Source organism: Coregonus clupeaformis, chromosome 13, assembly GCF_020615455.1.
Source record: "Coregonus clupeaformis isolate EN_2021a chromosome 13, ASM2061545v1, whole genome shotgun sequence".
Lineage (NCBI taxonomy): Eukaryota > Metazoa > Chordata > Actinopteri > Salmoniformes > Salmonidae > Coregonus > Coregonus clupeaformis.
Genome location: NC_059204.1, coordinates 401,016 through 689,373, shown reverse-complemented (window position 1 = coordinate 689,373; position 288,358 = coordinate 401,016). Strand labels below are relative to the sequence as shown.

Here is a 288,358-nt window from a genome sequence, read left to right as displayed (position 1 = left end):
GCAGACGCTTTTATCCAAAGCGACTTACAGTCATGCGTGCATACAGTTTTGTGTATGGGTGGTCCCGGGGATCGAACCCACTACCCTGGCGTTACAAGCGCCGTGCTTTACCCGAACACAGGTGGACTTTATTTAACTAATTATGTGACTTCTGAAGGTAATTAGTTGCACCAGATCTTATTTAGGGGCTTCATAGCAAAGGGGGTGAACACATATGCACGCACCACTTTTACATTTATTTTTTCCAAATTTTTGAAACAAGTTATTTTTTTAATTTCACTTCACCAATTTTGACTTTTGTGTATGTCCATTATATTAAATCCAAAGAAAATCAATTTAAATTACAGGTTGTAATGCAACAAAATAGGAAAAATTCCAAGGGGGTTGAATACTTTTGCAAGGCACTGTATCTCATCTCTGTACGCCACACATATCATTATCTGTAAGGTCCCTCAATCGAGTAGTGAATTTAATAATAATAATAACAATAATAAATAATTTATTAATAATAATAATAATAATAATAATAATATAATTATAATTATTATTATAATTTCAAGCACAGATTCAACCACAAAGACCAGGGAGGTTTTTCAATGCCTCGCAAAGAAGGACATCGATTGTTAGATGTGTAAAAAAAGAAAAAACTGATGCTGAATATTCCTTTGAGCATGGTGAAGTTATTAATTTCACTTTGGATGGTGTATCAATACAGCCAGTCACTACAAAGATACAGGCGTCCTTCCTAACTCAGTTGTTGGACAGGACGGAAACTGCTCAGGGATTTCACCATGAGGCCAATGGTGATTTTAAAACAGTTACAGAGTTTAATGACTGTGACAGGAGAAACATTTTGTTCTGAATACAAAGCGTTATGTTTGGGGAAAATCCAACACAACACATCACTGAATACAACTCTTCATATTTTCCAGCATGGTGGTGGCTGCATCATGTTATGGGTATGCTTTTCATCGGCAAGGACTAGGGAATTTGTTAGAATAAAAAGAAACGGAATACAGCTATAAGCAGAGGAAAACCTGTTTCATTCTGCTTTCCAACAGACACTGGGAGACTAATTCACCTTTCAGCAGGACGATAACCTAAAACACAAAGCCAAATCTACACTGGTGTTGCTTACCAAGACGCCATTGAATGTACCATAGTGGCCTAGTTACAGTTTCGAATTAAATCGGCTTGAAACTCTATGGCAAAACTTGAAAATGGCTGTCTAGCAATGACCAACCATCAACTTGACAGAGCTTGAAGAATTTTTAATAGAATAATGGGCAAATATTGTACATTCCAGGTGTTTTGGTTAAGTGCTCTTAGAGACTTAACCAAAAAGATTCACAGCTGCAATCGCCGCAAAAGGTGCTTAAACAAAGTATTGACTCAGGGGTGTGAATACTTATGTATTCAAAATTTTTCTGCATTTAATTTTCAATACATTTGCAAAGATTTCTACAAATATTTTTCACTTTGTCATTATGGGGTATTATGAGTAGATGGGTGAGAAAAACATATATTTCATCCATGCAGCCCTTGGAAACAGCACTTCAGAATAAAAACGAATCCTCTTTTACTCCCAACTTCTCCAGCTGCAGAGTCGTTTTGCTTGTTCTCCTGCATCATAAATGGGGAGGAGAGGGAACAGAGTCACAGAGCCGTCTACAGGTGAGATACATCTTTATTATCATCATCACATCATCAGTCATCGTCATCACCTGCACTACTGCTAATTACATTTTGCAGGTATTTATACAAAGTGACTTATTAAACACATCCTTTCAGTATATAGCTGATGTGGGAATTGAACCCACAACTATATCCTAGCACTGATTAAGCAAATACCTCTAACCCGTCATACTTACTCATAGCACTTAGGTAATCCTAACCACTAAATTAATTTACCTTTTATACTTTAGCATTGCTTTGTAGCATGTAGTAATGTGACTTGTAAGTTATCCTCCATGACATATAGATTTGACAGGCCAAATGGGTCTCTTGGAATCATTAGAGCAGAAAAACCTATGTATAGTTGCGTCGTTCCACAAATAGAGTACATTTTGTGTCCCTTTGATATTTTAAGTAGAAATTGTGCACAAATATTGCATTTTAAAAGACTATTACAGTATATTAAATTAAGTTCTCTTTAATATAGACCACATGGACAAGTCAGTAAATCAATTTTTTCATATGAATAAAGACTTGCTAAAGTGCCAAAAATCTGCATTTAGACATGCCACTTGTCATGTTTTTCTGACTTCTAGGAAGATTTTAACCCACTTAACCAAAACATTTCTCCAAGTTTTCACCATCATTGTAAAGCCATAGTTATGTTCTTGCTTTGACAAAGTCATTTCCGAAGATTATTGATTTCATGTGATTTGTGATTAATATATGTCTGTCCCTCATGTTAAGGTCAACCCCTGTTACGTGAACTGAATTATCGTTTTAATATGGTGAAACTACTACTTTTTAAAGGGACACTACGAGATTTGGGGATTTAATTTATTTACCTAGAAAGATTAACTCATCAATACCATTTTTATGTCTCGGTATGCAGTTTGAAGGTAATTGACATTAGCTTATCGTTAGCATAGCACAATAGCTGGAAGTCTCCAGGTACAGTAGCCAGCACCTCTCAAAAGCAGGGAAATATACCTTCTAACTATTCCAAAGCTGGTTGGTTGGTCATTTATAGTCCTACATAGTAATTTATATTTTATAAATTCTCACAGGACACTCACAAACTATATTGGACATGCGATGGTACTACCAGCTATCTAGCTCAGAACTGAAGCGCTGTCCCGTTGTCGCAGTTGGCTGGCTGTGTTGACTTGAGAGGTTGCACATATCCTTTTCTTTCACCTACGGCAGATGAATGAAATGCGTATTTCAGATAAAATAGTTCCAAAAATAACTGCATTTAAAACAACTAGAATTGAAATATTATAGTTTTATATATACTTTGGAGTAGCTAGAAGGTATTTTTTCATGCTTTTGAGAGGAGCTGGCTACCTGGAGACCTCCAGCAATTGTGCTAAGCTAACGATGATCTAATGTAAATTATCTTTAAACTCAGCATTGGGCCAGTAACCGAAAGGTTGCTGGATTGAATCACCAAGCCGGCAAGGTGGGAAAATCTGGAGTCCTAAAAACAATTAAATAAGTGTATATTATTTGGCAAGTCACAGATTGGCTATCAGAAAAATTCAACCCCCCCCAGACCTCCTGAAAGCTAAAAAAAGCAATAACATTTTCAATATATATATAGAGTGTTTGACTGATTTGGACATTGATTGTGCCAAACTAACGGGCTGATCAATACACATCGTTTGGTGTATTGTTGGTCTGTGTTCAACAGAGGGGGCCAACGCCACAGTGAAATTCATGGAAGTACTACCACAGAAATGTTTCAATTTGGTGATCCTTTTACAATTACTCGTAACTTTATCATACATTTGAACAGTATAAGGCAAGTGATCCTTCATGTACTGTCACACACCCTCTGTTTACAAAACAATAGATTAAAACACGCTTATATTTTGGGTTCTGATGGGCTATGACAGTTGAACTAAGCTCATGACGCAAGTTATATTCTTCAAGAATCAATGGGTATACACCTGTATAATTAATTAAAAGTCAAAAAATGTATGTAGCAACTGCAGATTGCCCCTTTAAGGAACACAAATATTAAACACTTTGATCCTCATAACCAAATGATTCAAGCACATGACATTGTAAGTACAGGAATATTTCTTAGCTATGGTGTTTGACCACTATAAGCAGTTCAGTAGTATATATCTGTGTATCTTATAAGCTGAGTGCACTGTATCTGTTACCAGCCAAAGTACACAGGTGTAGACTTGAATGTTACACACTTAAAAAATTGGCTCTCTAAGCATGAACAGGTTCTAAAATCTGTTGTTCTGTCTGGCTGTTTGTCCCTGTTTCTGTGACAACTACAGGTTTGTCCCTCGCCATGAAGATGAGCTGGAGTTGGAGGTGGATGACCCTCTACTAGTGGAGGTACAAGCAGAGGATTACTGGTATGAAGGTTACAACATGCGTACAGGTACCTACGGCATCTTCCCTGCTTACTACGCCATAGAGGTCGCCAAGGAGCCAGAGAGCTTCAAAGGTACAGTGCTTTGATCCCTGCTTATTTACACAGTGCTAAAATGCTAAATGAGTATTTGCACCACTTTAAAAGGGCAATCTGTAGTTCAAACAATAACAAAGCCAACACCCGCCACTGTTTTCGTAAACAGCTGAGGGATGGGACTGGAGAAATGTAATCACTCATCAGAGCTATGGATGCAAGGACTGACCATTCATGATATCAACATTATAGTTTTTACCATGTTTTGAGGCTATGTAATTGGCTATGTAATTGTTTACAATTAAATTGTTTACACACAGTGGATCAAGACAAGCTGATAGTTTTGAACTAAGCTCATGAGAAATGTAGAAGTTATATTCTTCAAGAATAATAATAATAATAATGGTCCTCTGTAGCTCAGCTGGTAGAGCACGGTGCTTGTAACGCCAAGGAAGTGGGTTCGATCCCCGGGACCACCCATACACAAAAATGTATGCATGCATGACTGTAAGTCGCTTTGGATAAAAGCGTCTGCTAAATGGCATATTATTATTATTATATTCTTCAAGAATCAATTGGTCTACAGTATATCATTAATTTAAAAGTCTAAAAATTGATGTAACAACTGCAGATTGCCTCTTTAAGGAACACAAATATTAAATAGTTTGATCCTCATAACCAAATGATTCAAGCACATGACATTGTAAGTAAAGTAAAATGTATTTGCCATGGTGTGTAACCAATCACAGATTGCCCCTTTAAAGAACACTATTGTGTTGACAGCTCTATAGGTGAATATATTGATGCACATTACAGTACTAATGGCATTGATCCAACCATGTGTAGAGCACTTTAACCCTTCCCTTCTGTTCCGGGGCAATTTGAAAAGAGTTCGAAATCACTAAAATACTATTTTACGTAATTTTTCAACCATGACCCTTCATCTGCTTTCCTAAGGATGGGTCTCAAACTTGCAAAACACATAATTAAACAAAAAATATACAGTGGGGAAAAAAAGTATTTAGTCAGCCACCAATTGTGCAAGTTATCCCACTTAAAAAGATGAGAGAGCCCTGTAATTTTCATCATAGGTACAAGTCAACTAGGACAGACAAAATGAGGAAAAGAAATCCAGAAAATCACATTGTAGGATTTTTTATGAATTTATTTGCAAATTATGGTGAAAAATAAGTATTTGGTCAATAACAAAAGTTTCTCAATAGTTTGTTATATACCCTTTGTTGGCAATGACACAGGTCAAATGTTTTCTGTAAGTCTTCACAAGGTTGTCACACACTGTTGCTGGTATTTTGGCCCATTCCTCCATGCAGATCTCCTCTAGAGCAGTGCTGTTTTGGGGGCTGTCGCTGGGCAACACAGACTTTCAACTCCCTCCAAAGATTTTCTATGGGGTTGAGATCTGGAGACTGGCTAGGCCACTCCAGGACCTTGAAATGCTTCGTACGAAGCCACTCCTTCGTTGCCCGGGCGGTGTGTTTGGGATCATTGTCATGCTGAAAGAACCAGCCACGTTTCATCTTCAATGCCCTTGCTGACGGAAGGAGGTTTTCACTCAAAATCTCACGATACATGGCCCCATTCATTCTTTCCTTTAAACGGATCAGTCGTCCTGGTCCCATTGCAGAAAAACAGCCCCAAAGCATGATGTTTCCACTCCCATGCTTCACAGTAGGTATGGTGTTCTTTGGATGCAACTCAGCATTCTTTGTCCTCCAAACACGACGAGTTGAGTTTTTACCAAAAAGTTATATTTTGGTTTCATATGACATTCTCCCAATCCTCTTCTGGATCATCCAAATGCACTCTAGCAAACTTCAGACGGGCCTGGACATGTACTGGCTTAAGCAGGGGGACACGTCTTGCACTGCAGGATTTGAGGTCCTGGCGGCGTAGTGTGTTACTGATGGTAGGCTTTGTTACTTTGGTCCCAGCTCTCTGCAGGTCATTCACTAGGTCCCCCCGTGTGGTTCTGTGATTTTTGCTCACCGTTCTTGTGATCATTTTGACCCCACGGGGTGAGATCTTGCGTGGAGCCCCAGATCGAGGGAGATTATCAGTGGTCTTGTATGTCTTCCATTTCCTAATAATTGCTCCCACAGTTGATTTCTTCAAACCAAGCTGCTTACCTATTGCAGATTCAGTCTTCCCAGCCTGGTGCAGGTCTACAATTTTGTTTCTGGTGTCCTTTGACAGCTCTTTGGTCTTCGCCATAGTGGAGTTTGGAGTGTGACTGTTTGAGGTTGTGAACAGGTGTCTTTTATACTGATAACAAGTTCAAATAGGTGCCATTTAATACAGGTAACAAGTGGAGGACAGAGGAGCCTCTTAAAGAAGAAGTTACAGGTCTGTGAGAGCCAGAAATCTTGCTTGTTTGTAGGTGACCAAATACTTATTTTCCACCATAATTTGCAAATAAATTCATTAAAAATCCTACAATGTGATTTTCTGGAAAAAAAATTCTCAATTTGTCTGTCATAGTTGACGTGTACCTATGATGAAAATTACAGGCCTATCTCATATTTTTAAGTGGGAGAACTTGCACAATTGGTGGCTGACTAAATACTTTTTTTCCCCACTGTATATAATAATAATAATAATAATAATAAAAAAATAGTGACATGATGTTCTGGGTAAATTTTACCCGCAATTTGACCTTGAACTTGGTCTATATAACTTTATATATAGAAACAAACTGCTTACTGCACAGGAATGGTGCAAGCATGATAATCACATAGACATAAGTATGATTCCCCTATGTTGCTGAGCAACACTGATCTGAAGTCAATTTAACCAGCAATTTGGCCTTGACCTATATAACTTTTGAACGGTGTGACCTAGAAACAATCTGCTTTCTGCACAGGAATGGTGCAAACATGATGATCACAAATGATGTCCCTATGATGCTCAGAGGCTAAGCAACACTGATCTGAAGTAAATTTGACCTTGACGCTAGAGACAAATGGAATTCTGTGCAGTAAAGATCCATCCATGATGATCATTTACATTTTAGCAGACACTTTTATCCAGAGCTACTTACAGTTAGTGAGTGCATACATCTTTTTTTTCATACTGACCCCCTGTGGGAATCAAACCCACAATCTGGCGTTGCAAACGCCATGCTCTACCAACTGAGCTACACGGGGCCTGAGCTATACGGGGATCACAAGGATATAGGTATGCTTTCACTGTAATGTTCAGAGGCCGAGGGACAGTGATCTGAAGTTAGGCAAAACATTTGCTATAAAGGTCTTAAATGTCATAAAATAATTTGATTGATTTACGACTTTGGTACAGTAATCAAACATTTGGCTCTAACTTTTGAACAATTGCGTCGGTTTTGGGAGTTTAAGATCCTATATTTGTGATCTTCATGTACTTATTGTACTTACTGTACTGGTCAAATTGACCCGGAACATAAACGGTGTTGGCCCAATCGAACATAAGAGAAGGGCTAAAAGTACTGAGTCAGCCTTGTCCAGCACTTACCCATTATTATGTATGCAGTGCTTAAATGTTGACCCATCTTCATTCAGAGCACTTTAAAGGTCCATTATGTAGCTTTGTGGAAGAACCAACAGATTTCCTATAGAAATGGGAGTTGATATGTCATTCTCATTGAAAGCAAGTCTGACAAGCAGTAGATCTGTTCTATGTACAATATTTCTATGCTCCCCTCCATAAGTTTCATTTTTGTGTCTTTTTACTTTCAGTTCTGTACACCAGCTTCAAACAGCTGAAAATACATTATTTTTGCTGTTCTCACTAAGGGCATGCTCCAATGAGCGCTTCTTTAGCTAGATAGCCAGCTAAACCTTTCTTAACACTAATCCTTCAAGAACCAGGCTGGAGATATAATTTGAAGATTTAATTTATATATAATAATATAATATGCCATTTAGCAGACGCTTTTATCCAAAGCGACTTACAGTCATGCGTACATACATTTTTGTGTATGGGTGGTCCCGGGGATCGAACGCACTACCTTGGCGTTACAAGCGCCATGCTCTACCAGCTGAGCTACAGAGGACAATTTCAGAAGTCTAAAACTGTACGCACAAAACTATAAGCACAGCATGCCAAAAGGTAAGTATGAAATTCTCACATATATAGATAGATACATGTAGAATTGGCTGTATCAAAGCTAAACATGAACATATAACATGTTGGGACAACAGCAGGAGAGAATAATGATTTACAGGTCTCACAAGGTAGGTATAGGCTACAATAGTCCTTTGTAGATAGGGCATTTTACAGGGAGGTGAACATCCAGGATGAACCAAAATAGACCAAACAGGTAGGACACAGGTGAGTATACTAACACAAATGCAAATTTGCATACACACACATCCATGCTGATTAGTTAGCATGACGATTAAAGAGAGAAACATGAATAGCAATGAGGCTAGCTAACCGCCAAGCTAAACACCATACATTTCAATGGGATCGGTTAAAACCATTTTAGCTAGCGACCTTTTTAACATCATAAAAAGTAATAAATGGTGAAATAATGAATAGTACATGCACACACATTAACAATAAATATGAATACTTACAGATGATGTCAAATTATTAGTTACAGGATGGAATGTTGCTTACCTCGAGGATAGTTAAGTGGTTACTAGTTACTAAGCTGCAATATACGAAAACAGGTGAGGGTAAATCTTTATGCGGTCCAGGACAGTTATTGATGGTACAATGATTCTCTACATGATATATTGATTTTGTCATTAGAAACCAGGAAATGGCAGAGCTATTACTACATATTGTGCCCTTAAATGTACTGTAGCATCCATAGTTTATATTTTTTCTCTATCTCTCTCTCTCTCCCACAGTGAAGAGCAGTGAATGGGTAGACAGATACCGCATGAAATTTCTGGGCTCGGTCCAAGTGCCCTACCACAAAGGCAACGATGTTCTGTGTGCAGCTATGCAGAAGGTATGGGATGTGCTGTGTGTGTGCTTGTGAAAGAGAGAGTGAGAGGATAGAAAGAGTGTGAGAGAGATGTCAACTGGCACGTTACCAATGGAAACCATAAACTTTAACTGAGAGAGAGGGGGAGGAAGAGACAGACGGATGAAGAGACAGATGAAGTGAGTAGGAACATGGGAAATAATGGGGGAGAAAGAGTGAGGTAAACAGTATAGTTTATTCTCTATGAAAATAGTATTGAAATAGTATGGTATTACACCAGGGTTGGGGTCGGAATTCAGAATTTAATTCAATTCAACGCATTAATTGAAATTTGAATTTGAATTGGACACATCCCACAGAAAGCAAAATTGTAATTTAATTTTAATTAAAGGAAGTAAATTAATTCAAAGCAATTCAACTAAGACATGAAAGTGCCATTCCTTTGATTCAACCACACTGTATCTTATACATAGTATTGGTTACCATACATGATTTCAAAACAATTATATTTGTGTCATGATGTGTAGAATAAATAAGCCATTTGAATTCAATTCCAAGTCTGTTTCCTGTGGGGTGTGGACAAATTTAAGAAAATAATTGGAATTAAAGAGCAATTCGCAATTCAATTCAGAATTGACCCCAACCCTGTATTACACAAACAAACATTGACAGGAGAAGAATCTGAGATTTCAAATTAGAAAGGTTAAGACAGGAAATCATTAAAACATGATAGAAAAGAAAAGAGGACAGAGGCAGGTTGAGAAGAGCTTTTAGCCATTGCTCATAGCTACATTACATGACCAAAAGTATGTGTACACCTGCCCGTCGAACATCTCATTCCAAAATCATGGGCATTAATATGGAGTTGGTCCCCCCTCTTCGGGAAGGCTTTCCACGAGATGTTGGAAAATTGCTGAGGGGACTTTCTTCCATTCAGCCACAAGAGCATTATTTATTTTTATTTATTTAACTAGGCATTAGTGAGGTCGGGCAGTGATGTTGGGCGATTAGGCCTGGCTTGCAGTCGGCATTCCAATTCATCCCAAAGGTGTTAGATGGGGTTGAGGTCAGGTCTCTGTGAAGGCCAGTCAAGTTCTTCCACACCGTTCTCGACAAACCATTTCTGTATGGACCTTGCTTTGGGCACGGGGGCATTGTCATGCTGAAACAGGAAAGGGCCTTCTCCAAACTGTTGCCACAAAGTTGGAAGCACAGAATCATCTAGAATGTCATCGTATGCTGTAGCGTTACGATTTCCCTTCACTGGAACTAAGGGGCCTAGTCTGAACCATGAAAAACAGCCCCAGATCACTATTTCTCCTCCACCAAACTTTACAGTTGGCCCTATGCATTGGGGCAGGTAGCATTCTCCAGGCATTTGAAATTTGACGAACTGACTTGTTGGAAAGGTGGTATCCTGTGACGGTGCCACCTTGAAAGTCTCTGAGCTCTTCAGTAAGGCCATTCTACTGCCAATGTTTGTCTATGGAGATTACATGGTTGTGTGCTCGGTCAGCAATGGGTGTGGCTCAAATAGCTGAATCCACTAATTTGAAGATGTGTCCACATACTTTTGTATATATAGTGTATATTTCTAGCTGAGATGCCACTAGAATTTTAAGACCAATAACCCACCTCTTTCCAATGTTCATGTTTTAAATTCCAATTAGTAGAATAAGGATGCACAAGTTTTGTCTTGTTTTTTTGTTGTTGTTTTTTTACATATCAATTCAATATCTAAACCAGCCCTGATGTTTCAGCTGCTGCTTTTCTCAAGGGATGCTGATGCTGTTTTGATTGCCACCAGATTGCCACCAATAGAAGGATGACAGTGCAGTATAACCCACCATCGTCTTGTATCCTTGAGATCAACGTGAAAGGTGTGAAGCTCCTAGTCCAGGATGACTACTATGCCTCTGACAGAGTAAGACTTTCACACTCAAATGCACACACATTGTACACATACACGCGCAAGCACGCACACACACACACACACACACACACACACACACAAAAACTCAGATTTATGCATACACACGTACACACTCTACACATGCATTTGCATCACACACACACACACTTCTTAAGGCACACCTTCAACGCATATTAGAAAGACAGAAGTTTAGTTTGGACCAAAGTATGACTACAAGACTTCGCGTCTGACTTGCAAGACTAGATACATAGAGGCTTTTTATCCAAACCTTTGACCAGCAAGATCACACTGAGGGACGTATTCCCAGTAAAGCCTCCCGAGTGGCGCAGTGGTCTAAGGCACTGCATCGCAGTGCTAGCTGTGCCACTAGAGATCCTGGTTCAATTCCAGGCTCTGTCGTTGCCGGCTGCGACCGGGAGACCCATGGGGCGGCGCACAATTGGCCCAGCGTCGTCCAGGGTAGGGGAGGGGATGTAGCTCAGTTGGTAGAGCATGGCGTTTGCAACACCAGAGTTGTGGGTTTGATTCCCACGGGGGGCCAGTATGAAAAATAATGTATGCACTCACTAACTGTAAGTCGCTCTGGATGTAAAGAAGGTTGATAACACCCCAGTGTGGGCACTACAGGGTATTGCAGACCACACATAATAATCCAGATGTACTGTATAGAGGCAAGTGAGAATTTTATCTGGCAACAGCGGTGCCCACCTAAACTGAAGTCAAGCTATATAACCATCAGTGGGTTCTTTGTTGACATTAAGGCTACGATTTGTTTTAATATCTAATCTAATTGGTCAATCATAAGGTTCACTAGCTATTGCTCCTACAGAATATGTGTTGTAAGCAGACAGCAAACTCCATGAGAAATGCAGTTGTTGACATGGAGGGTGGATACTTTTTACCCTCAACACCTGTTTTTCAGAGCCATATAATTTGTTCAATGAGGTTTGTACCAAAGAACTATGATGTATTCATATGACAGCACATGGAACCAGATACTGTATCTAGAGCATTATGGGTGATGTAGTCATTCTAGTTTCCAAATTAAATTGGCCTACAATTACATCAGTGCAAAACAAAACCCAACGAAATGCAGTGGAATTTAAAGTAGCCTACCCCATTTTCCCAGACGATGCAATTATTTTGAGCCAAAAATGAAGAAAGTCAGTCCAAAATTTAAGGACGCAAATCCGCCACTAGTTTGTGGCTTACGGTATTATACAGTTTTTCCCAATTGCTAAAACACAATTTTGCAAACTAGGCTGGTTTTATCAAAATACTTAACACAATTCACAAAACCACACACCCAAACTGCAAAATACCTAATATATCCTGCAAAATGAAGCACTGCAACCAAAACTACATATAGCATTATCAAAATCAAACGTTTGCACGAAATGGCACACACTTCATTCATATTACCAGATTTTTGTCTAACCAACTACACACTGGTGGGCATAATGAAAAGCACTCTCATCTTTAGTATGCTTTGCCATAATAATAAAATAGTTCAAATTGTAGAAAATTTGTCAGATTGTTCACATGCACAGAAATATTTGCAGATACACACACATGCTGTTGAAACATTTTATTTTTTATTTTTCACCAAACAAGTCAGTGCAACATATGCACAGCAGATATATTTACATTGAACTGAACAAAAATATGCTCACAAAAAACAGTAAACTGAAAAAGAAAGTTGCAGAAAAAGTGTGCAGAACAAATATATAGAAACAAAAAAGAGGCAAGAAAAATAATTAGGCAGCATCTTGCCGCACAGCTGGGTCTGGCCACAACGCTTCATCCACATCACAGGCAATATCTTCCCTTGCCAGACATCGAGGGAAGAAGAGCTTTGAGTGCCTTATCCGTCCCTGAATCGCACCCACATCAATCTCATCACATGCCTCTTCCATAGCCTGCATAAGAGGCTGCCAGTCTGATACCTTCCACCGCCATGCCGAAAATAACTATTCTATGGGGTTCAGAAATGGTGAGTATGGTGGGAGGTATTGCACGAGAAATGGTGGGTGGTCAGCAAACCAGTTTTGGACTGGGGCTGCACGATGAAAGCTCACGTTGTCCCATACTACAACGTACTGGGTTCTTTGATGGTCTGCATCATTCATACGCTCTGGTGGTATGAGAATGTTGTGGAGTCTGTCCAGAAATGTGAGAATATGGGCTGTGTTGTATGGTCCAAGGTTGGCATGACGGTGGAGGACACCATGTGTATTGGAGATGGCAGCGCACATTGTGATGTTCCCACCACGTTGGCCAGGAACATCTATAATGGCTCTGTGGCCAATGACGTTTCTCCCCTTCCCCCTGGTCTTTGCTAGGTTGAACCCAGCCTCATCTATAAAGATGAACTCATGTGGGATTGCGTGAGCATCCATTTCCAGTACTCCCTGAAAACAAAGAACAAAAGCAGTCAATATGGTGTTATCCAGTACACTGGGAAACAATGTTGCGTGTAGTCTACTGCAGTAAATATTGTACTTACATCCACATATGCTCGTCTGACCTCTTTGTTTCTTTGAGAGTTTCTCTCAAACGGCACCTTATAAAGTTTTTTCATTCTGATTTGGTTTCGTTTGAGAATGCGAGCCAATGTGGACAGACTGACTCGTTGAATGTTGTTGAATATGGTGTTGTCTTGGATGATGTGGCTTTGAATTTCTCGTAATCTGATTTCATTATTTTCCAAAACCAAGTTTACAATGGCAGCTTCCTGTACCCAGGTGAACATTTGGCCCCTTCCTCCACCATGGTTGCGTCTCTCAGTCCTTTAGAAAAACAAAAAAACTAAAATATAGGGCTTGGACAATGCAGCCTAAAGATATTTCCCCCAGAGTAGAGTAAATTGTACAGGAAACTTGTGCAGTTAGTGTATGACATCAGCCATTAATGAAGTAAACAGGTGTCACCCAACTGATACACTATGACATGGGGTGTACTACATAGTGTGAAATACATTTTGGTTACATACCTGTACTCCAGTCTAAATGTCCGGATGACACAGGCGACAGTAAAACGGCTCAAGTTGGGCTGCACTCTCTGTCCAGCCTCTCGCATTGTCAGCCCATGGTTGATGACATGATCAACTAAGGTTGCTCTGATTTCATTAAAAAGTTGTCTTCTTTGGCCATGAACTCCTCTACCAGCTCTACTCCTACCTCTCACTCTTACTCCCCCTCTCCCTCCCCCTCTCATTCTCCCCCTCCCTCTTCCTCTTCCTCTCTCTGCAACATTTTCCATTGTTGTTGTAAAACAAAAGGTGCTCACCTGTGGTCTTTTCATAGTGCTTACTTCCTGATTGAAGTGGTAACAATTAACCATTGAGGTGTTTGGCCAGGTGGCACATGTATTGGCCAATTTGAATGGCAGTGTTTTGAAATGGCAAACATGTGACTTTAAGTGGACCTCTGTAGCTCAGTAGAGCACGGCGCTTGTAACGCCAAGGTAGTGGGTTCGATCCCCGGGACCACCCATACACACAAAAAAATAATGTATGCACGCATGACTGTAAGTCGCTTTGGATAAAAGCGTCTGCTAAATGGCATATTATTATTATTATTATATTATTATGTCAGATTGTTGTGTCTTATGCAGAGAACCGTGTGCAGTGCATCCTCTGTAGCTCAATTGGTAGAGCATGGCGCTTGTAACGCCAGGGTAGTGGGTTCGATCCCCGGGACCACCCATACGTAAAAATGTATGCGCACATGACTGTAAGTCGCTTTGGATAAAAGCGTCTGCTAAATGGCATATTATTATTAAAAGTGCCATTTTGAATTGCAAAATGTGTTTTGGAGGTTTTGCTCTCTGTGTGTCAGTTTAAATAATTGTGCTGTGCATGTCATTTTAGTGTGTTAGCAATTGGAAAAAACTGTAATATAGATGTGTGTGTGTGTGTGTGTGTCTGTCTGCCATCACAGAGTAACCAGTGCAGCCACTTCTTCCAGTTGAAGAATGTTTCCTTCTGTGGCTATCACCCTAAGAACAGCAAGTAAGTACCTGGATCTGGATGACATTTTGTCAGTCATGCTCACTGTATTCAAGTAACAATTAGCTTTTTAGGAGAGTCATAGCGCAGGCAGTGGAGGAAATGGAGAAAGAGAATCACTCTGGGAACCTTCCATTGTAAAATCTGCATTTATTTTACTCCTGGAACCTGGTTCCCTCTGGGGTTTCGCTCCTCTGACCCCTGTATTTCTTTTTTTTAAACCTATGTGTGGGTTGTATGGTTTCCCCTTAGGTACTTTGGCTTCATCACAAAACACCCAGCTGACCAGAGATTTGCCTGTCATGTGTTTGTGTCTGAAGATTCTACTAAACCCCTGGCAGAGTCTGTTGGGTGAGGAATGAGGACTTTGTTTCTGTGTTAAAAAATATATATATCCTGTCACTCTTTTGCTCTTTGTCCCTCTCTTTTATATTGTCAGAGGATTCAAGAGGTTCTTAGCCATAGTGGGCCAATTACAACCAACATTGAGCACTGTCTCAACACGAGGTGATCTCTCATTAAACCACCAATATGCGCTAAGATCACCCACACAGCTGATCTCAATTGCAACCAGTATTGGCCATTATATTATCGCTCCCTAAAGCTGATGTCAGTGTTTAAAGGGCGACTGTGCTTCGTGATTTGGCCTCGTTTTTCATCTATGTCCATTAAGAAATGCTGAAGGCATACAAGAGTGATCTTGGGGGTGTGGTTTGATGTGGGTGTTTCTTCGGTGTGTCTTTGTCATTCAATCACAACAAACAAGTGCAGTAATGAGTACAGCGAGGTAAGCTAAGCTATCTTTGCTATGGAGAGAACGATGTTTTGAAGTTGAGGACTGTTTTGCATACGCATAAATTAGTTTGCAGATGTTATCGTGGGTGTAGCGAAATGCTTATGTTGCAAGCTCCAACAGTGCAGTAATACCTCACAATACAAAACAATACAAGCAAATCCAAAATAGAAAAATAAAATAATTAAGAAATATAGATATAATATATATAAGCAATGTCAGAGTCCGGAATATAATTATGTATGTACACAGTGCATTTGGAAAGTATTCAAACCCCTTGACCTTTTCCACATTTTGTTACTTTACAGCAGGGGTGTCAAACTCATTTTAGCTCAGGGGCCACATGGAGGAAAATCTATTCCCAAGTGGGCCGGACCGGAAAAATCATGGTATATATAACTTAAAAACAACAACTTCAGATTGTTTTCTTTGTTTTAATACGATCAACATACAACATAAAGCTGGAGCCTGAGGACAGTGTGTCCAAAATAGTACAAGCACAACATCACTATTAATCATAAAACACGTCAAGTTTATTTGAAAATTCTAAAGAAAAAGAACACACAAACACACAATGCCTCAGTGATTAACAGAACTGTTTCACAGATCATAGAACTATATCAGGGTGTCATTTCTCAGGCAGAAATGTAGATAAAAATAATGAAATCCTGTTCCCCAAACAAATGCAAGAACCACAGAGTCAATAATAGGTTAAATATACAAATAAAATAAAATCAATTAAAAACAATAGCACATCAACATAAAAACATATAAATATAAATCTGAAAGCGTTGCTCAAACTCCCGTAACAGTCCAGTTATTTTATCTTTGAACCGCTTCATGTCTGCCACATGTTGGGTCGCGCACACATTTTTCAGACAGGGGAAGTGAGCTGCATCACCACCGGCAAGTTGCGTCTCCCACAATGACAGCTTCAACTTGAAAGAACGTATGCTGTCATAAAACTGCGTGACAACTTTGTTGCGCCCTTGCAGCTGTTTGTTCAAGTTATTCAGGTGCTCTGTAACATCCACCATAAATGCAAGGTCCGGCATCCATTTTGCAGAATGAAATTCTAACACTGGTTTGCCCTTTTCTTCCATGAACTGTTCAATTTCTTCTCGTAAATCAAAGAAACGCCTCAGCACAGCACCTCGGCTTAACCATCTTACCTCAGTGTGGTATGGCAGGCCATAGATGTGGTCTTTCTCTCTGAGAAGGCTGTCAAACTGACGGTAATTCAGGCTTCTGGATCGGATGAAATTAACAGTTTGGATGACCACCTTCATGACGTTATCCATCTTTAATGACTTGCAACACAAAGCCTCCTGGTGCAAAATACAGTGAAAAGTCAAAAATCACGTCCTCCATTTGCAGATTGCACTTTCTCTCTGAACTTTGTCACAACGCCTGCTTTTTTCCTGATCATTGAGGGCGCACCATCTGTAGCCAGGCTGACAGCGCGGGACCAGTCCACTCCGACCCTGTCCAGCGCGCTCGACGAGTGCGGTAAAAATATCAGCTGCTGTCGTTGTATCTGTCATCGGCACCAACTCCACGAACTCCTCGGTGACGGTCAATGTGTCATCAACTCCGCGGATGAAAAAATGGCCAGTTGTGCAACATCTGTAATGTCCGTGCTTTCATCAATTGCAACCGAAAACGCAATAAATGACTTTACTTTTTGCTTCAACTGGCTGTCCAAATCCACTGAAAGATCGGAAATCCTGTCTGCAACTGTGTTTCTTGTCAGGCTGATATTTGCAAAAACCTGCCGCTTTTCAGGGCACACAATCTCCGCTGCCTTCATCATGCATGTTTTTACAAATTCACCCTCACTAAATGGTTTTGAAGCCACTGCGATTTCATTAGCAATGAGGTAGCTAGCTTTCACTGCAGCGTCACTGATGTCTCGGCTGTGAGTAAACACAGACTGCTGTTTCTTCAGCTCCGCCAACCTTCTCTCATCTCCGCTGTCCTTGAAAGTTGTCATATTTGTCGGCATGAAGACTCACATAGTGGCGACGAAGGTTATATTCTTTCAGCACTGCAACATGCTCTGAACACACCAAACATACAGCTTTCCCATTCAATTCCGTGATTAAATAGGATGACCATTTTTCTTGGAACACTCTGCACTCTGCGTCCACTTTTCTCTTTTTTGACAGAGACAAATTGGGGCAATGAGGGTGCCAAAGCACATAATGTTAAAAGTAGAAGCCGTAATAAATATCGCGGGCAAAACAAAGTAGCTCATTGGCTGCACGTGCTTGACCTACTTGCTCTGCCCCGGTATAAACAGTTTGCTTGCTTAACACAATTGCTATTGCGCCATCCAGTGGACGCAATTGGAACAGCAGTTTATTTTATTGAAAAATTGCAGCGAATTTTTTTTCTTAAAAAAATTAAAAATAAAAATATATATATTTATTTTTCGAAATCATCTCGCGGGCTGGATTAAACCCGTTTGCCCGCCTGATCCGGACCGCGGGCCGTACGTTTGACACCCCTGCTTTACAGCCTTATTCTAAAATTGATTTAATAGTTTTTTTTCCCCCTCATCAATCTACACACAATAGCCCATAATGACAAAGCAAAAACAGGTAAAACAATAAAATAAAATAAATAAAAAATACATGAAATATCAAATTTACATAAGTGTTCACTCTTTTCTCAGTGCTTTGTTGAAGCACCTTTGGCAGCAATTACAGCCTTGAGTCTTCTTGGGTATGACGCTACAAGCTTGGCACACCTGTATTTGGGGAGTTTCTCCCATTCTTCTCTGCAGATCCTCTCAAGCTCTGTCAGGTTGGAGGGGGAGTGTCGCTGCACAGCTATTTTCAGTTCTAACCAGGCCACTCAAGGATTTTCAGAGACTTGTCCCAAAGCCACTCCTGCATTGTATTGGCTGTGTGCTTAGGGTCGTTGTGCTGTTGGAAGGTGAACCTTCGCCCCATCCTGAGGTCCTGAGCGCTCTGGAGCAGGTTTTCATCAAGGATCTCTGTACTTTGCTCCAATCATCTATCCCTCAATCCTGACTAGTCTCCCAGTCCCTGCCGCTGAAAAACATCCCGACAACATGATGCTGCCACCACCATGCTTAACCATAGGGATGGTGCCAGGTTTCCTCCAGACGTGACACTTGGCATTCAGGCCCAAGAGTTCAATTTTGATTTCATCAGGTCTGAGAGTCCTTTAAATCAAATCACATTTTATTTGTCACATGCGCAAACTCAATGATGGTGTTGGAGTCGTGCCTGGCCATGAGTCATGGGTGAACAGGGAGTACAGGAGGGGACTGAGCACGCAACCCTGAGGGGCCCCCGTGTTGAGGATCAGCGTGGCATATGTGTTGTTACCTACCCTTACCACCTGGGGGTGGCCCGTCAGGAAGTCCAGGATTCAGTTGCAGAGGGAGGTGTTTAGTCCCAGGGTCCGTAGCTTAGTGATGAGCTTTGAGGGCACTATGGTGTTGAACGCTGAGCTGTAGTCAATGAATCGCATTCTCACGTAGGTGTTCCTTTTGTCCAGGTGGGAAAGGGCAGTGTGGAGTGCAATAGAGATTGCGTCATCTGTGGATATGTTGGGGCGGTATGCAAATTGGAGTGGGTCTAGGTTTTCTGGGATAATGGTGTTGATGTGAGACATGACCAGCCTTTCAAAGCACTTCAATGCTACAGACGTGAGTGTTACGGGTCGGTAGTCATTTAGGCAGGTTACCTTGGTGTTCTTGGGCACAGGGACTATGGTGGTCTGCTTGAAACGTTGGTATTACAGACTCGGTCAGGGACAGGTTGAAAATGTCAGTGAAGACACTAGCCAGTTGGTCCGCGCATGCTCGGAGTACACGTCCTGGTAATCTGTCTGGCCCTGCGGCCTTGTGAATATTGACCTGTTTAAAGGTCTTACTCACATCGGCTACGGAGAGCGTGATCACACAGTCGTCCGGAACAGCTGGTGCTCTCATGCATGCTTCAGTGTTGCTTGCCTCGAAGCACGCATAGAAGTCATTTAGCTCGTCTGGTAGGCTTGTGTCACTGGGCAGCTCGCGGCTGTGCTTCCCTTTGTAGTCCGTAATAGTTTGCAAGCCCTGCCACATCCGACGAGCGTCGGAGCTTTGCCTGTTTGATGGTTCGTCGGAGGGCATAGCGGGATTTCTTAACTCTCAAAGCACTTCATGATGACAGAAGTGATTGCTACGATAGTTACCTTCGCTTTCTTGGGTACAGGAACAATTGTGGACATCTAGAAACAAGTGGGGACAACAGACTGGGATAGGGAGAGATTGAATATGTCCATTAACACTCTAGCCAGCTGGTCTGCAAATGCTCTGAGGACGTGGCTTGGAAGGTTGTCTGGGCCGGCAGGCATGCAAGGGTTAACACGCTTGATTGTCTTACTCACGTTGTCGGCGGCTCTGTGTTGTTTTCCTTGAAGTGGCGAAAAAGGTGTTTAGCTTGTCTGGGAGTGAGGCGTCGGTGTCTGCAACATGGCTGGCTTTTCCTTTATAATCCGTGATTGTCTGGAGTCCCTGCCACATGCATCTCGTGTCTGAGCTATTGAATTGCTACTCTACTTTGTCCCTGTACAGGATCATTCAATTTTGGCTCTGATTGTCTTAGCTGTTCTGTTTGTACACGTCCATGTTCCCAGTTACCTTGCCATGGTTAAATGTGGTGGTTCGCGCTTTCAGTTTTGCGTGAATGCTCCCATCTTTCCACAAGTTTTGGTTTGGTTAAGTTCTTATCGTCACAGTAGGAACAACATCCTCTATGCAGTTCCTGATGAACCCAGTCATTGAATCAGTGTATACGTTGTTACTATTCCCAGAGGCGACCAAGAACATTTCCCAGTCCACGTGTTCAAAACAGTCTTGTAGCATAGATTCCAATGTTGAACAGTCTTTACCATGGGTGCTTCCTGTTTGAGTTTATGCCTATAGGCGGGGAGGAGCAGGATGGAGGTGTGATCTGATTTGCTGAAGGTAGGGTGGGGAGGGCCTTGTAGCCATCCTGGAAGGGAGAGTAACAATGGTCAAGTGTGTTTTCTCCGCGTGTAGTGCAGGAGATGTGTTGGTAGAATTTCGGCAGCTTTTTCCTCAGATGTCCTTTATTACAGTCCCCAGCTACAATAAATGCTGGCCTCAGGATATTTGGTTTCCAGTTTGCCCTAAGCCCAGTGTAGTTCCTTGAGAGCCGTCGCGGTGTCAGCTTGGCGGGGAATATACATGGCAGTGACAATAACCAAATAAAAAATGTTCGGGAGGTAATGCAGTCGGCATTTGATGTGGAGGTATTCCAGATCGGGAGAACAATAGGACTTGAGTTCCTGTATGTTACCACAATCACATCATGAGTTGTTGATCATGAGACATACCCCTCCACCTTATTTTGTCTTTCTTCCTGTCTGCGCGTTGAACTGAGAACCCTGCTGGCTATATGGACGGGGACAATATATCCAGAGAGAGCCATGATTCCATATGGTGGTTAGGTGAATTCCAGGATAGTATTTTGACCATTGACCAGATCAAATGTGACCAACCTGATTCAAGTGTCCTCCATTACTCTGAAGCGGGACTGGTGTCTGGGCACTGCCTCTGCCTTCTCTAAGAGCTCCTGATATAGTATGGGGCTTCCCACAATGATGCTGAACAACAAATCCACCAGGTTTTGTACGTAGACTGTGAATGAAATAGAATGTATATGCTAATAGAGGGACTGTAACTGCAGAATAGATTCAGGCCGGTGACACCGTTACTCTGCAACCAGCTGTGTACATTGCTGAATGCTTGCTGATACCTTCTGTTATTTGCTGATGGAGCAATAGCTATATTTGTAGTAGACAAGTACCATCCTTCATTTATTTTTGCCCTAGATATACACAATAAACTTTTAGGAGAACAGGCATGTTGTTTCAGGTTAACAGACAAAACCCCCAAATGCTAGCTAGCTAGCTACCTAACTTGTCTATATAGTTTTACGAGTTGAAATGAGTTGGCTAGCCAGTTCGAGTTTAAACATTATTGAAAGCATGCTGGCTACATCCCATGATTAACTAGTAAGCTAGTATCCAAGTGCCTGCCCTGGATTGACCCTAAATGCCAATGGGCTAAAGTTAAAGCTAACTAACATGAGCTATGCACATCTTCCTCTTACATGCACATTAGCTTGATGTACAGTGCCTTCAGAAAGTATTCATACCCCTTGACTTATTCCACATTTCATTGTTACACCCTGAATTCAAAATGGATTAAATATATTTTTTTCTCACCCATTTAAACACAATACCCCATAATAAAAATTGAATACAGAAATATCTTAGTTACATAAGTATTCACACCCTGATTCAATATATGTTATAATATGAAGAAAAAAATAAAAATAAAAATAATAATGTATGCACTCACTAACTTTGGATAAGAGTGTCTGCTAAATGACTAAAATGAAAAAAATTACCTTGGGCAGCGATTACAGCTGTGAGTCTTTCTGGGTAAATCTCTAAGAGCTTTGCACACCTAGATTGTACAAAATTTGCCCATTATTATTTTCAAAATTGTTCAAGCTCTGTCAACTTGGTTGTTGATCATTGCTAGACAACCATTTTCAAGTCTTGCCATCGATTTTCAAGCAGATTTAAGTCAAAACTGTAACTCACTGTCTTCTTTGTAAGCAACTCCAGTGTAGATCTGGACTTACCTTTTTAGGTTATTGTACTGCTGAAAGGTGAATTCAACCCCCAGTGTCTGATGGAGAGCAGAATGAACCAGGTTTTCCTCTAGGATGTTGCCTTTGCTTAGTTCCACTCTGTTAATTTTTTATCATAAAGAAACACCCCAGTCATTAATGATAACAAGCATACACATAACATGATGCAGAAATATGCTTGAAAATATGGTGAGTGGTACTCAGTAATGTGTTGTATGGGGGGCCAGTATGAAAAAAAATGTATGCACTCACTAACTGTAAGTCGCTCTGGATAAGAGTGTATGCTAAATGACCAAAATTTAAAATGTAAATAAAATGTAAAATGTTTCTGACTCCTATCTATACCACATAAACCGTTTAAATCCAGAGAAGTGTGGTTCTAAGGGGCAGTTGACCTTCAAGACTATTTAGCCTCTGGTGGTTATTATCTTCAGTACAAATTAAACCTAATATTTGAGCAGACTAAGCAGAAAATTAACTATTTGACAATCATTCCAACTGAAATTAGGTATTTCCTCGTTTACCACACATAATCTACTGTGGGAATTTACTCTACACATTTTATTAATGTAAAGCTTGTGTTGGTTTACTTTTCATTTCTAATTTATTTAATCCATTAACAAAGACTTGTCTTAATACAGTATGGTCATTTCTTATTAAAAAGGAGAAAATAAAGTATTCCGGAACTGTCTACATCTAAAATTAGGAACTTAATCAAGCCAATCATGATTGAGTTAATATAATCTATATGTTCATTAATTATAGTCTAATCAAGGTATGCCAAATTACTAATTATATTCTGTGGGCCAAACATAGATATTTATAATGTACTGTCTTGTACTTTACTGTACTGTACTCTACTGTACAGTAAACTTGAGTAGAGTATAGTTCAGTACAGTACAGGAAAATAGAGTAGAGTTCAGGACAGTAGAGTTCAACGCAGTACTCTACTGTACTGTACTGTACTCTACTGTGCTATACCATACTGTACTCTACTGTACAGTAAACATGAGTAGAGTATAGTTCAGTACAGTACAGGAAAATAGAGTAGAGTTCAGGACAGTAGAGTTCAACGCAGTACTCTACTTTACTCTACTGTACTGAACTATACTGTACTGAACTATATTGCACTGTACTCAACTGTACTGAACTATACTCTACCGTACTCTACTGTACAGTAAACTCGAGTAGAGTATAGTTCAGTACAGGAAAGTAGAGTTCAGTACAGTACAGTAGAGTAGAGTAGAGTTCACTTCAGTACAGTACTGTATTCTACTGTACTGAACTATACTCTACTTTCATGTACTGTACGGAACTATACACTGCTCAACTTTCTTGAGTTTCTTAAAATTCATTTGGTCTATATTCTAACAATAAATATTTGTTATTAATTACCAGCCTTGCTATTTTCAATGTTCCCGATATTTCATTGTGCCAAGAGTAGAGAACCTAGACACAGCTATCTGGCATCTAACTCTTTTGAAACAGTAACAACATGATATCAACTGATCTGCTAGTTTATTCTTCTGGGTTTTTGGTTGCAAGCAAGTGTTTTAACATGCAGATTAATGTAATCTCCTGTTAGTAGCATTTTAAGAAATCCAGCGCTAAATTCTGCCTGTTGGTTGCAATTGACCCAGTACACTCAGTGGCCAGTTTATTAGGTACACCACCCCGTTTACGGAAATGGTTTGCTCCTAGACAGTGAGTCACATGGCTTGCTATATAAAGCAGGCAGACAGGCAGGCATCGAGACATTCAGTTACTGTTCGATTGAATGCTAGAATGGGCAAAACGAGTGACCTAAGCCACTTTGAGCATGGTTCCAGTATCTCAGAAACAGTGGGCCTCCTGGGCTTTTCACGCACAACAGTGTCTATGGTTTACCGAGAATGGTGCTACAAACAAAAAACATCCAGTCAGCGCAGCAATGCTGTGGGCGAAAACAGCTTGTTGATGAGAGGTCGAAGGAGAATGGCAAGAATCGTGCAAGCTAACAGGCGGGCCACAGGCAAATAACGGTGCAGTACAAAAGAACGCACATATCGTTAGTCCTTGTCACGGATGGGCTATTGCAGCAGACGACCACATCACACTGGGTTCCACTCCTATCAGCTGAAAACAAGAAGAAGTGGCGCCAGTGGGCACGTGATCACAAACACAGGACAATTGAGGAGTGGAAAAACATCACCTGGTGCATTGAATCCCGGTTCCTGTTGCATCATGCTGATGGCAGAGTCAGGATTTGGTGTGAGCAGCATGAGTCAATGGCCCCATCCTGCATGGTGTCAATGGTACAGGCTGGTAGCGGTGATGCAATGGTGTGTGGAATGTTTCCGTGGCACATGTTAGGTCCTTTGATACCAATTGAGCAACGTTTCCATGCCTCAAAGAATTAAGGCTGTTCTGGAGGCAAAGGGACTCCGACCCGGTACTAGATGGTTGTAACTAATAAACTGGCCACTGAGTGTATGTTTATGTAGAGAGTTGTCATACCTGTCAGGAAAGGAACTGAGTGATTGAATAACCTTTTTTGTTTGTTTGTTTATCTACCCCCCTATCCCCCCCGGATCTGTTCTCCCCTCTTGTCTCTTCTACAGGAAAGCCTTCCAGTTGTACTATAAGGAATTTGTAGATTATTCCTGTCCGAAAGAGGATATTTACCTGGAATAGCACCCGCCCCGCCTTCCACCACAACCCTGTACGTTACAGTGTATCATAACATAATGTTGCATGACGGACAAAACAATTCTAACAAATATGAACTAATACATCTGACAAAAAGATGAAGAAGGAGCGAGAGAAAGAAGGAGAGGTACTGGTGTCTACTGTTTGTCCAAAGATGTTAAACAGTATGACGAATGAACAAGTAATTGATCCAAACATAGTGGAGATGTTGAAGAGGGGGTCGCAAAATGGAGTCACTGATGAGGAAGTTAATGTGCCTATGGTGTCCTCAGGCTGTCCACTCAAAGCACAATGCTCAGATCATAGTGACCTGGACTGGAGTAATCTAAGACTAATCTTTGTGGATTTAGAGTTTGAATCCCAGGTAGAACACTGGGCTTTGTGGACTTGGTGAACCCCAGAAAGACCAGTAGTTGCTAAGGTAACAGCAAATGGAGGTCAGGAAAAAATACATCAATAAATGAATGAACCTGCCATAAAAATCCTATTAAATTACTAGTATTTGAGTATTCTAATCCCTAATTCTATGGAACCTTTAATGTTGGTGTGATACATTGTGTGAGGGAAAGAGTGATTCTGCATGAGCTAATGGTGCAGTGTGTTTGGAGAGGGTGATAAGTCCTGTGGCCTAAGGTAACTACAGATCTAGGATCAGATTACCCTACCTCAACCTTTGCAATTAAGGAGATGGCAAATGATCTGCGCTGTTATCAGTGGCTCACTCTGTTACTTCTTTTCCATGTGGTTGCTCCCACTAAAACAAAAACAAGTAAGCATTAGGGTCACACTGTTGATCAGGAATAGTGTCTTTAATACGCAGCAAAAACTTTGGTATTCTTTCTGGTACACTCTCAGAACCCTCAAATATATTCACATTAAGGAATCAAGAGGAAACTTCTAAAATGGAGGGTCCTACCAATAAAATGTTTTCTGTTCGAAAATGCTTCATTTTGTTTGTGCTGAACATGACCCTAGTTATTCTTTAATTTGTGGGAAGACTGATTCTTGTTAAATCATTAAGGGTACACTCCTTAATTGAATTACAGTATTGTAATTCCATTACCAGAAACAAAGAGATGGACTACAGAGTTTCCAGTCAACCGCTTTCGCTTGACTAAAACTAGCTTAAAAGCATCTGATTTGCAGGAAGGGTCAAAGTGGACTGCCTCATTGTTCTTCTCATGCTCAGTTTCAACATGAAATGAGAGTTCATATTGAGAGTTCAGATGGGGTTGCCATTCAGATAACTGAGTATAAGATAAGGATGCTTACTCAAGCTGTTACCCTGGTAACATAAAAGGGAATGACCTCTGATCCTCACAAAAAGGACATTAAAGGTGAAGTGTGTAGGAAATGGGGGATGGGAGATGTAGTTTTAAAGGAAAGCCTCAGTCTATTACAGAGGTGCTGACTGACTAGGAAGTACAAGGCAGGGGGAGACTGGTGTCTTTTACAAGTAGTGCCTCTGAAGGATCATTGTGGTTATTGCTATGCCATTTAGATTTACCACAAGGTGTGTTGATAGGAGAGGTTGAAAACAGGCTGTTTTTGTGGAGGAGATATGAGTGTGTTGAGATGGTAAGAATAGAGTAAAGTAAGACTAGATCAAGGTTCAACATAATAAGATAGGACCTCACCTCAAAATGGCCAACCCCTGGCCAGAGGTTTGTTTTTGGAAATAATGGCCTGGTCTGAAATCAGCTAATCGCTCCTACCCATTTGGTGCTTGTAGATTCTCATGGAACCAGAGGTGTTTGTTATATGCGGGAAAGTTCACTGGAAGGCTAGGTGGAGCCATCCCCATACTGCTTACACCTTTCCAGTCTTCAGATTTTCCATCACAGAAGGGGTAGGGTTTAGGGGAAAGGGCAAATAATTGTTTTATGTGGCTTTCAGACACAGTGATTTCTAACATGGCTGACACAGAATTACATTCTAACAAGAACATGTAACACAATGTATTGTTCTAAGAACTGTAATTAACTGAACATTTAAAAAGTTGTGAGAAGGAATGCTTGTCAAATGGGTGTCTCTAACTTATGAAAGCATGGAATATGAAACCAAATTCATTCTACCACCTGTCAAGCATATTCCTATGAATAGTGACATGTATTTCCAAGTCACAAGTTTATATTTTATCTTCTGAGCCAAGAAACAAAGGCCTGAATTCAGATCAGATCCACCTTAACCCATGATAAATGACAACTGCATAGCATATAATTGTTTTTGCTTATCGTCTTGTGTGTTGTAATATACACCTCCATTAGACTGATATAAATCTGTATTATTTTGTTAAATGATTTTCAATGAGTGTCATTATCTTTACTACACTTTGTCATTCGGAACTTCTAACACGGGTGAGACAGGTGTGACTGCGTGACAATGACCTCAAGATCAGCCATTCACCATTTGACAGCTCCAACGCAGAACACCTGCGACATCACCTAAACAAAAACAATTATATGCTATGCAGTTTGTCGGTTATTGCGGGTTAAGGTGGATCTGATTGAATAATGCCTGATTTTGAGACATTCTCCGAGACTACTTCTATTTTCAGTCCCCAAACAGTCATTCTGGCCACTATGAGGAAACCAAGCAAAGGTTATAAAGAGTGTACAGATGTGCCATATATAAATAAATATATTGTAATTACAAATGTTACACTGTACCAATAGATACTGTAGCAATTTAAATTCTTATTTTTAAGTGTGAATTGTATTATTAAATTTAAAATGTTCAATGCAGCATTTGTGGTGTCTTGTCATTATTATAACAGTGCTCGACTGTGCTCTACTCTATAGCCTTAGCTTACCAATTACCCCAAATAAACCCCAAAATACCAGAAACAACCCAAAACAGCTACCCCAAAATACCAGAAACTGCTACACAAAACAACAAGTTGTTTTGGGTAATTATTAGGACACGGTACAGGTACGGTCAACAGAAAGTTAATTCATGTTTCAGTATTGTCAGAACAATCGTTGGAATGCATGGGTAACTGTACTAAGTATTTTCTGCCATTTAGGGGTATATTTTAACAAATCAAACCTAATGGTTGAGGTGACTAAACTGCTTGGAGTAACCCTGGACTGTAAACTGTCATGGTCAAAACATATTGATACAACAGTAGCTAAGATGGGGGGAAGGCTGGCCCTTGGATGTACACAGAGAGCTAACATTAATAATCTGTATGTCAATCTCTGCTGGCTCAAAGTGGAGGAGAGATTGACTACATTACTACTTGTACTTGTAACAGACTATGGGAGATGCACAGTACTACATAGAGCCACAACTACATGGAACTTGATGTGGAAAATAATCACTATACTTTATTAAAAATCAAAGTTCTTCCAGAGTTTTTGTAGAATCAAGATTTACTTTATTACAATTCAACAAAGCCGGGCTGGTCTGCAGAGTAGCCTCCACTCTCTCTCTCTGCTCCCCGTCTATATAGTCCCATTCACATCCCTCCTAGCTCAAAACCCCTCCCTCTTGGGTTCTCCTACCATTATCTTCAGTTTCCTGCTCTCTACCGCTCCGCCCACTCCCTTCGTCTATGATAGTGGCTTAATTTGACTGTCATTCAGTTTAGAAACAATATTATTACAATCAATCCCACCCTTGTCATGCAAAAACAATCATGTTCAGTTTTAAACTCTGTTCAACCCTGGCTCACCCTGGCTTGACCTGAAGATTGATTGTTGGATATGACAGGTCCACACTCAATCTCTGAAACGTACACAAACCTACTCCTCTTCCCTCCCGTCATGCTGTAATTACTCTTGACTAGTCTAAACGCTGTTCAACTTTGGCTCCGCTCTCAGAACCTTTGTTTGAGGAGAGATACATTAGGCAACAGTCTGGTTTCAGTCTCTGATAAGGTAAGACAGCCATGGATTAGGTAAGAGCGAGCAATTCGACCCTAGGTCAGATCCTCATTTCACACATGCACAAGCCCAGTAAAAGGAACCATTCTTAGTTCTTGCCTAGCAACAGAGACGTCCGTGATTTAACTTTGTTTAGCACATAGTTCACAAAAAAATCCCCCTGCAAGCAGTAAAATTTGATTAAACAAATAAATAAAATAAACCTTATGGAACAGCGGGGACTGTGAAGTAACACAAACATAGGAACAGACACATGCATACACACACATGATAACATACGCACTATACACACAAGCACACATGGATTTTGTGTTGTAGATATTTGTTAGTGAAGTAGGGGCCTGAGGGCACACACTTAGTGTGTTGTGAAATCTGTTGTGAATGTATTGTAATGTTTTTTTAATTGTATAACTACCTGCCTTAAATTTGCTGGACCCCAGGAAAAAAATGGTGATCCTTAATAAATACAAAACGGTAAAACGTAGCACTGTCCTTTGGCACTATTGCCATAGGGCATTTCAGAAATATTGTTCAATTTTCACAGCTGGAATAAGGGGCGCAATACCTGGTGGTGGTGGGAAAGGGCTGGTGTTTTGATTAAGTTGGAGGTGTGGCAAGGGCTTGGTCACTCACTGGCCAATCAACGAGCTTCATGGCTGATTTCGACTCGGTTTTCCTCCTCCTCATGAAATTGGATGAGTGAGAAAGTTACAGAGGCACAAAGATCATACCCCCCAAAATGCTAACCTCCCTTGTTATTGGTGAGAGGTTAGCTGGTTTTGTTGTAGCCTTTGTAAAATTCTCACTCATTATTATTCATGATGAGTGAGAAGGCTGTACCTCATGAGTACCGTAGGGATACATTTTAGGGCCACACTTATCCTTATACACTGAGAGTTCAAAACATTAGGAACACCTTCCTAATATTGAGTTCCACCCCCTTTTGCCCTCAGAAGAGCCTCAATTAATCAGGGCATGGACTAGAGTCCAGAAGGTGTCCAGAAGGTGTCGAAAGCATTCCACAGGGATGCTGGCCCATGTTGACTCCAATGCTTCCCACAGTTGTGTCAACTTGGCTGGATGTCCTTTGAGTGGTGGACCATTCTTGATAAACACGGGAAACTGTTGAGCATGAAAACCCCAGCAGTGTTGCAGTTCTTGACACACATACACCTTTCAAAGGCACTTAAATATTTTGTCTTGCCCATTCACCCTCTGAATGGCACACATACACAATCCATGTGTCTCAATTGTCTGAAGGCTTAAAAATCCTTCTTTAACCTGTCTCAATAAGGGATCATAGTTTTCACCTGGTCAGTCAATGTCATGGAAAGAGCAAGTGTTCATAATCTTTTGTACACTCAGTGTATACTGTATGTCAATGATATGCCAGATACAGTAAAGTGCAAACTCCTGCTTTATGCTGCTGACTCAGCCCAAGTGGTATCAGAATATGGCTTACATACAGCAGACCTTGAGTAAGGAATTTCATTTTGTTAGAGATTGGTTGACTGACAACAAATTGTCGCTACATTTGGGAAAAACTGAATCAATTTTGTTTGGAACAAAGCGCAGATTCCTTGAGGCTAAACAAGATCCAATTGAGCCGACATATACAGCATTTACCGTGAATACAGTCTAAGAGAACACGGGAAAATTGCGCTCGGGATTGGATCTAGGCCTAAGAGATTGATAGTTTCAGATGAAGTACTCACTCACTATGACCCTTCCCTACCCATCAAGTGAGCATGTGATGCTTCACCTACCAGCAGTGGTGTCATTTGGTCTTCACTGAGGTCTGGAGTAGGGATTAAGGATGGCCAGGATTCTCAGCTAGAAGGGATCAGCTGTCACGCCTTCTCCTGTTCCCTGTCTCCGGCGCACGACGTTCAGTACACTTCTCCTGTTTTGTTTATCTGCTTATTCTTAGTATTAAACTACCTTCTGCACCTGCTTCCTGAATCCTAGCGTATACGTTACAGAATACTACCTCTGAAAATAATGGAAGCAGCAGAAGATAACTCCATCTTCCGGACGGTCGAGGAACAGGGTAATCTACTCCACCAACACCACGACCAGCTGGCTCTGCTGGGTATGACCATGAAGGAGGTCCTCCGCGTTCTTTACCGCCTCGACACCACCAGCGAGGTTCTCCATACCTCTGACGGAGGGCATCCTACCACGGGTCGTCACAGTGAACGAGTCCCCCAGCCTACCCAGCCGTCCACCCAGGTCAGCGATGCCCGACTGTCCCATCCAGAGAAGTATGACGGTACTCCATCAAAATGCCCTGGCTTCCTACTCCAGTGCTTCCTCTATTTCGCCTATCAGACAGGAGCCCCCACCACCGAGAGGTCCAAGGTTGCCCGGGGCATTTCCCTGCTGACCGGATGGGTATTGGATTGGGCTATGGCCGTCTGGGAGAGAGGAGAGGAGGAGCTGGGTTCCTATGAGGTTCATGGCTCTGTTCAGGGCGGTCTTCGACCATCCTCCAGAGGGCAGAGAGGGAGATTAGCGACTTTTCCAACTCCAGCAGGGTGCCCAGACCGCTACGGAGTACGCCCTCACCTTTCAGACTGTGGCAGCCTCCAGCTGATGGAATGAGCCGGCGCTACGCACTCTATTCCGCAGTGGACTGCACGAGGAGGTCCAGACAGAGTTGGCATGTTGGGATGACAACATATCCTTGAACGCTCTAATCACGATGGTCAGCCGTCTGGATAACCTTCTTCGGGAGCGCCGTTGTCCACCTCGCCACTCGCCTCCCTTCTTTGGTTGTCCTGAGGCAGAGCCTGAACCCATGGAGGTAGGGGCCACACACATCTCAGCGACAGAGCGGCGTCGCCGGAGACAGCTGGGGCTCTGTCCCTATTGTGGCCAGGAGGGGCACCAGCTTCAGCAGTGTCTGGTGCGTCCCAACCCAGGGTCCACTAGAGCAGAGGGGCGGCCCCGCGACCTTTATTTAACTAGGCAAGTCAGTTAAGAACAAATTCTTATTTACAATGACGTCCTACCAAAAGGCAAAACGCCTCCTGCGGGGACGGGGGCTGGGATTATAAATATATATAAATATAGGACCAAACACACATCACAAGAGAGACAACAGAACACTACATGAATGGAGACCTAAGACAACAACACAGCATGGCTGCAACACACGGATAAGAGCGTCTGCTAAATGACTAAAATGTAAATGTAAATGAAAACACAGCAAGGTAGCAAACCAACATGAAAACAACATGGTAGCAACACAACATGGCAGCAGCACAACATGGTAGCAGCACAAGACATGGTACAAACATTACTGGGCACAGACAACAGCACAAAGGGCAAGAAGGTAGAGACAACAATACATCATGCGAAGCAGCCACAACTGTCAGTAAGAGTGTCAATGATTGAGTCTTTGAATGAAGAGATGGAGATAAAACTGTCCAGTTTTAGTGTTTTTTGCAGCTCGTTCCAGTCACTAGCTGCAGCGAACTGGAAAGTGGAGCGACCCAGGGATGTGTGTGCTTTGGGGACCTTTAACAGAATGTGACTGGCAGAACGGGTGTTGTATGTGGAGGATGAGGGCTGCAGTAGGTATCTCAGATAGGGGGGAGTGAGGCATAAGAGGGTTTTGTAAATAAGCATCAACCAGTGGGTCTTGCGATGGGTATACAGAGATGACCAGTTTACAGAGGAGTATAGAGTGCAGTGATGTGTTCTATAAGGAGCATTGGTGGCAAACTGGTATAGAGAGCACCCTTACCTGCCGATCTATAAATTACGTCCCCGTAATCTAGCATGGGTAGGATGGTCATCTGAATTGGCAGCTAGGGTGAAAGAGGAGCGATTACGATAGAGAAAACCAAGTCTATATTGAACCTTAGCCTACAGCTTTGATATGTGCTGAGAGAAGGACAGTGTACTGTCTAGCCATACTCCCAAGTACTTGTATGAGGTGACTACCTCAAGCTCTAAACCCTCAAAGGTAGTAATCACACCAACGTAAATTGAGAAGAGCGTGGGGCCTAGGATTGAGCCTTGGGGTACTCCCTTGGTGACAGGCAGTGGCTGAGATAGAAGATGTTCTGACTTTATACACATTTACATTTACATTTTTGTCATTTCGCAGACACTCTTATCCAGAGCGACTTACAGTTAGTGAGTGCATACATTTTTATTTTTCATACTGGCCCCCCGTGGGAATCGAACCCACAACCCTGGCGTTGCAAACGCCATGCTCTACCAACTGAGCTACATCCCTGCCGGCCATTCCCTCCCCTACCCTGGACGACGCTGGGCCAATTGTGCGCCGCCTCATGGGTCTCGCGGTCGCGGCCAGCTACGACAGAGCCTGGATTTGAACCAGGATCTCTAGTGGCACAGCTAGCACTGCGATACAGTGACTTAGACCACTGCACCACTCGGGAGATGCACTGCACTCTTTGAGAGCGGTAGTTAGCAAACCAGGCCAAAGACTCCTCAGAGACACCAATACTCCTTAGCCGGCCGACAAGGATGGAATGGTCTACCGTATCAAAAGCTTTGGCCAAGTCAATAAAAATAGCAGCACACGCATTAGAAGGACTGGGAGATGAGGAAATGTTGGACGGGAAAGGAGACATGGCTGAGTCAAATAGGAATCCTGACTTAATGAAGTGGTGATGAAAGAGCTCAGCCATGTGCTCTTTGTCAGTAACAACCACATCATCAACATTAAGGGACATGGCCAGCTGTTAGGAGGAGGGTTTATTCTCCAGGTCTTTAACTGTTTTCCAGAGCTTCTTGAGGTCAGACCCACAGAGAGAGAACTGCTCCTTAAAGTAACTAGCTTTAGCCTTCCAGATAGCCTGAGTGCACTTATTTCTCATTTGCCTGAACGAGAGCCAGTTAGCCTGAGTAAGCGTGTGACGAGCCTTTCGCCAAATTGAATTTTTGAGGTGTCCAAACCTCCGGGTAGACGCTGTGCCTCCCAGGAGTCATGAGTATCCCGTCACAGACTGAAACGGAGGCTATGGAAACATACGTTACCGAGTCCCTGCGCCAGGGGTATATACTTCCCTCCACTTCACCCACCTCGTCGAGTTTCTTTTTTGTGAAGAAAAAAGACCGCGGTCTGAGCCCTTGCATTGATTATCGATCACTGAACAAGGAGACGATACGATTTCGTTATACTCTCCCCCTCATTCCTTCAGTGATCGAGTCAATGCATGGGGCGCGCTTCTTCACCAAATTAGATCTCCGGAGTGCGTACAACCTGGTGCGTGTCCGAGAGGGGGATGAGTGGAAGACAGCAAAAACAACCACGGGGCATTATGAATACCTGGTGATGCCCTACGGTTTGATGAATGCTCCATCCGTCTTCCAGTCCTTTGTGAACGAGGTGTTTCGGGACATGCTTGGTCACGGTGTAGTGGTCTACATCGATTACATTCTGGTGTATTCCACCACGCGCGCCGAGCATGTGTCCCTGGTTCGCAAAGTGCTGGCCCGACTGTTGGAAAATTACCTTTATGCCAAGGCAGAAAAGTGTCTATTTTTCCAGCAGTCCGTCTCCTACCGCATTACCACCTCAGGTGTGGAGATGGAGGGAGATCGCATTTCAGCCGTGCGTAATTGGCCGACTCCAACCACGGTTAAAGAGGTGCAGCGCTTTATTGGCTTCGCCAACTACTATCGGAGGTTTATCCACGGCTTTGGCAAGGTCGCAGCTCCCATTACATCTCTGTTGAAGGGTGGGCCGTCCCGGCTCCGCTGGTCTGCTGAGGCTGACAGGGCCTTCAGTAACCTGAGGGGTCTGTTCACCTCAGCCCCGGTACTGGCCCACCCCGATCCATCACTACTGTTCGTAGTGGAGGTGGATGCGTCCGAGGTAGGGATAGGCGCTGTCCTGTGCCTTCTTCTCTATGAAGCTCAGCCCGGCGGAGCAGAACTACGACGTATGTATGACACAGAGGAGAGGCACAGAGACAACACCCCCATACTCCCACCACCGGCCTGAGGAGAGACAAATGGAACGAGGGGTTAATGCGGTAATTAATGGGCAGTTGTAACCTATAGCATACCTCGTTCAATCTCCTCAGGACTTTAAATGGCCCCACAAACCGCCGACCCAGCTTCCGGCAGGGCAGACGAAGGGGCAAGTTTCGGGTTGAGAGCCATACCCGATCTCCCGGTGCATACATCGGAGCCTCACTGCGGTGGCGATCGGCGCTCACCTTTTGCCGCCTGATAGCCCGCTGCAGATGGACATGCGCAGTATTCCAGGTTTCTTCAGAGCACCGAAACCACTCGTCCACCGCAGGGGCTTCGATCTGGCTCTGATGCCAAGGTGCCAGGACCGGCTGATAACCTAGCACACACTGGAAAGGCGTAAGGTTATTGGAGGAGTGGCAGAGTGAGTTTTGGGCTATCTCTGCCCAGGGAATATATCCTGACCACTCCTCCTGCCGGTCCTGGCAATAGGACCTCAGAAACCTACCCACATCCTGGTTCACTCTCTCCACCTGCCCGTTACTCTCGGGGTGAAAACCTGAGGTAAGGCTAATCGAGACCCCCAGACGTTCCATAAACGCCCTCCAGACTCTAGAGGTGAACTGGGGACCCCGATCAGACACTATATCCTCAGGCACCCCGTAGTGCCGGAAGACGTGTGTGAACAGGGCGTCAGCAGTTTGTAGGGCAGTAGGGAGACCTGGCATAGGAATGAGACGGCAGGCCTTCGAAAACCGATCCACAACGACCAAGATCGTCGTGTTCCCCTGGGAGGGGGGAAGGTCCGTGACTAAATCCCATTACTTGAGTTCACGGCTGTTGTGGAACGGGTAGGGGTTGTAACTTACCTCTGGGCAGGTGTCTAGGCGCCTTACACTGGGCGCACACCGAGCAGGAGGAAACATATACCCTCACGTCCTTAGCTAAAGTGGGCCACCAGTACTTCCCACTAAGGCAGTGCACTGTCCGACCAATACCAGGATGACCAGAGGAGGGTGACATGTGAGCCCAATTATATCAATCGATCACGAACCTCGAGCGGCACGTACTTCTGACCCTCTGGACACTGTGGGGGAGTAGGATCGGTACGTAACGCCCGCTCGATGTCCGCATCAACCTCCCACACCACCGGTGCCACCAGACAAGACTCCGGGAGTATGGGACTGGGCTCAATGGACCTCTCCTCTGTGTCATATAGTCGGGACAGGGCATCTGCCTTAGCGTTCTGTGACCCTGGTCTATAGGTGAGCTTAAATACAAATTGGGAGAGAAACATAGCCCACCTTGCCTGGCGAGGGTTCAGCCTCCTCGCTGCCCGAATGTACTCCAGGTTACGATGGTCAGTCAGAATAAGAAAAGGGTGTTTAGCCCCCTCAAGCCAATGCCTCCACACCTTCAGGGCTTGAACCACAGCTAACAGCTCCCTGTCCCCCACGTCATAATTGCGCTCCGCCGGACTGAGCTTCTTAGAATAGAAAGCACAGGGGCGGAGTTTTGGTGGCGTACCCGAGCGCTGAGACAGCACAGCGCCGATCCCAGCCTCGGACGCATCCACCTCAACTTGGAACGCCAAAGAGGGATCCGGATGTGCCAGCACCGGAGCCGAGGTAAACAGGTCCTTCAGATGTCTAAACGCCCTGTCCACCTCAGCCGACCACTGCAGACGCACCGGACACCCCTTTAGCAGGGAAGTAATGGGAGCTGCTACCTGTCCAAAGCCCTGGATAAACCTCCGGTAGTAATTGGCAAAACTCAAGAACCGCTGCACTTCCTTCACGGTGGTGGGAGTCTGCCAATTACGCACGGCAGAAACGCGGTCAATCTCCATCTCCGCCCCTGACGCGGACAACCGATGTCCCAGGAAGGAGATGGACTCCTGGAAGAACAGACATTTCTCCGCCTTCGCATACAGGTCATGCTCTAACAGTCTACCAAGCACTCGACGCACCAGGGACACATGCTCGGCTCGTGTAGCGGAGTATATTAGAATGTTATCAATATACACCACTACACCCTGTCCATGCAAGTCCCGGAAAATCTCGTCCACAAATGATTGGAAGACTGAAGGAGCATTCATTAAACCGTATGGCATGACAAGGTACTCATAGTGACCCGAGGTGGTACTGAATGCTGTCTTCCACTCATCTCCCTCCCTAATGCGCACCAGGTTGTACGCGCTCCTGAGATCCAATTTTGTGAAGAATCGCGCCCTGTGTAATGACTCCGTCATACTAGCAATCAGAGGGAGAGGATAGCTGTACTTGATTGTGATCTGATTGAGACCACGGTAATCAATACACGGGCGCAAACCCCCATCCTTCTTCTTCACAAAAAATAAACTTGAGGACGCAGGGGAAGTGGACGGCCGTATGTATCCCTGTCTCAGAGATTCGGTGACGTATGTCTCCATAGCCGCCGTCTCCTCCTGCGACAGAGGATACACATGACTACGCGGAAGCGCAGCGCCTACTTGGAGGTCTATCACACAATCCCCCTGTCGATGAGGTGGTAATTGAGTCGCCCTCTTTTTACAGAAGGCGAGTGCCAAATCGGTATACTCAGGTGGAATGTGCATGGTGGGAACTTGGTTCGGGCTTTCCACCGTCGTTGCCCCTACGGAAACACCTACACACCGCCCAAAACACTGATCAGACCATCCCTCGAGAGCCCTCTGTTGCCATGAAATGTTGGGGTCATGAGATGTTAACCAGGGAAGCTCCAACACCACGGGAAACGTAGGAGAATCAATCAAATACAAACGTAGTATCTCCTCATGGCCCTCCTGCGTTTTCATCCTGAGAGGCGCTGTGACTTCCCTAATCAATCCTGACCCCAAAGGGCGGCTATCTAGGGCATGGATGGGGAAGGGCTCATCCACAGGTACAATAGGAATCCCTAACTTATAGGTGAATTGGCAATCAATAAAATTCCCAGCTGCGCCTGAATCTACTAGCGCCTTATGCTGGGAGTGAGGAGAAACCTTGGGAAACACAACTTTAATACACATATGCGCAACAGAGAGCTCTGGGTGAGTTGGATGCCTACTCACCTAGAATGACTCATCAGTGCGCTGCCTACTGCCTCGATTCCTAGGAGACCCTCCCCAGCACCGACCAGCAGTGTGTCCTCTGCGGCCACAGTTGGTGCAGGGAACGGCCTCCCTCCTGGTCTCTCTCCTGGTCTCTCTAGCACCAGCACCTCCGAGCTCCATAGGGGTCGAAGTGCTGGGGGATGGAATGGACGGCCCTGAATCCGGACGTCCGCGGGTAGCCAACAGGGTATCCAGGCAAATAGACATGTCCACCAGTTGGTCGAAGCTGAGGTTGGTGTCCCTGCAGGCCAATTCCCGACGCACATCCTCCCTCAGACCACATCTGTAGTGGTCGATGAGGGCCCTCTCATTCCATCCCGCGTTGGCAGCCAGCGTCCGGAAGTCCAGCGCGAAATCCTGTGCGCTCCTCCTCCCCTGTCTAAGGTAGAATAGACGCTCACCCGCCGCTTTACCCTCTGGTGGATGATCGAATACTGCCCTGAAGCGGTTGGTGAACTCCGCATAATTGACAGTAGCGGCGTCTATTCCCTCCCACTCTGCGTTGGCCCACTCCAGCGCCTTGCCAGACAGACTGGAGATGAGGGCGGACCGCTCTCGTATCCCGAGGGCACCGGGTGGATGGTTGCTAGGTAGAGTTCAACCTGGAGCAGGAAACCCTGACACCCAGCCGCTGTGCCATCATAAGCCCTCGGGAGCGAGTGCCGAATCCCACTGGACCCCGGAGGTGAAGCGATGGGCATCGCCAATGGTGGTGGTATCGTTGGAGGAGGCGTAGGCAGATCCCCTCTTTCCCATCGCTCAATAGTGCTCACCACCCGTTCCATGGCGGTGCCGAGAGCCTGGATCATGGCCACTTGGTGTTCGACGCGTTCCTCCATTGATCCAGCTGGCACCGCCGCTCCTGCTGACTCCATGAATGGTGTGTGATTCTGTCAGGGCGACGTGTATGCAGTGAGCGAAGTCAAGCGCAGGACACCGAGCTACTGGCAGACAAACTTTACTAGCAGAGTAATCAAAATACAAACAAAACCTCCAAACAGGGAAGAACAAAATACGCATACACCCGAACACTGCCGACCTCACTGAAAACAATCACACACAATAACCAATGTGAGACAGGGGGTTATAAAGGGAATACAATGTAACATAATGGGAAACAGGTGAAAACAATCAGGACAAACTAGACAAACACCGAAACATAGATCGGTGGCAGCTAGTACTCCGGGGACGACGAACGCCGAAGCCTGCCCGAGCAAGGAGGGGCAGCCTCGGCTGATTCCATGACAGACACAAGTATTGGTCTTCACAAAGTTTGCTGCTTCTGTGTTTTTAGATATTTTTGTCAGATGTTACTATGGTATACTGAAGTATAATTACAAGCATTCCATAAGTGTCAAAGGCTTTTATTGACAATTACATTAAGTTTATGCAAAGAGTCAATATTTGCAGTGTTGACCCTTCTTTTTCAAGACCTCTGCAATCCACCCTGGCATGCTGTCAATTAACTTCTGGGCCACATCCTGACTGATGGCAGCCCATTCTTGCATAATCAATGCTTGGAGTCTGTCAGAATTTGTGGGTTTTTGTTTGTCCACCCGCCTCTTGAGGATTGACCACAAGTTCTCAATGGGATTAAGGTCTGGGGAGTTTCCTGGCCATGGACCCAAAATGTTGATATTTTGTTCCCCGAGCCACTTAGTTATCACTTTTGCCTTATGGCAAGGTGCTCCATCATGCTGGAAAAGGCAATGGTCGTCACCAAACTGTTCTTGGATGGTTGGGAGAAGTTGCTCTCGGAGGATGTGTTGGTACCATTCTTTATTCATGGCTGTGTTCTTAGGCAAAATTGTGAGTGAACTCACTCCCTTGGCTGAGAAGCAACCCCACAAATGAATGGTTTCAGGATGCTTTACTGTTGGCATGACACAGGACTGATGGTAGCGCTCACCTTGTCTTCTCCGGACAAGCTTTTTTCCGGATGCCCCAAACAATCGGAAAGGGATTGTTCTCCAGCGTGATCTCCAGCCTTGTCCTCGTCAACACTCTCATCTGTGTTAACGAGAGGATCACTGACATGATGTCAGCTGGTCCTTTTGTGGCAGGGCTGAAATGCAGTGGAAATGTTTGTTTGGGATTAGGTTCATTTTCATGGCAAAGAGGGACTTTGCAATTAATTGCAATTCATCTGATCACTCTTCGTAATATTCTGGAGTATACGCAAATTGGCATCATAAAAACTGAGGCAGCAGACTTTGTGAAAATTTATATTTGTGTCATTCTCAAAACGTTTGACCACGACTGTAGAGCAGGCGTTACGCACAGAGCCATCTCCACCTCAGTGTCCAGCTGGGCTGCAGTACGTGCCTGCTCTTATCCGTGATCGTCTGATCTACTGGGCACACACGTCACCCTCCTTTGGTCACCCAGGTATCGGTCGTACAGTGCGCTGCCTGACCGGAAAGTACTGGTGGCCTACCTTGTCTAAGGACGTGAGGGTGTATGTCTCCTCCTGCTCGGTGTGGCCCAGAGTAAGGCACCTAGGCACCTCCCTGCGGGTAAGTTACAACCTTTACCAGTTCCACAATGACCATGGTCTCACCTGAGTGTTGATTTCCTTACCGATCTTCCCCTCTCCCAATGGTAACACCACCATCCTGGTCATTGTGGACCGCTTTTCCAAGGCCTGCCGCCTCCTTCCTCTGCCCGGTCTCTCCACAGCCCTGCAAACTGTGGAGGCCCTGTTTACACACGTCTTCCGGCACTACGGAGTACCAGAGAATATAGTGTCTGACCGGGGTCCCCAGTTCACATCCAAGGTCTGGAAGGCGTTCATGGATTGTCTGGGGGTCTCGGTCAGCCTGACCTCTGGTTTCCACCCCGAGTCTAATGGGCAGGTGGAACATGTCAATCAGGATGTGGGTAGGTTCTGCCAGGACCGGCCGGGGGAGTGGTTGGTGTTCTTGCCATGGGCTGAATATGCCCAGAACTCCCTCTGTCACTCCTACACTAACCTAACGCCATTCCAATGTGTTTTAGGTTACCAATCGGTTCTGGAACCGTGGCACCAGAGCCAGATCGAGGCTCCGCGGTTTGTGGGGCTATTCAGTCCTGAGCAGAATCAACGAGGTTACCTATAGGTTATTACTCCCCCATGATTACCGTATTAACCCCTCGTTTCATGTGTCTCTCCTCAGGCCGGTGGTGGCTGGTCCGCTCCAGGAGTCTGAGGTGCGGGATGTCCCTCCTCCTCCACTGGACATCGAGGGGGCCCCGGCGTACTCCATCCGTTCCAACCTGGATTTGAGGCGTCAGGTGGGGGGCCTTCAGTGCCTCTTGGAGTGGGAGGGGTACGGTCCGGAAGAACGGTGCTGTGTCCCGTTGAGGGATATCCTCGATCCCTCCCTGTTGCGGGATTTCCACTGTCACCATCCGCCTCGCCCTGCTCCGCATCCTCCTGGCTGTCCCCGAGGCCTGGGTAGGCGCGCTGCTGGAGCTGCGCGTCAAGGGGGGGTGGGGGGTGGGGGAGATGGGGGTACTGTCACGACTTCCTCCGAAGCTGCCCTCCTCCTTGTTCGGGCAGGCTTCGGCGTTTGTCGTCACCGGCCTTCTAGCCACAGTCGCTCCATATCTCATAATTCCATTTGTCCATCTTGTCATTACACACACCTGGTTCATATTCCCCTCATTAGTACGTGTTTAAGTGTTCCCTCTGCCCCCGTGTGCTTGTGGGAGATTGTTCATTGTGAGGATTAGTAGCTCAGTTGAGCTCAGCATTTTTGTATTGCCGGGGTATTTTACCCGTGTGCATGTTTGTTCCAGTGAGCCTGTTTTGCGCACTGGACTGGTTACGCTGGATTACGGAATGAACTCTGTATACTGTGATTTACCCTCCTGCGCCTGACTCCTTCAAATCACGCATCACACATGTTGTGTAAATAAAATGATACAACCCCCCCCCAAAATTCATTTTAATTCCAGATTGTAAGGCAACAAAAAAGGAAAAATGCCAATGGGGGTAAATACACTGCTCAAAAAAATAAAGGGAACACTTAAATAACACAATGTAACTCCAAGTCAATCACACTTCTGTGAAATCAAACTGTCCACTTAGGAAGCAACACTGATTGACAATAAATGTCACATGCTGTTGTGCAAATGGAATAGACAACAGGTGGAAATTATAGGTAATTAGCAAGACACCCCCAATAAAGGACTGGTTTTGCAGGTGGTGACCACAGACCACTTCTCAGTTCCTATGCTTCCTGGCTGATGTTTTGGTCACTTTTGAATGCTGGCGGTGCTTTCACTCTAGTGGTAGCATGAGACGGAGTCTACAACCCACACAAGTGGCTCAGGTAGTGCAGCTCATCCAGGATGGCACATCAATGCGAGCTGTGGCAAGAAGGTTTGCTGTGTCTGTCAGCGTAGTGTCCAGAGCATGGAGGTGCTACCAGGAGACAGGCCAGTACATCAGGAGATGTGGAGGAGGTCGTAGGAGGGCAACAACCCAGCAGCAGGACTGCTACCTCCGCCTTTGTGCAAGGAGGAGCAGGAGGAGCATTACCAGAGTACTGCAAAATGACCTCCAGCAGACCACAAATGTGCATGTGTCTGCTCAAATGGTCAGAAACAGACTCCATGAGGGTGGTATGAGGGCCCGACGTCCACAGGTGGGGGTTGTGCTTACAGCCCAACACCGTGCAGGACGTTTGGCATTTGCCAGAGAACACCAAGATTGGCAAATTCGCCGCTGGTGCCCTGTGCTCTTCACAGATGAAAGCAGGTTCACACTGAGCACGTGACAGACGTGACAGAGTCTGGAGACGCCGTGGAGAACGTTCTGCTGCCTGCAACATCCTCCAGCATGACCGGTTTGGCGGTGGGTCAGTCATGGTGTGGGGTGGCATTTCTTTGGGGGGCCGCACAGCCCTCCCTGTGCTCGCCAGAGGTATTCTGACTGCCATTAGGTACCGAGATGAGATCCTCAGACCCCTTGTGAGACCATATGCTGGTGTGGTTGGCCCTGGGTTCCTCCTAATGCAAGACAATGCTAGACCTCATGTGTCTGGAGTGTGTCAGCAATTCCTGCAAGAGGAAGGCATTGATGCTATGGACTGGCCCGCCCGTTCCCCAGACCTGAATCCAATTGAGCACATCTGGGACATCATGTCTCGCTCCATCCACCAACGCCACGTTGCACCACAGACTGTCCAGGAGTTGGCGGATGCTTTAGTCCAGGTCTGGGAGGAGATCCCTCAGGAGACCATCCGCCACCTCATCAGGAGCATGCCCAGGGGTTGTAGGGAGGTCATACAGGCACGTGGAGGCCACACACACTACCGAGCCTCATTTTGACTTGTTTTAAGGACATTATATCAAAGTTGGATCAGCCTGTAGTGTGGTTTTCCACTTTAATTTTGAGGGTGACTCCAAATCCAGACCTCCATGGGTTGATACATTTGATTTCCATTGATCATTTTTGTGTGATTTTATTGTCAGTACATTCAACTATGTAAAGAAAAAAGTATTTAATAAGATTATTTCATTCATTCAGATCTAGGATGTGTTATTTTAGCGTTCCCTTTATTTTTTTGAGCAGTGTACTTTCGCAAGCCACTGTATAACTGCCTTGGCAGCAGCTAATGTGGATCCATAATAAATACAATTACAAATGTATGTAATAACAAAGATCTACTTTATCCATTGTCGATGTAGCACCTTTTTGCGCCTAAAGGTGTTCACGTACTGATAACTATTGTAATAGGTAAAGTTTGAGGGGCCATACAGTGCTCCTTGTTTTATACTTCATTATACATGTACAGTACCAGTTAAATGTTTGGACACACCTACTCATTGTCATGCCCTGGCTCTGGGGACTCTTATATGTTGAGCCAGGGTGTGGATTTTCTATGTTTTGTTTTCTATGTTTTTGGTTCTAGTTCGTTTTGATTTATGTTGGCCAGGGTGGTTCCCAATCAGAGGCAGCTGTAGCTCGTTGTCTCTGATTGGGGACCATACTTAGGCAGCCTTGTGGCATGTTAGGTTGTGGGATCTTGTTCCGTAAGGTTTTGTGTATAACCTAGGACTTCACGTATCGTTTGGTTTATTGTTTTGGTTCGTGTTGTGTACGCAATAAAGGATGTACGCTTATCACGCTGCGCCTTGGTCCGCTTCATCTGTCAGCGATCGTGACACTCATTCAAGGGTTTTTCTTTATTTTTACTATTTTCTACATTGTAGAATAGTAGTGAAAACATCAAAACTATGAAATAACACATATGGAATCATGTAGTAACCAAAAAAGTGTTAAAGAAATCAAAACATATTTTATATTTGAATTTCTTCAAAGTAGCCACCCTTTGCCTTGATGACAGCTTTGCACACTTTTTGCATTTTCAGATCTCTCAAGAGATGTTAAATCAGATTCAAATCCGGGCTCTGGCTGGGCCACTCAAGGACATTCAGAGACTTGTCCCGAAGCCACTCCTGCATTGTCTTGGCTGTGTGTTTAGGGTCGTTGTCCTGTTGGAAGGTCCTGAGGGCTCTGGAGCAGGTTTTCATCAAGGATCTCTCTGTAATTTGCTCCATTCATCTTTCCTTCGATCCTGACTAGTCTCCCAGTCCCTGCCACTGAAAAATATCCCCACAGCATGATGCTGCCACCACCATGCTTCACTGTAGGGATGGTATTGGCCAGGTGATGAGCGGTGCCTGGTTTCCTCCAGATTATTTATTCCCTTTTATTTATGAAAAGAAGCTGATACTGGCTTTTATTTTTCATGATTTATTTCTGATATTTTAGCCTAATTAACTTGATTTATATTATGCTGTTCCTTTCCCCCCAAAAACGTAAATGCATTTTACAGTAGCCTATGTATTGCCTAAAACATCCGTTAATACATTTGAATTCCTTCAAAATGGAAACAACATATTGTCACGGATCCCCCTGGTACTGCAGCTCATTCCGGTCTACATCACCGGCTTTCTAGGCGTCACTGACACGGATCATTTCCACCAACCCCGGACTGTCTTGTCTCATTACGCACACCTGGCTCCCATTCCTACTGATTAGTATGTATATATATATATATGTGCCCTCTGTTCCCCATTGTCCTTATCGATTATTGCCTCATGTCCGTTGGTCTCATGAGTACCGTGTATTGTGCTCTTGTGATTATGGGTCTCGTCCCCGTGTATTTGTTTGTAGGTTTACACCTTGCTCTTTTGTTTGGGTTACATCCCAGTGTTATATATATATACACGTTTGTTTTGGGCTTCTTCCCCGTCGTTTATCATGACGTACCTTGTGTTGGGTGGAGTAAATAAAACCCCTAATACGTATTCCTGCGCCTGTCTTCAAATCATTATACAACGTGACAGAATAATCGACCCATAAAATGGAGACAGCGGAAAGGCAGAGCTGGCGACCATCGTAGAGATAGTCCTCGTGATGCTGGACTGTCTCTCCAGACTCGGCAGCGCCATGGACAGCATGCTGGCAACCATCCTGCATTTGGAGAGGAATGTGCAGTCTCTCCAGTCTCCAGCGTCGGTTCTGGCACCAGCCCCCACACCACCACTACCTGCCTCCGTCCCATCGGAGCCGGTTCGCGGAATACCCCTGTCCCTCCCGGAGCGCTTTGATGGGATTCCTTCTGCAATGTGACCTGTACCTCGCTCGCTATGCCCAGGCTGTCTCCGGGAGAGACAGGGTTGCCACAGTCATCTCGGCACTGAATGGAAGGGCCCTGGACTGGGGTGCCGCGGTCTGGGAAACGGGTGGACCCGAGGTCGAGTCCTACGAACGCTTAACCCTCCTCTTCCGCTCGGTGTTTGATCATCCTGTGGAGGGCCGAGATGGGTGTGGGCGTCTACTCTGACTACGCCAGAGATCTAGGACTGCCTCGGAATTCGCCCTGGATTTCCGGACCATCGTGGCCTCCACCGGATGGAATGAGTCGGCTCTGGTCACCATTTTCCGCAGCGGACTGCAGGAGGAGGTACCAGCTCATCAGCATGGCGATCCGGTTGGACAATCTCCTGCGGTCCCAACGAAGACCTGTGCGGAATCCGGAGCCCATGCTACACCTGCTCCGTGGCCAGAGCCGATGGAGGTGGGCTCTGCACGTTTACCCAAGGCAGAGCGTAGGAGAAGGAGGAATCTGTGTCTCTGCTTATATTGTGGAGAAAGGGGTCATTTCTCCCCGACCTGCCCCCTATCCACTAATAGGCGAGGAGGTGACAAGCCAGGGAATTCTCCTGCTCCAACACAGGAGTGTCAGGGGAGGTGTCTCGCGGTGTCTGTCAACACCACTACAGTGGAAAGTCCGGACCACGCCACTCAAGTGGATTTACCGGAGGAATACCTGGATCTGCACCGGGTTTTTTCTAAGATCCAGGCTAAACGCCTGCCTCCTCATCGCTCCTGGGACTGTGCCATTGACATGCTGTCTGACGCAGCCCTCCCGAGAGGACACGTCTATCCCCTCTCCTACGCGGAGACCGAGGTAATGGAGACCTACATACAGAAGACCCCCATCATCCCTCCGTTCCCTATCACCGTGCCAGTGGTGTGGGACATGGACGCCGAAATACGGCAGGCCCTGCGTACGAAACCCGCACCTGCAAGGTGCCGGAGAACCACGCCTACGTGCCCACGGGTGTGCGGGACCGCCTCCTTTCCTGGGCGCACAAGGCGCCTGTGTCGGGTCATCCTGGGATAGGCCGTACCATCGCCTGCCTGACTGAGAAGTACTGGAGGCCCACCTTAGCTAGGGACTTCCGGGTTTACGTCTCTTCCTGCTCCATCTGTGCCCAGTCAAAGACACTCAGACACCTCCCTTATGGAAAGCTCTTTCCCCTGCCGGTTCCAAAACGACCCTGGTCTCACCTCTCGGTGGACTTTGTCACTGACCTTCCCCACTCCCAGGGGAACACCACCGTCCTCGTCGTTGTGGACCGGTTTTCCTAAGCTTGTCGCCTCCTTCCTCTGCCTGGGCTCCCATCGGCCATGCAAAACGCGGAGGCTCTTTTTACGCACATCTTCCGGCACTATGGGATCTCGGAGAACATTGTGTCAGACCATGGTCTTCAGTTTACCTCACGCGAATGGAAAGCGCTCATGGAACGCCTGGGGGTCACGGTCAGTCTCACCTCCGGGTACCGTCCTCAAGCTAATGGGTAGGTTGAGAGGGTTAATCAGGAAGTGGGAAGGTTCCTGAGGTGTTACTGTCAGGCCGGGGGAGTGGCCGGATTTTCTACCTTGGGCTGAGTACGCACAGAATTCCCTCTGCCACTCCTACACTAACCTCACTCCTTTCCAGTGCGTGTTGGGGTACCAGCTGGCCCTGGCACCTTGGCATCCGAGCCAGACTGAAGCCCCTGCGGTGGACGAGTGGTTTCGGCGCGCTGACGAGATCTGGAATGCTGCACACACTCGTCTCCAGCAGGCCGTGCGTCGACACAAAGAACAGGCCAACCTCCATCGCAGTGAGGCGCCTGTTTTCTTTCCAGGCGACCGGGTCTGGCTCACCACCCCGGAACCTGCCCCTCCACTTGCCCTGCCGGAAGCTGAGTCCGCGGTTTGTTGTGCCGTTTAAGAGGAGGGTTAATGAGGTAACGTACCGTTTACAACTCCCTGATGATTACCGCATTAACCCGACTTTTCATGTGTCTGTCCTCAGGCCAGTGGTGCCTGGTCCCCTCGCTGAAGCTGGACCCGGGGGGGTTACTGTCACGGATCCCCCTGGTACTGCTGCTCATTCCGTTCATCAGTTCCGGAGGTCTACGTCACCGGCTTTCTAGGCGTCACTGACATGGAATATTACCACCAACCCCGGACTGTCTTGTCTCATTACGCACACCTGGTTCCCATTCCCACTGATTAGTATGTGTATATATGTGCCCTCTGTTCCCAATTGTCCTTGTCGATTATTGTCCCATGTCCGTTGCTCTTGTGAGTACCGTGTATTGTGCTCTTGTGATTTAAGGTCTCGTCCCGTGTATTTGTTTGGAGGTTTACACCTCGCTCTTCTTTTTGGTTTACATCCCAGTGTTATATACAGTTGAAGTCGGAAGTTTACATACACTTAGGTTGGAGTCATTAAAACTTGTTTTTCAACCACTCCACAAATTTCTTGTTAACAAACTATAGCTTGTTTCTTGGTGACTATACTATTTTAACTCAGCTTGTTGCAATGATCATGAGAACGGTGAGGAATCAGCCCAGAACTACACGGGAGGATCTTGCCAATGATCTCAAGGCAGCCGGGACCATAGTCACCAAGAAAACAATTTGTAACACACTACGCCGTGAAGGACTGAAATCCTGCAGCGCCTGCAAGGTCCCCCTGCTCAAGAAAGCACATATACAGGGCCGTCTGAAGTTTGCCAACGAACATCTGAATGATGCAGAGGAGAACTGGGTGAAAGTGTTGTGGTCAGATGAGACCAAAATCGAGCTCTTTGGCATCAACTCAACTCGCCGTGTTTGGAGAAGGAGGAATGCTGCCTATGACCCCAAGAACACCATCCCCACCGTCAAACATGGAGGTGGAAACATTATGCTTTGGGGGTGTTTTTCTGCTAAGGGGACAGGACAACTTCACCACATCAAAGGGACGATGGACAGGGCCATGTACCGTCAAATCTTGGGTGAGAACCTCCTTCCTTCAGCCAGGGCATTGAAAATGGGTCGTGGAAGGGTATTCCAGCATGACAATGACCCAAAACACATGGCCAAGGCAACAAAGGAGTGGCTCAAGAAGAAGCACATTAAGGTCCTGTAGTGGCCTAGCCAGTCTCCAGACCTTAATCCCATAGAAAATCTGTGGAGGGAGCTGAAGGTTTGAGTTGCCAAACATCAGCCTCGAAACCTTAATGGAGAAGATCTGCAAAGAGGAGTTGGACAAAATCCCTCTTGAGATGTGTGCAAACCTGGTGCCAACTACAAGAAACGTCTGACCTCTGTGATTGCCAACAAGGGTTTTGCCACCAAGTACTAAGTCATGTTTTGCAGAGGGGTCAAATACTTATTTCCCTCATTAAAATGCAAATCAATTCATAACATTTTTGACATACGTTTTTCTGGATTTATTTGTTGTTATTCTGTCTCTCACTGTTCAAATAAACCTACCATTAAAATTTATAGACTGATCATGTCTTTGTCAGTGGGCACACGTACAAAATACGCAGGGGATCAAATGCTTTTTTCCCTCATTGTACATGTGTTTGTTTTGGGCTTCTTCCCCGTCGTTTTTCATGACGTACCTTGTGTTGGGTGGAGTAAATAAAACCCAAAATTCCTGCACCTGTCTTCATATCATAATACAACGTGACATATCCTAATGTTAGAAAGTAGAATATAAACTAGATATAGGCTACTATGGGTGGGGTAGGCTAAATAATTACAACCGAATAGGCCTAAAGAACTGTCAATGACTAATCATATCAATAGATGGAATCAGTGAATTAATGGCTGCAGCAACAGATGAGGCCTAATTAGACAAAATAACAATTCAGTCGTTTAAACGACAGTGTACTTTTTTTTCCTTTTTTTTTTTCTTGGCCTTCAGGGCTTCCGTAAGATCTGCAGAGAGGAAGATCCATTGCTTCAAACTTGTGAGGCAAAAAAAAGTCACATTTCCATTCAAATGCAAATGCAGTTTTATATTAAAAGAGAGCAAAGGGATAATTCACTATATCACACAACACAGCTTGTTAGTACTGCAGGAAATACATATTGTATTTTTCATATTTACACATTAAGTGACAACCAAACAAAGAAATCATAAATATCTCTTTTAGTTAACTTTACAACAGTTATATGTGACCAATATTTCTTAACATAAAACAGCATTATTAAATAAATGTCAGCAACCCTATCATTTACAATGTTTGGAAACACAGTGGTTAAATAATCCAGCAAAACAAAATGTTCTTCTCCAGTGAGTAATATTAATACAAGTCAAAACAATCATGAAATCCCTTTTGTACAAAATCCCTTTGTACAAAATCAACACAATATCTTAGACAATTTGTCTGCTTAAAATGCATGGTCAAATCTGTACAGTTTAGCAACCTTCGCTGAGTGGGTGGGATTCTGTGTGTTAGCATAGTTAATGATTGAAGCGTTGGTCAGATTGATGTGTCTGTGATCCAACCATCAGAGACCTCAGGTAAAGTAGCTGCCAAGACCTTCTCTCATTGGCATCAGTGCTGTGGAATTCCCGTCTAGCAGCAAATCAGCATGTTTGCTGAACTTGTTGAAGTTACTTCAATATATATGGTTTGAGAACTCAAACTGATATCTGTCCAGAGCAACGCTCCAATGCCTACCCTCTGCATTTCCATGACAGATAGAACAGTACAAAACAATGTTAATCTAAGGGCTAGATTCAATCCGTAACACTGAAGATCTGCACGATTGAAATTTAAAGGCAATGTGCTCACGTTCACGGAGACTGCATTCAGGGTAAACGCTGCATATGTCGGCTCAATTGGAAATTACCTTTCAATTTCAATTGCGCTAGAATGCAGATCTTCAGCGATAAGGCTTGAATCTAGGCCTTAATGTAATATATATTGTTTTTACTTGAATAATATGAATGGTTCCTTAAGTTGTCAGTGGTATATTTTTTGTCTAAGGTAACACCTCTGTGATTTATGGTTCATGGTAATCTCATTTACTGTACAGCGCATTCAGAAAGTATTCAGACCCCTTGACTTTTTCCACATTTTGTTACGTTACAGCCTTATTCTAAAATAGATTCGTTTTTTTCCCCTCATCAATCTACACACAATACCCCATAATGACAACACAGAAAATGGGTTTTAGAAATGTCTGAAAATATATAAAATAAAAATTGGAAATATCACATTTACATAAGTATTCAGACCCTTTACTCAGTACTCTGTTGAAGAACCTTTGGCAGCGATTACAGCCTCGAGTCTTCTTGGGTATGACGCTACAAGCTTGGCACACCTGTATTTGGGGAGTTTCTCCCATTCTTCTCTGCAGATCCTCTCAAGCTCTGTCAGGTTGGATGGGGAGCGTTGCTGCACAGCTATTTTCAGGTCTCTCCAGAGATGTTCGATCGGGTTCAAGTCCGGGCTCTGGCTGGGCCACTCAAGGACATTCAGAGACTTGTCCCGAAGCCACTCCTGCGTTGTCTTGGCTGTGTGCTTAGGGTTGTTGTCCTGTTGGAAGGTGAACCTTCACCCCAGTCTGAGGTCCTGAGTGCTCTGGAGCAGGTTTTCATCAAGGATCTCTCTGTACTTTGCTCCCGTTCATCTTTCCCTTGATCCTGACTAATATCCCAGTCCCTGCCGCTGAAAAACATCCCCACAGCATGACGCTGCCACCACCATGCTTCACCGTAGGGATGGTGCCAGGTTTCCTCCAGACGTGACGCTTGGCATTCAGTCCAAAGAGTTCAACCTTGGTTTCATCAGATCAGAGAATCTTGTTTCTCATGGTCTGAGAGTCTTTAGGTGCCTTTTGGCAAACTCCAACATGTGCCTTATACTGAGGAGTGGCTTCCGTCTGGCCACTCTACCATAAAGACCTAATTGTTGGAGTGCTGCAGAGATGGTTGTCCTTCTGGAAGGTTCTCCCATCTCCACAGAGGAACTCTAGAGTTCTGTCAGAGTGACCATCGGGTTCTTGGTCACCTCCCCGACCAAGGCCCTTCTCCCCCAATTGCTCAGTTTTGCCGGGCGGCCAACTCTAGGAAGAGTCTTGGTGGTTCCAAACTTCTTCCATTTAAGAATGATGGAGGCCACTGTGTTCTTGGGCACCTTCAATGCTGCAGAAATTGTTTGGTACCCTTCTTCAGATCTGTGCCTCGACAAAATCTTGTCTCGGAGCTCTACGGACAATTTCTCTGACCTCATAGCTCGTTAATTTTTTTTTTCTTTGGGACCTTATATAGACAGGTGTGTGCCTTTCCAAATCATGTCCAATCAATTGAATTTACCACAGTTGGACTCCAATCAAGTTGTAGAAACATCTCAAGGATGATCAATGTAAACGGGATGCACCTGAGCTCAATTTCGAGTCACATTGCAAAGGGTCTGAATACTTATGTATCTGTTTTTTATTTTAAATAAATGTGCAAAAATTACTAAAAACCTGCTTTCACTTTGTCATTATGGGGTATTGTGTGAAGATTGATGAGGTAAAAAAAGTGTTTAATCCATTTTAGAATAAGGCTGTAATGTAAAAAAATGTGGAAAAAGGTCAAGGAGTCTGAATACTTTCCGAATGCACTGTATGTGTTCAATATTTCACAAAGGGCAACCTTGTCAAATGACATAATACACTGAAGCCTATTCTATTGTCTAGACTAGAACAGTGGACACTAAGTGCACAGTGCTTTACAGGTTCAGAGATGACAGATATCTGCTTTAATCAGAACAGCTAAAAGAATACCAAGCACATTTTACAACCTCCAAGAAATATAAAACTGAGGAAAGAAAAAAATGAAAATAATGTTTGGCACTTATACTTCATCGAGACTGCTATTCCCCGAGGACCAGAAATGGTTTACTTGCAGTTTACTTCAGATGTTATAAAATGAATGGATTTCAACGATTGCTAATGCAGTTTCCAGTACCAGTCTAAAGAACCAGTTTCCAGTACCAGTCTAGAGTACCCATTTTCAGTACCAATCTAGAGTACCAGTTTCCAGTACCAGTCTAGAGTACCCATTTTCAGTACCAATCTAGAGTACCAGTTCCCAGTACCAGTCTAGAGTACCAGTGTCCAGTACCAGTTTAGAGTACCAGTTTCCAGTACCAGTCTAGAGTACCAGTTAAGAGAGACCAGATAGATAAGTCCATGGTTGGATTTAGAAGAGTAGGTATACAATGCGAAACATATGTCTGAAACAGATTGTCCCATTCCTGTGCTCTCCCATAGGTAACTGTCTGTCTGTCTGTCCGTCCTTTACGTGGCACATATCTCATACAATTTCTTCTAATGTAGATGTAGCGAAGCTCCACCCTTTGGCACTGTCATAAATACAGTTCTACACAACACTCTCATCATTCTCTAAAATCAGCAAAAACCCACTCAAAGAACACAAAGTTCATAAATACAGTTCATAAGGACATGGTATATGATGAGTGGCATATAGAGGTGAGAGCAGTTTGTTACATAGTCTCCTGCGGGAGTATATCGTTTTTAGCTTTGCCAAAAAGTTCACAAAAAATGCAATGTTATACACAACTAAGCAGCCCTCACCTTGAGGGGTTGAATTCTTTAAAAAGGCTCCAGATGTCATTTCATTCTCTTTTTATCATTTCCTTTCTCAGTGTCTTTTTTTTGCTTTCTTTTTCCAGCATGTTTGTAAATTGTCATTCAGTCTGTTGCCTGAAGAGGGTAGCAGTGAGTCAGTCTGCGGTTGTGAGAGGGTAGTGGTGAGAGTGCCGGTGTGTGTGTGTGTGTGTAGGACGAAGTCCAGCGGGTGGAGGAGATGCCAGGTTTGTATGCATGCATAAATGTTTGTGTGTAGCATGAAGTATGTATGTGGCTGTAGTGTTTGTATGTACCACCTATCTATGTGAGTGTCAGTTTGTGTATGACTCACTGTGGCCTGAAGCGTAAGTACGTACCGTTTACATATGAGTACTGTATGTATGTGTATATTGTATACAGGTGTGTGTGTGTGTGTGTGTATAAGGGTGTGTAGTTGAAGGGGTCAGGAGGACTAAGGGGGAAGAGTAGGAGTAGGGAGGCAGTGAATCGAGAGGCCTCCCTTACACCTCGCTCTCGGTGGAGGGTTTACGCGCGGGGGTCCAGCCGGTGTCGGGCAGGCTGTGTTGGGGGTGTCGTTGGGGTGTGGCTGTGGCGGGGGTCAGCGTGTTTATGGACGAGCACTCCGACGTCTCCTCTTGGAGCAGCTGCTCCGTCTCGCCGTCGTCCAGCGAGGCGCTGCTGGCCTGCAGGGACACAGTGTCCGTGCGCATGCACGTGTGCAGACCGCCCCGCGACGGCTTCAGCTGCTTCAGGTCCTCCCAGTACAGCTCCTCGCTGGAGAGGAGACACACGCCCTCCACGATGCGGATCTTCTCCTTGGTGTAGCCGCTGTCCCCGCCCCCCTGAGGAAGTAGGAAGGAGAAAGAAGACACAGTAGAAAGGTTAGCTATGTTAGCCTAGCGCACGACGTAGACATCACCCATAATCACAGATCTAGGGTCAGATGATCATATCCCCAAAAGCATCTGAGGGGATGAAGAATATCTGACCCTGCATAAGTAGTTAGTAGAAAACTAAGCCTGTATCAGTGGTTAGACAGCAGCCATTTTGGAATAACTCATCAGAAAACTACTACAAACACTCCAGAGCAGGATGTTGTTGTAAATCTCTACCCATGCACAGTGGTAGTTTGCTTTTCAGTGAGATGTCCTCAAAACTGTAACTAGGCCACTCACGAACATTCAATGTTGTCTTGGTAAGCAACTCCAGTGTATATTTGGCCTTGTGTTTTAGGTTATTGTCCTGCTGAATGGTGAATTTGTCTCCCAGTGTCTGTTTGAAAGCAGACTGAACCAGGTTTTCCTCTAGGATTTTAGCTCTATTCCATTTATTTATATCCTAAAAAACTCCCTTGCCAATGACAAGCATATCCATAACATGATGTAGCCACAACCATGCTTGAAAATATGAAGAGTGGTATTCAGTGACGTGTTGTGTTAGATTTGCCCCAAACATAACACTTTGTATTTAGGACATAAAGTTAATTCCTTAGCCAATTTTTTTGCAGTATTACTTTAGTACCTTGTTGCAAACAGGATGCATGTTTTGGAATCTTTTTATTCTGTACAGGCTTTCTTTTCACTCTGTCATTTAGGTTAGTATTGTGGAGTAAATACAATGTTGACCCATCCTCAGTTTTCTCCAATCACAGCCATTAACCCTAACCCTGAGCGGTTTCCTTCCTCTCCGGCAACGGAGTTAGGAAGGACGCCCAAGTGACTGGGTGTATTCATACAACATCCAAAGTGTAATTAATAACTTTACCATGCTCAAAGGGATATTCAATGTCTGCTTTTTTTTTTTACCCATCTACCAATAGGTTCCCTTCTTTGCGAACCATTTGAAAACCTCCCTGGTCTTTGTGGTTGAATCTGTGTTTGAAATTCACTGCTCGACTGAGGGACCTTACAGGTCATTAATTGTATGTGTGGGGTACAGAGATGAGGTAGTCATTCAGAAATTAAGTTAATCATTTCTGAATGATTAACAGAATGCAGAACAGGATGCAGAAAGGGAGGAGAGGAGGGTTGAGGAGGCAGAATCAGGAGATTGGAGGGAGAAGGAGTGGACCTCTATACCAGGCGGTGTCAGAGGAAGGCCCTCAAAATTGTCAAAGACTCCAGTCACCCTAGTCATAGACTGTTCTCTCTGCTACCGCACGGCAAGCGGTACCGGAGTGCCAAGTCTAGGTCCAAAAGACTTCTCAACAGCTTCTACCCCCAAGCCATAAGACTCCTGAACAGCTAATCATGGCTACCCGGACTATTTGCACTGCCCCCCCACCCCATACTTTTTACGCTGCTGCTACTCTGTTAAGTATTTATGCATAGTCACTTTAACTCTACCCACATGTACATATTACCTCAACTACCTCAACTAGCCGGTGCCCCCGCACATTGACTATGCAACGGTACCCCCCTGTATATATAGCCTCCCTACTGTCACTTTATTCTATTGTATATATAGCCTCCCTACTGTCACTTTATTTTTACTTCTGCTCTTTTTTCGCAACACTTTTTTGTTGTTGTTTTTATTCTTACTTTTTTGTTTAAAATAAATGCACTGTTGGTTAAGGGCTGTAAGTAAGCATTTCACTGTAATGTCTGCACCTGTTGTATTCGGCGCATGTGACCAATACAATTTGATTTGATTTGATTTGATTTGATCATTTCACTATCAGTTAATCCATGCAACTTATTATGTGACTTAAGTAAATTTTTACTCCTGAACTTATTTAGACTTGCAACAAAAAAAAAGGAGTTGAATACTTATTGACACAAGACATTTCAGCATTTTATTTTAAATTAATTTGTAAAAATGTAGAAGAACATATTCCACTGACATTATGGGGTATTGTGTGTAGGCCAGCGACACACAATCTCAATTTAATCAATTTTAAATTCAGGCTGTAACACAACAAATGTGGAAAAAGTCAAGGGGTGTGAATACTTTCTGAAGGCACTGTACGTCTCTACATTTGTTAAATAATTAGTTAAGTCAGTCATCAGAAACAGAAAGAGTCAGTTGTCATGTATGACCAAGCAGAGGAACAATAGTAGAGAGAGAGAGAGAGAGAGAGAGAGAGAGAACATGTACACATGCAAGGTGAAGGTGGGGACGAGAGAGGGAGAGAGAGAGAGATACAAAGGCGTGAGAGATACAGGAGGAGTGAAAGAGAGAGTGATAGGTTGATTGATTGGAGGGATTCCCCCATGCAGTGTGTGACTACCTCTCCGCAGGACAAAACAGGTCAAAAGAATAAAGGAGAGAGGCTGTTGTAAGGATGAGAGAGCTGCAGTGAAGGCGAGGGGGAAGAGAAGAAAGGAGAGATGAGTGGAGGGGTCGGTCACCACTTGTGCCTCTTCATGTTTGGTTATAATTAAACTACTGTAAAGCAATCTATCTAAAGCATAGGAGATAGAGACAAACATTGAAAACTGGTATTTGTCTCAATGGTTACTTCCAGCCATACCATTTGAAACCCTTTGGTCACAATAGGCATACCGAAACCCAATGGTTTCACATCAAATGTATCCGTTCCTCTATTAAACATTAGTTACTTTCTTATTCTCATTATAAGAGAATAACATACATTTCCATTTCACTTTCAAATCGTGATTTCACCTTCAATTCACTTTTATGCTTTAGTCCCTCCAGAAAAAGAACTGCTGCAAATGCTGCACATGCAAAAATGCTTAGCTAGATTAGAACACTGTCGACATTTTCTTGAAATACTAAATAGGCCTGGATAGTTACCTCTTTCTTATATCGTAGCTGGTTGTAAATGGCCGGCTTTTGAGAGGTCTCGATCTTGACCTCTTGCGTTGACGTCCTGTATGAGGGGTTACTGTAGGTCAGGTTGCTCACCCCGGGGTCAGCAAACTTTGACTTTTTGTGTCTGAGGAAAGAAAGATGGGAAAACATTGTACACACAGTCCACTGGTTAAAACTGTCCATGGGGTGGCTTTCTAGGTTAGCTCCCACAACAGACAAATGTCACAGGTCTAACGTAGCTTCCTCTCTGTGTGTTCTTTATCTGCACTGACATAAAACGATAAGTTACATGACAGTAACATCGGCGAAATCTATTGGTGCTCAATTTGTTTTCACCTAATCACTTATTTCAGATCTGGGCAGATAAAGGGATGGAGAATAGACATATTTATTTTATTACTAGCACTGACTTTGCTGGTGACTGCTTAATCAAGGAACATTTTACTTACTATGACTGATGTGGTTGTCTCACCTAGCTACTTTAAGATGAATGTACTAACTGTAAATTGATCTAGTTTAGAGCGATCTAGATAAATGACTAAAATGGTAAATGTCAAATGAGAGGAATTTTGAGTATTTAGAGAGGACTAGGTCTTACCTGTAAATAATGAATGCAGTGATGAGTATCAGGATGGCAAGAATGGTCAACGCTCCTCCAATCACATAGCTGATATGAAGCCCCTCCCCTGTGAAAGAAGTGTTGCAGATGAACATCAACCAATGAGTGGATTACACTGCTATGACATCTAAACAATTAGATATAGCCTATAAAATCAACACTGTACATTTGAAAGTGATGATAGTAATGATGATGCAAAGTGTGATAAAGACGTTACGGAGGGTAATAATCATGATAATGATGATGATTATGATGATGAAGCTGACTGATCTTTATCTTACCGTGAGGAGCCGTCACCACGTTGCTCTGTAAGCAGCCCTCCACACTCAGGATCTTGTCTGTGCAGCTACAAAACAGGATGTAAAAAATAGAACATGAACCATCAAACTGAGCCTATACTTTCTCACAAACTGAAGATATAAAGGTAAAGCATTGTGATACAAGGTATTTAGTCAATATTCATATCAGACAACACTCAATATGTATGAATAGGATCCCTTCAAGTCATGGTCGATGAGGTAAAATGTCAGGCCTGTAGTTGACATACTTGACCAGTGGGGGTCCTTGCTGAGACGTGTCTGTGGGGGCTTTGGGGATCTTGTTGGGGGCTGGGGTGCTGGTGGTCTCTCTGTCTGGTGAGGTGGGCACATAACCTGAGACTAAACAGAGGAACAATGATTAGTGTTTTAAAGATACATAAACAGATCACACACAAAGCTGGAATGTTGTTTATCAAAATAAGTTGTTTCTTACATACATGCACGCAGGTACACACATACACACACACACACAAACTCACTGGTGGAGCAGGGTCTGCTGTCTGGTTCATCAGGGCAGGCGCACACAAAGCTGTTTGTCTTAGCGAAGCAGAGATGAGTACATCCTCCATTATTCACCCCACAGTGGTTAGTGCCTGCAGGGAAGAGAAAAGGCTTACTTTAACCTGTTAAACTCTGACGCCCTCTTGGCATTTTCACAACGGCGCACATCAAATCAAATCACATTTTATTGGTCACATTGTCACACCCTGGCTCTAGGGACTCTTTTAAGTTGAGCCAGGGTGTGTAGAGTTTATGTTTTGTGCTCGTTGTGTCTAGTCTAGTTTTTGTATATCTATGTTGGCCAGAGTGGTTCTCAATCAGAGGCAACGAGTATCAGCTGTTGCTGGTTGTCTCTGATTGGGAACCATATTTAGTCAGGTGGTTTTCCCACAGTGTTTGTGGGATCTTGTTCCTGTGTAGGTTTGTACCTGTGGACGTCACGTATCGATTTGTTGTTTTGTTCGTGTATCATTTAATGAATAAGTATGTTCACCTTCCACGCTGCTCCTTGGTCCTCTATATCCGACGATCGTGACACACATACACATATTTAGCAGATGTTATTGCGGGTGTAGCGAAATGCTTGTGTTCCTAGCTCCAACAGTGCAGTAGTATCTAACAATTCAACAATTCACAACAATACACAAATCTAAAAGTAAAAGAATGGAATTAAGAAATATATAAATATTAGGACGAGCAATGTCGGAGTGGCAATGACTAAATACAGTAGAATAGAATACAGTATATACATATGCGAGTATGTAAACATTATTGAAGTGACTAGTGTTCCATTATTAAAGTGGCCAGTGATTCCATGTCTATGTATATAGGGCAGCAGTCTCTAAGGTGCAAGGTTGCGTAACCGGGTGGTAGCCAGCTAGTGATGGCTATTTAACAGTCTGATGGCCTTGAGATAGAAGCTGTTTTTCAGTCTCTTGCTCTCAGCTTTGATTGACCTGTACTGACCTCGCCTTCTGGATGATAGCGGGGTGAACAGGCAGTGGCTTGGGTGGTTGATGTCCTTGATTATCTTTTTGGCCTTCCTGTGACATTGGGTGCTGTAGGTGTCCTTGAGGGCAGGAACTGTGCCTCCGGTGATGTATTGGGCAGACCGCACCACCCTCTGGAGAGCCCTGCGGTTACGGGCGGGGAAGTTGCTGTACCAGGCAGTGATACAGCCCGACAGGATGCTCTCAATTTTGCATCTGTAAAAGTTTCTGAGGGTCTTAGGGGCCAAGCCAAATTTCTTCAGCCTCCTGAGGTTGAAGAGGCGCTGTTGAGCCTTCTTCACCACACTGTCTGTGTGGGTGGACCATTTCAGATTGTCAGTGATGTGTACGAGGAACTTGAAGCTTTCCACCTTCTCCACTGCGGTCCCGTCGATGTGGATAGTGGCGTGCTCCCTCTGCTGTTTCCTGTAGTCCACGTTCAGCTCCTTCATTTTGTTGACATTGAGGGAGAGGTTATTTTCCTGGCACCACTCCGCCAGGGCTCTCACCTCCTCTCTGTAGGCTGGCTCGTCATTGTTGGTAATCAGTCCTACTACCGTTGTGTCATTTGCAAACTTGATGATTGAGTTGGAGGCGTGCGTGGCCACACAGTCTTGGGTGAACATGGAGTACAGGAAGGGGCTGAGCACGCCCCCTTGTGGGGCCCCTGTGTTGAGGATCAGCGAAGTGGACAGGTGTTGTTTCCTTCCTTCACCACCTGGGGGCGGCCCGTCAGGAAGTCCAGGATCTAGTTGCACAGGGCGGAGTTCAGACCCAGGGCCCCGAGTTGAATGATGAGCTTGGAGGGTACTATGGTGTTGAAGGCTGACGTAGGTATTCCTCTTGTCCAGATGGGATAGGGCAGTGTGCAGTGTGATGGCTATTGCATCGTCTGTGGATCTATTGGGGCGGTAAGTAAAAACAGGTCTAGGGTGTCAGGTAAGGTAGAGGTGATATGATCCTTAACTAGCCTCTCAAAGCACTTCATGATGACAGAAGTGAGTGCTACGGGGCGATAATCATTTAGTTCAGTTACCTTTGCTTTCTTGGGTTCAGGAACAATGTTTGACATCTTGAAGCAAGTGGGGATAGCAGACTGGGATAGGGAGAGATTGAATATGTCCGTAAACACTCCAACCAGCTGGTCTGCGCATGCTCTGAGGACGCGGCTAGGGATACCATCTGGGCCGGCAGCCTTGAGAAGGTTAACACGCTTAAATGTCTTACTCACGTCGGCCACGGAGAACCAGAGCCCACAGTCTTTGGGAGCGGGCCGCGTCAGTGGCACTGTGTTATCCTCAAAGCGGGCGAAGAAGGTGTTTAGCTTGTCTGGGACCAAGACGTTGGTGTCCGCGAAGTGGCTAGTTTTCCCGTTGTAATCCGTGATTGTCTGTAGACCCTGCCACATATGTATTGTGTCTGAGCCATTGAATTGCGACTCCACTTTGTCTCTGTACTGACGTTTTGCCTGTTTGATTGCCTTACGGAGGGAATAACTACACTGTTTGTATTCAACTATATTCCCAGTCACCTTGCCATGCTTAAATGCGGTGGTTCGCGCTTTCAGTTTTGCGCGAATGCTGCCACCTATCCACGGTTTCTGGTTTGGGTAGGTTTTAATAGTCACCATGGGAACAACATCCCCTATACACTTCCTGATGAACTCAGTCACCGTGTCCGTGTAAACGTCAATGTTATTCTCAGAGGCTACCCGGAACATATCCCAGTCCGTGTGATCAAAACAATCTTGAAGCATGGATTCCGATTGGTCAGACCAGCGTTGAATAGACCTTAGCACGGGTACTTCTTGTTTGAGCAAAATGGAGTTGTGATCTGATTTGCCGAAGGGAGGGTGGGGGGCCTTGTAGGCATCTCAAAAAGGCGAGTAGCAGTGGTCTAGGGTTATTCTTAAGCGAGTACTACAATCAATGGCTGCTTGAACTTCGGTAGCATTTTCCTCAAATTTGCTTTGATAAAATCCCCAGCTACAATAAATGCGGCCTCAGGATATGTGGTTTCCAGTTTGCATAAAGTCCAGTGTAGTTCCTTGAGGGCCATCGTGGTATTGGCTTGAGGGGGAATATACACGGCTGTGACTAACATATATTTTATGCTTCATGAAAGACATTTAGATTTCAACAAATACATGCTTAGTACTATTAGAAATTGTCAGCAACAACGTGACTATTACAGAGCCAGACAGAGCCTCAACACTTTGTTATATACCCTTTGTTGGCAATGACACAGGTCAAACGTTCTCTGTAAGTCTTCACAAGGTTTTCACACACTGTTGCTGGTATTTTGGCCCATTCCTCCATGCAGATCTCCTCCAGAGCAGTGATGTTTTGGGGCTGTCGCTGGGCAACACGGACTTTCAACTCCCTCCAAAGATTTTCTATGGGGTTGAGATCTGGAGACTGGCTAGGCCACTCCAGGACCTTGAAATGCTTCTTATGAAGCCACTCCTTCATTGCCCGGGCGGTGTGTTTGGGATCATTGTCATGCTGAAAGACTCAGCCACGTTTCATCTTCAATGCCCTTGCTGATGGAAGGAGGTTTTCACTCAAAATCTCACGATACATGGCCCCATTCATTCTTTCCTTTACACGGATCAGTCGTCCTGGTCCCTTTGCAGAAAAACAGCCCCAAAGCATGATGTTTCCACCCCCATGCTTCACAGTAGGTATGGTGTTCTTTGGATGCAACTCAGCATTCTTTGTCCTCCAAACACGACGAGTTGAGTTTTTACCTAAAAATATATATTTGGTTTCATCTGACCATATGACATTCTCCCAATCCTCTTCTGGATCATCCAAATGCACTCTAGCAAACTTCAGACGGGCCTGGACATGTACTGGCTTAAGCAGGGGGACACGTCTGGCACTGCAGGATTTGAGTCCCTGGCGGCGTAGTGTGTTACTGATGGTAGGCTTTGTTACTTTGGTCCCAGCTCTCTGCAGGTCATTCACTAGGTCCCCCCGTGTGGTTCTGTGATTTTTGCTCACCGTTCTTGTGATCATTTTGACCCCACGGGGTGAGATCTTGCGTGGAGCCCCAGATCGAGGGAGATTATCAGTGGTCTTGTATGTCTTCCATTTCCTAATAATTGCTCCCACAGTTGATTTCTTCAAACCAAGCTGCTTACCTATTGCAGATTCAGTCTTCCCAGCCTGGTGCAGGTCTACAATTTTGTTTCTGGTGTCCTTTGACAGCTCTTTGGTCTTGGCCATAGTGGAGTTTGGAGTGTGACTGTTTGAGGTTGTGGACAGGTGTCTTTTATACTGATAACAAGTTCAAACAGGTGCCATTAATACAAGTAATGAGTGGAGGACAGAGGAGCCTCTTAAAGAAGAAGTTACAGGTCTGTGAGAGCCAGAAATCTTGCTTCTTTGTAGGTGACCAAATACTTATTTTCCACCATAATTTGCCCCTGTACATACAGTGAGGGAAAAAAGTATTTGATCCCCTGCTGATTTTGTACGTTTGCCCACTGACAAATAAATTATCCGTTTATAATTTTAATGGTAGGTTTATTTGAACAGTGAGAGACAGAATAACAACAACAAAATCCAGAAAAACGCATGTCAAAAATAATATAAATTGATTTGCATTTTAATGAGGGAAATAGGTATTTGACCCCCTCTCAATCAGAAAGATGTCTGGCTCCCAGGTGTCTTTTATACAGGTAACGAGCTGAGATTAGGAGCACACTCAAGTGCTCCTAATCTCAGTTTGTTACCTGTATAAAAGACACCTATCCACAGACGCAATCAATCAATCAGATTCCAAACTCTCCACCATGGCCAAGACCAAAGAGCTCTTCAAGGATGTCAGGGACAAGATTGAAGACCTACACAAGGCCGGAATGGGCTACAAGACCATCGCCAAGCAGCTTGGTGAGAAGGTGACAACAGTTGGTGCAATTATTCGCAAATGGAAGAAACACAAAATAACTGTAAATCTCCCTCAGCCTGGGGCTCCATGCAAGATCTCACCTCGTGGAGTTGCAAAGATCATGAGAATGGTGAGGAATCAGCCCAGAACTACACGGGAGGATCTTGTCAATGATCTCAAGGCAGCTGGGACCATAGTCACCAAGAAAACAATTGGTAACAAACTACGCCGTGAAGGACTGAAATCCTGCAGCGCCCGCAAGGTCCTCCTGCTCAAGAAAGCACATATACATGCCCGTCTGAAGTTTGCCAATGAACATCTGAATGATTCAGAGGAGAACTGGGTGAAAGTGTTGTGGTCAGATGAGACCAAAATGGAGCTCTTTGGCATCAACTCAAATCGCCATGTTTGGAGGAGGAGGAATGTTGCCTATGACCCCAAGAACACCATCCCCACCGTCAAATATGGAGGTGGAAACATGCTTTGGGGGTGTTTTTCTGCTAAGGGGACAGGACAACCTCACCACATTAAAGGGACGATGGACGGAGCCATGTACCGTCAAATCTTGGGTGAGAACCTCCTTCCTTCAGCCAGGGCATTGAAAATGGGTCGTGGATGGGTATTCCAGCATGACAATGGCCCAAAACACACGGCCTAGGCAACAAAGGAGTGGGTCAAGAAGAAGCACATTAAGGACCTGGAGTGGCCTAGCCAGTCTCCAGACCTTAATCCCATAGAAAATCTGTGGAGGGAGCTGAAGGTTTGAGTTGCCAAACGTCAGCCTCGAAACCTTAATGACTTGGAGAAGATCTGCAAAGAGGAGTGGGACAAAATCCCTCCTGAGATGTGTGCAAACCTGGTGGCCAACTACAAGAAACGTCTGGCCTCTGTGATTGCCAACAAGGGTTTTGCCACCAAGTACTAAGTCATGTTTTGCAGAGGGGTCAAATACTTATTTCCCTCATTAAAATGCAAATCAACTTATAACATTTTTTACATGCGTTTTCTGGATTTTTTTGTTGTTATACTGTCTCTCACTGTTCAAATAAACCTACCATTAAAATTAGACTGATCATTTCTTTGTCAGTGGGCAAACATACAAAATCAGCAGGGGATCAAATACTTTTTTCCCTCACTGTATGTGAAGAAAACTGATGTTGCTACCTTTCCACTAATGTAATTAGATATAGTCTGATTCATAGTTCGTCCGCTAAATAGCAGCTGAAGATCACAAGGTCTCCTGGCCACTTGAAACCAGATGTGTCTGGTTGGGCAATGAGCTCAGTGTCAAAACTGAACAGATTTTGACACCTGACATCTTAAAATGACCATAGCGATTGGGGCTTAGAAGTTATTATTTTTTTAATAACACACAGACAGGTGAGGAAACGTCAAACTTATTTTCCCATTCAATTACCCCATAGTAAACGAGTCAGATATAGCAATGGTACATACTGAAGGATACATCCAAGGTAATGAATTGAGAAAGAAATGCATTGCATTATGATCACCAGGGTGTACATTTCACATTTACATTTGACATTTTCGTCATTTAGCAGACGATCTTATCCAGATTTAGCAGACACTCTTATCCAGAGCGACTTACATCTAGTGCATTCATCTCAAGACAGCTAGGTGGGGCGTTGGGGGAGGGGGGGGCATGGTTAGGACATTGCCAGCAGTAAGATTTGAGGTTGATTTCCAAAAAGACAGTTGCTGTAGCTTTCGAATGGTATGTCATTTTGTGTTTTTTGACAGTAATTGACGGGATGGATACCCCTTTAGCTGAACGGCCATTGTTTAGCAAGGTTTACTAAACAGGTGAAGAAGAGTTTGTAGAGATTCACAATACAATGTTGAACACTTTTACTGTTGTTGAGTAAAAAACTATGTTTACCTCAGCTCTAAACAAGGCATGAATTACATAACACACACTGTAAATACCATCCTTGAGTGTGACCACCAGTATAAGGTGAAAGCTTAAATAAAAAAAATAAAAAAACCTCCCAGAAATGCCTCGTTACCACTAAGTCACTGTGGCGACACCTTCAATGGGGGGTTGAAGGTAGAAGCTGGCTCTAATCGTCTAGGATCAGATTACCCTCAATCCTAACCTTCGCCATAAGAAGATGAACAAATACTTGAACTGGTATCAGTAGTTAGGGTTAACTTACCACTCGCTTAAGGGTAAAGTTCCCCCTTCAGTACAGATCTAGGATCAGTTTCCCCTACCCAATCCTAACCTTAACCATTAGTCGGGAAAATGCTAAAATGACCCAAGATCAGCGTCTAGGGACAACTTCACCCTGCTCCCTTACCGCTCTGCCTCTGTGGCGAGACTACGATGATGTCCATGAGACCCTCCACGTTGGCCAGGACCGTCTCCTTGCTGCGGCCAGTGTGTTTGTCCACACGCTGGATGGACTTAGTCTGCCAGTCCGTCCAGTAGATCCAACGGTCTTGCTGCGAGAGTCGGGAGAAAGGGGTTAGAGGGGAGGACACCGGCTTCAACTGGGGGAACAAGGTAGAGAAAAAGAGGAGAGAAAGAAACACAGACAAGGAGGAAGAGAGAGAGGGAGGAAGAAATGAAGGTCAGAGATGAAGGGAAGTAGAATGGTTCAGTTTTATGGTTCAGTATGAGTGGAGGAGGAGGTAGAGCAAGTGAGGCAGTGAACAAACAAGTGAGTGGAGGAGGAGTGAGAGAGAAAGTGAGTGGACGTGGCAGCCAGGGGGAGGGGTCAGGTGGTTGATTGAGAGCTGGGGGGTACCTGTGTGAGGGCGAAGGGGTGGGACACAGGGCTGATGAGGATTTGACGGAGCTTTCCGTTTAGGTCGGAACTCTCAATGCGGTCCAGGTGAGCATCCACCCAGAAGATCCTACACACACACACACACACACAGAGGAGTTAAACACACACATTCATAGTACATATACAGTGGGGGAAACAAGTATTTAGTCAGCCACCAATTGTGCAAGTTCTCCCACTTAAAAAGATGAGAGGCCTGTAATTTTCATCATAGGTACACGTCAACTATGACAGACAAAATTAGAAAAAAAATCCAGAAAATCACATTGTAGGATTTTTTATGATTTTCTCAATACTTTGTTATATACCCTTTGTTGTCAATGACACAGGTCAAACGTTTTCTGTAAGTCGTCACAAGGTTTTCATACACTGTTGCTGGTATTTTGGCCCATTCCTCCATGCAGATCTCCTCTAGAGCAGTGATGTTTTGGGGCTGTCGCTGGGCAACACAGACTTTCAACTCCCTCCAAAGATGTTCTATGGGGTTGAGATCTGGAGACTGGCTAGGCCACTCCAGGACCTTGAAATGCTTCTTACGAAGCCACTCCTTCGTTGCCCGGGCGGTGTGTTTGGGATCATTGTCATGCTGAAAGACCCAGCCACGTTTCATCTTCAATGCCCTTGCTGATGGAAGGAGGTTTTCACTCAAAATCTCACGATACATGGCCCCATTCATTCTTTCCTTTACACGGATCAGTCGTCCTGGTCCCTTTGCAGAAACAGCCCCAAAGCATGATGTTTCCACCCCCATGCTTCACAGTAGGTATGGTGTTCTTTGGATGCAACTCAGCATTCTTTGTCCTCCAAACACGACGAGTTGAGTTTTTACCAAAAAGTTATATTTTGGTTTCATCTGACCATATGACATTCTCCCAATCCTCTTCTGGATCATCCAAATGCACTCTAGCAAACTTCAGACGGGCCTGGACATGTACTGGCTTAAGCAGGGGACACGTCTGGCACTGCAGGATTTGAGTTCCTGGCGGCGTAGTGTGTTACTGATGGTAGGCTTTGTTACTTTGGTCCCAGCTCTCTGCAGGTCATTCACTAGGTCCCCCCGTGTGGTTCTGGGATTTTTGCTCACCGTTCTTGTGATCATTTTGACCCCACAGGGTGAGATCTTGCGTGGAGCCCCAGATCGAGGGAGATTATCAGTGGTCTTGTATGTCTTCCATTTCCTAATAATTGCTCCCAGAGTTGATTTCTTCAAACCAAGCTGCTTACCTATTGCAGATGCAGTCTTCCCAGCCTGGTGAAGGTCTACAATTTTGTTTCTGGTGTCCTTTGACAGCTCTTTGGTCTTGGCCATAGTGGAGTTTGGAGTGTGACTGTTTGAGGTTGTGGACAGGTGTCTTTTATACTGATAACAAGTTCAAACAGGTGCCATTAATACAGGTAACAAGTGGAGGACAGAGGAGCCTCTTAAAAAAGAAGTTACAGGTCTGTTTGTAGGTGACCAATTACTTATTTTCCACCATAATTTGCAAATAAATTCATAAAAAATCCTACAATGTGATTTTCTGGATTCTTTCTCCTCAATTTGTCTGTCATAGTTGACGTGTACCTATGATGAAAATGACAGGCCTCTCTCATCTTTTGAAGTGGGAGAACTTGCACAATTGGTGGCTGACTAAATACTTTTTTCCCCCAATGTACATACTAGGCAAAAATACTTGCAAGAGATATTAGACAGAGATGAGAGGGATTTAACAGGAATTGACATCAAAGCTATCCTATTAAGAGGCCAGAAAACTCCTGTACTGTACTATGATTAACTACACAAAACAGAATGTTCTGCAGAAAATAATTCAATTTTCTCGGCTGAGAGCTTTGCATGCTGTTAGTTCCTAATATTTTCAGTCTTTCTCTCCCTCTTTCCCGGTCTCTGGCTGTCACACTCTCCCTCCCACTCCCTCTGCAGGTTTACATTTATTGGGATGAGTCTTGTCCCGGAGGCAGAACTGAGCAATTTCTGCTAGATGGGCCAGCTGCAAAGTCAAAATTGGATAATATTGTAAAATTCATGAAAACAAAACTTTGCTTTTTGGTCTTAATTTAAAGTGAATTGAAGGGTTAAGCATTAGGGTTAGCAGTGTGGTTAAGGTTAGAGTTAAGGCTAGGCAGATTATATGACTTTGTGGCTGTGCCAGCTAGTGACGAAAAACACTAACCTGCGCTCTCTCTCCCTCTCCCCCTCCCTACCTCTCTTGTATCTCTGTCTGTTATTCCCTCCCTGTCTCCATCCCCCTCCCTACCACTCTCTTCCTCCCACTCTCTCTTTCTAACCTGCGTGTGTCGTAGTCCAGTGTGAGTCCGTTGGGCCACCCCAGGTCTGTGTTAATCAGAACTTTACGGTCTGATCCGTCTAGGTGTGCCCGCTCGATCTTAGCAATGTGACCCCAGTCTGTCCAGAACAGGTACCTAGGGAGACCAATGAAACAATAACAACCCAGTTCCCACATCCCGCCACCCACACACACAAACACGCATATATAAACACCCACAAAACCAATCTCTTCCACTACACCCTTCCACCCTCTTCCCTCAACCTTAACGCTTTCCCCCCTCTATCCCTCCTCCTCTCCCCTCTCTCACCCTTTGCTGGGAAACACAGCGATGGCCCTGGGTTCATCCAGGCTGTTGTTGACTAGTACTTTGCGGCTGGTCCCGTCCAGTCGGGCCACCTCGATGGTGTTGCGACCTGTGTCCGTCCAGTACATATTCCTGGTCACCCAGTCCACAGCCAGACCATCAGTGGTTTTCAGACCCTGGCTTATCACTGTCTCCATCCCTGTACCATCCAGGTTGGCCCGTCTGACCAGCACAGGAGAAGTTAAGTCAATCAATCAATCAACAAATCAATAAATTATATCAATTATTAAATCAAATCTTATTGGTACAGTGCCTTTCTATTGCTCAAATAAATTAATCACAAAGAGTTAAAACCACAAATAGTACGAAAAAGTGACAGTGACAAGTGAGTGACAGTGTATGTATTGTGTGTGTATACACTGAGTGTACAATCATTAGGAACACCTGCTCTTTACATGACATAGACTGACCAGGTGAATCCAGTTGAAAGCTATGATCCCTTACTGATGTCACCTGTTAAATCCACTTCAATCAGTGAAGGGGAGGACACAGGTTAAAGATGGATTTTTAAGCCTTGAGACAATTGAGACATGGATTGTGTATGTGTGCCATTCAGATGGTGAATGAGCAAGACAAAAGATGTAAGTGCCTTTGAACGGGATATGGTAGTAGGTGCCAGGCACACTGGTTTGAGTGTGTCTGTCACGTTCGTTGAAGGACGGGTCAGACCAAGGCGCAGCGTGAAATGCATACATGTTTATTATACAAAATAAACACACAAACAAAACAACAAACCAACGTAACGTGAAGTCCTCAGGCTAAACACAAAACAAGCTTACACACGGAACAAGATCCCACAACTAATGATTGCAAACAGGCTGCCTAAGTATGATCCCCAATCAGAGACAACGAGCGACAGCTGTCTCTGATTGGGAATCACACCCGGCCAAACATAGAAATACAACACCTAGAAAGTAAACATAGAACTCCACACCCTGACTCAACATACTAGAGTCCCATAAGTCAGGGCGTGACAGTACCCCCCCCCCCAAAGGTGCGGACTCCGACCGCACAAACCTGACATAACAAGGTAGGGTCCGGGTGGACATTCCGCCTCAGAGGCGGATCCGGCTCCGGGAGTGACGACCACATTCTCTCAGCCTCCCCGTTGCGCCCCTGGTCTGGTCTGGACCTCGGCGCACCGCTTCCCCTCTCCTTCCTCCCACGATGTACCAAGCCCTGTCTGGACCCTGGTGTGGGAGACTCCGAACCTGGAGAGGGGCTGACGTCTGGGTCTGGACTGGAGCCGCTGACCGGAGCTGGACTGGCTTGGTGCGAGGCGCAGGCACGGGCCGGACCGGACTAGGAACACGCACCACTGGCTTGGTGTGAGGAGCAGGCACGGGCCGGGCCGGACTGGCGACACGCACCACTGGCTTGGTGCGGGGAGCAGGCACGGGCCGGGCTGGACTGGGAACACGCACCACTGGTCTGGTGCGAGGAGCAGGAACGGGCCGGGCCGGACTGGAGACACGCACCACAGGTCTGGTGCGAGGAGCAGGAACGGGCCGGGCCGGACTGGGAACACGCACCACTGGTCTGGTGCGAGGAGCAGGAACGGGCCGGGCCGGACTGGATGCACGCAACTCATCGTCGTCGTCATCCTCCAACTCCTCAGTATAAAACTGTTCCCACTCTTCTTCCCATGGTCGTAGGGACTCAACCTGGAAACCCACCGGGTGCAGTGGTCGGGGCTCTTCTCTCTCGCTCCCCAACCACTCCTTTAGCCCCCCAAAATGTTTTTATTGGGGCTGCCTCTCGGGCTTCCTCCTCGGCCGGCGCCTTCTGTGTTGCCGTTGCTCCTCTCCTGCCTGGGCCTCCTTCTTTGCCCAGGGTCCTTTCCCCGCAAATATCTCCTCCCAAGACCAAATCTTCCCCACCTGTGTCCAGGGTGTTTGCTCCTGGGCACGCTGCTTGGTCCGTGTTTGGTGGTGGGATCTTCTGTCACGTTCGTTGAAGGACGGGTCAGACCAAGGCGCAGCGTGAAATGCATACATGTTCATTATACAAAATAAACACACAAACAAAACAACAAACCAACGTAACGTGAAGTCCTCAGGCTAAACACAAAACAAGCCTACACACGGAACAAGATCCCACAACTAATGATTGCAAACAGGCTGCCTAAGTATGATCCCCAATCAGAGACAACGAGCAACAGTTGTCTCTGATTGGGAATCACACCAGGCCAAACATAGAACTACAACACCTAGAAAGTAAACATAGAAATAACAACATAGAACTCCACACCCTGACTCAACATACTAGAGTCCCATAAGTCAGGGGGTGACAGTGTCAAGAACTGCAACACTGCTGGGTTTTTCACGCTCAGTTTCCCGTGTGTATCAAGAATGGTCCACCACCCAAAGGACATCCAGCCAACGGCAGGCCAGTGGTCGAAAACAGGTCATTGATGAAAGAGGACAGGAGGCTGACACGAATTGACGGACTACAGTTAGTCAACTGACAGTCCAGTACAACATTTGTCCCCAAATAAAATAATGCACAACTCGTCGTACCTTGACACAAATGGGGTATGGCAGCCGATGACCTTAGAGTTCCACTTCTTTCAGCAAAAAACAATAAACTGTGGTTGCAGTGGGCTAAGGAACGAAAACACTGGAAACTGGAGAATTGGAAAAACATTGCCTGGTCTGCTATTTCACGCTGAGTACATGCATCCATCATGTTGCGTGTCAACATTGCAGGCTGGTGGTGGTGGTGTGATGGTGTGGGGTGTGTTTTCATGGCACACATTGGGTCCCTTGATAAAAGTGGAGCTACGTTTGAATGCCACAGGATATCTGAACATCATTGCCAATCAGGTGCATCCCTTCATGGCAGCAGTGTATCCATCTGCAAATTGATTTTTTTCAGCTGGATAATGCCCCATGCCACAAGGCTAGGATTGTCCAGGAATGGTTCCACAAACATCAGTGAATTCAGCTTACTGCAGTGGCCTGCCCAGTCACCAGATCTCAATCCAATTGAGCATTCGTGGGATGAGATGTAACCATCTATTTGGTGTAGAGATCCACTACCAGCCAACTTGACACAACTGTGGGAAACATTGGTGTCAACATGGGCCAGCATCCCTGTGGAACGCTTTTGACACCTTGTAGAGTCCATGCCCCAACAAATTGAGGCTGTTCTGAGGGCAAAAGGGGGTGCAACTCAATATTAGGAAGGTGTTCCTAATGTTTTGAACACTTAGTGTATATTGTGTGTGAGCGTGTCTTTTTAGCATACCTGATAACATCGAGGCTGACATCGGTGTAGTACAGCTTCCCGTCCACACTGTCGTAGTCCAGTGAGATGACGTTGTGCAGCTCGGGCACGGGCACATGAACGTCCGTGTGGTCATTTGTGTCCAGGGAGATGCGTCGCACGCTGACCCGGTTGGAGAAGAGCAGGTAGGTCTCGGGGGAGTCGTCACATGACCTGGCATCCCCCTTGAGGAGGATGCCAGTAGGACAGGCACAGGAAGTACCGTTGGGTCGGGGCAGACACAGGTGGCTACAGCCCCCGTTCCTTCTACCACACTTATTGAAACCTGGAGAGGGGGAGGGAGGGGTGTGGGGGAGAGAGAGAGAGAGAGAGAGAGAGAGAGGGAGAGATGGTGTGTAAGAGAGAGAGAAAGAAGCAAACCAAGTCAGACTTTTGTTGCAGGTACACAAATAGGGGTAGCAACAGTATATTTACGGGTTTCATTACATTCCCATTACATACAGGCAACTGATTCCATTGAAAGTGAAGTGAGAGAGGGAAGACAAACAATAAATAGAAAATACAGGGGACAAAGGGAGGTAAGCAAACCGGTAAGTGCCACGCAATTCCAAGCACACACCAACCAAACAACCTTCCCAGATTATTTGCAGTCATGTGATTTTCTAAAATTAAATGACGACAAGTAAGGTCACTCCCATAGAATTATATGGTCACTCCAACTAAGGCCAACTTTGAATCGTTGATGTATCTGGCTTTTATGCGACATGCACAATAGCCTTGGGACGAGGTTAAACCAACGCAAACCCCTACCCACACCTTCCTCTATGCTGTTCCAAGGCCAGTGTGCCATTCGTGGGATGAGATGTAACCATCTAGCAAAAGCATTTTGCAAAAGCACTCACCCAGTGGCTTCTCTCTATCCACAGCCTGTATGTCCATGAGCCCAGGTAGGTTGCTGCGTACGGTGATGGTGTTGGCGCCGGTGGTTTTGTCAGCCCGCTGGATGCTGCGGCTCTGCCAGTCGGTCCAGTAGATGTGTGGTCCTAGTAGGGTCAGACCGTACGGGTGCTGGACCGGGGATACCAGGGTATGGCGGTTCAGCCCGTTCAGGTCTGCCGCCTCGATGCGCTACAGGAGGGTAAAACTTTGTTAATTCACTGACTCAATAGGCCGGTTTCTCAGACACAGAATAAGCCTAGTCCTGGATTTTAAAAACTATTTCAATTAAGATTATCCATTCTTCTTCTCCAATAAGAACACAGAATTGTCATTTCAGTGGCAAAATGCTTTTGCTATGGTGTGTCCTACTTTAAACATGACCCAGCTGTGGTAGAGCTGGGCTGGAACAAAAGCCTGCACTGCTTTTCGGACGGGGCGACTGACCTCTGTGTGCGCGTCGGCCCACAGTAGCTGTGAGCCGGCACTGTCGATGGCCAGTCCATTAGGCCAGCCTAGGTTGTTACTGATCAGAACCAAACGGTCCGAGCCATCCATCGATGACCGCTCCAGTTTAGCATGCTCCCCCCAATCTGTCCAGTACATATACCTGGAGGAGAGAGAGAGAGAGAGAAATGAGCAAGTCGTTAGCGACTGACAAAGTAGGGCTAACTATTGCCCAATCTAGGCTATTTAGAAAGTAAATTGCTGGGGTGTAATTCACGACGGGTCAACTTTTATTGACGAAAATATCGAAATACCTAAAACACACAGGAACCAACTCTCTCACAGGAACTAACTAACAGTCTGCATATGATTATTCAGTAAATTGATAGTAAAAATTACATTTTAATTTAAAAACAAGTGCAAAATCAGAACCTGGAGCTAAACACACTGCTCTGCACAGCGAATCTTAATTGACTGACAGCCAAAATAACTCCTTACCCCATCTCGTGGTAGAGGGCGATGGCTCGCGGGCTGTCCAGGTTCTGCCAGATCAGAACCTTCCTCATGGAGCCATCCAGGTTGGCCACCTCGATCCGGTTCGTTCCGGTGTCAGTCCAGTAGATCTTTCGGCCCACCGCATCCACCACCAGACCATCAGTGGTCATCAGACCTGGAGAACGAGAGAAAGAGAGAGGAAGAAGGAAGGAAGGAAGGAAAAGAAAGAAAGAGAGAAAGAAAAAGAAAGAAAGAGGAAGTGTGGAAGAAAGGAGCGAAGGAGATACAGTTAGGGAGAAGAGAGAGGATTAGAGGAAGTGAGAGAGAAAGGAGAGATAAGTATAGAAGTTGAAATATTTCTGTGCTACAGGTCATTTGTTTTACATAATAGATTACTATTCCTCTGTAATACAGCAGAAAGACAAAAAAGACACTAGCCTAGTACTATCTGTAATATGATTCAGATATGTTTTCCTTTATGAAATAAAGCTGATTGATTATTTCCCTCACCTGTAGCGATGATATCCTCATGAGCCGTCCCATTCATGTTAGCTCTACTCACCTTCTTCAATGTGCTGTCTGACCAGTACACTTTACCTGCAGGGGGCAGTAGACACACACTCATCAAGGTTACAAAGACATACTGTTAGTCACTGTTTACTGTTAGTGCGTGCAAATGGAACAGCGTGTGCACATCAGTGGAGGCTCCTCAGAGGAGGAAGTGGAGGACCATCCTCAATGAATTTCATAAAAATTTAAATAGTGAAACATTAAAAAGTTATCCTTTATAGATAAAACTATACTAACTATATTCACATCACCAAATAATTAATTAAAACACACTGTTTTGCAATGAAGGTCTACAGTCGCCTCAAAAGCACTCTCTGGGGTAGTACCATTGACTTCAATACAAAACCTAGGACTTACACAGTTATTATGACAACTTCCGGAGGACGCCCACCAACCTATCAGAGCTCTTGCAGCATAAACCGGCATGTTGTTCACCCAATCAAAGAATCAGAGAACAAATACATTTCTTCAAAAATGAAGGAGAAGCAAGAGAGAGAGAGAGCGAGCTAGCTATATTTTGTTGTATTTCTTTCACTTTCCCTTACTTAGCTAATTAATGCTATCCAACACTGGAACTCTTCCAAGTCAAGATAAGCTTTTGGTTTTATTAATTTATTTTCACCGGGGCCCGCCGGTGTAACTGCTAAACTGCTTGCTGTACATTGTACTGCATGATTGTAGCGGGTTTACTAATGCGTTAGTTTTAGTAGCTATGTTGACTATGACATTAGCTAATATGGTGACAACGATGTGTAGCGGTTAGCGGTTTGGCTTGGAAAGGTTTTTTCGCCTGGTCACAGACAGCTGTTGTGTTGCGCAATGAAGTCCACAAGCGAAGGGAAAAGGAGAGAGGACAGCGTAAATGCGAGAAGGAAATATACAATGAGCAAAGTGATCATGCTGTTTGTATGTGGCTTCTATGAAAGTGAACTGTGGGTGGGTGATCAGGGGTGTACTCATTCCACCGGTTCTGTTGAAAAACTTTTCTTAAGAGGAAGAAAACGGAACGGGGATAAACATACCTGCATTTTTTCCAATAGAAACTCTTGTTTGCAACTGCTGAACTAATGATTACACCCTAGATCAGCTAGATGTAGGGAAAAGTGTGCAAGGCAGTATTGAATGCGTCATTCACTGTCTGTCACCTTGATTACTAAAACATTTCTCTCAACCTGTGCACGTACGTGGTAAACTTTCATTGGTAGGATAGGTTGTAGAAACCTCATGATGGTTATTGGGAACATTTTTGTATCATGTAGTAGCCTAAACCTATCAATGTTACATTGAGCTGGGTGAATAAAATATGAATGACAGCCATCCAATATGCTGTAATATAAATAAGGCCATGCTCATTGAAAAAAATGTTGTGCTCCCTCATCTTAAATGGCACTGACCACCAGATCAAAAATAAAAAAATGACACTGTTTTGTCAAAGGACACTGATGATGAAGCCCTTTCGGGCTAAATATCTGGTCTGAAAGATGGAATACATATTTTATTTTTTTTACTGCAAAAACTAAGTGCAGACCTTCCTCATTTTCCTGTTCATACCACACTGAGATCACAGAAAAGCTGAAACACACGCACAGATGCACACACATACACACCCTCTTTGGGGTCCACCCCGATGGCGATGGTGTTTTTCATGGATCCGTTGACAGCCAGCACCACATCAGCAAAGTAGGGGATATCCAGAGAGACCATCCTGATATCGGTCCGCCGTGCAAAGATAAGGAAACTACTCATCCCTACAACCAAGAGACACAACACTGTCAGTTGAACTAAGCTTATGTGGCATTTGTAAGTGATATTCTTTAAGAATCAATGGGCTGTAAATACTGATTCACATCTTGGGCCTTGACGGTGCAGGTAGTAATTAAAGGAATGTCAGCAGTAACGTTTTCAAGATAGAGCACTTACAGTACAAAGCAAAGCGTGTGATGATAATGCAAAACACATTATCATCACACTTTTAGATTTTTACTGAAAGTGCTCCATCTTGAAAACTTTACTGCTGACATGCACGCTTGTTGGGACCATATCAACAGCGGACTAATTAACAAAATACTAAACTACGTTTTTTTTTCTCTCGTTTAAATCATGGATGAGACAATATTTTGTTATATCAATTAACCATTGTTATCAATCTATTTGTGGTATCTTGGAAGACGTAGTTTATTTACAAACATCAATATATCTGTATCTCTGTGATGATATATATGATATAGTGTTGTTTTTAAAAAGTTGTTTTAACCTTTATTCTACCAGGTAGTCATACTGAGACCAAGGTCTCTTTTATAGAAGAGCCCTGAATTTCAGAAAATACAAAATGCAAGCAGAAACAGAACAAGGTCATAAAACATAAACACATTAATCAGTAATAAGGTCCTCAATCAGGTGTCTAAATTGCCCCAGAGGCACCAAAACATCCAATGTACCATGGGTTGTTGTACAATGGGTGCTGGTAGTATAATAATATGACATTGTTGCTATGCTACCGTGTGTGCAGGTCTTTCCGTCCAGCTGAAGGTTGATGCCAGTAGGACAGGTACAGCTGGAGCCTTTAGGGGGTGGGGCCAACAGACACAGGTGACTGCAGCCCCCATTATTCACCGCACAGGGGGTCCGCACTAGAGAGAGAGGGATAGAGGGGGGAGAGAGCGCAATATAAAATTATTCAACATGTAAATGTAAGATTATAGTATATGTTGCCCACTCACAAACTATTGCAACAATGACATCTATTTCTCACTCATTTAACAGTTGAGAGTTTAAAAATGATCTCAAACACAATTTAACCGGGCGCTCTAGACTAGAACCTCCATGAGGTCTGTGCAGCAGGCTGAACATTTGACATCCCTACTCTGATAAGTGCTGCTTCAGCCTGGTATGAGCCCCAGGTGCTTTTTTCCCTCTGAACCACATATCTAGGATCAGTTTACCTGGTCCCTAATCCCCCTAGTGACAGGGAGGGACAGTGGACCTGGTGTTGGGGGTGGGGGTCTAGTATCTTGTCACAAAATACTCAGAAGGCGGCCAACAGGTCATGCACACGCACACACACCTGTGGTACGGTAGCGGTGGAACATGTGAATATCCATGAGGTTCTCCAGGTTCTCGGCGAGTGTCTGTCGTCCCAGGCCAGTCATTTTGTTGGCACTCTGGATGCTCTTGGACTGCCAGTCCGTCCAATAGAGCTTCTCCTCATGCAGAGTCAGCCCAAAGGGGTGGGGTAACTGACTGCCAATCAACACCTGGACACCAATGGAGGGGAGAGGGGCGGGGAATAAAAATAAATATATTAGCCAGTAGTCTGATTTACAGAGTAAAAAGCCTCACTTGATTAAATACCCATCCAACAAACAAAAATATATTGAAAATAAGCTAAAACTTCAAAAGACTATCCCTTCAAGACCACCTCACCTGTCTGTCTGAGCCGTCAAAGTTGCCAAACTCGATGGTCTTCATCCCGGCGTCGGCCCAGTACAGGCGCTGTGTTTGATAGTCAATTGCCAGTCCGTTAGGCCACGTCAGGTTGGAAGAGATGATGACGATACGGCTGGATGCGTCCATCCCTGCCTGCTCTATCTTAGGACTCACACCCCAGTCTGTCCAGTACATGTATCTATGGTACACAGGGAAAATCATGCATCAGTAAACTGTACATGTATGTGGTATGCAAAAGTCATCTGTATACTGTATGTTCAGATTAGGTGTCTGTGGTAAACAACAAAATCCATGCTGCGCTAACGTTTTAGTATTTTACCAACTTATTGGACTGCTGGAAAAAAAAGGTGTTTTCACACGCTACTCTGTAAACTATTGTCAGAGGTGTCATTGACATCTGACGCCTGATATTGACCCTTGACCTCTGACTCACCCTCCAATTGGGTCAACCACGATGTCCCTGGGTCGGTCCAGATTCTCCCAGATCAGGACGGTACGCATGCTCCCGTCTGCATTAGATACTTCGATACGATCTGTACCTGATCTCACACACACACACACACGCACACAATTCATTATGGTTCGTACAACAAATTACTCAATAAAGACTTGTCAATAAAGACTTCCTGGTAGTCTATAGCTGACATGATACACAAACGGAAGTTTGTACCACTACCCTATAGTAATTTAAATCTAGAACACCGGTACAGTTAAGGATTCTTACCTGCGTCGGTCCAGTAGAGTTTGTTGGTCACCCAGTCAATAGCCAGACCGGCTGGACTTTCCAGACTGGTGTCCACCACCACCTGACACACACAATAACAACTCATTACAATACAGTACAGTAACTTCAATGAAATACTCCCCCATTGCAACAAGGTCAAACAGCTGTGAAATTAACTGTGATACCAAACTCTCATCAATAGGTGGCGATATTTGGTTAAAAGTAAAGTGCAAGGGACTTTTAGCAATACTCTGATCTCATCAAAACATCAACCACTATAACACTAAACTGTTTTCTTCTCTATAACTAGCTATTTTACTTGTAATGATCTTGATGGGTGGTTGTCTCATCTACTTTAGTTGAATGCACATTCCATTGTACAGTAAGTGGCTCTGGATAGGAGCATCTGCTAAGAAAGTAATATGGGGCAGAACTGACCTCCTGCTTGGAGCCGTCCCATTGGGCCCGGTTGATGGAGTCGGTGGTGACATCCGTCCAATAGATGAAGCCCTCCTCAGCGTGCCAGTCCAGTGCCACGGCGTTGCGTACGTCGGCCAGCGGGATGACATCATCCGACATGTCCTCGGTGTCAAAGCTGATTCGTCGGATGTCCGTCCTTCGGGCAAAAAGCAGGAACTTGTCAAGACCTGATCAAAGACCAAAGGTCTTCTGTCAGTGCTCTAGGATTAACAACGGGGTCATCACAACACACACAACACAACAAGGCTCTGTTTCAATTGTCCACACTAGCGTACCCCTTAGAATTAAGAAATGTATTGGGCATTCTAGTGTGGACAATTGGAACCTAACTAAACTAACACATGGTTTAAAGGGCAATTCCGCCACCTTTCAACCTCATATTCATTATCTCCAGCACCAAACCAGTGTCTACATATGTGAAAACAGCTAGATAAGAAGCTAGATAAGAAGAAAGGTCCTAAAAAATGCTTGTCTGTGACTTCACAGGGTAGGATTAAAAGTAAGAAAAACTGTGATTTTCAAAACCTGCAACAAGTTTCTAGCCAGAGGGAGGGTATTTTCTTGCTCCCCACGTCACCGCAAATCTCATAGTGTTTGAAAATCACTGTTTAATTATTTATTTTTTTGACTTTATATTTTGTTCTATAAAACACAGAAATATGCTGTTTTCACATATGTAGATACTGGTATTGTGCTGGAGATAATGAAACATAGGTTTAAAAGTGGTGTAGTCGCCCTTTAACATCAGCTAACTGGACTGAAAATTTATTAGCAAACATTTGAGTTTATATTTAGAATAAAGTAATGACTAAATTAACACAAAAAGATTTACAACTCTAAATCATCACATTAAAATGTCAACAAATATTATGTTATTCTACATAGAGTGTGTTCTTGTAGGCCAGTAAGTATACTCACTCAGGGCACAGTTATGCTGGTCCACTTTCTTGAAGCCCGTGGGGCAGTCGCAGGTATAGGTCTTGTTGCCAGGGAGACAGAGGTGGCTGCAGCCCCCGTTGTTGGTCCCACATCGGTTACGCCCACCTGGAGAAAAGAGGAGGGGAGAGAGGTTAGAAGCACTGAATGAGTGAGTGACTGAGTGAGTGTGCAGGTGTGTTACTGACTAACAGAGTGCATCTGTGGGTGGTGTGTGTGTGTGTGTGTGTGTGTGTTTGTGTGCGTATGACAGAGTGTGTGTGTATTAGATTGTGTGTGCGTTCATGCATGCGTCTGACTGACCTGCGGGCTGTCTCTGCGGGTGCAGTGTATGTATATCCATGGGGAAGTGCAGCTTGTTTCTGATGATCTCCTGGTTCTTGCCCGTGAACTTGTTGGCACTGTTGATGCTCTTGGTGTGCCAGTCTGTCCAGTACAGGCTATCCTCAAATACCGTGATGGCAAATGGATGGGGCAAGCCTGGATAGAGAGAGAGTAAGAGAGAGAGAGAGAGAAAGACAAAGAGAGAGAGATAGAGACAAATATTTGTATTGAAAGAAGCATATGTTGTCTTTATTTCTGAAACACAAGAACATCATTGGAACCTTCTCGTTGACCCTTCAAAGGAATTAGACAAGTGGTATAGAAGGAGGGGGGTTACATGATTTCAAACAACAAGCACCCATTGGATCAGCAACTAAACAACACACAGTCACACACAAATCCCTAAACAGTTCCTTCGCAAACTAAGACAAAACACCAAATAAAACCAATCTGGCGTAAAGGAACAATTATCTTCAAAGCAAAATAGCACAAAGTTGGACAAGATCTGATTCCTCACACCATCAAATGAGGATGAGTTAATGTTGTTGTCTTTTCAATTTAGTGACACATAAGGCAACCCCCCTCTATTGAAAAAGTACCCAGAACAGAGCAGTGGTTCTGGCAGATTTCACGGTGTCCCCTATTGTATTCAGGCTTAATCAGAGCTGGTTGGAGTTAGCCTGTTTCTTATTAGCCACTCGCTAATGACATAAGCTTTGGGAGTTAAGTGCTAGCTCTATAGATTTCTTCTGAGAAAAAAGTCCCTGTTTGAATACTTACAGGAAGGAGGGAGGGATTGACCAAAGAAAGGAAGGAAGGAAGGGAACAATGATTTGGTCATTTAAATAGAGCCACAGTCTTTGGTGGAGAGCATGAGTGGAACACTTCCATACAATCGTCCCTTCATTCATTCGCCTAGCTACAGTGGCCCTATTGGCCAGATTGCCTATATTTTTTACGAAGCACAGAGAACCACAGAGAGCGCTGAATACGCTCAACTGATGGATGGAAAGAACATAGTTTTTCCCCTCGTTTATTTCTGTTGGTGGTGCACAGTTTGTGGTGAGCTTGCTGCCATAAAGGTCTTACACAGGTTTGGCATTTTATACCAGGATTTTACAGTGGGGGTGTAAATGAAGAATGGTGAAAGACCAAACCCGTGGAGAGAGGAGAATGACAATGGGTCTGTGTGTGTGTGCATTTGTGTGTGAGAAAGAGAGACAGTAGAGTACTGATGCAATTATTTTCTCTCTCTCTCTCTCCAAGATATTACCTAACTCTTAATGTAAATGAATACTCAGATACATACTTAAAGTATCATACCCGTCAGAAAAAAACTAAATAACATTAGCTTCAGGGAAAGATTGGTATTTATTCTCTCTCTCATGTCTCTCCATCTGTCTATTTTTTCTTTAGGTCTCCAGGTGTGTGTAGGCTGATACTTGGTGTGTGTGTGTTACTGATGTTACCTTCAAGGAGACACATGGTTAGACATGAGTGTGAAGGGGAGTCATAGAGTTGGATTGACCCTCTCCTCTCTCTTTCAAGGACAGCTAGCAGGAACACTGGTGGTATGTGGGCCTACTTTCTCTTTTCTGTCTCTCAGTTTTCTGTCTCTGGTCTAAGGGACAGCTGGCCCAGAAGCTGTAAGGCAACGGGGGACCAGCAGCTGTAAGGCAACGGGGAACCTTCCATGGGGGTCTACCCTGCACCCACATGTAACCTCTCCCCTCTCTGTCCCCGCTCTTCTCCTCAACTCCCTCACTCGCTCTATTGTGTCCTTCTCTGTCTCTCCCCTACCTCCTTTTCACCCCCCCCCCCACACCTACCTCACCCCTGAAGGTGCACAGGTGTGCTCAGAGGATAATGGTGTCACCCACATCACTCTCCATATACCATGACAAAGGAGCAGGCATGCCTCCAAATGTTTCTCAAACGAACACACACACACACACACACGTCCCATTTGTTCTGCCTGTTGTCTGAGCAAACAGAGGGCCTAGTGGAGGTACAGGGCCAATTACAGGTTTTTATCCCGAGAGCACACATCATTAAGGGCTGCTCACACAGGGCTGAACGAGTACCCTCTACACCCCTGTCCTCCTCCCCCTATCACCCCTCATGCACCCCTCCTCCTCTAATCAAACACTCACCCAGGGCAGTGGGTACCCCTCCTTTTCCTCTACCAAAAGCCCTTCCTTCTATTCATCCTCCCCTACAAAAAACATCTCACTTCTCTTCCACCCTCAAAAATCCTAAACGTTTTAACACTTATCCCAACAAAACTTTGATGGACCCATAAGCCACTCGAAGTGTCGTATTCCGGAGTTGTGTTTGTGGAAGCTTCTTACAGGTTAGATAATATATACATTTACATTTTAGTAATTTAGCAGACACTCTTATTCAGAGCGACTTATATACACTCATTGGCCAGTTTATTAGGTAAACCCATCTAGTACCGGGTCAGACCCCTCTTTGTTCCCAGAACAGCCTGAAGTCTTCAGGTCATTCTACAAGGTGTCGGAAACGTTCCACAGGGATGTTGGTCCATGTTGACGCGATGGCATCACACAGTTGCTGCAGATTGGACAGTGGTACATTTATGCTGCGAACAGACAATTCCATCTCATCCCAAAGATACTCTATTGGGTTGAGGTCTGGGGACTGCGCAGACCTGAACTCGCTGTCATGTTCCAGGCTATGTTTATCCACTCCTCAATTGTACAGTGTTGGTGATCGCGTGCCCACTGGAGCCGCTTCTTCTTGTTTTTAGCTGATAGGAGTGGAACCTGGTGTGGTCGTCCGCTGCAATAGCCCATCCATGACAAGGATCAACGAGTCGTGCGTTCTGTGATGCCGTTCTGCACACCACTGTTGTACTGCACCATTATTAGTCTGTTTGTAGCCAGCCTGTTAGCTTGCACAAATCTATTTTTTTATTTTTTATTTTTTTTGGGGGGGTAGATCATCTTAATATTGGAGATATATTGTAACTTCCATCAATGTAATTGTCTGCATTACTTCCAATCCCCCATGTTTTTTATATATATATTCCCCTTTATTACTTTTCAACCCCGCCATCCTTTCCCTACTTGGGGTAAATTAGTGAACAACAATGCTTAGGCCTCTACTTCCAACTTATACTTACTATCTACATTTTATGGACACAGTCAATTTTACAATAATTCAATTTTATTTGTTTTTGCTCCTGAACTTCTACTCTCAACCTCGCCGATCATTTTCATGATCTCCATCCGGTTTGCTTCTATATGCCATATCTTTCTAACTGTGCTCTTTCCCAAAAGCTCCCAACATACAACCTATATACTTATTAAGGACACAGTATGCTTACATTATTAGTTATCTTTTTATTATTTGTTGTTATTTATTATTAGTCCCATCCTTCAACTCTATTCAACACCTCCCATCTATCTCTTAACACCATCCATATATGATTTCTATTTGCCATATATATATATATATATATATATATATATATATATATATATATATATATATATATATATATATATTCTTGCACGATTCTTGCCATTCTCCTTCGACATCTCTCATCAACAAGCTGTTTTCGCCCACAGGACTGCCGCTGATGGATGTTTTTTGTTTGTTGCACCATTCTCGGTAAACCCTAGACAATGTCGTGCGTGAAAATCCCAGGAGGGCAGCTGTTTCTGAGATACTGGATCCAGTGCACCTGGCACCAACGATCATACCACGCTCAAAGTTGCTTAGGTCATTCGTTTTGCCCATGCTAACGTTCAATAAAACAGTAACTGAATGCCTTTGATCAGGGCTGTCCCCGACAAAAATAAATCAAGAGTCATCTGTTCTTTCAAACAATCGATTGGTCAAAATCTTTAAATGTGTATTTTTGCCTATATAGACACATCCTACAGTGGGGAAAAAAAGTATTTAGTCAGCCACCAATTGTGCAAGTTCTCCCACTTAAAAAGATGAGAGAGGCCTGTAATTTTCATCATAGGTACACGTCATCTATGACAGACAAAAATGAGGAAAAAAAATCCAGAAAATCACATTGTAGGATTTTTTATGAATTTATTTGCAAATTATGGTGGAAAATAAGTATTTGGTCAATAACAAAAGTTTCTCAATACTTTGTTATATACCCTTTGTTGGCAATGACACAGGTCAAACGTTTTCTGTAAGTCTTCACACACTGTTGCTGGTATTTTGGCCCATTCCTCCATGCAGATCTCCTCTAGAGAAGTGATGTTTTGGGGCTGTCGCTGGGCAACACAGACTTTCAACTCTCTCCAAAGATTTTCTATGGGGTTGAGATCTGGAGACTGGCTAGGCCACTCCAGGACCTTGAAATGTTTCTTACGAAGCCACTCCTTTGTTGCCCGGGCGGTGTGTTTGGGATCATTGTCATGCTGAAAGACCCAGCCACGTTTCATCTTCAATGCCCTTGCTGATGGAAGGAGGTTTTCACTCAAAATCTCACGATACATGGCCCCATTCATTCTTTCCTTTACACGGATCAGTCGTCCTGGTCCCTTTGCAGAAAAACAGCCCCAAAGCATGATGTTTCCACCCCCTTGCTTCATAGTAGGTATGGTGTTCTTTGGATGCAACTCAGCATTCTTTGTCCTCCAAACACGACGAGTTGAGTTTTTACCAAAAAGTTATATTTTGGTTTCATCTGACCATATGACATTCTCCCAATCCTCTTCTGGATCATCCAAATGCACTCTAGCAAACTTCAAACGGGCCTGGACATGTACTGGCTTAAGCAGGGGGACACGTCTGGCACTGCAGGATTTGAGTCCCTGGCGGCGTATTGTGTTACTGATGGTAGGCTTTGTTACTTTGGTCCCAGCTCTCTGCAGGTCATTCACTAGGTCCCACCGTGTGGTTCTGGGATTTTTGCTCACCGTTCTTGTGATCATTTTGACCCCACGGGGTGAGATCTTGCGTGGAGCCCCAGATCGAGGGAGATTATCAGTGGTCTTGTATGTCTTCCATTTCCTAATAATTGCTCCCACAGTTGATTTCTTCAAACCAAGCTGCTTACCTATTGCAGATTCAGTCTTTCCAGCCTGGTGCAGGTCTACAATTTTGTTTCTGGTGTCCTTTGACAGCTCTTTGGTCTTGGCCATAGTGGAGTTTGGAGTGTGACTGTTTGAGGTTGTGGACAGGTGTATTTTATACTGATAACAAGTTCAAACAGGCGCCATTAATACAGGTAACGAGTGGAGGACAGAGGAGCCTCTTAAAGAAGAAGTTACAGGTCTGTGAGAGCCAGAAATCTTGCTTGTTTGTAGGTGACCAAATACTTATTTTCCACCATAATTTGCAAATAAATTCATTAAAAATACTACAATGTGATTTTCTGGATTATTTTTTCTGAATTTGTCTGTCATAGTTGACGTGTACCTATGGTGAAAATTACAGGCTCTCTCATCATTTTAAGTGGGAGAACTTGCACAATTGGTGGCTGACTAAATACTTTTTTTCCCCACTGTATGTGTTAATAAAATCAACTACAGTTCAAGTCGGAAGTTTACATTCACTTAGGTTGGAGTCATTAAAACTAGTTTTTCAACCACTCCACAAATTTCTTGTTAACAAACTATCGTTTTTGCAAGTCGGTTAGGACATCTACTTTGTGCATGACACAAGCAATTTTTTCCAACAATTGTTTACAGACAGATTATTTCACTTATAATTCACTGTATCACAATTCCAGTGGGTCAGAAGTTTACATACACTAAGTTTACTGTGCCTTTAAACAGCTTGGAAAATTCCAGAAAATGGTGTCATGACTTTAGAAGCTTCTGACAGGCTAATTGAAATAATTTGCATCAATTGGAGGTGTACCTCTGGATGTATTTCAATGCCTACCTTCAAACTCAGTGCCTTTTTGCTTGACATCATGGGGAAATCAAAAGAAATCAGCCAAGACCTCAGAAAAACAATTGTAGACCTCCACAAGTCTGGTTCATCCTTGGGAGCAATTTCCAAACGCCTGATGGTACCACGTTCATCTGTACAAACAATAGTACGCAAGTATAAACACCATGGGACCACGCAGCTGTCATACCGCTCAGGAAAGAGACGCGTTCTGTCTCCTAGAGATGAATGTACTTTGGTGCGAAAAGTGCAAATCAATCCCAGAATAACAGCAAAGGACCTTGTGAAGATGCTGGAGGAAACAGGTACAAAAGTATCTATATCCACAGTAAAACGAGTGCTATATCGACATAACCTGAAAGGCCGCTCAGCAAGGAAGAAGCCACTGCTCCAAAACTGCCATAAAAAAGCCAGACTACGGTTTGCAACTGCACATGGGGACAAAGATCATACTTTTTGGAGAAATGTCCTCTGGTCTGATGAAACAAAAATAACAGTTTGGCCATAATGACCATCGTTATGTTTGGAGGAAAAAGGGGGTTGCTTGCAAGCCGAAGAACACCATCCCAACTGTGAAGCACGGGGGTGGCAGCATCATGCTGTGGGGGTGCTTTACTGCAGGAGGGACTGGTGCACTTCACAAAATAGATGGCATCATGAGGAAGGAAAATTATGTGGATAAATTGAAGCAACATCTCAAGATATCAGTCAGGAAGTTAAAGCTTGATCGCAAATGGGTCTTCCAAATGGACAATGACCCCAAGCATACTTCCAAAGTTGTGGCAAAATATCTTAAGGACAACAAAGTTAAGGTATTGGAGTGGCCATCATAAAGCCCTGACCTCAATCCTATCGAAAATGTGTGGGCAGAACTGAAAAAGCGTGTGCAAGCAAGGAGGCCTACAAACCTGACTCAGTTACACCAGCTCTGTCAGGAGGAATGGGCCAAAATTCACCCAACTTATTGTGAGAAGCTTGTGGAAGGCTACCCAAAACGTTTGACCCAAGTTAAACAATTTAAAGGCAATGCTACCAAATACTAATTGAGTGTATGTAAACTTCTGACCCACTGGGAATGTGATGAAAGAAATAAAAGCTGAAATAAATCATTCTCTCTACTATTATTCTGACAGTTCACATTCTTAAAATAAAGTGGTGATCCTAACTGACCTAAAACAGGGCATTTCTACTAGGATTAAATGTCAGGAATTGTGAAAAACTGAGTTTAAATGTATTTGGTTAAGGTGTATGTAAACTTCCGACTTCAACTGTATATGTAGGCTATTGAGCTTGTCTGGTGTTTTATTAAGCACAATGTGATAAAATAACTAAGACAGACAAATGACTCAAGAAGTAGCCAGAGATCAAGATAGCCTAACCAGAAGAAAAAAACCTGTTCCCGACCCTCCTCCTTCAGCTACTGCTGGCCTTCGCAGATTCTGCCATTAAGCTCCTGAAGTTGCCGGTAAAAGGCTACACCAGGGGTCGGTAACCTGTTCCATTTGAAGTGCCAATTTATCTTACAATTTCTTCCGATCTGCGTGCTAGTTATGATTTTTATATTCACATTTTCATGGAACAGTTTCATTTAATTCATAATCAAGTCTTCGTATCTCAAAATCATTATCATGTGGTTAATCAAAATTCTAAAAGTAACTTCTATTACCATTGCCAACTATGTAAAAATTGCCTACATAAAGCCAACAAATAAAAAAATTGCAGCCTGCAGGTAGAAAACATCCTGATAAAAATAAATGTCCTATAAATCCTATATTGGCTACGCATGGCCTGTCTGAAGGGAACTTGAAACATTGTTCCAACTATCAACTTGGTCCGGCCTGAACCTAGCACTAGAAAACTTGCAACATTGTATAAAATATTCTGGCCCCTCAGAGTTTCCCGCACCAGTGAGCTCCGGACACAGCTGTAGGCTATTTGTGCAAGGGATAAGAAGTATTCAGGTAGGCTTATTTTATGACGTTTCCAGCGGATCAGAGCATGACATTCTCCCCCCCCCCTCACACCAAGTAGAGAGTGGAGTGGTTATCGAAAGAGAGCTGGAAAGATTTTTTAAATAGGCTACGTTGAGGAACTATTGTCATTCTCATTGGATGTAAAAACAGACTTTGTTTACTTGCTGTTTGAGGTGAAGAAAAAAATCATTTGAGAAGCTCCACAGTGATGGCGAGTTAAGACAATCAGAAATACTATGAGATCCCCAAATGGGCACATTTAGAGGCAAACATTTGTGCACAGGCCAGGAAGCCTAGGCCTACCTCTATGCATAATCAGGTGTACATCCTTACTCACTCTTACAAATAAAATGCAATGAATAAATTGACAACTCATAAATTAAATTAAATAAATCAAAACTTGTTCCTCACAAGTGTAGCCTAGGCCAAGGCCACACTGACTCATTGTACCTAATAAACTGGGTGGTGAGTGTATGTGCCATTTAGCAGACGCTTTTAACCAAAGCAACTTACAGTCATGCCTGCATGCATCTTTTGTATGGGTGACCTCAGCGAGAATCGAACCTACAGTCCTTGGCATTGCATACTAAGCCAGACAGGACCAGGCTGTGATAAACAGTGAACATACCTATTTATCGCCTCTGTTTTTAGATGGAGACTGAGGAGGACCTCTACTCCTGTCTCGCTTTGTTATGACCGACTGGTGTTCTGCACCGACTGCTGATTTGCCTCTGCAGAGCTGGAATTCTCTCTGCCCAGTTGGAATACCGAGCGGAATTGTGGCTGTGGCGAAGCCCAATGGTGTGTCCCAAATCGCACCTTATTCCCTAAATAGTCCTCTACTTTTGACCAGAGCCCTATGGGGGGATTAGGGTGCCCTATATTGGGCTCCTGAGTGGCATCTCAGTGCTTGAGGCGTCACTACAGACCCCCTGGTTCGATTCCAGGCTGTATCACAACCGGCCGTGATTGGGAGTCCCATAGGGCGGCGCATAATTGGCCGAGCGTCATCCGGGTTTGGCCGGTGTAGGCAGTCATTTTAAATAAGAATTTGTTCTTAACTGACTTGCCTAGTTAAAAAAAGGTAAAATATAAATATATATATACAATGAGGGAAAAAGTATTTGATCCCCTGCTGATTTTGTACGTTTGCCCACTGACAAAGAAATGATCAGTCTATAATTGTAATGGTAGGTTTATTTGAACAGTGAGAGACAGAATAACAACAAAAAAATCCAGAAAAACGCATGTCAAATATGTAATAAATTGATTTGCATTTTAATGAGGGAAATAAGTATTTGACCCCCTCTCAATCAGAAAGATTTCTGGCTCCCAGGTTTCTTTTATACAGGTAACGAGCTGAGATTAGGAGCACACTCTTAAAGGGAGTGCTCCTAATCTCAGCTTGTTACCTGTATAAAAGACACCTGTCCACAGAAGCAATCAATCAATCAGATTCCAAACTCTCCACCATGGCCAAGACCAAAGAGCTCTTAAAGGATGTCAGGGACAAGATTGTAGACCTACACAAGGCTGGAATGGGCTACAAGACCATCGACAAGCAGCTTGGTGAGAAGGTGACGACAGTTGGTGCGATTATTTGCAAATGGAAGAAACACAAAATAACTGTCAATCTCCCTCGGCCTGGGGCTCCATGCAAGATCTCACCTCGTGGAGTTGCAAAGATCATGAGAACGGTGAGGAATCAGCCCAGAACTACACGGGAGGATCTTGTCAATGATCTCAAGGCAGCTGGGACCATAGTCACAAAGAAAACAATTGGTAACACACTACGCCGTGAAGGACTGAAATCCTGCAGCGCCCGCAAGGTCCCCCTGCTCAAGAAAGCACATATACATGCCCGTCTGAAGTTTGCCAATGAACATCTGAATGATTCAGAGGAGAACTGGGTGAAAGTGTTGTGGTCAGATGAGACCAAAATCGAGCTCTTTGGCATCAACTCAACTCATCGTGTTTGGAGGAGGAGGAATGCTGCCTATGACCTCAAGAACACCATCCCCACTGTCAAACATGGAGGTAGAAACATTATGCTTTGGGGGTGTTTTTCTGCTAAGGGGACAGGACAACTTCACCGCATCAAAGGGACGATGGACTGGGCCATGTACCGTCAAATCTTGGGTGAGAACCTCCTTCCCTCAGCCAGGGCATTGAAAATGGGTCGTGGATGGGTATTCCAGCATGACAATGACCCAAAACACACGGCCAAGGCAACAAAGGAGTGGCTCAAGAAGAAGCAAATTAAGGTCCAGGAGTGGCCTAGCCAGTCTGTGGAGGGAGCTGAAGGTTCGAGTTGCCAAACGTCAGCCTCGAAACCTTAATGACTTGGAGAAGATCTGCAAAGAGGAGTGGAACAAAATCCCTCCTGAGATGTGTGCAAACCTGATGGCCAACTACAAGAAACGTCTGACCTCTGTGATTGCCAACAAGGGTTTTGCCACCAAGTACTAAGTCATGTTTTGCAGAGGGGTCAAATACTTATTTCCCTAATTAATATACAAATCAATTTATAACATTTTTGACATGCGTTTTTCTGGATTTTTGTTTTTGTTATTCTGTCCCTCACTGTTCAAATAAACCTACCATTAAAATGATAGACTGATCATTTCTTTGTCAGTGGGCAAACGTACAAAATCAGCAGGGGATCAAATACTTTTTTCCCTCACTGTGTGTATATATATATATATATATATATATATATATATATATATATATATATACACACACTGCTCAAAAAAATAAAGGGAACACTTAAACAACACAATGTAACTCCAAGTCAATCACACTTCTGTGAAATCAAACTGTCCACTTAGGAAGCAACACTGATTGACAATAAATATCACATGCTGTTGTGCAAATGGAATAGACAACAGGTGGAAATTATAGGCAATTAGCAAGACACCCCCAATAAAGGACTGGTTTTGCAGGTGGTGACCACAGACCACTTCTCAGTTCCTATGCTTCCTGGCTGATGTTTTGGTCACTTTTGAATGCTGGCGGTGCTTTCACTCTAGTGGTAGCATGAGACGGAGTCTACAACCCACACAAGTGGCTCAGGTAGTGCAGCTCATCCAGGATGGCACATCAATGCGAACTGTGGCAAGAAGGTTTGCTGTGTCTGTCAGCGTAGTGTCCAGAGCATGGAGGCGCTACCAGGAGACAGGCCAGTACATCAGGAGACGTGGAGGAGGCCGTAGGAGGGCAACAACCCAGCACAGGACCGCTACCTCCGCCTTTGTGCAAGGATGAGAAGGAGGAGCACTGCCAGAGCCCTGCAAAATGACCTCCAGCAGGCCACAAATGTGCATGTGTCTGCTCAAACGGTCAGAAACAAACTCCATGAGGGTGGTATGAGGGCCCGACGTCCACAGGTGGGGGTTGTGCTTACAGCCCAACACCGTGCAGGACGTTTGGCATTTGCCAGAGAACACCAAGATTGGTGTCGCCACTGGCGCCCTGTGCTCTTCACAGATGAAAGCAGGTTCACACTGAGCACATGTGACAGACGTGACAGAGTCTGTAGACGCCGTGGAGAACGTTCTGCTGCCTGCAACATCCTCCAGCATGACCGGTTTGGCGGTGGGTCAGTCATGGTGTGGGGTGGCATTTATTTGGGGGGCCGCACAGCCCTCCATGTGCTCGCCAGAGGTAGCCTGACTGCCATTAGGTACCGAGATGAGATCCTCAGACCCCTTGTGAGACCATATGCTGGTGTGGTTGGCCCTGGGTTCCTCCTAATGCAAGACAATGCACACTGCTCAAAAAAATAAAGGGAACACTAAAATAACACATCCTAGATCTGAATGAATGAAATAATCTTATTAAATATTTTTTTCTTTACATAGTTGAATGTGCTGACAACAAAATCACACAAAAAGTATCAATGGAAATCAAATGTATCAACCCATGGAGGTCTGGATTTGGAGTCACCCTCAAAATTAAAGTGGAAAACCACACTACAGGCTGATCCATCTTTGATGTAATGTCCTTAAAACAAGTCAAAATGAGGCTCAGTAGTGTGTGTGGCCTCCACGTGCCTGTATGACCTCCCTACAACGCCTGGGCATGCTCCTGATGAGGTGGCGGATGGTCTCCTGAGGGATCTCCTCCCAGACCTAGATTAAAGCATCCGCCAACTCCTGGACAGTCTGTGGTGCAACATGGCGTTGGTGGATGGAGCGAGACATGATGTCCCAGATGTACTCAATTGGATTCAGGTCTGGGGAAAGGGCGGGCCAGTCCATAGCATCAATGCCTTCCTCTTGCAGGAACTGCTGACACACTCCAGCTACATGAAGTCTAGCATTGTCTTGCATTAGGAGGAACCCAGGGCCAGCCGCACCAGCATATAGTCGCACAAGGGGTCTGAGGATCTCATCTCTGTAACTAATGGCAGTCAGGCTACCTCTGGTGAGCACATGGAGGGCTGTGCTGCCCCCCAAAGAAATTCCACCCCACACCATGACTGACCCACCGCCAAACCGGTCATGCTGGAGGATGTTGCAGGCAGCAGAACATTCTCCACGGTGTCTCCAGACTCTGTCACGTCTGACACATGCTCAGTGTGAACCTGCTTTCATCTGTGAAGAGCACAGGGCGCCAGTGGCGAATTTGCCAATCTTGGTGTTCTCTGGCAAATGCCAAACGTCCTGCACGGTGTTGGGCTGTAAGCACAACCCCCACCTGTGGACGTCGGGCCCTCATACCACCCTCATGGAGTCTGTTTCTGACCGTTTGAGCAGACACATGCACATTTGTGGCCTGCTGGAGGTCATTTTGCAGGGCTTTGGCAGTGCTCCTCCTTGCACAAAGGCGGAGGTAGCAGTCCTGCTGCTGGGTTGTTGCCCTCCTACGGCCACCTCCACGTCTCCTGATGTACTGGCCTGTCTCCTGGTAGCACCTCCATGCTCTGGACACTACGCTGACAGACACAGCAAACCTTCTTGCCACAGTTCGCATTGATGTGCCATCCTGGATGAGCTGCACTACCTGAGCCACTTGTGTGGGTTGTAGACTCCGTCTCATGCTACCACTAGAGTGAAAGCACCGCCAGCATTCAAAAGTGACCAAAACATCAGCCAGGAAGCATAGGAACTGAGAAGTGGTCTGTGGTCACCACCTGCAAAACCAGTCCTTTATTGGGGGTGTCTTGCTAATTGCCTATAATTTCCACCTGTTGTCTATTCCATTTGCACAACAGCATGTGAAATGTATTGTCAATCAGTGTTGCTTCCTAAGTGGACAGTTTGATTTCACAGAAGTGTGATTGACTTGGAGTTACAGAAGGCAGTGCAGCTTTGATTTCCAGAACGGGTGATTTCCAATTAGCAGGCCGGGGGTCTGATTGCTCATTTATTTTTGTATTTATTTATTTGCACCAAAGAAAATAAGTGATAGACAACAATACAGATGAAAACAAACCCTGAAATAAAAACATGGTGTGCAGGTGTTGTTGGCTTATTTGAAAATATTTGAAAATCACACCACAAAATAAATAATATACAATACAGAAGTAAAAAAAAAAAAGGTTTGTTAAAACAGATAACAAAACCTACTAATTATAAATGTATAAATGAATTGATCAGTAATCATGAAAAAAATGTGTGTGTGCATGTGAGTGTGTGAGAGTTAGGCTATATAGAGGAGATTACTGAGTAGTTTGGTTCATCAGGCTGACCCCCAGTCTTCACTTGAAGTTATTGAGGGATGATGATGTTTTGGCAATGTGAAGATAAGAATTCCAGAGTATGGTACCTCTATATCTGATAGAGAATTGACTATGTGAGATGTGACAGTGGGGATGATGAAGGTTATTGCAGTGTCTTGTGTTATATAGATGGATTTCAGAATTAACCTGGAAGAATCCATTGAAGACTTTAGGTAAACTGTCTGGGAGGTATGAGTATTTGTAGATAAAAGTGCATAATTGGCGTACATTAATGTCGTAAATAGACAAGATATTGAGTTTCTTAAACAAAGGCGCAGATGGAGCCAGGTAATTAGATGAGGTGGCTAGTCTTGCAAATCTATTTTGTATGATTAGTAATTTGTGTAGTTAGGAGCAATGTTCCCTCTAAGCTGCGCGCGTGTGTGGGCGCAGAAGAAATATGAGCCTGCGCAGAGAAGCACGAGATTGAACTTCACTCAACATTCTACAGTTTTCCCATTTAGTTAACACTATCAACATTTCGCTCTACTGTGGGAATTGTGATCGAATCAACACATTATCAAACCCTGTGGCACGCCACAGGATATCTTGGCCCTGGTAGATGCACAGCCGTTTGCATAAACATATTGTTCTCTATCATAAACGTAACTCTATAGCCAATTATATGTATAATCATGAAAACCGTAATAATGCAATTTAGAAAGTAATATTTCATGATCAACCGTGTGAAACGCTTTAAATGTAAAAGAATGCCGAGAGCGTATTGATTGTTGTTCAAGGCTGTAAAGATTTTATCCACAAGTTGCAAAAGAGCCATATCTGTGGAGTCGTTTTTAACAAAAAACATATTGGTGCTCATATAGAATACAGTGTTGATTTAAATGATTCAACATTCTCTTATACACATATTTTTCTAGGATTTTAGAAAAACATGGTAGTACAGATATTGGGCGATAATTTGTAAAAGATCTGGGATCCCCAGATTTATAGAGGGTGATAACTTTGGCAATTTTCTCATCTTTAGGAACAATACCATTGCATTGATTTGGCGAAGATATACATTAGAGGCTCAGTAATCAAGGAAGACACTGATTTCACCAAAGAGGCACCAATCTCATCATGACCTGCTGCTGATACCTTTAAGTTACCAATTACCTCCATCACCTCCATTACATCAGGAGGATCAAACTGAAGCAGAGAAGGGAAATGTCACTTAATGTATTCCAAGGGATTTCCATCAGTTTTCTCAGTTTTCTTTGACAGAGAGGAACCCACATTCACAAAAAAGTTATTAAATGCACATTAAATAACATCAGGATCACTATAGGTCTTATTTCCAACAATAAATTGAGATGGGATAGTTGTAGATGCCTTTTTCTTATTCAACCGTATACTTTTTGTAACTTGCAGAATTCAGGGGAGAGGGATGTGTGAGAAACTTTTTATACAACTAGTTTTTTTAACTGACAATTTTTTGAGACCGGTTGTAAACCGAGGTTTCCAGAAACAATCTGCTGCTCTCTTATTTTATTTAACTAACGGAAAGCAGTGGTGAAATACAGAATTGGAAGATGTGAGAAAAGTATTGTAAGCAGACTCCACATTGGCCTGATTATAAACATTTTCCCATTAAATATCATCAATCAACATCTTAAAGCGTTGTGTTACTTTAGTTAAATATTCTACCCTTAATGCTACTAATCATTCCCATCGGTTCATTTCCAGCTGCCAAAACGAAGTGGAAAATTGGAAGTGGTCAGAAATGTCAGTATAAAGTATACCTGTTTTAGCCACATTTTTCAAAGAATTTGGAAAAATATTATCAATAAGGATGGCAGATGAACTGGTCACTCTTGTAGGCTTATAGATGAGCGATTAAAATAGCTGGAGTATAAAGTATTCAAAAAGTCAGATGTCAGTAAGTGGTTCTCACTTTTAAATAAGTTTATGTTGTAATCACCCAATAGAAAACAAATGTTATCTTAATTATTAATCAAATCCAAGGTTGATGCAAGGATATCAATACAACTCCCAATGTCAGAATCGAGTGGCTGATAGATGCATCCCATTACCACCAAAAAATGAAGAGATTCAACATGTTATCAGATGCAAGTGCGAGGTCCTCTCTTACAAAGAATTGATAACGTTTATGAACAAAAATGGACACTCCTCCTCCCACTCTTGAGGTTCTACAGTGGTGAACAGCATTATAAGTAGTACTTGTGACTTACATTACTTGTGACTGTCGTTGTGGACTTAGATTAGTTTCAGGTCTATTTGTGTAACAGTCTTGCTAATTTGTGGGCGTGTTGTATAGTAGGGGGTGTTTTCTTCGCCTCTGCCAGGCAATCAGCAATCAGTGCAGGGAGGTCTATCACCTTGGCTAGGCAATTAGTGCTAGTACTTCAGTCTCCCCTGTTTTGTCAACAAAACCATGACTGTCGCCGAAACAAAGACGTTCTGCCAAGTTGTTCTGTTGAGTTGTTTGAGGAAGGAAAGAGAAAAAGGCTTTACACCACTCTCACACATACAGTTGAAGTCGGAAGTTTATGTACACCATAGCCAAATACATTTAAACTCAGTTTTTCACAATTCCTGACATGTAATCCTAGTACAAATTCCCTGTCAGTTAGGATCACCACTTTATTTTAAGAATGTGAAATGTCAGAATAATAGTAGAGAGAATGATTTATTCCAGCTTTAATTTCTTTCCTCACATTCCCAGTGGGTCAGAAGTTTACATACACTCAATTAGTATTTGGTAGCATTGCCTTTAAATGGTTTAACTTGGGTCAAACATTTCGGGTAGCCTTCCACAAGCTTCCCACAATAAGCTGGGTGAATTTTGGTCCATTCCTCCTGACAGAGCTGGTGTACTCACAAGGCAGACAATACACTTGACATCATCTTAGAGGCTGTTCACCTACTAATCTCACTGGAACCCCCCTCCATGTCTCTGATTACTACTTTGTTTCCTTTTCTCTCCATCTTTCCTACAACCCTACCCACTCAGCCTCTCCCCAGATGTTCATGCGCCACCGCAATCTTCGCTCTCTTGCTCCTACTACTCTCCTCTTCTATCTTATCCTCTCTCCCTTCTGCTAAATCCTTCTCCCTCCTGTGTCCCAACTTTGCCTCTTCGACCTTACTCCCTTTCCGCATCATTTGACTCTCACTGTCCCCTTTCTTCCCGGCTGGCTCGAACCTCCCTTCACACTCTGTGGCTAAATGACTCACTGCGTACTAACAGAAGAGGGCTGCGGGTAGCTGAGCAAAAATGGAGGAAAAGTAAACTTCCGTTGGACCTATCATACTTCCACTCCCTCCTCTCTACGGCTGTGACGATTATGGAATTTTGGTTAACGATTAATTGTCATGCAAATGGCCATGGTTAGTCATATTTTTTATTTTATTTTTAAAGCTTGTAATGTATCATCATTAATATTTGAAAATTAGCTACAACATACTGTACCTAATGAGTAAAACACAGCTTTGGTGATACCCCTGTCTCAAAAACAAATGGTTCTGACCGATTGGAACTTTTGGAAATGACGCTTCTAATCCTGACCATGCAGTTCTGCTCATAAAATTATTACTAACTTGACCCTCTTAATATGAAAATGTAACTGCTATTGTGTAAACTATATCTACTTGAAAATAAAGCAGGCTCTGTCGTAGCCGGCCGCGACCGGGAGACCCATGGGGCGGCGCACAATTGGCCCAGCGTCGTCCAGGGTAGGGGAGGGAATGGCCGGCAGGGATGTAGCTCAGTTGGTAGAGCATGGCGTTTGCAACGCCAGGGTTGTGGGTTTGATTCCCACGGGGGGCCAGTATGAAAAATACAAAAAAGAATGTATGCACTCACTAACTGTAAGTCGCTCTGGATAAGAGCGTCTGCTAAATGACTAAAATGTAAATGTAAATGAATCCCCCCCACTTCCTAAAATTAATGTATTAGACAATGTTTTTTTGTTCAGTTATTGTCCATAATTGTCAGTTACACGATTAGATGATTATTGTGCCAGCCCTACTCCTCTCTACTTTCTCTTCCTCTGTATCAGCTGCTAAGGCCACTTTCTATCACTCTACATTTCAAGCTTCTGCCTCCAACCCTGGGAAACACTTCTCCAACCTCCTTAATCCTCTTTGCAAACAACTTTGTCAACCACTTTGAAAAAAAAGGCTGACGACATCCACTCCTCATTCATGATCCCAATGATCCCACTCACACAGAACTACCTTAGGCCTTGACCTCTTTCTCCCCTCTCTCTCCAGCTGAAATCATGCAACTAGTGATATCCGGCCGCCCAACAACCTGCCCACTTGACCCGATCCCCTCCTACCTTCTCCAGACCATCTCTGGAGATACTCACCCATTCACCACTTCCCTCATCAACTCATCCCTGACCACTGGCTGCGTCCCCTCTGACTTCAAAATGGCCAGTCGCTCCCCTTAAGAAACCAACACTCGACCCCTGACTTCAAACTACAGAGCGGTATCCCTTCTTTATTTTGTTTCCAAAACACTTGAGCGTAATGTCTCTGACCAACTCTCTTGTTATCTCTCTCAGAACGATCTTCTTGACCCTAACCAGTCAGGCTTATAGGCGGCTCACTCAACTGAGATCACTCTTCTCTGTGTCACAGAGGCTCTCTGCAATGCCAAAGCTGACTCTCTCGCCTCTGTTCAAATCTCCTAGAGCTATCTGCTGCCTTTGACACCGTGAACCATCAGATCCTCCTCTCCACCCTCTCAGGGTTGGGCGTCTCAGGCTCTGCACACTCCTGGATCGCATCCTACCTGGCAGGTTGCTCCTACCAGGTGGCGTGGAGAGGATCTGTTTCTGCACCATGTGCTCTCACTACTGGTTTCCCGCAGGGCTCAGCTCTAGGCCCTCTCCTCTGTTCTCTATACACCAAGTCACTCGGCTTACTCATATCCTCACATGGTATCTCCTATCATATGCTGATGACACTCAAATACTCTTCTCCTTCCCCCCCTTCTGACACCCAGGTGGCGACACACATCTATGCGTGCCTTACAGAGATCTCTGCTTGGATGTTGGCCCGCCACCTCAAATTCAACCTCAACAAAACGGAGCTACTCTTCCTCCCGGGAAAGGCCTGTTTGCTCCAAGACCTATCACGGTTGACAACTCCACAGTGTCCCCCTCCAAGAGTGCAAAGAACCTTGGCGTGACCCTGGACAACACCCTGTCGTTCTATGCAAACGTCAAAGCAGTGACTCGCTCCTGCAGGTTCATGCTCTACAACATCCGTAGAGTACGACCCTACCTCACACAGGAAGTGCAGCAGGTCCTAATCCAGGCACATCTTCCGTCTAGACTACTGCAACTCTCTGTTGGCTGGGCTCCCCGCTTGCGCCATCAAACCCCTGCAACTTATCCAGAATACCGCGGCCCGCCTGCAGTTTAACCTTCCTAAGTTCTGCCATGTCCCCCTGCTCCTCTGCACACTCCACTGACTTCCAGTCGAAGCTTGCATCATTTTCAACACCCCGGTGCTTGCCTATGGAGCAGCAAGGGGAAATGCCCCTCCTTACCTTCAGGCTATGCTCAAACCCTACATCCCAACCCGAGCACTCTGTTCCGCCAGCTCTGGTCTCTTGGCCCTCCAACTCAGCCCAGTCAAAGCTCTTCTCTGTCCTGGTACCCCAATGGTGGAACAAGCTTCCCCCTAAAGTCAGGACAGCAGAGTCCCTGCCCATCTTCTGAAAATGTCTAAAAACCCTATCTCTTTAAAACTCAAAAAAAAGAAAAAAGGCATTTGTCTTTTCTTACTAGCACTGACTTTGCTGATAAATAATTTGTTGAGGGAAAATGTACTTGATACGATTGTGAAGTGTTGTTGTCTCACTTAGCTATCTTAAGATGAACGCAGTAATTGTAAGTCCCTCTGGATAATAGCGTCTGCTAAATGACTAAAATGTAATGTAAAATGTAGTGTGCACTATATCTCTCTGACTGAGGAAATGTGTGAGTGCATGTGTATCTGTGTGTGTTTACGTGTATATGTGTGTATCAGCGTCACAGTAACATCATTGTGGTCATTCAGAAACCAAGTTGAACTCTTGTCAAACCTATGCTCAATTCCTCCCTCATTTTCTTCCCCCTCTCTCACGCGCTCTCTCTCCCCCCCTCTCTACTGCCTCTGTCTCTCTCTCTCTGGCTGACAGGGGTTTCATTTCCTGGCCAAACATTCATTTAGGGGATTTTCAGTTTGATTTTCCGTAAACACAGGTAACCCAGGGTGCCAGCAGAGAGAGGACTGTGTGTGTGTGTGTGTGTGTGTGTGTGTGTGTAAGTTAGTGTCTGCGTGTGTGTGTGTGTGTGAATGAATGGCGGTTAACAAACCAATTGCACATTAGATGACGCCTTGGGAGAATGTTGATATTTGTTGCTTACTGCATACATTTTTACTAAACAGTGTATGATTAGTACACAGTATACACTTTTATTAAGCAGTAGGCAAGAACAATTTCGAACATGGCCTGTGTGTGTCTGTGTTTGGTTCCTTGGTGTCCTTACCTTGGCTGATGACGGCCTTACGGTTCCGTCCGTCCAGGTCAGCTCTTTCGATGACGTGATGCTTGGCGTCCACCCAGTACATGCGGTGCCCGGCGTAGTCGATGGTCAGCCCGTTGGGCCAGAACAAGTGTGTGTCGGCGATGATGCGCCGGTTGGAGCCGTCCATGTTGGCATACTCGATACGAGGAGTGTTACCCCAGTCCGTCCAGTAGATCTTGCTGTGGGGGGTGGAAAAAGTCAGGGAAACTTAGGGTTAGGTTGTCGTTGTCCAACAAAAAGATAGGTCACATACAGTTGAAGTCGGAAGTTTACACACACTTAGGTTGGAGTCATTAAAACTCGTTTTTCAACCACTCCACAAATTTCTTGTTAACAAACTACAGTTTTGGCAAGTCGATTAGGACATCTACTTTGTACATGACACAAGTCATTTTTCCAACAATTGTTTACAGAGAAATTATTTCACTTATAATTCACTGTATCACAATTCCAGTGGGTCAGAAGTTTACATACACTAAGTTGACTGTGCCTTTAAACAGCTTGGAAAATTCCAGAAAATGATGTAATGGCTTTAGAAGCTCCTGATAGACTAATTTACATCATTTGAGTCAATTGGAGGTGTACCTGCATAAACACCATTGGACCACGCAGCCGTCATACCGCTCAGGAAGGAGACGCGTTCTGTCTCCTAGAGATGAACGTGCTTTGGTGCGAAAAGTGCAAATCAATCCCAGAACAACAGCAAAGGACCTTGTGAAGATGCTGGAGGAAACAGGTACAAAAGTATCTATCTCCACAGTAAAATGAGTCCTATATCGACATAACCTGAAAGGCCGCTCAGCAAGGAAGAAGCCACTGCTCCAAAGCCGCCATAAAAAAGACAGACTACGGTTTGCAACTGCACATGGGGACAAAGATCATACTTTTTGGAGAAATGTCCTCTGGTCTGATGAAACAAAAATAACAGTTTGGCCATAATGACCATCGTTATGTTTGGAGGAAAAAGGGGGTAGCTTGCAAGCCGAAGAACACCATCCCAACCGTGAAGCACGGGGTGGCAGCATCACACTGTGGGGGTGCTTTGCTGCAGGAGGGACTGGTGCACTTCACAAAATAGATGGCATCATTAGGAAGGAAAATTATGTGGATATATTGAAGCAACATCTCAAGATATCAGTCAGGAAGTTAAAGCTTGATCGCAAATGGGTCTTCCAAATGGAAAATGACCCCAAGCATTCTTCCAAAGTTGTGACAAAATGGCTTAAGGACATCAAAGTCAAGGTATTGGAGTGGCCATCACAAAGCCCTGACCTCAATCCTATAGAAAATGTGTGGGCAGAACTGAAAAAGCATGTGCGAGCAAGGAGGCCTACAAACCTGACTCAGTTACACCAGCTCTGTCAGGAGGAATGGGCCAAAATTCACCCAACTTATTGTGGGAAGCTTGTGGAAGGCTACCCGAAACGTTTGACCCAAGTTAAACAATTTAAAGGCAATGCTACCAAATACTAATTGACTGTGTGTAAACTTCTGACCCACTGGGAATGTGATGAAAGAAATAAAAGCTGAAATAAATCATTCTCTCTACTATTATTCTGACATTTCACGTTCTTAAAATAAAGTGGTGATCCTAACTGACCTAAGACAGGGAATTCTTACTAGGATTAAATGTCAGGAATTGTGAAAAACTGAGTTTAAATGTATTTGGCTAAGGTGTATGTAAACTTCCGACTTCAACTGTATCATAGGACAAGCACCATTCAGACCTGGGATCGAATAGTACTTGTTTTCTTTAAATAATAATTTGCTGCGCAAGATCAAGTTTTCCTGGTGCAATGGAACCAATGCAGTAGTCCCATAAGTGCAAACTGTAGGAGAAAAATCACGTATTTACCTGATTTGTTTAATATGAATAGTTAACTATTAATATTCTTAACAATAGTAGAGACATTTCTTAACTATCAATGCTGTGATTTTCATAAGGATGGTTCCCTCTAGCTCCCTGCAGCTGGTCTGGGCATGTAGTCAAGGACATGAGATAGAGATAAACTTGAGGAACAGATAGACCTGTATTGTTTAATTTCTCGTTGCTTCTGAGTAACCTGGTCACACGGCTTAAGACAAAGAGTGTCACGTTCGTTGAAGGACGGGTCAGACGAAGGCGCAGCGTGATATGCGTACATGTTTATTTAACTGATCAACACATGACAAAACAACAAACAAACAAACGAACGAAACGTGAAGTCCTAAGGCTACAACCCATACAAGCCTCTAACCGAAACAAGATCCCACAACTAAACAGTGCCAATAGGCTGCCTAAGTATGATCCCCAATCAGGGACAACGAGCGACAGCTGCCTCTGATTGGGAACCACACCGGCCAACATAGATCTACACATACTAGAATAACAACATAGAAAATACTACATAGAACTGACTCAACATATAAGAGTCCCCTGAGTCAGGGCGTGACAGTACCCCCCCCCCCCCAAAGGTGCGGACTCCGACCGCACCAACCTGACATGACAGGGAAGGGTCCGGGTGGGCATTTCGCCTCGGAGGCGGATTCGGCTCCGGGCGTGACGACCACATACTCTCCGCCTCCCTGTTGCGCCCCTGGTCTGCTCTGGACCTCGGCGCGCTGCTTCCCCTCTCCTTCCTCCCACGATACTCCAAGCCCTGTCTGGATCCTGGTGTGGGAGACCCCGAAACTGGAGAGGGGCTGACGTCTGGGTCTGGACCGGAACCGCTGACCGGAGCTGGACTGGGCACCGGTGGAGGGGACTGCTCTAGCTCCTGAGTGGAGCCGCTGACCGGAGCTGGATCAGGCACCGGTGGAGCGGACTACTCTGGCTCCGGAGTGGAGCCACTGACCGGAGCTGGACTGGACCCCGGTGGAGCGGACTGCTCTGGCTCCGGAGTGGAGCAGCTGACCGGAGCTGGATCAGGCATCAGTGGAGCGGACTGCTCTGGCTCCGGAGTGGAGCAGGCACTGGTGGAACGGGCACGGGCCGTGCCGGACTGGGAACACGCACCACTGGCTTGGTGCGAGGAGCAGGAACGGGCCGGGCCGGACTGGCGACACGCACCACTGGCTTGGTGCGAGGAGTAGGAACAGGCCGGGCCGGACTGGGAACACGCACCACTGGCTTGGTGCGGGGAGCAGGTACGGGTCGTACCGGGCTGGCGACACGCACCACTGGCTTGGTGTGGGGAGCAGGTACGGGGCGTACCGGGCTGGCGACACGCACCACTGGCTTGGTGCGGGGAGTAGGTACGGGTCGTACCGGGCTGGCGACACGCACCACTGGCTTGGTGCGAGGAGCAGGAACAGGCCGGGCTGGTAACACGCACCACTGGTCTGGTGCGAGGAGCAGGAACGGGCCGGGCCGGGCCGGACTGGAGACACGCATCACAGCTCTGGAGCGAGGAGCAGGAACAGGCCGGGCCGGACTGGGAACACGCACCACTGGCTTGGTGCGAGGAGCAGGAACGGGCCGGGCTGGCGACACGCACCACTAGCTTGGTGCGAGGATCAGGAACAGGCCGGGCCGGACTGGGAACACGCACCACTGGCTTGGTGCGGGGAGCAGGTATGGGTCGTACCGGGCTGGCGACACGCACCACTGCCTTGGTGCGGGGAGCAGGTACGGGGCGTACCGGGCTGGCGACATGCACCACTGGCTTGGTGCGGGGCGTACCGGGCTGGTGACACGCACCACTTGCTTGGTGCGAGGAGCAGGAACAGGCTGGACTGGTAACACGCACCACTGGTCTGGTGCGAGGAGCAGGAACGGGCCGGGCCGGACTGGAGACACGCACCACAGGTCTGGTGCGAGGAGCAGGAACGGGCCGGGCCGGGCTGGCGACACGCACCACTGGCTTGGTGCGAGGAGCAAGAACAGGACGGGCCGGACTGGGAACACGCACCACTGCCTTGGAAGGGGGGCAGGTACGGGTCGTACCGGGGTGGCGACACGCACCACTGGCTTGGTGCGGGGAGCAGGTACGGGTCGTACCGGGCTGGCGACAAACACCACTGGCTTGGTGTGAGGAGCAGGTACGGGTCGTACAGGGCTGGCGATTATCTTGGGGCTGTCTCTCAGGCTTCTTCCTCGGCCAGCGCCTTCTACGTTGCCGTTGCTCCTCTCTATACCGGGCCTCCACTGTCTCCTCCCAAGGACGGCGATCCATCCCAGCCTGAATCTCCTCCCATGTCCAGGATCCCTTACCGTCCAGGATCTCCTCCCATATCCAGGCTGTCTGCTCCTGGGCACGCTGCTTGGTCCGTGTTTGGTGGGATCTTCTGTCACGTTCGTTGAAGGACGGGTCAGACAAAGGCGCAGCGTGATATGCGTACATGTTTATTTAACTGATCAACACACGACAAAACAACAAACAAACGAACGAACGAAACGTGAAGTCCTAAGGCTACAACCCATACAAGCCTCTAACCGGAACAAGATCCCACAACTAAACAGTGCCAATAGGCTGCCTAAGTATGATCCCCAATCAGAGACAACGAGCGACAGCTGCCTCTGATTGGGAACCACACCGGCCAACATAGATCTACACATACTAGAATGACAACATAGAAAATACTACATAGAACATACACACCCTGACTCAACATATAAGAGTCCCCTGAGTCAGGGCGTGACAAAGAGCCTCAGAGTGACCACGTTTTTTCAGTTCATCCTGTCTTTTACTAGGGCACAGCTGTGTGGAGATATGAGTAGTAACGGAACTAACGTTATCACTTGTTTGTGCGCTATGACCCGATACACATAGCCACAAGAAGAAAACAAGGTAGCTCCTGATCTGCCGGGGAGGGGTGAAATCAGCCATGACTAAGCATTTTTAGGTCCACTATATAAGATGTCAGCATTTCCTGTTCGTTGGGCTCTCACTCTATCCAGTTATTTAAATAAAGATTTAGTTTAAGTATAACTCTGACTTGTGTGATAAGTTTGTCTCTCCTCATTTGATACGATTTAAAATATCCACCACATTTGGCGACGAGGATGGGATCTGTTACTTCACCTGTTGGTCGCCCCTGAAGATCTGGGTAAACTGTGCACAGGGGATCCCCAAATTGGGATCTCAGGGGAAACGCGCACCTAAATGAGCAGCTGGATCCACCTAAGATCTGCGAGGAAGCGGGCATGGGTGGATACCAGATCCCGAACATAGTATTGAGAGAGGGGAGCAAGATGATCCACCAATATCCTGATTATTGAAAAGGAGGTGAGCGAACCACACAAAGTCTAGTTTTTAAGAAAAGCCTCTGTACGTGGGCTCTGAGTGTGTATTCCTGTGAGAGGGGGCACCTTGGAGGCGTAAGCAGGGCAGAGTCAGAGGAGAGTCATCTGAGAGCACTGTCAGACTCAAAGATACTCTGCCACTGATCTGTTGCGGGCGACTTAGAGCCGTCCTGACACTGAAGTGATCACAGTGGTGATTGGTGCGGTCTGTAGGGACAAGGGGCCAGAGTGTCTGTAGATATGCCAGCACTTGGTGAAGTCCCATTGGATGAAGGACCTCTGTCTGAAGGGTGTGCCTCAGAAGTGGTGAAGTCCGATTATTTTAAATGTGCTAGCCAGGTATGCCCTGGAGGAGCCAGTGTCGGTATAGAAGCCAGCACTTGGTGAAGTCTGTACCACAGTAATCACAGTAGGTGATATCTCCGTGTGGAGATAACACCCCGTTCTGGGCAATATTTTAATGGAGATATGAATTTCCCTGTTCATATGGATAAAACATAAAATCAGAAACAGCACTAACCGGCTTTCTTTGTTTGTCTACCCCTGTGTGTGTGTGTCTGTGTTAACTGTGAGTGTGTGAGTGGAACAGGAACCATGGGAGCACACGGGAGCAAGGGACATGGTATTCCAGATCCCCCCACAGGGGCCCTGAAGGTTATGTGCAGATAAGTGGGGAAGGGGCATTCTGAACCAGGTGAAATTACAGATAGGGAAGGTGGTTTTCCGTTGACAGGGACACTGAGTGTAACAATGTTAGACAAAGTCAGGGAGAGACTGACAGAGTATGAAGGGACTAAAAAATATAAAAAAAGATCAAATAGGCTGTGTTAAATTTAGAAAATGGGAAAGAGAGGCAGAAAGGCGTACACAAAGACAGGACCCATTTGGGGGACAGCCCCGTCAGAATATGGTAGTGCAGACTGCGGAGGAAGGAAGAACAGATAAAGACGAGATAATGAGAAAGAACAGAAAAGAAGATGAGAGAGATTTCCCCCCTCCCTACTTTTTTCCTCCCAATCTTTACCCAGTGCTGTCTGGGCCTGGGGCTGCGGCTGTCGACCTCCCTCCCCCCGCCTGATCCAAACGACCCAGTGGACGCTCTCATTCTACACCCCACTGCGCCTCCTCCCCCAACTCCACAGTTCACTCCTGTGCCTCCCCTAGTAGCAGCAGCGGTGGACAAACTGCTCTCTGGACTGGCCATGCTGGCGGTGGGAATGACGTCAACTCCCAGACCACAGAGGAAGGGTACGGCTGGGGGAGCCAGACAAGCGGACAGGAAGAGTCGCAACCCGTTCCTCGAGGGCGCTCCCCCAACCAGCCCAGACGACAAGACAAGACTCAGAAACTACAAGCTGCTCAGTTGACATTCTACCAGGGGGCCGCACTAGCAGCTGCTGGAGGGGGTGCGAGTGGTGGAAGAATCTGCTACAACTGTCGAAAACCTGGCTATTTCGCCGTAAGCTGCACTCAAACTGCCCAGCAGCCAAGGGGAAGAGGCAGAGGTGGATCAAGAGGAAGAGGAGCCCCAAGGGGGCTCAACAGCCATGGCAGCCGCCAACCAACCAATGGCCAGGCCCACAAGGGGGCCCTCAAGGCAGAGGCCAGCCTGGGGCCTGGCAGATGGGGCCGCCTGCACAGACGGCCCTGTACAATCCAGGAGAGGAGGAGAAGGGAGAAGTAGTTGAGTTAGAATTGTCAGAGCAACCAGAACATTTGTTTTTAAAGAACCATACCCTTCCTCGAATCAAGCTAACAGTGGAGGCTTTCATCAATGTTGAGTCAATAATATTTATTGTTGATACAGGAGCTACGATGTCTGTGATTAACTGTAAAGGCTATGACAAAACCTCCCATGTCTAGTGAAACAGTCAAAACTAGGGCCTTCAGGCCTCCCATTCAGAGAGCATGTAACTATGCCTCTGCCTGTCTCCTTTTATGAGGAGAAGTGTCAGCATCAATTTCTCTACTCTGACCACTGTCCTGTCAATCTGATGGGCAGGGACCTCCTGTGTAAACTAGGCATCAACATAACATGTGGCCCAACCGGTTTAACTGTTATTTGTGAGGAGGAGGAGGAAGAGGGGGAGCAATTGATGTTAATGTCTGAGTTTTGTGACTGGTATTATGCATTGGGGTCACGAGGGCAGTTATGTCTGAAGCAGGCTTACATTGCACCTCCCATTTCTCACCATTGACAAGAGACCTGAGATGAGAACAAATGGCTGTTAGAAAGTGTAGCGCCAGAATCTATCCAGTGTGAAGGGTTGTATTGTAGCAGTGATTATTATTTTTTTTTTTTTTTTTTTTCTTCAACGAGGCGGCCGCGAAGGATATCCTACAGACACCCGACAAGGCCCAAATCCCCGTCATTCGCGTGAGGAAGAGACGGAGATATCGTGGACGTAGGTCGGGGTGCCTTGTAAGGATCCGACGGCGAGCGAGTAAACTGCCTCTTCCATCAATCCTATTAGCCAATCTTCAATCATTGGATAACAAATTGGATAACCTAAGATTACGGTTATCCTACCAACGGGACATTAGAAACTGTAATATCTTATGTTTCACAGAGTCGTGGCTGAACGACGACATGGATAACATACAGCTAGCGGGCTATACGCTACATCGGCAGGATAGAACGGCTGACTCCGGTAAGACAAGGGGTGGCGGTCTGTGTATATTTGTAAAAAACAGCTGGTGCACAAAATCAAATACTAAGGAAGTCTCGAGGTTTTGCTCGCCTGAGGTAGAGTATCTTATGATAAGCTGTAGACCACACTATTTACCAAGAGAGTTTTCATCTATATTTTTCATAGCTGTCTATTTACCACCACAAACCAATGCTGGCATTAAGATTGCATTGAATGAGCTGTATAAGGCCATAAATCAACAGGAAAACGCTCATCCAGATGCAGCGCTCCTAGTGGCCGGGGACTTTAATGCAGGGAAACTTAAATCCGTTTTGCTAGCACAGACTGGAACATGTTCCGGGATTCTTCAGATAGCATTGAGGAGTACACCACATCAGTCACTGGCTTCATCAATAAGTGCATCGATGATGTCGTCCCCACAGTGACCGTATGTACATACCCCAACCAGAAGCCATGGATTACAGGAAACATCCGCACTGAGCTAAAGGGTAGAGCTGCCGCTTTCAAGGAGCGGGACTCTAACCCGGACGCTTATAAGAAATCCTGCTATGCCCTCCGACGAACCATCAAACAGGCAAAGAGTCAATACAGGACTAAGATTGAATCGTACTACACTGGCTCTGATGCTCGTCGGATGTGGCAGGGCTTGAAAACTATTACAGACTACAAAGGAAGCACAGCCGCGAGCTGCCCAGTGACACAAGACTTCCAGACGAGCTAAACCACTTCTATGCTCGCTTCGAGGCAAGCAACACTGAAGCATGCATGAGAGCACCAGCTGTTCCGGATGACTATGTGATCACGCTCTCCGTAGCCGATGTGATTAAGACTTTTAAGCAGGTCAACATTCACAAGGCCGCTGGGCCAGACGGATTACCAGGACGTGTACTCCGAGCATGTGCTGACCAACTGGCAAGTGTCTTCACTGACATTTTCAACATGTCCCTGACTGAGTCTGTAATACCAACATGTTTCAAGCAGACCACCATAGTCCCCGTGCCCAAGGACTCTAAGATAACCTGCCTAAATGACTACCGACCCATAGCACTGACGTCTGCAGCCATGAAGTGCTTCGAAAGGCTGGTCATGGCTCACATCAACAGCATTATCCCAGAAACCCTAGACCCACTCCAATTTGCATACCGCCCCAACAGATCCACAGATGATGCAATCTCTATTGCACTCCACACTGCCCTTTCCCACCTGGAGAAGAGGAACACCTACGTGAGAATGTTATTCATTGACTACAGCTCAGCATTCAACACCATAGTGCCCTCAAAGCTCATCACTAAGCTAAGGATCCTGGGACTAAACACCTCCCTCTGCAACTGGATCCTGGACTTCCTGACAGGCCGCCCCCAAGTGGTAAGGGTAGGTAAGAACACATCTGCCACACTGATCCTCAACACAGGGGGCCCCTCAGGGGTGCGTGCTCAGTCCCCTCCTGTACTCCCTGTTCACCCATGACTGCATGGCCAGGCACGACTCCAACACCATCATTAAGTTTGCTGACGACACAACAGTGGTAGGCCTGATCATCGACAACGATGAGACAGCCTATAGGGAGGAGGTCAGAGACCTGGCCGTGTGGTGCCAGGACAACAACCTCTCCCTCAACGTGACCAAGACAAAGGAGATGATTGTGGACTACAGGAAAAAAAAGAGGACTGAGCACGCCCCCATTCTCATCGACGGGGCTGTAGTGGAACAGGTTGAGAGCTTCAAGTTCCTTGGTGTCCACATCACCAACGAACTATCATGATCCAAACACACCAAGACAGTCGTGAAGAGGGCACGACAAAGCCTATTCCCCCTCAGGAGACTGAAAAGATTTGGCATGGGTCCTCAGATCCTCAAAAAATTCTACAGCTGCATCAGAGAGCATCCTGACTGGTTGCATCACCACCTGGTATGGCAACTGCTTGGCCTCTGACCACAAGGCACTACAGAGGGTAGTGCGTACGGCCCAGTACATCACTGGGGCCAAGCTTCCTGCCATCCAGGACCTCTATACCAGGCGGTGTCAGAGGAAAGCCCTCAAAATTGTCAAAGACTCCAGCCACCCTAGTCATAGACTGTTCTCTCTGCTAGCGCACGGCAAGCGGTACCGGAGTGCCAAGTCTAGGTCCAAAAGACTTCTCAACAGCTTCTACCCCCAAGCCATAAGACTCCTGAACAGCTAATCATGGCTACCCGGACTATTTGCACTGCCCCCCCCCCCACCCCATCCTTTTACGCTGCTGCTACTCTTTTAATTATTTATGCATAGTCACTTTAACTCTGCCCACATGTACATATTACTTCAACTACCTCAACTAGCCGGTGCCCCCGCACATTGACTCTGCACCGGTACCCCCTTGTATATATAGCCTCCCTACTGTTATTTTATTTTACTTCTGCTCTTTTTTTCTCAACACTTTTTTTGTTGTTGTTTTATTTTTACTTTTTTGTTAAAAATAAATGCACTGTTGGTAAAGGGCTGTAAGTAAGCATTTCACTGTAATGTCTGCACCTGTTGTATTCGGCGCATGTGGCCAATAAAATTTGATTTGATTTGATTTGATTCCTGTGCTTTGGGGTTTAATCTAACCCCTGCACAGAAAGAGCTCTACATGTTTGAAGATGGTGCACCACATGTGTCCCTGGCAAAATCATGAAGAGTTGAGTGGGAGGATACTGGGGTTTGGATAAAGGGCGTGGTCAATGCTGTTGATTGGGAGATGGGTTCAGATTGGTCAACATTCACCCAGCACACTGACATATTGTTACCCCCTCAACTGGGACACAGCAGTTGAGAGGGGTGTGCATGGACTTGATCAGCCCTCCTTTGTCACCAATATCATGCTTTTGAGTGAGGACTTGCCCCTCTTGAGAGGGGTCCCTGATTGCCTATGGACAAGGGATAAGTATGATTTTGGCAGGATGAAGGGGGCTGAGCCCCTTGTAGTCACTCCCAAAGATACCAGGCTCCCTCCAGAGCAAAGTATCCACTCAGTAAAGAGGCTATTGCGGGTATCACACCTGTACATGCCTCACTGTTAGAGCACAGAGCGTTAGTCCTGTGTCCAGAGTCACCTTGCAATACCCCTATCTTTCCAGTAAGAAAAGCCTCAGGGGATTGGTGTTTTGTACAAGGTTTAAGGCCTGTGAATAATGCTGTGTTTGCTCGTGCCCCTGTGGTTCCCAATCCAACTATGTTATGTGATTTATTTTGATGATTGTTTTTGTAAGAGAAATGCACTGCTTGAAAAGCATTTACTGCTGTTAGCGGGTTATAATTGTTTTAGATGTCATTTATTTTGTAGACTGTAGTTTTACAAAATTATAACTAAGCTACTGACTCAAGGAGTTATGACTGATTTCCAACAATACCATTTTTTGTCAACCTGCTAGTTGTAGCAGTGTTGTAACCGCTAACCTTTGCTTTCACAGCACTACCGGTGAAGACATTAGAATTCTACGTTTTAAAGGTTAAATGCTTTTAGCCTTGTGTAGAGAAGGCCTGTGTACACCATTTGAAAAGGTGTTCTTGATGTAACCGATTCCTGGTTTTCAAGTAAGTTGTTACGTGTAGTAAGAATACCTGTCCTTTCGGGAACTTAATTTTAAGTAGTGAGAATTGTGTTGACTGCTCTTTGGAATTGAATTGAAGTGAACCTAATTCAATTTAAAATAGGCCTGGAATTAGTTAACTGATTGATCTAAGAGGATTTGACTGCTGTTAAGAAATGTAGATACTGTTAGAGAACTAAACAAATAAAGAGGGGTACCCCATGAATTAATGTATGGACGCACACAATAACAGAATGATTGTGAATGAATGATTGCATAATGATGAACTGTTTGAACTGTTTAACACATGTTGACACTTACAGGAATGGTGGAAATCCATTTTCTGATTTCACCCATGGCCACAAGATGGCGATGAAGGACAAGATAAAGTGGACTCCTGAGGGTTTGCAGGCAGTTGACAAAATCTGACACAGTTGCTAACCTTTTCTCCTTGTTTAGGTTTGCCGGATCATTCTAAACCATTTAATCTATTGGTGTTTAAAATCCACCTTAAAGGGCACACAAATGACATTTTCTGAAGTTTCTATTGCCAGAGTTTTGGTTGCACACGTAAATTATCCTGATAACAAATGTACTGAAAAACCAGTGTAAACCTGGTACACAAAATGTTTGAAATGTCTTTAAATAATGTCTGAGGTCAGTGATGTTTGACCTGTTGCATACTTAGAAATGCGCCTGTTGTAGACAGAGGTTTGCTCACAAGGTCGGCTCAGTAGGAGTGGAATATTGGCTTAATGCCCAGACGCTCCTGCAGCAAAGCACCCCCACAGCATGATGCTGCCACCCCCGTGCTTCACGGTTGGGATGGTGTTCTTCAGCTTGCAAGCAACCCCCTTTTTCCTCCAAACATAACGATGGTCATTATGGCCAAACAGTTCTATTTTTGTTTCATCAGACCGGAGGACATTTCTCCAAAAAGTACGATCTTTGTCCCCATGTGCAGTTGCAAACCGTAGTCTGGCTTTTTTATGGCGGTTTTGGAACAGTGGCTTCTTCCTTGCTGAGCGGCCTTTCAGGTTATGTCGATATAGGACTCGTTTTACTGTGGATATAGATACTTTTGTACCTGTTTCCTCCAGCATCTTCACAAGGTCCTTTGCTGTTATTCTGGGATTGATTTGCACTTTTCACACCAAAGTACGTTCATCTCTAGGAGACAGAACGCGTCTCCTTCCTGAGCGGTATGACGGTTACGTGGTCCGATGGTGTTTATACTTGCGTACTATTGTTTGTACAGATGAACGTGGTACCTTCAGGCGTTTGGAAATTGCTCCCAAGGATGAACCAGACTTGTGGAGGTCTACAATTGTTTTTCTGAGGTCTTGGATGATTTCTTTTGATTTTCCCATGATGTCAAGCAAAGACGCACTGAGTTTGAAGGTAGGCCTTGAAATACATCCACAGGTTCACCTCCAATTGACTCAAATGATGTCAATTAGCCTATCAGAAGCTTCTAAAGCCATGACATCATTTTCTGGAATTTTCCAAGCTGTTTAAAGGCACAGTCAACTTAGTGTATGTAAACTTCTGACCCACTGGAATTGTGATACAGTGAATTCTAAGTGAAATAATCTGTCTGTAAACAATTGTTGAAAAAATTACTTGTGTCATGCACAAAGTAGATGTCCTAACCGACTTGCCAAAACTATAGTTTCTTAACAAGAAATTTGTGGAGTGGTTGAAAAAATAGTTTTAATGACTCCAACCTAAGTGCATGTAAACTTCCAACTTCAACTGAACATGTCATATGTTACATCTGGAAGGTTTTCTATTATTTATTTTTTTATCTTTACATATGGTGTGAATTTGTCATATTATTTTATAGAAGATTGAATCCATAAGTGCAAAATGTAGGAGAAAAATCACATATTTACCTGATTTGTTTAATATGAATAGTTTATGAACAATTAATAAGCTTAACAATAGTAGAGACATTTCTTAACTACCAATGCTGTGCTTTTCATAAGGATGTTTCCCTCTAGCTCCCTGCAGCTGGTCTGGACGTGTAGTCAAGGACATTGGATAGAAATAAACTTGAGGAACAGATAGACCTGTATTGTTTCAATTTCTCGTTGCTTCTGAGTAACCTGGTCACACGGCATAAGACAAAGAGCCTCAGAGTGACCACAGTTTTTCAGTTCATCCTGTCTTTTACTACCTTCCAAGGGCACAGCTGTGTGGAGATATGAGTAGTAACGGAACTAACGTTATAACTTGTTTGTGTGCTATGACCTGATTCACAAAGCCACAAGAAGAAAACAAGGTAGCTCCTGATCTGCCGGGGAGGGGTAGAACCAGCCATGACTAAGCATTTGTTGGTCCACTATATAAGACGTCAGCATTTCCTGTTCGTTGGGCTCTCACTCTATCCACTTGGTTGTGTGGTATTGCGACCAGCTCCCTTATCGATAAGTTATTTTAATAAAGATTTAATTTAAGTTCAACTCTGACTTGTGTGATAAGTTTGTCTGTCCTTATTTGATAGTATTTAAAATGTCCACCACAAAACCCCGCCCATCTGGCACTCCATGCAGGCTCAATCAAACAACGTTCAAAATATTTAAAAGAAAATAAATACTATTCGAACCTAGGTAATTCATAGTTGTTATCAGATGCCACTGATGTCAGCTGTTTGAATAACTTTAAAACTTTGAAACTTAACTGATCAAGGTCACTGACACGTTCTCCGCCCTGGTTCCTGTCTTTCAATCATCTATATACTTTGGCTCTCAGCATTCATAGCCAATTTACCAATCATCCTCTCAATTACCACACGCAAATTAGCTATTTGATGAGCTAAATTAGTAAATTAATAGTTTCCAACTTTTCCATGTCGCTAGAGGTTTTAAAGCATCAAACTGTCACTGTGGCATATTAAAGGTGCCCACCAGAGGGCAAAGCCACGCCTATTTTGACGTAATTCCTGTAATTGCTTGTTTAGGTTCCACCTCCCAAGAATGACACAGGCTACTTATATATACAGTACCAGTCAAAGGTTTGGACACACCTACTAATTCAAGGGGTTCTTTATTTTAACTATTTTCTACATTGTAAAATAATAGTGAAGACATCAAAACTATGAAATAACACATATGGAATCATGTAGTAACCCAAAAAGTGTTAAACAAATCAAAATATATTTTAGATTTATCAAACTAGCCACCCTTTGCCTTGATGACAGCGTTGCACACTCTTGGCATTCTCTCAACCAGATTCACCTGGAATGCATTTCAATTAACAGATGTGCCATGTTAAAAGTAATTTGTGGAATTTCTTTACTTCTTAATGTGTTTTCCATAATCACAAATATTGTTGTAAAGGAAATCACACTATAAACTATCACCCTCATGCTCTTAAGTAAATCATGAATGTTATGGATACATTAGAACTAGTGGATATATGGACACTTAAATATCCTGACTTAGTGAAATATACATGGCGGAGACTCAATCAAGCTAGTCGTCTTGACTTCTTTTTTATGTCATTCCCGTTGGCACCAAAAGTTTAAAAAGTGTTGATAGGGTACAGAATGCGGTCGGACCATCATATAAGTGGCATATACATTACTCTTACTGAATTTCCACGTGGGCAAGGATCTTGGAAATTTCATCAAAGCTTATTGGATGATAACTTGTTTTTAACTAGGACAAAGGAATTTATAACTGAATTTGTCCGACATAACATAGGTACAGCAAATCCCCTTATTGTATGGGACACCTTTAAATGTGCCTTTAGAGGCCATGCAATTCAGTACTCATCTCGAAAACAAAAGCAATTTAGGTCAAGAGTCCATACTAACAAAGGAAATGGAAGGTCTAACAGAACAGATAGATAGCAATAAAAACTGTAACATAGAGGCTCTGAATAAATTACAGAAAAAAACTAAAAGAAATGGATGGAACTTAATCAAGAAAGATCAAGTGTAATATATTATAAAAATAAAGCAAACTGGATGGAATATTGGGAAAAATGCACCAAATTATTTTTTTATTTTCAACATAGAAATGCTACCAAAAAGAATTTACTGAAACTGGTTACAAATGACGGAGTCACTCATTATTCACCAAATGAGGAAGCAAAGTACTTAAAGCATATATTTTCCGTATATACACTGCTCAAAAAAATAAAGGGAACACTAAAATAACACATCCTAGATCTGAATGAATGAAATAATCTTATTAAATACTTTTTTCTTTACATAGTTGAATGTGCTGACAACAAAATCACACAAAAATGATCAATGGAAATCAAATTTATCAACCCATGGAGGTCTGGATTTGGAGTCACCCTCAAAATTAAAATGGAAAACCACACTACAGGCTGATCCAACTTTGATGTAATGACCTTAAAACAAGTCAAAATGAGGCTCAGTAGTGTGTGGCCTCCATGTGCCTGTATGACCTCCCTACAACGCCTGGGCATGCTCCTGATGAGGTGGCGAATGGTCTCCTGAGGGATCTCCTCCCAGACCTGGACTAAAGCATCCGCCAACTCCTGGACAGTCTGTGGTGCAACGTGGCGTTGGTGGATGGAGCGAGATAGGATGTCCCAGATGTGCTCAAGTGGATTCAGGTCTGGGGAACGGGCAGGCCAGTCCATAGCAACAATGCCTTCCTCTTGCAGGAACTGCTGACACACTCCAGCCACATGAGGTCTAGCATTGTCTTGCATTAGGAGGAACCCAGGGCCAACCGCACCAGCATATGGTCTCACAAGGGGTCTGAGGATCTCATCTCGGTACCTAATGGCAGTCAGGCTACCTCTGGCAAGCACATGGAGGGCTGTGCGGCCCCCCAAAGAAATGCCACCCCACACCATGACTGACCCACCGCCAAACCGGTCATGCTGGAGGATGTTGCAGGCAGCAGAACGTTCTCCACGGCATCTCCAGACTCTGTCACGTGTGCTCAGTGTGAACCTGCTTTCATCTGTGAAGAGCACAGGGCGCCAGTGGCGAATTTGCCAATCTTGGTGTGCTCTGGCAAATGCCAAACGTCCTGCACGGTGTTGGGCTGTAAGCACAACCCCCACCTGTGGACGTCGGGCCCTCATACCACCCTCATGGAGTCTGTTTCTGACCATTTGAGCAGACACATGCACATTTGTGGCCTGCTGGAGGTCATTTTGCAGGGCTCTGGCAGTGCTCCTCCTGCTCCTCCTTGCACAAAGGCGGAGGTAGCAGTCCTGCTGCTGGGTTGTTGCCCTCCTACGGCCTCCTCCACGTCTCCTGATGTACTGGCCTGTCTCCTGGTAGCGCCTCCATGCTCTGGACACTACGCTGACAGACACAGCAAACCTTCTTGCCACAGCTCGCATTGATGTGCCATCCTGGATGAGCTGCACTACCTGAGCCACTTGTGTGGGTTGTAGACTCTGTCTCATGCTACCACTAGAGTGAAAGCACCGCCAGCATTCAAAAGTGACCAAAACATCAGCCAGGAAGCATAGGAACTGAGAAGTGGTCTGTGGTCACCACCTGCAAAACCAGTCCTTTATTGGGGGTGTCTTGCTAATTGCCTATAATTTCCACCTGTTGTCTATTCCATTTGCACAACAGCATGTGAAAAGCAGAACTTAATATTTGGTACATAAACCTTTGTTTGCAATTACAGAGATCATACGTTTCCTGAAGGTCTTGACCAGGTTTGCACACACTGCTTTTGGCCCACAGATTTTGGCCCACTCCTCCATACAGACCTTCTCCAGATCCTTCAGGTTTCGGGGCTGTCGCTGGGCAATACGGACTTTCAGCTCCCTCCAAAGATTTTCTATTGGGTTCAGGTCTGGAGACTGGCTAGGCCACTCCAGGACCTTGAGATTCTTCTTACGGAGCCACTCCTTAGTTGCCCTGGCTGTGTGTTTCGGGTCGTTGTCATGCTGGAAGACCCAGCCACGACCCATCTTCAATGCTCTTACTGAGGGAAGGAGGTTGTTGGCCAAGATCTCGCGATACATGGCCCCATCCATCCTCCCCTCAATAGGGTGCAGTCGTCCTGTCCCCTTTGCAGAAAAGCATCCCCAAAGAATGATGTTTCCACCTCCACGCTTCACGTTGGGATGGTGTTCTTGGGGTTGTACTCATCCTTCTTCTTCCTCCAAACACGGCAAGTGGAGTTTAGACCAAAAAGCTCTATTTTTGTCTCATCAGACCACATGACCTTCTCCCATTCCTCCTCTGGATCATCCAGATGGTCATTGGCAAACTGCAGACGGGCCTGGACATGCGCTGGCTTGAGCAGGGGGACCTTGCGTGCGCTGCAGGATTTTAATCCATGACGGCGTAGTATGTTACTAATGGTTTTCTTTGAGACTGTGGTCCCAGCTCTCTTCAGGTCATTGACCAGGTCCTGCCGTGTAGTTCTGGGCTGATCCCTCACCTTCCTCCTGATCATTGATGCCCCACGAGGTGAGATCTTGCATGGAGCCCCAGACCGAGGGTGAATTACCGTCATCTTAAACTTCTTCCATTTTCGAATAATTGCGCCAACAGTTGTTGCCTTCTCACCAAGCTGCTTGCGTATTGTCCTGTAGCCCATCCCAGCCTTGTGCAGGTCTACAATGTTATCCCTGATGTCCTTACACAGCTCTCTGGTCTTGGCCATTGTGGAGAGGTTGGAGTCTGTTTGATTGAGTGTGTGGACAGGTGTCTTTTATACAGGTAACAAGATCAAACAGATGGAGTTAATACAGGTAATGAGTGGAGAACAGGAGGGCTTCTTAAAGAAAAACTAACAGGTCTGTGAGAACCGGAATTCTTACTGGTTGGTAGGTGATCAAATACTTATGTCATGCAATAAAATGCAAATTCATTACTTAAAAATCATAAAATGAGATTTTCTGGATTTTTGTTTTAGATTCCGTCTCTCACAGTTGAAGTGTACCTATGATAAAAATGACAGACCTCTACATGCTTTGTAAGTAGGAAAACCTGCAAAATTGGCAGTGTATCAAATACTTGTTCTCCCCACTGTATGTACAGTGATGGAAAAAAGTATTTGATCCCCTGCTGATTTTGTATGTTTGCCCACTGACAAAGACATGATCAGTCTATAATGTTTATGGTAGGTTTATTTGAACAGTGAGAGACAGAATAACAACAAAAAAATCCAGAAAAACACATGTCAAAAATGTTATAAATTGATTTGCATTTTAAATGAGGGAAATAAGTATTTGACCCCCTCTCAATCAGAAAGATTTCTGGCTCCCAGGTGTCTTTTTTACAGGTAACAAGCTGAGATTAGGAGCACACTCTTAAAGGGAGTGCTCCTAATCTCAGCTTGTTACCTGTATAAAAGACATCTGTCCACAGAAGCAATCAATCAATCAGATTCCAAATGCTCCACCATGGCCAAGACCAAAGAGCTCTCCAAGGATGTCAGGGACAAGATTGTAAACCTACACAAGGCTGGAATGGGCTACAAGACCATCGCCAAGCAGCTTGGTGAGAAGGTGACAACAATTGGTGCGATTATTCGCAAATGGAAGATACACAAAATAACTGTCAATCTCCCTCGGCCTGGGGCTCCATGCAAGATCTCACCTCGTGGAGTTGCAATGATCATGAGAACGGTGAGGAATCAGCCCAGAACTACACGGGAGGATCTTGTCAATGATCTCAAGGCAGCTGGGACCATAGTCACCAAGAAAACAATTGGTAACACACTATGCCGTGAAGGACTGAAATCCTGCAGCGCCCGCAAGGTCCCCCTGCTCAAGAAAGCACATATACAGGCCCGTCTGAAGTTTGCCAATGAACATCTGAATGATTCAGAGGAGAACTGGGTGAAAGTGTTGAGCTCTGACTACCAGGGTTGAAATTGAGCTCTTTGGCATCAACTCAACTCGCCGTGTTTGGAGGAGGAGGAATGCTGCCTATGACCCCAATAACACCATCCCCACCGTCAAACATGGAGGTGGAAACATTATGCTTTGGGGGTGGTTTTCTGCTAAGGGGACAGGACAACTTCACTGCATCAAAGGGACGATGGACGGGGCCATGTACCGTCAAATCTTGGGTGAGAACCTCCTTCCCTCAGCCAGGGCATTGAAAATGGGTCGTGGATGGGTATTCCAGCATGACAATGAACCAAAATACACGGCCAAGGCAACAAAGTAGTGGCTCAAGAAGAAGCACATTAAGGTCCTGGAGTGGCCTAGCCAGTCTCCAGCCCTTAATCCCATAGAAAATCTGTGGAGGGAGCTGAAGGTTTGAGTTGCCAAACGTCAGCCTCGAAACCTTAATGACTTGGAGAAGAGGAGTGGGACAAAATCCCTCCTGAGATGTGTGCAAACCTGGTAGCCAACTACAAGAAACGTCTGACCTATGTGGTCCTCTGTAGCTCAATTGGTAGAGCATGGCGCTTGTAACGCCAGGGTAGTGGGTTCGATCCCCGGGACCACCCATACGCTTTGGATAAAAGCGTCTGCTAAATGGCATATTATATTATTATATTATATATGTGATTGCCAACAAGGGTCGAATACTTATTTCCCTAATTAAAATGCAAATGAATTCATAACATTTTTGACATGCATTTTTCTGGATTTTTTTGTTGTTATTCTGTCTCGCACTGTTCAAATAAACCTACCATTAAAATTATAGACTGATCATGTCTTTGTCAGTGGGCAAACGTACAAAATCAGCAGGGGATAAAATACTTTTTTCCCTCACTGTATGTATGTGTATATATATATATATATATATTGCGAGAAAAAAAAAACATCAATTACATTGATGGAAGTTACAATCTATCTGCAATATTAAAGCTGATCTACACCCTAAAAATAAATAAAAATACAGCTGTTTGAAGCTGGTGTACAGAACTGAAAGTAGAAGACGCAAAAACAAAACTTAAGAATGGGAAGCATAGAAAATGTATTTTATTTTACCTTTATTTAACTAGGCAAGTCAGTTAAGAACAAATTCTTATTTACAATGACGACCTACACCGGCCAAACCCGGACGACGCCGGGCCAATTGTGCGCCGCCCTATTGGACTCGCAATCACGGCCGGTTGTGATACAGCCTAGAATCGAACCAGGGGGTCTGTAGTGACGCCTCAAGCACTGAGATGCAGTGCCTTAGACCACTGCGCCAATCGTGCACATAGAACAGATGTACCACTTCTTAGACATGCTTTCAAGTAGAATTATATATCTATAACTCACATCTCTATGTAAATTTGGTCGGGTCGCCCAAAAAGTTACATATTGCCACTTTAAATGTACAATCAAGGCTCTCCTTAGGCATTTCTGACTAGGTGGTGCTGATGTAGGCCTAAGGGTGAGTAGGAGAGAGGTCTGGAAGTTGTGAAGTTGGAGAAGGAAATTGGAGCATTTTGCTATAAAAAATAAAATAAAACTTTAACTGCCATTTCCTGAACCCTAGAGTCTTAAATGATATTAAACAATGTAGCCAACACAGTAGTCTAGTGTGTGATCCTAAATTAAATTGAGGTGGTCTCAATGATACTTTCAAATTTTTGGGGGTTAAATTTAGGGGAGATTATCATTCTAATTCATAGGTGTCTTAATGTGGAAACTCTAGTGGAAATGTAAACTGGCTTTTTAATTTGTAGCTAACTACCTGTTTTGTAAAAGACGCCTTAGCTAAGGAGCTATCTAAGAAATAATATTGGTTATGTGCTTGACTAACGCATACAATTTTGGAAAATGTATTTGGCAAACAGTCCATTCTCCATATTCCCTACCCTTTTCCCTCACACATCAGTGGTATCAACAGACAAAGTGGAGAGCTGCCATCCAGCTGCAGGGACGAAAATAGTACTACGACTATGGGGGGCTGGGAGGGCTGGAGATTTTTTCTCCTCGTCTGAGTCCTATGATTGGTTCAGCTCCAACTTCAGAGTAAAAAACCACAATGTGCCTACTAGAAGCTTATTTTTGCATATTTTAGGGTCGTTTTTTGTACCAGCATACTTTGACCTGAAATTGCGTGTATGGTACACAAAATACGTGCAGGTTGGCAGGTAGGGATAGAGAAGAGAGAGGAGAAAGAGAGAGATCCTCCTTACCCCTCTATAGGGTGCAGTGCGATGGCTCGGGGTTTCTCCATTCTCTGCCATAGGAGGACCTTGCGGTGGGTTCCATCCAGATTGGCCACCTCAATACGGGACGTCCCTGAGTCAGTCCAGTATAGCTTGTCATGGATCCAGTCTATAGCCAGACCACCTAGAGGGAGAGAGCAGGGTCATGTTCATTAGGCACCAAACGGAGGAAAACGGACTGAAACAGGGAGGGACTGTCTTGACTTAATTAAAAACAGTCTTTTGTTTTCCATTGCAAAAGTTTTAAAACATGTTATGTTGCATGCCCTAATAAACACAACCCTGGTAGTCAACAGATGGTAATATTAAAATGTGGCAAAAGAATCAGCGCTGTTGAGCCATCTAGTTTTTATCTAGGGGTTATGGTTTGGGGCAAACTTTGGGTAAAAGTGTAGAAGCTAAAATCACATTTGGGATTAAAGGGCGGCAGGTAGCCTAGCGGTTAGAGCGTTGGGCCAGTAACCGAAAGATTGCTAGTTCGAATTCCTGAGCCGACTAGGTGAAATATCTGTTGATCTGCCCTTGAGCAAGGCACTTAACCCTAATTGCTCCAGGGTTGCTGTCATTAATGGCTGATCCCTGGCCGTGACCCCACTCTCTGAGGGTGTCTCAGAGTGGGATATGCAAAAAAACACATTTCCATTTCACACCACACACTTGTACAGGTTACACAGAACAAATATAAGCCCCCCTATTTGACCTTTTTGGATTAGAAAATGCCATCCATTTGTCTTCTTCAGCAAGGCCAGATTGTGTTGACTCGTAATTTGTCCTAAACCTTGCATTATGACTGTTGCAGTGCTGTACATACTATGTTGAAACATGTTCTGACCATAGTAAAACCATGTGTGGTCGTAGTTATAACTGGGCTTTCCTTTAAATAATTTTGTGTGTTCAGAATGTAGCATGACCATCTGTGATCGTATCCATGGTGGTGGAAAACCACCTGCTATGCATTCTACCGTGTGTGTTTTGACCAGAGTTAGACCATAAACGGTCATGTTCATACCTGGACTCTCTAAGCCAGTGGAAACCACTTCCTCCACGTTGCTCCCGTTCAGGTTGGCCTTCATGATGCGGTCGAGCGTGACGTCGGACCAGAAGACCAGCTCCTGGTTGTGGTGGAAGTCCAGAGCGATAGCGTTTTCCAGGTTGTTCAGCAGCAGAGTGTACTCTGACCGGTGGGGCAACACCTGGCGGATGTCTATACGGTTAGCGAACAGCAGCACTGGCTCAGGACCTAATGGGGGGGTACAGAGTAGGGTAAAGAGAGGAGGGTATAGAGAGGAGGGAGGGAAAGGAGAGAGGGAGGGTAGTGAGAAGCAAAATGAGGAGAGCAATAGAAAGAGGGAGAGAGGGGAGAGGGTGTGGAGTGCAAGGGAGAGAGGAAGAAAAACTCAGCTCTTGCAGGAAACTCCAGCTATCACTTTCAATAAGACCCAACATTAATATTAGTCAGTCAGTCAAGTACACCCCCTGGCCACTGGAACCCAAGCAGAGATGCTCGACCGGGGTTCACCAGTGATACACACCAGATTTGTGGGGTGCTGTATTGGCAATGTAGTGGACCCTAGCTTCATATCTAAATATAGTACAGACCAGGCCTGCGTTTCAAATGGCACCCTATTGCTTTATAGTGAACTACTTTAGTACAGTAGTGCACTATAGGATATAAGGTGCCATTTGGGATGCACCCAAGCACTCGCTTTTCTGACCTTAAACTATGAGCTAACCTCAGCCACAGTCCAACTCCCCCAAGCTTAGCAAGGGATATGGTTACAATTAAATGCAGATGAAACTTGTTTATATGTTTTAAACACAACTATGATGCATATGGGTCACCCACTACCCAGGGCAGAGTAAGGGAAATGGTTTGAATTCCATGCAGGCAAAACATGTTTAAGAAACACAAAACCCTGATGCATTTCAGGTAAACAACTTCCCCAGGCGCTCGCAATCCCTCCAAATGTTGAAGCCAAAGGTCTTAAATTGAAAGGTTGTGAGTGGACTCACCCAGCGCCTTGCAGCTGCGCTTGTCAGGCCTCAGCTCGTAGCCCTGCACACACCAGCACTGGAACCCCCCCTCTGTGTTGGTACAACCCTGGCTGCAGTAGCCCTCCTCTGCACACTCATCCACATCTGGGAACGGGGGGTGTAAGAGAATATGTGATGAAACTGCAAGTGTAAACACCTAAAATATATACATTTTCAATCAACTCATTATAAAATCAGCAGAGCTCATTTACATAAAAAAATTTCAGTCTCTCATCGCACGCACACGCACACACACACACAGTCTCACCCTGGCAGGCCCTGCCATCCTCCATCAGTCTGTAGCCAGTATGACAGGTACACTGGACCAGACCTCTGGCCATCTGACACTTCTGAGAACAGTCTCCGTTATTCAGGTTACAGTTGCCCTCGCTGGACCGCGGGCCTACACTCAAACACACACACACACTTGTTAGAGAGATATTATGATGTGGAGCCTTACAGAAGTTTCCGCATAAGCCCCCAAACACACACACACACCCTTCCCCTTATACAGTCAGACATAACTCACGGCAGTCCTGGTGAGGGTGTTCGTCCGTCCCATCTCCACAGTCGCTGACCTCATTACAGACCTTCCTCTGGCCAATACAACGGCCGTTCCCACACAGGAACTGGTCTGGAGCACATGGAGGGGTGTCTGGTGGGGAGATAGATGGAGAAAGTTACAATGGGCTGGAAAAAAGCTGTGAAGAACAATGGACAACATCTGAAAACTCTGTTTCAAATGGCACCCCTTGGGTCCTGGTCAAAAGTAGTGCACTATATAGGGAATAGGGTACCATTTGGGACTTAGCCTCTGACTTTTGAAGGATAGACACAAAAGGTCGGTGGGGTAATGGTAACCGTTCTTTAGATTGACTGGATCTAGACTCCACCCTGGGTGGGGTGATCATCCAATATGCTTTCCCTCTGACAGTTTCCTCTCCCATGATGCTTTTCAGCATGGAGAGCTGTCCTGCAACTGTTGTCATGGATACTGAATTATAGGGTGCATGTCTGAGGTGTGAGATTTAGCTCAATGTTTGTTTAGCCCCGCCTATAATAACTAAGTCCCTGGAGCTCTCTTTCCTTCTTTGTATCCTTTTATTTCCTCTGTACTGTCTAGTTTAGATTAATGCCGATCTGCACAAGTGCACACACCCACACACGTACCAGTCTTCTCACAGTCATCTTCATCGCTGCCGTCAGAGCAGTCATCCTCGCCGTCACATCTCCATGACAACCTGACACAGCGTCCCGATGCACAGCGGAACTGATCCGCAGTACACATGGAGGTGGCTGGAGGGAGAGGACAGGTTGGTTACACACACACACACACACACACACACACACACACAATCTACATACATTGCATACACAAACACACAGAAACACACACACAATATGTACACACACACACACACACACACACACACAAGCAGATACTTACTGCAGTTCTTCTCATCTGATTGGTCATCACAGTCAAACTCCCCGTCACACCTCCAGCCAGCGTTGATGCACATCCCACTGCTGCACATGAACTCCACAGAACGACAAGGCTGGTGGGAGGCTGCAGGACACACACACATGCACGCACACACACAACCACTACCGTGAGATAAAATGCAAATGCTTTTGGAACTTCAATCATCCCTGACAGTGTAAAACAATTTATCTGAAGGACCCTGATAATACAAAGATGCTTTTACAGGGACAGAACAGAAAGAAACATGTGGGGCAGGACATGCATGTTTGCAAAAGAATCAAAAATATCTATCCAAGACCAAACGAACACACACAAGGACACACACACTTTTATTCATGATCTAACAATAGAGCCTGTTCATATGAGGCTGAAGGGCTGAGGGTAGAAGATAAGGACAGAGAGCTGAGGAATGAATAAAGCGAGGGTAAAAAAGAGAGGAAGCGTGAGAGAACAAGTGCTGTAGAGTGTCTGCATGCGTCCATGTGCAGTGTTATCAGTTAGACAAGAGAAAGGAACAGCGCCAACAGAACAGAAGAGAGGGAGATAAGAAAGCTGTGTGTGTGATGAGGGGATGATCAAAACACCAGGTGGTGAGAGAGAGAGAGAGAGAGAGAGAGAGAGAGAGAGAGAGAGAGAGAGAGAGAGAGCGCGAGAGAGAGAGAGAGAGAGCAATGGAAAGACATTTTAAATGGACAGTGTTGTCATGTTCAAACCCACTTATCAGCTGGTACCCTGTCGTCCACATTGACACCCATACACACAGAGAACCGTTTCATCTACTCGTGTGTGCCCAACTCTCAGAATACACACACACACAACGAATACACAGACATAACCATACACACACACACACACACCACTAAACACACAGATAATCGTTTGATCTGCTCGTGTGCCCAGATCGCTCTCCATTCTGAACACACACACCATGCCCATCTAAGAGTGTGCCAGTGTTTTTCTATCAAAGCGTCCAGCATACAGTCAATACCAAGACATGCAGTGTGAGGATGGCTAGTCTTATTCCTCTCTGGTATGTCTCCTCTGCCAGCTGTAGTGTAAGGTCTTCTTTTCCTATTTTTTTTTATCTCTGTCCTTTTTCTTTTTCTTTGATGCGTTTTCAACTTTCCCAAAAATTATGAATATCCCCAGGCAAGGGGGCAATTATCAAATCAAGTTGTATTGGTCACATACACATTTTTAGCAGATGTTATTGCGGGTGTAGCAAAATGCTTGTTGAGGGCGGAGAAAGGGATGATAGAGGAGAAGAAGAGAAGAGGTGGGAGGGGGGACGAAGACATGCAACTAACATGACCTTACTGATCAGTCAGTCATGAAGAAAGCCTTATCACCGTTAAAGACAACATCAAAGAAGAGAGGAGTTTGAGAATCGCTGCTCTCTCTCCTCTCATCCTAATCCCTAGTCTGATGCATGCTAACAGAGATCCATTCTCAGGCATTTGTGTGGGCTGCCATGACAGAGAGAATGAGAGAGAGAGAGTGTGTGTATCAGTGAGCGAGAGAGAGAGAAAGAGAGAGTGAGAGAAAGAGAAAGAAAGAGAGAGAAAGAGAGAGAGAGAACGAGAAAGAAAGAGAGAGAAAGAGAGAGAGAGAACGAGAAAGAAAGAGAGAGAACGAGAAAGAAAGAGAAAGAGAGACTGTGGGACAGTGAGAGATAGTACAAAGAGAGACATGAAAGACTGAGATAGAGGTACATTAACAGAAAGAAGGGACATGAAAGCAGTAAGGTCTTAGCAGTAGTCTAACAGGGTACATTCTTTGGAGTGAAGAGGAGAAACATGATAGCCTGTGCTAATCGAAACGCTAGCTAGCTCGCGTGTATATGTGTGTTAGAGAGAAAAAGACGGGAAGTGTTTTCCAACGCACGCAGACATGCACACACGCACGTAACATAGACACACCGCGGAGCAGCAGGCTCTACCACGACAGCTGTCAGCAAGGAGAATGGGACAGGGCATTCCAGGAATCTGTGTTAGGGAACGCTCAGAGAGCCATAATAAGTGAGGGAGACAGATTTCTGCAGTGTAGCCATTTAACATGTCACTGTTCAGTGCTCAAGCTCAATCATAGCTACAATGGTAACAGCTGGACCTGCCATCACCAACTTGTCTCAATTCTGTTTAACCTCAGCCGATCCTATCCTATCCTTATCTCTTTTATTTTATGAACACTTGACTGGAAATTTTGACACACTATTGCTTTCACCTGATAAGGCCTTAAAAAGAAAACAAAGAGTGTCAGTGGCACCTCTCAAATACTGAACTTCACTCCCTCACTCCTGTCCCTCATGATAAAGTTGTAGCCCACCTGCAATCCTACCTGCCCCTAACATACTGACCCCTTTGTTTACATTCCACTTGAGAAATAGGGCGCTCGGCATTCTGGGTAGAATTCCAAGCTGTCGTCTGGCCACAGCAGGTTCTCTCTGTGTGTGTGTGTGTTTGTGTGTCTGTGTTTGTTTGTGTAGCAGAGGAATTTGAGGTACAGTATGTGTTTGCTGCCTGGCGGTGTAGCAGCCTCTGATGAAGCATTTATTGGTGCTGGCGCCTGCAGATGTCAATGATTAGCTACCTGAATCAGACGTGTGTGTGTGTGTACTTACAGCAGTCGGACTCATCAGACCAGTCTCCACAGTCGTCGTCTCCGTCACAGTGGTAAATGTCCAGAATACAGCGTCCGTACGCACACTGGAACTCTTCAACACTACAGGTGGCCGTCATTACATCAGATGCTACAGAGGGAGAGAGAAAGGGAGAAAAAGAGAGAGGGGGGGAGGGTTTGGTGAAGCTGTAATGTCGACACACTGACCCCTTGGCGACAAAGGAAAGGGAAGATAAGGCTCCGAGTGTACACCTGTGCGAGGCCCTTTGAAATCCTGCTGCCAATCCTTTATCCATACCATTGAAATCCCCCTCGCCAGAGAGAGAGAGAGAGAGAGAGAGAGAGAGAGAGAGAGAGAGAGAGAGAGAGAGAGGGGGGGGACACACGTACAGTATGTGTCTCAGGGGGAGTTGGGACATGCAAAAAACTAAAAACATTTCCATTTCATGCATATAAATGATACGAGGCTGTCTGCACTTTTTTAAGGTCCTTGCTACTGAATAGTGTCTGTTCCAGGTGTGTAGGAGTCAAAATAAGAATACTGGAAGAGATGGAGACCCACACACTGTAGAAAAAATGAATAAATCCAAAACTGAGGCTTGAATGCAATTATTAAAACATCATGGTGGCCAAAAAATCTGAAGGCTGAAACGTTTGTGTTTTGTTTTCACCTTTCATTTATGCACTGATGATTTTTTGGACACCTTGATGTTTTAATATACATCTTTATTTTGCATTAAAGCCTCAGTTTTGGATTTATTCCTTTTTAGACAGTGTGCGGGTCTCCATCTCTTTCCAGGACACATGTGTAGAATACACACTTGTACATGTGTGAAACAGGACAAATATAAGCACACACACACACACACACACACACAGGGCAACTCACGGCAGTTTTCCTCATCTGATCCGTCCTTGCAGTCAGTGTCTCCATCACAGTACCAATGTTCAGCAATGCAGCTCCCATCTGTACAGCGAAACTCCTTATCGGAACACTTACGCATGTCTGAGAGAGAGAGAAAGAGGGGAGAAAGAGAGAGAAAGTAAGAGAGAGGATTGAGTTGTGACAAAGACTATGACTTTCTGAATGTATGTGTATACTGTAGGAGTGAATGTGTGGTGTGCATGTGTGTGTTTGTGTGTGTGTGTGTGTGTGTGTAACTCACCACACTGCTCGTCACTGTTATCCCCACAATCATTGTCCCCATCACAGTGCCACAGGCTGCGGATGCAGTAGCCGTTCTGACAATGGAACTCATCCTCTTCACACTCTCTAGGAGCTACAGACAGAGAGAGAGACGGGATGTCAATCAAAGGACAAATCACACAAACAATATCCTATACACCGCTTGTATGATGTAAGTATCTGATATGGGTGCATGCACGCACCGCACTGCTTAGTGACCTTTCTCTTACTTTCATACAGAGAAAAGTAGCTGTCTATTAACCTCCAGTGGACAACCTCCCATCCACACTGATGGTTAACCTCTGGTCTAAAATACACTGTCATATCCAGCACAACAACCCCCCAAAACCTACTTCCTTACAATAATGTATCCGATGTTATTATTAGTTCCACTTACTAGCTCTCTTAGGCCTACAACAATGTCTCTCTCCCGTTCTCTCCTGCGCTGTCCTCCCCCCCATCTCGCCATCTTTCCCTCTCCTTCACTAATACAACATCCTGCCAGTCATTACCACGGCGTTCATTAGCCAATTATAGTCCTGGCTAAAGGAGGACCAGGTAAACAGGTTAATATTGGAGGGAAGTACTGTGATTTCTGCCTGAATGGCCCCAGACCGGAGGTGATATATTATTTAAAGTGTGTTGTGTGTGTGTGTGTGTGTGTCTTGTGTGTGTGGGGGGTTGCTGCCTTAGAAGGTTAACTAATTATGAAATCTACCTCACTTATACCTGGACTGCCAATAAAATGGATACAGAGGCTCAGTCAAAGAAACGTGACGGCAGTTCAGAGTGTAATACAAGTTAAGGAGCAGAGAGACAGAAAAAAGGGACGGGCACAGATATGTTTGAGGATAAAATGTGTATTTTTCATTGAGACTGTACTTCCTACCTCAGTGACTATTGCGACGGAACGTGACCCAAATCTACTACCTCTCATCTCTTTCTCTTGTTTTCTTACACACAGTCTTCACAGCTTTAAGACCCAACCGAGTCATCAGAACAGAAGAGACTAGATTTATTAGTATTTTTATTTAAGAGTACTCTTGCCCCTCTCCTATTCAGATGCAACAGAGTAGGAGAAGGACACGGAATAGAAGCAGAAGACAAAGCTAGCCCCTGGATGAGAGTCTCTAAACGATAACACTATGGCTGAATCTCATTCCAAAAACTAACTTGGCACACTAAGTAGAATTTAATTGAATCTCTCATCTGGCGCTCTCTTTCCTTCCCTCTCATTCCTAACCCAAACAGAGGAAAGTTCAGAAGTCACGTGTCCTTAGGCAGATCATCAGTCAGAAAGCAGGCAGGGGTTAGAGATGAAAGGTCACTGTGATTCATTACCAGGGTCATTATGCATTGAGGTGTGTGTGTGTGTGTGTGTGAAAAAAATTATAAAACAAAATACATTCATTTTTAAACACTTTTAATGTTTCCTGGAGTATTACCTATGCACTTTCAGGGTTTGCCTTCCCTCCTTGCCCCCTGCCTGCCTTGCATCCTCCTCTCATCCCATGAGTTGACATAGAAAAGAGCAGAAGCTCTGAACTTTCCCATCAGTTCTACCTACAGGTTATAGAAAAGAGCTGAAGCTCTGAATAGTATTTGAACCCATATCTGGTGTGTGTGTGATACCACTGTGGATATGTAGTAATGTGTGTTCTGCTGAATGTTTGATAAACAAACAAAAAAATGATATGAACGTAGGACCACACACATCCACACACGCACGCTCACTCTGTCACTCACTTTCACACAAACGTCTCTTTTTCCAGTTTTGTTGTCTGAAACTTTGACAACTTGCTAAGCTCAAGTGGAGCATAACAGATTCTCCCCCGTCTCTCTCCTTTCTCTTCCCCTTCTCTCTTTAAATAATGGAATAAAACAACAGTGGGGGGAAAGAAACTAGGGAGGAGGACAGAAACACAGAGAGAAAAAAGGCCTGAAATAATAAGTAGGCCGAGGAGCGAGGGAGGGGGAAATTTACGGAGCATGAAGATGAAACATTTATGGCTGGCTCACGGAAGACGGACCCCCCATCAGGATGGGATTCTACGTCTGGCTCCTGTAATATGGGTCAGACAGGAGAGAGGGAAGCTGGGAACGAGAGAATCTGAGACAGAGACAGAGATAGAGAAAATCAGAGAAAGAGAATCAGAGACAGAAAGAAAGAAAGATTGAAAGAAAGCCCACCTCCATACAGAGTTATCTGGAAAAAATAAGGAGGGAACGAGAGAATCTGAGAAAGAGAGAGAGAGCTCACCTCCAAAAAAAAGGATGAATGGAGGTACAAGCTGGCAGAGTTAGCTTGGGTCAATTCCATCTCCTTAACATTCAGGAAAATCAATCCATGGAGTTGGAAATGAATCGTACCAGGTTTCTCATTCCGATTTGAGTGGTGATCTCTGAGAAGGACTTAATGGGTGTGGAGGTGTGTGGACTGAAATCTCATTCAACCACAGGGTATCATGGATACCTCTGTTTATTATGACACCTTTTTATAACAGACAGTTGTGAATGTGTGTGTGTGTGTGCACGCGCAAACGTATTAGTCTTTGTCTAGAAGTCACTTTAAGCATTTGAAAATATTTAAATGAATCGAGAACATTATTTTGAAGGCTCCCTCATGAGCCATAGTATAGTTGAAAATAATTTCCGGCATACATATCCACTCACTACACTGGTAACAGGGTATGTAGCAGTATGATCAAGCCAATGGAAATACTCAGCCATCTACATGGATTATATGGGACACTTTCAACCCAGTGAGTCACTCTGGATAAAGCAGTTACCCGTTGGACAGTCTTCATTTAGTCTGACCACTAACTACATCTCAACCCAGAAACAACTCTGACAGCTGGAGTGGATAGGGAAACATCAGTGCCCTGTGTATGTCTGCTTCCCAAATGGCACCCTATTCCATAGGGCTCTGCTCAAAAGTAGTGCACTATATAGGGAATAGGGTGCCATTTGGGATTAAGCATATAAGTACATGTACAGTGGGGAGAACAAGTATTTGATACACTGCCGATTTTGCAGGTTTTACTACTTACAAAGCATGTAGAGGTCTGTAATTTATCATAGGTACACTTCAACTGTGAGAGACTGAATCTAAAACAAAAATCCAGAAAATCACATTGTATGATTTTTAAGTAATTAATTTGCATTTTATTGCATGACATAAGTATTTGATCACCTACCAACCAGTAAGAATTCCGGCTCTGACAGACCTGTTAGTTTTTCTTTAAGAAGCCCTCCTGTTCTCCACTCATTACCTGTAATAACTGCACCTGTTTGAACTCGTTACCTGTATAAAAAAGACACCTGTCCACACACTCAATAAAACAGACTCCAACTCTCCACAATGGCCAAGACCAGAGAGCTGTGTAAGGACATCAGGGAAAAAATGGTAGACCTGCACAAGGCTGGGATGGGCTACAGGACAATAGGCAAGCAGCTTGGTGAGAAGGCAACAACTGTTGGCGCAATTATTAGAAAATTGAAGAAGTTCAAGATGACGGTCAATCACCCTCGGTCTGGGGCTCCATGCAAGATCTCACCTCGTGGGGCATCAATGATCATGAGGAAGGTGAGGGATCAGCCCAGAACTACACGGCAGGACCTAGTCAATGACCTGAAGAGAGCTGGGACCACAGTCTCAAAGAAAACCATTAGTAATACACTACGCCGTCATGGATTAAAATCCTGCAGCGCCAGCAAGGTGCCCCTGCTCAAGCCAGCGCATGTCCAGGCCCGTCTGAAGTTTGCCAATGACAATCTGGATGATCCAGAGGAGGGATGGGAGAAGGTCATGTGGTCTGATGAGACAAAAATATAGCTTTTTGGTCTAAACTCCACTCGCCATGTTGGAGGAAGAAAAAGGATGAGTACAACCCCAAGAACACCATCCCAACCGAGAAGCATTGAGGTGGAAACATCATTCTTTGGGGATGCTTTTCTGCAAAGGGGACAGGACGACTGCACCGTATTGAGGGGAGGATGGATGGGGCCATGTATCACAAGATCTTGGCCAACAACCTCCTTCCCTCAGTAAGAGCATTGAAGATGGGTCGTGGCTGGGTCTTCCAGCATGACAACGACCCGAAACACACAGCCAGGGCAACTAAGGAGTGGCTCCGTAAGAAGCATCTCAAGGTCCTGGAGTGGCCTAGCCAGTCTCCAGACCTGAACCCAATAGAACATCTTTGGAGGGAGCTGAAAGTCCGTATTGCCCAGCGACAGCCCCGAAACCTGAAGGATCTGGAGAAGGTCAGTATGGAGGAGTGGGCCAAAATCCCTGCTGCAGTGTGTGCAAACCTGGTCAAGACCTACAGGAAACTTATGATCTCTGTAATTGCAAACAAAGGTTTCTGTACCAAATATTAAGTTCTGCTTTTCTGATGTATCAAATGCTTATGTCATGCAATAAAATGCAAATTAATTACTTAAAAATCATACAATGTGATTTTCTGGATTTTTGTTTTAGATTCCGTCTCTCACAGTTGAAGTGTACCTATGATAAAAATTACAGACCTCTACATGCTTTGTAAGTAGGAAAGCCTGCAAAGTCGGCAATGTATCAAATACTTGTTCTCCCCACTGTAAGTATAAATATGCACCAACTCCTGACGTGTATAAGTACATGGCGATATAAACATGAGTGTATAAATACACACACTCCTCACTCACACCCTCCCACTCTCTCTATGACCATCTACTGCTGCCAGCCAGCTGAAGCCTATTTCAGTTTATTTCCCAGGCACGTGCATGCATGCACACACATGCATACACACACACACACACACACACACAATAAGTGTTCCCCCTGGCAACAGGAGGAAGTGTTTGCACGGTAAGGTAAAAGGTCATCCTCAGAGTCAGGTGTGATTGCCATGGGAGCAGTGACCTCCCATTAGGGTGTGGTCACGTGTTGCCAGTGGACAGCAGGAGAGTAGGGGTCTCCTTTACAACTCACTCATGATGACTGCTCCTTTCCTGTGTACACACACACACACCCCACTGGACGAAAAGGGTCCATATCAGGGGATATCTTTAAATTACATGTTTTTGATATTCTAGAGCATACAGACCATTTCCAATGCATATTTTCTTATTTTTTAGATTTGCACCATATCCTGACAAATTCTGAATCAAGATGTGTCTTGTAGACATACAGTGGGGAAAAAATGTATTTAGTCAGCCACCAATTGTGCAAGTTCTCCCACTTAAAAAGACGAGAGAGGCCTGTAATTTTCATCATAGGTACACGTCAATTATGACAGACAAAATTTGAAAAAAAAATCCAGAAAATCACATTGTAGGATTTTTAATGAATTTATTTGCAAATTATGGTGGAAAATAAGTATTTGGTCAATAACAAACGTTTCTCAATACTTTGTTATATACCCTTTGTTGGCAATGACACAGGTCAAACGTTTTCTGTATGTCTTCACAAGGTTTTCACACACTGTTGCTGGTATTTTGGCCCATTCCTCCATGCAGATCTCCTCTAGAGCAGTGATGTTTTGGGGCTTTCGCTGGGCAACACGGACTTTCAACTCCCTCCAAAGATTTTCTATGGGGTTGAGATCTAGAGACTGGCTAGGCCACTGCAGGACCTTGAAATGCTTCTTACGAAGCCACTCCTTCGTTGCCCGGGCGGTGTGTTTGGGATCATTGTCATGCTGAAAGACCCAGCCACGTTTCATCTTCAATGCCCTTGCTGATGGAAGGAGGTTTTCACTCAAAATCTCACGATACATGGCCCCATTCATTCTTTCCTTTACACGGATCAGTCGTCCTGGTCCCTTTGCAGAAAAACAGCACCAAAGCATGATGTTTCCACCCCCATGCTTCACAGTAGGTATGGTGTTCTTTGGATGCAACTCAGTATTCTTTGTCCTCCAAACATGACGAGTTGAGTTTTTACCAAAAAGTTCTATTTTGGTTTCATCTGACCATATGACATTCTCCCAATCCTCTTCTGGATCATCCAAATGCACTTTAGCAAACTTCAGACGGGCCTGGACATGTACTGGCTTAAGCAGGGGGACACGTCTTTCACTGCAGGATTTGAGTCCCTGGTGGCGTAGTGTGTTACTGATGGTAGGCTTTGTTACTTTGGTCCCAGCTCTCTGCAAGTCATTCACTAGGTCCCCCCGTGTGGTTCTGGGATTTTTGCTCACCGTTCTTGTGATCATTTTGACCCCACGGGGTGAGATCTTGCGTGGAGCCCCAGATCGAGGGAGATTATCAGTGGTCTTGTATGTCTTCCATTTCCTAATAATTGCTCCCACAGTTGATTTCTTCAAACCAAGCTGCTTACCTATTGCAGATTCAGTCTTCCCAGCCTGGTGCAGGTCTACAATTTTGTTTCTGGTGTCCTTTGACAGCTCTTTGGTCTTGGCCATAGTGGAGTTTGGAGTGTGACTGTTTGAGGTTGTGGACAGGTGTCTTTTATACTGATAACAAGTTCAAACAGGTGCCATTAATACAGGTAACGAGTGGAGGACAGAGGAGCCTCTTAAAGAAGAAGTTACAGGTCTGTGAGAGCCAGAAATCTTGCTTGTTTGTAGGTGACCAAATACTTATTTTCCACCATAATTTGCAAATAAATTCATTAAAAATCCTACAATGTGATTTTCTGGATTTTCATAGTTGACGTGTACCTATGATGAAAATTACAGGCCTCTCATCTTTTTAAGTGGGAGAACTTGCACAATTGGTGGCTGACTAAATACTTTTTTCCCCACTGTATATGATATTGGGATTACTCTGAATATCACCCATGGACATTTCCTAGGGCCGGACATGGACTCATTCAATATCCTGAGATATGTGATATCCTATTTTCTCTCTTCATGTTGACAAATACTGACTGTATAAATCACATATCTGTGTTTTCTCAGCACATTCAAGATATTAAGCTATATTGATTCCAGATATGCTTCTCTTGGCTGAGGTCCATGTCCGGATCTTGATATGCTTTTTGATATGCTGAAAATAAGGACGAGTTTTCATCACATGCATTTTTGGATTCCATCATTTTTGGATTCCCTCCAGACATCATACATGGTATTGCTGGACATTGACTCATTAGATTCCCTGAAATAGGCCTATGTGGACATCTTCTTTCTCTATATGATGACTTTCAAGTACTTTTTCAAGCACTAATATTTATTTTCAAGGACCATAAATGTGTAATAGTTCATATTATGCAATTGTTTCTAGTCGCCACCAGATGGCAGTATATCACCACAGCCTCATGACAAATAAAAATAAACTTCGCATTCATCACTACCTTACATGTTCTACTCAATAATATGTTGTTTCACTACTTATTTACTACATACATGAGTGGTAAGTCCGTACTGATGATTTTGTCATTTGAGTAGTGATGAGCAGAGTTTTGGGACATGCCTACTGGTGAACACACATTTCCTATTCGCATTACTACACAATTCCAGCTAAATTACTGTTTTTATTGGGCATTTGGGAATCTACTACTTAATGGCTACAAAAAAAAAGTATTGCTTCCAACTGGCTGCTTTATTGGTTGGGTCCAGTAATGTTGTGGTAAAAAAAGGTGGGTAAACTACACTGAACAAAAATATAAAACACCACATGTAAAGTGTTGGTCCCATGAGCTGAAATAAAATATCCCTGAAACTTTCCATACGCACAAAACGCAGGATTGAATCCACATTTGCCCGGCATTTTAGCTATTGATGTGACGTTTGGCAGCGCCTTATCAGTCAGTGCTGTACAGTGCCTTGCAAAAGTATTCATCCCCCTTGGCGTTTTTCCTATTTTGTTGCATTACAACCTGTAATTTAAATGGATTTTTATTTGTAATGGACACACACAAAATAGTCAAAATTGGTGAAGTGAAATGAAAAAAATAACTTTTTCAAAACATTCTAAAAAATAAATAACGGAAAAGTGGTGCGTGCCTATGCATTCACTCCCTTTGCTATGAAGTCCCTAAATAAGATCTGGTGCAACCAATTACCTTCAGAAGTCACATAATTAGTTAAATAAAGTCCACCTGTGTGCAATCTAAGTGTCACATGATCTCAAAATATATACACCTGTTCTGAAAGGCCCAAGAGTCTGCAACACCACTAAGCAAGGGGCACCACCAAGTAAGCGGCACCATGAAGACCAAGGAGCTCTCCAAACAGGTCAGGGACAAAGTTGTGGAGAAGTGCAGATCAGGGTTGGTTTATAAAAAATATCCTAAACAAAAATGGAAAGAATATGGCACCACAACAAACCTGCCAAGAGAGGGCCGCCCACCAACTCACGGACCAGGCAAGGAGGGCATTAATCAGAGAGGCAACAAAGAAACCAAAGATAACCCTGAAGGAGCTGCAAAGCTCCACAGCGGAGATTGGAATATCTGTCCATAGGACCATTTTAAGCCGTACACTCCACAGAGCTCGGCTTTATGGAAGAGTGGCCAGAAAAAAGCCATTGCTTGAAGAAAAAAAAATTAAGTAAAAACGTTTGGTGTTCGCCAAAAGCCATGTGGGAGACTCCCCATACATATGGAAGAAGGTCCTCAGGTCAGATGAGACTAAAATGGAGCTTCTTGGCCATCAAGGAAAACGCTATATCTGGCGCAAACCCAACACCTCTCATCACCCGAGAACACCATCCCCACAGTGAAGCATGGTGGTGTCAGCATCATGCTGTGGGAATGTTTTTCATTGGCAGGGACTGGGAAACTGGTCAGAATGATGGATTGCGCTAAATACAGGGAAATTCTTGAGGGAAACCTGTTTCAGTCTTCCAGCGATTTGAGACTGGGACGGAGGTTCACCTTCCAGCAGGACAATGACCCTATGCATACTACTAAAGCAACACTTGAGGGGAAACATTTAAATGTCTTGGAATGGCCTAGTCAAAGCCCAGACCTCAATCCAAGTGAGAATCTGTGGTATGACTTAAATATTGTTGTACACTAGCGGAACCCATCCAACTTGAAGGAGCTGGAGTTGTTTTGCCTTGAAGAATGGGCAAAAATCCCAGTGGCTAGATGTGCCAAGTTTATAGAGACATACCCCAAGAGACTTGCAGCTGTAATTGCTGCAAAAGATGGCTCTGCAAAGTATTGACGTTGGGGGGGTTAATAGTTATGCAAGCTCAAGTTTTTTTTTTGTCTTATTTCTTGTTTGTTTCACAATCAAAAATATTTTGCATCTTCAAAGTGGTAGGCATGTTGTGTAAATCAAATGATACAAACACCCCCAAAATCTATTTTAATTCCAGGTTGTAAGGCAACAAAATGGGAAAAATGCCAAGGGGGGGTGAATACTTTTGCAAGCCACTATATTAAGAAAATGACTGTAAAAACTCATAAATCCCAGTGGATGGATGAGGAATTGAAAATGTGTATGGTTGAGAGGGATGAGGCAAAAGGAATGGCAAAGAAATCTGGCTGTACAACCGACTGGCAAATTGAGAAATCATGTGACTAAACTGAATAAAAAGAAGAAGAAACTACACTATGAAACAAAGATAAATGACAAAGAATAATAGTAAAAAGCATTTGAGCACCTTCAATTACATTTTGGGAAAAAAGGCAAACTCAGCTCCATCATTTATTGAATCAGATGGCTCATTCATCACAAAACCGACTGATATTGCCAACTACTTTAACAATTTTTTCATTGGCAAGATTAGTAAACTTAGGCAATCTCTGATTTGGACTCCAGACCAAAGGACACATTTCCACCTGTTTAATGTCCATTGCTCATGTTTCTTGGCCCAAGCAGGTCTCTTCTTATTATTGGTGTCCTTTAGTAGTGGTTTCTTTCCAGCAATTCGACCATGAAGGCCTGATTCACACAGTCCCCTCTGAACAATTGATGTTGAGATGTGTCTGTGACTTGAACTCTGTGAAGCATTTATTTGGGCAGCAATTTCTGAGGATGGTAACTCTAATGAACTTATCCTCTGCAGCAGAGGTAACTCTGGGTCTTCCATTCCTGTGGTGGTCCTCATGAGAGCCAGTTTCATCATAGCACTTGATGGTTTTTGTGACTGCACTTGAAGAAACTTTCAAAGTTCTTCATGTCTTAAAGTAATGATGGACAGTCATTTCTCTTTGCTTATTTGAGCTGTTCTTGCCATAATATGGACTTGATCTTTAACCAAATAGGGCTATCTTCTGTATACCCCCCCACAAATGAGTGTGCAAACCGTGTGTGGTCGAACTGACAACTGAAGAAACAAAGAAGTGAGAAGCTGTTTAGAAAATACCTCAAAGAAGTTAAGGCTAAAGTGAGTAGCTAATTTGAGATGTTTTATTTATCTTAGTAACTAGAATCAAGAACGTTAGCTAATTTGGCCAGCAGCCAGTAGGGCGAGCTAGCTAGCTAGACTTAATAGGGGGGTAAAGGCTAACTGGTAGCCTAGCTAGCTAACAAATAATGACATTGCCTTCCTTTTAGGGAAAAATTGTTTTACCCCCTATCAAGCGTCAAGGTGACAGATAATGTTTTTAAAAGTTTAGGCATATTTTGTATTATTGGTTTGTTGATGTGCATGAATGTGTGTGTTAGATTAGATATTACTTTGTTATTCACAAAAATTGTGAATGTGTGTTTTTGTGTGTATGTGTGTGTGTGTGTGTGTGTGTGTGTGTGTGTGTGTGTGTGTGTGACTTACGACAGTCCTGTTCGTCGGAGTCATCCTCACAATCGTTGTCCCCGTCACACACCCAGGAGCGGCGGATACACTTCCCGTTGTCACAGTGGAAGTCCAGTGGAGAGCAGGTGGGCAGCACTACAGAGGAAAATACCAGCCATTAACACAGCCGAAACAAAGTATGGGCATACACACACACAAATGCATGACAGCGAACACGGCCCCATGGACACAGCCAATATACTGAGTATACAAAACATTAAGAACACCTGCTCTTTCCATGACATAGACTGACCAGGTGAATCCAGCTGAAATCTAGGATCCCTTAGTCATGTCACTTGTTAAATCCAATTCAATTCAAGAGAGAGAGAGAGCGAGAGAGAGAGAGAAGGGGAGGAGACAGGTTAAAGAAGAATTTCTAAGCATTGAGACATGGATTGTGTATGTGTGCCAGTCATAGGGTGAATGGGCAAGACAAAATATTTAAGTGCCTTGGAAGGGGGTATGGTAGTAGGTACCAGGTGCATGGTTTGTATTAAGAACTGCAATGCTGCTGGGTTTTTCACGCTCAACAGTTTCCCGTGTGTATCAGGAATGGTCCTCCACACAAAAGGACATCCAGCCAACTTTACACAACGGTGAGAAGGGGGGGTCCTAATGTTTGGTATACTCAGTGTATATAGCAACACAATTAAAAAACAAAGAGACAGAATGAGAAAGAAAGGAAAGTATAGGAAAGAAGCAAAGACAAGGTAATGGCAGGGAAATACACTGGATGGAGGGGAGGTTGGTTATTTATTATCCTCCATATCCTACTCTATGTGTCCATTCCCTGAGTCCAAATCTCAGCACATTCCTCACTAACTTCATTCCCGCTCTGAGTCCGCTGTACCCATCACAGAATGACTGGCTCTTTGTCATCAACAGATAATGAAATTACCACAGGGAGAGGGGGAGGAAGAAGAGGAAGAGTTATGTTATCTTTCTTGTAGGCCTTCAGGCCACTATTATATACACACAAACGTGCATGTTGATATGAAGTATGAAACATTGACCATCCAACATGGACTACATGAAAAATGCATGACGTCACTGAGTAAAGCAGCCCATGCGGCAGGCAGCTAAGAAGTCTGAACTGACTGAGTGATGTATGAATGAATAATGTGTGTGTGTCTGTGTGACAGAGACACTGGAGTAACGAGGAGAGGAAAGCCCCACTGACCCATATATCCCTGTATGGGTCCTGTATTATTAAGAGAGAGAGAGCGAGAGAGAGAGCGAGAGAGAGAGAGAGAGAGAGAGAGAGAGAGAGAGAGAGAGAGAGAGAGAGAGAGAGAGAGAGAGAGAGAGAGAGAGAGAGAAAGAGTGAAAGATTGAGAAAGAGAAAAAGAGAGAAAAATAGGGAAAAAGAGAGACAGAGATAGAAAGATAGAGAGAGTGAGAAAAAAAGAGAAACATAAAACACAACAGAGACATGGAAAGAAAGAGATATGCAGTGAGAGAGTGAGTGTCACGCCCTGGCTCTGGGGACTCTTTATGTTGAGCCAGGGTGTGTAGGTTTCATTGTTTAGTTTTCTATGTTTGTGTTCTAGATCGTTTAGATCTATGTTGGCCAGGGTGGTTCCAAATCAGAGGCAGCTGTAGCTTGTTGTCTCTGATTGGGAACCATACTTAGGCATCCTGTTGGCACTAGTTATTTGTGGGATCTTGTTCCGTAAGGTTTGTTTTGGGGTTAACCTAGGACTTCACGTATCGTTTGGTTTGTTGTTTTTGTTCGTGTGTGTACTAATAAAAAATTTACGCATATCACGCTGCGCCTTGGTCCGCTTCATCTTATAACGATCGTGACAGAAGATCCCACCTCGACTGGATCAAGCAGCGTGACGAGGAGAGAGGATGGACTTGGGAGGAGATGAGTGAGTCTGGCAAGAGGGATGGAGGCCATGAGCACGGGGGAGAGACAAGCCCCAAAAAATATTAGGGGGGGGGCTCACGCCGTGGACGACGAGGCAGCGGGAGGCCGCGATAGAGTGGTTCAGCAGGTTGGCAGAGGAGGCCGCCAGGTTACGGGGACCACTGGTCACGAGGGAGAAGAATAGTGTGGAGGCACGGCGAGAGGAACTGAGTAGGCAGCAGAGGGAGCGGAGGTTTATGAGGAAACCCAGTCCCGCTCCTCGCACCAAGCAAGTGGTGTGTGTCACCAGTCCGGTCCAGCCCGTTCCTGATTCCCGCACAAGGCCAGTGGTGTGTGTTCCCAGTACGGTCAGGCCCGTTCCTGCTCCCCGCACTAAGCCTGTGGTGCGCGTCGCCAGCCCGGTCCGGCCTGTTCCTGCTCCCCGCACCAAGCCAGTGGTGCGCGTCGTCAGCCCGGTCCGGCCTGTTCCTGCTCCCCGCACCAAGCCAATGGTGCGCGTCGTCAGTCCGGTCCGGCCCGTTCCTGCTCCCCGCACCCAAGCCAGTGGTGCGCGCGTCGTCAGTCCGTCCGGCCCGTTCCTGCTCCCCGCACCAAGCCAGTGGTGCGCTGTCGTCAGCCCGTCCGGCCCGTTCCTGCTCCCCGCACCAAGCCAATGGTGCGCGTCGTCAGTCCGTCCGCCCGTTCCTGCTCCCCGCACCAAGCCAATGGTGCGCTGTCGTCAGTCCGGTCCGGCCCGTTCCTGCTCCGCGCACCAAGCCAGTGGTGCGCGTCGTCAGCCCGGTCCGGCCCGTTCCTGCTCCCCGCACCAAGCCAATGGTGCGAGTCGTCAGCCAGGTCCGGCCTGTTCCTGCTCCCCGCACCAAGCCAGTGGTGCGCGTCGTCAGTCCGGCACGGTCCGTGCCTGTTCCACTGCGCCTTGGTCCGCTTCATCTTATAACGATCGTGACAGTGAGAGAGATAGTGAGAGAGACATACAGTGAGGGAAAAAGTATTTGATCCCCTGCTGATTTTGTACGTTTGCCCACTGACAAAGAAATTATCAGTCTATAATTTTAAATGGTAGGTTTATTTGAACAGTGAGAGACAGAATAACAACAACAAAATCCAGAAAAACGCATGTCAAAAATGTTATAAATTGATTTGCATTTTATTGAGGGAAATAAGTATTTGACCCCCTCTTAATCAGAAAGATTTCTGGCTCCCAGGTGTCTTTTATACAGGTAACGAGCTGAGATTAGGAGCACATCCTTAAATGGAGTGCTCCTAATCTCAGTTTGTTACCTGTATAAAAGACACCTGTCCACAGAAGCAATCAATCAATCAGATTGCAAACTCTCCACCATGGCCAAGACCAAAGAGCTCTCCAAGGATGTCAGGGACAAGATTGTAGACCTACACAAGGCTGGAATGGGTTACAAGACCATCGCCAAGCAGCTTGGTGAGAAGGTGACAACAGTTGGTGCGATTGTTCGCAAATGGAAGAAACACAAAATAACTGTCAATCTCCCTCGGCCTGGGGCTCCATGCAATATCTCACCTCGTGGAGTTGCAATGATCATGAGAACGGTGAGGAATCAGTCCAGAACTACACGGGAGGATCTTGTCAATGATCCCCAGGCAGCTGGGACCATAGTCACCAAGAAAACAATTGGTAACACACTATGCCGTGGAGGACTGAAATCCTGCAGCGCCCGCAAGGTCCCCCTGCTCAAGAAAGCACATATACAGGCCCGTCTGAAGTTTGCCAATGAACATGTGAATGATTCAGAGGAGAACTGGGTGAAAGTGTTGTGGTCAGATGAGACCAAAATCGAGCTCTTTGGCATCAACTCAACTCTCCATGTTTGGAGAAGGAGGAATTCTGCCTATGACCCCAAGAACACCATCCCCACCGTCAAACATGGAGGTGGAAACATTATGCTTTGGGGGTGTTTTTCTGCTAAGGGGACAGGACAACTTCACCGCATCAAAGGGACGATGGACGGCGTCATGTACCGTCAAATCTTGGGTGAGAACCTCCTTCCCCTCAGCCAGGGCATTGAAAATGGGTCGTGGATGGGTATTCCAGCATGACAGTGACCCAAAACACACGGCCAAGGCAACAAAAAAGTGGCTCAAGAAGAAGCACATTAAGGTCCTGGAGTGGCCTAGCCAGTCTCCAGACCTTAATCCTATAGAACATCTGTGGAGGGAGCTGAAGGTTCGAGTTGCCAAACGTCAGCCTTGAAACCTTAATGACTTGGAGAAGATCTGCAAAGAGGAGTGGGACAAAATCCCTCCTGAGATGGGTGCAAACCTGGTGGCCAACTACAAGAAACGTCTGACCTCTGTGATTGCCAACCAGGGTTTTGCCACCAAATACTAAGTCATGTTTTGCAGAGGGGTCAAATACTTATTTCCCTCATTAAAATGCAAATCAATTTATAACATTTTTGACATGCGTTTTTCTGGATTTTTTTGTTGTTATTCTGTCTCTCACTGTTCAAATAAACCTTTGAGCTAGCAACTAACACTGAATTCCCTTTTGAAAGTTTTCAATGTAACATCTTTGAATAATTCAACTGATCTGGGCGACAGAGAGCGCAGTGTGAATACACACGTATGCAGGCAGGACACCCACAAGCACAAGTTAAACAGAGAAACACGCCGCCATAAGGTATAAAAACATTTGTGCTCACACAAACAACACACGCACATGAGCAATCACACACAAAACCTTTTTTTTTTTTTTTTTAGGGGCTAGATCAGCCTTAATATTTCAGATAGATTGTAACCTTGTCACAAATTCAGCCGAGGCTGCCCTTCCTCCTTCCTCGGGCAGGCTTCGGCGTTCGTCGTCACCGGAGTACTAGCTGCTACCGAACCATGTTTCTATGTTCGACTTGTTTTGTCTGTGTGTTCATTAAGATACCTACGAGTAAAGTACATTTTCCGATTAGCTCTGTGTCCTGCGCCTGACTTCGTCCTAACGCATTACACTGACGCCTTGACAGAAACACGCACCAAATATGGAGTCAGCAGGTACAGCCATGCCAGCCGGATCGATGGAGGAACGCGTCCAACAACAAGCGACCATGATCCAGGCTCTCGGCACCGCAATGGAACGAGTGTGAATATTTTTTTATTTCATTTTTAGTCATTTAGCAGATGCTCTTATCCAGAGCGACTTACAGTTAGTGCATACATTATATATACAGTGGGGGAAAAAAGTATTTAGTCAGCCACCAATTGTGCAAGTTCTCCCACTTAAAAAGATGAGAGAGGCCTGTAATTTTCAACATAGGTACATGTCAACTATGACAGAGAAAATGAGAAAAAAAAATCCAGAAAATCACATTGTAGGATTGTTAATGAATTTATTTGCAAAGTATGGTGGAAAATAAGTATTTGGTCAATAACAAAAGTTTCTCAATACTTTGTTATATACCCTTTGTTGGCAATGACACAGGTCAAACGTTTTCTGTAAGTCTTCACAAGGTTTCACACACTGTTGCTGGTATTTTGGCCCATTCCTCCATGCAGATCTCCTCTAGAGCAGTGATGTTTTGGGGCTGTCGCTGGGCAACACAGACTTTCAACTCCCTCCAAAGATTTTCTATGGGGTTGAGATCTGGAGACTGGCTAGGCCACTCCAGGACCTTGAAATGCTTCTTACGAAGCCACTCCTTCGGTGTGTTTGGGATCATTGTCATGCTGAAAGACCCAGCCACGTTTCATCTTCAATGCCCTTGCTGATGGAATGAGGTTTTCACTCAAAATCTCACGATACATGGCCCCATTCATTCTTTCCTTTACACGGATCAGTCGTCCTGGTCCCTTTGCAGAAAAACAGCCCCAAAACATGATGTTTCCACCCCCATGCTTCACAGTATGTATGGTGTTCTTTGGATGCAACTCAGCATTCTTTGTCCTCCAAACACAACGAGTTGAGTTTTTACCAAAAAGTTATATTTTGGTTTCATCTGACATTCTCCCAATCCTCTTCTGGATCATCCAAATGCACTCTAGCAAATTTCAGATGGGCCTGGACATGTACTGGCTTAAGCATGGGGACACGTCTGGCACTGCAGGATTTGAGTCCCTGGCGGCGTAGTGTGTTACTGATGGTAGGCTTTGTTACTTTGGTCCCAGCTCTCTGCAGGTCATTCACTAGGTCCCCCGTGTGGTTCTGGGATTTTTGCTCACCGTTCTTATGATCATTTTGACCCCACGGGGTGAGATCTTGCGTGGAGCTCCAGATCGAGGGAGATTATCAGTGGTCTTGTATGTCTTCCATTTCCTAATAATTGCTCCCACAGTTGATTTCTTCAAACCAAGCTGCTTACCTATTGCAGATTCAGTCTTCCCAGCCTGGTGCAGGTCTACAATTTTGTTTCTGGTGTCCTTTGACAGCTCTTTGGTCTTGGCCATAGTGGAGTTTGGAGTGTGACTGTTTGAGGTTGTGGACAGGTGTATTTTATACTGATAACAAGTTCAAACAGGTGCCATTAATACAGGTAATGAGTGGAGGACAGAGGAGCCTCTTAAAGAAGAAGTTACAGGTCTGTGAGAGCCAGAACTCTTGCTTGTTTGTAGGTGAACAAATACTTATTTTCCACCATAATTTGCAAATAAATTCATAAAAAATCCTACAATGTGATTTTCTGGATTTTTCTTTCTCATTTTGTCTGTCATAGTTGACGTGTACCTATGATGAAAATTACAGGCCTCTCTCATCTTTTTAAGTGGGAGAACTTGCACAATTGGTGGCTGACTAAATACTTTTTTTCCCCACTGTATATATATATATATATATATATATTTATTTTATTTTTTCATACTGGCCCCCTGTGGGAATCGAACCCACAACCCTGGCGTTGCAAACGCCATGCTCTACCAACTGAGCTACATCCCTGCCGGCCATTCCCTCCCCTACCCTGGACGATGCTGGGCCAATTGTGCGCCGCCCCATAGGTCCAACTATAGAGCGATGGGAGAGAGGAGGTTTTCCTATACCTCTTCCAATTACACCACCACCTACACCGCTGTCGACCTTTTCACCACCTGGGTCCAGTGGGATTCGGCTCTCGCTCCCGAGGGCATACGACGGTACAGCTGCCGGGTGTCAGGGTTTTCTGCTACAGTTAGAGCTCTACCTGGCAACCATCCACCCGGCTCCCTCGGGATACGAGAGCGTGTCCACCCTCATCTCCTGTCTGTCCGGTAAAGCGCTCGAGTGGGCCAATGGCGAGTGGGGAGGAATAGACACAGCATCTGTACGTTATGAGGAGTTTACCCGCCGCTTTAGGGCGGTATTCGATCATCCACCGGAGGGGAGAGCGGCGGGTGAGCGTCTATTCCAACTCAGACAGGGGAAGAGGAGCGCACAGGATTTTGCACTGGCCTTTAGGACTCTGGCTGCCAGCGCAGGATGGAATGAGAGGGCCCTTATCGACCACTACCGATGCAGCCTAAGGGAGGAGGTTCGTCGGGAACTGGCCTGCAGGGACACCAACCTTAACCTGGACCAACTGGTGGATATGTCAATCAGGCTGGATAACCTGTTGGCCACCCGCAGACGTCCGGATCAGGGGCCGTCCATTCCATCCCCCAGCACCTCCGACCATACCCCTATGCACCAACTGTGGCCGCAGAGGACACACTGCTGGTCGGTGCTGGGGAGGGTCTTTAAGGAGTCGAGGCAGTAGGCAGAGCACGGGTGGACCGTTTCAGGTGAGTAGGCACCCGACTCAACCCAGAGCTCCCTGTTGCGCATATGTGTATAGATGTTGTATTTCCAGAGTTTTCTCCTCATTCCCAGCATAAGGCGTTAGTAGATTCAGGCGCAGCTGGGAACTTTATTGATCGTCAGTTTTCCCGTAGTTTAGGGATTCCTATTGTGCCAGTTGATGTGCCCTTCCCTATACATGCCCTAGATAGTCGCCCTTTAGGGTCAGGTCTGATTAGGGAGGTCACAGCTCCACTCTGGATGAAGACGCAGGAGGGTCATGAGGAAAACATTAGTCTCTATCTGATTGATTCTCCTGCGTTTCCAGTTGTGTTGGGGCTTCCCTGGTTAACCTCTCATGACCCCACTATTTCATGGCAACAGAGGGCTCTCAAGGGATGGTCAAGTCAGTGCTCGGGGAGGTGTGTAGGTGTTTCCGTAGGGGCAACTACGGTGGAAAGTCCAAACCAGGTTTCCACCATGCACAATCCGCCTGAATATGCCGATTTCGCTCTCGCCTTCTGTAAAAAGAAGGCGACTCAATTACCACCCCATCGACAGGGGGATTGTGCGATAAATCTCCAGGTAGGCGCTGCACTTCCTCGAAGTCACGTGTATCCTCTGTCACAAGAGGAGACGGCGGCTATGAAACATATGTCACCAAATCTCTGAGGCAGGGATACATTCGGCCTTCCACCTCCCCTGTCTCCTCGAGTTTATTTTTTGTGAAGAAGAAGGATGGTGGCTTACGCCCGTGCATTGACTACCGTGGTCTTAATCAGATCACTGTGAAGTACAGCTATCCACTACCTCTGATTGCTAGTATGACGGAGACATTGCACAGGGCACGCTTCTTCACTAAATTGGATCTCAGGAGTGCGTACAACCTGGTGCATATCCGGGAGGGAGATGAGTGGAAGACAGCATTCAGTACCACCTCTGGGTACTAGGAGTACCTCGTCATGCCATACGGGTTGATGAATGCTCCATCAGTCTTCCAATCCTTTGTTGATGAGATTTTCAGGGACCTGCACGGACAGGGTGTAGTGGTGTATATTGATAACATCCTCATATACTCCGCTACACGGGCCGCGCATGTGTCCCTGGTGCGTCAGATGCTTGGTCGACTGTTGGAGCATGACCTGTATGTGAAGGTGGAGAAATTTATGTTCTTCCAAGAGTCCATCTCCTTCCTAGGGCACAGCTTGCCCGCGTCAGGTGTGGAGATGGAGATTGCATTTCGGCCGTGCGTAATTGGCCGACTGAAGTAGGTGCAGCGATTCTTGGGTTTTGCCAACTACTACCGGAGGTTTATCCGGGGCTTTGGTCAGGTAGCGGCTCCCATTACCTCCTTGCTGAAGGGGGGACCGGTGCAACTGCAGTGGTCAGCTGAGGCGGACAGGGCTTTTGGTCACCTGAAGGACCTGTTTACCTCGGCTCCCGTGCTGGCTCATCCGGATCCCTCCTTAGCATTCCAGGTTGAGGTGGATGCGTCCGAGGCTGGGATAGGAGCTGTACTGTCTCAGCACTCGGGTACGCCACCAAAGCTCCGCCCCTGTGCTTTCTTTTCGAAGAAGCTCAGCCCGGCGGAGCGCAACTATGATGTGAGGGACCGGGAGCTGTTAGCTGTGGTTAAAGCTCTGAAAGTGTGGAGGCATTGGCTTGAGGGGGCTAAACACCCTTTTCTCATTTTGACTGACCACCGCAATCTGGAGTACATCCGGGCGGCGAGAAGATTGAACCATCGCCAGGCAAGGTGGGCCATGTTCTTCACACGTTTTGTGTTTACTCTTACTTACAGATCAGGGTCCCAGAACGCTAAGACAGACGCACAGGAGAAGTCCATTGAGCCCACTCCCATACTTCCGGCGTCATGTCTGGTGGCACCGGTGGTGTGGGAGGTTGACGCGGACATCGAGCGAGCGTTACGTACCGAGCCCACTGCCCCCCAGTGTCCAGAGGGTCGTATGTACGTGCCGCTCGAGGTTCGTGATCGATTGATTTATTGGGCTCACATGTCACCCTCCTCTGGTCATCCTGGCATCGGTCGGACAGTGCACTGTCTTAGTGGGAAGTACTGGTGGCCCACTTTAGCCAAGGACGTGAGGGTTTATGTTTCCTCCTGCTCGGTGTGCGTCCAGTGTAAGGCACCTAGACACCTGCCCAGAGAGAAATTACAACCCCTACCCATTCCACAACGGTCGTGGTCCCACCTATCGGTGGATTTTGTTACGGACCTTCCCCCCTCACAGGGGAACACCACGATCCTGGTCGTTGTGGATCGGTTTTCTAAGTCCTGCCGTCTCATTCCTATGCCAGGTCTCCCTACCGCCCTACAAACTGCTGAGGTCCTATTTACACACGTCTTCCGGCACTACGGGGTGCCTGAGGATATTGTATCGGATCGGGGTCCCCAGTTCACCTCAAGGGACTGGAGGGCGTTCATGGAACGTCTGGGGGTCTCGATCAGCCTGACCTCAGGTTTTCACCCCGAGAGTAATGGGCAGGTGGAGAGAGTTAACCAGGATGTGGGTAGGTTTCTGCGGTCCTATTGCCAGGACCGGCCAGGAGAGTGGTCAGGTTTTATCCCCTGGGCAGAGATGGCCCAAAACTCACTCCGCCACTCCTCTACTAACCTTTCTCCATTTCAGTGTGTGTTAGGTTATCAGCCGGTCTTGGCACCTTGGCATCAGAGCCAGATCGAGGCTCCTGCGGTGGATGAGTGGTTTCGGCGCTCGGAAGAGACCTGGAACGCTGCCCATGTACGCCTGCAGCGGGCCATCAGGCGACAAAAGGCGAGCGCCGACTGCCACCGCAGTGAGGCCCCGGTGTATGCTCTCGACCCGAAACCTGCCCCTTCGCCTGCCCTGCCGGAAGCTGGGTCGGCAGTTTGTGGGGCCATTTAAAGTCCTGAGGAGATTGAACAAGGTTTGTTATAGGTTACAGCTTCCTCTTAATTACGGTATTAACCCCTCGTTTCATGTGTCTCTCCTCAGGCCGGTAGTAGCTGGTCCACTCCAAGAGTCGGAGGTTCCTCCGCCCCCCACTGGACATCGAGGGGGCACCGGCGTACTCGGTCCATTCCATCTTGGATTCGAGGCGTCGGGTGGGGGGCCTGCAGTATCTCGTGGTGTGGGAGGGGTACAGTCCGGAGGAACGGTGCTGGGTCCCTAGAAGGGACATCCTCGATGCCTCCATGTTGAGGGATTTCCACCGTTGTCTTCCGACTCGCCCTGCTCCGCATCCTCCTGGCCGCCCCCGAGGCCGGCGCGCGGCAAGGGGGGGTACTGTCATGAATTCAGCCGAGGCTGCCCCTCCTCCTTGATCGGGCAGGCTTCGGCGTTCGTCATCACCGGAGTACTAGCTGCTACCGATCCATGTTTCTATGTTCGACTTGTTTTGTCTGTATTGGTCTCACCTGTATCCCATCATGTAGTTATTTCTTCCCTATTTAACCCTCTGGCTCACACTGTGTGTTGTGCGTGTTGGTATTTTGGCCCATTCCTCCATGCAGATCTCCTCTAGAGCAGTGATGTTTTGGGGCTGTTGCTGGGCATCACGGACTTTCAACTCCCTCCAAAGATTTTCTATGGGGTTGAGATCTGGAGACTGGCTAGGCCACTCCAGGACATTGAAATGCTTCTTACGAAGCCACTCCTTCGTTGCCCGGGCTGTGTGTTTGGGATCATTGTCATGCTGAAAGACCCAGCCACGTTTCATCTTCAATGCCCTTGCTGATGGAAGGAGGTTTTCACTCAAAATCTCACGATACATGGCCCCATTCATTCTTTCCTTTACACGGATCAGTCGTCCTGGTCCCTTTGCAGAAAAACAGCCCCAAAGCATGATGTTTCCACCCCCATGCTTCACAGTAGGTATGGTGTTCTTTGGATGCAACTCAGCATTCTTTGTCCTCCAAACACGACGAGTTGAGTTTTTACCAAAAAGTTCTATTTTGGTTTCATCTGACCATATGACATTCTCCCAATCCTCTTCTGGATCATCCAAATGCACTCTAGCAAACTTCAGACGGGCCTGGACATGTACTGGCTTAAGCAGGGGGACACGTCTGGCACTGCAGGATTTGAGTCCCTGGCGGCGTAGTGTGTTACTGATGGTAGGCTTTGTTACTTTGGTCCCAGCTCTCTGCAGGTCATTCTCTAGGTCCCCACGTGTGGTTCTGGGATTTTTGCTCACCGTTCTTGTGATCATTTTGACCCCACGGGGTGAGATATTGCGTGGAGCCCCAGATCGAGGGAGATTATCAGTGGTCTTGTATGTCTTCCATTTCCTAATAATTGCTCCCACAGTTGATTTCTTCAAACCAAGCTGCTTACCTATTACAGATTCAGTCTTCCCAGCCTGCTGCAGGTCTACAATTTTGTTTCTGGTGTCCTTTGACAGCTCTTTGGTCTTGGCCATAGTGGAGTTTGGAGTGTGACTGTTTGAGGTTGTGGACAGGTGTCTTTTATACTGATAACAAGTTCAAACAGGTGCCATTAATACAGATAACGAGTGGAGGACAGAGGAGCCTCTTAAAGAAGAAGTTACAGGTCTGTGAGAGCCAGAAAACTTGCTTGTTTGTAGGTGACCAAATACCTATTTTCCACCATAATTTGCAAATAAATTCATAAAAAAATCCTACAATGGGATTTTCTTTTCTCAATTTGTCTGTCATAGATGACGTGTACCTATGATGAAAATTACAGGCCTCTCTCATCTTTTTAAGTGGGAGAACTTGCACAATTGGTGGCTGACTAAATACTTTCAGCTCCCTCCAAAGATGTTCTATTGGGTTCAGGTCTGGAGACTGGCTAGGCCACTCCAGCACCTTGAGATGCTTCTTACGGAGCCACTCCTTAGTTGCCCTGGCTGTGTGTTTCGGGTCATTGTCATGCTGGAAGACCCAGCCACGACCCATCTTCAATGCTCTTACTGAGGGAAGGAGGTTGTTGGCCAAGATCTCACGATACATGGCCCCATCCATCATCCCCTCAATACGGTGCAGTCGTCCTGTCCCCTTTACAGAAAAGCATCCCCAAAGAATGATGTTTCCACCTCCATGCTTCACGGTTGGGATGGTGTTCTTGGGGTTGTACTCATCCTTCTTCTTCCTCCAAACACGGCGAGTGGAGTTTAGACCAAAAAGCTCTATTTTTGTCTCATCAGACCACATGACCTTCTCCCATTCCTCCTCTGGATCATCCAGATGGTCATTGGAAAACTTCAGACGGGCCTGGACATGCGCTGGCTTGAGCAGGGGGACCTTGCGTGCGCTGCAGGATTTTAATCCATGACGGCGTAGTGTGTTACTAATGATTTTCTTTGAGACTGTGGTCCCAGCTCTCTTCAGGTCATTGACCAGGTCCTGCCATGTAGTTCTGGGCTGATCCCTCACCTTCCTCATGATCATTGATGCCCCACGAGGTGAGATCTTGCATGGAGCCCCAGACCGAGGGTGATTGACCGTCATCTTGAACTTCTTCCATTTTCTAATAATTGCGCCAACAGTTGTTGCCTTCTCACCAAGCTGCTTGCCTATTGTCCTGTAGCCCATCCCAGCCTTGTGCAGGTCTACAATTTTATCCCTGATGTCCTTACACAGCTCTCTGGTCTTGGCCATTGTGGAGAGGTTGGAGTCTGTTTGATTGAGTGTGTGGACAGGTGTCTTTTGTACAGGTAACGAGTTCAAACAGGTGCAGTTAATACAGGAAATGAGTGGATCTTGGCCAACAACCTCCTTCCCTCAGTAAGAGCATTGAAGATGGGTCGTGGCTGGGTCTTCCAGCATGACAATGACCCGAAACACACAGCCAGGGCAACTAAGGAGTGGCTCCGTAAGAAGCATGTGCAAACACACGGGCCACTTGGTTCATGGTGTGTGTGTGTGTGTGTGAGAGAGAGCGAGAGAAATACTGTAGATAAAGAGGAAAGGTGTGTACAAGAGTCTCTCTTTCTCCCTCTCCGCCCCCCTCTCCCCCTCTCCTAAGGAAGAGGGTGCCGTTTCATGGAGATGAATGTGGGAGGTTTTAAGTGGCTCCAAGGATCAAAGTTAATGGGCTCTCCTTTGCTGAAACAGAGCTACATCAAGTACCCGTAATGTGACCAATTTACTGTTTGTGCCTAAAAGAAAAATGTGGCTTTCAATCACATCGTAACTGCTATACTATTTACCTATACCTATTTTATGTACGGAGAGAACATAATTGACTTTGTGTATTGGCAAATGTAATGGACACTTACACAAATAGCACATCTGTAACATGAACTCGCTCTAGTAGAGGTTTATAGGTCATCTCAGAACTTTCAGCAAACCTGCAGGGACAGTCTCTCTCTTTCTCTCTCTATCTCTCTCTCACACACATACACACACACAAAAAAAACTCTCGCTGTTTCCCCCTCTATCTCTCACTTTGTGTTTTCCTTTCATAACCTATACCGACAGAGGTGGCTTATCTGATTCTTGGCATGGCTCCGACCCAGCACATCATCTCATACAATTACCAGAGAGCAGTGGTGCTGCAAATATAGTTTGTCTTGGCAACAGAGGCAGCTGTGGGGCCCGTCAGATAGGCTCTATATTGGCCTCCTCAGCTCCACTACAGTAAATAGGCCTACGATGCTATCAAGCCGACGTGCTCAATATGCTTTAAAGTAGCACAGTGTGATTGAAGTGCTACTAGAATGGAGACCCATGAGGAGTGTGGGTACTTATGTGTGTACACCCAAACTGAGTGTATAAAACATTAAGAACATCTGCTCTTCCATGACATAGAGTGACCAGGTGAATCCAGGTGAAAGCTATGATGCCTTATTGATGACACCTGTTAAATCCACTTCAATCAGCGTAGATAAAGGGGAGGAGACAGGTTAAAGAAGGATTTTTAAGCCTTGAGACAATTGAGTCATGGATTGTGTATGTGTGCCATTCAGAGGGTGAATGGGCAAGACAAAATATATTATTTATCAAAGTGCAGCTGCTACTACTCTTAAACCTTTGGATGCCATCTACCCTTAGTTTTGTTAAAGGTGACAAATTTGATACTCATCGCTGCATCCTGTATCAAAAGGTTGGCTGGACTTCGCTAAAGACAGGTAGATCTCTACATTACTCCCTTTTTGGCCCTACTTCCATAAACTTCCGTCTTATCTAACTTTGCTGTTGAAGTATAGACACCTGGGTTGCCTAACCTGTTCACAGGATTGGCTAACTCTTGAGGTTCCTACGGTCTCCACCAAGCAAGGTAAATATGTTTTTAGCTTTAATACGATGTATTGCTGAAAAAAAATGCAAAATACATTTAATCTTGATGTTCTGGTGCCATTCGGGCAATTTAAAGTATTGCTTGGGGACTTATTTGAGGAGGAATGTAACTGTTTTTCTGGGTGATTTGTGATGTTTCATGTCTGCTTCCCATGACTGTGTATTTGTAATTTAATATATATATATATATATATACACACACACACACACACACACACACAGTGGGGAGAACAAGTATTTGATACACTGCCGATTTTGCAGGTTTTCCTACTTACAAAGCATGTAGAGGTCTGTCATTTTTATCATAGGTACACTTCAACTGTGAGAGACGGAATCTAAAACAAAAATCCAGAAAATCACATTGTATGATTTTTAAGTAATTAATTTGCATTTTATTGCATGACATAAGTATTTATACATCAGAAAAGTAGAACTTAATATTTGGTACAGAAAACTTTGTTTGCAATTACAGAGATCATACGTTTCCTGTAGGTCTTGACCAGGTTTTCACACACTGCAGCAGGGATTTTGGCCCACTCCTCCATACAGACCTTCTCCAGATCCTTCAGGTTTTGGGGCTGTCGCTGGGAAATACAGACTTTCAGCTCCCTCCAAAGATTTTCTATTGGGTTCAGGTCTGGAGACTGGCTAGACCACTCCAGGACCTTGAGATGCTTCTTACGAAGCCACTCCTTAGTTGTCCTGGCTGTGTGTTTCGGGTCATTGTCATGCTGGAAGACCCAGCCACGACCCATCTTCAATGCTCTTACTGAGGGAAGGAGGTTGTTGGCCAAGATCTTGCGATACATGGCCCCATCCATCCTCCCCTCAATACGGTGCAGTCGTCCTGTCCCCTTTGCAGAAAAGCATCCCCAAATAATGACGTTTCCACCTCCATGCTTCACGGTTGGGATGGTGTTCTTGGGGTTGTACTCATCCTTCTTCTTCCTCCAAACACGGCGTAGACCAAAAAGCTCTATTTTTGTCTCATCAGACCACATGACCTTCTCCCATTCCTCCTCTGGATCATCCAGATGGTCATTGGCAAACTTCAGAAAGGCCTGGACATGCGATGGCTTGAGCAGGGGGACCTTGCGTGCGCTGCAGGATTTTAATCCATGACGGTGTAGTGTGTTACTAATGGTTTTCTTTGAGACTGTGGTCCCAGCTCTCTTCAGGTCATTGACCAGGTCCTGCCGTGTAGTTCTGGGCTGATCCCTCACCTTCCTCATGATCATTGATGCCCCACGAGGTGAGATCTTGCATGGAGCCCCAGACCGAGGGTGTTGGCCGTCATCTTGAACTTCTTCCATTTTCTAATAATTGCACAAACATTTGTTGCCTTCTCACCAAGCTGCTTGCCTATTGTCCTGTAGCCCATCCCAGCCTTGTGCAGGTCTACAATTTTATCCCTGATGTCCTTACACAGCTCTCTGGTCTTGGCCATTGTGGAGAGGTTGGAGTCTGTTTGATTGAGTGTGTGGACAGGTGTCTTTTATACAGGTAACGAGTTCAAACAGGTGCAGTTAAGACAGGTCATGAGTGGAGAACAGGAGGGCTTCTTAAAGAAAAACTAACAGGTCTGTGAGAGCCGGAATTCTTACTGGTTGGTAGGTGATCAAATACTTATGTCATGCAATAAAATGCTAATTAATTACTTAACAATTAAGTATGTGATTTATTTGAACAGTGAGAGGGGGTCAAATACGTATTTCCCTCATTGAAATGCAAATCAATTCATAACATTTTTGACATGAGTTTTTCTGGATTTTGTTGTTGTTATTCTGTCTCTCACTGTTCAAATAAACCTACCATTATAGACTGATCATGTCTTTGTCAGTGGGCTAACGTGCAAAATCAGCAGGGGATCAATTACTTTTTTCCCTCACTGTAAGTGGCAAAGCTGGGAAAGAAACTAGTCTATGAGATTGTGAGTGTGGTTTGTAGCAGACTTTCTCTAATAATGGGGACTCATAGCTACTAGAGAGAATACCGTAGACACCAAACCTTTCAATGAACTGGCAGTCATTTGGACAGTATAACTGGACTAGAGAGAGGCACAACGACCTAAATCAATGGATCTTATTCATTTGATTCAATGCCATTTCATCTGCCATTTCAGCTGCAACCATCACAGAATTATTCAGTAAATATTCCCTCCTGAAAAGCACAAATTGTTGCTGAAAATCAGATTTCGCAGGTGTTTGCATCTTTCGAATTTCAGAAAGGGTGGGGACATTTGGTCAATAAACTATAAAAAACAAACAAAAAAAATGTCATTTAGCAGACGCTCTTATCCAGAGTGACTTACGGGAGCAATTAGGGTTAAGTGCCTTGCTCAAGGGCACATCGACAGGTTTTTCCACCTAGTCGGCTCTGGGATTAGAACCAGCGACCTTTCGGTTACTGGCACAACGCTCTTACCCACTAAGCTACCTGCCGCCCACTTGCAAGGAGAGTGGTGTGGAGCTACCGCCCTGCGCTCCCCATTCTAGTATATTTTCTAACATTGCCCCCAGAACTTACTCGAGCATTTGAGGAATATTATGCAATATTTTAGTTATTGGTTTCCGCAATTAGGGAATGGCTAAATAATTCTCTAGAAAATAAAGTGCCGTACTAAATGAGGGAGGCCCTGTTCAGATCTATCTCTGTGTATGTGTATGTGTGTGTGATCCAAATACAACACTACTAACTAAACCTACCCTATACATACAAAAGTATGTGGACACCCCTTCAATTTAGTGGATTCGGCTATTTCAGCCACACCCGTTGCTGACAGATGTATAAAATGTAGCACACCGCCATGCAAATCTCCATAGACAAACATTGGCATTAGAATGGCCTTACTGAAGAGCGCCGTGACTTTGAACGTGGCACCGTCATAGGATGCCACCTTTCCAACAAGTCAGTAATGAATCACGCTTCACCATCTGGCAGTCCGACGGACATATCTGGGTTTGGCGGATGCCAGGAGAATGCCCCAATGCATAGTGCCAACTGTAAAGTTTGGTGGAGGAAGAATAATGGTCTGGGGCTGTTTTTCATGGTTCGGGCTAGGCCCCTTCCTTCTAGTGAAGGGAAATCTTAATGCTACAGCATACAATGACATTCTAGACGATTCTGTGCTTCCAACTTTGTGGCAACAGTTTGAGGAAAGCCCTTTCCTGTTTCAGCATGACAATCCACCAGTGCACAAAGCAAGGTCCATACAGAAATGGTTTGTCAAGATCGGTGTGGAAGAACTTGACTGGCCTGCACAGAGCCCTGACCTCAACCCCATTGAACACTTTTGGGATGAATTGGAACTAATCACCCAACATCAGTGCCCGACCTCACTAATGCTCGTGGCTGAATGGAAGCAAGTCCCCGCAGCAATGTTCCAACATCTAGTGGAAAGCCTTCCCAGAAGAGTGGAGGCTGTTATAGCAGCAAAGGGGGGACCAACTCCATATTAATGTTGATGATTTTGAAATGAGATGTTCAACGAGCAGGTGTCCACATACTTTTGGCCATGTGTGGATGAACTTGATAAAGACCACGAAACTACCCCTATAAACTAAGACTTCTTAAAGCTTCATTCAGCCCCACTTTGTTTCCAGCTCCCCCAAAAATCATGCTGTTAAAGGAAGGCCAAAAGCAATTAGCTCTTTCTCTCTTTTTGTCTCTCCTCAATCACTCACTAATCGTGTCCCTTCCTTGAGTCAGGGAGTAAATATTTAGGAAGGAGGGCAGAGGAGATTGGATCTCAGCGCCTTAAGAGGGCCATGGTGGTGGGCCCCAGCTAGAGCGAGAGAGCGAGACAGTTGGAGGATTATGCTGCTGTCTGGACGCAAACAGAGAGAGATGGAGGGAGGGAGCGAATGGCAGAGGTGGGAGAGAGAAATGGAGAGAGATTGAAAGGAGAGAGGAAGAAATGAAAGGATGAAACCGAACCACAGAGGGAGAGAAATTAGAAAGAGAAACAGGGCCACAGAGCGAAAGAGAGAGAATAAGGTGAATTCTGTCACTGCAGGTCCCCCCTGGCAAGCAGGCAGAGATAATGTGGACTGGATGAAAAGCTCCCTCTAGATAGAGAGAAGGAGGGAGAGAGCGAGGGATGGAGGGAGTGGTGTTCTAATCTCTTCCTCTAAGGCCTGTTCTTGTCACATGCTGTTCAACTGCTCCCCCGCCGACTCAGCTCGTCTGTGATTGGCTAGGACTGGTGAGAGCAGAAGATTATGGGGTGGTGGGGGGGGGGAAGTTTCATTTTGGGGGAACGCCCCCTCCGGTGAAAACTTCCCCACAAGCTCAAAACTCTGAGGTGGAGAGGAGATGGTGGTGGGGTGGTGGTGGGTATATCTCAAGACACATTTTCAATCACTCTCAGCAGAGGACAAGAAAATAGAAAGGCGGAATGATTCCTCTCCTCTTCTATTTCCTGTAAAACACCCCCCACATTTCCTTCACAGCCCCTGCCCACCAGCTACCTCAGTACACACACAACTCTTTCTGGCCCAAAGCAGTTACTTTCCAGCAGGAGGCTACCAAAAATGTGTGTGTGTGTGTGTGTGTGTGTGTGTACCAGCTCAAGTCCCGCTGGCCTCAATCTAAGCTGGCCAGCACAGAGAAAACCGAGGGATGAGGAGAGAGGGGAAAAAGGGATAAAGAATAAATAGAGGGAAGTGAAGAGATGTGAGGTAGAGCAGTTAAGTGATGGAGGAGAGCAGAGCAGATGGGAAAAAGTCCAATAGAAATGGATAAGCAAGAGATGAAAGAAAGAGAGAGATGGAAAACTAATAAAAGAAACCACCTCAAAAAAGGAAGGAAACGTAGAAAAGATAGATATTTAGGAGAGAGAGTGGAGGGAGGCATGGCTAATAGGATAGACTACACTTACTGACAGTCAGCAGGAGGAAGAACTAACTTTCATCAAACTCTCCCTCCTCTCGCCATATCCATGCATCTATCCTGCTCACCCTGTCATCTCTCTATATCTTTCCTGCTCATCCTGTCATTTATCTATATCTCTCCTGCTCATCCTGTCATTTCTCTATATCCCTCCATCTTTCCTGCTCACCCTGTCATCTCTCTATATCCCTCCATCTCTCCTGCTCACCCTGTCATCTCTCTATATCCCTCCCTCTCTCCTGCTCACCCTGTCATCTCTCTATATCCCTCCATCTCTCCTGCTCACCCTGTCATCTCTCTATATCCGGCCATCAATATCTCTCCCCTTCCTCCTTTCCTCTCTCTTCTTCTTATAATGTCCATTATACCTACAGTACCAGTCAAAAGTTTGGACACACCTACTCATTCAAGGGTTTTTCTTGATTTTTAATATTTAAAACATTGCAGAATAATAGTGAAGACATCAAAACTATGAAATAACACATATGGAATCATGTATTAACCAAAGAAGTGTTAAACAAATCAAAATATATTTTATATTTGAGATTCTTCAAATAGCCACCCTTTGCCTTGATGACAGCTTTGCACACTCTTGGCACTCTCTCAACCAGCTTCACCTGGAATGCTTTTCCAACAGTCTTGAAGGAGTTCCCACATATGCTGAGCACTTGTTGGATTCTTTTCCTTCACTCTGTGGTCCGACTCGTCCCAAACCATCTCAAATGGGTTGAGGTCGGGGGATTGTGGAGGCCAGGTCATCTGATGCAGCACTCCATCACTCTCCTTCTTGGTCAAATAGTCCTTACACAGCCTGGAGGTGTGTTGGGTCATTGTCCAGTTGAAAAACAAATGATAGTCCCACTAAGCCCAAACCAGATGGGATGGTGTATCTCTGCAGAATGCTGTGATAGCCATGCTGGTTAAGTGTGCCTTGAATTCTAAATAAATCACAGACAGTGTCACCAGCAAAGCACCCCCACACCATAACACCTCCTCCCCCATACTTTACGGTGGGAAATACACATGCAGAGATCATCCGTTCACCCACACCGCGTCTCACAAAGCCAAGGCGGTTGGAACCCAAAATCTCAAATTTGGACTCCAGACCAAAGGATACATTTACACCGGTCTAATGTCCATTGCTCATGTTTCTTGGCCCAAGCAAGTCTCTTCTTCTTGTTGGTGTCCTTTAGTAGCAATTCGACCATGAAGGCCTGATTCACACAGTCCCCTCTGAACAGTTGATGTTGAGATGTGTCTGTTACTTGAGCTCTGTGAAGCATTTATTTGGGCTGCAATTTCTGAGAACGGTAACTCTAATGAACTTATCCTCTGCACCAGAGTTACCTCTGCGTCTTCCATTTCTATGGCGGTCCTCATGAGAGCCAGTTTCATCATAGCGCTTGTTGGTTTTTGCGACTGCACTTGAAGAAACGTTCAAATTTCTTGACATTTTCCGTATTGACTGACCTTAATGTATTCAAGTAATGATGGACTGTTGTTTCTCTTTGCTTATTTGAGCTGTTCTTGCCATAATGTGGACTTGGTCTTTTACCAAATAGGGCTATCTTCTGTATACCCGCCTACCTTGTCACAACACAACTGATTGGCTAAAACACATTAAGAAGGAAATTAATTCCACAAATTAACTTTTAACAAGGCACACCTGTTAATTGAAATGCATTCCAGGTGACCTCATGAAACTGGTTGAGAGAATACCAAGAGTGTGCAAAGCTGTCATCAAGGCAAAGGGTGGCTATTTGAAGAATCTCAAATATAAAATATATTTTGATTTGTTTAACACTTTTTTTGGTTACTACATGATTCTATATGTGTTATTTCATATTTTTGATGTCTTCACTATTATTCTACAATGTAAAAAATAGTAAAAATAAAGAAAAACCCTTGAATGAGTAGGTGTGTCCAAACTTTTGACTGGTAGTGTATGTGCAGTAGAAGATTCATATGGTTTCACCTTGCCATGCTGTTTCTTTAGTGTGTGTGTGTGAGTGTGTTTGTAGCTGCCCTCTCGCATCCCTCTAAGCCCGCTTCACAGCTGTACTGACACATCATAGACATAGGAGCGGAGCAAACATACACACACCTTCACGCACACAAACTTTGATGTGGAGGAGTGAAGTGTGGAGAGAGGAATGTTGTTAGTCCGGTTCCAGCGAACACACCCCCAACAGAGCTTTAGCCCAAAGGCATTCTCTGAGAAGCTGTGGCCCTACAATTTAATGAGCACACACACACACACACACACACACACACACACAGCATAAAAACACATAACCACACACAAACACACTGTTTTTGAACAGGTGGCACATTTATGGACACTCCATGAGGACCACAGGGGTCCGCTCCATAAAAATTAGTTGGCAGCCACATGTGGGGTTCAGAAGAAGACCTGACGGCTGCTAAGTGCATTTTCTCATGTCATTTTCACCTTCCTACCCCTCCATCTCTCCCACCTCCAAGATGATACCATCCACACTGATCTAAGGTCAGTTTTGAGTCCTACATCCTAAAACGTCTATACCTGGATCCTTAAGGCGTCCGCAACCTTCCCAGCCAAAACAGTTCGGAAGAGTTTGTGCATATATTATGACGACATTTTGTGACGTTTTTGACTTCGGTGAGCTTCTATTCGGCTGTTCTGGCACACCCAACACATTTCTGGAGGCAAGCCGAAGTTCGGAGCCAAAGTCTACGCCCCTTCGTCGGTGATTGGTCAACAGTAGGGATTCTTCAATAAAGTCTTTGTTGTCATTCGACGAGAGATGACTCATTTTATGCAAATTTTTTCATTGAGAAATATTGCACCAAACATCTTAGTTAGATGTAAAATTGCACGACTAAGATCTTCTCGGCAAAAACGTTAACATTTATGACCGATGTTTTGAGTTATCTTAGATTCATTCTGACTATTTTGAGGAAGTGTATACTGTCTTTGGCGTCTCAAAATGGACAAACAGTACTATTGCCGCTTTTTTCTCATTTTTCAAGTGAAGGTCTTTTCAAGGAGTATGCAAGCACACTCGTTCGTTTTGGCTAGGTGCCAGCCGAACTGAAGCATGCTGACAGTTTTAGTCTCTCCCACAGATACCCTAGTAGATGGATAGGTAATTAAAAGGTAACTACAGTCCTCCAATTTCCCGGCGAAAGCGGCCATTGTGCCCTTGGGCTCAATATAATAATTATAATTCCCTTCTGCCAATCGTCGTGCTCCGAAGCACATATCACTCACATGGCTCTCTCAGAAATCTCAATAATTATTAACCAATGCCCGTCATGTGATCGGGGCATCACTGCTCCGAAGTACAAGTAAAGGCAGACACATCGGGGATGCATCAACATGAGTCCCTTATCGAATTCCGAGGCGCACTTTGAAGATGTTAGAAGAACTGTCCACATGTACTTTTCCTCAGCCAACAAGATGAGTAATGAACAGCAAAATCACTAGCCTATGTCAATCTACTATCCCCCATAGTAGAAACGTTTACCTATTCTATTGGTCAGCTTGGTGTTCTGTGCGAGAAATAAATATTCCAAACAGATTCTGGGACAGTTGTGCGATGATAGATCCCAAATTCATACAACCACTGTAGCCTACAAAAAAAAGCAAATTAGGCTGATGCAACAGATCAGAAGGTTTAGCTTAATATCTTGATAAACTAATTATTCACATTATAAGCGCAGCAATGCGCACACGGCAGTAGGCTATACGTGTGAATGCTTCTAAATGCAATAAGCGGGAAAACACCGGTTCTCAAAAGCGCAACACACATGCGAGCGGTTTCATGTGAGAGATGAAAATATCCCTTAGAAATGTTGAAAGAGGGGAGATCTAAAGATGCAACAACTAGAATCGGTTGCTAATATGACTATTGTGCCTTTGGCTACTGGTCAATGAAAGAAAGCTGATTTGAAAGCCTGAGAACATGAGAGAAATGCTGGTTTAAATGGCATAAGGGAGTGGCATAAATATCATGATTATTTGCTTCAATCCAGTGGCCACTTGTTTTGAAAACTCCATCACAAGTGCGCTACTGAAACACCACTAGCCAAACACAACAAGCTGGTTGGTGCACACCTGAGGGTTACTACACCAAAAAATCTACATTTCTCAGATTTTTTTCAGACCTCAAAAATGGTCCCCTGATGTGTTTAAGCATTGTTGTGGACTTGGATGTAATATTTAAAAAAGTGTGATTTTGAGAGGGAAAACATGACAAGATTGAGGGAAATCACAGTCCTCCTCCCTGTTTGTACAGTACCTTGCAAAAGTATTCATCCCCCTTGGCATTTTTCCTATTTTGTTGCATTACAACCTGTAATTTAAGTAGATTTTTATTTGGATTTTATGTAATGGACATACACAAAATAGTCCAAATTGGTGAAGGTAAATGAAAAACATACGTTAAAAATTTTTTTTTGGAACAAATAAATAACGGCAAAGTGGTGCGTGTATATGTATTCACCCCCTTTGCTATCAAGCCTCTAAATAAGATATGGTGCAACCAATTACCATCAGAAGTCACATAATTAGTTAAATAAAGTCCACCTGTGTGCAATCTAAGTGTCACATGATCTGTCACATGATCTCAGTATATATACACATGTTCTGAAAGGCCCCAGTTTGCAACACCACTAAGCAAGGGGCACCACCAAGCAAGCGGCACCATGAAGACCAAGGAGCTCTCCAAACAGGTCAGGGACAAAGTTGTGGAGAAGTACAGATCAGGGTTGGGTTATAAAAAAATATCAGAAACGTTGAACATCCCACGGAGCACCATTAAATCCATTATAAAAAAATGGAAAGAATATGGCACCACAACAAACCTGCCAAGAGAGGGCCGCCCACCAAAACTCACGGACCAGGCAAGGAGGGCATTAATCAGAGGGGCCAAAGATAACCCTGAAGGAGCTGCAAAGCTCCACAGCGGAGATTGGAGTATCTGTCCATAGGACCACTTTAAGCTGTACAGTCCACAGAGCTGGGCTATACGGAAGAGTGGCCAGAAAAAAGCCATTGCTTAAATAAAAAAATAAGAAAACATTTCTGGTGTTCACCAAAAGTCATGTGGGAGACTCCCCAAACATATGGAAGAAGGTACTCTGGTCAGATGAAACTAAAATAGAGCTTTTTGGCCATCAAGGAAAACGCTATGTCTGGCACAAACCCAACACATCTCATCACCCCGAGAACACCATCCCCACATTATAGATTATAGTTATGCATGCTCAAGTTTTTTTGTCTTATTTCTTGTTTGTTTCACAATAAAAAATACTTTGCATCTTCAAAGTGGTAGGCATGTTGTGTAAATCAAATGATACTACCCCCCCAGACAAAATAGGAAGAATGCCAAGGGGGGTGAATACTTTTGCAAGCCACTGCATTTCTTTTTGCCGTGGTATTGTTTTGATATCTAGCATTGTTTTTTCAAATTATGCCTTCTAGAGGATTTCGCAGAAAATAACTCATGCGAGAAATACATTTTGCACTTTATTTTAACAGTCTCTTTTCTTTGCTGTTACAGTAAAATCTATCCAAATGTTAGAACACAAGGGCATCCTAATTTAAAAATGGCTACTCATTATTAGCCTGGTTCTGTTTGGAATGCAGGCACATTATGGGACACAGGCCATGTCATTATCTATTATGTAAAATATTATTTTTTTTAATTGGTGAGACTAAATCATGTGCTGGTGCCACAAGCTGAAAACATTAGTAGCACCAGTGGAAAAAGGTTACTGTAAAACCTATTCCTAATTAGATCAGGAGGTTTACATGGTATACTCCGACACAAACTGACCACATACACACACTCACTCCTGCACACAAAGTTTACTTTGTATGCCATTTCCAGCCCAGAGTATTCTGCTTTCTCTGTAAATTGCTCAATGTATATAAATTGTCATTGGCTCCTCATGGTGCTATCAGCACACACTTAAGTAAACCACTGCAATGTGTGTGTCTGTGTGTGTGTGTGTGTGTTGGATTCACTCAGCCACAGTCTACACCCTACAGCTGAATCATGGAATTCCGTGTGTGTGTGTGTGTGTTCATTCAGATAATTCACCCAGCCAAACAGTCTCCCCTATGCTACTGCAACATGTACAGTAATTCATTTGTGGCCCTACCCAGAGAGAAACTGACTCCATAAATTCAATTATTTGCCCTGTTTTGAGAATGTTTATTAAAAACCATAAAGTCGCAACGTTGTTTTTTATAATCCTGTCTCCACAAGCGCTCAGAGTTAATTCAATTTGTGTAATGGAGGCCCGGATCATATGACCTACACTTTCCTCCATTACCCACAACTCCATGCCATTTGATCTGCATTCTATTAAACTGCCTTCTCTCTAGAAGTAAGAATATAATTATTGGCATGTCCAGAAACAACCCATAGCCCTTATTTCCTTGGGCAATTCATATGGATCTGAAATCATGGGAAAAGTGTAAGCAATGTGGTTGTAGCTAGCTCCACCTTGCCCTCACTTTGTCAATTACATTTTCGCTGTATTTCTTTAATGCATATATACCCATCTATTTAATTCATATCTACACATGCCTAGGGTTTTATTTTGGATAGGGACATAGCTTACCCTATATGTTTGTGAAAGACAAACCTCAGCACCTACTTTATTAAGGTGAGTTTGTAATGCAACAGATATGTATTGTCAGAAACGGGGCACATAGGTTCAGTGTTGGATAGGAGTAAACTGATCCTAGAACTGCGGTTATGGGCAGCCTTACCTCAAGCCAGCCTCACAAAGTGATCACAATGAGCGATCTGCCCGGGATCGATCAGACAGGACTAATGGATTGAAGAGGGCTAATTGAAAAGGCTAATATCTACTGCCTGCTTACATGTGTCTGCTTAAATGATCTCAGTACCAGTGATCAATAGGGAGCGATCAGACTCCACACTGATTCTATTGGCCGGGATCAATAATGCTTAGTGCCTGGGGCAAGGCATCACCAATTACTTCCCTCCTCCCTTTCCTCACACCCCTCCTCCCCCTTCCGTACTGGGAAAGAGGTGGACAGATGAGAAGAAACGTGCACACACACACGCCTGTATGCATTCTCACACACGCACATACATGCACAAAAATGCACGCATGCGCACACACACACCACCACCAACAGCTCTGGTGCCAGTGCTTCTCTGAAAGCTTAGCAGAAGCCAGAAGTCACTCAAGCATCCGTTAGTGAGCACAGAGAATATACACAGTCAGAGTGGACCACTGAATGTTATGGTTCTCCATTTCTGACACAGTGGAGCTCGTTTCAGTGACTCCACTAGGTTGGTACAAATGAGTACATATGGAACCAATGAGATCAATGATTGGCTGAATGACCCAGTGCTATGTGCCAACGTGGAGCTGCCATACAGGGTGATAAGATTTAAAGTGGGATGTCACTGGTCTACAAAAGGCAATATAAAAACCCACACACATGAGCAATACACACAACAACAAAAAACACTAAAAAACAGTTTTTTTGAGTGTGTTTAGTGCACGTGTGTGTGGATTTTGTAAAAATATTGCATTTTGTAGATAGCTACACAGAAAGTGGCACAGGTCCTAATCCAGGCACTTGTCATCTCCCGTCTGGATTACTGCAACTCGCTGTTGGCTGGGCTCCCTGCCTGTGCCATTAAACCCCAACAACTTATCCAGAACGCTGCAGCCCGTCTGGTGTTCAACCTTCCCAAGTTCTCTCATGTCACCCCGCTCCTCTGCACACTCCACTGGCTTCCAGTTGAGGCTCGCATCTACTACAAGACCATGGTGCTTGCCTACGGAGCTGTGAGGGGAACGGCACCTCCTTACCTTCAAGCTCTGATCAGACCCTACACCCAAACGATGGCACTACGTTCATCCTCCTCTGGCCTGCTAGCCCCCCTACCTCTACGGAAGCACAGTTCCCGCTCAGCCCAGTCAAAGCTATTCGCTGCTCTGGCACCCCAATGGTGGAACAAGCTCCCCCACGACGCCAGGACAGCGGAGTCACTGACCACCTTCTGGATACACTTGAAACCCTTCCTCTTTAAGGAATACCTGGAATAGTAAAAAAGTTATCCTTCTACCCCCCCATCAAAAAAAAAAAGTGGTTGTCCCACTGTCTATCATAAGTTGAATGCACCAATTTGTAAGTCGCTCTGGATAAGAGCGTCTGCTAAATGACGTAAATGTAAATGTAATATCGGTCCAGCATAAATTATGAAGATTTGATCATTTGAAGGAAAAAAACTCCAAAGATGAAAAAATGTCCCATGTGTCCAGAGACTAAATAAGGTACAATATGGAGATGGCTCACATACTGCTGTAGTTTACATAGTGCTGTATTTCTTCAACCAACTTCCAAAATAAAAACATTAAGTCATTGAACACAATACAATTATATTGTTATGTAAATACAACAATTTTGACTTTTTATTATCAAATTAAAACTCTGGAGTTGCCTATTCTACGACAATCATACAATTTATATGTGACCTGTATAGCCACTTGTACTAGCTGTGCTGACACCAAATGTCATTACACCAACAACAACAAAAATAATCTGTGGCACATTTCGATATTGTACTAAATATAGTAACGTCAAGCGAGAGAGAAAGAGACAAATGGAGATATTTAGGTATAACTCACTGCATCCATCCTCGTCACTGTGATCTCCACAGTCGTTGTCCCCGTCACACTGCCACTGGGCCGGGATACATGTACACTCCCCAAATGCGCTCACTGCACACGTGAAGTGGTTGCGCCCGCATGAACACTCTGCACCGCCCAACACACCTGGAAAGAGACGGAGAGAAGAGGGAACCAGGTTAGGAAAATGCTAAAAGAATACACTTAGAGGACATGCTTGTATAGCAGAGGTGGTTTGGTGAACTATCCTCTTGTGATGAGTAGCCTTGCCTGAGGTTTGGTGTACCATGTACAGATTAAGCCTAATCCTGGGTTAAAAAGCGTGCTCAACGGAGAATCTCCATTGAAATAGCTTTTAAGTCTTGGACTAGGCTTAATCTTTGTCCGGGAAACCAGCCCTAAGAGTTGTGGGGGGGTCCCACAACTATGTCTAGCCGTTAGCTATCTGCCCTTTTTCTGTCCCGCAAATTGATTTTGACAAACAAATCGGTCCCCGAAAAATTTGAATTTTGAAATCCCGATGTGGCCCTCAAGCCAAAATGTATGCCCACCCCTGCTTTAGCTCAATAGGCTAACACAGCCTTGAGTCAAGCCATAAAAATAAAATAAAAAATGTTACCTACTGCACCTATGAGCACAGACCATATCAAGAACAATACATCTTGTCTCATCACTACCCATACAGGGGGGAAAATATTAATTTGAGGCATTTCGCTTTAAGCCATAGCAAAGCTGTCAGATATGCTTATGAAAGCGTCAGCAGCCTCATCCACTCATGTAGTCTGACTTTCATAAAACCAATGAGCTGTATGTTATAAGACTGGTAGCCAAGACTGGTTCATTTATACACTCCATCTATCCTGAACACGCACGCGCGTGTGTGTGTGTGTGTGTGCGCGCGATGGATATGTTTTCAGCTGGGGCTGAACCACAGTCTCGTGCTATTAAAGTAGTACAATAAATATATCTGGCCTTAATTTCACTGGCTTCCATTATGTTAAAGCGTTCTGTGTGAACACTGTACGCAAGTGAGAATGTGTACCCATCAGTTTTGTGTGTGTGCGCGTGTGTGCATGCTTGCATATGGACATGAGAGTGAGGCTGCGATGCCTCCTCAGATGCTTTTAGCCCCTTTGAAAGAGGCTGACAGCTTCAATGAGTAAGGGGTGAAGTGTGTGTACAGATTGGTTGTACAAATATCTACAAAAGACAAAATAAAAACACACACACGAGCAGTACACACGAGCGATACACATATTTTGTACAAATATTGCCTTTTGTTGATATCAGTCCAGTGTGTGTGTGCGTGCAGTACGGCAACTGCACCGCCCGCAACCGCAGGGCTCTCCAGAGGGTGGTACGGTCTGCCCAACGCATCACCGGGAGCACACTGCCTGCCCTCCAGGACACCTAGAGCACCCGATGTCACAGGAAGGCCAAAAAGATAATCAAGGACATCAACCACCCAAGCCACGGCCTGTTCACCCTGCTATCATCCAGAAGGCGAGGTCAGTACAGGTGCATCAAAGCTGGGACCGAGAGACTGAAAAACAGCTTCTATCTCAAGGACATCAGACTGTTAAATAGCCATCACTAGCCGGGTACCACCTGGCTACTCAACCCTGCACTTTAGAGGCTGCTGCCCTATATACATAGACATGGAATCACTGGCCACATTAAATAATGGAACACTAGTCACTTTAATAATGTTTAAATACTGTTTACTCATCTCATTTGTAGATACTGTATTCTATTCTACTGTATTTAGTCAATGCCACTCCAACATTGCTCGTCCTAATATGTATATTTATACAGTATATATATATATTTTTTTTTTATTATATATTTTTTGTCATTTAGCAGACGCTCTTATCCAGAGCGACTTACAGTTTAGTGAGTGCATACATTTTCATACTGGCCCGCCGTGGGAAATGAACCCACAACCCTGGCGTTGCAAGCCCCATGCTCTACCAACTGAGCTACAGGGGACTACATTCTTAATTCTATTCTTTTACTTTTAGATTTGTGTATTGTTGTGAATCGTTAGATACTACTGCACTGTTGGAGCTAGGAACACAAGCATTTCACTACACCCGCAATTACATCTGCTAAATATGTGTAGGTGACCAATCAAATATGATTTGAGATGTTTTCCACTGACAGCCTTCGAAAGAGTGTGTCGTAGGCTACACTAAACAATATTAAGCAAAAAATAATAATACCCCAACTTTATATGAATCTCAGCAAATCGGGTCCATTACGGGGAGTGAAAAAAGCCTCCCATTTCTCTCTCTCTTTGAACTCAGTTAAAGACTGTGTGTGTGTGGTTGGTTCCTGGCCTCTTCACAAAGGCATCAGTCAACCCAGGAGAGCCTGGCACCAAACACACACTAACCTTCAGAAGCCTCCCACAGCACTAAATTAATGGCCTCTCTTTTCATTTTCTCGCTCTCTCTCTCTCTAAATTAATGGCCTCTCTTTTCATTTTTTCTTTTCCTCCATTCTCGGTCTTGCTCTCCCGCTCTCTCTTCCCAAAAGATTCTAACACGACAAAGACAAAAAAATTCCCACTCAGTCATTATTTTTCCAGCCTTTTCTGGCTCCTTCCCTTTCTAATCTCTTTCCTGAGGCGTGTGGTCCCTCCTTAGTGTCTCCAGTCCCTGTCCCTTTCAGACACATAGAACAAGGGACCAGGCTAGAATTAAGGCCCTAATGACTGATGACAAAGACATAAAGCCTGAAAACACTGTTCCTTTCTTACCCCCTAGAATCTAGATCAGACAAGGAATTATCTGTAGCATCATACAGACACACACACACACACGCACACACGCAAACTTATGCTCACGCACACACTCACACATGCACACACACAGACACTACTCCTCTTAGACTTGGTCAGGTCGTAACTAATACTATTCATTCGGGTTGGTGCATGCTGATCAACAATCTATGCTAAATCTACATGAGTGTGTATGGGTTTCCATGAGCAGGGTTGTATATGCGGGTCTATATGAATGGCTTTCTAAGTGTGGGTTTATGTCGGACTAAATTAAAGCCTTGTGTCTAGAGTTGGCAGAGCAGTCATGTCACATGGATCCACATGAGAGAGGCTGCATTGTCAAACATGCTTTAAACAGCACAGGCCACTTGCACTGAGAAGACCTATAAAATGACAGGGTTCAATACAAAAACACACACAAATGCATGCATGTGTGTGAACTCGAATACACACACACAGAAAATTAAACCACAAGTTGAGTGGATTCATAAAACTCAAGACCATATGAGTGAACCGTGTAGATGTGGATAGATATACAGGTAACTGCCAAAATAAAGAAAACACCAACATAAAGTGTATTAATAGGGTGCCAGAAAAGCTTCAATGCACCTTGGCATAGATTCTACACGTCTCTGGAACTCTATTGGAGGGATGCGACACCATTCTTCCACAAGAAATGTCATCATTTGGTGTTTTGTTGATAACACTGTCTCGGGCGCTGCTCCAGAATCTCCCATAAGTGTTCAATTGGGTTGAGATCTGGTGACTGAGATGGCCATGGCATATGGTTTACATCAATTTCATACTCATCAAACCATTCAGTGACCACTCGTGCCCTGTGGATGGGGAATTGTCATCTTATGGGGGCATAGCCAAGATAGACAAAATAATGGCCTGCCCAGCATTTTTATATATGACTCTAAGCACAATGGAATGTTAATTGTTTCAATGTTTCAAGTTTTTATGTCACATGCCCATTTACAGTGAAATGTCTTTGTTTCAAGCTCTAACCCCAACAATGCAGTAATCAATAACAATGCAATACTAAAAATAACAAGGTAGAACAAAAATACACAAGATACAAAAATAACAAATAAGAAGAACATGATAAAGTAAGTAAGCATACTATATACAGGGTCAGTCAGTTCCAGTCCCATATTTACAATGTGCAGGGATACTGGAGCGATAGAGGTAGATATGTATAGGGTTAAGGTGACTAGGCATCAGGATATATGATAAACAGAGTAGCAGCAGCCTATATGATGATTGTATGTGAGTGTGTCTGTATAAATGTACAGTACCAGTCAAACTGCAAAAAGTTTTGGGACACTGTAAAGTCCATGGAAAATAAGAGCACCTCCTCCCAACTGCCCACTGCACTGAGGCTAGGAAACACTGTCACCAACGATAAATCTACAATAATCTAGAATTTCAACAAGCATTTTGCTACGGCTGGCCATGCTTTCCACCTGGCTACCACTACCCCGGCCACCAGCTCTGCAACTTGCCCATGCCCCCCCCACTTCTCCTTCACACAAATTCAGACAGCTGATGTTCTGAAAGAGCTGAAAAATCTGGACCCCTACAAATCAGCTGGGCTAGACAATCTGGACCCTTCTAGCCATCGAAATTGTCGCAACCCCTATTACTAGACTGTTCAACCTCTCTTTCGTAACGTCTGAGATCCCCAGAGATTGGAAAGCTGCCGCGGTCATCCCCCTCTTCAAAGGGGGTGACACTCTAGATCCAAACTGTTACAGACCTATATCCATCCTGCCCTGCCTTTCGAACATTTTTGAAAGCCAAGTTAACAAACAGATCACTGACCATTTCGAATCCCACCGTACCTTCTCCGCTATGCAATCCGGTTTCCAAGCTGGTTATGGGTGCACCTCAGCCACAATCAAGGTCCTAAACAATATTATAACCGCGATCGATAAAAGACAGTACTGCGCAGCCGTCTTCATCGACCTGGCCAAGGCTTTCGACTCTGTCAACCACCGCATTCTTATTGGCAGACGAAATAGCCTTGGTTTCTCTAATGACTGCCTCGCCTGTTTCACCAACTACTTCTCAGATAGAGTTCAATGTGTCAAATTGGAGGGCCTGTTGTCTGGACCTCTGGCCGTCTCTATGGGGGTGCCACATGGTTCAATTCTCGGGTCGACTCTATTCTCTGTGTATATCAATGATGTCGCTCTTGCTGCTGTTGACGCTCGGATCCACCTCTATGCAGACAACACCATTTTGTATACATCTGGCCCTTCATTGGACACTGTGTTAACAAACCTCCAAACGAGCTTCAACGCCATAAAACACTCCTTCCGTAGCCTCCAACTGCTCTTAAACGCTAGTAAAACTAAATGCATGCTCTTCAAACGAACGCTGCTTGCACCCGCCCACCCGACTAGAATCACTACTCTCGACGGGTCTGACCTAGAGTATGTGGACAACTACAAATACCTAGGTGTCTGGTTAGACTGTAAACTCTCCTTCCACTCACATTAAGCATCTCCAATCAAAAGTTAGATCTAGAATCGGCATCCTATTTCACAACAAAGCCTCCTTCACTCATGCTGCCAAACATGCTATCGTAAAACTGACTATCCTACCGATCCTTGACTTCGGCGATGTCATTTACAAAATAGCCTCCAACACTCTACTCAGCAAATTGGATGTAGTCTATCACAGTGCCATCTGGTTTGTCACCAAAGCCGCATATACTACCCACCATTGTGACCTGTACGCTCTTGTTGGCTGGCCCTCACTACATATTCGTCGCCAAACCCACTGGCTCCAGGTCATCTATAAATCACTGCTAAGCAAATCCCTGTCTTATCTTAGCTCACTGGTCACCATAGCAACACCCACCCGTAGTCTGCGCTCCAGCAGGTATATCTCACTTGTCATCCCCAAAGCCAACACCTCCTTTAGCCGCCATTCCTTCCAGTTCTCTGCTGCCAATACCTGGAACGAACTGCAAAAATCTCTGAAGCTGGAGACTCGTCTCCCTCACTAACTTTAAGTGTCAGTTGTCAGAGCAGTTTACCGATCACTGCACATGTACACAGCCATTCTGAAATTAGCCCACCCAACTACCTCATCCCCATATTGTTATTTATTTTGCACCCCAGTATCTCTATTTGCACATCATCTTTTGCATATCTATCATGCCAGTGTTAATTACGAAATTGTAACTATTTTTGCACTATGGGCTATTTATTTATTGCCTTACCTCCATAACTTACTACATTTGCACACACTGTATATATATTTCTGTTGTATTTTTGACTATGTTTTGTTTACCCCATATGTAACTCTGAGTTGTTGTTTTTATCGCACTGCTTTGCTTTATCTTGGCCAGGTCGCAGGTGTAAATGAGAACTTGTTCTCAACTGGCTTACCTGGTTAAATAAAGGTGAAATAAAATAAAAAAATGTTTGGACACACCTACTCATTCAAGGGTTTTTCTTTATTTTTACTATTTTCTACATTGTAGAATAATAGTGAAGACATCAACACTATGAAATAACACATATGGAATCATGTAGTAACCAAAATATATTTTATATTTGAGATTCTTCAAAGTTGCCACCTTTTGCCTTGATGACAGCTTTGCACACTCTTGGCATTCTCTCAACCAGCTTCACCTGGAATGCTTTTCCAACAGTCTTGAAGGAGTTCCCACATATGCTGAACACTTGTTGGCTGCTTTTCCTTCACTCTGCGGTCCAACTCATCCCAACCCATCTCAATTGGGTTGAGGTCGGGTGTATGTGGAGGCCAGGTCAACTGATGCAACACTCATTCACTCTCCTCCTTGGTCAAATAGCCCTTACACAGCCTTGAGGTGTGTTGGGTCATTGTCCTGTTGAAAAACAAATGATAGTCCCACTAAGCCCAAACCAGATAGGATGGCGTATCGCTGCAGAATGCTGTGGTAGCAATGCTGGTTAAATGTGCCATGAATTCTAAATAAATCACTGACAGTGTCACCAGCAAAGCACCCCCACAACATCACACCTCCTCCTCCATGCTTCACGGTGGGAACCACACATGCAGAGATCATCCGTTCATCTACTCTGCGTCTCACAAAGACACGGCAGTTGGAATCAAAAATCTCAAATTCAGACCAAAGGACAGATTTCCACCGGTCTAATGTCCATTGCTCGTGTTTCTTGGCCCAAGCAAGTCTCTTCTTCTTAATGGTGTCCTTTAGTAGTGGTTTCTTTGCTGCAATTCGACCATGAAGACCTGATTCACGCAGTCTCCTCTGAACAGTTGATGTTGAGATGGGTCTGTTACTTGAACTCTGTGAAGCATTTATTTGGGCTGCAATTTCTGAGGCTGGTAACTCTAATGAACGTATCCTCTGCAGCAGAGGTAACTCTGGGCCTTCCTTTTGTGTGTTAGAGCAAATGATGGAGTGAGTGTTTGTATGTGTTGGAGTATCAGTGTGCGTAGTGTGTAAGGCCCTGTGTGCGTGAAAAGAGAATAAGAATAAAATACAGAGGTCAACTCATATAGTCTGTGTAGTCATTTTGATAGCTATTTAGCAGTCTTATGGCATGGGGATAGAAGCTGTTCAGGTGCCTGTTGGTGTCAGACTTGATGCACCCGTACTGCTTGTCATGTGGAAGCAGAGAGAACAGTCTATGGCTTGGGTGGTTGTAGTCTAACGATTTTATGGGCCTTCCTTCCACACCACCTGATATAGTGGTCCTGGATGGCAGGGAGCTCGGCCCTAGTGATGTACTGGGCTATCCGTACCACACTCTGTAGCGCCATGCGATCGAGGGCGGTGCTATTGCCATACCAAGCAGTGATGCAGCCAGTCAAGATGCTCTCAATGGTACAGCTGTAGAACTTGTTGAAGATTTGACGGCCCATGCCAAACCTTCTCAACCTCCTGAGGGGGAAGAGGCGCTGTGATATGGCCATACAGTACGGCGCCATCTATAAGTCAATTGCTTAATTAACTCAGGAACCTCACCTGTGTGGAAGCACCTGCTTTCAATAGACTTTGTATCCCTCATTTACTTAAGTGTTTCCATTATTTGGGCAGTTACCTCTACTTCAATCATATACCTTTGAATAATATAATTTTGGGTGGGATCGAAACAGTTCTAAAATGTGTCTAAACTGTAATCCTTTATGGTGAAACTGCCACATCCATTTGGGAACAACGAACACTGTTATTTATTTATTTTTCGGACATCATTGCACGCACGATAGAACAGCAGACCATGCACTGCTCGACACCTCACCTCTGTTTCGTCCACAAAACAAAAACAATAAAGGTGCCCGGGGCGAACAGTGGCGCTGTTTCCCCTAATGTGGATTCCATCTTTAGAGGTGATTGTAAGGTCAATACCTGAATAAACAGGCAACTGGTAAAAAGACGGAACCCTCTCCAGGTACTTATCTTAAAATGGAACACGCCTTTCCCCCACAATGCATTGCCAGCCAGGCATCGTGGCACTGGTCTTTCAGAGGCACTGCCATGACAGACAGAACACAATGATCAGAGAGAGATAAGAGCTCAACTGGCTGTGTGTGTGAGTGTGGGGGGTAAGCCAAACCCTCACTTCCTTCCCGGTATAACATTTCACCTTTGCTGCCAAACGCTGGGGTGTGTGTGTGTGTGTGTGTGTGTGACCTCCTGCGAAGAGAAAACAGACCACTGACCACACACAGCTTTGTCCACACCTTTGAACGTGGCGTGCATGTGTGTATATGAGCATGGAACCCCACAGGACCCTCGGCATGGCCAAAGCTAGACAGGTGTTCCTCCAGGGAAAACACAACCCATCCCACAATCCACCACTACCTACAGCAGTCCACTAACACATAGTGGGCTATTCTAGACCACGCTATTTCATCTATGGTGGGACTACAAGTCAAGATCAAAGTTGTTCTTTCCACTACCGCATGTTTTCTTTCATCAGCACCCAATGCTAACTCATTTACCTTCTAATTTACTACTATAAATGAGTGTATGTATTGGGAAATTACAGCAGAGCCAGCATCCGCACACCCACACCGGACCTTGGAAGACTGATCATTGTAATATAGGGTCAACGCAAACAATAACTCAACCCCCCAGGAGTAAAGGATATCAAAAGGTTGACTGTTAATTAGGGCTGGACCTCCCAAGTGACTCTGTGGAGGGCTGTGTGTGTGTTCAGTCACTGAGAAAACAGTACCCTGCCAAAATGTATAGTGGTACAGAACATAGGAAGAAAATCAAACCACCTCGCTCGCAGACAAGCATGTGTGTGGATTTGCATTTGGGAGATGGAACAGGACACACACACACTTTGCACTCATGTATTTTCCCAAATTCCCTCTCTCTCTTTCCCAGTCTTCCCTCACCTGTCTTTCTATTGTTGCTCTCCAGATATCTTGACAATGTCCATTCCTGTCCCTTTTCTTCTCCACTATGCCACCCATAGCTCCCATCTCTATACATCCTTCTATCCCCCTCCATCTCTCTCCTCACCCTGTAAAGTGTTGTGAAATTGTTTGTTAGAGCTGGACAGCTGCATCTCAGCATGTCAACACCTGTTGTGGCCAGACAATCCGTCCTGAGTTACGTTCCCTCTTAAAAACCCAGAAGAGTCACACAACGCTGTTCAATGAGACAGGACTAAAAAGGTCTGTGTGTGTCCATAACCTCCCCCCAACACCAGTATTTTACCACCTCCATATCTGATGGTCATACACACACGATGCCAATGGTCATCTTGGTATTTTGGTGGCATTTCTTGATCTTTCCATTGGTTATTAGGGCCATAGCGAGCAGGAAAAGGGTAGGCCTAGATAGGTCAGTCTGTCATGTTTATGTGTTTACTATACTTCCTATGCTCTCACTCTATCCCTCTCCCCATCTCTCCAGAAGTCTCTCTCTCTTTCTCAATATCTCTCCCTCCGCTACACCCCTTTCTCTAAACCACCACATATGGAAGCCCTTAAAACCTCTTAAGGCACGGTCACAGCGGTTACGGTTGCTCCCGGTTACGGTGGTTTTCAACAAAGATGCCAATACCTCATCTTCTCTGCTCTCGGTCTCTCCCTCCATCCCTCTCATCCCCCCCTACTAATTTACCCATCTCATGTCAGGCCAAGCCTGGAGCGGTGAGGAGTAACCCATAGGCGCACATGTTGGGCCCAGCTAACACAAACACACACAGGCACAAACACACAGACACACACAATTGTCCTAGGGTAACATTTGGGCAGCGGCAGGGTTCTCTTCTTGCCTGCTCATCTCAGATTTTCATTAAAACTCAACTCTTCTGACAGCCCAGCACTCAATCACTGTCCCAGAGAGCAACAGGGTACGGTGTGTGTGTGTGTGTGTGTGTGTGTGTGTGTGTGTGGGGGACACTCCCTCAAACAAGCCTGACTAGCAGCCTCATAACTGAGCCAGCACCACCTGTTCATCAGACATACCCCCTCAAACTACGCAAATGACCCGTCTGTCCAAACACACTGGGACAGGCAGACAGACAGGCTATGTACCAATCCAAAAGGCACCTACCTTCATAGGTAGCACTTTTCCAGTAGGTTACTGCCATTTGAGACAGGATTCGAAGGCAGCATCACGTGAAAATATATTTGCATTCCACAGAGCGCGAGACTTTGTTTACACTGTAGCCACTGTAGCAGCGTAAGCAACTAGTGCTAGCAATTCAATGATCAACTATCCCAAAATGGAAATATCTAACACCAATAACAAGTAAACAAGTAACAGAATCAATCTCCTCAGTACCTGTTAATGAGTTAAGTTAACACTGACCATAATAATTATCCTACAGTATAGGGTCCTCCTCTCAAATATTGCTTGGTCTGCAGCTCCATGGTTGTGGACATGACAGGTAAGCTTGCCTGCATGATACAGGATACGATTTTTTGAGATAGCTAAAAAAAGCTATTTTACTGACTGTTTAAGAATGATAAATAGCCAGAATAGTGGTGTTTCACTGGGAAGCTAATATTACATTAGGACTGCTAATGTTTTTTTCTAATGAGTAGGCTTGCATTGTGATTAACTCATACAACTCACACATTTACATTTACATTTGAGTCATTTAGCAGATGCTCTTATCCAGAGCGATTTACAGTAGCAAAACACACCCATGCATATTATTCAATTACACTGATGTTCAAGATAACATGGTTTTATATTTGTTGATAACTAATATTGAAAGGTGATATGATGCAATCTAACTAGATTAGAAGGCCTAGGCTACTTCACCCTAATTTCAAATAAATGCATTGGATACAAAACAAACACGGACTTGATAAAGGATGTCCAATATAATTATATAAATGCAAATCAAACAGGAATATATATTCAATTAAATGAATCCAGCATTGTAGTATTATTGATGCCTTTCCCTCTCCTTGCAGGGGATTAGACAGATGAACTGCAGTCACCAGATGCCCAAGCCTCAAAACCAGAAATGTGTGGAGACATCAACACTTGTCTTTTTTTTTATTGGTTTTCCTGTATCTGTACATGAGTCCTTAAAACACAGTCCAATCTCAAGATGATTATCAATCAATCAATCAACCAAATGTATTTATAAAGCCCTTTTTACATCTGCAGATGTCACAAAGTGCTATACAGAAACCCAGCCTATATTGCATTGTTGGATGCAATATAGCATAACCTCCAACATTCAGTTCAGCACATGAGGGCAAATTTTGTCATGACAGACAGTTTTTTAATACACAGGATATGATGTTTACAGGTTTTTGTTCCAGCCCTTCACTACCACCTCATTCAACTAATGGTGGTCTAAATTGAAGACTTGCACACAGTGCAATCCCCTGGCACAGAAATCACATTTGTATTTTAGAATAAGCTTCATAAGTTACAATGACCTGACAAATCTGCATGATAAACAATAACAAGGGTGAATCTATTTCTATCTAACATTGTGATGTTGCACACTCCTGAATAAAAGCCTGGGATATTGTGATTATCCTGGTGGCTGGGAGGTTCCCAAGTTATTTACATTTGTCTGGGTGTCAGGGTGGGATGTCCTTCAACCTGGAACAAGCAGAGACAAGCTACCTTTATTAATGTGCAATCACATATTTGTAGGCTTGATCAAGTTGTTTACAGTGAGAGTAGAGAACCTTAGCCTCTAATTTTAACTAGTAACACCAAACCCAATGGTGCAACACAATAGGGGAAGGAAAAGTGACAAGAGAAAGTTAATGTCAGCTAACATCATGTAAACAGACTTTGCATTCAGCAAGCTAGCTAAACAGACTCTTCATCAAAACCCTTAAATAACTTGGCTAACTAGCAAGCCTAGATTGAACAGAACATAGCTGGCTGCATTTCCTACGTTTTCATGTTGTTAAAATGTCTTACCTCCAAATGACTTGGGCAGGACTGTTTTCCCCTGCCAAGCCAATGGAGTGAAGAAAAAAAAGAAGCACTACATGTCTTTAGACGGCTAACAAGTTCACTAATGAATGATCTTCACAATTGACACATTGCTGAATCTATGATTAGTTAGTTTAGTTGTTCATCTCCAAACAGCTGATAAGCAGGCTAGTGAGCTATATCGCATCCAACGTGAGCTAAGCAAGCTTGGCAACAGGCTGATAAACACCAGTTCCTCAACATTTGAATTCAAAATGCATATGAAAGTAATTTGTAGAACATTTAACATAATTTGGTGAAAAACTAAACGTTATACTTACATTTCACAAAGTTATTCCTTACTCTTCTGGAAAGATTTCCGCCAAGCGGGGACTTCTGTCCTCCATTAATTCAGAAATGCTAAGAATTTTCGCTGCACCGCAAGATGTTATGGGATAGCCTCCCCGGCGAAAAATACATGGGATGTTACCTTCAAAATCGGCCAAATGAAGGCACCTTAGAAGGCAGCATTTTAAGGTACCTTGGGATATGCCAATTTGACGTCCTGCCTCAAAAGGCAGCATTCTTGTCGATTGGGACACAGCCACAGACACAAAATCATTGTATCATACCAGCCCAAAATCATTGTATTTTTGTTGAGTGGTCCTTCTCTTCCTGAGGGTTAAAAATAGGGACCTACAGGGTGAGGGCTGGAAGAGAAGATGATAGGATAGTGCCATTATGGCAAAGTTGTGGGTATGTGTGTGTGTGTGTGCATGTGTGTTGCAAGCCAGCAGTCCCTCGGAAGTCAGTTCAAAGATAACACTCTGGCTTGGCTGGGGATGATGGAATGGCTTCTGGATCAAGTATTTGGGCTAGAGTAGTGTGTCTGTGTGTGTGTGTGTGTGTGTGTGTGTACTTGCTTACGCGCGTGTGTCAGTGGGGGTTGGGTTTTGGATGTGTTTATCTGGAAAAGGGGCAAGTTTGTCATTCCCCAGTTGATTTTCCACCAATGTCAGCCCTTTGTAATGACTCTGGCCCCTACACACTGTACACATGTGGGTTTGGAGCATTCTCAGTGTGTGTGTGTTAATACCCTGCTAGTGAGAACACAACTGTCCTCTATGCCGTGTCCCTGGCTGTGAACACTACACCACTGGACAATGTGCTGACTGAGCACTTGGTCTCCAATCCCCCCCTAATCCTCTGCTTGTCTTTTTGCCCATCGGCGCCGACACACACACAAAAACCAGTAGAACACCATTGTTGAGCCACAGCCATACCCAGGGCGTGACATGAGAGAGTGAGAGAGGTGACAGGTGGAGGGGAGAGGTATTGGTTGATGGCAAGGCTGTATGACACACACATACACACAAGCAATATTCCTACAACACCAATTTCCACCATATGTTGGCAGCCCTTTGGTGGCCTAGCTAGTATCATCCTCTGTGCAGCACTTCAAACCATACAACCAGGCTACTAAATGTCAACTTGAGACATGGTATGTGTTGAGCTGAATCTCAGGAGTGAGTCAACGAACTACACTTCCCAGAGTGCACCAGCAGCAGCAAACCGGCTGCTTGTCACCTGATCAGTCATTTTCACTGATTTGGAGCACCTGTGAAGGCATGGAGGGAATCAGTCATTCAGAAGAACAAACTTCAGAGAGAAGACTCCAAGTTCACTCACAGGTTCAGTCCAAAGACGCCAATGGTAAATGGTGAATTCATTTAAGATATTTAGAATGTTTATTTAAATGTTTAAACTAAGTTAAGTTCATTAAAATGTTTAATTAAAATGGTAACTTTTTCTTCTGTCTTTAAAGGTTTACAACCTAATTTACTGGACAGACCAATCAACTGAAAGCAAACTAAAAATAAAAAAGATTGAGTCAGAAATTTGAGTTGTCCCTGTGTCCTTTGGATGGTGAACAAGAGGAGGACTTGACAGTTGTAAACCACGCGGAGCGGCCTGGCCCTGAGGATAAACGGCTTCAGATCCAGAAATAAGCTGTGGACGAGGTATGGAAGGAGTGAACTTCTTGTGGCAATCCTGGAAGCAGAAAAAGCTCATGATAAAGCGGCTGATGTACCTGTGGAAAGTGCCAATTTAGAGGGCTATGAAGTGCACCTCGCTCTCTTGGACAAGAGAATAAAAGAGGCCATCTCAGCAATGTCAACATGGGAGCGATGGATCCCTGTAGGATTAAAGGACGAATTAGATGGAAGAGTCAAGGACATAAGAGCATTCTACTACAGGCTTGAGTTAAGGAGACCTGAATTTGCCACTGCACGGACGATCAATGAGCAAGGCACAGGAGAGAAACTACTACCCCAACCGGCAACATCCACACCAATAGTGAGAATCAAGCCAATCTCTCTACCTATCTTCAATGGAAGCAATAGAGAATACCACAGATGGAGGAAAGACTGGGAAAGGCTACAAAAGCAGGGAGAGCCATCCGGATCAACTGAAGTTAAGAAAATTCAACTCCTGGAGAGTGTGGATGACAAAATCTCAAAAGACCTCAGACTTTCAACCTACACCACTGCCGATGACATGTTCAGAGTCCTGGAGAACAGGTATGGCAACAAGTCAACCATCATAGTGGAAATCCTGGAAGAGCTGGAGAAGATGCCACATGTGAAAGGGAACCAACCAAGAAAGGTCATTGATCTCATACAGTCAGTGGAGAAGGCTCTAGCAGATCTCACAGAGCTAGGAAACTCTGGAGCCATAAATAACCCACTGGTAATTAGATCCATTGAAAGCAAGTTGCCTGACTTCATTAAAAGAGACTGGGTGATGTTCATGGTTGAACCCAGAAACAATGTCACATCAGACAACCACTTTGTCATGCTCTTGAAGTTCCTGAAAAGTCAAGAAGAAATACTAGAGAGACTCGACCAGCTCAGAACTGTGGAGAAGGTGGAAAAATCCGATCGTTTGGACAAGAAGTATGACAGAAAGATTGCCTCAACAAAAACCACAAAGAAAGAAGAGCTTGATGAGGTATGTGGTGTATGTGGTGATAGTGGGCACAACAACAAAATCTTCTTCTGTAGAAAGTTCAAAAGACTTAAGCTACCTGAAAAGAAAACTGTATTGAGAAAGCTGGGAGCATGCAGAAAATGTCTCGGATGCCATGATGAAGATGGATACTGCAGAGACACTTTCCTATGCAGAAACAAAGACTGTAAAAGGGAAGGTGGTGCCCCAGACCACCATTTTTTCCTCTGCCCAAAAGGAGAAGTCAAAAGAGGGGAAGAGAGAAAGCGTGGAAAAGACGGCAAAGGTGAAAGCAAGCTAACGGAGGAACAAGAGGAGATCTTGTCTGAACTTTCCCAGGAAATGGCAGATCGATGCAGAAATGCTTTCACCAACACCAACAAAATCGCAGTGACACTCGATGCTTCAGGCCAGTCTGAGCTACCGCAGAGAAATGGGCTCTCTGAACTTCCTGTCATCATGATGTTGATGCAAGTCACGGCAAACGCAGGGCAGAAGATTGGGACTTTGATTGACCTTGCTTCAGACACAAACTACATTACCCATAAGGCTGCTGAAAGACTGAGGTTAAGACATGAGAAGATAACTTTAGTTGTGCATGGGGTTGGTGGTATGACCATGGAGGTGAACACACAAAGGTATCTCCTCAAAGTCAGAGTCAAGACACCTAAAGGGACAGAGAGAGCTCATGAAATGGTCTGCTACAGCTTGGATGAAATCGCCAGAGTGCATCAAGTAATTGAACCTGAGAAGTTGAAAAAATTCTTCCCAGAAGTCAAACTTACAGAATTGGAAAGGCCAACTTCTCATTAGCCACCGAGAGGGAAGACTCGCTCCCCAGAGGGTAAAAATCATCAGAGACCTTGTCTTGTGGGAGGGTCCATTGGGGAAAACAGTGGGTGGAGCACATCCCGACTTATTTGAAGAAGTGGAGGTTGCAGCATATGAGTCCAAAACACACTTTGCTCGCTCCATGAGGACAGCAGCTGTCAAATATCAAGAAATCACAAGTCCAACAACTGACACAGCCCAGCTACAGCAGGAGGCTGTGACTCAGACCAAATTTACAGCTGCCAGTAACCGTGAGTTCCTTGAGTGGTGGCACTGGGACAGCATCGGAGCTGCATGTGAGCCAAGATGTGGAGGATGCCAATGTGGAAACTGTCCACCAGGAGGAAAATAAATGACCCTGGCAGAGGAGAGGGAACTGGAGATCATTAAAGAAGGCCTCACCTACAAGAAGGGGGATGCTCACACACCGGCTCCACATTGGGATGCGAAGTATCCTTGGACGGTAGATCCAGCCTCTCTCCCGAACAACAAAAGTGCAGTCCAGGCTTGTTTCTTAAGGATGGAAAAGCAACTAAGCAGAGAGCCAGACTGGAAAGTCGCATATGCTACCCAGATCCATGAAATGGTCGAGCGAGGCGCAGCCATAAAACTCACCAACAAAATCATGGACGAGTGGAACGGACCAGTGTGGTACGTAAGCCACCTGGTGGCACCAAACCCTCATTCGGTGACAACACCAGTTCGTATTGTATGGAATAGTAGCCAGAAATACAAAGGCGTGGGTATGAATGATCTTATTCTGAAGGGACCAGACGTTCTCAACCCTATAAGAGCTGTCTTGCTGAGGTTCAGAGAAGGGACGTATGCATCTCTAGGAGACATCAAAAAGATGTACAACTCTGTATGGCTGGAGGAGCGTGAGATGCATCTTCACAGGTTCCTCTGGAGGGACAGCCCAGATGAAGAGATAAGTGAATATGCAATAACCAGAGTCAACATTGGGGACAGACCTGCTGGTTGCATTGCTCAGTTGGCTATGAGGGAAACAGCACGCCTGCCCAACTTTCTTCACTTGGAGGATGAGAGCAGAGTCATTGAAGAGGACAGTTATGTGGATGACCTCTTAACCTCCCAAAATGACCTGAATAAACTTGACAAGATCACAGCAAATGTCGAAGAGATCTTGAAAGCTGGAGGGTTCTTCCTCAAACCATGGGTCCGGTCAGGGCAAAGTGGGAGGCAAGGAATGGAGATGGAGGTTCTAACAAAGACACAAAGTAAAACCTTAATTCTACCAAATCAAATGAGGGACGAAGACAACAAAGCCTTGGGTATTGGCTACCAAATGGATGAAGACAAGCTCTACAAAAGGAAAAAGAAGATGAGAGTTGGAAAAAATCTTCTCAAGGAGGAGGTGAGAACTGAGACACCTAACCCACTGACTAGGAGGGCTCTCTTAAGCCAAGTGGCTGGACTGTACGACCCAATTGGCTTAGTTACACCTGCCAAACAGAAGGGAGCAATTCTTGTTCGAAAAGCATTCCAAGAGGGAGGGGGTGGGAAACTAACCCAAGAAACCTGGGACCAACCTCTCTCAGAAAGCCTCAGAGAAGAAGCCATCCAGCTTTTTGAAGAATATGTGCAGCTTGGAGAGGTGAAATTCCACAGGAGCCTCACACCAGCTGGCTGGGAAGGGAAACCTTGGGGCATCACATTCTCTGATGGAAGTGACAAAACCTATGGAGCTGTGATGTACTTAAGATGGGGAGACAAGTCAAGGCACTAAAGTTCGATTAGTTGAATCAAAAGCCAAGCTGACACCCCTGGATCAGAAGGGAGAAGCTGTAAAAGCTGAGATCTGTGGTGCTGTCTTCGCAGCCAGGATCAGGAAGTATGTGGAAAAGCATGCTCGAATGAAGATCGAGAGATGGTTCCATCTACTTGACAGTCAAACGGTCTTGGGAGCCATTCAAAGAGTCAGTTATGGGTACAGAACCTTCTTTGCAAATAGAGTGGGTGAAATCCAGAAGGCTGGACAAGTGCAAGACTGGTGGTGGATCCGTGGGGATCTAAACATAGCTGACATCATAACAAGAGGGGGTGCTCCTGAAGATTTGAAGGAGAATTCCAAATGGCAAAATGGACCAGAGTTCCTAAAGTGGCCAGTGGAGGAGTGGCCTATAAAATCAGCTGGAGAGGTTGCAGCTCATGCCAGCGAGAGTGTAAACAAGCTCCAGAGGAAGGCATTCTCAGGTGCATTACAAGAGCTCAAGCAAGAAGTAGTCAGCAGAAAGAAGACCTACAAGGTACTCAGGAATGTCCAAAGAGTGAGACTCAAGAGGGAATACCTGTGGTAAACCCAACTCTTCTTAGAAGGAAGCCCACTGGCTGGGTTAAAGATCTTGTGGAAGTAAGAAGATTCAGTAGCCTGTCCAAACTGGTGAGAGTCGTTGCCTGGGTTTGTCTAGCAGCCAAGCAGTGGCTGAAGAGGAAGGGCCGGGCCCCTAAACAGGCAAAGAGGGAGGTAAGATCACCCAAGCAAGCTGTGCTGACTGTCAAAGAACATGAATATGCACTCAAAGACCTTTTCCTCGCAGCTCAAGAAGGTACAGATTTTTCAGACACAACTCTAAGCAGATTGACAGTGTACAAAGATGTGAACTCTGGGCTGCTAGTTTGTGGAGGCAGAATTCAGACATTCAATGAAGATAAGACAGCAGTGCCAGTTTTACCCTTTGAAGCATGGGTGTCTACACTGCTGGCACAAGAATCCCACAAAGCAAACCACGAGGGAGTGGCGGGAACCCTTTTCCGGATGAGGAAGAAAGCCTGGGTAATAAAAGGCCGTAGACTTGCCAAGAAAATGGTTGACAACTGTGTGGTCTGCAGGAAAAACAAGGCAAAACAGTGTCAACAAATCATGGCTGACCTGCCTCTAGAGCGAACAGGCCCAGCTGCACCTTTTGAATTCACCACCATGGACCTGTTCGACCCTTATGAAGTGAAAGATGAGGTCAAGAAGAGAACTAGACTCAAAGTATGGGGAATAGTCTTCTGCTGCATGGCTTCCCGAGCCATACACACTGAAGTGGTGAGTGACATGTCATCTGAAGGATTCCTGCTAGCCTATCAAAGGTTCACTTCACTGAGAGGACACCCCAGGAAACTCTGGTCAGACCCTGGCACTAACTTTGTGGGAGCCAAACCCGCACTTAAAAAATTCCTTAACCAACTAAACAAGTCTGAACTTGAAGACACAGCTGCCAAGCATGGTACAGAATGGTCATGGAAGATCCACCCTGCAGACTCTCCCCATAGGAATGGTGAGAGGCAGCTGTCAAAGTAGTGAAGCGGGCGTTGAGCAACCTTGGTGGAGATGGTGTTTTCACGTGGGGAGAATTCCAAACTTTTCTCTTCATGGCAGCCAACCTTGCTAATGAGAGACCCATCGATGCAAGAACTCAAAGCAGAGAAGACTGTGTAGAGTACATCACCCCGAATTCTCTGCTTTTAGGACGTACCAATCCAAAGGGAGACCCTGGAGATTTCCAGTTTGATGGCTACCCTTACAAAAGACTTAAACATATTCAAGAAGAGTTAAGCCATTTCTGGAAGAAGTGGAGCCAATTGGCTGGACCTAATCTGTTCATAAGGAACAAATGTCACACCAAAGAGCGAAATGTTGCTGTTGGAGATGTGGTCTGGTTGGCTGACCAAAACGCCCTAAGAGGACAGTACAAGCTGGCTAGAGTGGTCGGTGTCAATGCTGACAGCAAAGGCATCGTAAGAGATGTGCTTGTGAAGACTTTTCCCAGCTATCCTGTTCACATCACAAAGTCAAACATGAAAAAAGGGCCCACGAGCAAACGGTGAAAGAACGAAGAGGCTTCAAACCAAAATCCCAGCCACAATTCTTCATAGAGATGTCAGACGGCTTGTCATTCTACTTCCCATTGAAGAACAAACAGAGGTGTGAAGGGCTTGTGTGACCTCTCTGGATTTGAAAAAACCAGGAGCTCAAGTGGGAGGTGTTGAGCTGAATCTCAGGAGTGAGTCAAAGAACTACACTTCCCAGAGTGCACCAGCAGCAGCAAACCGGCTGCTTGTCACCTGATCAGTCATTTTCACTGATTTGGAGCACCTGTGAAGGCATGGAGGGGCTCAGTCATTCAGAAGAACAAACTTCAGAGAGAAGACTCCAAGTTCACTCACAGGTTCAGTCCAAAGACGCCAATGGTAAATGGTTAATTCATTTAAGATATTTAGAATGTTTATTTAAATGTTTAAACCAGGGGTGTCAAACTCATTTTAGCTCAGGGGCCACATGGAGGAAAATCTATTCCCAAGTGGGCCGGACCGGAAAAATCATGGTATATATAACTTAAAAACAACAACTTCAGATTGTTTTCTTTGTTTTAATACGATCAACATACAACATAAAGCTGGAGCCTGAGGACAGTGTGTCCAAAATAGTACAAGCACAACATCACTATTAATCATAAAACACGTCAAGTTTATTTGAAAATTCTAAAGAAAAAGAACACACAAACACGTAATGCCTCAGTGATTAACATAACTGTTTCACAGATCACAGAACTATATCAGGGTGTCATTTCTCAGGCAGAAATGTAGATAAAAATAATGAAATCCTGTTCCCCAAACAAGTGCAAGAACCACAGAGTCATGAATAGGTTAAATATACAAATAAAATAAAAACAATTAAAAACAATAGCACATCAACATAAAAACATATAAACATAAATCTGAAAGCGTTGCTCAAACTCCCGTAACAGTCCAGTTATTTTATCTTTGAACCGCTTCATGTCTGCCACATGTTGGGTCGCGCACACATTTTTCAGACAGGGGAAGTGAGCTGCATCACCACCGGCAAGTTGCGTCTCCCACAATGACAGCTTCAACTTGAAAGAACGTATGCTGTCATAATACTGCGTGACAACTTTGTTGCGCCCTTGCAGCTGTTTGTTCAAGTTATTCAGGTGCTCTGTAACATCCACCATAAATGCAAGGTCCGGCATCCATTCTGCGGAATGAAATTCTAACACTGGTTTGCCCTTTTCTTCCATGAACTGTTCAATTTCTTCTCGTAAATCAAAGAAACGCCTCAGCACAGCACCTCGGCTTAACCATCTTACCTCAGTGTGGTATGGCAGGCCATAGATGTGGTCTTTCTCTCTGAGAAGGCTGTCAAACTGACGGTGATTCAGGCTTCTGGATCGGATGAAATTAACAGTTTGGATGACCACCTTCATGACGTTATCCATCTTTAATGACTTGCAACACAAAGCCTCCTGGTGCAAAATACAGTGAAAAGTCAAATCACGTCCTCCATTTGCAGATTGCACTTTCTCTCTGAACTTTGTCACAACGCCTGCTTTTTTCCCGATCATTGAGGGCGCACCATCTGTAGCCAGGCTGACAGCGCGGGACCAGTCCACTCCGACCCTGTCCAGCGCGCCGACGAGTGCGGTAAAAATATCAGCTGCTGTCGTTGTATCTGTCATCGGCACCAACTCCACGAACTCCTCGGTGACGGTCAATGTGTCATCAACTCCGCGGATGAAAAAATTGCCAGTTGTGCAACATCTGTAATGTCCGTGCTTTCATCAATTGCAACCGAAAACGCAATAAATGACTTTACTTTTTGCTTCAACTGGCTGTCCAAATCCACTGAAAGATCGGAAATCCTGTCTGCAACTGTGTTTCTTGTCAGGCTGATATTTGCAAAAGCCTGCCGCTTTTCAGGGCACACAATCTCCGCTGCCTTCATCATGCATGTTTTTACAAATTCACCCTCACTAAATGGTTTTGAAGCCACTGCGATTTCATTAGCAATGAGGTAGCTAGCTTTCACTGCAGCGTCACTGATGTCTCGGCTGTGAGTAAACACAGACTGCTGTTTCTTCAGACCCGCCAACAGTTCATTCACCTTCTCTCATCTCCGCTGTCCTTGAAAGTTGTCATATTTGTCGGCATGAAGACTCACATAGTGGCGACGAAGATTATATTCTTTCAGCACTGCAACATGCTCTGAACACACCAAACATACAGCTTTCCCATTCAATTCCGTGATTAAATAGGATGACCCTTTTTCTTGGAACACTCTGCACTCTGCGTCCACTTTTCTCTTTTTTGACAGAGACATATTGGGGCAATGAGGGTGCCAAAGCACATAATGTTAAAAGTAGAAGCCGTAATAAATATCGCGGGCAAAACAAAGTAGCTCATTGGCTGCACGTGCTTGACCTACTTGCTCTGCCCCGGTATAAACAGTTTGCTTGCTTAACACAATTGCTATTGTGCTATCCAGTGGACGCAATTGGAACAGCAGTTTATTTTATTGAAAAATTGCAGCGCATTTTTATACTTAAAAAAATATATATATATATATATTTTTTTTTATCATCTCGCGGGCCGGATTAAACCCGTTTGCGGGCCTGATCCGGCCCGCGGGCCGTACGTTTGACACCCCTGGTTTAAACTAAGTTAAGTTCATTAAAATGTTTAATTAAAATGGTAACTTTTTGTTCTGTCTTTAAAGGTTTACAACCTAATTTACTGGACAGACCAATCAACTGAAAGCAAACTAAAAATTAAAAAGATTGAGTCAGAAATTTGAGTTGTCCCTGTGTCCTTTGGATGGTGAACAAGAGGAGGACTTGACAGTATGTAACATGAATGACCAGGCTTTAATGTTGGTCTGGGCTTCCACTCCACATCAATCATCACTCTCAAAAAAACCTATTCTCGCTGGGAAGATGCTCCAATACTGTCCCTCCACCACTCTTAAACCTTTCAAGCCTTTCATATGGGAAAAAGGAAAGGACTTTTCAAATATTTACATCTAGTCTTAAACAAAAATAGATTTGAACCCTCAAAACATTAAGCAAGCCCCGGCATCATATGTAATATTTGTGTGGGGTAAATCAGAAACATGTTTCTGGGCAGGAGAGTCTGTAAATGAATGTAGCAGATGCAACTGGAATTTGAAAGTCTCAGAGTTCAGGTGTAATAAAATTCTAACAAGTTCGCACAGAGAGTGTGAGAGACCGAGAGAGAGAGAGATAGATAGAAAGAGAGATGGGCTTGAAAGATGGGCTTGGCTGAGGAACGAGACGGAGAGATGGGCTTGAAAGATGGGCTTGGCTGAAATGGCTAGCTGAGTATGAACATATTGCGTGTGTATGTGTGCGTGCGTCCGTGACTGCTGTTTGGGGTAGGGAATTCCACTGATTCCAGCTGTCTTTCTCCACAGCGTACAAGGAATGCTGCTGAAGCCCCAGTGTTTAGGTGTGTGTATGTGTGTGTAACCCTATCGTCTGGCCCAAGTCCAGTCCAGCACAATATCCAGTACAGTAGTCTACAATACAAGCCTCCTGTCTGGGACAAGCCTCTGAACCCCTCCCTGCAACCCAAACCTCCTCGGAGACCAGGACCTCTCTCTGAGCCTTATCGATCACCCGCTCCCCCTTCCTCATGCTGACAGAGTGAAATCCACTCCAGGTATGAATCAAACAAGAATGAGATGACAGACGAATAGAACTGGAAAGCGAGAGGGAAAGAGCAATGGCAAAATTATTGTATTCCTTTCTGACTGATGATTGGAGAATACTCTTGGTGCATCACAATAGTCTAGTTGATTCATCTTCTACTCTCATTTCCTTCATTGTACTGATATAAAAGGACCTGGGCATGTTCAGTTGGTGCAGCCAGTTGGCATGACTCCACTGTACCTTGCTCCCCTTTCCTGTCTTTGTGGGTCAGCATACATGAAGGAAATGAGGAGACGAGGGGAGGAGGCTACTTTAGGCTATCGAGACACGTCCCCTGCCTACATCTGCCAGTTGTTCACTAGCTCTGAACACTGGAAAGCACAGTGTTCTTGAACAGCCTCTCGGAGCAGTGTGGGTTGCCAGATCACTCTCAGCCTGCTGAGTCTGTGAATGTGACCTCAGACTGAAGGGATAAGTGTAATAAAAAGGGATTACTCCATCCAGGCGAGATGTAACTCACTTTATTGGCTCAGAGTGAGGCTGGATGAGAAGAGCAGACAGGGAGACCCACACAGTTCCAATATCCACCATTAGAGCCATAAAGAAAACCATGTACAGGGTCCAGCCATTCATAGTAAAAATAATAACTGAAGCATCTTGTCTATTATCAATGGCTTCTAGGGATGGGCACGGTTAATAGAATATACTAACAGATGTTAATATTTATTTGTAAAAACATTTTTAGGCCTATTTTAACAATGAAAAAGTTGTCTGAATTAAATGCAACGTTTATGTACGGCGCACTGAGCTACTGCTGCTTAAGATGTCACGTGGCTTTGACAGTACATTGTTAACAGTTACTGTAAGTAGCCTATGAACTGAGGACGCACAAAGTGATTGTATTATTTTCAAGCTCATTTTCTCTCTCATGGGTTGCATTTTACATGAAAAGGCATTTTACTGTAATAGCGCATTTAGCCCTCTGGTCAGCCCTGACAACTGTATACAATTTTCCCTACTTTAAATAGCCTAGTGTAGGCACGCACCAACGGAGGGTCCACAAGACCTGACATAGTTCAATGCAAAACACTTACCAGAATTTTTTTTTTTAAACAGTATCAGTTCTATGATGGCGAACATCAGACCGCTCTTTCACTGTTGCTGTTAGCCTAGGCTACTGTTAGCCAAAGACTACCAATACAGCACCCTGAAAACAACTGCACACTGTCTTCTGTTGTGGCATTTTATATATATTTTTTACTATCTGCATATCTGGAAAGAAATGCAGGATATTATTTGAATAGTTAAATAATTTCAAATACCCAACCCTAATGGCTTGTAATGAAAAGCGCAGAATGGCCATGTACAGTCGTGGTCAAAAGTTTTGAGAATGACTCAAATACTAATTTTCACGAAGTCTGCTGCCTCAGTTTTGATGATGTAATTTGCATATACTCCAGAATGTCACAAAAACGTTTCCACTGCATTTCAGCCCTGCCCTGAGTTAGAATAACAGAATGGAAGCTTTAAAAGGAGGGTGGTGCTTGAAATCATTGTTCTTCCTCTGTTAACCATGGTTACCTGCAAGGAAACACGTGCCGTCATATCATTGCTTTGCACAAAAAGGGCTTCACAGGCAAAGATATTGCTGCTAGTAAGATTGCACCTAAATCAACCATTTATCGGATCATCAAGAACTTCAAGAAGAGAGGATCAATTGTTGTGAAGAAGGCATCAGGGCGCCCAAGAAAGTCCAGCGAGCGCCAGGACCATCTCCTAAAGTTGATTCAGCTGCGGGATCGGGGCACCACCAGTGCAGAGCTTGCTCAGGAATGGCAGCAGGCAGGTGTGAGTGCATCTGCATGCACAGTGAGGCAAAGACATTTGGAGGATGGCCTGGTGTCAAGAAGGGTAGCAAAGAAGCCACTTCTCTCCAGGAAAAACATCAGGGAGAGACTGATATTCTGCAAAAGGTACAGGGATTGGACTGCTGACGACCGGGGTAAAGTCATTTTCTCTGATGAATCCCCTTTCCGATTGTTTGGGGCATCTACCATCAGTCCTGTGTCATGCCAACAGTAAAGCATCCTGAGACCATTCATGTGTGGGGTTGCTTCTCAGCCAAGGGAGTGGGCTCCCTCACAATTTTGCCTAAGAACACAGCCATGAATAAAGAATGGTACCAACACATCCTCCGAGAGCATCTTCTCCCAACCATCCAAGAACAGTTTGGTGACGACCAATGCCTTTTCCAGCATGATGGAGCACCTTGCCATAAGGCAAAAGTGATAACTAAGTGGCTCGGGGAACAAAACATCGAAATTTTGGGTCCATGGCCAGGAAACTCCCCAGACCTTAATCCCATTGAGAACTTGTGGTCGATCCTCAAGAGGTGGGTGGACGAACAAAAACCCACAAATTCTGACAAACTCCAAGCATTGATTATGCAAGAATGGGCTGCCATCAGTCAGGATGTGGCCCAGAAGTTAATTGACAGCATGCCAGGGCAGATTGCAGAGGTCTTGAAAAAGAAGGGTCAACACTGCAAATATTGACTCTTTGCATAAACTTAATGTAATTGTCAATAAAAGCCTTTGACACTTATGGAACATCTGACAAAAATATATCATAACACTGAAGCAGCGAACTTTGTGAAGACCAATACTTGTGTCATTCTCAAAGCTTTTGACCACGACTGTAGATATTGTGTAGAAGAGTCAGCATGTCCTCCATGTTGGCACCACATGTTCCATAACAATAAGACTTTAGTTCACTACATGGAGCTCATTACATTTGAAAATGTCTAACTGAGTTTGCCATTATGATTTGAGTTCGTATGGCACTGCTATCAGTCCAACACTGACCTACAGAATAATTGTCTCAAACAGGCACGCATGCACAAACACTTGAGCACACACACACACATCCTGTCTGTGGAAAGTCTTGTTCTGAAGAAGACAGCTCAGCAGAATGTGACTGGCTACAAGACGCCGCCTTACAAAGACCAATTTCTCATTATCCACCATGTTGTAACCATGTCCCTTCCCCAGACACTGGAGAACAACATCCTCGAAGTTGATAGTAGTTCCTAGAAGAGTTTGGGCCTGGGTCAAACACGTGTTTCAGCCAGGGAAGACTTTTAGGGCGACTCATTCTGTCCGCAAAACAGTCTTCACAGTGCGTTAAGTTGTACAATAGTTGGCTGTTTTGTAGACAGGTGATGTGACCCTTAGTAGCTCAAGATAGATAGGTGAGGGTTTTAAGAGTCAAAAACGCACACACTCAAACGTGCAAAATTGCACATGATGTGTGAGACACACACAACAACAAAACCCACATTAAATTGGTGACTTGAAGGCAAGACCACTCTAGAACCGAAGCGGACAACCTGTGGTTGTGGTTGAATTCTCTCTGTCTCTGGCTCCTTTTTGGAAAGAGAATAAAACTGAAAACACAGACCCCTCCATTCAGTGTGATTTATCCGTATGGCCGAGCCCTCTTTACCAACTGCAAAGGCCCCCTTCCGGGGTGCCCAGCGGGATGCCTGAGAGTGGTGTGTGAACCTCTCCTGTCTCCTTTAGCTCAAAAGGGAGGGATGAACAATGGCCCTCGCTAGGCGCTCACTCCGAACAATCCCTCTCTTCTCTCTTTTTTTTCCTCTAGCTCTCCTTCTCTTTCTTAAAACAACCCCAAGCTAGAAAAGCCCCATATTACTCATTCCTCATACCTCACTCCATCAGAGTATCATAGTTAATAAAACTACTTCCTTTCCTACCACCACCCTCTCCCTTCTTTTTCTCACTCGGTATCGTTCCTCTCACTGTTTCTTTCTCCTCTCCCTATTCCATGTCCCACTCTCTCTCCTATGCCACCCTTTCCCCTCTCTACCTGCTCCCACTGCCTTTCGTTGGCAATAGCGAGGAAAACGGACTGAATCAAAAGGAGGAACAGCAGAATAGAGGAAGGGGAGACTATGAGAAAGCTGTGCCTCACATCTTTCTGGGTTCTCAGGACCCCAAATGACCCTCCTATTACCCAAATTGTCAGAAAGTGGTTGACCACCCCTCCCCCACAAGCTCCATCTGTCCCCCCGACCCAATCCTGTGAAAAGTCCTCTGTTGCCTCATGGGTTTGGACCGAGCGAACGAGTGAGTGATATTTTTGGGAACTATTAACATAATTGTCATTGCTGCTATAATGACATCAATGTTGATTTACGATGAGGCCCAATATGAAAACAATCAACTAGGCCTACAGCGTGGATGCAGAGCTGGCTGTATGGATCATGATGGTTTACAGTCACATCTCTCCCCCAGTGCAGGAGCTACTAGCGACCACACGCTGTCTGTGTGGAACGAGTAGCTAATTTGTTAGCATGGCGCTCTCCCAACCAGGCCAAGCCAGGAGACACAAAACCAAAAGCACCCACACACGGGCACAGGCACACACACACCTGTTAACCATTACTTGTTTAAATTCTCCCCTTATAACACTGCAATCCTCACTTGGCCCCTTCTGTTGAAGGCTCCGGAGAGAGTACAGTTTAGACACAGGAAGTTACCACTGGAGGCCATTTTGTCCATTCACCGCTGGCTCCTACAGAGCTATTGAGCATTCACTCCGCACCTCCACGTCCCCGACAGGCGCAACAAAAAGCATTTTAACGAAAACCCTCCCTGTGGTTCCCACACTATTTCACCTGTCAAACACTCACAAAACAGGAGGGGAATGCCAAACGCTCCTCTGAGGCACCTCAAGCGCACCTCCCGCCAGCCCGGGACCAATAGAGACATTGTGGTTCCTCTTTCAGACCAGGGACACTATATATTTGGACCGCCATACCTCCCTTTTCTCCATGGTCCAAACAGCAAGGCCTGAAAGGGGCAAACGTTCTTTAGCACCGCTGTGAAGAGCATGACCACAACTGGCAGGAGGTTGGGGGGAGTTGGTGGGACGCAGTTCTTTCCAAATAGAAAAGGATGAAAGAATAAGAGGAGTCTTCTGGAAAGAGGGATAGAATAGCTTTAGTGGGCAAACAATCCAAATACAGGAATGCCCATTTAAGACGGGAGAGAGATTGTGAAAAAGGAGGGCGCAATGCAGGAGATCTCCGCTGTTAAGACAGTTCAGTAACCCCCTGAAAAGTCCAGGTCTGTCACAGATGCTGTGTGTGATCATTCCTTTAATCCTATAGAGCTTCAAAGCATTTAGAGCTACCTGGAAATACATCCCTAAAACACAGCATTGACTTTAGAGAGCCATTTTCACAGATTCTCAGTGCAATCAGTACTAAAATAGAGGTTATAATTTGTTCTGTTTGTCCGTCAACTAGGGTTGGGCGATGTCAATCTTTGTCCTATTGTTATTATGTACCAATAAAACATTGTGATATACGATGGTGTTGCCACCTATTATTGGCCAACCACCAAGAAAAGTTATATAAAAAAACAGCTAAAATGATCGTTGGTCTATAGGCAAAATCGAATGCTACAACTGGACGAATCATGATGAAAGATAATGTTGTTGAAAGCCAGGCAGAGGCCAATTGCAGGCAAATATTTTCTAATATTACTTTCTGGTGGAGGAGCTTCGGCATGGAACAGGTTTGTGTGTGTGTGAGTGTGTGAGTGTGTGTGGCGTGCACATGATGGAGCAGTGACAGTTTGAGGAACCATTTTACCATTTAGTGAATTAGCCTACATCATGGGCTGGATAGAAGCAGTCAAATGTGTTCAGAAATTGATAATAATTGCTTTATTCACTTCATAAAATAATAATGAATAAATCTCTCATCTGTTCGATCTCTCATAAAGCTGTGATTGAGAATAGCCAATGCCTAGGTTTATGCTATAAACTAAAATCAAATGTTATGTGTCACTTGCTTGTTATTTTTTAAAGCAGCAACTTTAGGACAACACTTTCAATATTTGGGAAATAAGCTACTGTTCATAACTTTAACTTGTATTAAAGCTTTTATGACATGCCTAGTAAGAGGATAGGTTATTGTACATTTGGTTTTCAACCATGCATGGAAGGATTTTCTGGCCGATAACTTATTTCTTAATAAGCTTAAACTTGTAATTAGATTATCCTATAGGCTATTGATATTGTTTGTTCTCTCATTATTAGAACCTTCGCTACCTTGTGTTTTTAGGCTCTATAAACAACTTTTTGAGATGGAACTTTAAATTCATTGTTTGATCGGGAGAAAGCCATGCATAAAACTATGAAAGTGTAGCCTATTGCTCAAAGTCATCCTCACAGCCTATCGAATGGAGAGAATGAAGGAAATATAAGCTACGTTTTTTTTAGTTAGTTATAGTTAAGGAGTGTCCGTTATAAAAAAAGGTTTAGACTATAGCCTAAGGCTATTGTAATTTCACCCAACTTTTTTGATATCTTGAACAGCTAACTTAAAAAATATGTGTATTTGTTGCACCTTGAACTTAAAGGGAAACTTCACCACTAGACAGTATTTGGGGTGTATTTCCAGTCTCTCTACATAATTATGCACTGTATTTTAGAATTTTGCATTGGGAGAGTTGAGCCTGCTGTCCAGTGTTATGTTCGAGACCACCTAAAGCGAGACCGATTCAAGACCAAGACCGGAGCAAATCAAGTCTGAGTCAAGACCAAGACCGGAGGGGTACAAGGGGTCCGAGACCGAGTCAAGACCGAGACCAGAAAAATGCGAGTCCAATTCAAGACCATGATTGTACATTTTGTCAAATCACCTCCATAATAAGAGTTCAGGCCTTCTACGCCTTCAGAGAAGGGCTAAGGATTTATAAAATAATAATTATAATATTATCATTATTATTATTATTTTAATTGATGTTCTGATTTAATCTCTTCAGTTTTTGTTGGAAAGGAAAGATAAAGATAAAAAAATATCCAATCAGGATTTTTCTTTGCTGGTTTCTAGGGAGATGAATCTAGCTAGCGAAGTCAGTCATTGGCTAGGCCATCCGAAGCTACATGTGTGTATAGTGCATATGTTATCGTGTGTGTGTATGCATGTGTCTGTGCCTATGTTTGTGTTGCTTCACAGTCCCCACTGTTCCATAAGGTGTTTTTTTGTATCTGTTTTTTAAATCTAATTTTACTACTTGCATCAGTTACTTGATGTGGAATAGAGTTCCATGTAGTCATGGCTCTATGTAGTACTGTGCGCCTCCCATAGTCTGTTCTGGACTTGGCGACTGTGAAGAGACCTCTGGTAGCATGTCTTGTGGGGTATGCATGGGTGTCCGAGCTGTGCGCCAGTAGTTCAAACAGACAGCTTGGTGCATTCAACATGTCAATACCTCTCATAAATACAAGTAGTGATGAAGTCAATCTCTCCTCCGCTTTGAGCCAAGAGAGATTGACATGCATATTATTAATATTAGCTCTCTGTGTACATCCAAGGGCCAGCCGTGCTGCCCTGTTCTGAGCCAATTGCAATTTGCAAGTCCTTTTTTGTGCCACCTGACCACACGACTGAACAGTAGTCCAGATGTGACAAAACTAGGGCCTGTAGGACCTGCTTTGTTGATAGTGCTGTTAAGAAGGTAGAGCAGCGATTTATTATGGACATACTTCTCCCCATCTTAGCTACTGTTGTATCAATATGTTTTGACCATGACAGTTTACAATCCAGGGTTACTCCTAGCAGTTTAGTCACCTCAACTTGCTCAATTTCCACATTATTTATAACAAGATTTAGTTGAGTTTTAGGGTTTAGTTAATGATTTGTCCCAAATACAATGCTTTTAGTTTTATAAATATTTAGGACTAACGTATTCCTTGCCACCCACTCTGAAACTAACTGCAACTCTTTGTTAAGTGTTGCAGGCATTTCAGTCGCTGTAGTAGCTGACATGTATAGTGTTGAGTCATCCGTATACATAGACATTCTGGCTTTACCCAAAGCCAGTGGCATGTCATTAGTAAAGATTGATAAAAGTAATGGGCCTAGACAGCTGTCCTGGGGAATTCCTGATTCTACCTGGATTATATTGGAGAGGCTTCCATTAAAAGAACACCCTCTGTGTTCTGTTAGACAGGTAACTCTGTATCCACAATATAGCAGGGGGAGTAAAGCCATAACACATACGTTTTCCCAGAAACAGACTATGATCGATAATGTCAAAAGCCGCACTGAAGTCTAACAAAACAGCCCCCACAATCTTTTTATCATCAATTTCTCTCAGCCAATAATCAGTCATTGTGTAAGTGCTGTGCTTGTTGAATGTCCTTCTATATAAGCATTCTGAACGTTTGTTGTCAAATTGTTTACTGTAAAATAGCACTGTATCTGGTCAAATACCTTTTTTTTTTCTCCAAAAGTTTACTAAGGGTTGGTAACAGGCTGATTGGCCGGCTATTTGAGCCAGTAAAGGGGGCTTTACTATTATTGGGTAGTGGAATGACTTTTGCTTCCCTCCAGGCCTGGGGGCACACACTTCTAGAAGGCTTAAATTGAAAATATGGCAATATAGTCTGCTATTATCCTCAGTAATTTTCCATCCAAGTCCAGACCCCAGTGGCTTGTCATTGTTGACAGACAATACAATTTTCACCTCTTCCACACTCACTTTACTGATTTATTGTTGTTGTTGTTGCAGCAATCTACACAAAATAGCCCATAATAACAAAGCGAAAACATTTTGGCAAATTTATAAAAAATTTAAAACAGAAATACCTTATTTACATAAGTATTCAGACTCGAAATTGAGCTCAGGTACATCCTGTCTCCATTGATCATCCTTGAGATGTTTCTACAACTTGATTGGAGTCCACCTGCTGTAAATTCAATTGATTGGACATGATTTGGAAAGTCACACACCTGTCTATATAAGGTCACACAGTTGACAGAGTATGTCAGATCAAAAACCAAGCCATGAGGTCGAAGGAATTGTCCGTAGAGCTCCGAGACAGTATTGTGTCGAGGCACAGATCTGGGGAAGGGTATCAAAACATTTCTGCAGCTTTGAAGGTCCCCAAGATCACAGTGGCCTCTATCATTCTTAAATGGAAGGAGTTTGGAACCACCAAGACTCTTCCTAGAGCTGGCTGCCCGGCCAAACTGAGCAATCGGGGGAGAAGGGCCTTGGTCAGGGAGGTGCCCAAGAACCCGATGGTCACTCTGACAGAGCTCTAGAGTTCCTCTGTTGAGATGGGAGAAGCTTCCAGAAGGACAACCATCTCTGCAGCACTCCACCAATCAGGCCTTCATGGTAGAGTGGCCAGACGGAAGCCACTCCTCAGTAAAAAGGCACATGACAGCCCACTTGGAGTTTGCCAAAAGGTACATAAAGGACTCTCAGAACATGAGAAACAAGATTCTCTGGTCTGATGAAACCAAGATTGAACACTTTGGCCTGAATGCCAAGCGTCACGTCTGGAGGAAACCTGGCACCATCCCTACGGTGAAGCATGGTGGTGGCAGCATCATGCTGTGGGGATATTTTTCAGCAGTAGGGACTGGGAGACTAGTCAGGATTGAGGCAAAGATGAACGGAGCAATGTACAGAGAGATCCTTGATGAAAACCTGCTCTACAGCGTTCAGGACCTCAGACTGGGGCGAAGGTTCACCTTCCAACAGGACAACGACCCTAAGCTCACAGCCAAGACAACGCAGGAGTGGATTTGGGACAAGTCTTGAGTGACCCAACCAGAGCCCGGACTTGAACCCGATCGAACATCTCTGGAGAGACCTGAAAATAGCTGTGCAGCAATGCTCCCATCCAACCTGACAGAGCTTGAGAGGATCTGCAGAGAAGAATGGGAGAAACTCCCCAAATACAGGTGTGCCAAGCTTGTAGTGTCATACCCAATAAGACTCAATGCTGTAATTGCTGCCAAAGGAGCTTCAACAAAGTATTGAGTAAAGGGTCTGACTACTTACAGTGAGGGAAAAAAGTATTTGATCCCTTGCTGATTTTGTACGTTTGCCCACTGACAAAGACATGATCGGTCTATAATTTTAATGGTAGGTTTATTTGAACAGTGAGACAGAATAACAAACAAAAAAATCTAGAAAAACGAATGTCAAAAATGTTAGAAATTGATTTGCATTTTAATGAGGGAAATAAGTATTTGACCCCTCTGCAAAACATGACTTAGTACTTGGTGACAAAACCCTTGTTGGCAATCACAGAGGTCAGACGTTTCTTGTAGTTGGCCACCAGGTTTGCACACATCTCAGGAGGGATTTTGTCCCACTGCTCTTTGCAGATCTTCTCCAAGTCATTAAGGTTTCGAGGCTGACGTTTGGCAACTCGAACCTTCAGCTCCCTCCACAGATTTTCTATGGGATTAAGGTCTGGAGACTGGCTAGGCCACTCCAGGATCTTAATGTGCTTCTTCTTGAGCCACTCCTTTGTTGTCTTGGCCGTGTTGTTTGGGTCATTGTCATGCTGGAATACCAATCCACGACTCATTTTCAATGCCCTGGCTGAGGGAAGGAGGTTCTCACCCAAGATTTGACGGTACATGGCCCTGTCCATTGTCTCTTTGATGCGGTGAAGTTGTCCTGTCCCCTTAGCAGAAAAACACCCCCAAAGCATAATGTTTCCACCTCTATGTTTGACGGTGGGGATGGTGTTCTTGGGGTCATAGGCAGCATTCCTCCTCTTCCAAACACGGCGAGTTGAGTTGATGCCAAAAAGCTCAATTTTGGTCTCATCTGACCACAACACTTTCACCCAGTTCTCCTCTGAATCATTCAGATGTTCATTGGCAAACTTCAGACGGGCATGTATATGTGCTTTCTTGAGCATGGGGACCTTGCGGGTGCTGCAGGATTTCAGTCCTTCACGGCGTAATGTGTTACCAATAGTTTTCTTGGTGACTATGGTCCCAGCTGCCTTGAGATCATTGACAAGATCCTCCCGTGTAGTTCTGGGCTGATTCCTCACCGTTCTCATGATCATTGCAACTCCACAAGGTGAGATCTTGCATGGAGCCCCAGGCCGAGGGAGATTGACAGTTATTTTGTGTTTCTTCCATTTGCAAATAATCGCACCAACTGTTGTCACCTTCTCACCAAGCTGCTTGGCGATGGTCTTGTAGCCCATTCCAGCCTTGTGTAGGTCTACAATCTTGTCCCTGACATCCTTGGAGAGCTCTTTGGTCTTGGCCATGGTGGAGATTTTGGAATCTGATTGATTGATTGCTTCTGTGGACAGGTGTCTTTTATACAGTAACAAGCTGAGATTAGGAGCACTCCCTTTAAGAGTGTGCTCCTAATCTCAGCTCGTTACCTGTATAAAATACACCTGGGAGCCAGAAATCTTTCTGATTGAGAGGGGGTCAAATACTTATTTCCCTCATTAAAATGCAAATCAATTTATAACATTTTTGACATGCGTTTTTCTGGATTTTTTTGTTGTTATTCTGTCTCTCACTGTTCAAATAAACCTACCATTCAAATTATAGACTGATCATGTCTTTGTCAGTGGGCAAACGTACAAAATCAGCAGGGGATCAAATAATTTTTTCCCCTCACTGTATGTAAATGTGATATTTCAGTTTATAATTTTTTATACATTTGCAAACATTTCTAAAGTCCTGTTTTTGCTTTGCCATTATGGGGTATTGTGTGAAGATTGATGAGGGAAAAAACAATTTAATCAATTTTAGAATAAGGCTGTAACATAACACAATGTGGAAAAAGTCAAGGGGTCTGAATACTTTCCGAAGGCTCTGTATATAGTGAAATGGAGCAGCAGTGAAATTTCCCTTTAAGATCATTTGACTACACCCAAACCAAATAAAGAAATTGCAATCTGAGGAACTGTGTGGTTTTGAACGGTAGTGTTGTGTGTTATGTAATAATGTAGGCCTAATAATAGATTGTACCCAGTGCTCCTCCTCCTTCTGTCTCGTCGGTATTAGAGATATGATACTTCAGTGGCTTTCTCTGTTACTGCTCTCTGTCTGATTAGCTAGATCTGTAGCACACGCACATTTTCCACTATGGGCTTAGGGAGTGTGTATGTGTGTTCCTGCGTGTGTGTTATAGACTAGTAGCGCTAACTGCAACCTCACCGAAGAGAGGACAAAATCCATTACCGAAAGCTTACCAGCTTTACACATCAAAAAACATATTTAAACTTTAACAGTGCTGCAAAACTAAATACACACTTCAGCTCCTCTCCAAACCCACGTTAGCTAAACACTCCCACAGTATTGGGGCAGAGGGTGAGTTCCCTCTCTGTATTCTGACTGACTTTCTATACCATTACTCTAACACAGCCTATCAAAACGACTCAACAGCTGACATCAACATGCATTGAAACACTGTTTCAAAAGCATATTAAATCAGTGTTTCTGTCTCTAGTTGCTAGTGTTATGATTGAGATTTCATGTCGCCGGTGATGATATCCACACACTCGGTGTGAGGGATTAATTAAGTTTGGATGTCATTATGACTGTTTAGAGACTAGAAACAGCTATGAGGAGATAGCAACACACTGCTCCTTAAAGTTGCATTAGAGACCTCAGCCTGCTAATCATTCAGTCATACCCTTCCTACAACCCAAACCCCACAAGCCTCATCGAAATGATCTTACAAGACAACCAAGATCAGTTTTACCAGCTTTTTGTTGGTACGTGTATGTGTGTGTCTTCCATAAGGCCTGTTCTCATTGGCAATCTGGTTGAGACATTAATAACATGACTCAGAATTATAACTCAATGGAGGTAATTTGGCCCGCGGCATTGTGGTCATCCATCATTGTGTGGCGTGTGTCATTGTAGAGCTTTACTATGGAGAAACACCATACAGAGAGAGTGGAGGGTGGAAAGCAGTAGGTGAATGAGGAACAGCAATGTTTATCACATTTTTTATTCAGAACTTTTCACACAAACACACGCACCACTGTCATTGGAAATCCTTTACTTTTATAAAAAACTACATTAATAATACATATATCATTATTTCATTCATAGACACACACTTAACCAACCAATCATGTTTGTGATAAAGGTGACAAAGACATTTCCTAATTTCTTGCCATCTAAATACTACAGTCCAGTTTGTGTCTGAAAGGTTTAGACGTAAGAACGGATCAACACAACTGACCTAATTCAAAGTGCCGCACTATCCCCCTCTCTTTAACCCTCTCCCCTCTCTTCCTCTGCCCTTTCTCTTTGTAGAATAGAACCAATCCCTCCCCCACTCCATATCCCCCTCCTCCTCTATCCCTCTCCCTCCATCTCCGTGGTCTATCCTCGCCCCAACAGTGATGATTAACAGCTCTTCCCGAGCTAGGCTGATGTTTACCTCTCTCCTGTCTGTTCACAGGCAGACGTGATTAAAAGGCTAGGCCTGGCTTTGTCTGTCTGACACACAAACACTCCTGCAGACGGCTCACCATGCGGGCAGAGCAGACACACATGGCAAGGCCAGGAGATTAGAGAGAGAAGACACACACATAGGGAATGGCTGAGGTGTGGGTGTAAACACTGGGATCCTGGGCTCATGCTTAGGGCCTGTTAGGACTCGTACCTAGGCTACCTAGCAGACACTACAGCATGTAGGTATAACTACAACCCATGGCCCTGGGTGAGTGGCGTAGTCTGGGTAATTTTATGTTTAATGTTTTAATTAATCCTTCTTTGATACAATCACTTAATCAATCAAATAAATAGATTTACTGTCCGAGACAGGAAATCCAGAGGCACTATCAACATACTAAGGTTTGAGGAGAGGGAGGAAGATGAGAGCAGAGTTGAATTTGATAGAAGAGGGAAGCGGAGGTCGATCCAATGGTATTGACAACCATAATAGTAGTTGCTGACAGGTGTATGAAATCGAGCACACAGCCATGCAATCTCCATAGACAAACATTGGCAGTAGAATGGCCTTACTGAAGAGCTCAGTGACTTTCAACGTGGCACCGTCATAGGATGCCACCTTTCTAACAAGTCAGTTCGTCAAATTTCTGCCCTGCTAGAGCTGCCCCAGTCAACTGTAAGTGCTGTTATTGTGAAGTGGAAACATCTAGGAGCAACAACGGCTCAGCCGCGAAGTGGTAGGCCACACAAGCTCACAGAACGGGACCCCCGAGTGCTGAAGCGCCTAGCGTGTGAAAATTGTCTGTCCTTGGTTGCAACACTCTCTTTTACTTTAGTACATTCCTAAAGAAAATAATGTACTTTTTACATCATACATTTTCCCTGACACCCAAAAGTACTCGTTACATGTTGAATGCTTAGCATGACAGGAAAATTGTCCAATTCATGCACTTATCAAGAGAACACGTGGTCATCACTAGTGCCTCTGATCTGGCAGACTCACTAAACACAAATGCATCGTTTGTAAATTATGTCTGAATGTTGGAGTGTACCGCTGGCTATCCGTACATTTTAAAAACAAGAAAATGGTCCCGTCTGCTTTGCTTAATATAAGGAATTTGAAATTATTCATACTTTTACTTTTGATACTTAAGTATATTTAGAATCAAATACTTTACTCAAGTAGTATTTTACTGGGTGACTTTCATTTTTACTTGAGTAACTTTCTATTAAGGGATCTATACAAAGTATGACAGTTGGGTACTTTTTCCACCACTGTCGTCGGGAGCTTAATGAAACGGGTTTCCATGGCCAAGCAGTCGCACACAAGCCTAAGATCACCATGTGCAATGCCAAGTGTCGGCTGGAGTGGTGTAAAGCTCACCGCCATTGGACTCTGGAACAGTGGAAACGCTTTCTGTGGAGTAATCAATCACGCTTCACCATCTGGCCGTCCGACGGACTAATATGCGTTTGGCGGATGCCAGGAGAACGCTATATAGCGCCAACTGTAAAGTTTGGTGGAGGAGGAATAATGGTATGGGGCTGTTTTTCATGGTTCGGGCTAGGCCCCTTAGTTCCAGTGAAGGGAAATCTTAACGCTATAGCATACAATGACATTCTAGACGGTTCTGTGCTTCCAACTTTGTGGCAACAGTTTGGGTAAGGCCTTTTCCTGTTTCAGCATGACAATGCCCCCGTGCACAAAGCGAGGTCCATACAGAAATGGTGTGTCGAGATCGGTGTGGAAGAACTTGACTGGCCTGCTCAGAGCCCTGACCTCACTAATGCTCGTGGCTGAATGGAAACAAGTCCCCGCAGCAACGTTCAAACATCTAGCGGAAAGCCTTCCCAGAAGAGTGGAGGCTGTTATAGCAGCAAAAAGGGGGGGGGAACAACTCCATATTATGATTTTGTAATGAGTTGTTCGACGAGCAGGTGTCCAAATACTTTTGGTCCTGTAGTGTAGCTGTAATTACACTGTGAAAACAGAACAATGTTCCGTGGTCGCCTTAGAAACGGAACAGCCAGCAAGTCCTCAATCACTGCATGAAGAACTGTCAATAATAAGTTCATATTAAGTTCCCCAAAATTCTGCTCAAAGTTCTCACACTCTGTGTGAACAACAACATAGAGAATAGAATGGCGCTGGAGGAAATAGCAGACCAATTGTGCTACTTTGTGTATTTATTGAATTTGTACATAATGTTTCCTCCATCATTTCTTCTGGACATCAGAACAGCTATCACTAACCTCAATTTGGACGAGGACTTCTACTTCAATGAGTCATAGGCGAAAGACATTGATTATGCCGGACCAGGCCCAAATCCCCGACACTCGAAAGAGGAGCCGCTATAGAGGCCAGTGTGCCGGATACCTGACAAGACTACGTCGGCTCCACCCTCCGTTCTATTGGCGAACATGCACTCACTGGAGAATAAACTGGATGAGCTCAGTTCGAGACTATCCTATCAATGTGATCTGAAGAACTGTAATATCCTATGTTTCTCTGAGTCATGGCTGAACAAGGACATAGTAAATATAAACCTAGCAGGCAGGACAGAACGGCAGCATCAGCCCCAGTGGTGAGCAGGTTTTCTACTATTTCTATTGTTTTCTCCGCATTGTTGGGAAGGGCCCATAAGTAAGCATTTCACTGTTAGTCTACACCTGTTGTTTACTAGGCATGTGACAAATACAATTCTCCAAACTGGATCAACTTCTCTCCCCCAAATCCTCCTCCCTCACTGTCTTCCACATTCTGATTCACTGATGTTTACTACCACTCTATGCCTTCAAAGAAAGAGTCAGGAAGGGGGAGACCAGAAACAACAGAGAGCGAGAGGAAGAGGGCGAGAGAGAGACAGAAAGAGAGAGAGAGAGAAATGGAGAAGGGGGGGCACAAGGAAAAAAGACACAGAAAGAGCTACAAACTGTCCTGCTTCGGAGAGAACGTGTTAAGGAAGAAGATAAGCGCCCCCCCACCCCAAAAAAATTAATAAAAAATAAAAATGAAAGATGGAACGCCACTAACGGAATATTCCAGACTTTGATTAAAGATGGATGAGAGAGGACTCCCCCACCATCCCTCCCTCGCTCTCTACTCCCCCAACCCCAGTTAGAGTTTACAGGGCAGGGGGTGCCAGAACCCTTTAGAGAAGAAAGAGGAAGGCTTTCATGACACGGCATTAGAGCAAAAGAACGTGTGACGCGCCGATTGATGTGTCTTAGCAACGGCGTGGTAAAACAAGGTTAGGAGCAGGCACTATGTAGAGCAGGAGAGGCAGAAATAGAGAAAAAAGAGAAGGGGAGGGAGGGTAATAAACTCACTTTCTTTCAATGCGCTTGTTGTTCCTTTTCCTTTCCGAACGAGGCCTTTCAGAGATATTTTTGGAAAAGCAGCTTTGAAAAAAGAGAGAGAAAAAAATGAAAAAAAAGGATGTGCAGCACGGTAGCTCCAGCGGTAGTTGTGCCACAGCCTCCCTGGCTCGTTGTAGCTGTGCTTCACACAAACACACACACACACACACAGCTCCATATGCCAGAAGAAGAGAGTCAGTGTCTTTAAGATCAGGAGGAATTAAGCGGGATGAGAGGGAGAGTGATGTAGTGTGAACTCCCCGCTGTTCCTCCTCGGTCCTTCCCCCCTAACGGCCTCCTAAAGAGAGACAGATCAAGCCTCAGAGCTTTAGAGCCATTCCCGGCTCCCCACTCCGACGGCGCAGATGAAGAGGAGCTGTAACAATCCGCCCCATTGTCCACGCAAGATAGTTCCTTAACTTAGAGACACCCAGTTAGGCTACTGTGCTACTGCAACTATGAATGAATGATGGAGGGCCTTGGTTTGATCATATGCAGATTGGGGGCTAGAGTCGTTATTACTGGACCTTTCTTACTCATCTATCCGTCAAATTTTTCTCTCAGGCTCTTCTCTCTGTCAATCTCTCTCTTTATCTGCCTCAAAGTCTTTTCTCCGTCTCTCCCCGAGCAGTTGCCCCTAGAGACGCTGATCTTGGATAAGTTTACAATTTTCCCCACTAATAGTTAAGTTTATATTGGGGGAGGGGAAGCTGATCCTAGATCTGTACCTAGGGGAAACTTCACCCCAGGGCCTGTCTATGGCGCTCTGTCTATTTTCTTTGTCTCTCTTTCTTTGGGTGATAAAGTAAAGTGAAGTGGTTTCTGTTAAGAAGGGAGGGAACAAGAAGACTAGGATGTCTATGGTCTAGTCTCTTCATATGACATTGTCACTGCTGTTGTACATGGAGAAAGTCCAGTATATGAGGGGACATGTTAAGGGAGTTCAGGATTTTGGCAATGATGCCCTTTATCTTCTTCCCCAGTCAGATGAACTCATGGATAGCATGCTAGCTGTTCCTGTAGGCTTCTAGTCATTGCGCTAACGCTAGTTAGAATTGGCTCGCAAAACTACCTATAACTTTCTTCATACTGGACGCAGATACATAAAAATGGTATCCACAAGTTCATCTGACTCTCAGAGCTGTTCCAAAGGTTCAACGATTCTCTGACTCACATACCCCCATCTCTCACTCCCTCTATCTGCCCAGGGTTGTGTGTGAGTGTGTGTGTGTGTGTTGTACAGTAAATAGCTAACATTATCAGTTGTTGGGCTGGCATGGTTTTTGCTCATGAGAATGTGTGTCAAAGGACAACCATGCACACACTTACACTAACACACACAAATGCTAAATGGACAAATACTGACATTTCTTCAGGTCTACATCGCGACAATCTCTGGCACATTGAATCCACAATATTGGTATTGCCAGTACTGTGCTCTAACCAATTGAGCCATATGGAAAACATAAGGCAACAACACAAGGCAACAATATATCTTGCACTCACACATATACACACACACACACACACACACACACACACACACACACACAGACTTAGATGCTCAGGTGTTTATGGCCCCTCCTAGGATAATCCCCCTCCTCATGTCCAGATATACCACTCCTAAGGATTACCCACACAAAGCAGAGAACTCTTTTATCCTGCAAGGCTCTGCCCTGCCCAGTCCTGTACAGACAAACACACACCGCTGTAGCTGGAAGCAATTAGGTGTGTATCTAGTGGGACACACACACACACACACATATTCACACACGCACACATTCACTGTGCACACATACGTGTACACACACACGCACCTCACATCTATCCCATTACATTTTGGGATAGGGATTATGGGCAAGGGACTCCTCTCAAACTCTTTAATTACTGCTCCTCCCTCTCACCCTCACCGTCCTTCGCTCCGTTCTTCCCCCTCTACCCCCCGACGGAAACCTCTCTCTCTTCCCAATGAACTGCCAATGAACCGCGTGGTCACTCTGCTAGGCAGTCATGGATGTGTGAGTACTAACCACAACCGCCCATCCCCCTAAAGCTGCTCTCCTCCTCCCTTCTTTCCCTCCCTCCTGGCATTCCTAACTCAGAAGGGGACATCTTGGGCCACTGGGCTGGGACTGGATAAACAGCATCTCACACACAAACACACCTCACCGTCTCAACATTGCAACATAATAATAATAAATTACATTTCTATGGTGCTTTTCATAAGAATCTCAAAGCGCTTCAAAAGCAAAAAACAAACAAGCAATACATCATGAGTAGCGTAGCTATAGTTGGCTAGGTCAACCAATAGAGGCCAAGTCTGAGTGCATGCATCATCCAAAGATGGAGAAGGACAGTTCATAGCTTGATCAGAGGAAGGTGGTCAGGGCAATGGTTGATGATGATGGAGTCTGGTGATAATCTTGTGGAGGACTACTCTGAGAACCAGCCTGAGTTGTGTAGCCACTGGATTCTCCTCTTCCACTCTGTGAAGCACCCACTCGGGTGATGCCTCAGAAGCTCTGGGTGCCAGAAAGCTCACCACACACAGTTCAGAGTAGTAGCCAGTCATGGCATGCCATGTGTGAATAGAAGAGTGAGTGTGTGTTTGAGTGTGGCGTGCTTCATCTATGGAAAATTACATAGTGTGTATACATATGTCGTTGCATGTATATGTAGAGAGAGAAGCTGTGGGGAAAGTGGGGAGAGGGCTAATTCTACCTTTGGCTTCTTTCCAGCTCAGCTCTGCTCACTACGGTTGATGGGTGGTGAGAGCAGTGAGGGCTGGAGTTGTGGTTGAGCCCTCTTGAACCACAGAGAGGCTCTCTAGTCAATCATTAGTCATATGGCTGATGTTCTCCACTCTAGCCAATCATTAAGCTTAGATTATTCATCACTGAACAAGAATGAAGACCCTCCAAAGAGACCAGTCACCCACAACTTCCCCTCCATCTATCCTCCATCCTTCTTTTCCATCACGCCATCTCTCTGTCCCTCTGCTTACGCCTTGATAACACAGACAAAATGTTACGCAGCATCATTTGGATATGTGTGCAACAAAAGTTCAACATCCACCTTCTGCTACCATTTCTGTCAAGCCGTCTACGCATACAGTTTGACGCATACGTTCGATAAATTCAACGTATGCACCACACAGAACTGTCACGATCGTCTATGAAGTAGGACCAAAGCGCAGCGTTGGTAGCGAACATATTGACTTTAATGCAATACACGAGAATACAAAACAAAACACGATCATGAAGTCCTCAGTGACAACGACTGAAACATAGAACATTAAACATAGACTTACACACCCTGGCTCAACATAACATAGTCCCCAGAGCCAGGGCGTGACAAGAACGCACTGCAACTGCCTCTGCAACGCAATGCTGCAAGGCAAACACAGCGTTCCATTGGAATTAATGTACGTCTGGTGTACCAAAATGCAATGACGCTGTCGGTGTAATCGAGGCGTTAGTCCTTCAATATAAAACATTATATAAAAAAAAAATCCTGATGTACTGACCTGTTACAACCACTGTGATTATTATTATTTGAACATCTTGGAGAAAAATCTGGCCTTAATGGCCATGTACTGTTATGTAATCTCCACCCGGCACAGCCAGAAGGGGACTGGCCACCCCTCAGAGCCTGGTTCCTCTCTAGGTTTCTTCCTAGGTTTCTGCCTTTCTAGGGAGTTTTTCCTAGCCACCATGCTTCTACATCTGCATTGCTTGCAGTGCTGTACAGCACTTTGTGACATCTGCTGATGTAAAAAGGGCTTTATAAATACAATTTGATTGATTGGTTTTCTGTAGTTAACTATGATTATAGCCATTTTTTGACATTTTTCAAATATGAACCTAATTAAATTTGTTTCAATTTAAAACATCACAACAGGTTGTAGGTATAATGTATTTTGATTATTGGGGAAGAAAACTCAAAATAAATTGTATTCTAACACAATAACATCTTAGCCAGGTCTGATATAAAAGTTAATGTAAAATATCAAACCGCTATTAAATCTAACCTGGGCTACTTCTTATCCATGTTCTTCAACATGAACTAGTCACAAGCTGCTACTACTAGAATTGGGATCATTTGCTTTAAGCTTTTGACCTGAGAACTACAACAAACAACAGTAGCTAAATAGAATGGATGTGCTGTTCTGATTAAAATAATTGTGAGAAATTAGTGTTGAATTTAGAGGTATTCAGCAATGGCATTATAAACATTCTCATTTGGTTAGCTAGTTAGCTAACATTAGCATAACTAGCCAGCTACACTGAACAAAAATATAAACGCAACATACAACATTTCAAAGATTTTACTGAGTTACAGTTCATATAAGAACATGAGTCAACTGAAATAAATAAATTAGGCCCTAATCTATGTATTTCATACCGTACCAGTCAAAAGGTTGGACACACCTACTCATTCAAGGGTTTTTCTTTATTTTTAATATTTTCTACATTTTAAAATAATAGTGAAGACATCAAAACTATCAAATAACACATATGGAATAATGTAGCCACCTTGCCAAGGGTGTGCAAAGCTGTCACCAAGGCAAAGGGTTGCTACTTTGAAGAATCTCAAATATTAAATATATTTTGATATGTTTAACAATTTTTTGGTTAGTACATGATTCCATATGTGTTATTTCATAGTTTTGATGTCTTCACTATTATTCTACAATGTAGAAAATAGTAAAAATAAAGAAATGAGTAGGTGTGTCCAAACTTTTGACTGGTACTGTATGACTGGGAATACAGATATGCATGCATCTGTTGGTCACAGATATCCCCCCCAAAAAAGAGTAAGGCGTGGATCAGAAAACCAGTCAGACCCTGGTGATGATGACGAGCACGCAGATGAGCTTCCCTGAGACGGTTTCTGACAGTTTCATCAGCTGTCCGGGTGGCTGGTCTCAGATGATCCCGCAGGTGAAGAAGACAGATGTGGAGGTACTGGGCTGGCGTGGTTACACGTGGTCTGCGGTTGTGAGGCCGGTTGGACGTATTGCCAAATTCTCTAAAACAATGTTGGAGGCGACTTATGGTAGAGAAATGAACATTAAATTATCTAGCAACAGCTCTGGTGGACATTCCTGCAGCCAGCATGCCAATTGCACGCTCCCTCAAAACTTGAGACATCTGTGGCATTGTGTTGTGTGACAAAACTGCACATTTTAGAGTGGCCTTCCATTGTCCCCAGCACGAGGTGCACCTGTGTAATTATCATGCTGTTTAATCAGCTTCTTGATAAGCCACACCTGTCAGGTGGATGGATTATCTTGGCAAAGGAGAAATTCTCACTAACAGGGATGTAAACATTTCTGGAATCTTTTATTTCAGCTCTTGAAACATGGGACCAACACTTTACATGTTGCGTTTATATTTTTGTTCAGTATAATTCTGTGCAAATTACGTTTTTGCTGTTATCTAAAGAAACGCCTGGGAATGTGTTTATGGTTGAACTTTCTGTAGGTTTTCCTTAAAAATGGTGAATGTCTTAGCGCCACAAGAGACAGGCCGCTCTACAGCTGCTGCCAGCTGCCAAAACGAGAGCACAGAGTGTATTGTGTGTTGCGCTTAAAACTCTCCGTGCAGAAACACACTTTTGGGTGATATTTTTTTGATGCGATTAAATGTGTAAAAAAAAAACACCAAATGTGTTAAAAATGTCAAAAGTTAACTAATTAACGCGTCTCCTTTGACAGCCCTAGTATATAGACACCATATCAGAATCCTCCGGATCCAGTTCTTTATATAATCCGATTTTTTACTGGATTCCAGTCTCTAGTGTCCCTCTGCTGGGTTCAGTTTTTTTAGACCAGGCGGTTTCATTTGTCAGCCCAGGCGACTGCTGGACCCACGGCCTTTCTCACAATCCATCGCTGCTCTGCACCAATCCCACAATGCTCCGCAGGGGACCGCAGTGGACCGCAGGACCCAAACAAATGCCTATGGGCAGCCCGGACCGCAGTTAAACGTGTAAAAGAAAAAAAAAGTGGAGAATGTTCCTTTTTTTCCTTCTATATATCCTCCTTTCCTTCTGTGACCTGCCTTCCTCCTCCCCATCTACTCCACCACTCACTTCACAGGAGATAGCAGAGAAGAAAACCCAGAGAAAAGGAAGGAAGAAGATAAACAGGCAGAGAAAGAGACGTTTTGATTGATTAGAGTCTGGGGCAGAAGAAATGCTACTGTCTCGCATGAAACACTGAGGCAGACAGAGACAGGCCTTTCAGACTAGCTTAGGAGGTTTCTTAAAAGCCAGCCTCTTCACAGACACACACCTCTACAAGGCACTCTGTCAGTGATTCAACAGTGGATGCTTTTCCGTAAACAGTTGCCGTTTCCTAACATCCCAAACCAGTGTCTGCCACCGACCAAGAAAAGCAAAACACACAGCAATGCTAGTGAGTCACTATGATTGCAGTAAAGCACCCAATCCTCTCTGTTTTCCCCCTTTTAGTTGATCATAGCCCAATGAACCCTTAAAAGGAGGAAGTACTTATGCAGGCGAGACCCTTCGCCAATTGTCTGTCAGCTTCAAATTATTTTACTAGACTTTTGGGAGTGTTGGCAGCAACTGGATGATGGTTACGCAGCACCTGACCAAAACAACTTGGGTGCAACACTGCTTTTGAACGTCTGAACACAGGGACAACAGAAACTTGTGACGTTAACCCTGGCCTGGGCATTGGTGATGACAGAGGCGTGCACCCACTCTCCCCTCCTTCTTTCCTCCCCACTGCCTGTCGTCCCCTTTTGATGAAGGAATGGGAACAGGTGGTGCAGTGGCTCCAGACACACGGACACGCATGTAATTGTCATGACAGAGGGATTACTGGGCCCAGCCTGGCCGTGTCGCCTGTTGCTGAAACACGATAGCCCCCATGACTCATACTGACTGGACACACACACCAGACACTGGTCTGAAGACACACTGGACACACTCACCAGACACTGGTCTAAAGACACACTGGACACTCTCACCAGACACTGGTCTGAAGACACACTGGGCACGCACACCAGACACTGGTCTGAAGTCCATCCTTCTCTGAATCCCCATGGCTTACTGTGATGTCCATGTGAGAAGGTTTGCCTGCTTGCCATGATCATGTAGCACAGTATTTCTGAAGGATGTTGCTGACAGGTTCCTCGATTTAGTAATTTCTCAACTAAAGTGCTAGTTTTAAGTGGTCATCCAAGAAGGAAGGACCATAGCTTGTCAGTACCTGTTTCAAACCCTTGAGAAACCCTGATGTAGTACATATACACTACCGTTCAAAAGTTTGGGGTCACTTAGAAATGTCCTTGTTTTCAAAAGTAAAGTTGCAAAGAAAAAGCCATATCTCAGACTGGCCAATAAAAACAAAAGACTAAGATGGGCAGTCTGAGATATGGCTTTTTCTTTGCAACTCTGCCTAGAAGGTCAGCATCCCGAGTCGCCTCTTCACTGTTGACGTTGAGACTGGTGTTCTGCGGGTACTATTTAATGAAGCTGCCAGTTGAGGACCTGGGAGGCGCCTGTTTCTCAAACTAGACACTCTAATGTATTTGTCCTCTTGCTCAGTTGTGCACCGGGGCCTCCCACACCTCTCTTTCTATTCTGGTTAGAGACAGTTTGCTCTGTTCTGTGAAGGGAGTAGTACACAGCGTTGTACGAGATCTTCAGTTTCTTGGCAATTTCTCGCATGGAATAGCCCTCATTTCTCAGAAGAAGAATAGACTGACGAGTTTCAGAAGAAAGTTATTTGTTTCTGGCAATTTTTAGCCTGTAATCAAACCCACAATTGCTGATGCTCCAGATACTCACCTAGTCTCAAGAAGGCCCATTTTATTGCTTCTTTAAATCAGCACAGTTTTCAGCTGTGCTAACATAATTGCAAACAGGGTTTTTTAATGATCAATTAGCCTTTTAAAATCATAAACTTGGATTAGCAAACACAACGTGCCATTGCAACACAGGAGTGATGGTTGCTGATAATGGGCCTCTGTACGCCTATGTAGATATTCCATTAAAATCAGCCCTTTCCAGCTACAATAGCCATTTACAACATTAAAAATGTCTACACTGTATTTCTGGTCAATTTGATGTTATTTTAATGGACAAACAAATTGCTTTTCTTCCGAAAACAAGGATATTTCTAAGTGACCCCAAACTTTTGAACGGTAGTGTACATCAGGGAATATGCTTCACAACCAGATATCTGCAGCAAAGAGTTATCGCCAGGACCAGGTGTGGGTTATGTAATTTACCTGACCCTTCAGGTCTGTATCCCCCATCTAGCGTAGAGCTCTGGGGGTCTGTAAGCACTGCTAACTGAGCTGCCAGAGATCCTGTGTAATCCGGTTTTCAGCTAAAGCCCAGCTTTCCCTCTACTAATCCACTCCTAATAGCCCTGCCAGATAACCACCACTCTGTCTATTAGCCTAACCCTTTTCCTCACTTTCTCACTCACTCCATCTTTTCTTCTTCCTTCCCTCGGTGTCCCTCACTTCTGTTCTAACGCCTTGCCTTCCCTCCCAACCTCTCAATCTTGAATTCTCTTGTCCTGTCTCTCAGCTGTTCTCACACTTCTACCTTGTCCTCCTCTTTGTGTTCATCTTCCCTCTGCCTTTCACTTCGCCTCTCATTCTCTGTATGGCTATCTCTCTTTCATCTATGCACACCATTTTCTTGCTGTGGATGGTTTTTCTTTTTTTTTACTCTAGCCGATCTTTCTCACACACACACACACACACACACACACACACACACACACACACGACAGACAATTGTTAAACCAGAGCCCAACTCCAGACCTGGTCAGCCATAAATATGCCTTTTTAACAAGGAAAGCCAGTTTCCTCTGCTCAACTGGATACATGGGCCATAGAAATATAATTACTAGTACGGACATTCTCATTCAAGTCATTTCTGCAATGTGGGGACTGGCGGCCATATTGAGTGTACCCATAGGGGTAAAGCAGCAAGTAAAATATCCATCTCATTTACATGCATCTCATTTACATGTCATTTCTACAACACTATATTTACATGACATCAAACTATACTTCTGCCTCACTCCTGTCCTGGTGCTTTGGAAGGGGACAGTTATGTTTGTGTAATGGCTATATGATAGTGTCATTATGGGGAGGGCCCAGAGGCTGAGAGAACAGCCAGATTTGATGTGATGTTGTCATCCATCATGTCTATTCCTGTCCACAATATCTATATCCTGTGAGGTGAATGTGCCAGTTTAGGGGTGAATGTTTATTGGTCGGGTACACAGATTTGCAGATGTTATCGCAGGTGCAGTGAAAATGTTGTGTTTCTAGCTCCAACAGTGTAGTATTAATACAAAACAATTTGCGCATAATCCAAAAGTAAAAATAAAGAAATTAAGAAATATCAGAATGAGCAATGTCAGAGTCCGGAATATACAGTACATACGGGAAATAGTTGAGCATGAAAAACCCAGCAACGTTGCAGTTCTTGACACACTCAAACCGGTGCGACTGGCACCGACTACCATACCCTGTTCAAAGGCACTTCAATCTTTTGTCTTGCCCATTCACCCTCTGAATGGCACATATTCACAATCCTGTCTCAAGGCTTAAAAATCCTTCTTTAACGTCTCCTCCCCTTCATCTACACTGATTGAAGTGGATTTAACAAGTGACATCAATAAGGGATCATAGCGTTCACCTGGATTCACCTGGTCAGTCTATGTCATGGAAAGAGAAGGTGTTCCTAATGTTTTGTACACTCAGTGTATATAAACTCATTGGCCAGTTTAGTGTATATACACCCCGCTCACAAAAATGGTTAGCTCCTACAAACAGTGAGTCACATGGCTGTGGCTTGCTATACAAAGCAGGCATGCAGGCATCGAGGCATTCAGCTACTGTTCGATTGAACGTTAAAATGGGCAAAACGAGTGACATAAGCAACTTTGAGCGTGGTATGATCATCTATGCCAGGTGCGGCGGTTCCAGTATCTCAGAAACTGGCAGGCCTAGGCTTTTTAGGCACGACAGTGTCTAGGGTTTACCGAGAATGGTGGACAAACAAAAATCATCCAGTCAGCGGCACTCCTGTGGGCGAAAACAGCTTGTTGATGAGAGAGGTCGAAGGAGAATGGCAAGAATTGCGCAAGCTAACAGGCGGGCCACAAACAGGCAAATAATGGCGCAGTACAACAATAGTATGCAGAACGGCATCTTGGAACATACAGCTCATCGGTTCTGTCACGGATGGGCTATTACAGCAGACGACCATACCGGGTTCCACTCTTATCAGCTAAATACAAGAAGAAGCGGCTCCAGTGGGTACGCTTTCGACCAACACTGGACAATTGAGGAGTGGAAAAACATCGCCTGGTCCGACGAATTCCGGTTCCGGTTGCGTCATGCTGATGGCAGAGTCAGGATTTGGCGTAAGCAGCATGAGTCCATGGCCCCATCCTGCCTGGCGGTGGTGTAACGGTGTGGACAATGTTTTCCTGGCACACGTTAGGTCCTTTGATACCAATTGAGCAAATGTTCGAATGCCACACCTTGTAGAATCCATGCCCCGAAGAATTCAGGTTGTTCTGGAGGCAAAGGGGGGTCCAACCCGGTACTATATGGGTGTACCTAATAAACTGGCCACTGAGTGTATACAATGCTGTGAATAGACAGTTTGGACAGTATATGAATAGGGTTAGGCACAGAGATAGCGATAGAGATAGAGACTGAACTACATAACCTTCCAACCATTGATTCAGGCCCATTTATTTGATACATTTCACATATATTAAATTGGGAATTAGAGAAGGATATAGATATAAAGAGAGAGAAAGCGTGAGTAGTGGAGAGAGAGAAAATAATGAGACAAAGAAAGACCGAAAGAAGGATATAGGGGTCTCTGCTGGAGCACCTACAATCTGCTACCGTGAGGTGGAGGGGAAGTGTGTTTGTGTGTGTTGTGTGGTTTGTGGTGTGTGCGTGTGTGTGTATAGGTGGGTGGGGGGTTGCGATCGATAGGCCTGCCAGGCAGTATTAGTCCCTGTGGCTCAGAGCTCCTGTCTCCGGACACAAGAGCGCAGAGACTTTAACTCTGATCTTATTTACAGGCACACAAAGGGCAGCACAAGGGGTCCTTCAGCTGGGGCTGTTCAAACAGAAGGCCGGTGCAGAATGCCCTTTGAGGGGGCCGGGCTGCATTGACTCTGGGGAAGAGAGAAGGGCTGACAGGTCAGTCCAAAAAAATGGGGCTAGGATCAGACGGAACTGAGAGAGGGGGTCTAAACACCCCCTGTGCCCCCCCCCCCCTCACTTTCTCCCCAGGGAGTAGAGTTTGTAGAGACAATAACCCTCTGCTGTTGACTTGTGGGAAGAGTGGAGTGAGAGCTGGCTAGGGGGAAGTTGAGGGAGAGAGGTGAAGAAAGGGGGGGGGCTGATATAGTGAAAGGAGCCATTCCCCTCCCACCCTCTCCCAGCTGTCACAGAGCATAGCAGAAGCGTGCGTCTCTCTTCCACCCCTTGTCCCCATCCCCACTGGTGGAGGAAAAGGTGCTAAATCAGGGAATTATACAGCCCCGTTCTGAGCTCGGGGGCCAGGGGGGATGATGGGGGATCAAAGCCGTCCGGAGGGGAACACAACAGTTCCATCCAGCTGGACGCTTCCCTCCCGTTAGCTCTTAGAAGGGGTGGGGGGGTACGGGGTACAGGCCCTGAGGGGTATGGGGGAGTAGGGGGTAAAGTCAGATGTGACACCGTTTGAGTCAAAGAGCAGATCTGTCATGCTTGTTACGGTTGCTTAGGGATGAGGCGGACAGAGGAGCTGAGAAAGAAGAAGAGACAGAGAAGACTAGCTACAAAGAGAGCTGAGGAAGGAGACAGGAGAGGACTGGAAAGTGTCAAGAGAAATGGACGAAGGGGTAGTGGTGTAGAAGGGTATAGAGATGCATGAGTGAGTGTGTGTGTTGTGTGCACATCTGTGTTTTCAGACCCTGTGCAGACTGACCATCAGACTTCAAACACCATTAGAACAGAAGAAAGAAAGATGCCTGGTCATCCAATTTATGGTCGGCTTGACCCCGCCATGGCCTTTCACTCCTTGTCCACTGACCTGGATGTTATGTCCATTTGGGGCGGCCATTTCCTGACTATAAAGCAAGGAGCGGAACTAAGGGGGTGTGTAGGGGTGGGAGATGGAGGGGAAGAATCATCAGCTACCAGCACAATGACCACAACTGTGTCCAAGTAAAATCAAACCTTCACAGAGGTCAAACTCTGCTCTGCTCGTAAAGACCCCAAGCCCTACAGCCCCCAAACATTATTTTTTTATTCTACCTTTATTTTACCAGGTTAGTCTCATTTAGATCAACAATCTCTTTTACAAGAGACACCTGGCCAAAATATCAGCGCACAAATTTGCATCAATTTACACATTGAACAGCAAGATGGTTTAAGAAAGTGTGATACAACTAGGGGTCAAAACATTGACAGCCCCCCACTTCATTTTCCATCATAGTGTTTAACCTAGCTTTAAATTAATTTAAAGGGACGAGCTCCTGTAATTTCAGGACCTTTGAAACTTGTTGCAAGTGGAAGGGGAAGAGAAGTGGAAAGCTTTTTTCCCTAGCTCATTACGGGCCTTAGGCACAATCAACAAAACACAGTCATGTGAGCGCAGGCGACAGTTTATTTGTCTGCGGGACAATGTAGTTACACAAGTAAAATGGGAGGAGTCTCAATATGGCCTTATAAATAAAAACGTACCAATGATTTCATCTCCGAACAGCTAAGGAAGGCCAGCCCACTCTCATATAGAGTGTACAGTGATGAGTGAGGGCTTTGGAGTTATTAACAAACCTCAGCGCCCAATGGTACACGGTGTCCAGCATACGTAATGATGCCACAGGGGCATACATGTACAGTGAGGGAAAAAAGTATTTGATCCCCTGCTGATTTTGTACGTTTGCCCACTGACAAAGAAATTATCAGTCTATCATTTTAATGGTAGGTTTATTTGAAAAGTGAGAGACAGAATAACAACAACAAAATCCAGAAAAACGCATGTCAAAAATGTTATGAATTAATTTGCATTTTAATGAAATAAGTATTTGACCCCTCTGCAAAACATGACTTAGTACTTGGTGGCAAAACCCTTGTTGGCAATCACAGAGGTCAGACGTTTCTTGTAGTTGGCCACCAGGTTTGTACACATCTCAGGAGGGATTTTGTCCCACTCCTCTATGCAGATCTTCTCCAAGTCATTAAGGTTTTGAGGCTGACGTTTGGCAACTCGAACCTTCAGCTCCCTCTACAGATTTTCTATGGGATTAAGGTCTGGAGACTGGCTAGGCCACTCCAGGACCTTAATGTGCTTCTTCTTGAGCCACTCCTTTGTTGCCTTGGCCATGTGTTTTGGGTCATTGTCATGCTGGAATACCCATCCACGACCCATTTTCAATGCCCTGGCTGAGGGAAGGAGGTTCTCACCCAAGATTTGACGGTACATGGCCCCGTCCATCGTCCCTTTGATGCGGTGAAGTTGTCCTGACCCCTTAGCAGAAAAACACCCCCAAAGCATAATGTTTCCACCTCCATGTTTGACGGTGGGGATGGTGTTCTTGGGGTCATAGGCAGCATTCCTCCTCTTCCAAACACGGCGAGTTGAGTTGATGCCAAAAAGCTCCATTTTGGTCTCATCTGACCACAACACTTTCACCCAGTTCTCCTCTGAATCATTCAGATGTTCATTGGCAAACTTCAGACTGGCATGTATATGTGCTTTCTTGAGCAGGGTCCTTGCGGGCGCTGCAGGATTTCAGTCCTTCACGGCGTAGTGTGTTACCAATTGTTTTCTTGGTGACTATGGTCCCAGCTGCCTTGAGATCATTGACAAGATCCTCCCGTGTAGTTCTGGGCTGATTCCTCACCGTTCTCATGATCATTGCAACTCCACGAGGTGAGATCTTGAATGGAGCCCCAGACCGAGGGAGATTGACGGTTATTTTGTGTTTCTCCCATTTGCGAATAATCACACCAACTTTTGTCACCTTCTCACCAAACTGCTTGGCGATGGTCTTGTAGCCCATTCCAGCCTTGTGTAGGTCTACAATCTTGTCCCTGACATCCTTCGAGAGCTCTTTGGTCTTGGCCATGGTGGAGAGTTGGGAATCTCATTTATTGATTGCTTCTGTGGACAGGTGTCTTTTATACAGGTAACAAACTGAGATTAGGAGCACTCCCTTTAAGAGTGTGCTCCTAATCTCAGCTCGTTACCTGTATAAAAGACACCTGGGAGCCAGAAATCTTTCTGACTGAGAGGGGGTCAAATACTTATTTCCCTCATTAAAATGCAAATCAATTTATAAAATTTTTGACATGCGTTTTTCTGGATTTTTTTGTTGTTATTCTGTCTCTCACTGTTCAAATAAACCTACCATTCAAATTATAGACTGATCATTTCTTTGTCAGTGGGCAAACGTACAAAATCAGCAGGGGATCAAATACTTTTTTCCCTCACTGTACAAGATATCAACATACATCAATTACAGGCACAAAAGTAGCGGAAACAAGCCTTTCTCGCTTCAAAAGAAAAACATGACTTATTACGAAAATAAAAAGCTTTTTCACAAGACCTTAGATGTGGGGTTTTAAGGTGACACTCATCTATCAAGAAACACAAGTACTTGTAAGTTGCTACTCTTTCTATTTGCTTGTCCTGCATAGTGACTACATGGAAGAGTCAGTTATACATTTTAGATTGTGAAAACCATCAACTTTGTATTTTCAGCATTAAAAAGCAACTTCAGCTGACTGAGCCGAGTATGGATAATAGTAAATGCAGACTGCAATTCTTCAAAAGCCTTATTTTAGTGTTGCTGCACAACAATAAATAACTGTCATCAGCATAAAAATGAAAACTAGCATTTGACACATTTCTACCAACATTATTAATATAGACCGTAAACAACAGCAGTCCAAGAACAGAGCCCTGTGGCACCCCATTCTGGACAGTTAACATATCAGATGACTTGCCATCAGTTCTATCTGACAGGTAGCTTTTGAACCATGAGACTACCTGACTACCTGACCAGCCAATCCTATGATGACAAGTCTTTGCAACATTATGTCATGATCAACGGTGTCAAAGGCCCTTGACAGATCGATGAAAGGGGAGACAGTGCTGTTTCTTGTCCATGGTATCAATTATATCATTAACAACTTTTGTTGCTGCAAAAAAATATGCCATGCCATTTTCTAAAACCTGATTGAAACTTAGATATAATGTAACTGACACATAAAAACTCATTCAATTGATTTGATATAAGGGTCTCCAAGATTTTAGCTAGAACCGGTAGCTTTGAAATAGGCCTGTAGTTATTCAGCTTAGAGGTTTCTCTACATCCTTCCAAACACTAGGGATGACATTTAGCTCAAGGGTGAGATTAAATAGGTACTGTAGGTTAGTGGTTCAGCAATAAAGTCAGTTGCAAGTTTCAATAGATTTGGATCCAGATTGTCAGGACCAGCTGCTTTTTTTGAGTCAATACCTTTTAGAGCTTTATGTACCTCAGAGACAGAAAAGCAGGAAAAACTAAAACTCCGGTCATTTCTCACTTCTACATCAACAAATGCAGGATTATCTGTGTTTGATACGGTCTTAAAAAGAAAACTAGAAGAAATAAAATTATAATTAAAACAGTTTAACATTTCAGCTCTGTCAGATACTAGTTAAATAAAAGGTAAAAAAAAGTAAAACATTATTTCAGTCCTTAGTTACACATGGTGGCAAATCATAGTTACAGTTTGCATTCAACGATTTAATTAATGTTTTCACTTCTTGATAAGAGCTGTACATGTGTTAAGAACCTAAACCTGGACCAATCAGGCTCATAATTTGTTCTCATAGCAGTGGCCCATACTTGGTTAATCTAATGTATAAGCTTAGACAGCTCCTCAGAGTACCAGGGGTTGTCCCTTTCTTTAACTTTGTAGCTCCTTAAAAGGGGAATGTTTATTGGTTATTTCCAGGAAATTGTCACAAAAAAAACTCCAAGCCATTTCACCATCAGGAATAGAAGCCATCCTACTCAAATCACAATAATACATATCATGTAAAAACCCTTGTTCAGAGAAGTGTTTAAAACTTTGTTTTTGGAGAAAACGGGGCCTGGTCTTAGGGACCTTAGTGTTTCTTACAGCAGCAATAACACAGTGGTCACTCACATCATTAGAAAAGACACCAGCGGCAACATATTTGTGTGGGACATTAGTCAAGAAGAGCTCAATAAGGGTTGATTTCTCAGGACACTACAGTTTAGGATGTGTCGGGGCATTTTTCAATTAAGTTAAATTCTTAGTAACACAGTAAGCCTTGACATTGTCAGAGGTAGGCTTTAACCAATCCCAGTCTAGATCCCCAACAATAATTACTTCACTGTACTTTAGGTTCGCCACGCAATTTGTGAAAGATACTAGCGTCTCGCTCAGGGCTGACGGAGGTCTATAATATCCTACCACAGTAATAATAATAATAATAATAATAATAATAATAATATGCCATTTAGCAGACGCTTTTATCCAAAGCGACTTACAGTCATGCGTGCATACATTATTATTTTTTTGTGTATGGGTGGTCACGGGGATCGAACCCACTACCTTAGCGTTACAAGCGCCATGCTCTACCAGCTGAGCTACAGAGGACAGGCGGCAGTCTTTCAATACCTCAACATTGAGTGCAATCATTTCAAATTGTTTGCACACAGATTTTGAGAGCAGCACACTGGTGCGGAACTTGGCTTTGGAATAAATAGCATATCTTTAAGTGGGGACAGATTTACTCAGCCAAGTTTCAGATATTACAAATGTTATCTGCATTAGTAGTCTCAACCCCAACAAAGCTTTGAACATTAAAATGGACAATACCCAGACCAGTCCTACTTTTAAAATCAGACTGCGTTTGCAAACATTGTAGACTTGTGCCAGGACCAGGGTTTGGTTGAATATTCCCAGATATCAACAATAAAACAACCAAACATCTCAGTTTAGTCTTTACTCTGTCACCTTCTTAGCATTTAGTCGGTTGAAAAAGTCAGAAACAGTGTTCTTTGATACAACAAAATAAATAATTCAGCAACAACAAGCTGTGAAGATGTAGGATAACCGAGTGATTTGTAGACAGGAGAGAAGGGACTTGGCCATAGTGAAACATTGCGGTCGTTGGGAAGATTATCTGCAGTGATCGCACAGGGTTTATGGATTTACTCACCCAACTCCGCTCGCCACAGAAGGTGAGTAGACAGTATATCACCAGTAGCCATTCAATTTTGATCCTTGTGGATAAAGTTGACTGGATAAAACCACAAGAAAGGTCGGCAGTATAGCCAACTACTGTCGGCACTGCTCTGATTGACGTGTGTATTAGGTTGCAAGGTAGGCGACTATCGAGCACTGTGTGAGAGGGCATGCAGACAAGTAGAGGCCGCTTGAGTGTGGGGAGGAAGAGATTCCACGCAGGCTATGGGGTGTGAGGATGGGCACTGGTGCCCAGAAGGGGTAGGAGTTTGGAGAGGGTTTTATCCCCGCTTGGTAGTCCACTAGTAGATGGAGCCGAACAGGAACAGCTCCTGGCACTGTGTAGACTGGTGCCTACTCCATAGGAAGAGCGTAGGATGACTCAGATTGACAAACAGCTCACAGAAACAGGACAAGGCCCAGGTATCAGCAAATAGCCATCCAGGCCCAAAGCTCATAGAAGTGCCACTTATGAAAGTACACTGTGGACATTTCTGAATGTTTTTGTAGCCCTTTGGATTCCCAGTTTCCTTGCAAATCAAAACCATGGGATATAGGCCTCATTCAGTGGTGTGTTTCCATGTGATTGCATTCAGCAAAAAGTCCAGAAATAAAAAATGCATCCGTCTTGGCCTTTCAATCTATAAAATATATTTCTACCCTCTACAATAACATTTTAAAAACTTTGGGTTAGGTATAGGCACTTTAAAACAGACAAATTTGACTTACAAACACTGGACAACAAACATTCTGACATGTTGCCATCTTGGTTGGCAACAAACACACAGTCAAGGGGAAAAAAACATCTCCCTCAGATGAGCTGAAGACCGACAGGGCTGCAAAACAGCTGGGCCTGTTCACAAACAAAAACAACAAGGGTCCAGGGTAAAATCGGATACATGTAACCACAGAGAGGAAAGTACTTCTACTACATCAAGTGATGTTTTCTGACCGGATATGTAGGCTACACCCTACTAGTTTCTTCATCGTGCCATTGTTATCAGTTCCAGGCACTCTGTGGTTCCTCATCTAGCTCCAGGGGCCGTCAGAATAGCTGTAGCCACGAGACAGAGCTCTAAGCTGGGAACGGCTGGATGACACAGTGGCCCTAGTCTGGAGCTGGTCTAAAGCCTGCTGTCCTTTTATGCTCTGATCTCCAATCCTGTCAAGGTCAGATTGGGCGACCAAATAGAGAGTCAAAACCAGAGATAGAGAGGGAGAGAGCATTTTGTGTGTGTATGTGAGTGTTTGGGACCCCTGGAGTATCAAGTGCCCTCCACCCCTCATCTTCCAGCCCAATACCAGCTCCCCATATCCCCACCAAAGTTCAGCCCAGGAGATACCATTCCAATGATAGTGTGGCATGAATGTTATCAAATACATCAAACACATGGTTTCCAGGTGTTTGATCCCATTCCATTAGCTCCGTTCCAGCCATTATTATGAGCCGTTCTCATAAAAGTGGTATCCACGAGTTAATCTGACTCTGGGGAAATAGATAAAGGGCCTCACTTCCAAAATCCCAAACTATCCCTTTAAACAAGGTGTGTGTGGTGAATTACAGGACTACTTCACTGGATGTGGGAGTGTGGCCTTCACTGGAGAGAGAAAGTCGGTGAGTGAGTGAGTGAGTGGGTGGGTGAGTGAGTGAGTGACAAAGACAGAGACCAGTGAAAGAGTGATTAGATTCACACAGGAAAACACTATGGACACTGATTGTCTGGCTCCTTCTCCTCCTCTCTCCTCTCCTTTTCTTCTCCTCTCCCCTCTAGAGTCTATCCTGCAGAACATGGGTTCAGTAATTGGGTTGGATGTCCCCCTGGTCCCCACTGCAGCCTAAGAGAGACTGGGACTTGGTATGATTGAGACTCAAGTCTATTAGATCCAAGTGTAAGTGTGAGTGGACACACTTTAGTAGAGGGAGAGAGGAGCAGACATGGCACAAAGGTGGCAAGTGACAGCATTGGGTGACAGTTTTTTTTTTTCAAGAACACAATGACAATGAAAATCTTGGCAAAAACTGAACCAGTTCCTTGTGTAGACAAGGATGCAGAGAGAGATGTATGGGAGACTTGTATTTAGCGTTCTTTAATCGATGTTCTCCTCCATTTCCCTCTTTCTCCTTCTCTCTAGCTGCCTTTCACACATGTTTCTCTCTCTCACACTGAGGAGGAGGCATGAGGGCGGTAACGGCATAAACAGGGCAAACCAAATATCTCATTACACCACCCAGACCACTGTTAAAACTTTAGGATAAAAGTCCAATCGACTACAGTGTGTGTGATGGGTTGTTGGGACTAGTATAATATGCCTATATAAACCTGAACATGCAGATATTCACAGACTGAGTCAACAAGAATGGATTTGAATAAGGACAGGTAAACTGTTCAGGTAAACTGGCCCTATTCAACTGAATTCAGTTTGACAATGTCCAATAGATTTCCAATCAAGACACAGCCAGAAGAGGCACCGACCGGAACAGGAAATGTGTGTGTTTTGAGTATGCTGTATTTGTGAATGACAGAGCTAGCAACTATTTAGGGCCTGTCTCTCCCTTTAGTGAATGGTGTCTCTGTGCTGAGTCTATGTGTCTTCTGGCTGATCAGAAGCACGAGGCCAGGCCAAGTCTCATTGACTTAGCTCTGGGTCTTGTTGAATGAGGTGCTTCATAGAGAAAGTTGACGATAGAAATGTAATGTATAGAGCTGACATGATTCCCTACACAAGACAGAGATGCATTACAATGTATTTCTATCTGGGAATAAGGTCCTAACGTTTCGCAAAGCATGTGATTGTCTAAGGTGACATGTCTGTGGATCCTTCGCTGTGATTGGTGCCCTAAAGGGTCAGGGGTTATCAGACAACGGCACATGATTAGACAATAAGAGGGTGTGTGTGTGTGTGTGTGTGTGTGTGTGTGTGTGTGTTTGTGTGTGTGTGTTTGTGTGGCATGAACAGCAACAACTACAGGCATGAACAGCAACATTCACTTGTGACAAACCGCAGTAATCAAGGCGAAATCACCCAGACCTTTACAAGAGGCTCCTTTCAACAGGAGTCACACACACACACACACACACACACGCACGCACAAACACACACATTCATAGGTACTTGAAGGTAAATAAGGGTGGTGAGCTATAGATAGACCTAAACTGGTTGTACTATCCAAAATGGCTCATAAAAACAAATGCTATCCTGCTGAACAGAAAATAGTTGTCTGTGCAAGGAGCTTGTGTTCTGGAAATAAGACTTGTCATCATGGTGAGCAACAAGTGTCAGTGACAACACACACACACAGACACACACAGACACACACACACACACACACACACACACAGACATAGGCGAAGGTCAGCTTTAGTTCACGGGTTAGGGGAGAGTTTTGTTTGCATTCCAGTTCTCTCCACTGCATAACCAGACACTATTTATCTTTGTGTCCCTGCGTCCCCTCCCATTGCAGTTGGTCCAGGGACGCCACACAGTGAAGGGCTAAAGGCCTCTGACGGTAAAGAGTGTATTGGGGGGGACAGAACTGACCTACCAGGCTAAGAATAGCTGTCACCCAAAACCACCACAGGAGGAGGAAGAGCATTGACATCAGCTTCCAATAATTGTCATACTAGCCAGGTCTTAGAGAGAGGAGAGAAAATGTATTGTATTGGAAAAGCAACCAGTTTAGCTAAATAAATTAGATTTCCGTTTTACAGGCCATACACTGTGATGCTGAACAATGTGAATACCCTTTCTAGTAAGTGCATTTCTAAGGCTGCATAGAGTACCCGAGCCCAGGCTCATAAATCAATGCCATCCGGTTGAGGGGGTCACTGTGCCAACCCTAAATCCAATTATATCAGGCCCTGGCACCAGTCAGGCAGCGGACTGTCTACCTTATACCCACCCCCCAGAGGGGTAGGAGCAGGGACAGTGGTGCCAGCATCAGCTGTGTGTGTGTGTGTGTGTGTGTGTGTGCGTTCTTCTATCGTTGTGGGGACCTAAAAATGTCCCCACAAGGGTAGTAAAACAAGGAAAATTCTCCTTCATGGGGACAGTTCCCACATCCCCATGAGGAAATTGGCTATTTTAAGCTTAGGGGTTAGGTTTAGGGTTCCGGGTTAAGGTTAGGGTTAAGGTTAGGTTTAGGGTTAGGGAAAACAGGATTTTGAACAGAAATACATTTTTGGTCCCCACGAGGATAGAAGAACATAACATGTGTGTGTGAAGGGGGGGACGATAAAGATTAAGAGGCTAGGAGTGGGAAAGTGAGGATGACAATGTGGTAATCTGGTTCAGAGTGCTTTGTGTGTGTGTGTGTGTGTGTGTGTGTGTGTGTGTGTGTGTGTGTGACGCTCTGCCATGGAGACCTACACTACATGACCAAAAGTATGTGGACACCGGCTCGTCGAACATCTCATTCCAAAAATCATGGCCATTAATATGGAGTTGGTCCCCCCTTTGCTGCAATAACTGCCTCCACTCTTCTGGGAAAGCTTTCCAATAGATGTTGGAACATTGCTGCGGGGACTTGCTTCCATTCAGCCACAAGAGCATTAGTGAGGTCGGGCACGGATGTTGGGGTGTCCACATACACTATATATACAAAAGTATCTGAGTAGAGGACTATGGGTGCCAAGCGCCAGCAGAGCCTCTATTCTGCCGGCCGCTATGGCTACTGGCAACTGGACAGAGCTCTGCCACCTGTCACACACACACACACAACCAAGGATATAAACACTGGCGCGTGCACACACACACACACAAATCAACACAAACACACCGGCAGGAATATAAAGAATGTCAACTTTGACACGGGACAAAGCAGCAGTGCCACCGGTCAGGACTTTACTGTCATGGTGAAAGTAGACGACAGATAACCTTTATTCTACGATAGCCCTATTCTGACCATTACCTTTTCCTGGGCTCAGTGAAACCTAGCATATATGGAGCAGTTGAGATATACCAGACTAGACACCACTAGGAAGATCTGAGGAAGACCTGAGATATGGCCCGGGTCACTTTCAGTAGGCTCAAACCATGAGGAAAAACAGAGGTACCACCTGAACAAGTAAAAGCTCCATTGAAGCTTTCCCTTTCAAATTGTTCCCATTGAACGCAAACCGATTTGCTCAGGGAGGGACGACCTTCAAGAGCAGACCAGTGAAGCAGTAACGCACAGTTTAAATAATACCCTATCCATTACACTATCCCTGACCCTGAATGCTATCCTAAACAGAGCCGTAACAGAAACGCTTTACTATGGAGTAGGAGGGAGGCTGCACCAAAAGTAAAATGTGCTTTTTATTAGTGTCCCCTCTGCAACACGTATGAGACTGGGCCCACAAAGCATCCCTATTAAATGAGCAATTTCAGAACCGGGCATGTTTTATGGTCACTTCTCTAAAGCAGGGTTTCCCAAACTCGATCCTGGGGCAGTCCGGGTTCTTAAGCACTTACAAAGTTGTAACATATGTTAAAAATTCAAATTCGTACAATATCATACAAATTGCTTAAAATGATACAATTGCTCTGGAGCATCACTATAACTACCAACTAACCCAGTGTTTCTCTGCATCACAACACCCAGAAATCTCCACCCCCTTTATCAGCCCAATGAAAGCTGGAGATAAGAGCCAGGGGTAATTATAAAAGAGTATGGAGGGCCATATCTCCACACTGTAAAAATCTAATTAGCTTATTTTTTAAATCCCCTGCCTGCCGTCCCTTCCTCTCTGTGCTAGATAAGTGTAGGAACAGAGAACCGCTGTGCTGCTCTGTTCGGCATCACCTGGCTGATCAGTATGCCAGTCCGTCTCTACCCAGGGCCGTGCTAAATATGCCACTACTACCCCACCACAGCTCTGCGAGTTCAAGAGGGAGAGAGAGAGAGCGAGAGAGAGAAAGGGAGAGATGATTTGCCTATATGATTCAGGGCTCTCTGAGGTTATAAGAGAGATGAATTGGTAGTGGCAAGGAGCAGAAATAGGAAATAGAGAAGGAGCAGATGGATGGTGGATGTAGAGAAGATGGATGGAGAGTGGCAGAGAGTGAGAGACGCTTGCTATAGCCCCCCTATTCTTCGCCCCCACCTCCTCACGCCCCTGCCTTGGTGCCTTCTCCAGTCCGCTCCGGGCTTTGATCAGGCCTGGTTCTGATTAAGCTTTGCCCCAGATTTCCTCTCCCTCCCGGGCTAACACCTGGATGGGATCTCCGACCAGCACCAGCCTCCAGGGCCTGGAAAACAACATCCCAGCTAGCCCTAGTCCACTGGGAACAACAACCTCAAACCCTTAATCTGATACAAGGTAAAGTAGAAAATGTGCCCTTAATCCGGCAGCAACTCAAAAAAGGAGGAAGGATGGGTGCTTTAATCTCTCATGGAATTCATCCAATGTTTGTAACTGACTTGGGAAAGGCGACTTCTATGAGGTAAAATATTGAAATTCTTTGCCTGCATGAAATGCTAAACTTATAGCCTAATACATTTCTGAATATAGCGAGTCCATTAGCTTCAGAAACTCCTTAGCCTCTTGACTGTTATGCACTCGCTATTGAGCTCAAGAGGCCATCTACACTATGGCTTCCAAGAAAACAATTATCCCCACATGAGCATGTGGCGGCCCCGTTGTCTGTGACTGTGACAGTAAGCAGACACATGGGGCCAAGGCCTCCCAGTTAAACACATTAATTCACATTACTCACAGAGCAGAGGAAACTAGACTCCCAGAGAAGCCATTTTAGCTCATTACAGAGAATGAGTCCGCTCTCTGGACTAAAGGAAAAGACAGTTAGGCTAGCATATTCAAGTGGGCTTCACTAAAAGAGAAAAATATGAAAATAGTTTTTTGAGAGGGCTAAATGTGTACAAAGACTATGAGGGCAGCGTAGCCTCAATTTAGTGGACTTCTATGAAAGGACAAGTAGAGAAATACAGTTTGGGGAGATCAGGCGAAACCAAAATGACCAAATTGATCTTATAATAATAATATTAATAATAATAATAATAATAATAATAATAATAATAAGCCATTTAGCAGACGCTTTTATCCAAAGCGACTTACAGTCATGCGTACATACATTTTTGTGTATGGGTGGTCCCGGGGATCGAACCCACTACCCTGGCGTTACAAGCACCGTGCTCTACCAGCTGAGCTACAGAGGACCACCCATACACATCATCATCATCGTCAGCACACTGCAACAACAACTACATCACCATGTTGCAATAACAAGAGCGTTGCAGGTCACTGCAACCTGATTACAACTCTCGCTCTCTGTATCCTCTCCAGGTTTGGGCTGTGTCCCAAATGGCACCCTATTCCTTATATAGTCAGAGATCTGTATATAATGACGAGATGTTCTCCGCCCTAACAATGGGAGTCTGTCCCAAAGGCGGGAAGGCAGGTGTTCTGCTTATTCAGTCCATAGAAACGCATTGAATAACACTGTATTCCCAAGTGGACAGGTTGACTAGAATTTTTGTATTTTGTATTTATTATGGATCCCCATTAGCTGCTGCCAGGCAGCAGCTACTCTTCCTGGGGTCCAGCAAAATTAAGGCAGTTATACCATTTTTAAAACATTACAATACATTCACAACAGATTTCACAATAAACTAAGTGTATGTCCTCAGGCCCCTACTCCACTACCACATATCTACAACACAAAATCCATGTGCACGTGTGTGTATAGTGCATATGTGTGTGTGTGCATGTGTCTGTGCCTATGTTTGTGTTGCTTCACAGTCCCCACTGGAGGAGGAATAATGGTTTGGGGCTGTTTTTCATGGTTCAGGCTAGGCCCCTTAGTTCCAGTGAAGGGGAATCGTAACGCTATAGCATACAATGACATTCTAGACGATTCTGTGCTTCCAGCTTTGTGGCAACAGTTTGGGGAAAGCCCTTTCCTGTTTCAGCATGACAATGCCCCCGTACACAAAGCGAGGTCCATACAGAAATGGTGTGTCGAGATCGGTGTGGAAGAACTTGACTGGCCTGCACAGAGCCCTGACATCAACTCCATCTAACACCTTTGGGATGAATTGGAATGCCGACTGCAAGCCAGGCCTAATCGCCCAAGATTAGTGCCCGACCTCACTAATGCTCTAGTGGCTGAATGGAAGCAAGTCCCTGCAGCAATGTTCCAACATCTAGTGGAATGCCTTCCCAGAAGAGCGGAGGCTGTTATAGCAGCAAATGGGGGACCAATTCCATATTAATGCCCATGATTTTAGAATGAGATGTTCAACGAGCACATATGTCCACATACTTTTGGTCATGTAGTGTATGTGTGAAGCTAATGTGTCTTGAGTATAATACACAGATCAAAAAAATAAAGGGAACACTAAAATAACACATCCTAGATCTGAATGAATGAAATAATCTTATTAAATACTTTTTTCTTTACATAGTTGAATGTGCTGACAACAAAATCACACAAAAATTATCAATGGAAATCAAATTTATCAACCCATGGAGGTCTGGATTTGGAGTCACCCTCAAAATTAAAGTGGAAAACCACACTACAGGCTGATCCAACTTTGATGTAATGTCCTTAAAACAAGTCAAAATGAGGCTCAGTAGTGTGTGTGGCCTCCACGTGCCTGTATGACCTCCCTACAACACCTGGGCATGCTCCTGATGAGGTGGCGGATGGTCTCCTGAGGGATCTCCTCCCAGACCTGGACTAAAGCATCCGCCAACTCCTGGACAGTCTGTGGTGCAACGTGGCGTTGGTGGATGGAGCGAGACATGATGTCCCAGATGTGCTCAATTGGATTCAGGTCTGGGGAACGGGCGGGCCAGTCCATAGCATCAAGGCCTTCCTCTTGCAGGAACTGCTGACACACTCCAGCCACATGAGGTCTAGCATTGTCTTGCATTAGGAGGAACCCAGGGCCAACCGCACCAGCATATGGTCTCACAAGGGGTCTGAGGATCTCATCTCGGTACCTAATGGCAGTCAGGCTACCTCTGGCGAGCACATGGAGCCTCATGGAGTCTGTTTCTGACCGGTTGAGCAGACACATGCACATTTGTGGCCTTCTGGAGGTCATTTTGCAGGGCTCTGGCAGTGCTCCTCCTGCTCCTCCTTGCACAAAGGCGGAGGTAGCAGTCCTGCTGCTGGGTTGTTGCCCTCCTACACGTCTCCTGATGTACTGGCCTGTCTCCTGGTAGCGCCTCCATGCTCTGGACACTACGCTGACAGACACAGCAAACCTTCTTGCCACAGCTCGCATTGATGTGCCATCCTGGATGAGCTGCACTTCCTGAGCCACTTGTGTGGGTTGTAGACTCCGTCTCATGCTACCACTAGAGTGAAAGCACCGCCAGCATTCAAAAGTGACCAAAACATCAGCCAGGAAGCATAGGAACTGAGAAGTGGTCTGTGGTCACCACCTGCAAAACCAGTCCGTTATTGGGGGTGTCTTGCTAATTGCCTATAATTTCCACCTGTTGTCTATTCCATTTGCACAACAGCATGTGAAATGTATTGTCAATCAGTGTTTCTTCCTAAGTGGACAGTTTGATTTCACAGAAGTGTGATTGACTTGGAGTTACATTGTGTTGTTTAAGTGTTCCCTTTATTTTTTTGAGCAGTGTATATAAATAAATGATGAGACAAGAAGAAGGGGAGGGGTGTGTGGTGAAGATATGCAGTGCCTTCAGAAAGTATGCATACCCCTTGACTTATTCCAAATGTTCTTGTGTTAACAACCTTAATTCTAAAATGTGTTAAATTGTATTTTTCTTCCTCACCCATCTACACACAATACCCCATAATGACAAAGTGAAAACATGCCTTTAGAAATGTTTGCAAATTTATTGAGAATGAAATACAGAAATACAGTATCTCTTTTACATAAGTATTCACACCCCTGAGTCAATACTTTGTAGAAGCACCTTTGGCAGCGATTACAGCTGAGAGTCTTTCTGGGTAAATCTCTAAGAGCTTTTCACACTATAATTTTTTGCAGTATTGTGCCTTGTTGCAAACAGGATGCATGTTTTGGAATATTTTCACCCTGTTAATTAGGTTAGTATTGTGGAGTAACTACAATGTTGTTGATCCATCCTCAATTTTCTCCTATCACAGCCATTAAACTCTGTAACTGTTTTAAGTGGCCTCAAGGTGAAATCCCTGAGCGGTTTCCTTCCTCTTCGGCAACTGAGTTTGTGAGGCATTGGAAAACCGCCCTGGTCTTTGTGGTTGAAACTGTGTTTGAAATTCACTGATCGACCGAGGGATCTTACAGATAATTGTATGTGTGGGGTACAAAGATGAGGTAGTTATTAAAAAATCATGTTAAACACTATTACTATTACTTCTGTGACTTTTTAAGCACATTTTTACTCCTGAACTTACTTAGGTTTGCCATAACAAAGAGGTTGAATAATTATTGACTCAAGACATTTCAGCTTTAAATTTTTTCTTAATTTGTAAAAATGTCAAAAAACATAATTCCACTTTGATATTATGGGGTATTGTGTGTAGTCCAGTGACAAAACACCTACATTTAATGAATTTTAAATGCAGGCTGTAACACAACAAAATGTGGAAAAAGTCAAGGAGTGCGAATACTTTCTGAAGGCACTGTATATTATCTAGCTAGCTACTGTATGTCTTACCGTTTCAGCAGAAGAAATGCAAACTGTGGGTGGGTTTTGAATCCCTTCAACTCCCTTAGTTCTTTCCAATGTGTGAACGCAAAAAAGGTTTACTATCGCTTTCTATTTTTGCCTGTCTGTTCTCCAAATTTCTCTGTTTCTTTGGCTTAGATGGAGTAGTTGCTGTTGGGTCAGGTTGTTTGCCCCTCGCGTCTGGCATGTCTGTAAGCTAGCTATCTACGCTAGCCAAGTACTGGCTATGGGCTCAGCTAGCTAGTTATCATGCCGCTTCCTCACTGACGGAAAACACGTCACTCATTGTGCGCCCCACAAAATCTGGTGGGAAAATCCGACCCGACAGGGAAAATGAAAACCAACGAACACAGCGGTTCTCAGGTAGGTTAGAGGCGCAATATCGTTACTGTTGCATCACATTGAATGATCACTACTGACTTATTGGAGCTTTTGAACATAAAATAAATACAAAAAGTTACATACAGTATTGAAGCTTTAATGCATGTATTAATTACATTCATTCACCGTTCTCATTCTCAGAGTGTAAGCGTTGTTTGCAGAGTTCACAACCTGCTACACTACATTTCATAACCATCATTTACGAGATTAGTCCATTTTTTCATAATCTTTTTTTTTGGTGCTCCATGTGAGCAAGGAGCAGAAAGAGGGGAAGGAGAGAAGAAAAGCGAGCCGAGAGGACATGATGGTACACAAGTCCCTGGTGGCAGACTGAGTGCTGTGAGTACACCGAACGGGGCTCTCCTCTGATTATTAAGACCCTCTCGTAAGCACAACAACCACTACAGAGACAATTCTAAACCAGTTCCTTTGAGACCCCTTAATATATGGGGCTTCAACCACTCGCCCAAGAGTGCCTCTAATTGGCAGTAGTGGCGCTGCCAGGATAGGGGGAGTAGAGGAGGTGAGAGGGGGGGGGAGGGAGAGGGAAAGAAAGGAAAGAGGAGGGAGGGTGCTTCATTTCATTTGATAGTCCCGTTGTTTTAATAAGTACATTCTGCCACCCCCCTCTTTTCTCCTCCCGGATTCCCCTTCAGAAAGCCCACACTCCGCCAAGTCAAAAGGCGGTGTTTTACCCCTGAGAGCGGCGAGGGGCTGGGGTTGTTTTGATACTTTGTCCTCCCCATCTCCTGTGAAAGGCATGTCTGGATGGGCCACTCCAGTTCATTAGGGAGTGCATGCCTTTCAGCCGTGTCCCCACTCCAAACCCAGGCCTCAATGGGGCCTCCAGGCAGAGCCCCCTCATTGTTTGTTTAATAGAGCTTGTTGCTCAGGGCCCCCCAGCCCTCATCCAGAGTAATGCTGGTTAATTTAGTCTTTGCGGGGCGAGGGTCTAATGAATGCGGATGCGGAAGGGGGGAGGGAGGTAGGGGGACGTGACATGGGTGATCCTCCTTGGCGAGTTCAGAGCTAGAGTTGGGAGACCACCAAATGTGGAATGGCGTAATTGGGAAAGAGGAAATTGGAAAATCCAACTCCAAATGGTCACCTCCTACTAACAACCTGCCCTGAGCACGACCTGACAATCACCAATATCCCATTCAGGCAGAAGAATAGATTTAAGACCTCCTGGTGACACCCCAGACCACACCAATGGCATCTCCTGGACTATGTGATAGTCAGAAAGTGTGACAGTAAAGATGTCCACATCACCCGTGCCATGATAAATGCAGACAATTGCTTTGCTGGACCGACCACAGACTAATTAGATCAGTGATAACTCTCAAACTAGCTCGCAAACACATCAACCGCCCAAAGCTGCAGAGAAAAAGGCTCAATGTAAACAAACTAAAAAGACCAAGAATCGCAGAACCAGCTGAAGGAGTAGCTAGCCCGAACACGCAACACCAACAAGGTTCCAGGATATGTACAGGAGCACTGGACACAACTGAAGACGGCAGTTCTAATCAGCTGTGAAAACATCCTCAAATACACAAAGGAAAAACTGTGTCTGGTTTGATGATAACGACCCGGAAATCACAGACCTAATCGACAAGAAGCGGAAAACATTCATAGCCTGGACACAACAAGCACTCGCAACAGAAAAGAAAGAAGCACACAAGAAGGCCAAATCAAAAGCACACACCAAAATCCGGGAACTGAAGAACAACTTTTTCAGAAACAAAGCAAAATAAATATAAAACCTTGCAGACACCAATAACTCACATGCATTTTTCAAGGCTACCAAAGCCCTCTATGGCCCATCAAAACAGGGCCTTGCACTACTCCAGTCAAAGGACAGGACCGAAATCTTAAAAAATAAGGATGCAATCAACTCCCGCTGGCAAGGACACCATGACGGTAGATGATTCTGTCTTCAGTGACATCCCCGAACACCCTACTGCTGAAGAACCAACCAAACTTGAATTGGCCAAAGCTGTCAAGCAGATGAAAGAGAACAAGGCCAGCGGGCCAGACCAGATACCTGCTACAGACACGGAGGAGAATGTCTACTAGAACACCTGCACTCCTTTCTGGTCAGGATTTGGAATGAAGACCTTCCCAATGAACTGAAAGATGCCATCATTGTCACCATGTTCAAGAAAGGGGACAAGTCAGAATGTGGCAACTACAGGGGAATATCCCTCATTTCCACAGCAGGCAAAATACTTCTGAAAATCCTTCTAAACAAACTCCAACCCCTTGCCAAAACACTCCTCCCTGAATCCCAGTCGCTTTCGACCTGGCAGAGGAAAGTCAGACATGATCTTCTCAGCCCGTCAACTCCAAGAAAAGTGCCAGGAGCAGAGACTATACATGGCAAGGTTCTACACTAACTTTTTCCACTGGTGGCAATGGTGCTACAAACTTCTTCAGTGATTTGGTCGCACAATTTGTTTATTAAAAAAATCATAATTGATAATGACCTGGCCTGTGTCCCATAATGCTCCTGCATTCCATACAGAACCAGGCTAATAATCACTAGCCATCTTTTAAATTAGCATGCCCTTGTGTTCTTAGATTGATTTGGAAAGATTTACTGTAACAGCAAAAAAAAAAGACACTTAAAATAATGTGCAAAATGTATTCATTGCAGATTTCAAAGTGCCATGAGTTATTTTCTGCGAAAACCTCTAGAAGGCAGAATTTGAAAAAACTATACTTGATACCAAAACAATACCACGGCAAAAAAAAGAAAGCGTGGAGGACTGTGATTTCCCCCAGTTTGTTCAGGTTTCAGTCTCAAAACTCACACTTAATAGAAAGACCAAAACATTTGAAGTTCAAAGTCCACAATGCAACAAAAGAAACATATCAGGGGACCATTCTTTTGAAAATCTGAGAAATGTAAAAACATTTGTGTAGTTACCCTTTAACTCAGGTGTGCACCAGCCAGACAGTTGTGTTTGGCTAGCTGAGTTTCTACAGCGCACGTGATGGAGTTTTCAAAACAAGTGGCCACTGGATTGAAGCAAATAATTATGATTCTGCCATGTAGGCTAATTTGTAGGTACCTTTTAATTGCCTTTCCAACTACCAGAAAACGGTAAGGCAATCATTAGCGTCAAAATCTGACAGGAAAGCGAATAGCAGGTGATTTTATCTTTCATTTTTGGGGCAGAGAAAGTAGCCTATACAGGGTTCATATAGACATTGGCAAGTCAAATTCAAGGACTTAATAAAGGACACATAAATTGTAATTTTCAAGGACCTACATTTCATATTTAATTGTTTCAATAGCATGTAGAAAGAAAAAAAAGTCCCCCCCCAAAATGTATGCAAAAAAAGTATGCATTACCACTAAGAAGAATTCATTTTTTAATAGGCCTACACAATGTCATTGTGCATTGACATTCATATTATTTTTACATTCTAAAATATGTCAGAATAATGTGGGTATTGCCTGACTAAATAGACAACATGCTCCCGACACAAACACATTAATGAAGTCTGTCCATATGGTAGCTAGTCAGTCTCTCCATTTGAGATGTTGAAGAGTTTGAGGGTTACTGTATCATGTTTAAATACAGCCGGTTGTGATACAACGGCCGGTTGTGATACAGCCCGGGATCGAAGCCGGGTCTGTAGTGATACTGCGATGCAGCGCTTAGACCGCTGCGCCACTCGGGACCCTAAGAAATGCCATATGAATCCAAATAACTGGGAAATCCATGCCATTGACAGATCTTCATGGAGGTCCAAAATCATCAACGGAACTCAACTCTGAGGCCGAAAGAAAAGAACTAACAGCCGGAAAGAGAGCACGCCACAAAGCACAGGACGAACCATCCCTGCCCCCACTGAGACAAGATCTGCAAGTCACGGATCGGCCTGTTCAGCCATCTCATATGTGTGTGCGAAATAGGAGGGAGAGAGAAAGAAAGAGAAAGAAAAAGAGAGAAAGACAGAGTGAGAGCAGAGCTATCCCATTTAATCTGAAAAAATATATAAAACGCAACATGTAAAAGTGTTGGTCCCATGTTTTATGAGCTGAAATAAAAGATCCCAGAAATGTTCCATTCGCACAAAAAGCTTATTTCTCTCAAATATGTTGCACAAATTAGTTTACATCCCTGTTAGTGAGCATTTCTACTTTGCCAAGATAATCCATACACCTGACAGGTGTGGTATATCAAGATGATTAAACAGCATGATCATTACACAGGTTCACCTTGTGCTGGGGACAATCAAAAGGCCACTCTAAAATGTGCAATTTTGTCACAGATGTCTCAACTTGAGGGAGCGTGCAATTGGCATGCTGACTGCAGGAATGTCCACAAGAGCTGTTGGCAGAGAATTTAATGTTAATTTCTCTACCATAAGCCGCCTCCAACATCATTTTAGAGAATTTGGCAGTACATCCAACCAGCCTCACAACCGCAGACCATGTGTATGGCATCGTGTTGGCAAGTGGTTTGCGGATATCAACATTGTGACTGAGTGCCCAATGGTGATGGTGGTGTTATGGTATGGGCAGGCATAAGCTACGGACAACGAACACAATTGCATTTTATCGATTGACAATTTGAATGCAGAAAAATACCACAACGAGATCCTGAGGCCCATTGTGAGGTCCATGTTTTGTAAGTAATCTGTAACCAACAGATGCGTATCTGTATTCCCAGAGGTGTGAAATCCATAGATTAGGGCCTAATGAATTTATTTCAATTGACTGATTTCCTCATATGAACTGTAACTCGGTAAAATCGTTGAAATTGTTGCATTTATGTTTTTGTACAGTATATTTCAATTAATATATTAATACTGGACCTAACTTTTTCCACATAGCACACTTTCTCTAGCCACACAAATCCTCCTCCCTTTATATCATCCATGCACACACACACACACAGGCCTCTGGAATCTTCTAGGCTTAGGGTCAGTCCTACATACTCAATGTTGCGTGCCTCCTCGCCGTTTCACCCCTTAAAGCTGATCCCAGCTATAATGATATTATTCACCTACAGGGTGCCTGCGAGGGGAGGGAGAGGGAGGGTCCTAGAGGGATAGAGGGAGGGAAGATGGGTACTTCCTCCTCGGATAAACACTAGCCTTATATTAACCTCAAACTCCAGAGAGGTGTGAAAGAAATCCTCTATTCCAGCAACTGGAATAGAGGGCAAGTAGCAAGACAAGTAGCAAGACCGCTGTATCCCGTGTCAGGACTCCTGCAGGGTAGGGTGCAGAGATTGTGCATGAAGCAGCAGGAATACTTCTGGGTGAGTCGGGGACAGAAAGACCTTCAGTTGATATGAAGAGGGGTTCACAGGAGCGAGGAGGAGAGGTGAGGAAAAAGGGATCCACAAGAGATGAGAGGCACAAAATGGGTATGATTGAAAGAAAGGCTAGTTGAAGAGGGTCAATGGAAGAGGGTTATTAGGAGTGGGGAGAAATGGGTATGAACTGGTGAACCAAAGTGAAGAGTGATAAGGTTCTGACATTTATTGGGATATGATGAGGTAGGGTACACATAATATTAAAGGGGACACTTTATGGGTTAAGCAGAGTGGTAGAGGTAAACAGCAGAGTGTGTGTGTGTGTGTCTGTGTCTGTCTGTGTGTGTGTGTGTGTGTGTGTGTGTGTGTGTGTGTGTGTGTGTGTGTGTTGGTCCAGCACTGGCTCAGTCATCAAGGAGCAGAGGAACAAAGTTGGTTGCAATTTCAATTTAATCCTCCAGAAACGACAGAACAAATAATGCAACAAATATTGTGGTTAAATTCAAATATACTAATTGACAAAAAACCTTTATTTTTTGACAGAATGTTTAAAAAAGGTATAATCTTCGTAAATGATATCATCGGTAGGACTGGTGGAGTTATGTCGCACATGCAGCTAACAAAAACATATGGAAATGTCTGCTCTACCCAAAATTACAACCAAATAATTGCAGCCTTACCGCAAAAGTGGAAGAGGAAAGTTGAAGGGGGGAGAAAGTAAGGAACTTGTCTGTCGGCCTTGCATTAAAGAACATAATTGGTTAAGGAAAACTGTGATAAATAAAAAAGTATATCAGTTTCACTTAAGGACCAAAGGATTGACAGCCGTCCCATATAGATTGCAAAATAGTTGGGAAGAGATCTTTGACGTACCGATCCCATGGCATAGTGTTTATGAACTGACACGCAAAACGACACGGATTCAAAAATTAGAATCTTTCAATTTAAATTATCATATAAAATTCTTGCTACCAATAGAATGTTATTTATATGGGGATACAATCTTCCCAGCTCTGCAGATTTTGCTGTGAAGAGATAGAATCATTAGATCATTTGTTTTGGTTCTGTCCATTTGTAGCTTGTTTTTGGACACAGGTCCAGGAATGGCTAAAGGATTGCAATATTTACCTGGAACTAACCTTGCAGATAGCATTACTGGGTGATCTGAAAAGTCATAGTCAATCAATCAATAATATAATAATACTTTTAGCAAAAATGTTTATTTTAATTCACAATCTGTAGAAGCAATGAGAATAGAAAGGTTCAGAACTTTTTGTAAAACATCACAGTACGGTTGAAATATATATGGCAAATAGAAATCCTATATGGATGGTGTTAAGAGATAGATGGGAGGTATTGAATAGAGTTGAAGGATGGGACTAATAACAAATAACAACAAATAATAACAAAGATAGCTAATAATGTAAGCATACTGTGTCCATAATAAGTATATAGGTGGTATGTTGGGAGCTTTTGGGAAAGAGCACAGTTAGAAAGATATGGCATTTAGAAGCAAACCGGATGGACATCATGAAAATGATCGGAGAGGTTGAGAGTAGAAGAAGTTCAGGAGCAAAAAAATAAATAAATATATATATATATATATATATATAGATATAGAATTATTGTAAAATTAACTCTGTCCATAAGGTGTAGATAGTAAGTATAGACCGGAAGTAGAGGCCTGGGCGTTGTTGTTCACTAATTTACTCCAAGTAGGGAAAGGATGGTGGGGTTGAAAAGTAATAAAGGGGAATATATATAAAAAAATTTAAAAAAACATGGGGGATTGGAAGTGATGCAGACAATTACATTGATAGAAGATACAATCTATCTGCAATATTAAGCTGATCCATCCCCCCTAGGAGTAAAAAAAAAGAAGAAAAAAAAAAAAAAAGGAGCAGAGGAACAACAAAAGCACTGTGTACAGAGCCAGAGTTACAGCCCTGACACCAAATAAAGGACAAAAACACTTACTCCTCTCTTTCTCTACTTCTCACACTCCCTTTCTATCCTCATGGGACTGACTATAAGGAGGGGGTTGTAAGCAGTCACGCAGAGTGCACAGAGCCACACGCATGCAAACACATACACTCCGTCTCTGACCCTGCCATCGTCAGGCTGTGACCAGTCAACTAGTCAGTCAGTCAGTCAGTCAGTCAAAGGGGCTGTCTATCTTTCGGTCTCTCCAGAGTTATTTATACACTGACCTCTTAACCTATTTGCTGTACGGCTCCACTGTATGGAGAGAGTTACAGATCGCCTACCCCACCCCCAAATCCCTGTTCCCCTGTCCCCGTCCAATGTCCCTACAAGGCCCCTGGCTTGTAGAATGCCCCTCACCCCCTCCTCGGATACCCCACCCCACGTGACATGTGGGGTGACCACATGTGACAGTGGTCCTACGCTGACAAATGGCTCTGATGTTTTTATTTCCCTTTCACATGGCCAATCTCCATGGCATGCCTGTGTGTGTGTGTGTGTGTGTGTGTGTGTGTGTGTGTGTGTGTGTATAGCCCCCACTGTGTCAGTTAACTGGGTTCATTGGACACAATGATACACAATCTCCTGTACTTTCACGAGACAAAGAGACAGAGAGAGAGAGAGAGAGAAAGATAGAGACTTAGACAGAAGGACACTGGCATCAGATATTGCTCAATGTGTCTTGTTTCTGTCTCGTCCGGGGGTCCCGTGATCCTTTTTAGATGCTGTGAAAATGGCAAGGCATAAGTAGGTTCATTTCAATGTGTGGTCGAAATGTGATTGAGATGCGGAGCCGCCTTACACCGCAACATTATGCCAATGCCCCTATCGTTTCACACAGATGTCTTCATCTGACACACGCAGCATAATGGCTGGACAATAATTACATTTTCTGCGCCATACCGCCGTGGGAAAGAGAGACAACACCGAAGAGAAAAAGAAAGGAAAGAAGTGCATCATCCAACTCTCATGCATTCCTTCTAAATCAGAGACACAGAAATGAAGCACCTCCAGAATTCAGTTACCTCGCATGTGTGCGTGTGTCATTCACAATGACTATCCCTCTCTCTCTCAGTCTCTGGCCTCCCAAGCTAACTCGGAGGTTCCGGTCTGGGTTGTGTTCAGACAGAGAGTCTCCTCAGCTCTCCTCTCCTTCCCAAGCCTCTCTTCTCCTCTCCTTGTATCTTCTACCCTCTCATCCACCCACACAGGTGATAAAGAAATGTGTGATTAAGATATTACTAAAATGTCACACCCTCAGTTAAACTAATAATGTATGACTATTAGCAGACTAGAGCTTAGAGAGTTAATCAAATGTGTTTATATAAGATGCATATTTGCCCAGCAACAGAGTATTTGTGTCTTGTAATTAGGCAAGCAGAAGTGCAAAACGATTTAAACCAATAACAGGAGACTGGTTCCAAAAACACACAGGGAAGGGGAGTGAAAGGCTTGCAGGATATTGTGAGAACAGCGATAGAGAAAAAGTGTGGCCTGCCCGAGCAAGGAGTAGACTATGATAAGAACGTGTGTGTGTATATGTGTGACCTGATAGTCAGGAGAGCAGAGGATAATCACATGAGCTAAACCCAGGTGTGAGCTTGGTGTGGGATTTTTCCTCTGACGTGTGTGTATAAAAAGATTGTACGACCATTTTGTTGCAGAGCGCTCTCATGAATAAACAGGCTGACCATTGCAGTAAGGGGTCTTTGTTTAATTTATTTAAACTAAAGATTTACACCTCTGGGAATTATTCAAAGATTTAAGAAGTGTTTGACTTCAACCATTGAGATAACAAAATTATTGTGACAACAGGCCAGGCCACAACTACAATATAGGGCAGTGCTTGATATCCACTGTTGGAGTTAGCTGTTAAGCTATTAAAGACAATATTCCCAATAGCTCATTCGTTGTGACCAGGGCTACCCTGTATTTCTGTCTGAGAGTGTTGTGTCTGGCTGTTTGCTTGTGTCCTCCAACAGGGGGACATATGTGATGCGTGTTTCTAAATTGCCCCTGCAAGGTGTAGTAATTGAAATACGCCCAGGGTGCGGGTGTTGTGCAGCGGTGTGTACCGAAACCAGACACCACAGAAGAAGAGACTCTCAGCCTCACAGAGAGGGTGCACGGCATCGCAGGGAACCCAGGTGATTTATGGGAAGGTGGAGGAACGGGAGAGGGTTTAAGGGGGGGGGGGCATTAATACACACAATGTGCAGCAGTCTGTGGGTGTAGTCTACACCCCTCTTCCCCCCTTGCCCTCAACCTCAAAATCAGGAGAAGGAACATGGCCCCTGGGGCAGGAGGGGAGAAAAGGGAAGGGGGTGTGCTGTGTAGCTCTCTGAATCGTGTAATCATAGCCTACCTACCTCTCTACTACCTCCGGGGTGCAATTCCATCATCCCCTTAGCAGAGGAAAGCAGAAAGCACACAGGGGGTATCAAATACCTCATTCTACTTTCCCCTAGAGAAAGCTAAACCCAGGACTGCACCAACCTAACCAGCTATACCAGCAGGGAGTGCACGCCCACAAACACACCAAAACTGGGTGCAAATACATAGTATTTGTTATTTAAATAGTTAGAGTATTTTCAAATAATGTGGCCAAATACATAATTTCAAAACCCCCCTAGGACTAAACAGACCTGGGTTCAAATGAATGAGTATTTAAACATTTGTATTTTAGTATTTTTCAAATACATGCCAATACTTTCCAAGAGTTTTCCAAATACATTCCAATATTTAACTACTTATATTTTCAAAGAAAAACATGTCAAAATACTTACTTCTTGTCTAAAGTAATTGAAATGTATCCTAAATAGTATTTGAACCCAGGTGTGACACACACACACACACACACACACAGAGAGAGTATCAGACACACTCATGCGACTCTGAAAACCCAGGATTAAGATACATTATTAAAACCCTTTCCAGCTGTGTCTGTGGGAAAGCCAACAGGAGTAGTTTTTACAGCTAAATAAAAGCGTCACAAAGCGGGAGGGCAACATGCATGCAAACTCTGCCGTGGACACAGCCTCAATCACTGCGCAAAGAGTTACATATCCCCACTGTTTTGTGTGTGCAAATAAAACCACAAGATACACAGAAGGCATAGTTTACAGCTGAAAGAATAAGAAATACAGGTATCAAAATGATTAATTATATTATTCCGATGTCTTTCTTATCATAATAGTAGTAGCCTTCCTTTCCAGGGCCCGTTTTCCTGATAGCGATGGAATTTAGGCTTACGAGTGTTTCAACGATGCATCTAATACAACGGCAAACACCACGCGGAGAGAACATTCACTAAGTGCGTCATTGAGGCATGTGTCGATACTGATAGGATCGATAGGCAGCGCTACTCTCGGATTAGCTTTCTCCATTCAAATCTTACCTTAACATTAGAATTATTCCACAATACTGACGATGGATCAGCTCCTAGAGAGATATCACCTATGGCTGCAAATATTGAGGCGGCATATTCTAATGTTTACCCTATAACAATGCACTAAATCAAGATTTGGCACATCATAGCGCACGTTAGGCTAGACATCATGAAATATATTGGAGGCAAAAATTACAGACAGTAGCCAAATAAAACTCAATTGAATGATCATGAAATTGATTTCAATATCATTTAAATATATACAGTGAGGGAAAAAAGTATTTGATCCCCTCCTGATTTTGTAAGTTTGCCCACTGACAAAGAAATGATCAGTCTATCATTTTAATGGTAGGTTTATTTGAACAGTGAGAGACAGAATAACAACAAAAAAATCCAGAAAAACGCATGTCAAAAATGTTATTAATTGATTTGCATTTTAATGAGGGAAATAAGTATTTGACCCCCTCTCAATCAGAAAGATTTCTGGCTCCCAGGTGTCTTTTATGCAGGTAACGAGCTGAGATTAGGAGCAAACTCTTAAAGGGAGTGCTCCTAATCTCAGTTTGTTAACTGTATAAAAGACACCTGTCCACAGAAGCAATCAATAAATGAGATTCCAAACTCTCCACCATGGCCAAGACCAAAGAGCTCTCCAAGGATGTCAGGGACAAGATTGTAGACCTACACAAGGCTGGAATGGGCTACAAGACCATCGCCAAGCAGCTTGGTGAGAAGGTGACAACAGTTGGTGAGATTATTCGCAAATGGAAGAAACAAAAAAGAGCTGTCAATCTCCCTCGGCCTGGGGCTCCATGCAAGATCTCACCTCGTGGAGTTGCAATGATCATGAGAATGGTGAGGAATCAGCCCAGAACTACACGGGAGGATCTTGTCAATGATCTCAAGGCTGCTGGGACCATAGTCACCAAAAAAACAATTGGTAACACACTACGCTGTGAAGTACTGAAATCCTACAGCGCTCGCAAGGTCCCCCTGCTCAAGAAAGAACATATACAGTGGGGAAAAAAGTATTTAGTCAGCCACCAATTGTGCAAGTTCTCCCACTTAAAAAGATGAGAGAGGCTTGTAATTTTCATCATAGGTACATGTCAACTATGACAGACAAAATGAGGAAAAAAATCCAGAAAATCACATTGTAGGATTTTTAATGAATTTATTTGCAAATTATGGTGGAAAAAAAGTATTTGGTCAATAACAAAAGTTTCTCAATACTTTGTTATATACCCTTTGTTGGCAATGACACAGGTCAAACATTTTCTGTAAGTCTTCACAAGGTTCACACACACTGTTGCTGGTATTTTGGCCCATTCCTCCATGCAGATCTCCTCTAGAGCAGTGATGTTTTGGGGCTGTCGCTGGGCAACACGGACTTTCAACTACCTCCAAAGATTTTCTATGGGGTTGAGATCTGGAGACCGGCTAGGCCACTCCAGGACCTTGAAATGCTTCTTACGAAGCCACTCCTTCATTGCCCGGGCGGTGTGTTTGGGATCATTGTCATGCTGAAAGACCCAGCCACGTTTCATCTTCAATGCCCTTGCTGATGGAAGGAGGTTTTTCACTCAAAATCTCACGATACATGGCCCCATTCATTCTTTCCTTTACACGGATCAGTCGTCCTGGTCCCTTTGCAGAAAAACAGCCCCAAAGCATGATGTTTCCACCCCCATGCTTCACAGTAGGTATGGTGTTCTTTGGATGCAACTCAGCATTCTTTGTCCTCCAAACACGACGAGTTGAGTTTTTACCAAAAAGTTATATTTTGGTTTCATCTGACATTCTCCCAATCCTCTTCTGGATCATCCAAATGCACTCTAGCAAACTTCAGACGGGCCTGGACATGTACTGGCTTAAGCAGGGGGACACGTCTGGCACTGCAGGATTTGAGTCCCTGGCGGCGTAGTGTGTTACTGATGGTAGGCTTTGTTACTTTGGTCCCAGCTCTCTGCAGGTCATTCACTAGGTCCCCCCGTGTGGTTCTGGGATTTTTGCTCACCGTTCTTGTGATCATTTTGACCCCACGGGGTGAGATCTTGCGTGGAGCCCCAGATCGAGGGAGATTATCAGTGGTCTTGTATATCTTCCATTTCCTAATAATTGCTCCCACAGTTGATTTCTTCAAACCAAGCTGCTTACCTATTGCAGATTCAGTCTTCCCAGCCTGGTGCAGGTCTACAATTTTGTTTCTGGTGTCCTTTGACAGCTCTTTGGTCTTGCCATAGTGGAGTTTGGAGTGTGACTGTTTGAGGTTGTGGACAGGTGTATTTTATACTGATAACAAGTTCAAACAGGTGCCATTAATACAGGTAACGAGTGGAGGACAGAAGAGCCTCTTAAAGAAGAAGTTACAGGTCTGTGAGAGCCAGAAATCTTGCTTGTTTGTAGGTGACCAAATACTGATTTTCCACCATAATTTGCAAATAAATTCATTAAAAATGATTTTCTGGAGAAAAAAAATCTCAATTTGTCTGTCATAGTTGACATGTACCTAAATTACAGGCCTCTCTCATCTTTTTAAGTGGGAGAACTTGCACAATTGGTGGCTGACTAAATACTTTTTTTCCCCACTGTACATGCCCGTCTGAAGTTTGCCAATGAACATCTGAATGATTCAGAGGAGAACTGGGTGAAAGTGTTGTGGTCAGATGAGACCAAAATGGAGCTCTTTGGCATCAACTCAACTCGCCGTGTTTGGAGGAGGAGGAATGCTGCCTATGACCCCAAGAACACCATCCCCAACGTCAAACATGGAGGTGGAAACATTATGCTTTGGGGGTGTTTTTCTGCTAAGGGGACAGGACAACTTCAACGCATCAAAGGGACGATGGACGGGGCCATGTACCATCAAATCTTGGGTGAGAACCTCCTTCCCTCAGCCAGGGCATTGAAAATGGGTCGTGGATGGGTATTCCACCATGACAATGACCCAAAACACAAGGCCAAGGCAACAAAGGACTGGCCTAGCCAGTCTCCAGACCTTAATCCCATAGAAAATCTGTGGAGGGAGCTGAAGGTTCGAGTTGCCAAACGTCAGCCTCGAAACCTTAATGACTTGGAGAAGATCTGCAAAGAGGAGTGGGACAGAATCCCTCCTGAGATGTGTGCAAACCTGGTGGCCAACTACAAGAAACGTCTGACCTCTGTGATTGCCAACAAGGGTTTTGCCACCAAGTACTAAGTCATGTTTTGCAGAGGGGTCAAATACTTAATTCCCTCACTAAAATACAAATCAATTCATAACATTTTTGACATGCGTTTTTCTGGATTTTTTTGTTGTTATTCTGTCTCTGTTCAAATAAACCTACCATTAAAATTATAGACTGATCATTTCTTTGTCAGTGGGCAAACGTACAAAATCAGCAGGGGATCAAATACTTTTTTCCCTCACTGTAGGCCTATGTAGCATATACTGTAGGTAGGCTATTTATATATTTGAATGCAGTCATCTCAGCTTTTATTTGAAGCATATTTTCATCCTTCGCTTGTTTGTAACAATTGCAAATACATTGGCAACTTTGTATTTGGAGTCAACTTCATTGTGAAGTCTTCTTTGTATAAAGTGACGCCGTAGGAAAAAACGCTTCTAACGATGCACTTAGCTGTTCTACGAGTTGTCTGAGGCAGTAGGTAAATAAAGAGCGTTTTCAAGTGCAACTTTAGTAACAATGGTTTTGGGAAACAGCTCGGAGATTTAATGATGCTCCTACAAAGGTTCTAACAATGAACTTAGCCTTGAGATGCATTTGGGAAACCGGGCCGATATGGGATGTAGCCTAAAGCCAAATCAAACGAAAAGCGTATTTTCTTTACACGCATGATTCCATGCTGGAATTAGAATGCACGATAGTGAATGTACAGTTAAGTATTTAGTGTTGATAAGTTTAGCTGCCAGTGCCAATAATACATATTTGAAAACAATAACTTTATGCTTACCTTTGTTGATTTTGAGCACAGGCATATAGCCTAGGCAGGCTACGGCTGGGAAACTCTAACTCCGTTCAAGACAGAATATTGTTATGTAGCAAGAACGAGACTAGATAAATTATTTATAAAATGCTTGGGTGTATTTGCTACAACTCTCCTCACGTTCGTGAGCGAACATAACAGGAGGCAGGTACGGTGGCTCCCATAGGCCATACAAGGTGAGTCAAAAAGAACACACAACAATAGTTCACAAGGGCTGTACAGCGAACATAACAAATACAACTGTTTATTATGGATTCTCATGACAATTAAGTTGGCATACGATACGCAGTGTATGTGTATTGACGCTCTCTACTCTCGCATGCAAATGTTGACGCTGTTTCGGCTTAACTGCCATTTTCAAATCCAGTACACCTGACATTATAACAAGGGTGTTATCAAAGCCTTGGCATGACTTTGAGCTGTGGTGTTTTCATCTGTTACAGGCCAGGGGTGACAGTGGCAAGGGAGTAATCAGACACGCAGACACACACACACACACACAGGACACAGGGGATGAGGGGAGCAGACATAATAAAAAGGTCCAGCTGACCCAAACCCCAGAGGATTGATAAGAACCAGAGTCAGGCAGCCTAACATTTCTCTAACTGCTTTCCTCTCACTCAATTTCTTCCAACCGCTTGCTTATTCCATTCCTGCCATCTCCTCTCTTCAGCTTTCTTTTGCAATCCCCCCCCCCCTTTCCTCCCTCCACAACTTTATCGTCCTCTACCCTTACACATTCACTCTTCCTCCCCTTCCATCGTCTAATCACTAACTAAAATATGGCAGAGTAAATTGTTGCATCGATAAATATATTTTCACATCAATTGGCATCCTGAGACTATAGACCAATCCAGACTGAGGAAGAGTCACTTGATACAAAGAGAGAGGATTAATTAAACGTGGTCATACCCACTTCATATCTATATACTGTATTCTAGTCTAGGCCTATCCTAATTAACTATTGATGTACATACAGTACCAGTCAAAAGTTTGGACACAACCACTCATTCCAGGGTTTTTCTTTATTTTTACTATATTGTAGAAAAATAGTGAAGACATCAAAACTATTAAATAACACATATGGAATCATGTAGTAACCAAAAAAGTGATAAACAAATCAAAATATATTTTATATTTGAGATTCTTCAAAGTAGCCACCCTTTGTCTTGATGAAAGCTTTGCACACTCTTGGCATTCTCTCAACCAGCTTCATGAGGTAGTCACCTGGAATGCATTTCAATTACCAGGTGTGCCTTGTTAAAAGTTCATTTGTGGAATTGCTTTCCTTCTTAAAGAGTTTGAGCCAATCAGTTGTGTTGTGACAAGGTAGGATTGGTATACATAAGATGGTATTTTACCAAATAGGGCTAAGTCCATATTATGGCAAGAACAGCTCAAATAAGCAAAGAGAAACGACAGTCCATCATTACTTTAAGACATGAAGGTCAGTCAATATGGAACTTTTCAAGAAGTTTGAAAGTTTCTTCAAGTGCAGTTGCAAAAACCATCAAGCGCTATGATGAAACTGGCTCTCATGAGGACCGCCACTGGAAAGGAAGGCCCAGAGTTACCTCTGCTGCAGAGGATACGTTCATTAGAGTTAACAGCCTCAGAAATTGCAGCCCAAATAAATGCTTCACTGAGTTCAAGTAACAGACACATCTCAACATCAACTGTTCAGAGGAGACTGCATGAATCAGGTCTTCATGGTCGAATTGCAGCAAAGAAACCACTACTAAAGGACACCAATAAGAAGAAGAGACTTGCTTGGGCCAAGAAACACAAGCAATGGACATTAGACCGGTGGAAATATGTCCTTTGGTCTGATGAGTCCAAATTTGAGATTTTTGGTTCCAACTGCCGTGTCTGACGGTCTTTGACTGTTGGAAAAGCATTCCTCATGAAGCTGGTTGAGAGAATGCCAAGAGTGTGCAAAGCTGTCATCATGATTTGTTGAACACTTTTTTGGTTACTACATGATTCCATGTGTTACTTAATAGTTTTGATGTCTTCACTATTATTCTACAATGTAGAAAATAGTAAAAATAAAGAAATGTAGGTGTGTCCAAACTTTTGACTGGTACTGTATACTATTCTACCCTACGTATTCCTCAGATAAACTACATATTCTATCCATATACTGTCCATATTGTCTATACATCCCATCATACATATACACAGTGCATTTGGAAAGTATTCAGACCCCTCTACTTTTTCCATAATTTTTTTACGTTACAGCCTTATTCTAAAATGGATTACATTTTGTATTTATTTGTATCAATCTAAATAATACCCCATGAAGACAAAGCGAAAACAGGTTAAGAAATGTTTGCAAATGTATATATAAAAAAAAAAAAATACCTTACTAAAAAAAGTATTCAGACCCTTTGCTATGAGACTCGAAATTGAGCTCAGGTGCATTCTGTTTCCATTGATCATCCTTGAGATGTTTCTAAATTTGTCCACCTGTGGTAAATTCAATTGATTGGACATGTTTTGGAAAGGCACACACTTGTCTATATAAGGTCCCACAGCATGTCAGAGCAAAAACCAAGCCGGAGGAATTGTCCGTAGAGCTTTGATTGTGTCGAGGCATAAATCTGGGGAAGGGTAACAAAACATGTCTGCAGCATTGAAGGCAATAATAATATGCCATTTAGCAGACGCTTTTATCCAAAGCGACTTACAGTCATGCGTGCATACATTTCTGTGTATGGGTGGTCCCAGGGATCGAACCCACTAACCTGGCGTTACAAGCGCCGTGCTCTACCAGCTGAGCTACAGAACACAGTGACCTCCAACATTCTTAAATGGAAGAAGTTTGGAACCACGAAGACTCTTCGTATACCTGGCCTGCCCGGACAAACTGAGCAAAACGGGGGAGGAGGGCCTTGACCAGATAGTCACTCTGACAGACGTCCAGAGTTCCTCTGTGGAGATGGGAGAACCTTCCAGAAGGACAACCATCTCTGCAGCACTCCACAAATCAGGCCTTTATTGTAGAGTGGCCAGATAGAAGCCACTCCTCAGTAAAAGGCAAATGACAGCTCGCTTGGAGGTTGCCAAAAGGCACCTAAAGGACTCTCAGACCATGAAAAACAAGATTCTCTGGTCTAATGAAACCAAGATTCAACTATTTGGTCTGAATGCCAAGCATCACGTCTGGAGGAAACTTGGCACCATCCCTACGGTGAAGCATGGTGGTGGCAGCATCATGCTGTGGATATGTTTTTCAGCGGCAGGGACTGGGAGACTAGTCAGGATCGAGGGAAAGATGAACGGAGCAGAGTACAGAGAGATCCTTGATGAAAACCTACTCCAGAGCGCTCAGGACCCCAGACTGGGCGAAGGTTCACCTTCCAACAGGACAACGACCCTAAGAACACAGCCAAGACAACGCAGGAGTGGCTTCGAGACAAGTCTCTGAATGTCCTTGAGTGGCCCAGCCAGAGCCGGACTTGAACCCGATGGAACATCTCTGGAGAAACCTGAAAATAGCTGTGCAGCGATGCTCCCCATCCAACCTGACAACGCTTGAGAGGATCTGCAGAGAAGAATGGGAGAAACTCCCCAAATACATGTTTGCCAAGCTTGTAGTGTCATACCCAAGAAGAATCGAGGCTGTAATCGCTGCCAAAGGTGCTTCAACAAAGTACTGAGTAAAGGATCTGAATACTTACAGTTGAAGTCGGAAGTTTACATACACTTAGGTTGGAGTCATTAAAACTAGTTTTTCAACCACTCCACACATTTCTTGTTAACAAACTATAGTTTTGGCAAGTCGGTTAGGACATCTACTTTGTGCATGACACAAGTAATTTTTCCAACAATTGTTTACAGACAGATTATTTCACTTATAATTCACTGTATCACAATTCCAGTGGGTCAGAAGGTTACATACACTAAGTTGGAGAAATGTCCTCTGGTCTGATGAAACAAAAATAAAACAGTTTGGCCATAATGACCATGGTTATGTTTGGAGGAAAAAGGGGGGAAGCTTGCAAGCCGGAGAACACCATCCCAACCGTGACGCACGGGGGTGGCAGCATCATTTTTTATTAAATGTTTTTGTCATTTGCAGACGCTCTTATCCAGAGCGACTTACAGTTATAGTGAGTGCATACATTTTTCATACTGGCCCCCCATGGGAATCGAACCCACAACCCTGGCGTTGCAAGTGCCATGCTCTACCAACTGAGCTACAGGAGGCCTGGTGCATCATGCTGTGGGGGTGCTTTGCTGCAGGAGGGACTGGTGCACTTCACAAAATAGATGGCATCATGAGGAAGGAAAATTATGTGGATATATTGAAGCAACATCTCAAGACATCAGTCAGGAAGTTAAAGCTTGGTCGCAAATGGGTCTTCCAAATGGACAATAACCCCAAGCATTCTTCCAAAGTTGTGGCAAAATGGCTGAAGGACAACAAAGTCAAGGTTTTGGAGTGGCCATCACAAAGCCCTGACCTCAATCTTATAGAACATTTGTGGGCAGAACTGAAAAAGCGTGTGCAAGCAAGGAGGCCTACAAACCTGACTCAGTTACACCTGCTCTGTCAGGAGGAATGGGCCAAAATTCACCCAACTTATTGTGGGAATCTTGTGGAAGGCTACGCAAAACATTTGACCCAAGTTAAACAATTTAAAGGCAATGCTACCAAATACTAAATTGAGTGTACGTAAACTTCTGACCCACTGGGAATGTGATGAAAGAAATAAAAGCTGACATTTCACATTCTTAAAATAAAGTGGTGATCCTAACTGACCTAAGACCGGGAATTTTTACTAGGATTAAATGTCAGGAATTGTGAAAAACAAAGTTTAAATGTATTTGGCTAAGGTGTATGTAAACTTCCGACTTCAACTGTATGTAAATGTGATATTTCCGTTTTGTATTTGTAATACATTTGCAAAAAAGTCTAAAAAACAGTTTTTGCTTTTTCATTATGGGGTATTGTGTGTAGATTGATAAGGGAGAAAAAAAAAGTTATCAATTTTTTAATAAGGCTGTAACATAACAAAATGTGGAAAAAGTCAAGGGGTCTGAATACTTTCTGAATGCACTGTATATTTATACTCCGGACTCTGACTTTGCTCATCCTAATACTTGTGGTCCTCTGTAGCTCAGCTGGTAGAGCACGGCGCTTGTAACGCCAAGGTAGTGGGTTCGATCCCCCGGGACCACCCATACACACAAAAAAAAAAAAAAAAAAAAGTATGCACGCATGACTGTAAGTCGCTTTGGATAAAAGCGTCTGCTAAATGGCATATTATTATTAATATTTCTATATTACTTAATTCCATTCTTTTACTTTTTAGATGTGTGTATTGTTGTGTACTGTTAGATATTATAGCACTGTTGGAGCTAGGAACACAAGCATTTCGCTACACCCGCTATAACATCTGTTAAATATGTGTATGCGACCAATATAGTTTTATTTTATTTGCCAAGACATCTACCCAGGACAGTGTGGGTTAGAGAACTGAACATAGTTCAATATGTTCTCCATAATATAGTGCTTAGCGTGACGGAGCTTTGGGATTCATCAGAATCATCACCACATCATCACTGTGATTCAATGTGCAGGCATAAAATTAAGAACAAACAATATTAAACGGGCGGGGGGGGAATTAAGTGCAATCCGAAATGCAAAGAAACGGCCTCCCGAGTGGCGCAGCGGTCTAAGGCACTGCATCGTAGTGCTTGAGGCGTCACTACAGCGGCCCAGCGTCGGCCGGGTTATTGGAGGGTTTGGCCGGCCGGAATTTCCTTGTCCCATCGCGCTCTAGCGACTCCTTGTGAAAGGCCGGGCACCTGCAAGCTGACTTCGGTCGCCAGCTGTACAGTGTTTTCTCCGACACATTGGTGCGGCTGGCTTCCGGGCAGGGTCGTGTTTCAGAGGAAGCATGGCTCTCAACCGTCACCTCTCCCGAGTCCGTATGGGAGTTGCAGCAATGGGACAAGACTGTAACTACCAATTGAATATCAAGAAATTGGGGAGAAAAAAAGGGGTAAAAAGTACACACAAATATATACTCACTAGGACTACTTATAGCCATGGAAATGTCAACAACAACAGACGTGTTAATCATACACACAACAGATATAATGTCTGTAAATGAGTTACAAGATATGGGGCTCGTAGATTTCATAGTTTTATGATAGAGTGAATAATCAAGCAAAGCATGACCTGAAACCTCCCTACCCAAAGATATAGAAAAGACCACAGTTGACGTTGACAACTTCACTCTGAAAGGACAGCAGACTTCACTATAAATAGGAGCAGCCTCATCCGAGGGGCCTTTGTTTTCAGCGAGATATCGAATCTTATCTGGCTGGCATTTGGGAGCCAGTCTGCCGCTGACATTTAGAATTCTGTCACAATTACTGCCGGGTTGCATATCTGAGCACAACATGAGCAACAGTTGTAGAGGCGTACTTTTTGCCATTTTGTCAGATTAATCAATTCATGTCAGCAGAACGATACACTGCAGGCAGCTGATTGTGTGTGTGTGTGTGTGTGTGTGTGTGTGTGAGTGAGAGAGACAGAGAGACAGGGAGAGCGAGAGACAAAGAGAGAGAGTGACAGAGAGTGAGAGAGAGAGAGATGCCTGCCATAGTCTAGTGTTTCTTTAAAAAGGCGTTCCCAGCGTGTCGGTGAGGTCCTCACACATTCCAGCACGTAAGGCAGCTGTTCTGACATGTTATAAGCTAAGGTGTTAGTGGAAACTTGGATGAGGAAAAAAAGGACTGGCCAAACCTATTACTGGTGGTCTGACAGGGGGTGGGGGTGTATCCTACAAATGCTAACAATCACAGCAAGGCACTTAATTGTTACCCAGGTACAAAAAAGCAACCAGAAAAGGGCTAGAAATAGCCCACATTAACGTAAGTAGCCTGAGAAACAAGGTTCATGAAATCGATAACTTGCTCAGATTACATTCATATACCGGCCATCTCTGAAATTCACTTTGATAATTCCTTTGATGATACAGTGGTAGCAATATATGGTTATAACATATACAGAAGAGACAGCAATGCCAATGGAGGAGGTGATATACAGTACCAGTCAAAAGTTGACACACCTATTAATTCAAGGGTTTTTCTTTATTCTCACTATTTTCTACATTGTAGAATAATAGTGAAGACATCAAAACTATGAAATAACACATATGGAATCATGTAGTAGCCAATGAAGTGTTAAACAAATCAAAATATATTTTATATTTGAGATTCTTCAAAGTTGCCACCTTTTGCCACACTCTTGGCATTCCTCAATATATACACTACCGTTCAAAAGTTTGGGGTCACTTAGAAATGTCCTTGTTTTCCATGAAAACATACATGAAATGAGTTTGAATAGGAAATATAGCAAAATGCATAGGAAATGTAGTCATTGACAAGGTTAGAAATAATGATTTTTAATTTAAATAATAATGGTGTCCTTCACACTTTGCTTTCGTCAAAGAATCCTCCATTTGCAGCAATTACAGCCTTGTAGACCTTTGGCATTCTAGTTGTCAATTTGTTGAGGTAATCTGAAGAGATTTCCCCCATTCTCCCTGAAGCACCTCCCACAAGTTGGAATGACTTGATGGGCACTTCTTACATACCATATGGTCAAGCTGCTCTCAAAACAGCTCAACAGGGTTGAGATCCGGTGACTGTGCTGGCCACTCCATTATAGACAGAATACCAGCTGACTGCTAAATAGTTCTTGCATAGTTTGGAGCTGGGCTTTGGGTCATTGTCCTGTTGTTGGAGGAAATTGGCTCCAATCAAGTGCCGTCCACAGGGTATGGCATGGCGTTGCAAAATGGAGTGATCGCCTTCCTTCTTCAAGATCCCTTTTACCCTTTACAAATCTCCCACTTTACCACCACCAAAGCACCCCCAGACCATCACATTGCCTCCACCATGCTTGACAGATGGCATCAAGCACTCCTCCAGAATCTTTTCATTTGGTCTGCGTCTCACAAATGCTCTTCTTTGTGATCTGAACACCTCAAACTTCGATTTGTCTGTCCACAAAACTTTTTTCCAATCTTCCTCTGTCCAGTGTCTATGTTATTTTGCCCATCTTAATCTTTTCTTTTTATTGGCCAGTCTGAGATATGGCTTTTTCTTTGCAACTCTGCCTAGAAGGTCAGCATCCCGGAGTCGCCTCTTCACTGTTGACGTTGAGACTGGTGTTTTGTGGGTAGTATTTAATGAAGCTGCCAGTTGAGGACCTGTAAGGCGTCTGTTTCTCAAACTAGACACTAATGTATTTGTCCTCTTGCTCAGTTGTGCACCGGGGCCCCCCACTCGTCCTTCTATTCTGGTTAGATACAGTTTGCGCTGTTCTGTGAAGGGAGTAGTACACAGCGTTGTACGAGATCTTCAGTTTAGCCTTCATTTCTCAGAACAAGAATATACTAACGAGTTTCAGAAGAAAGTTCTTTGTTTCTGGCCATTTTGAGCCTGTAATCGAACCCACAATTTTTACATTTATATTTTTAGTGATTTAGCAGACGCTCTTATCCAGAGCGACTTACAGTTAGTGAGTGCATACATTTTCATACTGGCCCCCCGTGGGAATCGAACCCACAACCCTGGCGTTGCAAGCGCCATGCTCTACCAACTGAGCTACATGGGGGGCTGATGCTCCAGATACTCAACTAGTCTCAAGAAGGCTAGTCTCAAGAAGGCCAGTTTTATTGCTTCTTTAATCAGCACAACAGTTTTCAGCTGTGCTAACATAATTGCAAAAGGGTTTTTCTAATGATCAATTAGCCTTTTAAAATAATAAACTTGGATTAGCAAACACAACGTGCCATTGGAACACAGGACTGATGGTTGCTGATAATGGGCCTCTGTACGCCTATGTAGATATTCCATAAAAAAATCAGCCGTTTCCAGCTACAATAGCCATTTACAACATTAAATGTCTACACTGATTACTTATTTCTGATCAATTTGATGTTATTTTAATGGACAAAAAAATTGCTTTTCTTTCGAAAACAAGGACATTTCTAAGTGACCCCAAACTTTTGAACGGTAGTGTACAGTTGTGGTCAAATGTTTTGAGAATGACACAAATACGAATTTTCACAAAGTCTGCTGCCTCAGTTTTGATGATGGCAATTTGCATATACTCCAGAATGTCATGAAGAGTGAACAGATGAATTGCAATTAATTGCAAAGTCCCTCTTTGCCATGAAAATGAACTTAATCCCCAAAAAACATTTCCACTGCATTTCAGCCCTGCCACAAAAGGACCATCTGCCATCATGTCAGTGATTCTCTCGTTAACACAGGTGAGTGTTGACGAGGACAAGGCTGGAGATCACTCTGACATGCTGATTGAGATAGAATAACATACTGGAAGCTTTAAAAGGAGGGTGGTGCTTGAAATCATTGTTCTTCCTCTGTTAACCATGGTTATCTGCAAGGAAACACGTGCCGTCATCATTGCTTTGCACAAAAAGGGCTTCACAGGCAAGGATATTGCTGCTAGTAAGATTGCACCTAAATCAACCATTTATCGGATCATCAAGAACTTCAAGGAGAGAGGTTCAATTGTTGTGAAGAAGGCGTCAGGGCGCTCAAGAATGTCCAGCAAGCGCCAGGACCATCTCCTAAAGTTGAGTCAGCTGCGGGATCGGGGCACCACCAGTGCAGAGCTTGCTCAGGAATGGCAACAGGCAGGTGTGAGTGCATCTGCACGCACAGTGAGGCAAAGACTTTTGGAGGATGGCCTGGTGTCAAGAAGGGCAGCAAAGAAGCCACTTCTCTCCAGGAAAAACATCAGGGAGAGACTGATATTCTGCAAAAGGTACAGGGATTGGACTGCTGAGGACTGGGGTAAAGTTATTTTCTCTGATGAATCCCCTTTCCGATTGTTTGGTGCATCCGGAAAACACCTTGTCCAGAGAAGAAAAGGTGAGCGCTACCATCAGTCCTGTGTCATGCCAACAGTAAAGCATCCTGAGACCATTCATGTGTGGGGTTGCTTCTCAGCAAAGGGAGTGGGCTCACTCACAATTTTGCCTAAGAACACAGCCATGAATAAAGAATAGTACCAACACATCCTCCGAGAGCAACTTCTCCCAACCATCCAAGAACAGTTTGGTGACAACCAATGCCTTTTCCAGTATGATGGAGCACCTTGCCATAAGGCAAAAGTGATAACTAATTGGCTCGGGGAACAAAACATCAACATTTTGGGTCCATGGCCAGGAAACTCCCCAGACCTTAATCCCATTGAGAACTAGTAGGTCGATCCTCAAGAGGTGGGTGGACGAACAAAAACCCACAAATTCTGACAAACTCCAAGCATTGATTATGCAAGAATGGACTGCCCTCAGTCAGGATGTGGCCCAGAAGTTAATTGACAGCATGCCAGGGCGGATTGCAGAGGTCTTGAAAAAGAAGGGTCAACACTGCAAATATTGACTCTTTGCATAAACTTAATGTAATTGTCAATAAAACCCTTTGACACTTATGGAATGCTTGTAATTATTCTTCAGTATACCATAGTAACATCTGACAAAAATATCTCATAACACTGAAGCAGCAAACTTTGTGAAGTCCAATACTTGTGTCATTCTCAAAACTTTTGACCACGACTGTGTGTGTGTGTGTGTGTGTATATATATATATATATATATATATATATATATATTCAGAGTCATATTCAAGTAAAGCTTAGAGATGATCTCATGTCAAATGCTGTTGAAGTAATATGGCTACAGGTTCACCTGCCTCACCTAAAGCCCATTCTTGTGGGAAGCTGCTATAGACCACCTAGTGCTAACAGTCAGTGTCTGGATAATACGTGTGAAATGCTTGATAATGTATGTGATATCAACAGAGAGGTATACAGTGGGGAGAACAAGTATTTGATACACTGCCGATTTTGCAGGTTTTCCTACTTACAAAGCATGTAGAGGTCTGTAATTTTTATCATAGGTACACTTCAACTGTGAGAGACGGAATCTAAAACAAAAATCCAGAAAATCACATTGTATGATTTTTAAGTAATGAATTTGCATTTTATTGCATGACATAAGTATTTGATACATCAGAAAAGCAGAACTTAATATTTGGTACAGAAACCTTTGTTTGCAATTACAGAGATCATACGTTTCCTGTAGGTCTTGACCAGGTTTGCACACACTGCAGCAGGGATTTTGGCCCACTCCTCCATACAGACCTTCTCCAGATCCTTCAGGTTTCGGGGCTGTCGCTGGGCTATACGGACTTTCAGCTCCCTCCAAAGATTTTCTATTGGGTTCAGGTCTGGAGACTGGCTAGGCCACTCCAGGACCTTGAGATGCTTCTTACGGAGCCACTCCTTAGTTGCCCTGGCTGTGTGTTTCGGGTCCCAGCCACGACCCATCTTCAATGCTCTTACTGAGGGAAGGAGGTTGTTGGCCAAGATCTCCAGATACATTGCCCCATCCATCCTCTCCTCAATACGGTGCAGTCGTCCTGTCCCCTTTGCAGAAAAGCATCCCCAAAGAACTTGAACTTCTTCCATTTTCTAATAATTGCGCCAACAGTTGTTGCCTTCTCACCAAGCTGCTTGCCTATTGTCCTGTAGCCCATCCCAGCCTTGTGCAGGTCTACAATTTTATCCCTGATGTCCTTACACAGCTCTCTGGTCTTGGCCATTGTGGAGAGGTTGGAGTCTGTTTCATTGAGTGTGTGGACAGGTGTCTTTTATACAGGTAACGAGTTCAAACAGGTGCAGTTTATACAGGTGGAGAACAGGAGGGCTTCTTAAAGAAAAACTAACAGGTCTGTGAGAGCCGGAATTCATACTGGTTGGTAGGTGATCAAATACTTGTGTCATGCAATAAAATGCAAATTAATTACTTAAAAATCATACAATGTGATTTTCTGGATTTTTGAAGAAAAAAAAAATGACAGACCTCTACATGCTTTTTAAGTAGGAAAACCTGCAAAATCGGCAGTGTATCAAATACTTGTTCTCCCCACTGTATTTTCTGGGTGACCTAAATATTGACTGGCTTTCATAATATAATAATAATAATAATATGCCATTTAGCAGACGCTTTTATCCAAAGCGACTTACGAACCCACTACCTTGGCGTTACAAGCGCCGTGCTCTACCAGCTGAGCTACAGAGGACCACAAGCTGCCCACCCAAGAAATAGCTTCAAACTGTAACCATTGCCTGCTACCTGTCAACCTACCAGGGTATTTACAAACAGCACAGGAATGATATCATCCACATGTTGATCACATCTTTACTAATGCTGCAGAAATCTGCTCTAAAGCAGTATCCACACCCATCGGATGTAGTGATCGTAATATAGTAGCCATATCTAGGAAAACCAAAGTTCCAAAGGCTGGGCCAAAAATAGTGTATAAGATATCATACAAGAGGATCTGTAGTGATTCCTATGTTCAAAGGTTTAAATAATATTTACTGGTCTGTTGTGTATAATGAGGAGCAACCAGACGCCACACTTGACGCTTCTTCCAGTTGCTAATAAGCATGCATCCATTAAGAAAATGACTGTAAAAACCGCTAAATCCCTGTGGATTGATGAAGAATAAAAAAAATTGTATGGTTGAGAGGGGCGGGGCAAAAGGAATGGCAAATAAGTCTGGCTGCACAGCCGATTGGCATACGTACTGTAAATTGAGAAATGATCTAACTAATCTGAACAAAAAAAAGGTGAAACTGTACTATGAAACAAAGATAAATTATATAAAGAACGATAGTAAAACTTTGAAGCACCTTAAATGGCAAACTAAGCTCCATCCATTGAGGCTGATGGCGCATCCATTACAAAACCCTCTGATATTGCCAACTACTTTAATTACTTTTTCATTGGCAAGATTAGCAAATTTAGGCATGACATGCCAACAACAAACTCTGAACCTTCACATCCATGCATAACTGACCAAATTATGAAAGAAAAACATTGTTATTCAAATGATCAAAGCTTGATGATTAGTTGATTATTTGAATCATCTGTGTAGTGCTAGGGTAAATACCAAAATGTGCACCCCTTGGGGTCCCGAGGACAGAATTTGGGAAACCCTGCTTCAGAGAAGTGACCATAAAACATGCCCAGTTCTGAAATTGCTCATTTAATAGGGATGCTTTGTGGCTTAGATTGAAGAGATGGCAAATACGAGTGCTGCTCAGAATTAAGATTCAAAGATGTCTGCAGAAACAACGGGGTGTCAGCTATGACATAGCACCTTGAGTTTGAAAAATATATATTTTGATTATTGAACTACAGTAAGTGAAGTGGATTTACACCCGGTAACGGAATTACATCATGGGTCCCTGATCTGTACTACACATAAATGCATGATTATGGATATGAATGTCATTCTCCTCATGTTTCACAAGTTTAGACAAGTTTGGACATCACAGCGCAGCACAGCACAGCACAGTAGAGTACAGTGCAGTACAATACAGCAGAGCAGGGTAGAGTACAGTACAGTAGGGTACAGTAGAGTTCAGTACAGTAGAGTATAGTTCAATACAGTACAATATACTGTACTATTGTACTCTACTCACTGTACAGTACAATCTACTGTGCTCTACTCACTATACTGTCCTATCCTGGTTCGTCTGTGGATGTTAAAAATTTGATTTTCCTGTGAAATTGTGAAAATGATGATAATGCCCTTTTAGTACAAGAGCTGTTTGAAAAGACTGGCTGAAATTTCAGCCTGTTTTGTGGGATGGAGTTTTGGCATGCCTGGCGACAATCACCAGGCGGTATAAGTAAATAGACCAATAACAAAGAGTTCTACACCACTCTTCCAATAACAGCTAGTTTTCAGGTTACATATCCCTTCCATTACAGCTGCATTGGACCTTTAACATCAATGCCAGGGTGGACTGACCAAATTTCAACGTCCATGGACTTCCGATGTCGATCGGTGCTCAGTGGGTGAGGATGCTGGTTACAGTAAATGGAAAGAGAGGGGGCTCATCGGTAGGTGTCAGTAAGAGCTGGAGCTCCATTAACTTGAGAGAGGCAGAGAGAGAGAGATAGATGGGTTGTCCAAAATGACTTTTAACACTCTTGGTTTGACCACCAGATGACAGAAAGAGAAAGAAAACAGTTATGAGCTGAACATAACAGTATGCCAGTGGAAGGGAGGACAGGAGCAGGTGACCCAACTGTGGTTTGTGACTATTATGACTTCACAGTTTAGCCAATTCAGTTGCAGTAATTCCGTTAATAATTTTTTCGTAATTACGTTACTAATTTGGTAACGGAATTAGGGTTGGGCGGTATGCAGATTTTCATATCGTCATACTGTCCTTCTGTCAACCTGGAATTTATGGTATTATAGGCTTAGTACACAAGGGTGCGCCAAAAAAAACGCAAAAAAGCCCATTGGGAGTCAACCAGAATACTAACAAAATTAGCACAAGTAATAGCGAATTTCCATGGAGCCTGCTCGCTAAATATGCTAATGAGCGAGATGAAAATAAACAAACTGCAAAGACAGGCAATCCAGCTCATAAAGTTATACATATATATGTAGGAGCTACTGAATTTCATTTTTGGTGAGTTTGGACATTTACAAACGAATGTGAACGAGAGACATAGTGCAAATTAACTAAAGTATTTCTGATACTTTTAGGACTTTTTCTGGTAGATGTTTTCTAAGACCACTTTCCCATCTGTTCATTCCAGAAAACAAAGCCTTTAATTATGCGTAATTTTTAAGATGGAAAATGGTTGAAAAATGTATCTATGCCTTCATTTCCCAAAAACATAGACGCTTAGCTTTCATTTGACACCCAATTTGATATGCTCCTATGAATTTCATATCTTGGTGCTCAAGGTTCCTTCTCGATGGAAATGCCTGGAAGCAAAAGTAATTCCGTTACCCAAGAATAGCAAAGAACCCTTTACTGGTTTAAACAGCTGACCAATCAGCCTGCTACCAACCCTTAGTAAACAAAAAATTATAATTGTGTTTGACCAGATGCAATGCTTTTTCACAGTAAAAAAATTAACAACTGACTTTCAGCACTATTGTAGGGAAGGGCACCTAGGAAGGGCATTCAGCATGTATGGGACTAACGTAAATGACTGATGATTGGCTGAAATAAATTGATAATGAGAAGATTGAGGAAGCTGTTTTGTTACGACTTCAGTGCAGCTTTTGACATTATCAATCATAGTCTGCTGCTGGAAAAATGTGTGTTATGGTTTCACATCTGCTATGTCGTGGATCGAGAGCTACCTATCTAACAGAACAGCGGGTGTTCTTTAATGGAATCCTCTCTAACATAAACCAGGTAGAGTCTGGCATACCTCAAGGCAGCTGTCGTGGCTCCTTACTTTTCTCTATTTTTACTAATTACCTACCGCTAGCACTGAGTAAAGCAAGTGTGTCTGATGACTCAGCATCATACACGTCAGCTACCACAGCAAGTGAAATCACTGCAACACTTAAAGAGCTGCAGTCAGTTTTAGAATGGGTGGCAAGTAACAACCTAAGCTAGTCCTAAATACACTATATATACACAAAAGGTATGTGGACACCCCTTCAAATTAGTGGATTCAGCTATTTCAGCCACACCCGTTGCTGACAGGTGTATAAAATCGAGCACACAGCCATGCAATCTTCATAGACAAACATTGGCAGTAGAATGACCTTACTGAAGAGATTAGTGACTTTCAACATGGCACCGTCATAGGATGCCACCTTTCCAACAAGTTAGTTCGTCAAATTTCTGCCCTGCTAGAGCTGCCCCGGTCAACTGTAAGTGATGTTATTGTGAAGAGGAAACGTCTAGGAGCAACAACGGCTCAGCTGCGAAGTAGTAGGCCACACAAGCTCACAGAATGGCACCGCCGAGTGCTGAAGCGTGTAAAGATCGTCTGTCCTCGGTTGCAACACTCTCTACCGAGTTCCAAACTGCCTCTGGAAGCAACGTCAGCACAATAACTGTTCATCGGGAGCTTCATGAAATGGGTTTCCTTGGCCGAGCACCCGCACACAAGCCTAAGATCACTGTGCGCAATGCCAAGCGTGGGCTGGAGTGGTGTAAAGCTCACCACCATTGGACTCTGGAGCAGTGAAAACGCGTTCTCTGGATTGATGAATCACGCTTAACCATCTGGCAGTCTGACGGACTAATCTGTGTTTGGCGGATGCCAGGCGAACGCTACCTGCCCCAATGCATAGTGCCAGCTGTAAAGTTTGGTGGAGGAGGAATAATGGTCTGGGGCTGTTTTTCAACATCAGTGCCTGACCTCACTAATGCTCGTGGCTGAATGAAAGCAAGTTCCCGCAGCAATGATCCAACATCTAGTGGAAAGCCTTCCCAGAGGAGTGGAGGCTGTTGTAGCAACGAAAGGTGGACCAACTCCATATTAATGCCCATGATTTTGGAATGAGATGTTCGACAAGCAGGTGTCTAAATAGTAAAATAATTGTATTTGGGATAAAACATTTGCTAAACCCTAAACCTAGGGCTGACCCCCATCTGATTTGCACCTGTCTCAGTGGACTAATCCATTGAGGAGGCCGCGGGATGCCATGGTCCAAGAAGAAGGGGAGTGTGGCTAAGATGCACAAGGCACATCTCTCTCCAGAATGCGCTCTCTCGCCATTTTGTGCGCAATCATTGTTTCATAACTTCATTGTGTGAATTGTTTGATTGTTACTGTCTATCAATTCCCCATTCCATATACTGTATTACTAGTAGTAGCCTACATTTACCGTTAATTCACATAATTTCTAATCTACAATGTTTGTTTGGTTACAGTAATTCCTGTTAATGCATTCAATAAATTATTACAGTCATTTACCGTTGTCATTGTCGGAGTGGACACATTGTTTGCAGAGCTCACAACCTATGCTACACTTATGAGAAACAAGTTTTGGTTTATTTCATTCCATTTACGAGTTTTGTCAATTTATTCATTGCTTTTTGTTTGGAGCGCTCCTGTCAATTTTGAGTAAGGATGTGCACTTGTTTACGCATATAAAAGTAGGCCTAGGATACCTGGCCTGCGTGCAAATGTAGGCCTATAAATGTGCCCATTTGAGGATGTCTGATAGTATTTCAGATTTTCTTAATTCACCACGACTAATGAGCTATGGAACTTCAGGTATTTTTCTTCTGGTTAGGCTATCTTGATCTCTGGCTCCATTAAGTAATTTGTGTGTCTTAATTATTTAATCAAACAGCATGCTTAAAGCATCAGACAATCTCAGTACATATTGTTTATTTTATTAAAACACATAGGGTGTGGCTATATGGAAAAATACACCTTTGAAAATGTCGACCAATCGATTGGTCGAAAGAAAAGACGACTCTCAGTCTACAAAGATTTTTTTAGTCGGGGACAGCCCTACCTAAACCTCAACTAAATATTGTAATGAATAATGTGGCAATTGAGCAAGTTGAGGAGACTAAACTGCTTGGTGTAACCCTACATTGTAAACTGACATGGTCAAAACATATTGATGAAATGGTAGCTAAGATGGGGGGAGGTCTGTCCGTGATAAAGCGCTGCTCTGCTTTCTTGACATCACACTCAACAAAACAAGTCCTACAGGCCCTAGTTTTATCAAACCTGGACTCCTGCCCAGTCATATGGTCAAGTGGCACAAAGAAAGGCAAACAACAGTTGGCCCAGAACAGAGCAGCACGGCTGCCCCTTAAAATGTACACGAAGAGCTAACATCAATGACATGCATGTAAATCTCTCCTGGCTCAAAGTAGAGGAGAGATTGACTGCATCACTACTTGTCTTTGTGAGAGGTATTGACATGTTGAAAGCACCGAACTGTCTGTTTAAACACCTAACACACAGTTCAGAGACACATACATAACCCACAAGACATAGTCTCTTCACAGTCCCCAAGTCCATAATAGAATCTGGGAAACGCACAGAACTACATAGAGCCATGACTACATGGAACTCTTCCACATCAAGTAACTCAAGCGAGCAGTAAAATCAAATTACACACACACACACATTGTAATATTGGTGTATTGTAAATATTATATTGTACATTTGTAATAATAGAGTAATAATGTAATAAATGTTTTGTATGATGAATTGTTTTGTTTTTTTATGATGTAGGCCTAATTGTTTTAATCCTGTTTGGACCCCAGGAAGAGTAGCTGCAGCCTTGGCAGCAGTTTATGGGGATCCTAATAAATATAAATACAAATACATGATGTTCTGTAGAAGGTTTACTATGATACATCATAAATATGGCCCTCATCCACACATCCACAGTCATGTGATTGGTATGCGGCTGAATGCACGTGTAGAAGGTATAAGCTTCTGCTGTAAATAGCGGCTGTCCGGAAGCGAAGGCGAGTTGTAGACGTGCACACTCGCGCTAAATTAAACCTGTGCCGAGGATGAGTAGGTCCGTGCCAAGGATTTCATCTTTGCTCAAGTATAGGCTAGTGGCAATGTGTAAACCGACAACAAAAATTTGGACAGACTGTAAACAATGCGAGTGATGCAGAAAAAGGTCTGCAATAGCCTATAGTAGGCTATTTATTGGTAATTCAAAAACAAAGCAAGCAAATATCACTATTCCACCAGTGGCCTAAAACGTATGTATTTGCCTTAGGCATGTTTAGTGTAATTACAGTGTAGATAGGCTTCACATTGTTAGGCTATAGAAGGCTACTGTGATGGCTGATTGACGGACCTATCAGTCTTTGTGCAATGAGATCCATTATTCGGATTGTATATTGATAGGGCTGCATCATGTCACATAAAAAAAGTTATCCCCAGCATTATTTATGCAAAACATAAACTTTTGTTGTTATGAACCTCATGCGTATTTCAAAGCAATGGACTAGAATTGAGGGCTGAAAAAAAAATTACGACACGGTTGTTTGGATATCATAACATTCACTCTTCGAATCAGGCTCCCGCAGACAGAAATTAAACAGTGGATCCAAGATTCGAGGACGTTTTTAACGAGGTGACATGTTAAAATGCAACTTACCTTGACTGCGAAGAAATAAAGTTATCATGCTACACAGCACCACAGAGACCTGCATCTTTGATCCCTTTCTCTCGCTCGCTCTCGGTCTGTCTTTTTCTCTCTTATTTGCTGCAAATATTTCGGTATTATCGATATATCAAAGAAGAGCCATCAAATAAACAAAGACTGGACTCATAACTATATTCATAGCATGGCTGTATTTCGGTCTTTATTCCCTGTTGATACGACGAGCCAAAGTTAAAGTTTCGCTCTGTGCCCCGGCATATACGGTCTTCAACATGTTGTGCTGTGCTCTGGATCCGATGCTGGAGTGATCAGAAGGAGCAGTGGACTGTACCAAACGCAAAAAGGGGAGGTTCAGCTAGAACGCGCACCGTTTCGTGAGGAAAAACGGACAAGCTAGTGCATTTTACTTTGATATAAGATATACATTCACTTGAACAACAGTATTTTGGTGTGTGAGTCCTCATTAATGCAACTTTGTTCCCTAAGCGAACACTATATTGTTGCAAATTACCCAGTGATTTGGAGTTTGTATTGCCCTTGGTTTCTCCTCGTTGTGTCATTTCTAAAGTTACAATGTATTTTTAAAGGTTGGTGGTCAGCAAATCAGTGTGCTTTCAAGTAACCCCCGAAAAGAACTGGACGCATGGGTAGACTAACTGTGCATGTTTCTCTCGGTTGAAAATGCAGACTAAAACTTGAGGCTATGGGAAATCTGGCCCGCTTCCACTTCGATGTTGCCAAAAGGATTGCAACCCCAAAATGGTCAGGAACCGGTAGGCTCTAGGAAGTTTGGAAGTCATATGCAGCGTGTTGCAATACCATGCACACAGTGTTTAGTATGAATGGAATTTAGCAGTTCATCCCGGAAGGCAAAAGCAGCATGCCTAGGCTATAAACTCAACTCCATGTTGAAGGAAGTTTACCATGAACTCTATTGAGTCGAGCAGTGACGAGGGTTTGTGGAATTCATATGGAGCCAGATAGCTGCCAAAAGGTTGAACGTACATATCTTTAGGATCGCAAGAAAATCCTAATGTACATTGTTAGGATCCTAAGAAAAGCCATGCGTGAAACAAGAAATGTAACCGTTAAATTAGATCTGTAAACGTACAAACCCTAGTTACGACTATGAATGAACATTTACACGTTCAATTCTTACTTTACATCTCCCTTTACTTGGTTACAGATCTTTTTTATATGTACAAACTTTTGTCAGGAATGTGGCATCTGCAAAGGACATGAACCGAACATAGCTAGTCAAAGTTAGCTAGTCAATCAAGCAACTCTAGCCCAGATGTTAGAGTTGCTTTGCAGCTTCCGGTTTAATTTCCAAAATAAAAGTCTAGAGCTTGTTTTAAAACGGCATTCGATAACGACATTATACCAGTAGATGGCGTAGTATAGGCTTGGGCCTTCAGCAAATTACTTGTGTGAGAATGATACTATAAAGACAAAGAGCCTTGTCTAGAATAACCGCCTGAGCTGCAAAATAGAACGTAAATATGATTTATTCTAGGCCTATTCCACTATCTAAATATGCCATGTTGTGTTATTTAATGGCCATATAATTGAATAATTTGTTTTTATAGCCGTGTGGGGCTACTGTGGTGATCATGTAACCTAATGAATCACACTTTTAGGCTAAAGAACTTTGGAGGATTTAGATCATTTTGAATACACACATGGATTTCAATAAACAAATGGATAAGACTATTCTATTCTCTTTGATTTAGTTCCTATTGCAACTCAGACAAATTATAGAATGGATGACATACTGACTGACTGAACTGAATGAAGGATGAATTAAATGTTCAAATATGTTGGAATAATGAGTTGCATGTATCATGCATGCTCTGCACTTTATTTGGCTAGTAGGCAAATAGGCCTACAGAAGGGTATAATGACTCTATGGTTGCATGACTCCAGAAGGGCATCTTCTGAAGCTGAGGGGTGCTTTTCCGAAGGCACGTGGTGCTGCATAAAGATCACAAGCTCTTCCACTGGGCAGCAGTGTCACGATGGAGGGAATAGCCTATATGGAGACTACCTAAGACCACTGCAACAGAGTTATTGTAAAGCGTGGGAATAAGCTTATGCCAGACTTAGCCTACGTTTAAACTCGCCCTTGTTAATTTCAAAGTCCATATGTTCATGACCCGATTCATATACACTACAGGTCAAAAGTTTTAGAACACCTACTCATTCAAGGGTTTTTCTTTATTTTTACTATTTTCTACATTGTAGAATAAAAGTGAAGACTTCAAAACTATGAAATAACAGATATGGAATCATGTAGTAACCAAAAAAGTGTTAAACAAATCAAAATATATTTTATGTTTGAGATTCTTCAAATAGCCACCCTTTGCCTTGATGACAGCTTTGCAAATGCTTGGCATTCTCTCGCTGTATGCTCCCCCTACCTTGTCACACAACTGATTGGCTCAAACGCATTAAGAAGGAAAGAAATTCCACAAATTAACTTTTAACAAGGCACACCTGTTAATTGAAGTGCATTCCAGGTGACTACCTCATGAAGCTGGTTGAGAGAATGCCAAGAGTTTGCAAAGCTGTCATCAAGGCAAGGGATGGCTATTTGAAGAATCTCAAATATAAAACGCTTTTTGGGTTACTACATGATTCCATATGTGTTATTTCATTGTTTTGATGTCTTCACTATTATTCTACAATGTAGAAAATAGTAAAAACTAAGAAAAACCCTTGAATGAGTAGGTGTTCTAAAACTTTTGACCGGTAGTGTAAACCGGTAGTGTAAATCTAAGATGGCAACTCAGCGCGAATGCGCGTGTGCCAATTGAATCTCAGATTACATAGGGTAAGCGTTAGGCCTGGCTACAGCAATCGGTAGGTTTGCACTATATAAATGATATACAGTGAGGGAGAAAAGTATTTGATCCTGCTGATTTTGTACATTTGCCCACTGACAAAGAAATGATCAGTCTATAATTTTAATGGTAGGTTTATTTGAACAGTGAGAGACAGAATAACAACAAAAAAATCCAGAAAAACGCATGTCAAAAATGTTATAAATTGATTTGCATTTTAATGAGGGAAATAAGTATTTGACCCCCTCTCAATCAGAAAGATTTCTGGCTCCCAGGTGTCTTTTATACAGGTATCGAGCTGAGATTAGGAGCACACTCTTAAAGGGAGTGCTCCTAATCTCAGGTTGTTACCTGTATAAAAGACACCTGTCCACAGAAGCAATCAATCAATCCGATTCCCAACTCTCCACCATGGCCAAGACCAAAGAGCTCTCCAAGGATGTCAGGGACAAGATTGTAGACCTACACAAGGCTGGAATGGGCTACAAGACCATCGCCAAGCAGCTTGGTGAGAAGGTGACAACAGTTGGTGCGATTATTCGCAAATGGAAGAAACACAAAAGACCTGTCAATCTCCCTCGGCCTGGGGCTCCATGCAAGATCTCACCTCGTGGAGTTGCAATGATCATGAGAACGGTGAGGAATCAGCCCAGAACTACACGGGAGGATCTTGTCAATGATCTCAAGGCAGCTGGGACCATAGTCACCAAGAAAAAAATTGGTAACACACTACGCCGTGAAGGACTGAAATCCTGCAGCGCCCGCAAGGTCCCCCTGCTCAAGAAAGTACATATACAGGGCCGTCTGAAGTTTGCCAATGAACATCTGAATGATTCAGAGGAGAACTGGGTGAAAGTGTTGTGGTCAGATGAGACCAAAATCGAGCTCTTTGGCATCAACTCAACTTTCCGTGTTTTTAGGAGGAGGAATGCTGCCTATGACCCCAAGAACACCATCCCCACCATCAAACATGGAGGTGGAAACATTATGCTTTGGGGGGGGGGGTTTCTGCTAAGGGGACAGGACAACTTCACCGCATCAAAGGGACAATGGACGGGGCCATGTACCGTCAAATCTTGGGTGAGAACCTCCTTCCCTCAGCCAGGGCATTGAAAATGGGTCGTGGATGGGTATTCCAGCATGACAATGACCCAAAACACACGGCGAAGGCAACAAAGGAGTGGCTCAAGAAGAAGCACATTAAGGTCCTGGAGTGGCCTAGCCAGTCTCCAGACCTTAATCCCATAGAAAAAACCGATGATGTATACACTGAGTGTACAAAACATTAAGAACACCTTCCTAATATTGAGTTTGGATTTGGCTTCACACCAATCAAATCACACCAAAGCAAAACGTGATTGTTAGCTTCTGGTCTGTGTCCTGCAGTAGCTAGCTATGGATGGAGATGGGGATCTAGAGTTTCTAGTTCAAAACGATTTAGTAAAATTGTCATTTGAGAAGCCGCTGAAAATCAAGGAGAATGGGAGGCAGACTCCAAAATTGTGCAGGGGAGAATAGCACTGGATGGGACACCATTTTTCAACACTGAGAATTACAATAGGACCGACGGGCTAGCTGGGAGTGGTAGGCTAAAGATGCTGTTTTTCTGGCCATGCCTTCTATTTGACAAGAGCACATGTTTGCTCAACAACCCTTGGACCACCACTGGTTTTTCTGATCTTGCAAACCTGGGCAGGTCCCTTGACGGACATGGAAAATCTAAAAATAACATTATGGCGAGCCTGAAACTAAAACTCTTTGGTCGAGTCCGGATCAACAAGGTTTTCGACCAGGCCGCAGTGATCAGTGTCCAGAGGCACAAGGAACAGGTGAAGAAACATTCTGTTTATCTCACATAATATCATTTTAAAGTATGCATTAAGGTGTCTGTAATGTAATAAACGTGACAAAAACAAATGTAGACATTAATAAATGCATTTCTATAGCTTCCAAAATACTTTTTGCACTGGTGGGTGAGTGCCAAGATGAAGGCGCGGTGGCTTCAAAACAGCATGTACCAAACATTTTCTAGGAATCTCTTATTAGGCTACTGACCAGTTACAGACGGCGGTGCCTTCTCCATAAATAGAAAATATTAATTTACCACACGCATGCATCTGCTTCACTTTTCATAGGTGGTGCGTAATAGGCTCAGCCTAACTACCATGCAACATTTTCCATGAACGTCGCTTCATCACCATTCGGATGAATGCCAATGTTCTGATTCTAGATCCAGATTATCCCAGCCCTGCGCTTCAGATTATTTGAATAACTGTAACAAAGACAGTACAGTATGAAGATAGGCAGAAATGGCCTCTCCAATAGAAATCCCCGATCACACTTGTCATGACGACGTTGGCTAGCTAAGCTCATGCGCAGAAACACGTCATCGGGTCTAACGGTCATCTCACGTCAAACTGCGCATGTGCAGGCTGTCAAATCAAAGGCACTCCTTCGATATAACTTGGTTGTTAAACAAACGAATACTGAGCAACGTAATTACTATTTGTGTCAAAAAACCCACTTCACATATCCTGAACCTCCCCTTATGATGGTGTCACACACACACACACACACACACACACACACAAACACATGCACAGACACCACAACAAACTCTGTGTCACATCTTCCAGACCCACCAGATAGGGCTCCTATTAGACACCTTTTGGCCATAGAGACATATGGTAAGGAAAGAATGGCCGGTGGCAGAGGAAATGTGTGTGTGTGTGTGTGTGTTACAGTGCCTTCATAAAGTATTCATTCCCCTTGACTTATTCCACATTTTGTTGTGTTACAGCCTGAATTCAAAATTGATTAAATAGATTTTTTCTCACCCATCTACACACAATACCCCACAATGACAAAGTGAAAACATGTTTCTAGAAATGTTTGCAAAATGTACTGTAGTAGTAGGACAGCTGTGGGTTACAAAAGAAAATAAAGAAACAGGGAATGTAGTCTAATGAGCACCAGTATTAGCATGCTCACGAAGTGACCGCAGACAAGACACACCATAATGAACGTTGGCCGTGCATAGTAACTCACCTGTTGGTGTCGATTTAACATGTAGAATCGTCAGGAAATGAAAATAAAATGAAGGTCAATGTTCTATGGTCAGAGGCGATAGGACGGCCACCCACTGCTTTTAACTGTTCATCAGCACGTACTGTTTTGTCCTTAACTTCCACAGTTAGTCAGCGTACAGATGTAGTATCTTAATTTGATCACCCTGTTGCAGGAAAACAGTATATACACTATGAGAAGAGCAGCCTGCTGGTGTTAGTGGGTGGAAAGGGACATTCACCTGATTAAGGAGGGATATCGCACACGGCACAAATTATTGTCTAGTCCAGCAGGTGCCCTATACCTGCCCCCAGAGGGGAGTAGTTCAGAGTCAAGGTGCAGGGGGTGTCTTGGGTCTGAAATTGTTTTATGAGCCTTGATGAGGGCCCTAACCTTGAAGATTTCATCCAAGCCTGTCTGTTTGACTCCAAGTACCTTGCTTGCTGTGGTGATAATCTTTCTCAGCATGCTATTTTGGTTAAAATACTCTCAATGAAAGATTTGTAAAACAGAGTCAGTATAGTACAGTCAACATGGAAGGAGATCCATGAAAAGAAACAGGTGCAAAGAGAGTTTGTTATAGCTGTATGACTTCTTTGTCGTGTTTAGAGGGCTGGTGTGTAATAGAGATATGACCTCTACACCGACTTGCAAAAGTACATTCCTCCCTCGGGTCGGCTATTAACACAGGAGCTTATTCATTTCCTAGGCCTGAGCAGAGAGGTAGCTAACGTAAATAAGACTGCACGCACGCACACACACACACTGGAATTGCTGAAAGTTGATTAGCACTAAATTGTAGTGTTTCTTTGTTTTCAAGTCTTACTAGTCTAAAGTGTAATAACACCTTTATTGAATGATAGTCGAGAACATGTTCTAATTTGCCATATACCTGATGAAAAAGAGTGCCACCAACTGGTGTTCAACTCAGAGAGGTGCCAGTTTAGAATAGAGACAATCAACACCAGTGTCCCCGGTCAGAGGAATAATGAAATAACAGGAGACATACTCAAGTCACTCATTTATTACCTTAAAACACACACACACAGCATTGAACAGTAGATAGCGATGGTGATAATGGTAAAGGTGTAGTAGAAGTGGTAGTGATAGTGGTATTCTATTGATAAGAAAGAGAAAGAATACACAGGCTGTAATTACAGTGATTACTAAAGCAGTCTAGACGTGTATGCTAATGTAGTAGCAGCGATGTACATAAGGTGCTAGCGGCAGGTAGCTTAGTGGGTAAGAGCGTTGTGCCAGTAACCGAAAGGTCGCTGGTTCTAATCCCCGAGCCGACTAGGTGAAAAATCTGTCGATGTGCCCTTAAGCAAGGCACTTAACCCTAATTGCTCCTGTAAGTCGCTCCTCCGCACACTATACTGGCTTCCAGTTGAAGCTCGCATCTGCTACAAGACCATGGTGCTTGCCTACGGAGCTGTGAGGGGAACGGCACCTCCGTACCTTCAGGCTCTGATCAGTCCCTACACCCAAACGAGGGCATTGCGTTCATCAACCTCTGGCCTGCTGGCCCCACCACCTCTGCGGAAGCACAGTTCCCGCTCAGCCCAGTCAAAGCTATTCGCTGCTCTGGCACCCAAATGGTGGAACAAGCTCCCTCATGACGCCAGGACAGCAGAGTCACTCACCACCTTCCGGAGACACTTGAAACCCCACCTCTTTAAGGAATACCTGGGATAGGATAAAGTAATCCTTCTACCCCCACCTTTTTTTTAATACATATTGTAAAGTGGCTATAAGTGGCAATTTGTAAGTCGCTCTGGATAAGAGCGTCTGCTAAATGACGTAAATGTAAATGTAAAAATGGATAAGTGTCACGCCCTGACTCAGGAGACACTTATATGTTGAGTCAGGGTGTGTATATTCCTTGTTGTGTTTGTTCTATGTTGTAGGATCTAGTATGTCTAGATCAATGTTGGCCGGTGTGGTTCCCAATCAGAGGCAGCTGTCGCTTGTTATCTCTGATTGGGGACCATACTTAGGCAGCCTATTGGCACTAGTGGGTTGTGGGATCTTGTTCCGTGTGAGGTTTGTTGTGTGTACCTTAGGACGTCACGTATCGTTGGTTTATTGTTTTGTCATTGTGTTTATTCGTTAAATAAACATGTTTGCATATCACGCTGCGCCTTGGTCCATCCCGTCTGTAAACGAGCGTGACAGAAGATCCCACCAGACCTGGACCAAGCAGTGTGCCGAGTAGGAGCAGAGAGGATGGACTTGGCAGGAGATGAGAGAGGATCTGGCAAGAAAGATGGAGGCCCTGATCAGGGTGGAGAGGCAACCCCAAGATAATTTTTTTGGGGGGGCACACGGTGTGGACGACGAGGCAGCAGGAGGCCGCGATAGGGCGGATCTGCTGGTTAGGAGAGGAGGCCACCAGATTACGGGGGCTATTGGTTCAGAGGGAGCAGATGGAAGGTGTAGAGGCACGGCGAGAGGAGCTGGTTAGGCACCAAGCAAGTGGTGCGTGTCGCCAGTCCGGTCCGGCACGTTCCTGCTCCCTGCACTAAGCCAGTGGTGCGTGTACCCAGTACGGCCCGACCCGTTCCTGCTCCTCGCACCAAGCCAGTGGTGCGCGTCGCCAGCCCGGCCCGGCCTGTTCCTGCCCCTCGCACCAAGCCAGTGGTGCGCGTTGCCAGCCCGGCCCGGCCTGTTCCTGTCCCTCGCACCAAGCCAGTGGTGCGCGTCGCCAGCCCGGCCCGGCCTGTTCCTGCCCCTCGCACCAAGCCAGTGGTGCGCGTCGCCAGCCCGGCCCGGCCTGTTCCTGTCCCTCGCACCAAGCCAGTGGTGCGCGTCGCCAGCCCGGTCCGGCCTGTTCCGGCCCCTCGCACCAAGCCAGTGGTGCGCGTCGCCAGCCCGGTCCGGCCTGTTCCTGCTTCCCGCACCAAGCCAGTGGTGCGCGTCGCCAGCCCGGTCCGGCCTGTCCCGGCCCCTCGCACCAAGCCAGTGGTGCGCGTCGCCAGCTCGGTCCGGCCTGTTCCTGCTCCCCGCACCAAGCCAGTGGTGCGCGTCGCCAGCCCTGTCCGGCCTGTTCCGGCCCCTCGCACCAAGGCAGTGGTGCGCGTAGCCAGCCCGGCCCGGCCTGTTCCTGCCCCTCGCACCAAGCCAGTGGTGCGCGTCGCCAGCCCGGTCCGGCCTGTTCCTGTTCCTCGCACCAAGCCAGGGGTGCGCGTCGCCAGCCCGGCCCGGCCCGGCCTGTTCCTGCCCCTCGCACCAAGGCAGTGGTGCGCGTCGCCAGCCCGGCCCGGCCTGTTCCTGTCCCTCGCACCAAGCCAGTGGTGCGCGTCGCCAGCCCGGCCCAGCCTGTTCCTGCTCCCCGCACCAGGCCAGTGGTGCGCGTCGCCAGTCCGGTACGGCCCGTTCCTGCTCCCCGCACCAAGACAGTGGTGCGCGTCGCCAGCCCGGTCCGGCCTGTTCCTGCTCCTCGCACCAAGCCAGTGGTGCGTGTGTCCAGTCTGGCATGGCCCGTGCCTGTTCCACCGGTGCCTGGTCCGGCACCGGTCAGCTGCTCCACTCCGGAGCCAGAGCAGTCCGCTCCACCGGTGCCCAGTTCAGCTCCGGTCAGCTGCTCCACTCCGGAGCCAGAGCAATCCGCTTCACCGGGGTCCAGTCCAGCTCCGGTCAGTGGCTCCACTCCGGAGCCAGAGCAGTCCGCTCCACCGGTGCCTGATCCAGCTCCGGTCAGCTGCTCCAGGTTGGGGCAAGGATAGGGACGGAAGTAATACAATTACACAATGTTAACAGTAAATAGTAGATAAATACCAATAAATAGAGTAGTAAACAGCTAATAGCAAAGGTACACAGAGCTGCAGTAATAATATTTAGCAGACACTTTTATCCAAAGCGACATACAGACATGTGTGCATACAATTTACAAATGGGTGGTCCCGGGAATCAAACCCACTACTCTGGTGTTACATGAGCCATACCCTATAAAGGACAACAGTAAATAAGCACTATACAATACACACTATTTACAAAGGTGAGTTGGCATGCTAATAATGCTAACCCTGTAATTAACATGAGCTGACTGGTGCCCGATATCGGGGGCCAAACTATTTTTTTTAATGTATTTTTTTATTTAAGTTTTTATCGGTTAAAGCAAACACTATACATCTGACTGCATCAAATAACATTTACATTTACATTTTCGTCATTTAGCAGACGCTCTTATCCAGAGCGACTTACAAATTGGTGCATTCACCTTATGCTAGCCAGTGGGACAACCACTTTACAATCTTTTTTTTTTTTTTTTTTTTTGGGGTGGTGTAAGGGGGGGGGGGGTAGAAGGATTACTTTATCCTATCCCAGGTATTCCTTAAAGAGGTGGTGTTTCAAGTGTCTCCGGAAGGTGGTGAGTGACTCTGCTGTCCTGGCGTCGTGAGGGAGCTTGTTCCACCATTGGGGTGCCAGAGCAGCGAACAGTTTTGACTGGGCTGAGCGGAACTATGCTTCTGCAGAGGTAGGGGGGCCAGCAGGCCAGAGGTGGATGAACGCAATGCCCTCGTTTGGGTGTAGGGACTGATCAGAGCCTGAAGGTACGGAGGTGCCGTTCCTCTCACAGCTCCGTAGGCAAGCACCATGGTCTTGTAGCAGATGCGAGCTTCAACTGGAAGCTAGTGGAGTGTGCGGAGGAGCGGGGTGACGTGAGAGAACTTGGGAAGGTTGAACACCAGACGGGCTGCGGCGTTCTGGATGAGTTGTAGGGGTTTAATGGCACAGGCAGGGAGCCCAGCCAACAGCGAGTTGCAGTAATCCAGACGGGAGATGACAAGTGCCTGGATTAGGACCCGTGCCGCTTCCTGTGTAAGTCAGGGTCGTACTCTGCGAATGTTGTAGAGCATGAACCTACAGGATCGGGTCACCGCCTTGATGTTAGCGGAGAACGACAGGGTGTTGTCCAGGGTCACGCCAAGGCTCTTTGCACTCTGGGAGGGGGACACAACGGAGTTGTCAACCGTGATGGCGAAATCATGGAACGGGCAGTCCTTCCCCGGGAGGAAGAGCAGCTCCGTCTTGCCGAGGTTCAGCTTGAGGTGGTGATCCCCTCATCCACACTGATATGTCTGCCAGACATGCAGAGATGCGATTCGCCACCTGGTTATCAGAAGGAGGAAAGGAGAAGATTAATTGTGTGTCGTCTGCGTAGCAATGATAGGAGAGGCCATGTGAGGATATGACAGAGCCAAGTGACTTGGTGTATAGCGAGAATAGGAGAGGGCCTAGAACTGAGCCCTGGGGGACACCAGTGGTGAGAGCACGTGGTGCGGAGACAGATTCTCGCCACACCACCTGGTAGGAGCGACCTGTCAGGTAGGACGCAATCCAAGAGTGAGTCGCGCCGGAGATGCGCAACTCGGAGAGGGTGGAGAGGAGGATCTGATGGTTCACAGTATCAAAGGCAGCAGATAGGTCTAGAAGGACGAGAGCAGAGGAGAGAGAGTTAGCTTTAGCAGTGCGGAGACCCTCCATGACACAGAGAAGAGCAGTCTCAGTTGAATGACCAGTCTTGAAACCTGACTGGTTTGGATCAAGAAGGTAATTCTGAGAGAGATAGCAAGAGAGTTGGCTAAAGACAGCACGCTCAAGAGTTTTGGAGAGAAAATAAAGAAAGGATACTGGTCTGTAGTTGTTGACATCGGAGGGATCGAGTGTAGGTTTTTTGAGAAGGGGTGAAACTCTCGCTCTCTTGAAGACGGAAGGTACGTAGCCAGCGGTCAAGGATGAGTTGATGAGCGAGGTGAGGTAAGGGAGAAGGTCTCTGGAAATGGTCTGGAGAAGAGAGGAGGGGATAGGGTCAAGCGGGCAGGTTGTTGGGCGGCCGGCCGTCACAAGTCACAAGATTTCATCTGGAGAGAGAGGGGAGAAAGAAGTCAAGCATAGGGTGGGGCAGTGTGAGCAGGACCAGCGGTGTCATTTGACTTAACAAACGAGGATCGGATGTCGTCAACCTTCTTTTCAAAACGGTTGACGAAGTCATCCACAGAGAGGGAGGAGGGGGGGGGAGGGGGAGGAGGATTCAGCAGGGAGGAGAAGGTGGCAAAGAGCTTCCTAGGGTTAGAGGCAGATTCTTGGAATTTAGAGTGGTAGAAAGTGGCTTTAGCAGCAGAAACAGAGGAAGAAAATGTAGAGAGGAGGGAGTGAAAAGATGCCAGGTTCGCAGGGAGTCTAGTTTTCCTCCATTTCCGCTCGGCTGCCCGGAGCCCTGTTCTGTGGGCTCGCAATGAGTCATCAAGCCACGGAGCAGGAGGGGAGGACCGAGCCGGCTGGGAGGATAGGGGATATAGAGAGTCAAAGGATGCAGAAAGGGAGGAGAGGAGGGTTGAGGAGGCGGAATCAGGAGATTGGAGGGAGAAGGATTGAGCAGAGGGAAGAGATGATAGGATGGAAGAGGAGAGAGAGCGAAGGTTGCGACGGCGCATTACCATCTGAGTAGGGGCAGAGTGAGTAGTGTTGGAGGAGAGTGAGAGAGAAAAGGATACAAAGTAGTGGTCGGAGACTTGGAGGGGAGTTGCAGTGAGATTAGTAGTTAGTAGTTTGATCCCCTGCTGATTTTGTACGTTTGCCCACTGACAAAGAAATTATCAGTCTATAATTTTAATGGTAGGTTTATTTGAACAGTGAGAGACAGAATCACAACAACAAAAAATACAGAAAAATGCATGTCAAAAATGTTATAAATTGATTTGCATTTTAATGAGGGAAATAAGTATTTGACCCCCTCTCAATCAGAAAGATTTCTGGCTCCCGGGTGTCTTTTATACAGGTAACCATCTGAGATTAGGAGCACACTCTAGTGCTCCTAATCTCAGCTTGTTACCTGTATAAAAGACACCTGTCCACAGAAGCAATCAATCAATCAGATTCCAAACTCTCCACCATGGCCAAGACCAAAGAGCTCTCCAAGGATGTCAGGGACAAGATTGTAGACCTACACAAGGCTGGAATGGGCTACAAGACCATCGCCAAGCAGCTTGGTGAGAAGGTGACAACAGTTGGTGCGATTATTAGCAAATGGAAGAAACACAAAATAATTGTCAATCTCCCTCGGCCTGGGGCTCCATGCAAGATCTAACCTCGTGGAGTTGCAATGATCATGAGAACGGTGAGGAATTAGCCCAGAACTACACGGGAGGATCTTGTCAATGATCTCAAGGCAGCTGGGACCATAGTCACCAAGAAAACAATTGGTAACACACTACGCCATGAAGGACTGAAATCCTGCAGTGCCCGCAAGGTCCCCCTGCTCAAGAAAGCACATATACAGGCCCGTCTGAAGTTTGCCAATGAACATCTGAATGATTCAGAGGAGAACTGGGTGAAAGTGTTGTGGTCAGATGAGACCAAAATCAAGCTTTTTGGCATCAACTCAACTCGCCATGTTTGGAGGAGGAGGAATGCTGCCTATGACCCCAAGAACACCATCCCCACCGTCAAACATGGAGGTGGAAACATTATGCTTTGGGGTTGTTTTTCTGCTAACGGGACAGGACAACTTCACCGCATCAAAGGGACGATGGACGGGGCCATGTACCGTCAAATCTTGGGTGAGAACCTCCTTCCCTCAGCCAGGGCATTGAAAATGGGTTGTGGATGGGTATTCCAGCATGACAATGACCCAAAACACACGCCAAGGCAACAAAGGAGTGGCTCAAGAAGAAGCACATTAAGGTCCTGGAGTGGCCTAGCCAGTCTCCAGACCTTAATTCCATAGAAAATCTGCAGAGGGAGCTGAAGGTTCGTGTTGCCAAACGTCAGCCTCGAAACCTTAATGACTTGGAGAAGATCTGCAAAGAGGAGTGGGACAAAATCCATCCTGAGATGTGTGCAAACCTGGTGGCCAACTACAAGAAACGTCTGACCTCTGTGATTGCCAACAAGGGTTTTGCCACCAAGTACTAAGTCATGTTTTGCAGAGGGGTCAAATACTTATTTCCCTCATTAAAATGCAAATTAATTTATAACATTTTTGACATGCGTTTTTCAGGATTATTTTGTTGTTATTCTGTCTCTCACTGTTCAAATAAACCTACCATTAAAATTATAGACTGATCATGTCTTTGTCAGTGGGCAAACGTACAAAATCAGCAGGGGATCAAATACTTTTTTCCCTCACTGTAGTAAAGATGAGGTCAAGCGTACTGCCTGCCTTGTGAGTAGGGGGACGGGGGGGACGGTGAGAGGGTGAGGTCAAAAGAGGAGAGGAGTGGAAAGAAGGAGGCAGAGAGAAATGAGTCAAAGGTAGACGTAGGGAGGTTAAAGTCACCCAGAACTGTGAGGGGTGAGCCATCCTCAGAAAATGAACTTATCAAGGCGTCAAGCTCATTGATGAACTCTCCAATGGAACCTGGAGGGCGATAAATGATAAGGATGTTAAGCTTGAATGGGCTAGTGACTGTGACAGCATGGAATTCAAATGAGGAGATAGACAGATGGGTCAGGGGAGAAAGAGAGAATGTCCACTTGGGAGAGATGAGGATTCCTGTGCCACCACCCCGCTGACCAGATGCTCTCGGGGTATGAAAGAACACATGGTCAGACGAGGAGAGAGCAGTAGGAGTAGCAGTGTTTTCAGTGGTAATCCATGTCTCCGTCAGCGCCAAGAAGTCGAGGGACTGGAGGGTAGCATAGGCTGAGATGAACTCTGCCTTGTTGGCCGCAGAACGGCAGTTCCAGAGGCTGCCGGAGACCTGGAACTCCACGTGGGTCGTGTGTGCAGGGACCACCAGGTTAGAGTGGCAGCAGCCACGCGGTGTGAGGCGTTTGTATAGCCTGTGCGGAGAGGAGAGAACAGGGATAGACAGACTCATAGTTGACAGGCTACAGAAAATGGCTACAATAATGCAAAAGAGATCGGAATGAAATGAACTAAACATCTGGGAAAGCGAGAGAGCGGGGCCTCCCTCACTTACATTTCACTGAAACACTCAAATATAACTCTCTCAACTTCCACTTTAGAAATTATAATTGTTGTAAACTACAGTGGTTCAATGTTTCTAGGAATAGACTAACTTAGTTTATTCAGCTAGCTACCTTGGTACAGTATTCTTCCGTGAAAACCGTCCAGGGCACCGAATCCTATGATGCCATAGCCAACTAGCATGCCAGCCTCCAATAACACGGTTTAGCACCAATACTCGGTTACAACAAACCACCAGTGTGTTAACACGCCAAGCAGATCATTCGTGTCCGTGTCTAACGTTATGTAAAGTTTTGGGTTAGTTTTGACAGTTTGAGTGAGTCAGTCGTCAACTTATTCAGCCAGTTAGTTAGCTAGAATAGTTAGCATACTAGCTAGCCATTGCACTCTGCCAACGAAAAACCCCTCCTCCCACGGCACGAACACACAGAGAGAGCCAAGCTAATGTTAACTAGTCTCCCATGTCCCGAATTCCCTTGAACGACTCAGGTTGCCAGTATGTAAAAACAAAACACAAATGTAGGTTATAGCTTACCCTTTGTAGCTACTGTTAGCCAGTTAAGTGCAAAGCTAGCCACTGAATCGATTCAGCCAGTTCGCGTCTGTTCGCTAGGTCGTTCCAGCTATTGTTTAGTTAGCTATCCAGGTAGCAACAAGCTAGCTACATTTCGAATACAGTAGCTACTAACTACCTAAAGTTAACGCTTCAGATGATGAGGTTAGAAAAACAACTGAATGGTAGGCAGCTAGCTGGCATAATTACAGGTACTCTTAAGCGTGAAATAACATTAGAAACAACTATCCACAGTTGCTAATAGTTACCAGTAGCTACCCGCTAGCTAGTCCAGGTAGTGGGTTAGCTAGCCTCGTGCTTCACCGGGCTCAGTCGAATACAATATTTACCTACAATAATTACCTACAATAACCTACGATAACTACCTAGATAAACTACCTACAATACCTAACTACAATCTAAATACATGGTTTAAGCTTTACTCGACACCATATAAGCACCATATAAGCCAAGCTTACCTCCCGCCAGCGGTATCATTCGATAGGCCTCGGTCATGTGCTTCAAATTAGTGAACTTTGCTACACCCAACTTTACTACACCCCAAAATGACGTCACCGTCCATGTTAAAGTTTAATTGGCTCATGAGATTTAAACGTCTCTACACGGACTTCCGCATTACACCCTTACATTTGGTACCAGTGTTTTCATCTTGAGCAGGGGATTATAAAAAAAACTACTTTCGGCGCTCTAGATCCTGACATCAGCTTACCAGACCTGAAAGCTAAAAATACAAGAACATTTTTAATAGATATGCGTGTGTTTGTCTGATTTGGACACAGATTATATCAAACGAACAGGCTGCTCAATAGATGTATTTGGTGTATTGTTTGTCTGTGTCCGACAGAAGGGGCCACACCACAGTCAAATGCATGTAAGTAGTACATGTAAGGATCCCATGTGGCTCAGGTGGTAGAGCATGGCGCTTGCAACGCCAGGGTTGTGAGTTCTGTTACCATGTGGGACCAGTACGAAAAGTATTAAAATGTATGCACTGTAAGTCGCACTGGATAAGAATGTCTGCTAAAATATAAAACATTTAAAAATACAAATGAAGGAGTGGTACTGCAATTTGCAGATTTTGTTTTACCATTGCTCGTAACTTCATGATACATTTGAACAGTATAAAACAAGTAATCCTTCTTGAGCTGTCATGCACCCTCTGTTAGAAACAATAGTTGGAAAGGATTCAAAGGGTGAAAAGACAAGTTCATTCACATTTTACATTTTCTTAAACAAAATTATTAGATTCAAAATATTTTTTCAAGCAAAAATAATATTTGTATGATGTATTTGAGCCTGTGCTATGCCAATTGAATAAGTCTGACACGGAAGTGATGAACCGCTGTGACTATTTGTAGTATTTTAGTGGTTCTGGAGGCAGAGGCCAGCTTAGCTCCCATAACATCCTATGTTATGGGGATACCACATGAAATGACTGAAAACGCTAAGATCATTAATATAATAGGTAAACTAATAAAACCCGCTAACAAAATGCAAAGCACAAAAGAGGGCCATATCAATAGTTTACTATCACACATAGTTGTAACACAATAATAACATTGTAACAACACTATAATACAGTATAATAGCAAAAATATTGGCTAATTACACATAAACATTGCAAGCATGACATGGATGGCTGGAATAGGGCTCTTATATGTCATGCAATAGCACAACACCATGTTGGGGAAATGTGTCCAGAGTTTATAGTCCAGTGTTGTACTCTTCAGCTGAGTGTAATCCACTTGTCTGAAGATATTCACATCACTCACATTTTTAAGTTGCCCCGGCCCCACTTGCCCATTGGCCTGTGGCCAGGTGGGCCGGGTCAAAGGTGGTGACGGACAGGTCAAGAGTTCCAATGAGAGGTCACTGGGGAGACCTGCCCCCACATGTTCTACGAGCAGAGGGCAGGCCATCTCATAGAGATGGAAAGCGGCCTCATCATTGTGCCATTATGGTGTATGTGACAGCATGGGCAGCGCCATTGAGGCTATCTTCATTTTGAAGTAGTCAATTTTCTTCTTCATGATTGGTCAATAGGGGGGATCAGGTCAATAGGGGGGATCAGGTCAATAGGGGGGATCAGCTAATGAAGTTGTAAGTCCCAACCAGTTGACTACATTAAAATGATGGACGTCCTCAATGGCTCTGCCCATGCTAAAATGGCCTTTTGGCCACTAGAGGCCTCTATCATTCTCAATGGGCCATCCCTATAGCAGGCCTTGCACCAAAATAAAAGAAACAACTCCTGACTAGAGGGATGATTTACTACAACTGACATAGAACATAGAAATCCAAAGGAAATGTCTAGTAGGAGCCCT

At 44.4% G+C, this 288,358-nt stretch overlaps 2 protein-coding genes across 6 annotated transcripts in view; one reads left to right on the top strand and one right to left on the bottom strand.

Moving 5' to 3' along the window:
• The window catches only part of LOC123492135 (C-Jun-amino-terminal kinase-interacting protein 1-like), a 121,164-nt gene extending 93,255 nt beyond the window's left edge, over positions 1-27,909 (top strand). For both annotated transcript variants that reach the window (XM_045224121.1, XM_045224120.1), the window contains exons 6-12: positions 1,599-1,674; positions 3,972-4,144; positions 8,959-9,062; positions 10,846-10,962; positions 14,913-14,983; positions 15,233-15,331; positions 25,078-27,909. In XM_045224121.1, the coding sequence (XP_045080056.1) occupies positions 1,599-1,674; positions 3,972-4,144; positions 8,959-9,062; positions 10,846-10,962; positions 14,913-14,983; positions 15,233-15,331; positions 25,078-25,150 (713 nt within the window). In that variant the 3' untranslated portion in view covers positions 25,151-27,909. The remainder of the gene's footprint in view (positions 1-1,598; positions 1,675-3,971; positions 4,145-8,958; positions 9,063-10,845; positions 10,963-14,912; positions 14,984-15,232; positions 15,332-25,077) is intronic.
• Positions 27,910-52,295: 24,386 nt separating this feature from the next.
• Positions 52,296-270,879, bottom strand: LOC121582249 (low-density lipoprotein receptor-related protein 4-like). 4 transcript variants are annotated; one of them, XM_045224117.1, is made up of 39 exons: positions 270,608-270,879; positions 168,554-168,700; positions 140,132-140,248; positions 129,441-129,554; positions 129,164-129,280; positions 128,276-128,404; positions 125,620-125,739; positions 125,343-125,468; positions 124,702-124,827; positions 124,441-124,575; positions 124,152-124,277; positions 123,148-123,378; positions 122,106-122,262; positions 100,585-100,802; positions 80,465-80,641; positions 80,144-80,269; positions 79,184-79,392; positions 78,746-78,827; positions 78,455-78,560; positions 77,998-78,199; positions 77,639-77,828; positions 77,073-77,204; positions 76,182-76,322; positions 74,515-74,601; positions 74,008-74,179; positions 73,510-73,672; positions 73,029-73,254; positions 72,148-72,451; positions 68,842-69,060; positions 68,533-68,667; positions 66,208-66,316; positions 65,758-65,950; positions 58,535-58,648; positions 58,283-58,394; positions 58,017-58,081; positions 57,715-57,802; positions 57,099-57,240; positions 56,572-56,634; positions 54,099-54,184 (listed from the first exon to the last, which is right to left on the bottom strand). In XM_045224117.1, exons 1-38 carry the CDS (start codon positions 270,660-270,662, stop codon positions 56,593-56,595), a joined length of 5,454 nt encoding a protein of 1,817 aa, XP_045080052.1. In that variant the 5' UTR covers positions 270,663-270,879; the 3' UTR covers positions 54,099-54,184; positions 56,572-56,592. The 4 variants fall into 4 exon arrangements, with proteins under 4 accessions (XP_045080050.1, XP_045080051.1, XP_045080052.1 ...); XM_045224115.1 differs by lacking the exon at positions 56,572-56,634 and having other exon boundaries at positions 52,296-54,184; XM_045224116.1 differs by lacking the exon at positions 56,572-56,634 and having other exon boundaries at positions 52,296-54,184; positions 65,758-65,902.
• Positions 270,880-288,358: the final 17,479 nt, after the last annotated feature.

Bases quoted from the DNA above. Each gene is read 5' to 3' on its own strand.
- LOC121582249 (XM_045224115.1), bottom strand. From the start codon at position 270,662: ATGCAGGTCTCTGTGGTGCTGTGTAGCATGATAACTTTATTTCTTCGC. The intron at 100,803-122,105 runs GTAAGGAGGATC...CACCCCCCACAG, and splicing joins GCACTGCACCCTATAGAGGG to CAAGATCTACTGGACGGACT. The intron at 54,185-57,098 runs GTAACTATCCAG...CTACTTCCTCAG, and splicing joins AGCTACGATATAAGAAAGAG to GGGGGCGGGGACAGCGGCTA.